Genomic DNA, 286,553 nt, shown 5'->3' on the forward strand with positions numbered 1-286,553 from the left:
GGCGAATTATGACTCCATGGGCCAGAAAGCAATAAAAGACCCCTGCCATTGGGTGTTACTAGTTTACAGAATGATTCAGGGATTTAGGCCAGGTGACAGAGACCCAATGTTGTTGGGGGTTTGTCTCCTCCTGAGAAATGTTGCAAACACAGTTGTTCAAAGTGTGATTTTTCAACTAAAGGAACATTCACCTGATGTCACATGGATTCCGGAAAACTAGGCTTGAATGGCCTCTACTAGACAGGTCATCAGCTGGGAAAATTAGGCCCCATGTTTTAATTTCTTCCAATAGGCCTTCTGGTCAGTAATCCACAGAGAAAAGTACGGTAGGACGAAAGGCCTAATTTTCCCAGCTGATGACCTGTCTATACCTTATTATATCCACTGTCTCATGTTGATTGGTGGAAATCCACTTCCTCTTCAGAGCGTCTGAAATATCTCTCCAATCCGTAAAGTGAAATGGGTCCAGAACGCGGCTCCTGACCTCACTGATCACTAGAACCCCCACTCTACTCCACCACATCACTCCTTTACAGTCAATCCAATTAGGGTTTCTCAATGCGGGCTCCAGACCCCCCCAGTGGGCATCAGAGAGGCTTTGGGGGGCGTTGAGAAGGATACAGCTGGGGGAGGGGGGGGGGTGCTCAGTTGAAAAGGAGGTGCATTAGTCTATTTTATTTTGTTATACTAAGGGGGGATGTTATAGCGGGGTTATGATGAGGTCAAAGGGGTGTTGGGAGGATTATGATGAGGTCAAGGGGCGTTGATAGGCTTATGATGAGGTCAAAGGGGTGTTGGGAGGATTATGATGAGGTCAAGAGGGTGTTAGTTCAAAAAGGTTGAGAACCACTGGCCTAACTTAAATCACACCTGGAATCACATCTTGTGGGTATTTTTATCAATAAGGTAGCACTAGTAAAAAAAAAGAGATGCTGCATCCACAATGGCCAGGCTGGCTAGGAAAAATAGATGACCCTGGGGTGTAGGGGGCGGTGTAGGCCCTCACAACCAATACAGTGAGGTAGACTAGTGGCAAATTGCCACCCAGTGATGCCAGTTGGAAAATGTTGGGGTGTGTGTACAAATGGTACAAATACGATAATTATAACACACCTGCCCAGGGAACACTGAGGAGCATGTTCAGAATTGGACAGTATAGGCTTCTGAATTTGTTTTGCAAATGAGACCGCAAAGGTCATTTGTTCGAAAGGCCATTGTGGTTTGAATTCAAGTGGCTGTTGGCTTTTTGTGATTCATCATTGTGATTCATCATTCTTTTTGTGGTTTTCTTTTTTGTGTGCAAAATGTGGAAGTTGAGGTTATGAAGTAGCTACCCAGTGGTTAGAAAGCAGCATTGGTTTATCTAAAAGAGGAAAGAGAGAGTCGCGCTGAATTTCCTCTTTTGTACTTCAAGAACCAAACACTTTCAAAACACCACAAGTTATTCAGATATTACCAGATTCCCATGTGAAAGGTATCATTGTAAAGCTCAGAATCTGCACTATTGGTCAGAATTAATGATTAAAACTCAGTATGCCCCTGGTATGGCTGTAATGACATTGCATTGAATCCAGAAATTGTCATGCGCAGAGTCACGTTTCTACAGTATCATGATACAAGACAGCATTATCGTCATGATACATTACATTACATTACATGACATTGCATTTGGCAGACGCTTTATAACCAAAGCGACTTTCAGAAGAGGACATAATCAAGCCAACATCACCATATGATACACTCTCTCAAAGTTCTGCAACGCTTCAGTCCAGAAAACAACCACATGATATGATGTGGTAGTGCTTCAAAGCTTCAAATCATTATCATTATTATTTTTGAAATTAAAAAAAAACTTGGTAACACTTTCTATGAAGCCCATATATATGTCCCTATAGTGCATTATGAGCACATTTATAACAAATTATAATGCACATTATAATTACTTACAACGCATTACGACTACACCAGTGGTGTTTTGTGATGCTTTATGTTAACAGTAATGAATAGCCATGAATCTAGCTTATAATGCTTTACAAATCCAAGTGTGTTATGAATGTTATTCTAGTTGACCTATTGGCAAACAGGACGTTTATTTGACCAATTCCGATAAATTACAGCCCTAAACTTGAGAGAGAACATTCTTCAACAAGTCCCTTAGCCTTCTTAAGGAGACAAATCCCCCTTATGAGAATGAAAACAATAAAACCGAGAGCAAAAGCAAAAGCAAAAGAAAATATGAAGTTAGTAGAATGAGGTAGGGATGCACGATGTATCCTCCTTATGAGAATGAGAATAAAATCGAGAGCAAAAGCAAAAGAAAATATGAAGTTAGTAGAATGAGGAGTCTGCAGGGTTCTAGTATCTAGGCTATATGGTGACACCAGGGGGGGACAAAGGGGACAGTTGCCCAGGCCCCAGGGACAAACGGGACCCAGAACTGGTTTCTCATTACAGTATATGTATTCGGTAGGGGGCCCTTTTAGATGACTTTGTCCTGGGCCCTGTCAGCGGCCCTGGGTGAGACAGTCAGCCTTATCTCCGCCCAATTCAGTTGATTGGTTGATGACAGTCAGATGAGATCATTTCCTCCTCAGCTTGACAGGTTTTGGGTCCTTTTCCCATCGGTAAGGGCTGGACTGGAGCACACCGAGTTCCCTAAGTCCATAAGCTGCAGTCAAAGTTCTTCCTGTATAAGTTACGTCAGTCATCTTGTTGACTACTTCGTAGTGCTATTTCGCGATTAGTAAGATCAGATCTGAGAGTCAATGGGAAAAATGAATGGAGAAACTGAGTACAGGACGGGATCCCGGCGGTTGTGAAAACCATATGGTTGAAACCGGTGTGAAAAGTTGATCAATCTAGACTTGGTTTTGTCATGCGAGTCAAAATAAAGCTTTGTAGCCTCTTACTGCAGATGGGGTCCCCGGCGACCCTATTCACTTGCTGAAAATGCTTAATTACATCATAACAACATTGCTATGACATTACAGAGAGCCATAGTTTAAGCCACTTTTCTCACGTTTTTTTTGACAGAGCGCAGGCGCAGTAGTTCCATAACGGCACGAGAGTGACAGCTTTTCACAACTGAGCATGCGCAACAATTCGCGTGCGCCGATGCAGCTAGATGATTGGATCAATGGCAAAGCAGCTCAGCAGGCAGTTGGTTCTTGTTGCCAGAAAGGCGGGAGATGTGCGGGTAGACGCCATATTTGCGTTACGAATCTTCACCGTTAATTTCTATGGACGTTTATACCACTGACCAATCTCCACTTCCTAAAAAAAAATATCTGCTGCAGTCTACATTACGTCACAGTCCTTGTGGTACAGACGTGTTGTCCTCTTTCCCCCTCTTGTGGCCAAAGTGAGGGAGTGTAGTTCTAGGCGCAGCCCCGGCAGCAACAGGATACCAACCTATGCCACAATATTCAAACCTAAAAACACTGATTGGTTGATGCCAGTTAGATGAGATATTTTCCTCCTCAGCTTGTTGCAGGCCAGCTTGACAGGTTTTGGGTCCTTTTCCCATCTATCAGGCTGGACTGCAGTGCACCGAGTTCCTCCAGTTCCTTCCTCCCACCACAATATTCAAATCTAATAACACATACTGTATGTTTTCTAGTGTTTATCACATCTGAACACGCCATCTTTTTTCATGAAATACAAGACAATACATTCTCAATGCAATTTCTTTATTGAGTAGTTCAGAGCAGTCCCCCATTTTCCATGAGCACCACACAAAGCAGAGATTCAGGGGACGGCGGAGATTAGGAGAGCAAACAATTCCCAGAGCAGGCAACATGACAAGGAGTAGCCCATGCCATGTGATAGGGCCTACACGACAAGGTGGTGCTGGGGAACCGGTGTGTTGCGAAGAAGCGAGCAGCCAGGACTTGGGAACAAAGCAGAGAACTTTTAAAAGGCACCAAATTTGAAACTGACCAATGAGGAGCAAGGAGAGCTGATTAGCTGATCTAGAACACCTGAGACAAATAGGCAGCAAGCTCTTGACTACCATGGCCTGGCCAGAACTAGGGTGCTGTTTCCACGTAGTAGGATATTTTTTTAGCAGGGTATTTTTTTTCTCCTGTTGAGGTGTAAACGCAACATGTGGATATAAATAAATCCTCCATTGTAACAAATGCGTTTCAGCCCCCTAAATAGGATATTTTTTTCTCCTGCTTTTTTCACCTGGATTTTAAATATCTGCTACGTGGAAACAGAAGGCCGAAACCAATGCAAAACCAATGCAACCAGGAGAAAAAAATATCCACATATAAAAATATCCTGCTACGTGGAAACAGCACCTAATACTGACGCTAGTATTACATAAACCAAAGGGATGAGATGAACGGAATAGGTTTTTTTTATTATTATTATGTTTTTTTAGGGGCTTTTATGCCTTCATTTGACAGGACAGTCGAAGATGGTGACGGGAAGCGAATGGGACAGAGAGACAGGGGAGGATCGGGAAATGACCTCGGCCAGACTCGAACCGGCGTCCCCGTGGGTGAGCATGCAAGCCCAAATGCGGGGGGCCTAGCGCGCTGCGCCACAGCGCCCCCCCTAGATAAACGGAATCGTGGTAAAGGAATGTACAACTGTAGTATATGCTGCTTGAGGCAGTACTATAGAGGACAATAACCATATGGACAATATGGCTGGAATGATTTTTTTCCCCTACGCACAGGATGAGACGTTTAAAAAAATGTGTGAGATATGATATGTGTGAGATGTGGCAACAGAAATTGCTAAACGATAACATTATTTCACGCAATAAAGTATTAAAAAAAGATAATGTGCTATGTTACCCAGCAGCAATTGCTGGTGTGTGTGTGTGTGTGTGTGTGTGTGTGTGTGTGTGTGTGTGTGTGTGTGTGTGTGTGTGTGTGTGTGTGTGTGTGTGTGTGTGTGTGTGTGTGTGTCTGTGCGTGTGTATGTGTGTGTGTGTGTGTGTGTGTGTGTGTGATAGAGAGAGAGAGAGAGTGAGACAGACAGATAGACAGACAGACAGACAGAGAGATTTGTAGTGGAGTATCACGTGTAGGAAAGAGAGAGAGAAAGAAAGAAAGAAAGAAAGAAAGAAAGACAGAAAGAGACAGAGAGAGAGGGACAGAGAGATATTTGTACTGGAGTACAGTATCATCTCTCCACAATGATCCACACTTGTTTCCCTTATTCGGTCAGTTATCCCTCATTTTATGTCTGCGTTGATTTCACCTCTCACTTGGTTGTTGAAGATCTGTGGCTCATGTCTCACCTGGTCCCTCTGCCCTGTTGAGGAACAGAAACAACCCACAACCTATTTTAAACATATTTACACTTTCAATTTGCCTGAAGTAGAGATGTCCAATATTGGCTTTTTTCCCGATATTCGATATGCCGATATTGTCCAACTCTCAATTTTCGATTCCGATATCGGCCGATACCAATGTAGATATATGTGGGTTATTTTTACTCAAAACAAATTTTAGGTAACATTACACATCTCCTGTTGTGGAACAAAATATGCTTAATTTTATTGTAACGCCCCACTAGATGCATTCTCGAATGGAACAAAGCTTTCCAAATATTAACATCATCTGTGCAAAATAGAAAAATAAAAGTGTCCAGTAATTCAAGCATTATTCTATCGGTTTTGATAGGTCAAAAATCTTATACAGATATTGACCGATATTACATTTTTATGTATTATCGGGACGATATTATCGGACATCTCTGCCTGAAGTTATATTAACCCATCGATACCTAAGGTATCTGCAAAAGGGCCTGTTAAATACCTAAGTCCTCTTTTGGAAAAGGTTCCCTCAGTCTATAAAAACCTAAATATATCATCCTCCGAAGCATTTAAAAAATGGAATAAGTTGCATTTAAAACCTCAGACCCTCATCTTGCATTAGAATGTGTTCATTCGGCTCTAACATACACGTACCCATCATTTATGACAAAAGAATCTCAAATCTCATGAGCCTGAATGCTGCGTCCATGCAGATCCAGATGCCGGGGTCAGGGGTGCGTATATGCAGCATCCAGCATCAATGGGTTAAAAACAATGTGTTTTTGCTGTATACTGTACCTGTGAGCAGTATAGTTGCAATACCTACTCTGGCCACAATCCTACATGCTGTACCTCTAAGTTAACTGAAAATGTGTTTTTGCTGTATTCTGTGCCTGTGATGGTGATTGGGCAATGCATGGCACCTCCCACTTGGTTTCCAGACATAAAGGGACGGTTAACAAATTCCCCATCAGTTGCCGACACGCTGGAGTTGTATCCTTAAACACAAATCAGTAAAACTAGAATTAGTCTAGTAATCATCATGGTATTTGATTTGACATTGATTTGATTACTATGGCCATCCTACATTCAGTACAGTACATACCTTGGTCATCCATTGTGTAAGTGGTCTGTTTAGGATGAAAAAAAAGACTTATCAGCATCATCATCAACAAATTTAACAAGAGACAATCAGTAGATACAAGAGTTAGGCAACTACAGTATTTCATGATACTCCTTTAGATCATGCATAAGGCATCTATGTCATAATACACTACTTTAGAGCATACATGACTCCACCATTACACTACTCAAAGGTCAAAGGTCAATGCCGTGCCACAAGAATGCCCTTCTGCAAGTGATAAAGGGAGTCAGGAGAGATACCACACATATACTGAGTAACGCTTTCTTTTTACGGGTACACTTACCATACGCAATTACTCTGTATTCTCTGGGAAACTACAAGGTAACAGAGACGTTGCATAGTATCGAACGGGTAAAAAGGGGGTAATTGCAAAGCAGGCCTAAATACTATTTAACTGCCAAGAAAAAGAAATTAGGCCTGCTGTGTATTTCCTGGGTAACAACAGGGTAGCAGAGAGAAGTTAGATGGTATCTTACAGGTAACTTCTCTCTGTTAACCTGTTGTTACCCAGACAATACACTGTAGTTTCATAGTAATTCTTGAGATATGTGCATTGCTGCAATCGCATTTGCCATTGCATATTATATTTACTTTGCAATTACCCCCTTTTTACCCGTTAGGTAACTTCTCTCTGTTACCCTGTTGTTACCCAGAGAGTCGGCCTACATATAATTACTGCATAGTAATGCACATGCCATGCCACAAGGATGCCGTGCTGCAAGTGCTGAAGGAAATCAGGAGGGATAAAACATATTTCACAGATATTTCACAGATATTTCAACGCAGTCTCACCCCAAGTAGTCAATTTCTGACTACCTTGGACCAGACTGCAATTTTTGATGTCTTGGGTATTCCTTCCACGTCACATTTTGACTATGTGGCCTAACCCTAAACCTATTCCTAAACCTAACCTCAATGACGTTATGCTGCCACAAGGGGGCGCCTTTGAGGACATAGTCAAAATGTGACGTGGAAGGAATACCCAAGACGTCAAAAATTGCAGTCTGGTCAAAGGTACTCAGATATTGACTACTTGGGGTGAGACTGTGTAGGATACTCAGATACTTCACAGATACTCTGTAGATACTCCACGTATGACTTACCCCCTGGGTACTAGAGGTTGTTTGGAGGCCGGCTTGCCCTCTGTCTTTGCTGCCTGTGGTCTGTTGTTTATTAGTTTTCACTGGGCATTGAACATCTCCTCCCACCCGGTTGCCAAGAAGAATAGGATGATTAACAGTCGCCCCCCCAGATGCTGATATAGCAAACGAATATTCTGAAAGTGAGAACATTTTAACATTTTTATGCATGTGCAAACACGCATACTGCAGTGATGTCAACTTTATTTTATATTTATAACTTTGTATTTCAACACTCTATCCTCAGCACTATCCTTAAGGAAGGTTATTATATAAAATGAAACATACTTTTAGGATTTTCCTTGCCCGCCATTGGTTCCATTCATGCAGACTACTGTAAACACATTTGATGACAAAAACACAGCAATGGCCAATTAGACATTGTAATCTATAAGGCCTGTTCACCTCTGTCAAGGAGATTGTGTTTTTATCTCAGTTAGATGGTTTGCTGCTGGTTAAGATGTTTGTTTGTTAATAGTCTTATAATAATAATACTTACATAATCACTCTGGTAAATTATTGGTCAGAGCACCATCCACTTCATTCTCAAGAAAGCTTGGACCGTTTTCAATATTATAAGTTCCTTGAATTGATAGGGAGAGACATTAATTAGTATACTAAACTCTTGTGAAGTGCATGATTTTTCCTTTCAGATGTTCATTATAATTCACACCTTACCTGCTATGTTGTTTGTAATGTCTCCTGCACCTTTGTTCTGTTGGAATTGCGCTTCGTTCACAACCTGCACTCCTTCCTTAGCTGGAAGAATAATTCACATGATTGTTGTTACATTTTTGGCCCATAGAACATGTAAATTGTCCGCTCATATAAATAATTATTTTTTAAAAAAAGCTTTTCATACCTGTGATGTTGTTCGAGATGCCTTTTCCAACCGTGTTGCCTTGAAATACTGCTCTGTTTACAATCCTGCCAAGTCAAGTCAAGTAGGTTTTATTGTCAATTTCTTTACATGCACTGGTCATACAAAGAATTTGAAATTACATTTCTTGCTTTCCCATACAGACATAGACTAATCTAGGTAAGGACATAGACAGTATAGACATAGACAGTACTTATACATGGACTTAAGACAGTATGGACATAGACAGTGCTCATACAGACATTTAAAGTGCAAGACTGGACAACAGAAGACTTGTAGAGGACATACATTAAGAGGTATTGTTGTGCTTTTGTGCTTTTCCTAAAAAAGTCCTTTATAGCGTTCTAGACATGGTAATAGTAGCATTTTGAAGAAAAATAAATATTAAAAAGGTTGTCAAGTACACCAGCAGCAGTGTGTGTGTGTGTGTGTGTGTGTGTGTGTGTGTGTGTGTGTGTGTGTGTGTGTGTGTGTGTGTGGTGTGTGTGTGTGTGTGTGTGTGTGTGTGTGTGTGTGTGTGTGTGTGTGTATGTGTTTAGTGCAGGTAGAAGGTGCGGTGTGCGTCTGTGTGTGTGTTTGTGTGTCTGTGTGTGTGTGTGTGTCAGTGTGTTTATGTTTGGGTTTAGTGCAGAAAGTGCAGTGTGTGTGTGTGTGTGTGTGTGTGTGTGTGTGTGTGTGTGTGTGTTTTGAGTTAGTGCAGGTTGAAAGTTCAGTCACAAGTATAGTAGTGCAGGTGGAATGTTCAGTCGCAGATATGGTGGTGGGGGATGGGGGGGGGGTTGTCAGTGGCCTTGCTGGCTAGAGGCTGACATTGGAGGGAGAGTGGGTTGAGTGTTCAGCATCTTGATCGCTTGGTGCATTGTGCTGCTCGCCAGCCTGGTGGTACGGGAACGGAGGCGCCTGTACCTCTTTCCAGAGGGCAGGAGGCTGAACAGTTTGTGTGCAGGGTGGCTTGTGTCTTTGATGATCATCAGTGCTTTCCGGGTGAGGCGTGTGGTGTAAATGTCCTGCAGGGAGGGGAGTGGTACTCCAATGATCTTCTTCGCTGTGTTCACAACACGCTGGAGTGTCTTCCTGTTTTTCTCCGTGCAGCTTCCTCCCCACACTGTGATGCAGTTGGACACGACGCTCTCTATGGTTCCTCTGTAGAATGTTGTCATGATGGAGGGTGTAGCACTTGCCTTCTTTAGTTTGCGCAGGAAGTAGAGACGCTGATGGGCCTTCTTCGCCAGTGATGTAGTGTTGGTGGTCCAAGAGAGGTCGTCGCTGATGTGCACTCCAAGGAACTTGGTGCTGCTCACTCTCTCCACAGCATCGCCGTCGATGGTCAGTGGTGGTAGTTGTTTTTGGACCCTTTGGAAGTTGACAACAATCTCCTTGGTCTTGTTGACATTCAGCAGGAGGTCTTTGTCTTTGCACCATCTGGCCAGCAGGTCTACTTCTTCTCTGTAGTGAGTCTCATCGCCCTTGGTGCTGAGGCCCACCAGTGTTGTATCATCCGCAAACTTCACTAGATGGTTAGTGCTGTGGGTCGTTGTGCAGTCGTGTGTCAGCAGCGTGAACAGCAGGGGGCTGAGAACACAACCTTGCGGAGCCCCCGTGCTCAGGGTCAGGGTGCTTGAGGTGTTGTTCCCTACCCGTACTGCTTGTGGTCTTTGCATCAGGAAGTCCAGCAGCCAGTTGCAGAGGGAGGTGCTGAAACCTAGTTTGTCCAGTTTTCTGATGAGTTGTTGTGGTATTATGGTATTGAATGCTGAACTGAAGTCAATGAACAGCATTCTCACATATGAGTCTTTATTGTCCAAGTGGGTGAGGGCTGGATGGAGGGCAGAGCAAATTGCATCCTCCGTGGATCGCTTGGCTCGGTATGCGAACTGGTAGGGGTCTAGGGTGGGGGGTAGGGTGGCTTTGATGTGTGACAGGACTAGCCGTTCGAAGCACTTCATGATTATGGGTGTCAGTGCTACAGGACGGTAGTCATTGAAGCATGATGGTGATGATTTCTTCGGCACAGGTATGATGGTAGCAGCTTTGAAAAGTGATGGGATGACTGCTTGCTCCAGAGAGATGTTAAAGATGTCTGTGAAGACATCCTTCAGCTCTTCTGCACAATCCTTCAACACTCGGCCTGGTATGTTGTCTGGGCCAGCTGCTTTGCGTGGGTTGATGGTGGCCAGTGTCCTCTTAACACTGGCAGAGGACAGGTAAAGGGGTTGATCATGGGGGGAGGGGGAGTTTTCTGTGGGTGAGTGTCATTTTGTGCTTCAAAGCAGGCAAAGAAACTGTTCAGGTCGTTTAGCAGAGAGGTGTTGTTGTCACAGCTTCGTGGTGCAGGCTTATAGTCCGTGATGGCCTGTATGCCCTGCCACAGGCTCTGTGCATCTCTGCTGTCTTTGAAGTGTGTTGTTATTTTGTCTGAGTATTCCTTTTTTGCTTTCCTGATGCCCTGGGACAGGTTTGCCCTTGCTGTCTTTAGGCCAGCTATGTCTCCTGCTCTGAAGGCTCTGGCCCTCAGCAGTCGGTGAACGTCTCCTGTGAACCATGGCTTCTGGTTGGCCCTGGTGGTGATGTGTTTTATTTCTGTAACATCATCGATGCATTTTGTGATGTAGGAGGTCACGGTGTCTGTGTACTCCTCAATGTCAATGTGATTGCTGTGGGTGGCAGCTGTTTTGAAAATGTCCCAGTCTGTGGTTTCAAAACAGTCCTGTAGTCGTGAGATGGCTCCCTCAGGCCATTTTCTCACCTCCTTCTGAACTGGTTTGGTGAGTTTTGCCCTTTGTCTGTAAGCTGGCAGTAGGATAATTGTTGTGTGGTCTGATGATCCAATGTGGGGGATGGGCTTTGCCTTGTATGCTCTCTTCTGATTTGTGTAAACGAGGTCCAGGGTGTTTTGTTCTCTTGTTGGGAAGTTGACATGTTGATGAAATTTTGGAAGTACTGTTTTGAGATTTCCGTGGTTGAAATCTCCCAGTACCACTGTGAAGGCATCTGGGTGTGCATCTTGTTGTTCACTGATGCCCCGATGCAGCTCGTTCAGTGCCTCGCTTTTGTTGTTGTTGCTGGGTGCGAGGTAGACGGCGACTAATAGGATAGCGGATATTTCTCTGGGTAGATAGAAGGGTCGGCACGTGCCCCGTGCCTTCGTGGGAGGTGGGTTGGTTGCTTGTTCCCTCAACTGTATATCATTGGTCACAGGGACATCCACTTCATTCCCAATCATTTTGGGGGTGCTTTCAACATGAGCAGGTCCTTGAATTGATACTGGGTGGGACATTATTTAGCACAGTCAAGTCATACATGAAGTGCAGGGCGATGACATAATGACATTTTTCATTTTCATTCACACCTTACCGGCTGTTAACCCTTTTACTGCCGCGGTATTGAATTAGGTGGGCTGTCACGTCGAATAGAGTGTAAAATCTTGTCCATACTCCTTTCCACTGGGTGGCAGACGTGTGTGTGTGTGTGTGTGTGTGTGTGTGTGTGTGTGTGTGTGTGTGTGTGTGTGTGTGTGTGTGTGTGTGTGTGTGTTAGTTAAAGAAAAACAGGTCTGACAAGAACAAGCTAAAGAAGAGCCGGCTAAGCAAGCAGACAACCCACCTCCCACAGACCCAGGCCACGGTTATAAACAAACCAACAATTCAACAAAACAAGAATCAAGGAGGCGTTTCTACCAACATCAGAGGTATGAAAAATGTAAAAAGGATAATTTAATTTCAGCCGTAAATGTACACGCTCCATGCTATATGCCCAAATGTTAGAAAAATGTTAATTACTTTTCCAGTTGGGAAAGGAGCACACGTTTCGAACACCCCTCAAATTGAAGGAAACAAAGGCGGAGGACACATTTTAAACAAGGGGCAAGCATCTGAGAACAGCTATTTACCTTCAACAGAGACAATGACAACAATTCCGTTACATTTGTTTAGACTTACAGTAATGGGTAAATTGGTGACATGTTTTGTGTTGCAGTGACCTGCTAAGTTCTGCCTCTGTGTGATCAAAGGCTGTTTTTCCGCTTTGTTAAAGCTGTGTGCAGGGCCGCCGCAAGACATAAGCAAAGTATGCAGAGTGCTTAGGCCACCAAACAGTGCTTGGGGCACCAACCACTTTGCCCCCCAAAATTGAGTCCTCGTACATTGAGATAGAGACTAAAAAAATGTGAATGTTTTCTAGCACCAAGTAAATATAGTAAACCTAGACCTATCTAAATTTTAGCTGTGCTGTGCATTTCTTATATCCTACTGTTATTATTATCGTTATTGTTGTTGCTGTTGTTGTTATTTATTTGTGAGAGGGGCCTCCTGACCATTTATGCTTAGGGTTTCCACAACCTTAGCAGCGGCCCTGGCCGTGTGGTTTTGCTGCACTGCACCACAGATTCTTTAAGTATATAGAGATATGCCAATGTAATGGTTGCTATGGGCACCTAACGTGACCAGGTTCCGGCTTGCCTACAGGGGCGTGTCACAATACTCTTACAATGAAAAGAACAATCCCTAAGTCTGCCTAAAGGGGGATTCCCCCTAGCCAGGCTGCGCCCTCCTAGTGACGCAACACCTTCGGATCGAATCTCGATTGTAAGTCTATGATAATCAGGCAAGATCCCCCCCCTTGCGACGGAAGAACACGGAAACAATGGGCCAACAGAACCTCTCTCTTATCCACTCTCTCTGACTGCACTGCATACTGTATATATAATAATATACTGTAATGTAGGCTCATCCCATGTATGTGCAAATAATTACTTCATCCACTTACTCTTTAACCCAGTGTTTCCCAACCGTACCCACAAAGCCTTTTTGTTGTACCACGAGTCCACCCTAACCCATGTTCTACATCTCTTCCTCTATCTTAGTGTGACTATGCTCCATACATTGGTTGTTATAACATTTTTCCAAGTACCCCCTGCAGAGTGCTCGCATACCCCTAGTGGTACACTTACCCCTGGTTGGGAAACACTGCTCTAACCAATGAGGAAAGAGGAGGATATCTCTGAACAGAAGTATTGTAACTAAGGACACATGAATGGCATGATGACACATGAGGAGATATACATGAATGAATGGTAGGCTAAATATTTCATAATTCACTGATTCTTGAGAAAGTGGCTAAAACAGGTTGTAATGTTGACAGAAAAAAACAAAGTGAATTACAAAATTATATGGTATATCCTCGTAGACTAAGGTCTTGGCTTTTCAGAAATGCACAAGGCCAATCTCCCCATTATGTATTTTTTTCAGAAATCAGGCTTTTCTCCGATCATACCTTGTTTTTTGTCAACACCGTCAGACACAATTAAAAGTTATTAAATTTGTATTGATTTGGTTGCATATGTATCTGGAGTTTTTAAGTGATTATGTGTATTTTTTGGTTCACACATATGCCTTTAAATGTTGAAAATTCACTTTTGTTCTATTTTAATACTGTTTCATGTGTTCTAATTTTGAAATATGTACCGTCATACGATGCTTACTTTGGGCGGAATTCTCCCACCCGCTTAAGTCAAAAAAAGCGCGCAACAGCGCCTCCGAGCTTACTCAAGCCAGTGAGTAAGCGGGGCTTACGCGCGATTTTATCAGTTGCGCACTTTGGGTGGGGCCAGGCCAAAATCAGGGAGTTCCCCATGTTAATCAATCCTAAGCGGATTCTCCCGTCCACTTACGCGGGTTTGCCTTTACGCGCATCAGAGGGCTGTAGTAAGGTCAAGCGCCACTATGAGGTAAAATGTAATATTGCATTTGATGCTCGCTTGGCTCGCATTTTGAACATGTTACACAGTAGGCTATGCTTTGTTGATGTTCCTTACCGTCAGCGTGAGTCAAAATCGAAATTCATTCACAGTCCCACATAAACATCCTACATTAATTGTGACAAAATATGACCAGCTGCCCAGAGCATGTTCTCATATCGGTGAACTTACAAATAAAAGCAGGTAATTAATTAATCAGTATGAGGATCATCATGTTGTCTCCACGGACGGTAGCCAAAACCAAAAACACCTCGTTGCAGGTTGCACCATGCACAAGTAGACTAAATTGACAAGGCACGTCAGACTAAAAACCTCTGTTCCAGTCGTCCTCACAGCCACCCAAAGTATGCCTATTCAAAAACAACCTTCACCATTTATACTATGTTGTAGCCACGACGTTAAGTAAAGGGTTTTTATTTCAACTCCTCCACTGTTGTAATTTATTGGAACTCGTGCATATGTGCATGTAACCTATTAAACTTTCTGAACTGATGCCCGACATACAAAACCACCACATACTGAGGTAGGCTACAGGTTGTCCTATCTGTTTTTGTAAGGCAAAAAATATTTCCTGAATGTCATTACAGCTAAACGTAAAAGGTAGGCCTACATATCAGAGCATGTCTTTGGCATTTCGCTTCTGGTCTCTATTACACCCCATCAGCTGCGCGTTTAAGTCCTGGCTTGGCATTGCATGTCCATGTCCAATTAATTCCCATGTCTGCGACAGAATATAAAGTCTCCGTTTTTTCATGACGATCGATTTCCTTGTTCATTCTTCAGCATGCATGTAGCCTAAGTGTAATATGCTGACGGACAGCTGAGATCCACATATTTCCAATTATTTTAATGTCACGTTGCTGTACAGAGAAGTGGAGAAACACTTTTAAAAGTCAGCAAATAGGCCTACTATGTGTTTGTTTAACTGTGGGAATGATCAGCATTTTAAATCACTTTTTGATTTCCGGAATTGTCCAGGCAACACGCCAAACCCAATTTTTAACAAAACGTTTAATCATGTTTATTTCAATCAACCTGTTGCGCACCAAAACGCTCAGCTGAGTTCCCGCCAAAGGGACACATCCCGTTATCTCACCTCCAATACTTGCCTTGTGTTTGTGAAAAGGAGCGGAGGTTAGATTTTGAAACGCATTTGCAAGAGGACTTTTGGCACGTGGTTTTAAATTCAAAGTTAAAGTTCAGTGTTGGATCTCAATGGACTGCCGAGGTTTTCACGTGGTTGAACTGAAAATCCATGCTCCATAGTTTCTTTGCAGCCACAACTGATGAACTTGGCGGAGACTCATCCCCCCATTTAGCATATATCACGCCTATGTTGGGCTACGCGCTGTTTTTCGGAGTTAAGCGCGAAGGGTGTGGTCATATTTCAGAGGGGAGAATACGCGTAGGATCAGACCGCGTAAAAAGTGCGTGCGTAAAACCGACTTAAGTGGAGACGGGAGAATTCCGCCCTTTACGCCTAAATAGAACAAACAATTTTTTGTAATTTCACAAATATTCGTGTAGGCTTAAATTGGCTATTGCTTTGATATTTCAACAACTCCTAAGGAAAATGTTGTAAGCACATTCCTTTAAAATGTCCAAAACTCCTTACGGTGGTGACTTAAGAACTGACGGTGGTGACAGTAATCTGAGAGTGGTGAAAGTGGCCTAATTAGTACCTGCATTTAGCAAAATAAATAGCCCTCTCAAGTCAATGGCATCTTGCATAAACACTTTATTTTTGTGTGTGCACAGTATGAGCATGTGTTTTTACTTCATTAGTTAGATTATCTAGGAAGGAAGCCACTGGTTGTTGAAAATGTGGTAAAAACAGCTTTTAAGTTGCTCAAATCCAAAATATAGAGGTGTATTATCATAGATGTAGGTCTTGGCTGTGCAGTGAATGCATTGACCAAGCTCCCCATGTTTAACATTTTTCATAAAATGGGCTCTTTCTTGTTTTGTCAACAGCGGCAGACAGAATTAGAGGTAAAAACACATGTTTACTGTATTAAAGTGAATTACTTTAACAATTCAACATAACTGTAGATACTTATTGTATGCATATTCTTAAAACATGTCAAAAACACGTAAAGCATGTGTTTTTTGGTGAACTCCATCAGATGTCACCACCGTCAGGTTTTCTGACAAAAAAAAACTCCAAATGCACCTCAGTGGTGGCTAGAGTATCATTTTGGATCACAATTATTACTAACATGCCTAGTAATGTTTCATTCACCAGCACAATTTAGTAAAATATGGAACAACATGATGAGCAGAACAAAATCTGACGGTGGTGACATCTGACGGTGTGAGACAAAAAAACACTCTTTTAAATATTATGCATTGTTTGTTCACATTAGCCATTTCATTTTCGCTCTGTTTCTTGGGTGCTTCATACCTTTTCTGAAAAAAATTATATTTATTAACATTAATGTAATACAATACTATTAAAACCCCCGACGGTGTTGACAGTTTATGGTTGGGACAGTACCAGTGTCCAAACAAATTAACAAATTGAGGACAAAATAATAAACTTACAGGAGCTTCAGTGATGGTGAAGTAGGCAGTAGAGCTAAAGGTTTGAAAAGGGGTCCTCAGTAATGAAAATTACCTTGTGCATACCTGATTTTAATGTCTTTTAGAAAAAATCTGACGGTGGTGACCAATATGCTGGACAGATTTTGAGCAATCAGTAAATAATAGTAAATATTGTTTTACATCCACTATGTGCACATCTGTAGAACCACTTTAATATGGTCTTCCACATCATGGTGATATTGTTCAATTCTGTTAGTGATTTTTGTATATTAAGTCAATTGAAATGATGATGCCAGTCCTTGGGACAGGCGTTTTTACAGGGTGTGGACAGGTTTATAGTCATGAAAAGTAATAAAATTACACTTAAATATTTCAAACAACTGTGTATTCGTGTGACAGACCCCTTGGCCATTACCTGGGTTCATTTTGTTTGTGAAAATTTAGTTGATTTTCAACAGAATTATTATTTTACTGCAGGGACATGTTTTTGCCAAACTTTCAAGAATCAGTGACTTACATAAGTTAACCATTACACTTAACTCAAGGCTACTCTAAGTTATACATGGTATATGAATCCAGTCAAATCAAAGACATATTAGCCAAAATAAATCAATAGTTGGGAGAGCAAGAGGAGAAGGAGAGGGGGGGACACTCACACAGCCTGATGGCATTGGGGCCTACTAAAACACTATGTTAAATATGATTTCTTTATAGCCTATAAAGAATATTTCTGTATAACCTATAAACAGATTATCATTCAATCTAATGTGATTTGGGAATGATGTCAAGACGTCTATAGAGGATTTTGAACAAACAAGTTGCCCTTGAGTACTCTCGGGTAGCCCTTGGTAGCCCTCGGTAGCCCTCGGTAGCCCTTGGTAGCCCTCGGTAGCCCTTGGTAGCCCTTGGTAGCCCTTGGTAGCCCTGGGTAGCCCTTGGTAGCCCTCGGTAGCCCTTGGTAGCCCTTGGTAGCCCTTGGTAGCCCTTGGTAGCCCTTGGTAGCCCTTGGTAGCCCTCGGTAGCCCTCGGTAGTCCTCAGACTCAGAAAGGTTGGACCCTTGATATATACTCTTAATCTCTGCTAATAGCATGCAGCTCTACAAAGCCAAGAGGCAGTAAGCCGACAGGAGATCAACAGTATAAAACCCCTGCCAGTGTAACAAAGTCCTCACACTACTGTGCGTATATACAGTACAAGTACAACACATTGCCTTTGAAGGACAGCATTTTATTATACAGTACAAAAAAGGGGGTCTCAATATTTCAGAGTAAATATATACACTCAGATAGAATACATGTATTTGTAACACAGTGGAGTTAAATAACAGGGTACAATTCTGGAGGTGGCCAGTGTCATTTCAACTAGTCTACTAAATTCACACAAAGAACAAAATTAACACTATTTTAGATTGAACCAAACACTGATGAACTACCAAACTCTTTTAGTAATTACGATATGAAACAACACATTCTGAATGACAAATATTTTAATTTCTTTTATGACTATGGGAAGTTTGAAAAAGCTTCCTCATATTCCTCATTGCACTGTTTTCTTTAATACACGTTTCCGTCCTTAACCAAATATAGTATAGAGGAATTCATTTAATTAACTTGATGAAAGTCAAGGACCGAAACGTTGTGTATTATTATGCGATCTCTATTATCTAATTCTCTATTATCTAATATTTCTGTGAAGCCAATCTTATGACAAATAAATGTATCATCACAATGGCAACTCATTGAGCAAACAAGGGGCCGGTGGCCAGCGAGTGAGGCTATTTTCTTTTTCGGACCCTCGAAACATTGGAAATTTGGCGAGTGGACCTTTTTACTTTCTAGTTGAGTACACCTGGTATAGAGGAATTTATTTAATTAACTTAACAAGTCCAGGACCGAAACGTTGTGTATTAAAGAAAACATCAAAATGTCTTTTCAAACTGTCTGATGAGTGACCATGGGTCATCTCCTACGCACCTGCCAGCTGAGGTGTGCGGAAAAAGTCACAGTGAAGAGTGGTACAGGAAATGAGTGGGAGACGGCGGAGGATCTGGAATTGGAATTGACCAGAGTTGGGAATTGAACCAGTGACGCCAGCGTAGCAGTTCAGTGCCCAGTCAACTAAGCCAGTGGGCCACAAAGTCACAAGTTTAAAGGGACACCGTGCAGGAAATGATCAAAAAAGGTACTGCAACTATGCTGCTCATTGAAACTGGGCTGCCTATTGCCAAATTTGATCTTTTCATGAAACTTTACTGAGTAATAAACAAATATTTTCTAGTATGGTACAGTCATTTTTGCAGCTAAAAATTACTATTTCTGGAAATTCAAAATGGCGGACCATGGAGAAGATCCCCCTTTTCATCTATGAAAAGTGCAATTTTTCCAGTCATAATGAATACTTAGAATTTGATGGTGGTGGTAAGTATTGAGTCTATTAGTGAATGGGCAGCATGAATTCTGGAAATAAAGAACTAAAAATCTCACACAGTGTCCCTTTAATGTATAACTATGGAATGCTTTGCTGGTATGACCTTCAGAGGGGTCACCTCACACCCGTTGTAGAAGAAGGGGAACACCTGGTCTGTGAAGGGGAGTTTCAAGGTCAGCAGGTCAGTGCCGCTGACGGGGTCAGAGAAGGTCAGCTCACCACTGTCCAAGTCCAACCTACACAGTACACAGTACACAGTAATACAGTGCAATGTTAATCATTAATCGATCAATTAATTAATCAATTAATGTCATCTTTTACAGGGAGACAATTTAACATCTTTTTACAGTGAGACAATTTAACATCTTTTTACAGTCAATTTACCGTAGCCTACCTCACCCGTATCCTGTCGAGCCTGGTGCTCACGAGAAGATGCTCCTTGTCTTGTTGCCCTGGCAACCGGCCGTAGTACTCCTCGTCCCAGAATTCCACGCTGCAGACGCTGCTCCAGACGTCCTCGCCTTTCCGCGGGGCGGAGCCCAGGCACACCCCCACCTCCCAGCTGTTGTTCTCCTCCACGCCCACCTCCCAACACAGTCACATGTGCAGGGTTAACCACGCCCACCTCCCAACACAGTCACATGTGCAGGGTTAAATTCAACACTGTTCTGAGCCTGTATGGTCCCATTCGACCAAGTCGATCAAGTGTTAAATTCACATATTTATCTTCACGATCTTCACAATCTCTACTGATACTGATTACTGATATGACTGATATTGATTACTGATATTACTGATACTGATTACTGATATTACTGATACTGATTACTGATTTTACTGATGCTGATAACCACTTAGAGAGTTGAATTTAATGCTAGTTTAAAGCATGTATGTCTTCATAGTGTTAATTCAACACAGAGGGAGCTAAAATGTATCCTACCACTAAAATGGAATGGGACCATATGTGCTTTGAAATGAATGGAGTTGAATCAACACTGCCACATTCATTACCTCCCAGCAGTGGCTGCCCGCCTCCAGGCCTCGGCTGCCCAGCACGCAGGCAAAGGTGTCATACCTAAAACAAGAAAGACTAATACCTAAAAAAAAAGAAGGAAAAATCCGCACACTGTTGCTGCTCATAGCTGGGGAGCCAAAGTCCCAAAATTGGGTTGGACCTGACATGGCTTGCCATACTTTTTATTTGTGATTTTTTTGGATAGTTCTATCCCTTAGGACAAATAATTGGAGGGTCTGCTCGGGCGGAAATATCGCGAAAAAAAGTTGTGCCTATATGAATGTATGTACCCTTCATTTTTCGAGAGAAATTTCTGAAAAATGAAAAATGACCTGAAATCCTTGGTGGCTTGGGTAAGCTGTCAATAAAGGCTTCCAGGTGCACAGGACATACATGCTGACAACATTCAATAGAAAAAATATTCTTAAACCACATTTCAATAGGGTTTTGACTCAATTTTGTGCTTAAAAATTAAGCGTTTTTTCCCCTTTTTTGCTATATTTTCATCTTTACCTCATTGGCAATCAAGTTTTTCTTCATGTTTTGACATTAAACAATATGCCATTCTTTTTATTACGAAGTATAGTGATACCACAACAAAAACTATGAAAATACAACCAAAATCAATTGATCTGCGATGACTGTAGTGTATGTACCCTTCAATTTTAGAGAGAATTTTCTGAAAAATGAAAAATGACCTGAAATCCTTAGTGGCTTGGGTAAGCTGTCAATAAAGGCTTTCCAGGTGCAAAGGACCCATCTACTGATGATATCCAATAAAGAAAATATTGTTAAACCACATTTGTACATGATTTTGGCTCAATTTTATGACCTAAAATTAGGCGTTTTTTCACTTTTTTGCTATATTTTCATTATTTCTTCATTGGCAATCAAGTTTTTCTTCATGTTTTGACATCAAACAATATGCCATTCTTTTTATTAAGCAGTATAGTGATACCACAGCAAAAACCATGAAAATACAACCAAACTCAAGCATATCCCTACTTCCTGGATGTGACACAGTGAGCTATTTACACAGATGGGGGCAAAGGCGGGCCTACACAAAGCCTGGAAAGCCTATATTTTCAGGAATCACATAACCCATTGCAGTTTGCACACAGGGCAAACTGTTCTACATAGGACATCATCGCCAGCATGCTTCATACACTACTGGAGAACATGGAGCTGAGGAACACATATGCACATTTTTGGACCACAGTTTAGCCTCCAGCACCATCCAGCCATAGAGTCTTTGTTCTAAACCCCACTATCTGAGACTGTACAACCATCATGTACTGTGGATTTCCTCTCTAACTGCTCCCTCTTGTTATCAACACCAGCACACCTCAAGGGTGTGTGCTAAGCCCTCTGCTCTACACCCTATCCACCCACAACTGCCTCTTTCTCCTCATTTGCTGACACGTTGTCGCACTAATTATGAATGAAGACAAGACATACTACAGGAACAAGACAAAACATCTTCCGCCGTGGTGTAACGACAATTACTTCGTATTGGACTCCAAAAACAACAAGGGAATCATTGTGGACTTTCACAAAAACAATCACAGAAGTCACAGACCCCTCTGGTGACTCATACAGTGGTAGAGAGGGTCAGCAGCTTTAAATCCCTGGAGGACGTGTCCTGGAGTATTCACATGGCCTCAGTGGTCAGCAAGGCCCAACAATGTCTCTTCTACCAGAAGAAACTGATGGGCTACCAAATCCTGAAGCCACTGTTGGTCAACTTCCACATCTGTGCCATCAGAGGACAAGTAGGCACTCCAGCATGTGATGACAACAGCTCAGAAAATCCCTGGGATGCCTCTACCAGATATCAACCACACGCACTGTCAGGATGTGGACACCAAAAGCAGAAGAAGCGCTGAAATACTGCTTTGAGTCCACTGATTGGTCTGTTCTGCAGCTGCTGAAACATCTGCATGGGGGAGTTCCCAGTAGTTTGGTACAAATTTGTGTATGTGCATGTTAAATGGGCAAACATCCTCTCTACACGTTTTAATGTCATCAACGGGGTATGACGGGGGAAAATGTTATCTCCAGCCTTATTCAATGCTTATATGGATGAAATGAAACAAGTTATATACTTGGTGATAGTTGGTGTTGACTAATCACTTGCTATATGCAGCCAACCTTACCATTCTATCTCCAAGTAAGAGTTAGTTCCAACAGCTCCTTTATATCTGTTCTGATTATGAGGTAGAGTTTGACATTAATAACAATGTTAGGAAGAGTGTGATACTGTGATTAAAGTTCTCTCCTGTCTATCTATCTAAGAGCTGGGAGTAGCAAATGCCACAAAATATCTGTGGTGCATCCTGCATCCTGATGGCTGAAACTGATAGCGCAATTAGTTGATCCAGGTCATAGCTCTGTTAGGGACATGTCTATGAGCTGGGAACACTGGTATAAGTGTCTTCATTAGCTTCCCTGTTTATACGTACTGTATGTAGGCTACTGTATGAAAGTATGCTGTTGTGAAGTATTGGTGTACTGTGTATTTCATGTATCCCTTTTGGTCCTCAAGCCTGTAATATTATTTAAAACATGATGCAACACATCTTCAACAAGAGTCTACAAACGAGTAAGGCACCTGTAGATAGTGCCTACAGTAGAAGACCTCTTCTCTCATACCAGTCCCCAAAAAGCAACACAACAATGATTACAGACCAGCTGCTCTCACATAATGAGAACATTTGAGTGGGTACTGCTGCTCAACAGAAAGAACATCCAGGTTTACCATGCACTGGATTCCATACAGTTTATTTATCAGGATAATGTGGGAGTTGTGGACGTTATCCTGTAACTGCTACATGGGGAAAATTCTCACTTGGACAAAGGAGACAGTGAGAATAATGTTCTTTGATTTCTCTAGTAGTGCCTCAAACATCCAGACACTTTTGCTGAGAGACTAACTTCTGCAGATGGTGGATACAGCTCTGGTGACCTGGATAAATGACCCCAGTACATCAGACTAAATGACCTTACATCACAAACTGGTCAGCAGCACTGGAGTGCCACAAGGAATGGTGTTCTCCTTGGTGTTGTTCACCCTATACCACCTACTTTTGCTACAGCACTACCACATGCTTTTGCTATACCTACCACATGCAAGTTTCCATAATGACACTGCAATTGTGAGGTGTATCAAGGGTGGGTAGGATGGGGAGTACAGGCGACAGGTGGATAACTTGGTGCCGGACCAACTAGCTGCAAACAGCTCCATAAAAACTAAGGAGACTGTGCTTGACATAAGGAGAACCACCCCTCCACTCTATCAGAAAGGGTTCTACACAGTGTGGTCTAAAACGTCAGCATCGGAAAGGTCTCACACACTGTTGTGTTGTATGACCACCCTTTTCTTAAATTATGATACAAATTTGGTGTTGTATTGTCTTAATAAATGTATACAATGTCTGGACTTACTTTCACCAAGTTTTCACCAATGCAAGATCTTGTATTGATGATGGTAGAGTCTGGACACTATATAACACCTTCTCCAGCATATCCCAAAGATTCTCAGTGAGGTTGAGGTCTAGACTCTGTGGTGGCCTATCCATGTGTAACAATGATCGCTCATGCTTCCTGAACCATGATTTTATAATTTGAGCCTGATTAATCTTGAAATATGCCTGTATTTTTTTTTTTAATCCATTGATATAATTGCATATTGATTCAGCTTTCCAAATACAAAGTATTTCAGTGACTGTTGATTGAAAAATATTTAACCCCTCAAACAGACTAGCATATTTTATATGACCTTATATGGTCATTTCTTTAAAGAAGTTTTAAGAAGTTAGAAACAAGTTGTTGCACCTATTGGTTCAGGGCACACAATTGGTATTTAGCCTCCTCAGAGTTTAGATCTCTCATTCAGATTCTTGAGGTTGGTTGGAGAAGGCTTTACATAGTGTTCAAATTCTACCATCATGCAATACCTTGGTAAAAACTTAAAGCAACACTAGATGGAAAAAGTCCAGATATTGCAGATTGAGTGTGACCTTATAATATGCACCATATGCATTTTTTGCCTGCCTGAATTTGATACATATTATTATGGTTACCCCACCCTCTGGAAGATGAGGGCCCACAACTTTCAAGCTATAAGTGAGCTTATTCCTGGTAATGAATGGGCATTTAATCGCTAGAACCTCATCTCCATGGCATACTGCTGTATGCATAGGTGCTGTGTGTATATGATGTGTATTACAGAACAGTATGTGTGTGGTTGTGTGAAATGCCTTATGGCTAAATGTGTGTTACATGTTAAATATGTATCATGTTTTGCATATCTATTTATTTATGCTGCTAGAGACCTTAATTTCCTTCAGGATTGATAGTTATATACTCTATACACACAGTGTATCTTTCAGAATTTTGAGAGTAGTCTAGGCTTTCCTCCGGGTTACTGTGCCTGCAGATGGCAGAAGGTGTTGAATGGTAGTTGTGTAATTCTGCGGTCTCCCCCTTCTGTGAAAATAGCTCACTGTCACATCCACAAAGTATGTACAGAGTGTACGGGTGATGTACTGTACGTAGTAGTACATACGTTGTGGGGGGTGTCACCTGGGATGCAAATCATTGTAGAATCCCCAGATTACTTGTGTGCGTGTGTGTGTGTGTGTGTGTGAGAGAGGATGTATGTCATTGCTAAGTATACAGTGTGCTTTTCAGCATTTTGATTGTAGCCGGAAATCCTATTGAGTTTCTGGGCCTATTGATCACCAACTAGAGGTGAAATCGCACAGATCCATTGATTTTGGTTGTATTTTTTATATATTTTTTTGCTGTGGAATCAGTATACTGCTTAATAAAAAGAATGGCATATTGTTTGATGTCAAAACATGAAGAAAAACTTGATTGCCAATGAAGAAATGATGAAAATATAGCAAAAAAGTGAAAAAACGCCTAATTTTAGGTCATAAAATTGAGCCAAAATCATGTACAAATGTGGTTTAACAATATTTTCTTATTGGATATCATCAGTAGATGTGTCCTTTGCACCTGGAAAGCCTTTATTGACAGCTTACCCAAGCCACCAAGGATTTCAGGTCATTTTTCATTTTTCAGAAATTTCTCTCTAAAAATGAAGGGTACATGCACTACAGTCATCACAGATCCGTTGATTTTGGTTGTATTTTCATAATTTTTGTTGTGGTATCACTATACTTCTTAAAAAAAAGAATGGCATATTGTTTGATGTCAAAACATGAAGAAAAATTTGATTGCCAATGAGGTAAAGATGAAAATATAGGAAAAAAGTGAAAAAACGCCTAATTTTGAAGCATAAAATTGAGTCAAAACCCTATTGAAATGTGATTTAAAAATATTTTTTCAATTGAATGTTGTCAGCCTGTATGTCCTGTACACCTGGAAAGCCTTTATTGACAGCTTACCCAAGCCAGCAAGGATTTCAGGCCATTTTTCATTTTTCAGAAATTTCTCTCGGAAAATGAAGGGTACATACATTAAAATAGGCACAACTTTTTTTCGCGATATTTCCGCCCGAGCAGACCCTCCAATTATTTGTCCTAAGGGATAGAACTAACAAAAAAATCACGAATAAAAAGTATGGCAGGCCATGTCAGGTTCCTCCCATTTTAAAGCACTTTTGAGAGTTTGGCTCCCCGGCTATCACCGAATTATTCAACACAACGTTTCGACCTCAGGTGGTCTTTCTCAGGTGTATACTTGTAGGTGTGTGTTTGCCCGGGTAGAGTTGAAGGAGAGGATTGTGCACATCCCAGGGAAAGGTGCAGGACGAAGGGCAACTGTAGTTTTCAGAGTGAGAGGTCCAAACACTTAGAATCCTTTTTGTTCTATTTTATTTTTTCATGGCAGGATAATGTTTCGACCTCAACAGTATTCTCCAGATTCTGAAGAAGACTGTTGAGGTTGAAACGTTATCCTGCCATGAAGAAATGAAATAGAACAAAAAGGATTCTAAGTTTGCCCGGGTAGACACACACCTATTCACCTGACCAAGACCTGGTGAGCAGCAGCAGTGTGCATATTTTTCTTTTACGCGTCTTTGTTTGATCCAGCACCTATTTTATTGTATGCGTGCGCATCCCTCACACGACTTAACCCATTTATGCTGGATGTTGCGTTGCAAGTCTGCGTTACATTCAGGCTCATGACATTTGAGATATATATATTCTTAAATATTGGTATGCTAGAGCTACATTAACAAATTGTAATGCAAGATGAGTGTCTTAGCATTTAAATGCAACATATCTGATGTTTCTATGTGCTTCAGAGGCTTCAATGTTTTCAATGTTTTTATAGACTGACAGTACCTTTTCCCAAAAAGGCCTTGGGCATTCAGTACCCATTTCTGCAGATGTTTTAGGTATCAATGGGTTAAAGGTGTCGTACCTCTCCGGGTATCAATGGGTTAAAGGTGTGGTACCTCTCTGGGTTGTCCCTCACGCTACTTAAAGGTGTCGAACCTCTCTGGGTTGTCCCTCACGCTACTTAAAGGTGTGGTACCTCTCCGAGTATCAATGGGTTAAAGGTGTGGTACCTCTCCGGGTATCAATGGGTTAAAGGTGTCGTACCTCTCCGGGTATCAATGGGTTAAAGGTGTGGTACCTCTCCGGGTATCAATGGGTTAAAGGTGTGGTACCTCTCCGGGTATCAATGGGTTAAAGGTGTGGTACCTCTCTGGGTATCAATGGGTTAAAGGTGTGGTACCTCTCCGGGTATCAATGGGTTAAAGGTGTGGTACCTCTCTGGGTATCAATGGGTTAAAGGTGTGTGGTACCTCTCCGGGTTGTCTGGCAGCTGCCGCCCCTGAGGCTCTGCAGTGTTGATGGACACGTGGGTCAGGCAGGGGGAGATGGAGAGACGGCGGTCTGCTGTGTTTGGGTCCAGGATCACGGGGCCTGTACAGAGGGAGAGAGAGGGCAGAGAGAAAGAGAGAGAGAGAGAAGGCAGGGAGAGAGAGAGAAAGAGAGACAGAGAGAGAGCGGGTAGGGAGAGAGAGAGAGAGAGAGAGCGAGAGAGAGAGATATCAACACATCGCATAGCACAGTATAAAGTAGAACATATTCAGAGAAGAACAGAGTGAGCAAGAGAAGAAAGGAAATCCGCACACTGTTACTGCTCACCGATTTATTGAACACAACGTTTCGACCTCAGGCGGTCTTCGTCAGGTGCATAGGCATAGGGACACCCACAGTATAGAGAGTCCTGAAGTATTGAGGGGGGGCAGGTGACGTATTGAGTTCAAAAGTCTAATGGCAGTAGGATAGAAACTGTCCTTCATTCTCGTAGTGGACGCAGAGTCCTAAAGCGCCTGCCAGATGGTAGCATGGTGAAGAGCCTGTGACCAGGGTGTGTGTGATCTTTAAGGATGTTTAATGCTCTTTTTTTGCAGCATGTATGGTGGATCTCCTCAAGTGTGGATAGTTGGCATCCAAGGATGTTCTCCAGATAGCGATAGTGTTTTGTGTAATGGGTAAGTTCAACTCACAGTATTGAACTACGTTCTGCATCCTCTCCCAAACCCGGAATCCCAGGTTTCCCAGGTGCGTTGCCACGCCGATCAGTGCCCCTGGAACAATGCCCTCTGGATGTTGCCATGGACACCGCGCACTGCTGAGCCAATGAGAAGTCAGTATGCATGCACACAGCCTACAGGAGGTTTGAACTGGAGCATCAGAGGAACATGTAACATGAACTCAATCTCACCTTTCCACAGCAGCCACCATGCTCTGCTCATACGAGAAATGACAAGAAAACACTTAGATAAGTGAAACATACAGGTACAAGAAGGTCTATGGTAGGCCTAGTTACTTTTCAGTGGCTTTTACAGCGTGCCACTGGAGGTACGGCGCGCATTAAGGGGCTACGGTCTTTATGTCTGTTTATTTATTTGTATTTGTGTGTATGTTTCTGTATGAAAGCAATCTAACCTGCAAAGGCATGCCATCTGCTGTTAACTCCTCTATTTCACTGATTGTGTTTGATAGAGATAGCATCTCTTCACTCAGCTTGGCGATCTTGCTCTTCATCGTTTTACTCTTCTGCTCCTCTTCCTCCCTCAGGGCTGCTATTCTGGAAGCCTCTTCATCACGGAGGAACTGATGGAGCCTTGCAAACTCTCTCTTGATGCTCTCCTCTGAGTCCCTGGCTTGATGCTATGGTGTTGCAATGGCAATGAAGAAAGTGTTTGTGTTAGGCCTTAAGACCATATGATAATTTCTCAGAGATGTAATAACATACAGTCAATCAATCAATCAATCAACCAATCAATCAATCAATCAATCAATCAATCAATCAATCAATCAATCAATCAATCAATCAATCAATCAATCAATCAGTTAGTCAGTCAGTCAGTCAGTCAGTGTTTATTCTCACCGTTATGTGTTCTGCTGTTTGTGCATACGTGTCTTTGTTGTCTCTCAGGATCTCAAGTTTGGCCCCTAGATCTGCCAGAAGAGTCTGAAGTTCTCTCTGGAAAGCACATGATTATGAAGAGGACAGTACCGTATATCCAAAGCATGGTCTACCTGCTTTTGCAATAAAACCAGGAAATCTGAATGCTGCGATGCATCTGGTATGCACCCAAAAGACGTGTGTTATTCTGTTTATAGACCTTCTGAATCGATGCACAATACCTTTTATTCAGCATGTCCACTTTAGTGGGTCACTTTGGAAATAAAGGCATCTGCTGCAGTAAATGTTTTGAAATTATATTACATAATGCTATTAATGCACCTTTCTTGGTTTCAAATAACACAGATGCGAACTTTCCATTAGGCAAACCTAGGCAATTGCCTAGGGCCCCGAGCCAAATCTGTCCTCCATAGGGGCCCCAATTGTCACACTATGTGCAGTAAACACACACACACAAGCTGCAACATGATCTCCAGCGTTTCCGTGCTCCTGGACACGGATGTTAAGGACAAGAAATCTGTGTCCAGGAGCACGGACTTGATATGAATTTGATAGCCTATCAACCAACTGGAAAAGGTATTCCTCAAAAATATGTCTTTGATGACAGGTTAAGGTTAGGGAATGTTTTGGTCAGTGCACAACTTAAATTGCTATAGCATTATTTTGTTTAGGATTAGCATTTGGTATGCATTTTCTAATGATAGAGTTAACACAGTGCTGTGGGATATAGAAAGCACTTCCGTGTGTCCATCATGGAAAACAATTTCGTGTCCACAAGCACGGAATTTTGGCAAAATCCGTGCTCCTGGACACAGATTTCGTGCCCTTAACATCCGTGTCCAGGAGCATGGAATTTTGGAGATCAGGCTGCAAGTAGGCTTGATCTTAACTTGTCACTTGTGTGACGTAATATATGAGACAAAACACTGTAATACAGTAGCACCAAAACACAGAATTGTATGTCTATATAATAACTTTTGAGGGGGCCCCGTGTTTATATTTTGCCTAGGCCCCTAAAATGGCTAGATCCCTCCTTGCAATAACATACACAGTATACAATAGCACCAACCTTAAGCTCAACACCAGCTTCTTCCTCTACGGACCAGCATTTGTGTCCCTTATGCTGCTGATCGTCACCCCGACATTGATCACACAGAAACTGCTTGTCTTCCAGGCATAGGTGCTTGGCCTTCTCCCCGTGTCGCCCACACAACAGCACCTCAGGTGGTTCTGCTGCAGCCTTATGGCTCTCAGTTTGTGGCCGGCGTCCTCCGGGCGCGCCTGAACGATGATCCTGCTGCTTCTTCTTTGCAGCAGCAGGGAGGGATCCACAGGGCAGGCTCTCCTCGTTAGAGACTACGGCAGCAGGAGGGAGGGATCCACAGGGCAGGCTCTCCTCATTAGAGACTACGGCAGCAGGAGGGAAGGATCCACAGGGCAGGCTCTCCTCGTTAGAGACTACTCTACACACCGAGCACACGGCAGCAGGAGGGAAGGATCCACAGGGCAAGCTCTCCTCGTTAGAGACTACTCCACACACCGAGCACTGGTAGGACCCCCTCCAGCCACGCTGCAGGCAGCGCTTACACACTCCATGTCCACACATGAGAAGAACGACGTCCTCTGGGGTTTTGGAGCAAGCCGTGCAGAGACACACTTCAGCATCCATCTTCATCTCACAGTGTGTAGACACGTAACTTAGCTTTTTTTTTTTTTAACACTTAAAAATGTTCTTAAAGCCAGAGGGATCCTTTTTTTGCTTTTCCTTGACGCCTAAGACTGAGACTGAGAATGAATGAAGTACTTTAAGGACATATGTATCCTCAGGAAGTTGCATCAGATGTCAGAGCTGGTGTAAGCTGTGAGGTCCTGCAGCAGGAGAGCGTAGTGTAGTGTAGTACAGCTAGAGGCTTTGCAGAGCGTAGTGTAGTGTAGTACAGCTAGAGGCTTTGCAGACACTGAGTGCATTACAATATGCGACCTTGCCTCCTCCACTTGTGCTTGTCTCCTCATCCCGCCTCCTGGCCCCTCCTCCGTGGAGAAAACGATAAAGTTTCCCAGCTGTCAGCCTAGCCACAACAACTTTTGAGGGACTGTATTTCATTCACCATGCCAATTTCAAATGAGAAAAAGACTCAATTACAATTGAGCTTTTGCAAGATATTGAAATATAATGCTGTTGTCAGTGATGTCATCATGACATACTACTTCCTGGTACGAGGAGACAAGCACAAGTGGAGGAGGCAAGGTCGCATATTGTAACGCACTCAGAGCCTGCTTGCCAGTCCTGCAGGTATGGATTTAGGGAAAGCAGGTTTTACAACTCCTCAAATTATGTTTCTCAACAGGGACGGAGATATAGGAGGGGGCGAGCGGGGAATTTGCCCCTAGGCCCAGGGCCCTCCTGTACTGGTGGTGGGAGCCTGAATATAAGCTTGGCCAGCAGTATGGGGGGGCCCATCAGTGTTTTGCCCCGGGGCCTTAAATGCAATCGCTCCACCACTGTTTCTGAATACCGTATGTGCGTGAGCATGCGTATAAGCTGCGTGTGCGTGACCACCTGGCTCGTACCTGCCTGGGCAGGCAAGGAGAGGTATGCAGCCTTAAAGCCTCCACAATCACAATGGCTTTGACCTTTACGGTAGCTTTTAAAAAGGTCACACAACCAAAACAAAAAAGAGGGAGGAGTGTGGGTGTCAAGTTGGATTGTGGTACTGTAGGTATTTCCCAGTGTCACGTCTATTATACACTGCCACAGTCAGGGCCGGATTAACTCACAGGCTAGATATGGCTGCATCCTAGGGCCCCCAGCTGCCAGGGCCCCCCCACAGGCTAGATATGGCTGCAGCCTATGGCCCCCACCTGCAAGGGGCCCCCACAGGCTAGATATGGCTGCAGCCTAGGGGGCCCCTACAGGCTAGATATGGCTGCAGCCTAGGGCCCCCCAGCTGCAAGGGGCCCCACAGGCTAGATATGGCTGCAGCCTAGGGGGCCCCACAGGCTAGATATGGCTGCAGCCTAGGGCCCCCCAGTTGCAAGGGGCCCCACAGGCTAGATATGGCTGCAGCCTCGGGGCCCCCACCTGCAAGGAGGGCCCTACAGGCTAGATATGGCTGCAGCCTAGGGGGCCCCTACAGGCTAGATATGGCTGCAGCCTAGGGCCCCCCACAGGCTAGATATGGCTGCAGCCTAGGGGCCCCCACCTGCAAGGGGCCCCCTACAGGCTAGATATGGCTGCAGCCTATGGGCCCCCACAGGCTAGATATGGCTGCAGCCTTGGCATCCCCAACATAAACTTCCACATGCGTATATGCACTAAAAAAACATTTAAGTGATTAATTACAATGATTCTTGCGATAGAAATTAATCAATACCTTAATGACTTAAAATGGGGACGAAAACATCTTTTACTTTGGCCTTAATTTGACCTAATTACAATGTTTGCAAGCACAATTTTGGTCACAACCTCAACACAAACAAAATTCTGTGCACCCCCTGAAATCTCTGGTGCACCCCCAGGGGGTGCCCGCACCCCAGGTTGAGAACCACTGCTATACTCTACAGTATACTGTTGCTGTGTAGGTGCAGCACATGAAATGAAAGAACACGTAGCCTACTGTGGCATTACCTTCAAGCCTGGGGAATTAAAAGGGGTTTGACCTTTAAGTTAGCTTTTAAAAAGGTCACACAACAAAAGCAAAAAGGAGGGAGGAGTTTGGGTGTCAAGTTGGATTGTGGTAGGCCTATTTCACAGTGTTACATCCATAGTTCATCAGTGTCACACTCATTGTGTATCTCACTGTGCTGTACTGTTACAGTGTAGGTTCAATACATGAAATGAAAGAGCATGTACTGTGACATTATATGCTGTACGTTACATTAACATATTCCATGGCATGAACCTCCATTTTTATTTGCAACTAATTATAAAAAAAATAGTCTCAAGATTTATTTTCAAAGAGTAGGCTACATAAATTTCTTCACTGCCTTTGGAAAAAGTCATGCTTTGCTTCTGTTTGTTTGGTACCAGAATACTTACACTCACAGCAGCCCAACCCATATACTATTACTGCACCCATACACTCTACACCAGCGATTCTCAAAGTGTGGTCCGGGGACCACTAGTGGTCCGCCACAGAGCTCAGGTGGTCCGCGAGAGGAATCCTACTTTTCCAAGACAAGCTAGCAGTGGGCTACATTTGTAACATAATTATAAAACTACACATTGCTGAAGTGTTATGTTCACCTCAATAAGACAGGCTTGTGTAATAAATAAAAATAAAATGTAAGTGAAATTATCAGTGTCAAATTAGCACCCGTCAACTGTCAATTCAGTTGACCTGTGGTCCCTGAGCATTTTGGGGGGAACCAAGTGGTCCTCGGTCTGAAAGAGTTTGAGAAACACTGCCCTATACTATTACAGTGTAACAGAACTGATATGCACAAAACCAGTTTAGACAGTTCCAGTGACATTTTTGAAGGTAAATCCCATGAAAGATACTGAAACGCATTTACTGTGTGTTGTGCAACTGGTAGATCATTTATACAACAATATTGGATGGCAGATTGGGTGAATAGGTCTGCCACAACCTGCAACAATAGCTTGAAATACACACAGAAATCGAGCAACCTGCGATAGTTCTGGCAGACCATGTAGTGTCAACGCGCCCTTTTGTCTATTGGCTGACGCAGACCCAACCTATACAGCTCTCCACGAATCAGCCGCGCTTTGGTTAATCAGCTGCTGCTCGCAATTGGATGCTGACCTTTGGCGCGCTTTATTTACATGTAAACTAACGAAATTGTTTTCCTGTCATTGCTTTTTGCTGTTTTGATTTGCTCCCACCACCTGCTCCACCAGACTTATCATTGCCAAATATGTTGTCATTGTTGCTTGCTCTGTTCTAGGGGGTATGTTGCCTTTCCAGCTAAATGGAAGGCACTCCACCTGAGGATGCTGCTGTTCCCTGTATTGGCTTCCATGGAGCTCATGGAGAAGCCGGGGAACTTCCTCCGAACAGAGCCATACCGCCAAACACAAATGTCTGCATTCAGAAATAAAGCTTCCGAAATGTATCTCTGTTTCCCGTCTCATTTTTGACGAGAGTGGTTATGACAGAAATACAGTATGTTGAAATTAGGGATGGGATATCGGTATCGGTGTATCGCTGTAGACCTCCTTGGTGTATCGGTATCGGGTTCAGATATCAACATAATTCAGAGATCGGATCGGATCGGAATTTTCCCAAAGTATCGGAATTTTCCTGATACTGACATTGAGCCAGGTGTAATGCATATTAGTTTTCAGGATGAGATTGTTACTTTTTTACTTGTTACTTTTTACTTATTAATTGGTTTCCTGTTCTTCTGACTTCCTTTTCTGACCAAATAGTCTACTTTGACCTACCTCAAGTTGAAACCCATGCATATATGTGGTTTTGGTATAGGATCGAAGTGGTATCGGTATCGGCAGATATCCAAATTTAGATATCGGGGTCGTATCGGAAGTGAAAAAATGTGTATCGGTGCTTCCCTAGTTGAAATACCAATAATGTTGCTATAATAATGTGCATGATGATGCTATGTGGTGGTGTGATTAGGCAGCGGTGTGATTACTGTGAGGCTTTCACCTTGCTTGTTATAACATATTTATTCAGTGCAATTAGAAAGCATATTCGTAATCGTGAGAAAGTGATTCATCACTACAGCATAAACATTTAATGTTATCAAGGTCTAAATATCATAGTAGGCATTAAAAAGCTAGCAGTTGTACAATCTGCATTTGTTTAAAGAGTAAAATAGCAAATGGGGTTCATATGCATTGTACTGTACTATACAGTACTCTACACTCTACTCTACTGTACTGTACTGTACTGTACTGCACTGTACTCTACTGTGCTACTATACTACTGTACTCTACTCTACTGTACTGTACTCTACTGTACTCTACTGTACTGTACTCTACTCTACTGTACTCTACTCTACTCTACTCTACTGTACTCTACTGTACTCTACTGTACTGTACTGTACTCTACTCTACTCTACTCTACTCTACTCTACTACTGTACTCTAAACTACTGTTCTCTTCTGTACTACACTGTACTGTAATGTACTGTACTCTACTTTACTGTACTCTACTGTGCTACTATACTACTGTACTCTACTCTACTCTACTCTACTCTACTCTACTCTACTGTACTCTACTCTACTCTACTCTACTCTACACTCTATTTTACTTAACTCTACTGTACTCTACTGTACTGTACTCTTCTTAACTCTACTGCACTGTACTGTACTCTTCTTAACTCTACTGTACTGTACTGTACTGTACTCTTCTTAACTCTACTCTACTCTACTGTACTGTACTCTACTGTACTCTACTGTACTACACTGTTATGTAATGTACTGTAATGTAAGCCACTATACTGTATTGTAATGTATGTAATATGCTGCAGGCCTACTGTATATGCATGGATTACAAACAATACTAACTCTGCTAGCATTTATACCACATTGCCATTAAAAATGAAAACTAAGGCGCACACTTTATTCATCTGCATTTTTAAAAATAAAACAATTCAATGCTATATGCAGGCTCATGGGTAGTTATGTGTCAGGATTTGTCAGGTTTGGGGCCGATCTTCAGCTCTCCTCCTCAGACCCTCAACACTCAGCAGGAGGCTCCACAGTGGGTGGGAAGGCAGCAGGTGCCTGGAAAAGGAATACACAAGAAGGAAGCAGGTTGATCTACACCCATGCATTCATTTAATGACAGATGGGCTGCGTTTTCGTGTGTAAGGTGCTGATTACACCTATGAAGCTATTTATATCCCCGAAACGCGGAGTGACGGGTATGTAATGGTTTTGCACGCCCTGCGTCCGCCACTGCGTGAGGTCTTTCATGTTAACGTGATGATTTTTAAACTAATGGATGGATTGGACCCAGATTCTGTGTGGTAATGCTCTAACATGGGTTTGTGAACTGATAAGATTATTGGAGGCCAAAACTCTCAAGACGGCTGAATTCAAGATGGTTGAATTTTTGTTTGGCCCATAACTTCTGACCGGATGGATGGATTTGCCTCAATTTTTTTGGGTGGTGTATTTATATATATTGAATATGTTACATAATGGTAATAATTAGAATATACACATTATATTCCTTGAAAGAAACTGTTGAGTCTTACAGAATGCAAGGGTTTACAATATTTCTGTTTTTTTATGCTTCTAAGGCATTTTTTAAACATAGGTTTTTAGATAGGTTGACAGGAGTGGTGGAAATGATGGGGGGATTGGAAGCACCATGTTTCGGTGATATACCTTTAGCAGTCAGAGACGACCGCATAGGCCTAGCTTTTAATGTTGATCTTTAAGTATGAAAACAACATGTGGATAAAAATAACGACTCCCATGTGACAGGTACATTTTAGTAGCCTAGTAAACCAGCGCCACCCGCTGGACGGCAACATTTTTTCGGCTGCAAGTGGTCTGGCCTCGCATCGTTTGAGTGGTCTGCAAGGCTTGCCAAGAATCTGGCAAACCAATCACAACGTAGATATTTGTTTTGAATTTGTTTTGGATCAAAGCGGAAGGGGTTTTGAGGGAGTGACGACGAAGCTCGCAATGTTGGGAAAGCACATCAACGAGAAACATAGCGCTGATTGGTCAGAATTGGTCAGTTACATGTAGGCCTAAATGAGAGACAGGGACTGATGTGTTTTCAAAAATATCCATAAACGTGAAAAAAAAAACCTCAGAATGTTCCCACTGTACCTCTGAGGTGGTCAGTGGAGTTGCAGACAGGTGCGGGGAAGGACAGGGAGGAGGCACCGGGTTGGGAAGGTACATCACCTGCTGCAAACCAAGACAGAAGACACAGTATAATAACAACATACAAAATATGAACTGGGTATTTACATGCATGCCACAAACTAATAGTGTGGTGGCATGGATTAACAACAGTGATGCATATCCCTATTATCATGTCATGGGCTCTCTCACCTGGCCTGGTAACTCTCTCTAATTGCGATCAATTATCTGCCTCTCTGCTCACTACTCACTCTGCTCTGTCTAATTAGCTTCACCTGTGTCTGCTCTGCTCTGCTCTGATCTGTTCTCATTAACCCACCAGCTGCACTGCATTTCCTGCTCATCACCAACAGTATTTAAAGCCCTGTTTTTCAGTCTACCTTTGTCAGAACGTCTGCGAAGCCTGCACCTGTTTACCTGCTTGTCTAAGCTCTTCTCCTGACTCCTGAACCCGGACCTGCCTGTGCTCTGCTCTGCTCTCCTGACCCGGAAACCCGACCTGCCTTTTGTCCCCGACTCTGTCTACTCTTCTGCCCTGAACCTCGACCTGCCTTTGCCCTCTGGATCTCCAACTATTCTCAACCCCGGTAAATCTGACCTGCCTTCTTCCTTGTGACTTCGATTTCTGCATTGCCCTGAACTGTACTCCTGCACCCCATTCATTCTGCCCTGTTGTGTGTGTGTTCCCCCCAGGATTCTTCCGTCCGGAGTCGTCTTCCATCATCTCCATAGGAGCCACTTCTGCCGACGGGGGGGCACACACACAGGAACCTCTGGAACCTCTGCCATCCCGGTAACCTCTACAAACCCTGGAAACCACCTTTTCCCAATCCCCTTTCCCCTGAACTTTAATAAACACCCCAAAACGTGACGCATTTGTGGTCCGCGTCTGTCTGTACCGTGACATATCATTATAGACTATTATTGTAAGATCTTTATGACCTGTGATATTCAAAGCTACAGCAGGTCCAGTCCAAACAGTTTTTTGTCATTCTCCCTGCAATGGTGGAATAAGCTACCAGTTTCTACAAGAGCAGGGTGGGGAGAGTTGTTAAAAATGACCCTAGCGTGGGGAATCTCTCTCTCTTTCTCTCTCTCTCTCTCTCTCTCTCTCTCTCTCTCTCTCTCTCTCTCTCTCTCTCTCTCTCTCTCTCTTTTACGCCCGAAGTTGACGGGTAGCCTGTGATGATCAGCAGGGGGAAATAGAGGCGTGATGCGACATGTGTCGATTCATCATGTAGAAATGCTTTGCAAGTTTTTGTTTTTAAACTTCCATCCCGCTGTGGTATATGGCCAAAGGAATATTAAATAATCACAGCGTCGGCAGGCTACCAAACGAAGATTCTAGGCGCGTCAAGTTGGACGACCGCACAGCAACATTCGATCTTGATAGAACATGGTTCCTACAACTTTACAGACAATAACAGATTAAAAAGTACCCCACCATAACGGTAGATAAGCAGGAAGCGGGACGAGGTCGACCGGTTATAAAAATTAAAGGCTTGGCGGAGGCAACTTTGTCTCCGCGCTGTGTGCGTCGCCAAAGTTCGGAGCCGCCACCTCGCCATTAATTTCGTATAACCGGTCACCTCGTCAGCCGTTATCCCTTACTTATTATATGGTTGTGACGTCATCGGTCGAATGCTCCATTCATTTCAAAGGGGCTCCCCAACGTTCGCACGTCTGTTATTTTTCGATAACGGACGGGTTGGTCTATAACAGACCGCTGTCAATGGCAACAAGACTTTTCACTGCTAAAGCGACTTTTCAACAAGACTCTAATCAGCTGCTGTGATAGTACACCTGTTGTCCTGGCTACCTAGCTGTTAGCGGTGCTCCACAACGGCACTGTTTTGTTTTGCGCAGCAACAATCTTTTGACATTAAAAACTATAATAGACTTTACATTAAATAGGCCTAAAGAAATGTCCCCTCCATGTGTGAATCATTTAAGTATATCCATATAATAAGCGGGTTAACTTTCGGCGAGTCGGTCGCTTTGTGGAATAGCAGCACTTCAGAGAGAACAAGACCCCTCCGCTCCGCGTCGGGGTCTAAAGATTCTCTCTGTCGTGCTGCTATTCCACGGTAGCGACCTTCTCGCCGAACGTTATCCCTTACTTAGACAACAATTTCAGCTCATGCCTGAAAGGATTCTTTTTTTACTTAAAAAAAAACAACAACTTTCAGTGTTTTCAAATTGCATTTATGCAGCTGACAGCAAGGTAAATCTTAAGAGGCTGACGTATCGTACTCGGCAGGCACCCTTATCATGAAATGTAATGGTTTGGTTTTATTGGTTCACTCTTTACCTGAGAGTTCAGCGAAGCAGCAGTCTGATGAGTCGTTGGAATAGAGGAGTACGCCTGGCTTGGCATGTCTCTCATCTGCTATAAAACCAAATAAAAATAGGTAATAAGCAACCTTACTGTATAATGAAATGTAAAGGTTTGGTTTTATTGGTTCACTCTTTACCTGAGGGTTTGGTGAAGCGGCAGCCTGATGGGTCGTTGGAATAGAGGACTATGCCTGGCTTGGAATGTATCTCACCTGCTGCAAAACAAACAAGTATTTGGAAAGTTAGTTGACTGCATGTGACAGATGTGGCCAGTAGGGGGTGCTATTGGACGGCTTTGGTTTACAGTAACACTCGCTCACCTGAGTATTGGTGCAGCAGGAGGTGGCTTTGCAGGCAAAGGCTGACACACAAATGGAGACAATGAACTCAAGCACTGACAACACCAGCATCACCCCTGCAATACCCTGTTCCCTGGTCTGTTGTAGGGAAGATAACACAAATACATTGCAATAGGCCTACACTGTGTCCTGGTCTGTGGTGAAACACAACTACAGGGTACATTACAACTTTTACAGCTGCCTGTGGTGGACAGTGACGACGAGTAATTTGTAAAATAACATTTTGAAAGTTCAGCGACCGTGATAGACAATGGGTTAGTTTGTGATGAAGCAGTGATGCTTTTGCTAGGCAGTGTGCATGCTTTGAGCACTTTGCCAGTTTGATGCATTCCGTACCAGCAAATAGGGGCCTAGTTGGTGTACTTTTTTCAGGGCTCTCAAGTCTCACGCATTGAGCGTGTGACACACTCCTTGAAGTGTTTTCACACGCTCACACGCCACACATGCGTTTTCACACGCCCGTCAAATTAACTCGCCAGAGTTAAATTTTCGTCTGTCTGCTACTGAAGCTTGACGAAAGATTCTGATGAACCCCTGCAGGCTTGGGCGCGCTACATGTGATATCTCAGGATGCATCAACCTACAGGTGTCGTGCGCCAGCTTGCACAACAATGGTGACAACTCTTTAAAATATAAAATAAACCCATCCACCCAACATCGCGATCATGAAAGGTTCACAATAATATATCCAGTATATTTACACCCCCAGTACATTAAACATTCACAAACACACTTGAAAATCCAAAACAGTAATAGCATATCCCACTCCCAGCGTGCTCAGCTTCAGGAAGTAACAGGCACAGTGTCACAGGGTGACTATCAGGCGGAATCTATAAGAAATGGCGTTGTTTTCCTTGGGAGAGTTTTAGAAGACGGACATGTGGAATCGGGAAACGCACACATAAGTGTAAACAAGCGCAGGTGGAGGAATGGGAGGATGGGACCGGTGATTGGTGGTTTTCGGGTGGGCCATTGGTTAAATGTTCAGTTGCCAAACATGACGGGAGACGACTGGGGGGAGAGGAGGACGCAGCGAGAGCGGGAGAGAGAAAGTTCGGAGGTGGAGGGACGACCACGACCCCGACCCCGAAGCAGGAGACGTGATGCCCGTGAGCCGGTGACCGGATGGGACCAGGCAAGAGCCAGACGATGACTGCGCGATCCTATGGATCCGGATGGAGGAAACCGACTGCTCGACAGAGGGAGCGGAGGAGGCATATTGCCAGATGGATGCCCGCGACCCGAGCAATGCTATTAAAGCCTCGTTGGATGTCAGATAAGTTACTCATCGTTTTGCCTGGTCGCCATGGTCTCCCAGTTGGAGTCCTCTCCAAGATGTGCGCTGCGCACTATGTGCATGGACGTTCTCTCCTCTCCTCCTCCTCCTCTCTCTCTCTCTCTCTCTCTCTCTCTCTCTCTCTCTCTCTCTCTCTCTCTCTCTCTCTCTCTCTCTCTCTCTCTCTCTCTCTCTCTCGCGCGCGCTCTCTCGCTCGTGCGCTCTCTCTCCGGTCGCTCTCTCTCCCCCTCTCTTTCCTTGTCGTGGCCCGGCCAGTGGTTAGAATAGACATATTTCATTAGACTGACTAGGCTACTGATTTCGTTTAGTGTGTTTATGTTTGGGTTGCCGTGCATGAAGAAAGCTGTGCATTCATATTCTTGCTTTGGCACCTCATGTTCTGAGGTTAGATGTAGTGTTGTGATGAGGAAAAAGGAGCAATATCACATTTGTGGCTAGTAGAATAGCTGAATGGCTAGTGACTTGGGATAACCACAAGTCACAATGGCCAGCAAGCAGAAAAGTTAATGTCAAGACCTGACACACACACACACACACACACACACACACACACACACACACACACACACACACACACACACACACACACACACACACACACACACACACACACAGCTGTGGTTGGTGAATAAGAGTGGTTCATCTCATGTGCCATAAGCAAAGAGCAGCCAAAATGGATGTTTTTATTATTATTATTATTATTATTCTTTGTTTGATCTATGCATTTCCTGAAAAGAACCTTTGACATTTAGTTTATTAAAAAAGAAAGAATGCACTTCTTTGTCCGTGTGTTCATATATCTGTACGTCGTGCAGTATTTCACTGGAAATATAATAATTAATGAGGAAATGTCAGTGCCAGCACCCATCTTTTGCATGGGCCTTTGGGTTTCTCAAGCTGACTTGGTTGTTTTGAAAGGCAATATATAAAATGATGATGATGATGATGATGATGATGATGATTATTATTATAACACACACAAAATATTCAACATATTTTAGTTTTCTTTACTAGATGAAACAAATGTCATAACTAGGCCTATTAGTGCTACTTATGTGTTATTGTTGTTGTAATAACCGGCCGATGGGCCGATGGATGGGCCGAAGGTTCGATGCCCCCCACCCAATCTCACTCCCAACAAACTTCAAAACTTGAGAGCCCTGCTTTTTTCCAACACTAGGTATGAGCAGACTGCATAAAATGCACAATTTTAATGCACTTACTGTGATGAGTACCTGGTTTCTTTCACGGTTGTAGTTGTACCTATAGTCACTGTAGTCGTATCCATAGTAGAAGTGGTTGCGGTTGAAAACGATATCAATACTGTGCATAATGATGGAAATCCCTGCAGTGATCGTGCTGAAGATGTTCATCCCCAGTGATGCTCTGACCTGCGTGAACACATGACCTTTATTATGAAACAGAGGGATGCTGCATTCAGACTAAGAGCGAACTACGCTGCCTGGTAGCGGAGGTAGCAGAATTTTCACCTTGAATTCGCTGTATTCGCTTTGGACACGACATTGACATGTTTGATTTAGCTAATCACATAACGACTCTGGCTTGACAGCCTGGAACATTCGGAGATGTGAACATTCCAATTGGTTTTCGCCTAACCGTGTCATAGCTCATTACCATAACATTAGCTTGACTTTAATTGGTAAAATTCACTCTGTTTACTCAGTTTACTTCACCACTGGCGAATTCGCTCTGGTAGTGCTGGTCACGCACCCTCCATAGAGAAATAATGATTTCAGTCACTCTGTTCGCGTTGGTCACTACTGGTGTGAACAAGGCATTAATGGAATTTGAATTATACAATATTGACCGCCTCACACAGTAGGCCTATACAGCAGTGGTTCTTAACCTTTTTTACTTAACGCACCCCCTTTCCTGCGCTGAAGACAAGCCGCGCACCCCCAACACAAACTTCCACACGTGTGTATGTACTAAAAAATCTTTTAAGAGATTAATTAGAATGATTCTTTCTTGACACATTAATCAATACCTTAATGACTTAAAATGGGGACCATAGCACGTTATAATTTGGTCTTAATTTGACCTAACTATAATGTTTGCAGGCATAATTTAGGTCACAACCTCAACACAAACAAAAAATTCTGCGCACCCCCTGGAATCTCACCCCCAGGGGGTGCCCGCACCCCAGGTTAAGAACCACTGCTATACAGTATGTCCACTGTACTGTATACATGTTTTTTTGCTTATAAACACGGTGTTGTGAGGAGGGGCAAGACACTGGCAGCCAACCACGTGAGGTAATTATTTGACCGACAACGGTTTCCAACAATCAGAGGTTGAGTTGTGTGCAGCCAAGTTCGCACAGTCAGGGGAAAACAAAAATGTAGAACCCATGTAGTGAAGTCATCAGATCAACCACTGTAGCAATATGAAGGCAATGTCCTGTTAATGTCAGACCACCAATAATTTCATGATTATATTTAAAATGTTCTAAAAAAAAAACAAGAAGCAGTAAACTCAACCTGTAGCTATATTATATTGTTGTTGGAACAAGTAGCTAGTCCAGGGGTGTCAAACTCAAATAGATCAAGGGCCAAACAATTAAAAATGTGCCTGTATGCACATACTCTCTTTCATTTGAGTGTGAGCTGTTTCACTGGCCTGGGCCCACTCATATTCCGTTGTGTGCTTGAAGTGATTTACTGAATACACACCAAGAGACAAGAGAAAAACAGGGGAGACAGAGAGAGAGAGAGAGAGAGAGAGAGAGAGAGAGAGAGAGAGAGAGAGAGAGAGAGAGAGAGAGAGAGAGAGAGGGGAGAGAGAGAGAGAGAGAGAGAGAGAGAGAGAGAGAGAGAGAGAGAGAGAGAGAGAGACTAATTTTTGTACTTAAAACTCGTTATGTTGCGGACTTCATGTTAATTGATTTAATGAAATTCATGTGATATTAGTTTTTAATCATATATAACATGGGTGGGTGACATAACTTATGAGAAGGACAGTATTAATAGTAATACACATCAGAAATGATCTGGTGGGCACTGCTTGTCGTCTCCCCCAGCCTCCCCCCACCCCCCCCAGGAAGAAAGAACCACATTACCCTTACCCTTGAACTGCACTAAGAATCTAGCACCTTCCCGCACTACCTCACTTGAACAATAAGACAATTCAATTTAACATGCTGCCTATTATTCTGCTACTCAAAGCTTACTGAACAATAGCAAAATTTAACAAGCTGCCTACGATTCTGCTACTCCAATCTTACCACGTTCGTACATAACTATTACTATTATTACTTACTTTTACTATCGCTACTGTTAGTATTAATTTCCCCTATCCTTCCTTGTCTACATGTTAAATGTTAAATGTTCATTGTATGTATTATTTATCATTATTGTTACCAGTCCATCATTGTTACCTGTCCTGTCCTGCACTTTGCCAGTCTGTAAAATGTCAGTCCTGTGTATGTCTATGTCTTGGCATGGTATAGAGAGAGAAACGTAATTACATTTTCCTTGTATGAGCTGTGCATATGAAGAAAGTGTCAATAAAAGCTGACTTGACTTGACAAAATGACTTTGCAGGCCAAATTTGACCTCCAGGCCTGAGTTTGGCATCAGTTAGTCTGTCTTCTCTACTCACCAAGCACAAATTTGGGGACTTACTGGCTCCCACAGTGAGCCCACCTGCTATAATGTACTGAAATGAAAAACAGAACATCATTTTAATTCATTAGCAAAGCAAAACAGAATGAATAGAAATGCTATAGTGTTTTATTTTCTATTTGAAGGTTTTAAGACAGGGCTCTTGTTCTGTCAGAACAACCACAACCTCTAGCCGCAGCTAATTAATTGTGCCATTTCATACTCACAATGACACTGACCGTTTTAACAGACCAGTAATTGCCTGACAAAAAGCATGTGTTGAGAAAAGCATGTGTTGAGATTTAAAACTAAAATGGGAATACATCTGTAGCCTACCAGTTTACCTCAGTGTGAGAGCCCAATGTCAACAGCCTGAGCTATGGCTAAACTGTTGTGCTTATTTGTGCTATTGTAATCATTAAGAAACTGGTATGCTGCAAAGGCCTATCACCAAACCTGGCCTATTGGTTCAATCAAACTGGTTCAATCAAAATACACCATACAAAATACATTTTAGTCCATTTACCGTATCGCCCACCCCTAGCTTGAAGTGTTGATGAATAAAACTCACAATGATTGCACCCCAAAACATGACACCAGAGTAGGTGGAAGAAGTCATTGCATAAAATGCAGTCACAACTCCAAACAGCAGTACAACCACACCGATCATTATTTGAACCGTCTGAAATAAAAGCAAACAGAGTGGTCATGTTAACATTTAATCGTTATCTCAGGAAGGTTGACATAGTGTGATCATAGTTCACTCTGGAATGACTAGACTGGTTACTTGTGCGGGACATACCCCTAGGGCCGTTGGTTTTCCATTGTGGAATTTATGATGGGCGCCGGTTGGTGCAATTCCACTAGGTGCATGTTGTACGTGTGGGTACATATGAGTCACAACGGTAAATCCTTGGGCAGGAGCAACTACGGTGGCCATCGCAGCAAGCTGGTAGACAAAAGCAGATGCAAAAGTGTGTAAGCTCTGAAATAGATATGACACTTAAATCTTAAGACAATTGCGATACCATTGGCCTTTATATACCATGAACATCATATGTCTTAATTTGTCATTCCCTTCCTTTTCCTCTCATGAAAGAAACATAATTTCAGAAGAACAATCTACGTTAAACTTCGACTTTTTTTCCGCACACCTCAGCTGGCATGTGCGTTGGAGATGACCCATGGGTCACTCAGCAAACAACTTAAAGAATCTCTCGCACACTTTCTTTGATTAACGATGCTTCGGTACTAGACCTTCATCAGGCAATCTGCAATTGCCTGATGAGGGTCTAGTACAGGAACGTTGTTTATTAAAGTAAGAACAGCGAAATGGTCAGTGTGCAGGAGAATAACAATCTATAAATTAATTATATGAACAACATATTAGAATATATATAGACGAGAATGCAGGAGGCCACTCCCTTTCAATAAGCTAACAGTTTTGGCAAAACTATTTCCTTAAGTTATTCAGAAAATGCTAGGACTTTTTAAACATCTGAAAGGGCACCACCATATAGGCCTAGTAAAAAATAAATCAATTTCACGTCTAACAAGTGATTTATTTCATTGTCATGCTGACCAAATTGACTGCCATCACAATGGGACTAGGAATCATTCCGTATATTACATTCCATGCCCACCTGTATGACTACATGTTGGATGTGTCATTTCATAATATAGGCCTATTGGTGCACCTCTGGAAAGTTAAAATGTAGTTACGAATTCAGCTACACCGTACTAGATAATGAGCTCTTATTATTACAATCAAGAAGATAGACTGTTCTAACTTACCTTGGGACAGTGTCTTCACCACCAAGTCAGAATGAGCTTCTTTTGTCGTGACTTGTTACTAACAGTAGTTGTACATATATGTGGTTATGATGCTGTGTGGTGAGCACGTATCTTCAAGACAATAACAGGGCTGTGTTTCCTATCTCGTTCATGGGAAACAGGTCAATGTGGTTATTGGAGTGCAGTACACCACCTACACATGCTGCTGTTTATTAAAGTAAGAACAGCGAAATGGTCAGTGTGTAGGAGAATAACAATCTATAAATGAAGATAGACTGCTCCAACTTACCTTGTGACAGTGTCTTCACCACCAAGTCAGAATGAGCTTCTTTTGTCGTGACTTGTTACTAACAGTAGTTGTACATATAGGCATATGTGGTGGTGATGTTGTGTGGCGAGCACGTATCTTCAAGACAATAACAGGGCTGTGTTTCCTATCTAGTTCATGGGAAACAGGTCAATGTGGTTATTGGGGTGCGGTATACCACCTACTCATGCTGCACTGGTTTCAGTCAAACTCATGCAAGTTGTGCAAAGTGTATTAAGTGGTCTGGGGGTGTAGTGTAGATATAAGCATATCATGGAAATAGTATTTTTTTTCTTATCTTGGCATATGAAAAAAAAGGCTTGAACACTAATAGTATTTACACTTTTCAACATTTTAAGGAACACTATTAAGATTGACACTTTTTGGTGCAAATGGCAGGTAAGTAGTATGCACAGAAACTTTTACAAGAAATGAAGACCACAATGGAAAAAACACCTGAGGCAGAGACCTCAGTCAGTCACTCACTCTCTCTCTCTCTCTCTCTCTCTCTCTCTCTCTCTCACGCACGCACGCACGCACGCACGCACGCACGCAGTCTCTTTCGTCTGAAAAATCACTGCTATGCCAAACCTGTTTCACCTCCTGTCAAGTTACAGTGTTATGGTTTCAAACCATCAGCACTTCACTGGGTAAAAACTAAAGCCATCTGACCAAAAGGTCTCAGAGGGTCTAATGGTTGTTTTTCTGACGGAGTAGAGGTTAAAGGGACACTGTGCAGGAAATGGTCAAAAAAAGGTACTGCAACTATGCTGCTCATTGAAACTGGGCTGCCTACTGCCAAATTTTATATTTACATGAAAGTTTACTAAGTAATAAACAAATATTTTTAGTGTGGTCCAAGTACAGTCATTTTTGCCGCTAAAAATGGCTATTTTTGGAAATTCAAAATGGCGGACCATGGAGAAAATCCCCCTTTTCATGTACGAAAAGTGCAATTTTTCCAGTCATAATGAATACTTAGAATTTGATGGTGGTGGTAAGTATTCATGAAAAAGGTAACATTCATGGGCAGCATTCATTCTGGAAATAAACAACTAAAAATCTCACACAGTGTCCCTTTAAGTGCGGGCTACCACAAGGAAGTTGTTTGGGCCCGTTAATGTTTTCCATCTTCACCAATGACCTTCCATTTACTATAAAAGATGCCAATGTTGTAATGTATGCAGATGACAAAACAGTTTATGGCATCTGCCAAATACACATCAGCTCTCACAGAGATGAAAACAGTGATTAGAGCCTTGGTTCAGAGTCAGGTGGACTACTGTAGCATAGTATGGTCTAATACAGTGATTCTCAAAGTGTGGTCCGGGGACCACTGGTGGTCCGCGACAGAGCTCAGGTGGTCCTCAACGGGATTTCTACTTTTCCAAGACAAGTTAGCAGTAGGCTATATTTGTAACATTTTCATATTTTCAACTCAATAAGACAGGCTTGTAATGTGAATAAAAAGCAAGTGAGCTGCATCAAAATTACCGTTAGCAATGTCAAATTAGCACCCATCAACTGTCAGTTCAGTTGATAGGTGGTCCCTGAGCATTTTTGCATGGGACAAAGTGGTCCTCGGTCTGAAAAAGTTTGAGAAACACTGGTCTAATAAATGCATGTAGAACACATCTAGCTACACTTCAGGTAGTGCAAAACAAGGCAGCAAGACAATTCCTCCAATGCTCACAATACACCAGCATTATATGCACTTTTCTTTACACTGGCTAAAAGTTGAGGATATATTTATAGTGACTTTATTGACCTCAACACGGGCAATTTAAAATAATAAAACCCCTCTGAAACAACATAGCAGATTCTGTATAGCTTCTAACACTCATATTTATAATACAAGGTCTGCAACGACAGGAGCATTTGTAGTACCTTCTGCTAACACTAATGCCCTACAGCGGGGATTCTTAACCTTTTTGACGTTGAGGCCCATTTTTTTGGGTGCAGAGTGGCCCGGGGCCCATCTAATATTGCCCATTTTGAGTAGCCTAACGTTTCAATCGCTTATTGTGTGAACGTGATGAGAGAAGACGTCGGCAAATTACACTGGTTGGTAATTTCTCATTCTCCATTCGTGTAGGCTACTGCTAAATGTATTGCCGTCTTGTATTTCACGTCTTCCAATTCTAAAAAAAAAAAACAGCGGTGCGTGGTCATTTCAGCAGTAGAACTGCGCTAGAGTAAAAAGATGCACACTTTCTTCAGCATCTTTATTTGATAATGAATGTTTGCGCAGCCCACGCCGGCCCTTCAGTGCGAGGTTGAAACTTTTCCACGGCCCTCACGTTTCTGAGCTTTGGGTCGCGGCCCTATGGTTAAGAATCCCTGCCCTACAGCGAACACTGGGATACAGAGCAATCACTGGATGGAACAGTATGCCAACTTTTATCACAGAAATATATGTTCTAAATCCAGTTTAAAAAAAAACAAAACAAGTTAAGACACTTTTAGGAAAGAGTTATTTTTAAGATGGTTGATATTGATATTGATAAATTGATATTTATTAGCAGATTGTAGTCAATTGTGTATTTTGAACGTCTTTTGCTTATATACTGTAATATGTTGTTGTATTGATTCTTTGCATAATCTTTAGTTATAACTCTCAATACCTTTAATACTTTTAGTTGTAACTTTTAATAATGGGGATCCAACAAAAACAAGATAAACAAGCGATGTGTTCATGTAAACTAGGGATGCACCGATACCACTTTTTTGGAAACCGATACAAGTACGAGTACATTAATGTGTGTACTTAGTTTTTTTCCACCTGTGATATTTGTTTTGTCCATTTCCATGTAGATTTAAATGTTATAAAATGTATGAGGTGGCACTTTTTTCCCATGCTGCTTTCAAGTCCACAGAACGTGACAAGATTTTGCATTGTTTTGTGTAATAGCAGTATCGTTCCTGGTATCGGCAAGTGCTTGACGAGTACGAGTACGAGTATAATGAGCAGTATCGGCAGCCGATACCGATACCAGTATCGGTATCGGTGCATCCCTAATGTAAACAGTACATAATACATATAAACAGTACATATGCTATATGAGCTCATATCAGGAGCTGTGATTTCATAGTAGGCCTGGGTATTAAAAAGCTATCGGTGGTACTGTGGGGTTTTTCTTATAAATGTCAGACAGGCACTTTTGGTCCGGTGAGTTTACTGCAGATCTTTATTACTGTTCCATATTGGAACAGGAAACGTCTTAGCGAGAGACATCATTCCCTGTGATATCTCTAGTTAGGAAGCCCGATTCCTGGTGGCATCGTTCAGGCTTATATAGGTCTTGGCCCACCCAGGGCCAGAGCCTTCTCATATGCTAATCAGCTCAATCACACCTCAACTGACAGGCCCTCACACTCAGACACAGACTAGCCTTAACACAACTGGAACTCTATAGTCACATACATATACATCTATATTCCTGCATATACATGTACATATAAGAATCTACACAAGAATCATATAAGAATACAATTTTAGCATCTGCTTAAAGAGTAACATCAGACAGTCCTGCATTGTACTGTACTGCAATGTACCGTAACGCAGGCTACTGTACTGTACTGTACTGCAATGTACCGTAACGCAGGCTACTGTACTGTACTGTATCACACTGCTGTACTGTGCTGTGGCTGTGCTATAATGTCAAGTACTGTATATTCATAGATTATAAAGTGGATATTAAATATAAAATCAAAAATATAAGCTAAGACACACATTTTATTCATGTACATTTAATGTAAAAAAAATCTGACAGTCTCCAATTCAATGCCATATGCAGGCTCCTGAGTAGTTATTTTATTTGTCAGGTTTGGGGCAGATCTTGACCTCTCCTCCTCAGGCCCTCAGCTCTTGTCCTCTCCTCCTCAGGCCCTCAGCGCTTGCTGTAAGCAGGAGGCTCCACGGTGGGTGGGAAGGCAGCAGGTGTCTGGAAAAGGAATACACAGGAAGGAAGCAGGTTGATCTACACTAGTATTTCTCAACGGGGGCCTTACAGCCCCCCAGGGGGCATTGGGGAGGCCTGGGGGGGGGGGATACAGTTGAGAGAGGATGGTGCTTAGTTGGCATAGGGGGTATTAGTCCACTGAAATATTTAAATAGTAATGGGGGCGTTGGCAGGCTCAGGATGTGGTCGAGGGGGATGCCCAGGAGGCGTTTGTTCAAAAAAGGTTGAGAACCACTGATCTACACCCATACATTTATTATTTTCGCCAGAAGGTTATGTTTTGCCCGCCGTGTATTTATTTGTGAATATGTCTGTCTGTTTGTTTGTACTTCGTATAACTCAGTCAGAACTGAGCCGATTTTTATGAAATTTAGTGGGATGATTGGTCATGACCCAAGGAACAATCGATTAGTTTTTGGGAGTGATTGGGTCAAAGGTCAAAGGTCAAGGTCAAAATGTTTGTTTGTACTTTGTATAACTCAGACAGAACTGAGCCGATTTTTATGAAATTTAGTGGGATGATTGGTCATGACCCAAGGAACAATCGATTCGTTTTTGGGAGTGATTGGGTCAAAGGTCAAAGGTCAAGGTCAAAATGTTTGTTTGTACTTTGTATAACTCAGACAGAACTGAGCCGATTTTTATGAAATTTAGTGAGATGATTGGTCATGACCCAAGGAACAATTGATTAGTTTTTGGGAGTGATTAGGTCAAAGGTCAAGGACAAGGTCACGAAAAGGTCAAAAACGTAAATTGAGCAGATTTTTATGAAATTTAGTGGGATGATTGGTCATGACCCAAGGAACAATCGATTACTTTTTGGGAATGATTGGGTCAAAGGTCAAGGTCACGAAAAGGTCAAAAACGTAAATTCAGCCGTTTTTTATGACATTTAGTGGGATGATTGGTCATGACCCAAGGAACAATCGATTACTTTTTGTGGGAGTGATTGGGTCAAAGGTCAAGGTCACGAAAAGGGAAAAAACGTAAATTGCGCCGATTTTCATGAAATTTACTGGGATGATTGGTCATGACCCAAGGAACAATCGATTACTTTTTGGGAGTGATTGGGTCAAAGCTCAAAGCCAAGGTCACGAAAAGGTCAAAAACGTTTTTCTTTGCCAAGCACTATATGCCAGAACAACGTGTGCATGCTGAATTGAATAAGAGGTCAAGACTGGGCCAAAAATGTAATATTATGATATTCCGGTCCGATTTAAATGAAACTAACACCAAAATTTGGAGAATGTTATGCCCCACACTCTGAAGATGGCCAGAAAAAAATAAGTGGCGTAGGCGAAGGTTTGCGCTCTACCGAGTGCCCATTCTAGTTTAACAATAGATGGTGGCACGTATGCGGATATTTTTAAATGTGGATTTAAAAAAGAAAAAGAAAATCTTTTATGTATATCTGTAAACACAACATATGGATAAAAATAAAATGGAAACTCAATTGTGATAGGTAGGCTAGCTTACACTTAAGTCCCCTGAAAGGAACAGTCAGCCCTTTTTTTGATTTTCACATAATTGCAGTATTTCCATAGCCTCGCGCGCCATCCTACGTACTCCCGCCAAGACACTTGGCTCCGCACTACGTCTGGTACCTGTCCTCTGTGGAGCGATGTTGACCGGTAGGATTTTCACCGGTGTTCTGACAAACGGCCCTACATTGTAATTTTATCTTATTTAGGATGTTCTGTCAGACATGTCTGTTAAACGGTCCTACATCGCCATAGATAGACGTCAGACATGTTTGTTCAACAACTTAGAAGTTAAATCCTGATTTTTCCGAAAATGCCCTTCCTGCTTCCTGCAATCGCGTCAGATCAAACAAAGACCAGACCATGAATACGAAATGGAAATGGTAGTATTATGGGATGGTCAGGACCAGGCTAGTATTTCCAAGTATTACTCATGAATGTGCATATAATTTTCTTCTCAGTGTTTTCAGTAGGCCTACTTAGATGTATTGGTATCAGAATTATTAGCATAGCTTAGCATAATCACTGGAAGTAAATGGGAGCATCAAGCATCAAGGCACAAGTGATCACAGGACAGCATTAATGTAAATAGCTGTTTTGCATCAATTTTACATTCATTTTAGAGTACTTTATAAGTTCATTTGATGATGTTTTGTTTGTTCCTATAGACTTGCATTGTTATGCATAGATTTGGGTATACTGTTAAACTAGGCAATGCAAACACATACAGAATATCCTATTATATTTTACCGGGACGTCCAGTACATATGAGCAATTTCTTGAAATTAGGTGGATTCTTTTTTTTTGTAAGGGTTTTTTTAACACTCTGTTTATGTGTAGGCCTAAACGAGAGGCAGAGACTGATGTGTTTCCGAAAATATCCATATCTGTGTAAACAGCCTCTAATGTTCCTGGTGTACCTGAGAGGTGGCCAGTGGAGTAGCAGACAGGTGGACAGGAAGGGGAGGAGCCCTGGTTGGGAAGGTACATCACCTGCGGAAAAGAAGATAGCAGTTATAATATCAATCTAAAACCTATTTGCTGTGAATGTCATGAGCTAATATCGTGGTGGCATGGACGAATGGAGATGCACCTCCCTCTCAAATATATTGTAAGATCTTTCCCTTTTGATGCGCTGATGACCTGTGATATTCATCAGCTGTTTTCAAATCATGTGAGCCATCATCTGCTGTCTCAATGTAAATGGGTAGTGAAATGATATGAAAAAAGAAAGGAAATACGCCCTACGCGCTCCTAATTTGACAATCCGGTGCAACCAGAGCAGTGTGTTACATGTATCTTGAAATGTCCATGTAAGTAAATTGACACATCAATTTCCCTCTGGGAATCAATAAAGTCTCTCTACTCTAAATCCCCATGGTATCAGGGTGGTAGCCAGGTCGTGCCCTCCTAGTGACGCAACAGCTTCAGTGTTGCTACCAGTCAGGTCAGAGTCAATGCAAGTACTTTCTGAGTTCCCGCAAATACGGTGACTCCTCCCATTTTGTTGGGAAGCAAACAAACATTAGCAAACCAAGGGAGGCCATTTAGGAAATGCTGTTTGGGAAATGTGCATTGTTATGCTCTTGGTCAGACCAAGTCTCGAAGAGATTTGAAAATCGATGATAATCAGGCTATCAGGGTGGTACCCATGGCAGCCACTGCCGCCACGGGTGTGTGTATCGGGTGAATGTCAGGAATACACTGTAAAGCACTTTGAGTGCCAGAAGGAGTGGACAGGCACTTTTAAGGTAGTCCATTTACCATTTATACACATGTTAATTGACTGTGGCACGTCTTGATCAGATGCAACCATATTATTTCAGTTTTTGACAACTGACTTTTATTATTTGCTGGTTCACTCTTTACCTTTGGGTTTGGTGAAGCAGCAGCCTGATGGGTGGTTGGAATAGAGGAGTACGCCTGGGTTGGAATGTATCTCACCTGCTACAAAACCAAATACAAACAAGTGATAATAACAAACCGTCAATTGACTGCCTGTGACAGATGTGGACAGTAGGGGGTGCTATTGGACGGCTTTGGTTTACAGTAACTCACCTGAGTATCGGTGCAACAGGAGGTGGCTTTGCAGGCAAAGGCTGACACACAAATGGAGACACTGAACTGCAGCAGTGACAACACCAGCATCACACCAGCAATACCCAGTGCCCTGCTCTGTGGTAGGGGAGGAAACACAAATACATTATTACTTGTTACATTATTAGAACTTTTACAGCTGTGGAGGACAGTGACAAGGGTCATTTATGTATCTGTACTTTTACTCAGAACTTTTAGTTGTTTAGACTTAATAAAAAATAACTATAATAAATAATAATAAAAGATAAAAGAATAATAAATAATAAAAGAATAACACATTGAACATTTAACATTTACCTTAAATAAATACCTTTAAAGGCAGATACTTTAAAAAACTAGTGAAAAATTAAAGCAAAAGCGTTTTGAAAACCTGATTTTGAAAATGCAGAATATGTTGTTGATGGTTATATATTCATGTAGATAAAGATGTGTAGTTTTCAGGCATGTAAAAATACAGGCTCCAAAAAGGCATTTTTAACACATTTACATGTTTACCTTCACACCTAGATTTTCGTCAACTCCGTCAGACACAAGAAAAGTTCATAATTAAATTATTATAATAGTCCAACAAGAATCTTTAGCTCTGATTTGTATTGTAATGATACTTAGTTACGTAGATGTACAATAATATCTAATATATATATTTATATATATTTTAATTTAACCCTATCCAGAACGGGGGGGGGGGGGGGGGGGGGGGGGGGAGGGGGATGGCTAAAAGTGCCCGCACCAACATTGATGTTGTTTAATTCCATAACGACTTAAGCTATGACTACGAAACTTTGTGACTTTTCCTAACATTTAGTTGGCTACAGTTAGGTACCGAAAGATTAGGTTTATCATTTTTGCTGTTGCCATGGCAACGGTTTTCTGACAGGTATATCTGACCAAAAATCACTTTACCATATCTATGATGCCATATATTTTCACATTGTTTTGTTATTTCCATTAGCATCAGACAACTTTGTGAGCATTTAAGTGGTTTGAAGCAGAAAATCATTAAAATTTAAGTGCATTACCTAAATTAGTTGGAAAATCCATTATGGCGAGATTTTGGGCAGAATAAGATAATGATGTCATAATGACGTCATAATACCAGATAATTACACAAAAATTATGTCATTCATAGATGTCCATATGAAGATCATCTCCCCCAAGTTTCGTAGTCATACTGTATTCCGTTCATGAGTTATGAGGGGGGGGGGGGGGTCAAAAGAGCCCCCCCCCCAGGAATGCCAAAAAAGCCCAGTCTGAATAGGGTAAGACTGTTATTAACACACAGAGTTCGAAATATTGGCATTTTCAGACTTTATCTTTTATTTTGCAATTGCAGCCATGAGGAAAACACCTAAAGTGGTTAAGATACATGGTTGTATACTTAGATCTAATGATCCTTTATTGCCTAAACAAAAAAAAAGTGATTTAAGAATTCACTTTTTCCCAGAAAATATTACAAAAACACCTGAAAGTGTTGAGAAAAATCTTACGGAGTTCACAGAAAAACTGACGGAGTTGACCAGCCAAAGCTAACATAGGGCTTTTGCTGTGGTCAATCCGGGCATCGAATTAGCCAACCTTATAAACCTGTACTTTCCACCCATTTGCGGGTCTTAAAATTACTTAAATGTTCATTCCGTAGAGTCGCGGGGTTGTTGACATGTCATGTAAATCCAGGCACAGAGAAGTTTGATAGTGCACCATTTGTAACAACACCATTCTTACAGGGTGTCGCAAACGCAGATATCCAAGTGCAGAGATACAATCTAAATTGCTTGTTTGAAATGTTTGATTACCATGTGACGGTAGGCTACCGAAAGGGCATCAAACTAGTGGGTCGCTAGGCAACAGTCAGGCAATTCAAGTGAATAGGCAGCGTTTCGTTGCCCTACCACGAAAAATGGGCAATAACGTGAATGCACCACGAAAATTAATCTATTTTTTTCGTGAATACTTCACGAAATGAGTGAGATATGGTTGGCCTGCAGTCCATTAATTCAAAGGGAGTCTGCATCCACTCGTTGGCGCCCCTAGAGTGCAGTACCACCCGGAAAAGTAGTGAGTAGACAGACTGGACATACTTCTTTGTTGATTCTATCTCTGCTCTTGGATATCAGCGGTTGCGACACCCTGTAAGAATGGTGCACTATCAAACTTCTCTGTGCCTGGATTTACATGTCAACAACCCCGCGACTCTACGGAATGAACATTTAAGTAATTTTGAGGCCCGCAAATGGGTGGAAAGTATAGGTTTATAAGGATGGCTAATTTGATGCCCGTATTGACCACAGCAAAAGCCCTATGCTAGCATTGGCTAACTAGAGCTTGACTTCGGATTGCAGGGGACCTATGAGGGTGAGGTAGGTGGCAAAAGTTACCGCTCAGCATCACTAGTTAACACTACATAAGCCATTTCACGCCGGATTACCCCTTTAATATACATATAATATCCTAAGATAATCTTTCCTCCTGTTTCCACATTTGAAAAGTTTCATATTTGCATATTGAGCAGTTTGTGGTGAATTTGTCAACTCCATAAGATTTTGTATGTCAACTCCATAAGAAAATCTTATGGAGTTGACTCTTACGGAGTTGACTTGACAAATCAGCCTACTTTTCATAATAACACATGATTTTCTAACAGAAATCATCTGGTACATCAGTAGTTGCTTAAGGACTTGCCAATAAAGTTATTCTAAGCTTTTATTATACAAAATACTAAAATAACCTTTCTTTTTATGCATTATGGTGTTGACACATTATGGTTGTGACATAGGTGGTCTTCCTAAAGATGCATTGATAAAATCAAATATTAAATGTGACCTTAACAGAACAGTGTCTCTATGGCATGTATACCAAACAGAAAGTAGTACCAGGCTGCTTAGAAAGTATATGAAAAGGTTTATACAACTTTTTACATACATGTAGTTTGATTAATTATCCAAAAACGTTGTTGTCAGTAGCTATGATGTTTGTTATATTTCATTTTAACCAATTATTATGGTATTGTCAAATTCTAAATCCTGCTTTCGGACATGGTGTTGTGAAGGTACTGATGACAGACTGTGTTGGAGCCATTTTGGGTTTTTGTTTACTGAGTGGAAGGTGAAATGATGCCTATGATTGTTATTGTTTTGAAATGCTAATTTATGTTCAGAAAGTGCTAAATTTAGGTTAAGAAATGGCATACGTGTCTTATTTCCTTTGATTTTGTACAGCTGTTCCTAATTACCTCACTATCTGTCACGTGACGGGACACACCCCCTTTGACGTGCCGCTGGCACTTTAATTAGTCCACTCAATTGTGTGTTCGACAGGTAGGATGGTAAGGAGGAACAGTTTTAGACCACAAATTTACCTTAGATAAAAGGCTGTATATTTGGTTTATTTGGAACAGCATTTTGATTTGACAAGTCAACCGGACCGTTTGAATAAAGCATCAACATCTCTTTAATTCAACTCTCTGTGCGTGCTTGAAACCTTGGATTGTGCGTCGGAACAATTTGCCACCTGCCTCACTTGGCGTTTGGTTAAAGCGCCATTACAGACTGCAATGTGTAAAATAAAAAAAATAAAACTATATGAATATGAAATCATATGTTATTGTACAAAACTTCTTCTTCTATCATTCCAGCTAATTTTGTTGCAATTTTTAATTACATTTTAAGCACAAACATGAGTTTTATCTCCCGGACATGTTTTGTCCCATCTCTCAAGAATCCCTGTTTCATTATTACTTCAGTAATATTTAATTAAATTTATCATACTCATACTCCAGTAAATAGGGGCCTATGCTGTACTTTTTTTCCAACACTAGGTATAAACAGGCCGCATAAAATGCACAATTTTAATGCTGTGATGAGTACCTGGTATCCTCTACAGATGTAGTGTCTGTAGTAGCTGTAGCTGTAGTTGTAGTCCCCAGGTCAACAAAATGTGTACTTTAAATATATTTAATTTTCTGAAAGTATATTTTAAGTACACTCTATTTATCAAGTACAGTACTTAAGTATGGTATTTAAAAATATACTTATAGTTTAGTGTATTTTAAATATATTTTAAAATCATTTGTATTATTAAAGTTATGTACTTAAATATAGTTTTATAGAATATACTGTTAGTGTATTGTATTTTAAATGTATTTTAAGTATATTTGTATTTGAAAAGTAATGTGCTAAGTGTAGCATTATAAAGTATACTATTAGTGTATTATATTTTAAGTGTATTTGAAGTACATTTGTATTTTAAAAGTAATGTGCTAAAGTGTAGCATTATACAGTGTACTTTTAGTGTATTATATTTTAAGTGTATTTTAAGTATCTTTGTATTTTAAAAGTTATGTACTTAAGTGTAGTATTATAAAGTACACTATTAGTGTATTGTATTTAAATGTATTGTAAGTACATTTGTATTTTAAAAGTAATGTGCTAAAGTGTAGTATTGTCAAATATACTATTAGTATATTGTATTTTAAGTCTATTTTAAGTACATTTGTATTTTAAAAGTAATGTGCTAAAGTGTATCATTATACAGTATACTGTTAGTGTATTATATTTTAAGTGTATTTTAAGTATCTTTGTATTTTAAAAGTCATGTACTTAAGTGTAGTATTATGAAATACACTATTAGTGTATTGTATTTAAATGTATTTTAAGTACATTTGTATTTTAAAAGTAATGGGCTAAAGCAGGGGTGCCCAACCAGTCGATCGCGAGCTACCAGTCGATCTCGAGGGGAGTGGCAGTCGATCGCGAGACATGTAATGTGACAGGGAAAATATTGTCTTTCAAAAGTAGGCTATGTAACAAGCTGCTGGTACTGTATTGGTTAGATAATTAGTCCCACGGTAACACAAAATGAGGGGAAAGCATTAGGAAGTGACCTTCAGGGTATTGCGGTTGACTCATGTGTGCACACATGTAACATCGGATCAGTAACAGAACATGTGCGCAACGATGCGTTATGACGCGGCGATGTGCGAGAATCTTCGTCCAAATCGCTAGTCGCATGCATCATCGCTAACTGCGTTTACATCGCGTGCCGCGTGTAAGGGAAATGTTAGTTGCTGACATGTATGGAATTCACTTCAATTTGTGCTGTTTCTTGCTCCAGTTGTGGACAAAACGATTCGATTGGACAAACTCACAATAGAAAGCCTTTCCTGTGCTACTGTCCCAGAGAGCTGAAAAAAAAACCTTCATAGAAGAAGTCATTCTTAACAGGGGTGTTAACCAATCCAATGAGTTCTCTCATCTCTCTCTCTCTCTCTCTCTCTCTCTCTCTCTCTCTCTCTCTCATAGTAAAGTGAACTTAACTAGCCTACTATTTACCCATAACAAATGGTGAATTTCTGAGCCCTTTTTAATTTGTAGCCTACCACTGAAGGCATGATGCTTCATCATATTTTAGAAATAGGCCCTTTGTGCCTACATATGCATTTTATATACCAAATGTTTATCATTTTGAAATTGTTTCAGTTGTTTATGACTTGTGTATGACTGAAATTATCTCTGCATACTATCAGTGCTGCAATTGCTTTGTAAACATAGGCTATTCAACACACTTTAAAAATGCACTGAAAAGATACGGCCATAGTAGCCTACTAAAAATATTTTGTGCATAATAATGGTGATTAATAAATGGTGATCTTAAATTTTCACACCGACATCCTTAAATTTGACTTGGTAGATCACGGCAGACCATCAACTTCAAAAGTAGATCTCGGTTAAAAAAAGGTTGGGCACCCCTGGGCTAAAGTGTAGCATTATAAAGTATACTATTAGTGTATTATATTTTAAGTGTATTTTCAGTATCTTTGTATTTTAAAAGTTATGTACTTAAGTGTAGTATTATAAAATACACTATTAGTGTATTGTATTTAAATGTATTGTAAGTACATTTGTATTTTTAAAGTAATGTGCTTAAGTGTGGTACTGTTAAATATACTATTAGTATATTCAATGTTAAGTCTATTTTAAGTACATTTGTATTTTAAAAGTAATGTGTTAAAGTGTAGTATTATAAAATACACTATTAGTGTATTGTATTTAAATGTATTGTATTTGAAAACATACTATTAGTGTAGTATATTTTAAGTGTATTTTAAGTGTATTTGTATTTTAAAAGTAATGTGCTAAAGTTTGGTATTAGAAAGAATATTTGAAACGTACTTAAAGTTAAGTATGATTTTAGTATATTAAGTACACTTGTACAAAGTTTGATTTTAGTACCAAAAAGTCAACTTAAAATGTGTTAAAGCTCTACTTAATTATATTTCAAGTTTATTTAAGTATACTATAAGTTGTCCCAAAATAACACAACTTAAGTATGTACTTCTGCAGCATGCTATAAAGTGCTTTCTTATGACCTTGAAATAGATTTGTATACTTCAAATAGTTACACTTAGCTGCATGTTTAAGTACACATTAAACATCTTTTAAAGTGAATTAGAGTATATTTGAAACGTACTTAAAGTTAAGTATGATTTTAGTATATTAAGTACACTTCTGCAAAGATTGATTTTAGTACCAAAAAGTCAGCTTAAAATGTGTTAAAGCTCTACTTAATAATACTTCAAGTGTATTTAAGTGTACTATAAGTTGTCCCAAAATTCATTCAGAAAAACATTCTTTAAATACACACTTTTGAAGTATATTTTAAATACAAAAATACATACTTATTAAGTATATTAAGTACACTTTTTTCACCTGGGTACTTTTTTTTAACCATCCTTTTAGTGTATTTTAACCTAGGCTTATTTATTCATTATGCTTTGTAACATTAAATAACCTTCCACCTTCCATTTTGTTAATGTATTTTCATGGTAAAAACACCATATTGAAGAGCACAAACAGATCTTAAAAAGGCATGTAAGGCCTTACCTATTAAACTTTTAAGCACAATACTGAAGTCTGTACTTAAGTTGTGTTATTAGTGTATTAAGTGCACTTTAAGTGTACTTTTTGGTGCACAAATTAAACATGCAAAAGTGTCTTTAATTCGATAAAAGCATACCACCACCAATGATTTCTAAGTATTATTATTAAGTATATAAAAGTATACCTAAAGTGTACTACTCAAGACTATTACTTCAAGAACGTAATTGTGCCAGTTGCAGAACAGGTAGTTGTGGTCTGGTGGTTAGAGTGCAGGTCTGTGGTTCAGTGAATTGTGGGTTCAAATCCTGGTTGAGACAGTGGTTGTTGTCTGAAGTGAGGGTGAAAGGAATGTTCATGTGAATGGCTGGTGATTGTGAACAAGACAATGTACAATGGAAATGAGTAATTAGAAATTACATTGATGTTTTTTTCATATACTTTTGAAATATATTTAAAGTGTACTTAAAATAAATATATTTGAAATGTGCTTAAAGTAAAATCTACTTGTAGTATACTTAAAATACATTTAGAGTCAGTACACTTAAAATGTACTTAAAGCGATTTTTGCTAATGTATTTGAAATGTACTTAAAGTAAAGTATGCTTTAGTACATTAAGTGTATTTGTACAAAGTTTGATTTTAGTACAAAAAAATCAACTTCAAATGTGTTTAAGCTCTACTTAATTATATTTCAAGTGTATTTAAGTATACTATAAGTTGTCCCAAAATAACACAACTTCAGTATGTACTTCTGCAGTATACTATAAAGTACTTTCTCATGACATTGAAATAGATTTCTAATGTACTTAAAATGCACTTATCCGCATGCTAAAGTTCACATTAAACACATTTTAAAGTGACTTGGTTAGTATACTTATAATGTACTTAAAGTTAAATATATTTTTAGTATATTAAGTACACTTATACAAAGTGTTTAAGCTCTACTTAATTATATTTCAAGTACATTTAAGTATACTATAAGTTGTCCCAAAATAACATTCTTTAAATACACACTTTTGAAGTACACTTTAAATACAATAAAACGTACTTATTAAGTATATATTAAGTACACTTTTTTTTTACTTGGGAGTCACGGCAGTCATAGTAGAAGATGCCGCCGATGAAAACGAAATCAATACTGTGCAGAATGATGGCAATCCCTGCAGCGATGGTGCTGAAGATGTTCATCCCCAGTGATGCTCTGACCTGCGTGAACACATGACCTTTATTATGAAACAGAGTTAATGGCATTTGGATTATACAATGTGGACCGCCTCACAGTAGCCTATATGAACACTGTACAGTATAGAAGTGAAGAGATGACATCGGATCAGCCACAGTAGTAGTATGAAGTCACTATCATGTTAATTGCCAAAGACCACCAATAGTTTATTGATTATATTTAAAATTTATTTTTAATGTACAATTAAAACGAATAAAAAATATGAAACAGTAAACATACTGTATGTATAGAGGCTTCAGTGACACTTTATAATATTGTCTGCTTATAAAGACTTAGTAAATAATCAACTAATGATAAACAAAACATTAACACATTTGTTTTATTATTAACTAAATTCCATTCATGCTGTATAAAATATCTACAAATAATATGTTCAATATTTTGCTAACCTTATGACAGAGTATTTTTTATTCATTTACAAACAATTTGTAAATGTTTGATAAGATAAACATAACATTTCTCAGTCGTTTAAAAAAATAATATAATGTTTTGTTCCTCCTTTGTTCATTGTCTTCTAAGTGTTATTAATGCTTTATAAGCATATAAAGTGTTCCCGAAACTTCTATTGTACACATATTATTAGAAATTGAAATAGTAGGGTTAGACCGTCTGAAATACTCACCAAGCACAAATTCGGGGACTTACTGACTCCCACAGTGAGTCCACCTGCGACCATGTACTGAAATGAAAAACAGAACATTATTTCAATTTATTAGCCAAGCAAAACAGAATGAATAGAATTTCCAATGCCCGTCCCTAGATTCACACTTTTGTTTTGTTATTTCTATGCTTTTGTGACACTATGGCTGGATTTGAAACAGAAGGCAGTGACTCGATGACCCCCCCCCCCAGAGCCATACAGAGAACAGAGTTACGCGATTGGAGGACCAAGAATTAAATTGCAGCCCCGCCTTTCAACGAGATAAGGTTGTGCCTAAAGCGGCTGTCTTCCCATAGACTCAACATAGAACCACCACATTAACAGCCAAAAATAAGGACTAACGAACTATACTGCGGGGTAATCACCACAAATATGTAAACTATCAACTGTCTCGGTGGTGATAATCACAACAGTTTTACCACCTGTGATGTTTATCTGAAGTTATTACTACGAACAACAAGTCTTGTCATATTCCCTGCATTGCATCGCATTGCATTTGCTGTGTTCTACGCCCACTACTAGGCACTAACATTCACAACGTTGAGCAGTACTGAGAAGCTAAAACAGCTAATTTTGCTAATGAGGAAGTCGGCCCTAGCACACAGCGGAGATTGCCTGACTCTGTTCTCTGTATGGCTCTGTCCCCCCCTACATAAACAGGTCTCTGATCACATAGGCCTATGTAAGTTAGCTGATGAAGCGGCCCTTACGAATGGCACTAACGAGTGCGCTGCTCTTTGCATTTGATGTTATGGCGATTCTATCAGCACAAATAGACCCAGTGCGAAATGAGCGAGGCGAGCAACAGAAGTAATTGACTTTGTATTGAGTCACGCGACAACAGCGTTTCTGGAGACTAGAGGCGATTCGTGCGACGAGAGCGACAGTTTGAAGTTGAAATCCTTTCAACTTTCTATGACGCGGTTTGGCGACCAGCAGCGACAGCCAATGACTGTATAGAGGTCAGTGACCACAGCCAATGGGAATGTTTGAATGTTTTGCCTTCTGCCTGTATGGACATACTCTAGTCTCTTCAATCACTAGTATCGCTTGCTGCTGCTTGCGGTATGGCGGCGGGAGTTATGTTCAACATATTAGTGCTTATCTTACGCAGGCTATTTGAGCGGTGAATGGCTGCCAGACGGTGGAATCGTAAAATAGGCTATAAATAGATCTAGCGACCAGATATATATAGATACTACAGTGTTGATTTTTTCCTTCGATTAGATTTCCACGAATGTCCGTGGACGTCGGCGCCGGTGTGCGGGGTTGTATTGACAAGTGTGCTCCAGTGCTCCACACTTTGTCGGAGCCAATGTTCGAAGTCAGAACCTGATGTTGCGCTCAACATATCCCTGCTACGCCCACAAATGCAGCGAACTGCCAAGGGAGGAAATATAGCAATTTTTCATTTGGAATTACACTTGATATCCAGTTAGCTCACTGGAAGAACAGCTACCTTTCCTGATTCAAATGCAGCCAATATCGTAACAATAAAGCACAATGGGTTTTAAATTGAATTCGGCAATGAATTTAATTTTGAACGAAGTCAGCAGTCGGCTTTCGCCCAGGCCACATACCGCCCACCCCTAACATGAAGTGTAAAGAAAGAAAGGCATGTTGATAAAAACTCACAATGATTGCTCCCCAGAACATGACACCAGAGAAGATGGAAATAGTTTGTGCATTAAATGCAGTCACCACACCGAACAGCAGTACAACCACACCGATCATTATTTGAACCGTCTGCAATAAAAGCAAACAGAGGGTCATGTTAACATTTAATTGTTATCTCAGAAAGGTTGACATAGTGTGATCCTGGTTCACTCTGGAATGACTAGACTGGTTACTGTGTTGTACATACCCCCAGGGCCATTGGTTTTCCAATCAGGAATTTATGATGGTCGACGGTTGGCGCAATTCCACTAGTTGGCTGCTGTGCATGTTGTGGGGTTGTATGAGTCACAACAGTAAATCCCCCAGCAGGAGTAGCTACGGCGGCCATTGCAGATAGCTGGAAAGTTACACAAAAGCAGATGGAAAATGTGAATAGCCTACTCTAAAATGGCAGATTTGCAATGGCAAGTGTCCCATGTTGACACATCTTACATACAGTGTAGGATAATTACCATATCATAGGACTATGTGATATTATGAACACCATGTCAATTCCGTCCTTTTCCTCTCGTGATAAAAAGAATTTCAGAATGACAGTCTATTCATTCATTGTATGAACAACCTGTTAGTATTGTTTGTTATATCGTGGCAGTGACATTTTGTACCATTCTCATCAACGACACATCCTCCTTGCCACTACAAAAACACACACTTATGTTAGAAATCATAGCCTACATTGTTCTTTATAGACTGCAAACACGGTATGGGTAGGACTAATTCTACAAACTGCCGGAAACAAAAATACAATTTGAAAACCAGTTACATAGAAGATTATTTAAAAATATTAGGGCTGGGACAAATTTTATACCATTTTTTAAGAGGCTTTGAAGTTAATTAATCGAATTAATCGCATTTTAATCGCATATAAATATCTGACTTGGATTTTGTATAATGACAATGAACAAGCTTAATCTAAAAATATTGTTCATTTTTAAAAGAAGAGAGAACTCTTCTCAATTTCTGCAAACTGTTCACCATGAGGCGAAATGCTGCCCTCCCCACTGGTCTAATCCAGAACTATGTAGCTATATTATAGTGCGATTAAAATGAGTTTTTGTTTTTAATCGCATTCATTTTTGTGTGATTAATTAATCGAAATGAATGCATTAATGTCCCAGCCCTAAAAAATATATTTATAAAAAACAAAGGACAATCAAGTCCCACAGTAATTTAGATGTAGCTTCTTTATTATGGAAAATATTATTCATATGATACGTGAGTGGTGGTTGTCCCCACTATAGAAGAAATGTTTTTGTTTTTTGCAAAAAAAATGCTGTCCCAGATTTTCACGTCATTACTGAAACCTTTTACACTTATGCTCATAATATGACATGCTGAGTTGATTCGCAATATCCATTTGAAGTACCGGTATACAGTAAATGCATGAGCAAGTTTGAAAATCATCAGAAAATCCTTAAAGAAGATCACTACCGATCACAGAGTATTTTTTTTGTTTTTACCAATGTTTTGATGATATGAGCTATGGTAGATAGAATATGTTTTTGTATTCTGAAAGCATTTTTTTTTTTTTTACGATTTTAACGAATATATGAGTCTGGAATGTGCATCAGTATCTTTATGGTAATCACAGGAAAATGTTCTAAAAATGCAATTAATTTGACAATCTTCTCTTTGCGTGGAGTTAACAAAAGATTTTCAAATGATTATTACCAAGACACCAGCGTTAAAAAAAACCTAAAACATACATTTAGAAGATCAACGAAAATAAAAATCAGAATATTGTACATTTTCCTAATGCCACAGTGTTTCGGTAGTGACAAATTTAGGGAGAGAAACAATAGTTTTATAGAAAAAATGTATAGAATCGCCCACATTCTTGGACCACAAACATTATTGGTCTATGGGTTAAACTCATTGACACAGACTGGTTACATTTTTCTGCCAACTGGTGTTGGCCCTTATCAGTATTGGTCAATATAATTTGAAGATGTTCTAGTCTTACAGGGATTTTCATGAAGAAGAAAATGCAGAGGACTATATGAAGTAATGATTACATGCCAGGTGTGTCATTACATAATGTAGGCTAGGCCTTTTGTGGCACCTCTGGAAAGCTAAACTGTAGTTACTGCTTCATACCTAAGTAATAGACAATGAGCTTTAATTGCAATCAAGAGGACAAACTGTTCTAACAGAGAGAACTTAAAGAATCTCTGGTTCTAACTTACCTTGTGACAGTTGTTTACCACCAAGTCAGAATGAGCTTCTTGTGTCGTGCCTTGCTACTAATGTACAGCACCAGTTCCACACGTATGAGATTTCATTGTGGTCGTGTGGCTGGCAGTGTTGCCAGATTGGACGGGTGCCCGCCCAATTGGGCTACTTGGGATGAGCGTAATTTGTTGAATTTGGGCGGAATTTAGCGCATTTTGGCTGTTTTTGAGAACCTTTTGGGCGGGATTTGGTCAGACACACCTGGCAACACTGGAGGATGGCACATATCTTCTAGGGTAGTAAACGACAGACTGTGTTTCCTGCCTAGTTCATGGAAAACATGTCAATGTGGTTATTGAGGTGACCTTTTTACACTGCACTGGTTTCAGTCAAACTCATGCAAGTTGCAAAAGGTGTACAAAGGGTACAGTATTAGTATGATCAAGTAGGTAGCAGGCTTCACTCAGGTTTCTTGATAACCTTTAAGGGTGCTGTCCCAAATGAATACTTAGAATCAAAGAAAAGGTGGGCGCACCTTGCATCAATTTTTTTCTTTTTTCTTTATTTTTTGTGCACAGACGCGTTTCGGCGTGTGACTTCCTCAGTGTGCAACCCACTGAGTGGTTGCACACTGAGGAAGGCACATGCCGAAACGCGTCTGTGCACAAAAAATAAAGAAAAAAGAAAAAAATTGATGCAAGGTGCGCCCACCTTTTCTTTGATTCACAGTATTAGTATGCCAATCCATACCATCACGCCAATACCATTTATTTTTCAATCTTGGCATATGAATTACAGTCAAACCCCTGCCCCAGCACCACCAATTTGAGGAACACGGATACGATTTACACTTGTCAGTGCAAATGGCAGGCCTGTAGTGTGCAGAGAACCATTTAGCAGAAATGAAGACCACATTGGGGGAAAAAACAGCAGAGGGGCGAGGGGCCTAGCCTATATATCGTTCAGATTCCTTTTCTATGTCATTTTATCTAGTCCAATAGTAATGCTGAGAAAACCCTTCAGTTTTACTTCAGAAAAGCTTAGCTTGGTTGTCCCAGGTTGGAAGGATGAAGTGACCTGTACTGAGTGTGCACTGAGTCTGACAAGAAATGTCCATGAGAATGCAGCTCGTGTTCATAACTAGCCTGGTAAACCAGCGCCACCCACTGGACTGCCGAAAATGTTCAGCTGCGAGTGGGTCTGGCCTCGGATCTGAGAACGTTTTGAATAGAGATGCACCGGATCCTGATTTTTAGGATCCTGCCGGATACCGGATCCACTGCATCCTGCCGGATCCGGAACCGGATACCGGATCCTACGAAAGGGTTGAAACACATAGCCAACTCGCACACGTAGACCCTTTTTATTACGTTGCCGTAAACTATTTTTAAGACTCACTGGCTTACTGCCACACTTCCTTAAACGGCCGCTTCCAAAGGGCTTTCACTCCATGTAGCGATTGGGGTTGTGAAAGACTGACTGAAAAGCCTAGGCTACGTAAAAAGTAGAGATGCCCCAGATCCTGATTTTTAGGTAACTGCCGGATACCGGATCCACTGCTTAAGATCCTGCCGGATCCGGATAGTCTGAAAAACCCTATTATCCTGCCAGATCCGGAACCGGATCTTGGATCCTGTACATCTCTAGTTTTGAACACTGTGCCCTGAGTCTGGCAAACCCAATTCCAACGCAGAGATTTGTTTTGAATCAAAGCGGGCAGGGTTTTGAGGGAGTGATGACGAATCTTGCAACACCGTTGGGAAAGCACATCAACGGCAAAGATTGACAGTGCCGGTACGGTTTGAAAAAACAACAGGTTGTTCTCATCAACAATCTTCGGAGGTATCGTTCATCGGGGCCAGACTAAATTACTCCGGTCTCACATTAGGCTGGTTTATCAGGCTAGTTCATAACGTCTTCTTCACCCTCTACTGTCAAAATAATAGTGCGGTATGGATGCAGCTTTGGGAGGAGTCTGCACACTGATATCAAACAAACTCTCTTTTATCTTAGTCATTCCCTAATACTATGCATTCAGCTTAACACACTGGTCAAACCCACATAGTTTACCTAACTTACTTAGGCTACTTACTATGGCCAAATCCATGTCGTATTGTATTCCATTACAAGCTGTTTATTAAAGGAAACCACCGCTGATTACCTGTATGTGCTTGTTTCTCCACTACAATAAACCAGTTGAGATTTAGAGATTTCTAAAATCAATCACAAAATCTCTTTGCTTATTGTTAATCCATTTAATCATTTATTCCTGTGGATCTGGTCGAGGACCTCTATCCATTAGAAATAATTGAATCGCAATATCACAGACCATAATAGCCAAACAATGCTAGTAGCCATCTACTGCCAGACTGAATGCTACAAGAGACACATCTAGAGACTGGCTGTAAAACATTCAGAACACTTTGTTCAAAGAAGTTCATAAAGAAAAACAAGTGTCTAGCCCTAAAAAGTATTTTGTTTAAATACATACGATCTTATTTTTATTAGTTCATCATAAAAAGATCCGTTTTCAGTCTTTCAAAGAAAATCAGAGGCAGATACAACACAATGGATGGCCCCACCCAGGCTGTGGTTTACAAATATACCATCAGAATATGTATTGTGGAATAAATGAACAAATAAAAATGCTTTTTATTAGGAAGGAACTGACATTACTACATATATAGCACATGGCATGAAATGTCACTGATTCTTGTCAGCACCAGACACAATTAAGAGTTTAAAAAAATATTTTGTATTAAAATGCAGAATTGTTTTGATAATTCTACAGCATTGAAAATACATATTGTAAAAATATGCATATAAAAACATGCAAAACACATAAAACTCCCTCTGACGCATGCTGACACCAATCTGTCGGTGGTGACAGGGGGTCTTATTCATTAAATTGAATTGCGCTGGTTAACCCATTTTAGCCTGATGCTGCGTAGACACAGTTTGACCTTTGGCACCTGGAGCGACACATATGTTGCATTCAGGCTCTTGAGATTTGCGTTTTTCACTGAAAATGTTGGCATGTTAGAGTTGAATGAACACATTCATGAACTCATTCAAGTTTTTATGTACCTTAAGTAGCCTACTGTACCTTTGTGTAACATACCCTTGATCATTACCTGGATTTATTTTGTTCATGGAAATGTAATTGTTTTTCAACATAATTAGCACTTTTATGGGTGGGACATGTTTTGCCAAACTTTCAAGAATCAGTGATGTACAGACGTAGTTTCTCCTTTCATTTTCCAAATTTCCTTTTCAAGCAACAATGTTTCCTCTGAAAATCAGAGCGGGGGTGAAAGAATACAATTGCTACGTTTACATGATGTTTTTAATTCTGAATTAATAATTCCGAATTAAATAGTTGTGTTTACTTTGATCTTTCATTTAATTCTGAATTGCTAAGTGTTTACATGATGTTTTCAAAGCGGAATTAAGCTTTATTCAGAAATCAGTGAGTTCATTCTGAATTAAATATGTCATGTAAACGTAGCAAATGTTACCATCATCTGAACCTGCACACAGGAAGCCAGTGGTGGGGCACAGGGAGGAGGATGGAGCAGGTCTCAGATCAGGGCAGCACAAAGATGGAGGACAGGGGCACCAGCAGGAGCAGCAGGGAGGAGGATGGAGCAGGTCTCAGATCAGGGCAGCACAAAGATGGAGGCCAGGGGCACCAGCAGGAGCAGGAGGGTCTTCCCAACTCTCCCAGCGCTGCTCCTCCCCTCTGCCCCAAGACTGTTGCTCCCCCCTGGCCCAGGAGCGTTGCACAGATCCCCTTTACAGCAGTAGAACCTCATCTGGCATTCACCCCGGCGCTGGATACAATTTTTGATTCTAATGTCACCCCTTCCATATCCTAAAAGCACACAGATGCATCAGTACCGTACAAGTTGAGATTTCTGTGATATCAGTAATACAGAAAACTCTGATACTCATGTGTAGTTGCTTACTCACCTGCTTTAACACAGTCCTTATTTTCTGGACAGCTCCATATTATGGTTCGGTAACACCACAGGGGATCTGCGAATAAACAGAATACAGAGTGTACAGTATATCAGAGAGAGAGAGAGATCCACATATGTTAATACATGGGTCTCCAATGTTTTTCAGGGCAAGGACCCCCAAACTGATGGGAAGCGGGAGAAGGGACCCCTGAATCACAATTGCGTTTTCTATTAATTTCAGCTGATGTCATTAGTAGGATGTTGTGTGCTTACTCCAACATACAGGGCTGCACTGGCCATCTGGCATAGCAAGCATTTCCCGGTGGGCTCCACACCCCCGTGGGCCTCTATTTTCAGAAATGTAAAATATATATATAATATATGCAGCGCCCATCGGTGAGTCAGTTCTGCACCGCTAATTATGAGGGGCCCCTTAAGCCAAAAGTTCCCAATCCTATTTCTCCCCCTGTACAGCAGTGCTAACATACACAATAATTAGTCTACTACTCAATTTACTCTGTCCATCTTTTGATTTTTTGACATCTAAAATAAATGCACCACAGTAAATACATTACACAAACAACAATATCACAGATCTTATAATGTCAGACAACCACAACAACAATGGAATGATACAAAAAATAAATGAAACAACAACCATAATCATCACTATTTAACAAACATAATTACTATTGACTCTATAGTTCTTCTCACCTTCATCACGGTAGTTCGCATAACTGTCGCACAGATCCCCGTCACAGCAGTACAACTTTGTTTGACATTCGTTCTCGCGAATGGCACAACTCCTATAAGCGACGTCACCATTTGGATATGCTAAAAGCACAACAGTTGAGAATTATGCGATAACAGAAATTCAGAAAACTCTGATGTGATATTTGTGGCTCTGCTGACTCACCTGCTGTGTAACAGCCATAATTGTCATCACAGTTCATTATTGCTAGTTCATGGCCAGAGCGTTGGTTAGAATAGTAACACTGCAGGGCATCTGCGAATTAACAGAATAAGATAAGATAAGATAAGATACACTTTTATTGTGTGTAGAGAGGCATCCACATAGGTTAAGACATATAGGTCTTTGTGATATCTCTCTTATTCCTGACCCCAACGCTTAAAGGGGACATATACTGAGCATAGTTAATATGCTATGTTTGGCTGTTATTTACTTACGTCTTGTATTTAGCATTTGCAGTTTGATGTTTAGGTTTTTGTTTGTCTTTGTATGATAGTCTGTTGTTGTTTGTATGCGTGGGGGTTTATTGTTCTTCGAAAAAAGAAAACTGTACATTTATGTGAAACACTGTCTGAGATCAATTTGCTAAATAGACAAAGTTTAAAAAAAGAATGGCAGGGGTCTCCAGCATTTTTCAGGCAAGGGCCCCCAAACAGGTGAGAAGCGGGAGACCCCGATACAGCAATTGAGTTTTTATGAAATTGAGTACTGTACTGGGGTGAGTTTCTCAAAGGGGAAGTTGTTAGCCTGTTAGCAACTTCGGTAGTTGACAATGGGAAAATGCAATGAAAACAGCAAAGTAGCTACTGTAGTTAGCAACTTTGGTTTTGGGAAATTCACCCCTGTAATGTACTGTATAAACATCACTTTGATGTTGTGCGTTTACTACTTCCATCTCACCCGCTGATTTGTCCATATCAGAACAAAAAAACAAAAATGTGTAATCAATCAAGATTTTTCTGCATTTCAGTGTATGAACTACTGTCGTTATTACCTGCAGTGGGCAGAATGCTGGCCAGGAGGAATATGATGAGTAATGGCATCTTTACAGACATCTCAGTGTGGAGCAGATGTGACTGGGAAGAATTCTGTGTATTGTTCCTGCTTATGGCGAACAACCAAAGGTAAAGCTATGGTCAACTGCCAGAGCTCATGGATACAATGCCATAAGGCGCAAACTTGTACTTTCCCCAATTTTGTACTTTGAAAAGTACAACATAGCATAGGCCTAGTTACAGTTCTGTATCATTTAAAGGGATACTGTCCCATTTTTGGAAATGAGCTTATTTTACACCTCCCCTTGAGTTAAATAATAGGGTTTGGCCGTCTCCTGTACTTTCAACTGTTCTCTGGGTATGGCAGTGCACATTTTACCTCCAAGCTAGCAGTTAACATTGATTCCTATGAGACCAGCTGGCGGCTAACTGGTCTCATAGGACTCAGTGAAAGTATAAGAGAAAGGTAAAACCCTATTATTTAACTCAAGGGGAGGTGTAAAATAAGCTTATTTCCAAAAATGGGACAGTATCACTTTAAGGTACAAGAAAAGGAATAATTTTGCGGTTTCAGATTTGTGCCCTTGTTAACCTCATGTACCGTTATTTCTGAGAATACATGGCAATTTGCTTTGGGCCTATTGTTAACTGTCCAATGCTGGTATACAAATCAATTACATTGCCGTAAACAGATTTACAGTAAGAGCAAAAACTATGGAATCTTACTTCATGTAAATTTTCATGACAAATGATATGACACAAAACATTGGTTACATTTTGAAAACCCAATGGAGATTTTAGAGGAATGTATTCAAACATTTTGGAATTCCTTAAAATATTTTTTAATATCACTGACCAAAACTTTAATGCACATAGGAAAAAGCCTGTTGAGTAACTTGTTTTCCCTCTGTGTGTTTGTAACTGATAAAGACTTGCCATCTTACAACTTTGCGGCAGCAAGCACAGTGAACTTAACAAAAAAAAACAAAAAAAATCCAATTTCCAATTTCTTTCCTAAAATCAGTTGAAATTACTTTTAACCAGAGGTGCCAAAAGTAAAAGTGCATTTGTGGTGTAATTACAACACTAGCACATGGCATTACATAGCTGTTACACCATTTACTGCACTGCACCTAAGGAGATGATAGATAGACTGTGTTGTTACTGAAAAACACTGAAAACCTAACAAGGACCCGCCACAAACTTGATCCAACCAGTGCAGAGTTAGCTCATCGTAAGACAAGTACACGGGTCTCCTTATTTCTCGGATAAGTAACTTGTGTTGGAGGGAAACTGTGTTTCTTTTTTTACTTTTACTTTTGACACCTCTGCTTTTAACTAAATTTAATGCATTATGTTCACTTTTAGTACCTTTAGTACCTTTACCTCCTCTTAATGTATGTTCTCTACAAGTCTTCTGTTGTCCAGTCTTGCACTTTAAATGTGTGTATGAGCACTGTCTATGTCCATACTGTCTTGTGTCCATGTATGAGTACTGTCTATGTCTATACCGTCTATGTCCTTACCTAGATTAGTCTATGTCTGCATGGGAAAGCAAGAAATGTAATTTCAAATTCTTTGTATGACCAGTGCATGTAAAGAAATTGACAATAAAACCTACTTGACTTGACTAGTAACTGCTTTTCTTCAGGATCAGGAAACATTCACTCTTTCATTTGTGACTTATGCCTGACCAGATTACTTTTTTGCTGTTTAACCCATTGACGCCTAAGGCACCTACAAAAAAGAGTGCTGAATGCCTGAGCCCTTTTCAGTCCCTCCAGTTTTTCGCGATTCAGCGATCGCGTGGATTCATGCAAATTCAATGATATTCCGCATAATTTGAACTGAATTTGAATGCATAAACTGAATACTGAATATTTAAAATACCATGAGTTACTGTTTTGTAAAATAAAACAACATTGACTGCTTTATGAAGGAGTGAAACATAATCACTACGAATGCACTCCATTGTGGCTACAATTGCAGCTACAATATTGACTATAACTTATATTTAGGCATGTAGGCCTAGACAGTAGCATATGTACATTAATTATAGGCTACTGTATATATTGCAATCATACTCATATTATTGGTAAATAGTAGTAGAATAAGAATTTTCCACAATACATCCAATACATTCTTATGGCCATAGAAAGTCAATGGTGTGCCAACTTGCCCCCTACACAACAGGACAGCACTCTTGACTGAAATCATGTTCTCCTGTTAGTTAACACCCGACATTACATAATTCCAGTTTTAATATCAAAGTATACCTAGATACCCTGTCTATCACACAGAATATTTTTATGTTTCTATTCCTTACTATTAGCTTTCTAGAACTAATTTAGTGGAAGGTGCCGATTCTTAGTTTGGACATCACAAAAAAGAGAAGTTTCACTCACTGTAAGATTTTATAATCTTGATCACTCTGAATTAGTTGGATTATCTCTATTCAAGATGGGCATCATGTTAGAGTTGAAATTTTGAAGATTGGACCTGTAATAGGCCAGAAAATGAGGGTGTGCCAACTTGCCCCTGTGCCTACTAGCCCCGGTCTCCCCTACCGGTAGGCTATACCCACAAGTATTTTTTCATAACGCGCAGTCCCGTTTTCCCCCGAAGTCGTTCTAAAATATCGACAGAGATTTATGAGTGTCGCGGCCATGATTTTTTTTTACACATTGGACGCACTGGCTTACAAGACGCTCTGGCAGTTTTTGACAATATTTTATTATTCTATTAAATAGGAAGTGTGTTTCTGAATCTCTCTCTCTGCTTAGACTGATTGTGGTTTTCATTTACCAATGTGTCGCCACAAAATCAGACATTTTGACCGCAAAAATCACAAAATCCCAGTGCAAAATGCTGGAGGGACTGCCTTTTTAAGAAAAGCTGCCCTCAGCCTATAAAAACCTAAATATCTCAGCTTCTGAAGCACATAAAAACATGCAATAAGAAGGCATTTAAACGCTAAGACCCTCATCTTTCATTAGAATGTGCTCATTCATCTCAGACAAGCAAAGACTTTTAATAAAGTTGTCTCAAATCTCACGAGCCTGAATGTTGCGTAATGCAGCTCCAGGCGCCAGGGCCAATGTTGCGCAACGCAACATCAGGCATCAATGGGTTAAGAATGACATGGAAGCTTCACTCTTACGCTGAATCTCAAATGGTGCGCTTGTGTACTTCAGTGTTCATGTTTCAGTGTGTATGGCGTTCAGGTACGCACTGAAAGATAGTGTCCGAAGTGCACAAGTGCACCATTCGAGATCCAACTTTAGTCTCTTACACTATAGTAGTTCTTCAATATGGCTAATATGGCTAGTAGACGCCTGTGATTCAAATGGGGCCACCTGAAATGCCTAGGAGGGAATAAATTAATACTAAAAATATATAATAATAATAAATAAATATATATGTATAAATATAATATATTACAATTAATACTCTGAATGCAGAATACAGAATAAAATCTTACACTTTTTGAAATAAATAGTATTAATAGTATTAACTCTTTTTTTTTGGTTGTGAAAAAATGTGTATGGGGTCCCCAGAATTTTGAGAAGTCAAAATGAGGTCTCGGCCAAAAACGGTTGGGAATCGCTGACATACACTGACCTGTGGAAGGGTAAACTTACCGCTGCCCAAGTATAAGTAAAGGACAATGAGCCCTACTTGAATTAAAATGAAGAAGATAAAACTGCTCTAACTTACCTTGTGACAGTTCTTCCCCACCAAGTCAGAATGAGCTTCTTGTGTCGTGCCTTGTTACTAATGTAGCCTACAGCACCAGTTCCACATGTATGTGGTTGCAATGTGGCCTTGTCGTGTGGCTAGCACAATAGCCAGAGACAACAGGACTGCGTCTCGTGTCTAGTTCATGGAAAACATGCCAATGTGGTTATAGGGGTGACCTATTTACACGAGCAATGAAGAAAAAAACGCACACCGATGACCTATTTACACTGGACTGGTTTCAGTCAAACTCATGCAAGTTGCAAAAGGTGTACAAAGTGGTCTGAGGGTGTAGTGTAGATATGAGCATATCAAACCACACCATCATACCAGTACCATTTATTATTAAAATCTTGGTATATGAAAAAAGCTGGAACACTAAAAGAATGACACTTTTCAACATTTTCAGGAACACTTATATGATTGATTGACACTTTTTGGTGTAAATGGCAGGCCTGTAGTGAGCAGCGAATCCTTTTCAAATACTGTAGACCACAATGGAAAAAACACTCCTGAACTGGGCTGAGCTGGGACACAAATTCAGGCCGGGCGTTTTCAGCCAAGATCGGTCCGCCAGGCATTGAGAGAGATAATGAAGTCTGTGGCAAGATTATAAATCATCTATTGTGAACTATTTTTACCACAACAGCCCTCTTAAGCGGTATAAATTTGTTGTTACCAGAATGGCAATGACCAAGTCTTGGTGCATTACTAAAGGCCCTGTGTCACTATGGCAGTTATCTTTTCAAAGATTTTAAGACCTCTAATATGAACTATTTTTATCACAACAGATACATTTGTTGTTACCAGAATGGCAATGACTCAAGTCTTGGTGCATTACTAAAGGCCCTGTGTCATGTCAGTGTCACTATGGTAGTTATCTTTTCAATGACTATTACAGCGTGCCATTGGAGGTACGGCGTGCATTAAGGGGCTACATCTGACTCACATAGAGGTCTGCTGTTGCTGAATAAGAACTGATACCACTACATTGAGGGGAGGAGCAGGCCAAAATCATCAACAGTCCACTGGGCAAATGCCCTTTATACCTTATGGCCAGTGCAGCCAAGCTTGTGGCAGAGAGGCCTAGTGCCACACACACACACGCACACACACAAACACACACAGCCACGCACGCACGCACGCACGCACGCACACACACACACACACACTTGATTACTTTTATTTGGACCCAAGAGACAAGCATTAAGGTACAAGATCCAAATATTTTGGAATAGGCTATTGACAGGCTGGCAGATTTTAAAAGACTTACACACTTACTTATGCCAACATTGTTGTTACAAAAGATGATACATCATTCAAGGATAAACATAACATCTTCGTCTCCATATTTGCATGCTACCTATTATAGCTGAAACAGAGCACAATTTTGCCAGTGTTGTTGCGCTCCCTTTCTGCAGTCCCGCAATCTGCAGCCGTCTGACAACATTCTTATGTATGTGGGCTAAGCTACCAAAAATTAGGACTATTAATTTGCATTGATATCCAAGCTGGAGGATGTGTTCCTGTAATGGTTGGTAGCTCAGTAGCTTGGAATAATAGCAGGTGTCCAATAAGCACAGAATTATCTGAAGTGTTTACCATTACAATGTCTGGAGTATTTGGGATGTTTTTAAAATAGTCATTATCAACATCATGGTTATGGTTAAACCAGTCCATTTTCACAGTATTGTGTAGGAAAAAATTGCAGTCATATCCAATGTTAACGTTTTTCAAGTCTTTTGCAACCAGACTGACAAGGCGGTCGTGCCTGGCCACATACTGTCCTTTGTAATAATGGCATCCATTTACAATGTGGGCTACAGTTTCATTCTCGTGACCATGTGTAAGCCATATGCAATTTGGGTTGAATTGTGAGGGGTTGTTGCCAAATTGTATCTAGTTGGGAGGCATTGTAGTCTTGCTTTGATTACAAAAATGAGGATTTCTTCTGATATGGACTTGTTTTTTAGGACAGAATGTTATACTGACTGGTCAGCAGATTGAAGGTGCGCTAACTTCCCCAGTAATTTTAGACTTTTCCAATGTTGCACATTTTGTTCTTGTTTGTGATGTAGGAGGGAATGTCTAATGTTCTTAATTTGTAGTTGGCAGGGTGAGGTATTTGAATTCAAAACCACCAGGGTGGATATCTGATGATTAGATACGTCTTCTAGCGCTACGGCTGTTCCATCGGGTCCCAACCAGTTGAGTTCTACTCCTGTGCGTTGGCAAAGGTCGTTTAGATCAATCCAGTCAGAGTGCACGACAAATCCCGCCGCCTTGATGTCCAATTTTCTGTTTTGTTTCAGTCTGAACCCGAGGAACTGGGGCTCATTTGTGGAGGCAGCAGGTATTTTGCGTCGCTGTAGATGTAGGAGAAGCGATTCACGTGACAGCTGTCTGACTGCTGGGTCGTCGTTGTTCAACATGTTGATCAGATGGGCAATCTTAACAGAGGTGTAAAGCCATTCAATATTTGGGACGCCTCGGCCCCCAATTCTGCGCGGTTGGTGAATAATGTCCTGTGTAGTATGACTGTTAAGTCCAAGCCATTTTATAACATGGTCAGCGTCTGCTGTGCGATGTGGACGTTAGGGAAAAGGTGCTGGATTTTAGCTACGGCTATGACACTAATTGCTTCAATTTTCATCATGATGGGGAGGGGAGAAGACGCACGCACGCACACACGCACACACACACACACACACACACACACACACACACACACACACACACACACACACAGACACACACACACACACACACACACACACACACACACACACACACACACACACACACACACACACACACACTTTAGGCTACATAAAATATGTGCTCAGTTGCTTTGTTGCAATCTCTTTCTTCTGTGGAAAACCTGTTAGGCCAAACCTGTTCCACCTCAGTGCTGCAGTGAAGCAATGTGTGCATGTAGTCAATACGAGGTGACAACAACAACAGCCCAATGTGCTTTAGTTAGTTAGCATTCTTGTTAGTCTTTCCTCACTCTCTCAATCACCTCATATCAGGAGCTGTTAAAGGTAGAGATGCACTGGATCCAGGATCCGGTTCCGGATCCGGCAGGATAATAGGCTTTCTCACAGGGTCCACGTCCGGCAGGCTCTTAAGCAGTGGATCCGGTATCCGGTAGGATCCTAAAAATAAGGATCTGGTGCATCTCTCGTTTTTACGTAGCCTGATGGAGTAGTAGAGGTAGTGTTGCCACATGTCCAGGTTTTTCCTGGATTGTCCCGGTTTTTATGGTCTGTCCCGGTAAATTCCTGGACTGTCCCGATTTTTTATGATGCACAGCTTCATATTAACCCATTGAAATAAACACATATCATTAATGATTCGTGCTCGCGCATCAATGCGTCCAGAATTATTACCACTGAAATGTGGCAACCCTAAGTAGAGGTTAAATGCGGGGTACCACAAGGAAGTTGTTTGGGCCCGTTAATGTTCTCCATCTTCACCAATGACCTTCCATTTACTATAAAAGATGCCAAAGGCTGCAATGTATGCAGATGACCCAACAGTGTATGGCATCCACCAAATACACATCAGCTCTCACAGAGATGAAAACAGTGATTAGTGCCTCGGTTCTGAGTCAGGTGGACTACTGTAACATAGTATGGTCTAATAAATGTATGTAGAACACATCTAGCTACACTTCAGGTAGTGCAAAACAAGGCAGCAAGACAAGTCCTCCAATGCTCACAATACACCAGCATTATATGCACTTTTCTTTACACTGGCTAAAAGTTGAGGATATATTTAGGTTAGGTTAGGTTAGGTTAGGTTAGGTTAGGTTTCTTTATTAGTCTCCACGAAGGAGAAATTTGCTTTGGAGACAGGGAGGTTGCAGCATCATAAAAAACACATAGAACACATAGGACACATGACACCAACACAGAAAAACAAACAACAGTAAAACAATAGAAGAAAAACAGTGACTTTATAGTGACTTTATTGACCTTAACACGGGCAATTTAAGATAATAAACCCCCTCTGAAACAACATAGCAGATTCTGTATAGCTTCTAACACTCATATTTATAATACAAGGTCTGCAACGACAGGAGCATTTGTAGTACCCTCTGCTAACACTAATGCCCTACTGTAGCGAACACTGGGATACAGAGCAATCACTGGATGGAACAGTATGCCAACTTTTATCAGAGAAATATGTTCTAAATCCAGTTTTAAAAAAATAAATCAATAAAAAAAAAACAAGTTAAGACACTTTTAGGAAATAGTTATTTTTAAGATGGTTGATATTGATAAATTGATATTTATTAGCAGATTGCAGTCAATTGTGTATTTTGAAGGTCTTTTGCTTCTATACTGTAATATGTTGTTGTATTGATTCTTTGCATAATCTTTAGTTGCAATTTTTAATACTTTTAGTTGTAACTTTTAATAATGGGGATCCAACAAAAACAAGATAAACAAGCGATGTGTTCATGTAAACAGTACATAATACATGTAAACAGTACATATGCTATATGAGCTCATATCAGGAGCTGTGATTTCATAGTAGGCCTGGGTATTAAAAAGCTATCGGTGGTACATTCCCTGCATCTGCTTAAAGAGTAACATCAGACAGTCCTGCATTGTACTGTACTGCAATGTACGGTAACGTAGGCTACTGTACTGTACTGTACTGCAATGTACCGTAACGCAGGCTACTGTACTGTACTGTATCACACTGCTGTACTGTGCTGTGGCTGTGCTGCAATGTCAAGTACTGTATATTCATGGATTATAAAGTGGAAACTAAATATAAAATCAAAAATATAAGCTAAGACACACATTTTATTTATTTACATTTAATGTAAAAAAAATCTGACAGTCTCCAATTCAATGCCATATGCAGGCTCCTGAGTAGTTATTTTATTTGTCAGGTTTGGGGCAGATCTTGACCTCTCCTCCTCAGGCCCTCAGCTCTTGTCCTCTCCTCCTCAGGCCCTCAGATCTTGACCTCTCCTCCTCAGGCCCTCAGCTCTTGCTGTAAGCAGGAGGCTCCACGGTGGGTGGGAAGGCAGCAGGTGTCTGGAAAAGGAATACACAGGAAGGAAGCAGGTTGATCTACAGTAGTATTTCTCAACGGGGGCCATACAGCCCCCCAGGGGGCTTTAGGGAGCCCTGGGGGGGGGGGATACAGTTGAGAGAGGATGGTGCTTAGTTGGCATAGGGAGTATTAGTCCACTGAAATATTTAAATAGTAATGGGGGCGTTGGCAGGCTCAGGATGTGGTCGAGGGGGATGCCCAGGAGGCGTTTGTTCAAAAAAGGTTGAGAACCACTGATCTACACCCATACATTTATTATTTTCGCCAGAAGGTTATGTTTTGCCCGCCGTGTATTTATTTGTGAATATGTCTGTCTGTTTGTTTGTACTTCGTATAACTCAGACAGAACTGAGCCGATTTTTATGAAATTTAGTGAGATGATTGGTCATGACCCAAGGAACAATTGATTAGTTTTGGGCAGAGCCATCTAATAACAGAGTTGCGCAAACCGGGGACCAGGAAGTCGGTTGGTGATGTGATTCGCGTAGATTAAAATGTTTCTTAACAGTAAACTTCTGTTCGTTGGAAACTAACACAGAACCATCACATACCAAACAAAGATTAAGTACAAACAAATTACACGACCTTTACCACATTTTCTGTGTTATACCGCCACCTCCTGGAACTAAGTAACTTCTAATAGAACTAAAGTCAATGGGGATTTCCATGTTAACTCTCCGTGAGGCTCCATGAGAGCCGCCATTGCTGTGGAAAGATTGGTCCATAGAGGTCTATGGGAGTGGCGTAACTCTGTTATTAGATGGCTCTGGTTTTTGGGAGTGATTGGGTCAAAGGTCAAGGTCAAAATGTTTGTTTGTACTTCGTATAACTCAGACAGAACTGAGCCGATTTTTATGAAATTTAGTGGGATGATTGGTCATGACCCAAGGAACAATCGATTAGTTTTTGGGAGTGATTGGGTCAAAGGTCAAGGTCAAAATGTTTGTTTGTACTTTGTATAACTCAGACAGAACTGAGCCGATTTTTATGAAATTTAGTGAGATGGTTGGTCATGACCCAAGGAACAATTGATTCGTTTTTGGGAGTGATTAGGTCAAAGGTCAAGGACAAGGTCACGAAAAGGTCAAAAACGTAAATTGAGCAGATTTTTATGAAATTTAGTGGGATGATTGGTCATGACCCAAGGAACAATCGATTACTTTTTGGGAATGATTGGGTCAAAGGTCAAGGTCACGAAAAGGTCAAAAACGTAAATTCAGCCGATTTTTATGACATTTAGTGGGATGATTGGTCATGACCCAAGGAACAATCGATTACTTTATGGGAGTGATTGGGTCAAAGGTCAAGGTCACGAAAAGGGAAAAAACGTAAATTGCGCCGATTTTCATGAAATTTACTGGGATGATTGGTCATGACCCAAGGAACAATCGATTACTTTTTGGGAGTGATTGGGTCAAAGCTCAAAGCCAAGGTCACGAAAAGGTCAAAAACGTTTTTCTTTGCCAAGCACTATATGCCAGAACAACGTGTGCATGCTGAATTGAATAAGAGGTCAAGACTGGGCCAAAAATGTAATATTATGATATTCCAGTCCGATTTAAATGAAACTAACACCAAAATTTGGAGAATGTTATGCCCCACACTCTGAAGATGGCCAGAAAAAAATAAGTGGCGTAGGCGAAGGTTTGCGCTCTACCGAGTGCCCATTCTAGTTTAACAATAGATGGTGGCACGTATGCGGATATTTTTAAATGTGGATTTAAAAAAGAAAAAGAAAATCTTTTATGTATATCTGTAAACACAACATATGGATAAAAATAAAATGGAAACTCAATTGTGATAGGTAGGCTAGCTTACACTTAAGTCCCCTGAAAGGAACAGTCAGCCCTTTTTTTGATTTTCACATAATTGCAGTATTTCCATAGCCTCGCGCCCCATCCTACGTACTCCCGCCAAGACACTTGGCTCCGCACTACGTCTGGTACCTGTCCTCTGTGGAGCGATGTTGACCGGTAGGATTTTCACCGGTGTTCTGACAAACGTCCCTACATTGTAATTTTATCTTATTTAGGATGTTCTGTCAGACATGTCTGTTAAACGGTCCTACATCGCCATAGATAGACGTCAGACATGTTTGTTCAACAACTTAGAAGTTAAATCCTGATTTTTCCGAAAATGCCCTTCCTGCTTCCTGCAATCGCGTCAGATCAAACAAAGACCAGACCATGAATACGAAATGGAAATGGTAGTATTATGGGATGGTCAGGACCAGGCTAGTATTTCCAAGTATTACTCATGAATGTGCATATAATTTTCTTCTCAGTGTTTTCAGTAGGCCTACTTAGATGTATTGGTATCAGAATTATTAGCACATCTTAGCATAATCACTGGAAGTGAATGGGAGGATCAAGCATCAAGGCACAAGTGATCACAGGACGGCATTAATGTAAATAGCTGTTTTGCATGAATTTTACATTCATTTTAGAGTACTTTATAAGTTCATTTGATGATGTTTTGTTTGTTCCTATAGACTTGCATTGTTATGCATAGATTTGGGTATACTGTTAAACTAGGCAATGCAAACACATACAGAATATCCTATTATATTTTACCGGGACGTCCAGTACATATGAGCAATTTCTTGAAATTAGGTGGATTCTGTTTTTTTGTAAGGGTTTTTTTAACACTCTGTTTATGTGTAGGCCTAAACGAGAGGCAGAGACTGATGTGTTTCCAAAAATATCCATATCTGTGTAAACAGCCTCTAATGTTCCTGGTGTACCTGAGAGGTGGCCAGTGGAGTAGCAGACAGGTGGACAGGAAGGGGAGGAGCCCTGGTTGGGAAGGTACATCACCTGCGGAAAAGAAGACAGCAGTTATAATATCACTCTAAAACCTATTTGCTGTGAATGTCATGAGCTAATATCGTGGTGGCGTGGACGAATGGAGATGCACCTCCCTATCAAATATATTGTAAGATCTTTCCCTTTTGATGCGCTGATGACCTGTGATATTCATCAGCTGTTTTCAAATCATGTAAGCCATCATCTGCTGTCTCAATGTAAATGGGTAGTGAAATGATATGAAAAAAACAAAGGAAATACGCCCTACGCGCTCCTAATTTGACAATCCGGTGCAACCAGAGCAGTGTGTTACATGTATCTTGAAATGTCCATGTGCGCACTATTTGCATTTATGTAAGTAAATTGACACATCAATTTCCCTCTGGGAATCAATAAAGTTTATCTACTCTAAATCCCCATGGTATCAGGGTGGTAGCCAGGCCGTGCCCTCCTAGTGACGCAACAGCTTGACTACCAGTCAGGTCAGAGTCAATGCAAGTACTTTCTGAGTTCACGCAAATACGGGGACACCTCCGACTTTGTTGGGAAGCAAACAAACATTAGCAACCAAGGGAGGCCAATTTAGGAAATGCCGTTTGGAAAATGTTAATTGTTATGCTCTTGGTCAGACCAAGTCTCGAAGAAATTTGAAAATCGATGATAATCAGGCTATCAGGGTGGTACCCTGCGTGGCAGCCACTGCCGCCACGGGTGTGTGTATGGGTGAATGTCAGGCATACATTATAAAGCACTTTGAGTGCCAGAAGGAGTGGACTTAAGGTAGTCCATTTACCATTTATACACGTGTTAATTGACTGTGGCACGTCTTGATCAGATGCAACCAGATTATTTCACTTTTTGACAACTGACTTTTATTATTTGTTGGTTCAGTCTTTACCTGAGGGTTCAGTGAAGCAGCAGCCTGATGGGTGGTTGGAATCGCCTGGCTTGACATGTATCTCACCTGCTACAAAACCAAATACAAACAAGTGATAATAACAAACCGTCAATTGACTGCCTGTGACAGATGTGGACAGTAGGGGGTGCTATTGGACGGATTTGGTTTACAGTAACACTCACTCACCTGAGTATCGGTGCAGCAGGTGGCTTTACAGGCAAAGGCTGACACACAAATGGAGACACTGAACTGCAGCAGTGACAACACCAGCATCACACCAGCAATACCCAGTGCCCTGCTCTGTGGTAGGGGAGGAAACACAAATACATTATTACTTGTTACATTATTAGAACTTTTACAGCTGTGGAGGACAGTGACGAGGGTCATTTATGTATCTGTACTTTTACTGAGAACTTTTAGTTGTTTAGACTTAATAAAGAATAACTATAATAAATAATAATAAAAAATAAAAAAAACCTGATTTTGAAAATGCAGAATATGTTGTTGATGGTTAAATATTCATGTAGATAAAGATGTGTAGTTTTCAGGGATGTAAAAATATAGGCTCCAGGTAAAAAGGCATTTTTAACAAATTAACATGTTTACCTTCACACCTAGATTTTCGTCAACTCCGTCAGACACAAGAAAAGTTCATAATTAAATTATTACAATAGTCCAACAAGAATCTTTAGCTCTGATTTGTATTGTAATGATACTTAGTTACATAGATGTACAATAATATCTAATATATATATATATTTAAATTTTAATTTAACCCTATCCAGAACGGGGGGGGGGGGGGGGGGGGGGGGGGGGGGTTGGCTAAAAGTGCCCGCACCAACATTGATGTCGTATAATTCCTTAACGACTTCAGCTATGACTACGAAACTTTGTGACTTTTCCTAACATTTAGTTGGCTACAGTTAGGTACCGAAAGATTAGGTTTATCATTTTTGCTGTTGACATGGCAACGGTTTTCTGACAGGTATGTCTGACAAAAAATCACTTCACCATATCTATGACGCCATATATTTTCATATTGTTTTGTTATTTCCATTGGCATCAGACAACTTTGTGAGCATTTAAGTGGTTTGAAGCAGAAAATCATTAAAATTTAAGTGCATTACCTAAATTAGTTGGAAAATCCATTATGGCGAGATTTTGGGCAGAATAAGATAATGATGTCATAATGACGTCATAATACCAGATAATTACACAAAAATTATGTCATTCATAGATGTCCATATGAAGATCATCTCCCCCAAGTTTAGTAGTCATACTGTATTCCGTTCATGAGTTATGAGGGAGGAATGCCAAAGGAATGCCAAAAAAGCCCAGTCTGAATAGGGTAAGACTGTTATTAACACACAGAGTTCGAAATATTGGCATTTTCAGACTTTATCTTTTATTTTGCAATTGCAGCCATGAGGAAAACACCTAAAGTGGTTAAGATACATGGTTGTATACTTAGATCTAATGATCCTTTATTGCCTAAACAAAAAAAAAAGTGATTTAAGAATTCACTTTTTCCCAGAAAATATTACAAAAACACCTGAAAGTGTTGAGAAAAATCTTACGGAGTTCACAGAAAAACTGACGGAGTTGACCAGCCAAAGCTAACATAGGGCTTTTGCTGTGGTCAATCCGGGCATCGAATTAGCCAACCTTATAAACCTGTACTTTCCACCCATTTGCGGGTCTTAAAATTACTTAAATGTTCATTCCGTAGAGTCGCGGGGTTGTTGACATGTCATGTAAATCCAGGCACAGAGAAGTTTGATAGTGCACCATTTGTAACAACACCATTCTTACAGGGTGTCGCAAACGCAGATATCCAAGTGCAGAGATACAATCTAAATTCACCTTTGGCTAAGGCCCGCCCTAAAGCGTTTTTTGACCAATCACAGTGCAGCAAAAGGACGACCTCGGACAAACCTCGGACAGTTTTGACAGCGCTCCATTGAACTCAATGCTGAAATCGCATGTTTTCAAGTAGTTAGCGAGATACTGTCGTATTATTATTAAAATATGATTGGAAATTGTGCCTGGGGTATTTGTGACAAATGTGCAAGTTTCCCCGCGATGTAACAGGTGGTAATCACTTTCCTCTTTACCTAAAACAGGACTAATATTACTATATAGCAGCTGAATAGTCTGCCTTGAAGGGTCTCGGCAGCCTCACACTCGACTAGAAAGCACACGGATCAAAAACATACTTTGTGTGCTCCGATCATGACACCATCTCATTCATGTCCCTTTTCAGTAAGGTTGTAAGCAAACCACGAACCTGTTTCAGAGTAGGATTTTGGATTTCTGACCTAATTAATGAAGAAACACCGCTAGCAAAGTTAACTATCGGTCACGGCAGGAGTGTTTTGACTAGCAGCTGATGGACGTGACTTTGTTAAGCTACTGAAGATATAAACGCCAAACGTTAATGTTACACATTGCTGTGGTAGCTTTGAAGATGACTACAGCCATTAAGTTGTGTGATTTCGTTTTCGTCTAGCAAGTTTGAGTCAGGGCTCAAAAGATATGCGAGCTCAGCTTACCATGGTGCTGGTTACAAATATCGATACCCATAGAAGAGCCCATAACAGCTGTGATGCATCGCATGACCGTTCAGAAAATAAATACTTATATTCACAATACTATGAATGCGTTTTTTATTTATTATGAGTGAATAACTGCTGCAATTTGCAGTCACTGCATAAATCACGTTGATATCTCAGCATTGAAAGTTTATCTGTCCGACCTAGCAACTGTAACTAAAGAGGGCGGGGCTTAGCCAAAGGCGAATTGCTTGTTTGAAATGTTTGATTACCATGTGACGGTAGGCTACCGAAAGGGCATCAAACTAGTGGGTCGCTAGGCAACAGTCAGGCAATTCAAGTGAATAGGCAGCGTTTCGTTGCCCTACCACGAAAAATGGGCAATAACGTGAATGCACCACGAAAATTAATCTATTTTTTTCGTGAATACTTCACGAAATGAGTGAGATACGGTTGGCCTGCAGTCCATTAATTCAAAGGGAGTCTGCATCCACTCGTTGGCGCCCCTAGAGTGCAGTACCACCCGGAAAAGTAGTGAGTAGACAGACTGGACATACTTCTTTGCTGATTCTATCTCTGCTCTTGGATATCAGCGGTTGCGACACCCTGTAAGAATGGTGCACTATCAAACTTCTCTGTGCCTGGATTTACATGTCAACAATCCCGCGACTCTACGGAATGAACATTTAAGTAATTTTGAGGCCCGCAAATGGGTGGAAAGTACAGGTTTATAAGGATGGCTAATTTGATGCCCGTATTGACCACAGCAAAAGCCCTATGCTAGCATTGGCTAACTAGAGCTTGACTTCGGATTGCAGGGGACCTATGAGGGTGAGGTAGGTGGCAAAAGTTATACAGTATACTGTTAGTGTATTATATTTTAAGTGTATTTTAAGTATCTTTGTATTTTAAAAGTCATATACTTAAGTGTAGTATTATGAAATACACTATTAGTGTATTGTATTTAAATGTATTTTAAGTACATTTGTATTTTAAAAGTAATGGGCTAAAGCAGGGGTGCCCAACCAGTCGATCGCGAGCTACCAGTCGATCTCGAGGGGAGTGGCAGTCGATCGCGAGACATGTAATGTGACAGGGAAAATATTGTCTTTCAAAAGTAGGCTATGTAACAAGCTGCTGGTACTGTATTGGTTAGATAATTAGTCCCACGGTAACACAAAATGAGGGGAAAGCATTAGGAAGTGACCTTCAGGGTATTGCGGTTGACTCATGTGTGCACACATGTAAAATCGGACCAGTAACAGAACATGTGCGCAACGATGCGTTATGACGCGGCGATGTGCGAGAATCTTTGTCCAAATCGCTAGTCACATGCATCAGTGCAGAGTGTAAGGGAAATGTTAGTTGCTGACATGTATGGAATTCACTTCAATTTGTGCTGTTTCTTGCTCCAGTTGTGGACAAAACGATTGGACAAACTCACAATAGAAAGCCTTTCCTGTGCTACTGTCCCAGAGAGCTGAAAAAAAAACCTTCATAGAAGAAGTCATTCTTAACAGGGGTGTTAACCAATCCAATGAGTTCTCTCATCTCTCTCTCTCTCTCTCTCTCTCTCTCTCTCTCTCTCATAGTAAAGTGAACTTAACTAGCCTACTATTTACCCATAACAAATGGTGAATTTCTGAGCCCTTTTTAATTTGTAGCCTACCACTGAAGGCATGATGCTTCATCATATTTTAGAAATAGGCCCTTTGTGCCTACATATGCATTTTATATACCAAATGTTTATCATTTTGAAATTGTTTCAGTTATTTATGACTTGTGTATGACTGAAATTATCTCTGCATACTATCAGTGCTGCAATTGCTTTGTAAACATAGGCTATTCAACACACTTTAAAAATGCACTGAAAAGATACGGCCATAGTAGCCTACTAAAAATATTTTGTGCATAATAATGGTGATTAATAAATGGTGATCTTAAATTTTCACACCGACATCCTTAAATTTGACTTGGTAGATCACGGCAGACCATCAACTTCAAAAGTAGATCTCGGTTAAAAAAAGGTTGGGCCCCCCTGGGCTAAAGTGTAGCATTATAATGTATACTATTAGTATATTATATTTTAAGTGTATTTTCAGTATCTTTGTATTTTAAAAGTTATGTACTTAAGTGTAGTATTATAAAATACACTATTAGTGTATTGTATTTAAATGTATTGTAAGTACATTTGTATTTTTAAAGTAATGTGCTTAAGTGTGGTACTGTTAAATATACTATTAGTATATCCAATTTTATGTCTATTTTAAGTACGTTTGTATTTTAAAAGTAATGTGTTAAAGTGTAGTGTTATAAAATACACTATTAGTGTATTGTATTTAAATGTATTGTATTTGAAAACATACTATTAGTGTAGTATATTTTAAGTGTATTTTAAGTGTATTTGTATTTTAAAAGTAATGTGCTAAAGTTTGGTATTAGAAAGAATATTTGAAACGTACTTAAAGTTAAGTATGATTTTAGTATATTAAGTACACTTGTACAAAGTTTGATTTTAGTACCAAAAAGTCAACTTAAAATGTGTTAAAGCTCTACTTAATTATATTTCAAGTGTATTTAAGTATATTATAAGTTGTCCCAAAATAACACAACTTAAGTATGTACTTCTGCAGCATGCTATAAAGTGCTTTCTTATGACCTTGAAATAGATTTGTATACTTCAAATAGTTACACTTAAAGGAACAGACCACCCTTTTTTGATTTTCACATATTTGCAGTATTTCCAAGCGGTATTCATGAATGTGCATATCATTTTCGTCTATGTGTTTGCATTGCCTCAAATTAAGCATAGCAATGCAAGTCTATGGTACAAATTAAAACATCATCAAATGTACTTCTAAACCACTTTAAAATGAATGTAAAATTCACCAGAGTGTAAAACGGCAATTTAATTCCGTCTAGTGATCACTTGTGGCTTGATGCTAAAGTTACCAGTTACTTCCAGTGATTATGCTAAGCTATGCTAAGAATTCTGATCCGATAAATCTAAATACTGAAAACACTGAGGAGAAAATGCACATTCATGAATAATGCCGGGAAATACTGCAAATGTGTAAAAATCAAAAAAGGGTGGTCTGTTCCTTTAACCACATGTTAAAGTACACATTAAACATCTTTTAAAGTGAATTAGTAAGTATATTTAAAATGTACTTACAGTTAAGTATGATTTTAGTATATTAAGTACACTTCTGCAAAGATTGATTTTAGTACCAAAAAGTCAGCTTAAAATGTGTTAAAGCTCTACTTAATAATACTTCAAGTGTATTTAAGTGTACTATAAGTTGTCCCAAAATTCATTCAGAAAAACATTATTTAAATACACACTTTTGAAGTATATTTTAAATACAAAAATACATACTTATTAAGTATATTAAGTACACTTTTTTCACCTGGGTACTTTTTTTTAACCATCCTTTTAGTGTATTTTAACCTAGGCTTATTTATTCATTATGCTATGTAACATTAAATAACCTTCCACCTTCCATTTTGTTAAGCTTAATGTATTTTCATGGTAAAAACACCATATTGAAGAGCACAAACAGATCTTAAAAAGGCATGTAAGGCCTTACCTATTAAACTTTTAAGCACAATACTGAAGTCTGTACTTAAGTTGTGTTATTAGTGTATTAAGTGCACATTAAAGGGACAGTTTGGTCAATTTCAACATGCAGTTGCAATGCTCACGCTACCCTGGACTTGTCAGTGCCTGAGATTTTTTTTTCTTCTTCTTCAGCCGTTTCCGAGATCCTGGTCATTGTAATGGGGGCAGCTCATTGTTTACCTTTCAAAAAAACATTTTTATTTATTCCCAAAAACATCCAAAAGGTTATAAAACATCGGCAGACAACTAGCAAACAGCAGTACCTTTTGGGAAAATATTTGGAGTTGGCCTATGTTTCATTTTTTAAAAATGTAAACAAACGCTGCCCCCATTAGAATTGCTCATATCTCGGAAAGGGCTGAGCCGAAAAATGTGGCATCACCAGGTACTGACAAGTCAAGGGTAGCGTGAGCAATACAACTGCATGTTGAAATTGACCAAACTGTCCCTTTAAGTGTACTTTTTGGTGCACAAATTAAACATGCAAAAGTGTCTTTAATTCGATAAAAGCATACCACCACCAATGATTTCTAAGTATTATTATTAAGTATATAAAAGTATACCTAAAGTGTACTNCTCAAGACTATNACTTCAAGNACGTAATTGTGCCNGTTGCAGAACAGGTAGTTGTGGTCTAGTGGTTAGAGTGCAGGTCTGTGGTTCAGTGAAATGTGGGTTCAAATCCTGGTTGAGGCAGTGGTTGTTGTCTGAAGTGAAGGTGAAAGGAAGGTTCATGTGAATGGCTGATGATTGTGAACAAGACAATGTACAATGGAAATGAGTAATTAGAGATTACATTGATGTTTTTTTCATATACTTTTGAAATATATTTAAAGTGTACTTAAAATAAATATATTTGAAATGTGCTTAAAGTAAAATCTACTTGTAGTATACTTAAAATACATTTAGAGTCAATACACTTAAAATGTACTTAAAGCGATTTTTGTGAATATATTTGAAATGTACTTAAAGTAAAGTATGCTTTAGTACATTAAGTGCACTTGTACAAAGTTTGATTTTAGTACAAAAAAGTAAACTTAAAATGTGTTTAAGCTCTACTTAATTATATTTCAAGTGTATTTAAGTATACTATAAGTTGTCCCAAAATAACACAACTTCAGTATGTACTTCTGCAGTATACTATAAAGTACTTTCTCATGACATTGAAATAGATTTCTAATGTACTTAAAATGCACTTATCCGCATGCTAAAGTTCACATTAAACACATTTTAAAGTGACTTGGTTAGTATACTTATAATGTACTTAAAGTTAATTATATTCTTAGTATATTAAGTACACTTATACAAAGTTTAATTTTAGTACAAAAAAGTCAACTTAAAATGTGTTTAAGCTCTACTTAATTATATTTCGAGTACATTTAAGTATACTATAAGTTGTCCCAAAATAACATTCTTTAAATACACACTTTTGAAGTACACTTTAAATACAATAAAACGTACTTATTAAGTATATATTAAGTACACTTTTTTTTTACTTGGGAGTCACGGCAGTCATAGTAGAAGATGTCGCCGATGAAAACGAAATCAATACTGTGCAGAATGATGGCAATCCCTGCAGTGATCGTGCTGAAGATGCTCATCCCCAGTGATGCTCTGACCTGCGTGAACACATGACCTTTATTATGAAACAGAGTTAATGGCATTTCAATTATACAATGAGGACCGCCTCACAGTAGCCTATATGAACACTGTACAGTATAGAAGTGAAGAGATGACATCGGATCAGCCACAGTAGTAGTATGAAGTCACTATCATGTTAATTGCCATAGACCACCAATAGTTTATTCATTATATTTAAAATGTATTTTTAATGTACAAACTGTATAGAGGCTTCAGTAAGACTTTATAATATTGTCTGCTTATAAAGACTTAGTAAATAATTAACTAATGATAAACAAAACATTAACACATTTGTTTTATTATTAACTAAATTCCATTCATGCTGTATAACATATCTACAAGTAATATGTTCAAGATTCTAAAAGCCTTATTACAGAGTATTTGTATTCATTTACAAATAATTTGAGTTAAAAATTTGAGTACAAAATAGAATAATGTTTTGTTCCTCCTTTGTTCATTATCTTCTAAGTGTTATTAATGCTTTATAAGCATATAAAGGGTTCCCGAAACTTCTATTGTACACATATTATTAGAAATTGAAATAGTAGGGTTAGACCGTCTGAAATACTCACCAAGCACAAATTCGGGGACTTACTGACTCCCACAGTGAGTCCACCTGCGACCATGTACTGAAATGAAAAACAGAACATTATTTCAATTTATTAGCCAAGCAAAACAGAATGAATAGAATTTCCAATGCCCGTCCCTAGATTCACACTTTTGTTTTGTTATTTCTATGCTTTTGTGACACTATGGCTGGATTTGAAACAGAAGGCAGTGACTCGATGACTCCCCCCCCCCAGAGCCATACAGAGAACAGAGTTACGCGATTGGAGGACCAAGAATTAAATTGCAGCCCCGCCTTTCAACGAGATAAGGTTGTGCCTAAAGCGGCTGTCTTCCCATAGACTCAACATAGAACCACCACATTAACAGCCAAAAATAAGGACTAACGAACTATACTGCGGGGTAATCACCACAAATATGTAAACTATTAACTGGTGATAATCACAACAGTTTTACCACCTGTGATGTTTATCTGAAGTTATTACTACGAACAGCAAGTCTTGTCCTATTCCCTGCATTGCATCGCATTGCATTTGCTGTGTTCTACGCCCACTACTAGGCACTAACATTCACAACGTTGAGCAGTACTGAGAAGCTAAAACAGCTAATTTTGCTAATGAGGAAGTCGGCCCTAGCACACAGCGGAGATTGCCTGACTCTGTTCTCTATATGGCTCTGTCCCCCCCTACATAAACAGGTCTCTGATCACATAGGCCTATGTAAGTTAGCTGATGAAGCGGCCCTTACGAATGGCACTAATGAGTGCGCTGCTCTTTGCATTTGATGTTATGGCGATTCTATCAGCACAAATAGACCCAGTGCGAAATGAGCGAGGCGAGCAACAGAAGTAATTGACTTTGTATTGAGTCACGCGACAACAGCGTTTCTGGAGACTAGAGGCGATTCGTGCGACGAGAGCGACAGTTTGAAGTTGAAATCCTTTCAACTTTCTATGACGCGGTTTGGCGACCAGCAGCGACAGCCAATGACTGTATAGAGGTCAGTGACCACAGCCAATGGGAATGTTTGAATGTTTTGCCTTCTGCCTGTATGGACATACTCTAGTCTCTTCAATCACTAGTATCGCTTGCTGCTGCTTGCGGTATGGCGGCGGGAGTTATGTTCAACATATTAGTGCTTATCTTACGCAGGCTATTTGAGCGATGAATGGCTGCCAGACGGTGGAATCGTAAAATAGGCTATAAATAGATCTAGCGACCAGATATATATAGATACTACAGTGTTGATTTTTTCCTTCGATTAGATTTCCACGAATGTCCGTGGACGTCGGCGCCGGTGTGCGGGGTTGTATTGACAAGTGTGCTCCAGTGCTCCACACTTTGTCGGAGCCAATGTTCGAAGTCAGAACCTGATGTTGCGCTCAACATATCCCTGCTACGCCCACAAATGCAGCGAACTGCCAAGGGAGGAAATATAGCAATTTTTCATTTGGAATTACACTTGATATCCAGTTAGCTCACTGGAAGAACAGCTACCTTTCCTGATTCAAATGCAGCCAATATCGTAACAATAAAGCACAATGGGTTTTAAATTGAATTCGGCAATGAATTTAATTTTGAACGAAGTCAGCAGTCGGCTTTCGCCCAGGCCACATACCGCCCACCCCTAACATGAAGTGTAAAGAAAGAAAGGCATGTTGAATAAAACTCACAATGATTGCTCCCCAGAACATGACACCAGAGAAGATGGAAATAGTTTGTGCATTAAATGCAGTCACCACACCGAACAGCAGTACAACCACACCGATCATTATTTGAACCGTCTGCAATAAAAGCAAACAGAGGGTCATGTTAACATTTAATTGTTATCTCAGAAAGGTTGACATAGTGTGATCCTGGTTCACTCTGGAATGACTAGACTGGTTACTGTGTTGTACATACCCCCAGAGCCATTGGTTTTCCATTGAGGAATTTATGATGGTCGACGGTTGGTGCAATTCCACTAGTTGGCTGCTGTGCATGTTGTGGGTACATATGAGTCACAACAGTAAATCCCCCAGCAGGAGCAACTACGGCGGCCATTGCAGATAGCTGGAAAGTTACACAAAAGCAGATGGAAAATGTGAATAGTCTACTCTAAAATGGCAGCTTTGCAATTGCAAGTGTCCCATGTTGACACATCTTACATACAGTGTAGGATAATTACCATATCATTGGACTATGTAATATTATGAACACCATGTCAATTCCGTCCTTTTCCTCTCATGATAAAAAGAATTTCAGAATGACAGTCTATTCATTCATTGTATGAACAACCTGTTAGTATTGTTTGTTATATCGTGGCAGTGACATTTTGTACCATTCTCATCAACGACACATCCTCCTTGCCACTACAAAAACACACACTTATGTTAGAAATCATAGCCTACATTGTTCTTTATAGACTGTTAACACGGTATGGGTAGGACTAATTCTACAAACATTATAAAAAATTGCAGTGTCGGAAACAAAAATACAATTTGAAAACCAGTTACATAGAAGATTATTTAAAAATATTAGGGCTGGGACAAATTTTATACCATTTTTTAATAGGCTTTGAAATTAATTAATCGAATTAATCGCATTTTAATCGCATATAAATATCTGACTTGGATTTTGTATAATGACAATGAACAAGCTTAATCTAAAAATATTGTTCATTTTTAAAAGAAGAGAGAACTCTTCTCAATTTCTGCAAACTGTTCACCATGAGGCGAAATGCTGCCCTCCCCACTGGTCTAATCCAGAACTATGTAGCTATATTATAGTGCGATTAAAATGAGTTTTTGTTTTTAATCGCATTCATTTTTGTGTGATTAATTAATCGAAATGAATGCATTAATGTCCCAGCCCTAAAAAATATATTTATAAAAAACAAAGGACAATCAAGTCCCAAAGTAATTTAGATGTAGCTTCTTTATTATGGAAAATATTATTTATATGATACGTGAGTGGTGGTTGTCCCCACTATAGAAAACATGTTTTAGTTTTTTGCACAAAAAAAAATGCTGTCCCAGATTTTCACGTCATTACTGAAACCTTTTACACTTATGCTCATAATATGACATGCTGAGTTGATTCGCAATATCCATTTGAAGTACCGGTATACAGTAAATGCATGAGCAAGTTTGAAAATCATCAGAAAATCCTTAAAGAAGATCACTACCGATCACAGAGTATTTTTTTTGTTTTTACCAATGTTTTGATGATATGAGCTATGGTAGATAGAATATGTTTTTGTATTCTGAAAGCATTTTTTTTTTTTTACGATTTTAACGAATATATGAGTCTGGAATGTGCATCAGTATCTTTATGGTAATCACAGGAAAATGTTCTAAAAATGCAATTAATTTGACAATCTTCTCTTTGCGTGGAGTTAACAAAAGATTTTCAAATGATTATTACCAAGACACCAGCGTTAAAAAAACCTAAAACATACATTTAGAAGATCAACGAAAATAAAAATCAGAATATTGTACATTTTCCTAATGCCACAGTGTTTCGGTAGTGACAAATTTAGGGAGAGAAACAATAGTTTTATAGAAAAAATGTATAGAATCGCCCACATTCTTGGACCACAAACATTATTGGTCTATGGGTTAAACTCATTGACACAGACTGGTTACATTTTTCTGCCAACTGGTGTTGGCCCTTATCAGTATTGGTCAATATAATTTGAAGATGTTCTAGTCTTACAGGGATTTTCATGAAGAAGAAAATGCAGAGGACTATATGAAGTAATGATTACATGCCAGGTGTGTCATTACATAATGTAGGCTAGGCCTTTTGTGGCACCTCTGGAAAGCTAAACTGTAGTTACTGCTTCATACCTAAGTAATAGACAATGAGCTTTAATTGCAATCAAGAGGACAAACTGTTCTAACAGAGAGAACTTAAAGAATCTCTGGTTCTAACTTACCTTGTGACAGTTGTTTACCACCAAGTCAGAATGAGCTTCTTTTGTCGTGCCTTGCTACTAATGTACAGCACCAGTTCCACACGTATGAGATTTCATTGTGGTCGTGTGGCTGGCAGTGTTGCCAGATTGGACGGGTGCCCGCCCAATTGGGCTACTTGGGATGAGCGTAATTTGTTGAATTTGGGCGGAATTTAGCGCATTTTGGCTGTTTTTGAGAACCTTTTGGGCGGGATTTGGTCAGACACACCTGGCAACACTGGAGGATGGCACATATCTTCTAGGGTAGTAAACGACAGACTGTGTTTCCTGTCTACTTCATGGAAAACATGTCAATGTGGTTATTGAGGTGACCTATTTACACTGCACTGGTTTAAGTCAAACTCTTGCAAGTTGCAAAAGGTGTACAAAGGGTACAGTATTAGTATGATCAAGTAGGTAGCAGGCTTCACTCAGGTTTCTTGATAACCTTTAAGGGTGCTGTCCCAAATGAATACTTAGAATCAAAGAAAGGGGGGGCGCACCTTGCATCAATTTTTTTCTTTTTTCTTTATTTTTTTGTGCACAGACGCGTTTCGGCGTGTGCCCTCCTCAGTGTGCAACCCACTGAGTGGTTGCACACTGAGGAAGTCACACGCCAAAACGCGTCTGTGCACAAAAAATAAAGAAAAAAGAAAAAAATTGATGCAAGGTGCGCCCACCTTTTCTTTGATTCACAGTATTAGTATGCCAATCCATACCATCACGCCAATACCATTTATTTTTCAATCTTGGCATATGAATTACAGTCAAACCCCTGCCCCAGCACCACCAATTTGAGGAACACGGATACGATTTACACTTGTCAGTGCAAATGGCAGGCCTGTAGTGTGCAGAGAACCATTTAGCAGAAATGAAGACCACATTGGGGGAAAAAACAGCAGAGGGGCGAGGGGCCTAGCCTATATATCGTTCAGATTCCTTTTCTATGTCATTTTATCTAGTCCAATAGTAATGCTGAGAAAACCCTTCAGTTTTACTTCAGAAAAGCTTAGCTTGGTTGTCCCAGGTTGGAAGGATGAAGTGACCTGTACTGAGTGTGCACTGAGTCTGACAAGAAATGTCCATGAGAATGCAGCTCGTGTTCATAACTAGCCTGGTAAACCAGCGCCACCCACTGGACTGCCGAAAATGTTCAGCTGCGAGTGGGTCTGGCCTCGGATCTGAGAACGTTTTGAATAGAAATGCACCGGATCCTGATTTTTAGGATCCTGCCGGATACCGGATCCACTGCTTAAGATCCTGCCGGGTCCGGAACCGGATACCGGATCCTACGAAAGGGTTGAAACACATAGCCAACTCGCACACGTAGACCCTTTTTATTACGTTGGCGTAAACTATTTTTAAGACTCACTGGCTTACTGCCACACTTCCTTAAACGGCCGCTTCCAAAGGGCTTTTACTCCATGTAGCGATTGGGGTTGTGAAAGACTGACTGAAAAGCCTAGGCTACGTAAAAAGTAGAGATGTCCCAGATCCTGATTTTTAGGTAACTGCCGGATACCGGATCCACTGCTTAAGATCCTGCCGGATCCGGATAGTCTGAAAAACCCTATTATCCTGCCAGATCCGGAACCGGATCTTGGATCCTGTACATCTCTAGTTTTGAACACTGTGCCCTGAGTCTGGCAAACCCAATCACAATGCAGAGATTTGTTTTGAATCAAAGCGGGCAGCGTTTTGAGGGAGTGATGACGAATCTCGCAACACCGTTGGGAAAGCACATCAACGGCAAAGAGCGCCGGCACGGTTTGAAAAAACAACAGGTTGTTCTCATCAACAATCTTCGGAGGTATCGTTCATCGGGGCCAGACTAAATTACTCCGGTCTCACATTTAGGCTGGTTTATCAGGCTAGTTCATAACGTCTTCTTCACCCTCTGCTGTCAAAATAATAGTGCGGTATGGATGCAGCTTTGGGAGGAGTCTGCACACTGATATCAAACAAACTCTCTTTTATCTTAGTCATTCCCTAATACTATGCATTCAGCTTAACACACTGGTCAAACCCACATAGTTTACCTAACTTACTTAGGCTACTTACTATGGCCAAATCCATGTCGTATTGTATTCCATTACAAGCTGTTTATTAAAGGAAACCACCGCTGATTATTTGTATGTGCTTGTTTCTCCACTACAATAAACCAGTTGAGATTTAGAGATTTCTAAAATCAATCACAAAATCCATTTGCTTATTGTTAATCCATTTAATCATTTATTCCTGTGGATCTGGTCGAGGACCTCTATCCATTAGAAATAATTGAATCGCAATATCACAGACCATAATAGCCAAACAATGCTAGTAGCCTATCTACTGCCAGACTGAATGCTACAAGAGACACATCTAGAGACTGGCTGTAAAACATTCAGAACACTTTTTTCAAAGAAGTTCATAAAGAGAAACAAGCGTCTAGCCCTAAAAAGTATTTTGTTTAAATACATACGATCTTATTTTTATTAGTTCATCATAAAAAATATCCTTTTGCAGTCTTTCAAAGAAAATCAGAGGCAGATACAACACAATGGATGGCCCCACCCAGGCTGTGGTTTACAAATATACCATCAGAATATGTATTGTGGAATAAATGAACAAATAAAAATGCTTTTTATTAGGAAGGAACTGACATTACTACATATATAGCACATGGCATGAAATGTCACTGATTCTTGTCAGCACCAGACACAATTAAGAGTTTAAAAAAATATTTTGTATTAAAATGCAGAATTGTTTTGATAATTCTACAGCATTGAAAATACATATTGTAAAAATATGCATATAAAAACATGCAAAACACATAAAACTCCCTCTGACGCATGGTGACACCAATCTGTCGGTGGTGACAGGGGGTCTTATTCATTAAATTGAATTGCGCTGGTTAACCCATTTTAGCCTGATGCTGCGTAGACACAGTTTGACCTTTGGCACCTGGAGCGACATATATGTTGCATTCAGGCTCTTGAGATTTGCGTTTTTCACTGAAAATTTTGGCATGTTAGAGTTGAATGAACACATTCATGAACTCATTCAATTTTTTATGTACCTTAAGTAGCCTACTGTACCTTTGTGTAACATACCCTTGATCATTACCTGGATTTATTTTGTTCATGGAAATGTAATTGTTTTTCAACATAATTAGCACTTTTATGGGTGGGACATGTTTTGCCAAACTTTCAAGAATCAGTGATGTACAGACTTAGTTTCTCCTTTCATTCTCCAAATTTCCTTTTCAAGCAACAATGTTTCCTCTGAATCAGAGCCGGGGTGAAAGAATAGGACAATTGCTACGTTTACATGATGTTTTTAATCCCGAATGAATAATTCCGAATTAAATAGTTGTGTTTACTTTGATCTTTCATTTAATTCTGAATTGCTAAGTGTTTACATGATGTTTTCAAAGCGGAATTAAGCTTTATTCAGAAATCAGTGAGTTCATTCTGAATTAAATGTGTCATGTAAACGTAGCAAATGTTACCATCATCTGAACCTGCACACAGGAAGCCAGTGGTGGGGCACAGGGAGGAGGATGGAGCAGGTCTCAGATCAGGGCAGCACAAAGATGGAGGACAGGGGCACCAGCAGGAGCAGCAGGGAGGAGGATGGAGCAGGTCTCAGATCAGGGCAGCACAAAGATGGAGGCCAGGGGCACCAGCAGGAGCAGGAGGGAGGAGGATGGAGCAGGTCTCAGATCAGGGCAGCACAAAGATGGAGGACAGGGGCACCAGCAGGAGCAGCAGGGAGGAGGATGGAGCAGGTCTCAGATCAGGGCAGCACAAAGATGGAGGCCAGGGGCACCAGCAGGAGCAGGAGGGTCTTCCCAACTCTCCCAGCGCTGCTCCTCCCCTCTGCTCCAAGACTGTTGCTCCCCCCTGGCCCAGGAGCGTTGCACAGATCCCCTTTACAGCAGAAGAACCTCATCTGGCATTCACCGCGGCGCTGGATACAATTTTTGATTCTAATGTCACCCCTTCCATATCCTAAAAGCACACAGATGCATCAGTACCGTACAAGTTGAGATTTCTGTGATATCAGTAATACAGAAAACTCTGATACTCTTACTCACCTGCTTTAACACAGTCCATATTTTCTGGACAGTTCCATATTATGCTTCGGTAACACCACAGGGCATCTGCGAATAAACAGAATACAGGGTGTATATCAGAGAGAGAAATATCCACATATGTTAATACATGGGTCTCCAATGTTTTTCAGGCCAAGGACCCCCAAACTGATGGGAAGCGGGAGAAGGGACCCCTAAATCGCAATTGCGTTTTCTATTAAATTCAGCTGATGTCATTAGTAGGATGTTGTGTGCTTACTCCAACATACAGGGCTGCACTGGCCATCTGGCATAGCAAGCATTTCCCGGTGGGCCCCACACCCTCGTGGACCTCTATTTTCAGAAATGTAAAATATATATATAATATATGCGGCGCCCATCGGTGAGTCAGTTCTGCACCGCTAATTATGAGGGGCCCCTTAAGCCAAAAGTTCCCAACCCTATTTCTCCCCCTGTACAGCAGTGCCAACATACACAATAATTAGTCTACTACTCAATTTACTCTGTCCATCTTTTGATTTTTTGACATCTAAAATAAATGCACCACAGTAAATACATTACACAAACAACAATATCACAGATCTTATAATGTCAGACAACCACAACAACAATGGAATGATAAAAAAAATAATTAATAAACAACCATAATCATCACTATTTAACAAACATAATTACTATTGGCTCTATAGTTCTTCCCACCTCCATCACGGTTGGTCAGAGAACTGCCGCACAGATCCCCGTCACAGCAGTACAACTTTGTTTGACATTCGTTCTCGCGAATGGCACAACTCCTATATGCGACGTCACCATTTGGATATGCTAAAAGCACAACAGGATATATCAGGGCAAGTTGAGATTTATGCGATAATAGAAATTCAGAAAACTCTGATGTGATATCTGTGGGTCTCCTGACTCACCTGCTGTGTAACAGCCATAATTGTCATCACAGTTCACTATTGATAGCTCATGGCCAGAGCGTTGGTTAGAATAGTAACACTGCAGGGCATCTGCGAATTAACAGAATAAGATAAGATACACTTTTATTGTCTCTTTGCAGCACAGAATACAGTGTAGCCTACATGTATCAAATAGAGAGAGAGAGAGAGAGAGAGAGAGAGAGAGAGAGAGAGAGAGACAGAAGAGAGAGAGAGAGAGAGAGAGAGAGAGAGAGAGAGAGAGAGAGAGAGAGAGATCCACATAGGTTAAGACATAGGTCTTTGTGATATCTCTCTTATTCCTGACCCCAACGCTTAAAGGGGACATATACTGAACATAGTTAATATGCTATGTTTGGCTGTGGCTATTTAGTTATGTCTTGTATTTAGCATTTGCTGTTTGATGTTTAGGTTTTTGTTTGTCTTTGTATGATAGTCTGTTGTTGTTTGTATGCGTGGGAGTTTATTGTTCTTCGAAAAAAGAAAACTACATTTATGTGAAACACTGTCTGAGATCAATTTGCTAAATAAACAAAGTTTAAAAAAAGAAAGGCAGGGGTCTCCAGCATTTTTCAGGCAAGGACCCCCAAACAGGTGAGAAGCGGGAGACCCATATACAGCAATTGAGTTTTTATGAAATTGAGTACTGTACTGGGGTGAGTTTCTCAAAGGGGAAGTTGTTAGCCTGTTAGCAACTTCGGTAGTTGCCAATGGGAAAATGCAATGAAAACAGCAAAGTAGCTACTGTAGTTAGCAACTTTGGTTTTGGGAAATTCACCCCTGTAATGTACTGTATAAACATCACTTTGATGTTGTGCGTTTACTAGCCTACTCCCACCTCACCCGCTGATTTTTCCATATCAAAACAAAAACAAAAATGTGGTAATCAATAAAAATATTTCAATGTATGAACTACTGTCGTTATTACCTGCAGTGGGCAGAATGCTGGCCAGGAGGAGTATGATGAGCAATGGCGTCTTTACAGACATCTCAGTGTGGAGCAGATGTGACTGGGAAGTATTCTGTGAATTGTTCCTGCTTATGGTGGACAACCAAAGGTAAAGTTATGGTCAACTGCCAGAGCTCATGGATACAATGCCATAAGGCGCAAACTTGTACTTTCCCCAATTTTGTACTTTGAACATGGCATAGGCCTAGTTACAGTTCTGTATCATTTAAAGGGATACTGTCCCATTTTGGAAATAAGCTTATTTTACACCTCCCCTTGAGTTAAATAATAGGGTTTGACCGTCCTCCTGTACTTTCAACCGTTCTCAGGGTATGGCAGTGCACATTTTACCTCCAAGCTAGCAGTTAACATTGAGTCCTATGAGACCAGCTGGCGGCTAACTGGTCTCATAGGACTCAATGAAAGTATAAGAGAAAGGTAAAACCCTATTATTTAACTCAAGGGGAGGTGTAAAATAAGCTTATTTCCAAAAATGGGACAGTATCACTTTAAGGTCCAAGAAAAGGAACACTTTTGTGGTTTTAGATTCGTGCCCTTGTTAACCTTGTGTACCTTTATTTCTGAGAATACATGGCAATTTGCTTTGGGCCTATTGTTAACTGTCCAATGCTGGTATACAAATCAATTACATTTCCGTAAACAGATTTACAGTAAGAGCAAAAACTATGGAATCTTACTTTACGTAAATTTTCATGACAAATGATATGACACAAAACATTGGTTACATTTTGAAAACCCAATGGAAATTTTAGAGGAATGTATTCAAACATTTTGGAATTCCTTAAAATATTTTTGAATATCACTGACCAAAACTTTAATGCACATATGAAAAAGTCTGTCGAGTAACTTGTTTTCCCTCTGTGTGTTTGTAACTGATAAAGACTTGCCATCTTGCAACTTTGCGGAGTGCACAGTGAACTTAACCAAAAAAAAAAAAAAAAATCCAATTTCCAATTTCCTTCCTAAAATCAGTTGAAATTACCTTCAACCAGAGGTGTCAAAAGTAAAAGTACATTTGTGGTGTAATTACAACACTAGCACATGGCATTACATAGCTGTTACACCATTTACTGCACTGCACCTAATGAGATAGATAGACTGTGTATACTGAAAAACACTGAAAACCTAACAAGGATCCAACACAAATTTGATCCAAACAGTGCAGAGTTAGCTCATCGTAAGACAAGTACACGGGTCTCCATGCTTCTCGGATAAGTAACTTGTGTTGGAAGGAAACTGTGTTTCTTTTTTTTTACTTTTACATTTGACACCTCTGCTTTTAATGTATTATGTTCACCTTTAGTAACTGTTTTTTTTTCAGGATCAGGAATTCACTCTTTCATTTGTGACTTATGCCTGACCAGATTACTTTTTTGCTGTTTAAGAATGACATGGAAATTTAAACATTAACATGTTTAAGTGGGTGACATAATGGCTGAAGGTGCCAGAAGCTTCACTCTTACGCTGAATCTCAAATGGTGCGCTTGTATACTTCAGTGTTCATGTTTCAGTGTGTATGGCGTATTAGTTACGCACTGAAAGATAGTGTTCGAAGTGCACAAGTGCACCATTTGAGATCCAACTTTAGTCTCTTACACTATAGTAGTTCTTCAATATGGCTAATATGGCTAGTAGACGCCTGTGATTCAAATGGGGCCACCTGAAATGCCTAGGTGGGAAAAAATGAATACTAAAAATATATTATAATAATAAATATATATGTATAAATACAATATATTACAATTAATACTCTGAATGCAGAACACAGAATAAAATCTTACACTTTTAGAAATAAATAGTATTAATAGTATTAACACTTTTTTTGGTTGTGAAAAAATGTGTATGGGGTCCCCAGAAATTTGAGAAGTCAAAATGAGGTCTCGGCCAAAAACGGTTGGAAATCGCTGACATACACTGACCTGTGGAAGGGTAAACTTACCGCTGCCCAGATATAAGTAAAGGACAATGAGCTCTACTTGAATTAAAATGAAGAAGATAAAACTGCTCTAACTTACCTTGTGACAGATGTTCACCACCAAGTCAGAATGAGCTTCTTGTGTCGTGCCTTGTTACTAATGTAGCCTACAGCACCAGTTCCACATGTATGTGGTTGCAATGTGGCCTTGTCGTGTGGCTAGCACAATAGCCAGAGACAACAGGACTGCGTCTCGTGTCTAGTTCATGGAAAACATGCCAATGTGGTTATAGAGGTGACCTATTTACACGAGAAATGAAGAAAAAAACGCACACCGATGACCTATTTACACTGGACTGGTTTCAGTCAAACTCATGCAAGTTGCAAAAGGTGTACAAAGTGGTCTGAGGGTGTAGTGTAGATATGAGCATATCAAACCATACCATCATACCAGTACCATTTATTATTAATATCTTGGTATATGAAAAAAGCTAGAACACTAAAATAATGACACTTTTCAACATTTTCAGGAACACTTATATGATTGATTGACACTTTTTGGTGTAAATGGCAGGCCTGTAGTGAGCAGCGAATCCTTTTCAAATACTGTAGACCACAATGGAAAAAACACTCCTGAACTGGGCTGAGCTGGGACACAAATTCAGGCCGGGCGTTTTCAGCCAAGATCGGTCCGCCAGGCATTGAGAGAGATAATGAAGTCTGTGGCAAGATTATAAGTCATCTATTGTGAACTATTTTTTACCACAACAGCCCTCTTAAGCGTTATAAATTTGTTGTTACCAGAATGGCAATGACCAAGTCTTGGTGCATTACTAAAGGCCCTGTGTCACTATGGTAGTTAACTTTTCAAAGATTTGAAGTCATCTAATATGAACTATTTTTACCACAACAGATACATTTGTTGTTACCAGAATGGCAATGACCAAGTCTTGGTGCATTACTAAAGGCCCTGTGTCATGTCATAGTGTCACTATGGTAGTTATCTTTTCAATGACTATTACAGCGTGCCACTGGAGGTACGGCGTGCATTAAGGGGCTACATCTGACTCAGAGAGGTCTGCTGTTGCGGAATAAGGACTGATACCACTACATTGAGGGGAGGAGCAGGTCAAAATCATCAACAGTCCACTGGGGACTGATGCCACTACATTGAGGGGAGGAGCAGGCCAAAATCATCAACAGTCCACTGGGGACTGATACCACTACACTGAGGGAAGAGCCAGGACAAAATCATCAACAATCCACTGAGCACTGATACCACTACACTGAGGGAAGAGCCAGGACAAAATCATCAACAATCCACTGGGCAAATGCCCTGTACGCCTTCTGGCCAGTGCAGCCAAGCTTGTGGCAGAGAGGCCTAGTGCCATACAGACACACGTACACACACAAACACACACAGCCACGCACGCACGCACACACACACACACTTGATTACTTTTATTTGGACCCAAGAGACAAGCATTAAGGTACAAGATCCAAATATTTTGGAATAGGCTATTGACAGGCTGGCAGATTTTAAAAGACTTACACACTTACTTATGCCAACATTGTTGTTACAAAATATGAAACATCATTCAAGGATAAACATAACATCTTCATCTCCATATTTGCATGCTACCTATTATAGCTGAAACAGAGCACAATTTTGCCAGTGTTGTTGCACTCCCTTTCTGCAGTCCCGCAATCTGCAGCCCTCTGACAACATTCTTAGGTATGTGGCCTAAGCTACCAAAAATTAAGACTATTAATTTGCATTGATATCCAAGCTGGAGGATGTGTTCCTGTAATGGTTGGTAGCTCAGTAGCTTGGAATAATAGCAGGTGTCCAATAAGCACAGAATTATCTGAAGTGTTTACCATTACAATGTCTGGAGTATTTGGGATGTTTTTAAAATAGTCATTATCAACATCATGGTTATGGTTAAACCAGTCCATTTTCACAGTATTGTGTAGGAAAAAATTGCAGTCATATCCAATGTTAACGTTTTTCAAGTCTTTTGCAACCAGACTGACAAGGCGGTCGTGCCTGGCCACATACTGTCCTTTGTAATAATGGCATCCATTTACAATGTGGGCTACAGTTTCATTCTCGTGACCATGTGTAAGCCATATGCAATTTGGGTTGAATTGTGAGGGGTTGTTGCCAAATTGTATCTAGTTGGGAGGCATTGTAGTCTTGCTTTGATTACAAAAATGAGGATTTCTTCTGATATGGACTTGTTTTTTAGGACAGAATGTTATACTGACTGGTCAGCAGATTGAAGGTGCGCTAACTTCCCCAGTAATTTTAGACTTTTCCAATGTTGCACATTTTGTTCTTGTTTGTGATGTAGGAGGGAATGTCTAATGTTCTTAATTTGTAGTTGGCAGGGTGAGGTATTTGAATTCAAAACCACCAGGGTGGATATCTGATGATTAGATCTCTAGCGCTACGGCTGTTCCATCGGGTCCCAACCAGTTGAGTTCTACTCCTGTGCGTTGGCAAAGGTCGTTTAGATCAATCCAGTCAGAGTGCACGACAAATCCCGCCGCCTTGATGTCCAATTTTCTGTTTTGTTTCAGTCTGAACCCGAGGAACTGGGGCTCATTTGTGGAGGCAGCAGGTATTTTGCGTCGCTGTAGATGTAGGAGAAGCGATTCACGTGACAGCTGTCTGACTGCTGGGTCGTCGTTGTTCAACATGTTGATCAGATGGGCAATCTTAACAGAGGTGTAAAGCCATTCAATATTTGGGACGCCTCGGCCCCCAATTCTGCGCGGTTGGTGAATAATGTCCTGTGTAGTATGACTGTTAAGTCCAAGCCATTTTATAACATGGTCAGCGTCTGCTGTGCGATGTGGACGTTAGGGAAAAGGTGCTGGATTTTAGCTACGGCTATGACACTAATTGCTTCAATTTTCATCATGATGGGGAGGGGAGAAGACGCACGCATGCACGCACACACACACACACACACACACACACACACACACACACACACACACACACACACACACACACACACACACACACACACACACACACACACACACTCTAGGCTACATAAAATATGTGCACTGTTGCTTTGTTGCAATCGCTTTCATCTGTGGAAAACCTGTTAGGCCAAACCTGTTTCACCTCAGTGCTGCAGTGAAGCAACGTGTGCATGTAGTCAATACGAGGTGACAACAACAACATCCCAATGTGCTTCAGTTAGTTAGCATTCTTGTTAGTCTTTCCTCATTCTCTCAATCACCTCAAATCAGGAGCTGTTAAAGGTAGAGATGCACTGGATCCAGGATCCGGTTCCGGATCCGGCAGGATAATAGGGTTTCTCACAGGGTCCACGTCCGGCAGGATCTTAAGCAGTGGATCCGGTATCCGGTAGGATCCTAAAAATAAGGATCTGGTGCATCTCTAGTTTTTACGTAGCCTGATGGAGTAGTAGAGGTAGTGTTGCCACATGTCCAGGTTTGTCCTGGATTGTCCCGGTTTTTATTGTCTGTCTGGGTAAATTAACTGGACTGTCCCGATTTTTTATAATGCGCAGCTTCATATTACCCCATTGAAATAAACACATACTATCATTAATGATTCGTGCTTACGCATCAATTTGTTTTTTACCACTGAAATGTGGCAAGCCTAAGTAGAGGTTAAATGCGGGGTTCCACAAGGAAGTTGTTTGGGCCCTTTAATGTTTTCCATCTTCACCAATGACCTTCCATTTACTATAAAAGACGCCAAAGGTTGCATTGTATGCAGAAGACACAACAGTGTATGGCATCCGCCAAATACACATCAGCTCTCACAGAGATGAAAACAGTGGATAGTGCCTTGGTTCTGAGTCAGGTGGACTACTGTAACATAGTATGGTCTAATAAATGCATGTACAACACATCTAGCTACACTTCAGGTAGTGCAAAACAAGGCAGCAAGACAAGTCCTCCAATGCTCACAATACACCAGCATTATATGCACTTTTCTTTACACTGGCTAAAAGTTGAGGATATATTTAGGTTAGGTTAGGTTAGGTTAGGTTTCTTTATTAGTCTCCACGAAGGAGAAATTTGCTTTGGAGACAGGGAGGTTGCAGCATCATAAAAAACACATAGAACACATAGGACACATGACACCAACACAGAAAAACAAACAACAGTAAAACAATAGAAGAAAAACAGTGACTTTATAGTGACTTTATTGACCTTAACATGGGCAATTTAAGATATTAAACCCCCTCTGAAACAACATAGCAGATTCTGTATAGCTTCTAACACTCGTATTTATAATACAAGGTCTGCAACGACAGGAGCATTTGTAGTACCTTCTGCTAACACTAAGGCCCTACTGTAGCGAACACTGGGATACAGAGCAATCACTGGATGGAACAGTATGCCAACTTTTATCACAGAAATATGTTCTAAATCCAGTTTAAAAAACAAAACAAAAAACAAGTTAAGACACTTTTAGGAAAGAGTTATTTTTAAGATGGTTGATATTGATATTGATAAATTGATATTTATTAGCTGATTGTAGTCAATTGTGTATTTTGAAGGTCTTTTGCTTCTATACTGTAATATGTTGTTGTATTGATGTTGTAACTTTTAATAATGGGGATCCAACATATAAACAAAATAAACAAGCGATGTGTGCATATAAACAACACATGATAAATTTAAACCGTACATACATGACAAAAACAACAGGCGAATGTGACTTTCCTCATTCTCTCAATCCCCTCATATCAGGAGCTGTGATTTCATAGGCCTAGGTATTAAAAAGCTATCGGTGGTACATTCTCTTCATCTGCTTAAAGAGTAACATCAGACAGTCCTGCATTGTACTGTACTGCAATGTACCGTAACGTAGGCTACTGTACTATACTGTACCACACTGCTGTACTGTAGGCTACTGTACTGTTACTGTACCACACTGCTGTACTGTGCTGTACTGTACTGCAATGTACGGTAACGTAGGCTACTGTACTGTACTGTACTGTACTGCTGCAATGTAACGTAACATAGGCTACTGTACTGTACTGTACTGTACTGTACTGTACTGTGCTGTAACGTAGGCTACTGTGCTGTACTGTACTGTGCTGTAACGTAGGCTACCGTGCTGTACTGTACTGTACTGTACTGCAATGTACGGTAACGTAGGCTACTGTACTGTACTGTACTGTACTGCAATGTACGGTAACGTAGGCTACTGTACTGTACTGTACTGTACTGCTGCAATGTAACGTAACATAGGCTACTGTACTGTACTGTACTGTACTGTACTGTACTGTGCTGTAACGTAGGCTACTGTGCTGTACTGTACTGTGCTGTAACGTAGGCTACCGTGCTGTACTGTACTGTACTGTACTGCAATGTATGGTAAGGTAGGCTACTGTACTGTACTGTACCACACTGCTGTACTGCAATGTACGGTAACGTAGGCTACTGTACTGTACTGTACTGTACTGCTGTACTGTGCTGCACGGTATGGTATGGTACGGTATGGTGTATGGTAACGTAGGCTACTGTACTGTACTGTACTGCAATGTACCGTAACGTAGGCTACTGTACTATACTGTACCACACTGCTGTACTGTGCTGTGGCTGTGCTGTAATGTCAAGTACTGTATATTCATAGATTATAAAGTGGATACTAAATATAAAATAAAAAATATAAGCTAAGACACACATTTTATTCATTTACATGTAATGTAAAAAAAAAACCTGACAGCCTCCAATTCAATGCTACATGCAGGCTCCTGAGTAGTTAATTTATTTGTCAGGTTTGGGGCAGATCTTGACCTCTCCTCCTCAGGCCCTCAGCTCTTGCTGTAAGCAGGAGGCTCCACGGTGGGTGGGAAGGCAGCAGGTGTCTGGAAAAGGAATACACAGGAAGGAAGCAGGTTGATCTACACTAGTATTTCTCAACGGGGGCCATACAGCCCCCCAGGGGGCATTGGGGAGGTTGAGAAGGATACAGTTGAGAGAGGGAGTATTAGTCCACTGAAATATTTAAATAGTAATGGGGGCGTTGGCAGGCTCAGGATGTGGTCGAGGGGGATGCCCAGGAGGCGTTTGTTCAAAAAAGGTTGAGAAGCACTGATCTACACCCATACATTTATTTAACAATAGATGGTGGAACGTATGTGGATATTTTTAAATTTGGATTTAAAAAAGAAAAAGAAAATCTTTTACGTATATCTGTAAACACAACATATGGATAAAAATAAAATGGAATCAATTGTGATAGGTAGGCTAGCTTACACTTAAAGGGACACTGTGCAGGAAATGGTCAAAAAAGGTACTGCAACTATGCTGCTAATTGAAACTCGGCTGCCTGTTGCCAAATTTGATCTTTACAAGAACGTTTACTAAGTAATAAACAAATATTTTCTAGTATGGTCCAAGTAGAGTCATTTTTGCAGCTAAAAATGGCTAATTTTGGAAATTCAAAATGGCGGACCATGGAGAAGATCCCCCTTTTCATGTATGAAAAGTGCAATTTTTCCAGTCATAATGAATACTTAGAATTTGATGGTGGTGGTAAGTAGTCATGAAAAAGGTAACATTAGTGAATGGCCTGCATGAATTCTGGAAATAAACAACTAAAAATCTCACACAGTGTCCCTTTAAGTGCCCTGAAAGGAACAGTCAGCCCTTTTTTTGGTTTTCACATAATTGCAGTATTTCCATAGCCTCGTGCGCCATCCTACGTACTCCCGCCAAGACACTTGGCTCCGCACTACGTCTGGTACCTGTCTAGCCTGATAAACCAGTCTGCTAGTACCTGTCCTCTGTGGAGCGATGTTGACCAGTAGGATTTTCACCGGTGTTCTGACAAACGGCCCTACATTGTCATTTTCCTACGGTAAGATGTTCTGTCAGACATGTCTGTTAAACGGTCCTACATCGCCATAGATAGACGTCAGACATGTTTGTTCAACAACTTAGAAGTTAAATCCTGATTTTTCCGAAAATGCCCTTCCTGCTTCCTGCAATCGCGTCAGATCAAACAAAGTCCAGACCATGAATATGAAATGGAAATGGTAGTATTATGGGATGGTCAGGACCAGGCTAGTATTTCCAAGTATTACTCATGAATGTGCATATGTTCTTCTTAGTGTTTTCAGTAGGCCTACTTAGATTTATTGGATCAGAATTATTAGCACAGCTTAGCATAATCACTGGAAGTAAATGGGAGCATCAAGCATCAAGGCACAAGTGATCACAGGACAGCATTAATGTAAATAGTTGTTTTGCATGAATTTTACATTCATTTTAGAGTACTTTATTAGTTCATTTGATGATGTTTTGTTTGCTCCTATAGACTTGCATTGTTATGCATAGATTTGGGATTATGCATAAACTAGGCAATGCAAACACATACAGAATATCCTATTATATTTTACCGGGACGTACAGTACATATGAGCAATTTCTTGAAATTTTGTGGATTCTGTTTTTTGTAAGGGTTTTTTTAACACTCTGTTTATGTGTAGGCCTAAACGAGAGGCAGAGACTGATGTGTTTCCAAAAATATCCATATCTGTGTAAACAGCCTCTAATGTTCCTGTTGTACCTGTGAGGTGGCCAGTGGAGTAGCAGACAGGTGGAGAGGTGGACAGGAAGGGGAGGAGCCCTGGTTGGGAAGGTACATCACCTGCGGAAAAGAATATTGCAGTTATAATATCAATCTAAAACCTATTTGCTGTGAATATCATGAGCTAATATCGTGGTGGCGTGGACGAATGGAGATGCACCTCCCTATCAAATATATTGTAAGGGACTGTTCGTAATTTACCGGGGGGGAGGGCTGGTGCGTAGGGGGGGGAGGGCCATGATGAAAAAAAATGAGGTGGAGGGGAGGGCCATGGCAAAAAAAATCGGAGTTAGGGGGAGGGCCATGGAAAAAAAACCGAATTTATTTTATTTTATTTTTATTTATTTTTTTAAACAATAATAAAACATGTTCTGAAACACATCGCTTTGCGATGCAAGGTCCCGGTGCATACTATAGCACTGAAGCGTGTATCTGTAGTCAAAAAACTATCAGGTGCAGCTACTGTAGATTGCCCGCGCTGACTCTCTTTCACTGTAGGATTGCTAGTGCTACGGAGGAACATTGAGCATCATAGAAAATGCCCGTGAGCAAATATCAAACTAGCTGATGTGAACTATATGGGCTAAACAGTTTGGGAAGTTTTGACAACGAATTGGATGGGCATTTCCAGAGGAATTTTGGAGAGGTGTTGTAGTCAACTGGTGGTCACAGCCTCTGGTAAGCCATGATTTTATTTATTGGCACCGCCGTGTGCTTACATTTGTGTTCAAAGAACTTCAAAGACCCCAACCAGACCGGAAAGAACAGTACCTAGGCCTAGACATTTGGCCTAGACGTACTTTGGTAGAACGGTGCAGTGACGCGAGTTTGTTTGTTTAGCTTGTGGTGTCAAGGTAGTAATAAAAGTGGTATTAAGGGCGATGTGTTGGCCATGCATCATAAGGTCTTGAAACCATTGGAGGAGCTAAACTTGTTGTGAAGAGAAGTCTCATCACTTTGGTGAACAAAAACGGACCAACTAAGCAAGGAATTATGTACATTTAAAGCGTGACGGGAGAAGGGAATGTCACCAAAGTTGTGCATCGTGTCAGGTAAGAAGTGACTTTTGTTTCTTGCTGTGGAGATTGGATTCGTAGAAGCGTGTATTGGTATGCTAGGTCTTGCCTGTTGCTGGTGAAGTAGTCTAGCTTAGCCTCGGAGTTGGCTATGGGGTGAATCTGAAGGAGAGCACAGCCGATGGTGTGTCTGGCTATCATCACAGTTGTCAAAGTTGAATTGCCGCGGTGTGTAATGGCTGTGCTATTGTTGGATGTTTTGGAATGTTGTACTGGTTCTGTTTTGGCAATTTGTTCCTTTTGCCTCTTGCTGCTGATTTGACCACCATAGCACCGCCACCACCTATTAATGCGTCTTAATGGCCTACGTTAAATGCAAACTATTGGCTTTCTCACTCTCCCTGTATCAATAGCCAGCAATGGCTCGAGCTGCTTTGGCGCTTAGCCTACTTCTTGCTCCGATCACATCCCGAACTCTTTGGCCGTCAGAGTGTAGAGCTATGCCTGTGTGTGTGCGTGCGTGCTTTTATGCGCGGTCTGGGAGACCGAGATGCACCTGATCCACAGTCGCAATTGCAAGAAAATCTAAATTATTTGAAAGCCCGGTCACCTCTCACGAGTGCATCGCATAGCCTAGTCAAAGCATTTCTTCTAATTTCACACATTGCACACTGCCCATGCTGAAGAGACAAACTGTCAAGGCAGCGCGATTTGCTCTTGAGCCCTCACCTCCACATCAGGTGCGCGTTTCACTTCCGCAAGAAGAACATTAATAGTGTCAAAGTGAGATGTTAAAGAAAAAAAAGTTAAATCTAGCCATCCTTGTTTAGGCTACATAAAACATGAGGAAGTTATTCAGATGTGATTCGCCATTCCTCACCCTAAAATTGATTAGAACGCAGGAAATAGCATCTAAAAAACAGATTTTTTTTTCACAGCACCCCCTGGTCAAAACCAGTTCCTGCGTCCCTGGCTTCGCTACTGTGCTGAACATGTAAAACGTACCTTGTGAAAGGCGCTGCTTGTCGAGCAGGGAAATATTGAAGCTACGGTGGGGAAACTCTCTCCACTTTGTAGTTTACAGTAGTAACAACTCGGACATTGGTATTGAAATGGAAGTTTTTATTATCATTATTATTATTATTATTATTATTATTTTCACTTAACACGTAAAAAAAATAGTGAAGGCAATTTGTCTTGGTGACAGTGGAGTTAAAAGGCATCCCATGCAGCCGCAGAGGTAGATTCTTGCGGCTTCTCATAGGTATCCACTGATATCGATAGCACAACCGCCCTTGATGTAGGCTACTCTGACTGTTCTCATGATGGTTGTTCATCTACCAATTTGAAATATATATATTTTTTATCTGTAGGGGGAGGGCCATGGGAAAACAAAATTGAAGTGGGGGGAGGGCCATGGGGAAAAAAATTGAGGTGGAGGGGGGGGGCCATGATTTTTTTTTTGACCGGACTTCCAGCGCACCAGCCCTCCCCCCCCGGTAAATAACGTACAGTCCCTAAGATCTTTCCCTTTTGATGCGCTGATGACCTGTGATATTCATCAGCTGTTTTCAAATCATGTAAGCCATCATCTGCTGTCTCAATGTAAATGGGTAGTGAAATGATATGAAAAAAGAAAGGAAATACGCCCTACGCGCTCCTAATTTGACAATCCGGTGCAACCAGAGCAGTGTGCACACTATTTGCATTTATGTAAGTAGATTGACACATCAATTTCCCTCTGGGAATCAATAAAGTTTATCTACTCTAAATCCCCATGGTATCAGGGTGGTAGCCAGGCCGTGCCCTCCTAGTGAAGTACTTTCTGAGTTCCCGCAAATACGGTGACTCCTCCCATTTTGTTGGGAAGCAAACAAACATTAGCAAACCAAGGGAGGCCATTTAGGAAATGCCGTTTGGGAAATATTCATTGTTATGCTCTTGGTCAGACCAAGTCTCGAAGAGATTTGAAAATCGATGATAATCAGGCTATCAGGGTGGTACCCTGCGTGGCAGCCACTGCCGCCACGGGTGTGTGTATGGGTGAATGTCAGGCATACATTGTAAATCACTTTGAGTGCCAGAAGGAGTGGACAGGCACTTTTAAGGTAGTCCAGTTACCATTTATACACATGTTAATTTCTCAAATGAACTTCCCCAAAGCCTTACATGATCCCTAATGAATTGAAACGGAAACAGAAATTATCCACTTCCTTAAAATTAACCACAGTTTGACTGTGGCACGTCTTGATCAGATGCAACCAGATTATTTCACTTTTTGACAACTGACTTTTATTATTTGTTGGTTCAGTCTTTACCTGTGGGTTCAGTGAAGCAGCAGTCTGATGGGCGGCTGGAATAGAGGAGTACGCCTGGCTTGGTATGTATCTCACCAGCTACAAAACCAAATACAAACAGGTAATAATAATAACACTGCATGTGACAGATGTGGCGAGTAGGGGGTGCTATTGGACTGCTTTGGTTTACAGTAACACTCACTCACCTGAGTATCGGTGCAACAGGAGGTGGCTTTGCAGGCGAAGGCTGACACACAAATGGAGACAATGAACTGCAGCACAGACAACACCAGCATCACCCCAGCAATACCCTGTACTGCTCTGTGGTGACGAAGGAAACACAACTACATTACAACTTTTTTTTTTTTGGAGATTTTTTTTGGTCTATTAAAACTTTATTGATGATAGGACAGTGTGAGAGGTGGACAGGAAGCAAATGGGGAGAGAGATGGGGAGGGGTTGGCAAAGGAACCAGGGTCGAACCCGGGTCGGCTGCATGGCAGATGAGTACCCTACCGGTTGGCCAAGGCAGGGCCTACATTACAATTGTAACAGCTGTGGTGCACATGTGACAAGAGGAATCTTAAATAGCATGTAACTGTAGCCTACTTTACTCAATAACTTTTAGCTGGTTAGACTTTATACTTTGACTTCACTATGTTTCAAGCAAAACACATTACTTTTCACAGCGTTACATTGACAGAATCCTTCCCTTTTTATTTTTACATCAATTCTCAAATACATGTAAGATATTGAAAGGTCAGAGTGCAACGACGGTAACAGACTATGACAGACCAATCAGTGCTCATGGCGCAATTAGCTGCGGTTCAATACTTCCTGTTGTGAATGGTAGTTTGTGTGTGTGGTTGAGTGTGATATGACAAATGCAGTAGCCGATTGTTTTGTCTCCAAAGTGATAACCACAGGCTATCCTCCTGACTACCAGGGGAAAAAAAGTTCACAATTCTTTGTTTTTTTTTAAATTCCCCAATTGTTTGAAGGCATCAAATGAGATTGGCAACATTTTTTTCAAAATTGTATTATTTATTTTAAAGATTTTATGTGTCCATTACAGTGGACATTGGAAGGCCATATTGAAGTTTCAATCTTGTAAACAAACGTGTTGGCTGCATAAAAGCACAAAGACCATTTAGAAATGTTTTGTTGTTTCCGTCGATATTGCGTGTATTCGGCCACGCATGTTATTTTTTTGTGCATTCTTAACAACAACAGCATTAGTTATGAAATTATGAAATTAGTTATGAAGTGCGTCCTATGATGCAGTGCGTCTTGTGTGTGAAAAAAGTCACGGTCCTTGGTGGTGTGTCTTTTAACCCAGTACGTCTTTTGGTCCCGAAAATACGGTAAATAAATCATATTTGTATTACATTCACTTTACTCTCATATTCTTTTTTGTTAGGCTTTTCCGAATACCATCATATGTGCCACATTAGTATAGATGTTTACCGTTAGTTGAAATACTTGAAAAAAGTAAAAGTGTTCCAAACTGCCTGAAAGCCTCTGAGAGGCCCTAGACTCCAGAGGGTTAACTGAAGGAGAGGTGTAAAATAAGCTTTTTTAAAAAGAAAGAAAAAAAAAGGGACAGTATCATAAGGTAATTTTACTTGCATAGCACATTAAAACACATATGCAATTCAATGTGCTTTGCAAAAAAGTAAGACAATTGTACAATTTTGGTATAAGCAGACAGAAATGCACAATTTTAATGCACCATGATGAGTGCCTGGTTTCTTTCACAGTCGTTGTCATAGTAGCCGTGCCTATAGTCACTGGAATACCTGTAGCAGCCATAGATGCCGCCGATGAAAACGAAATCAAAACTGTGCAGAATGATGGCAATCCCTGCGGTGATCGTGCTGAAGATGTTCATCCCCAGTGATGCTCTGACCTGCGTGAACACATGACCTTTATTATGAAACAGAGTTAATGGCATTTCAATTATACAATGAGGACCGCCTCACGCAGTATGAACACTGTACAGTATAGAAGTGAAGAGATGACATCAGGGGTGCGTTTCCCCAATGTTAGCATTGAACTACACATGTACTTTGTAGTTATCTACTTACTTCAAGGCGAAATCCGTGCATTTCTCGAAACCTTACTATTCCCACAGTAAGCCCAAAGTAGTGTGGCTACTTTCCTGAGTCCACACCGCTACTTACTTTCTTGGCATTGCAGTGCGTGACCAAAGAAGCAACAAGAGATAAGCATGATTGCCGAGTCATGATTCAGCTGTTTCCTCCTAAATTCAGTGCGTGAAGTAGAAAGCAATAGTGTACAACCACCACCAGCACATTTGATTGGATGTCACGACACCGTGACTCCGCTGTTTCCTCCACAACACACCTTGTAATTTCTTTGTGAAAAAACATGGCCGTGGCATTACAATCTGACACCGTCCGCACCAATAATGCAGTATTATCTGCATGCCGATTGGATTTCGTTTCATTCCGAGGTGTAATTTGTAAAATATTTGGACAATAAAGTTGTGGTTACTCCCAGAAAATCATCTGTTGAAGTGTGATATCCCAAATAAATTTTGACTCGTATTTCATTACATAGCCTAGTGGTATTCACGCTTGCATCCCAATGGGAAAACAGAAGCCACGCAGGTTCGAATCCACATGATAATAGATAATTCATGTTGTGCATTACCAACACACACGTGCAGCCAAGGGAAAATGTGTTACACTGTAGGGTCCAAAACACGATTTCACGAGATGTTGTCAACATGCTGCACACTGGTTTCGAACCCGCGTGGCTCGCGTCTTCCCATTGATAGGCAAGCGTAAATACCCCTAGGCTATGAAATGAAATTCGCGCTAAAAAAATTTAAGTACTTGACACGTAAGCCAGTGCATTTCCGGGAGTAACCAATACTTTCTAATCTAAATATTTCACAAATTACACATCGAAATGAGACGCAATTCAATCGGTATACAGCTAAAAGTATATTATTAGTGTGGGATTCATCAGATTCCAAGGATATGACGGTTTTTTTTCACGAACAAATGACATGACGTGAATTTGTGTTCTGAACACTCTCGCAGCTGTATCATCACTTTGTGTGCATGTCGATTGATTTTCATCGCTTTTGCACCACAGGATTAAAAGATATTGACACATTTGTGGTCAAATATGTACTACAAGTTTAGCTAATGGGTGGAGTCACACTCTGAAGTAGACTAGCGCTGTGTGTTACTTGGGGTGGCTGAGGTGATGTCTGGACTCAATGGATCTACTCCAGCTGTACTTCAACTTCACTGTCGAGATACGGATAGGAGGCGCCTCACTTTCAAAGTCACCACTACTTCAGAGTGCACATTACTCCAAGCAGTAGTTACTTCGTGTGCTAACGTTCGAGACACAGGAGTTAGCAACTTTTATAGTATCTACTCTGCAAAGTTGCTAACCGACTAGCTACTTCGCCTTTGAGAAATCTACCCCAGATCAGCCACAGTAGTATGAAGTCATTATCATGTTAATTGCCAAAGACCACCAATAGTTTATTGATTATATTTAAAATGTATTTTAATGTACAATTAAAACGAATAAAAAATATGAAACAGTAAACATACTGTATGTATAGAGGCTTCAGTAACACTTTGTAATAGTGTCTGCTTGTAAAGACTTAACTAATGATAAACAAAACATTAACACATTTGTTTTATTATTAACTAAATTCCATTCATGCTGTATAAAATATCTACAAGTAATATGTTCAAGATTCTACTAACCTTATAACAGAGTATTTGTATTCATTTACAAATACTTTGTAAATGTTTGATAAAGATAAACATAACATTTCTCAGTCCTTTAAAAAAATAATATAATGTTTTGTTCCTCCTTTGTTCATTATCTTCTAAGTGTTATTAATGCTTTATAAACATATAAAGGGTTCTCGAAACTTCTATTGTACACATATAATATTATTAGAAATTGAAATAGTAGGGTTAGACCGTCTTCTATACTCACCAAGCACAAATTCGGGGACTTACTGGCTCCTACAGTAAGTCCACCTGCGACCATGTACTGAAATGAAAAACAGAACATCATTTTAATTTATTATCAAAACTGAACAGAATGAATAGACACACTATAGAAATAGAAACCGTATTCTTTCTATCTGGAGATTTTAAAACAGGGCATATAGATGGCATATACCATAGGCCTTTGTGATATAAATTTGGCAATAAAGGGAATAGGTAAGATCACACTCTTCTTTTTCTTTTTTCTTTTTCTTTTTATTTATCCATTGCTGGGTCAGACGTTTCGGCTGCAAGAGCCTTCATCAGTGTTGCCTTGCAATGTGTGAAGAAAACGAAAAAGAAAAAGAAAGATGAGAGAGAGAGAGAGAGAGAGAGAGAGAGAGAGAGAGAGAGAGAGAGAGAGAGAGAGAGAGAGAGAGAGAGAGAGAGAGAGAGAGGTCACCTGGTCATACACACAACACATAACAGGAAGACAGGACAAATACATAATAAATAAGAGCTAAGAAATAAATAAAAAAATAAAATAAAATAAAATAAAAACAGTCCATCATAAAAACACACAAAGAATCTCAACAACATTATAAAACATTAAAAAGTCACTCAGCAGCTGTTGTCAAAAATTCTGATAGCTGCAGGAATAAAAGATCTTCTAAACCTTTCGGTGGAGCATCTCGGTAGGAGGAGTGAGTGTGATCTATTCCCTTTGTTACTTGATGACTTCAGAGACGCACCAACTAGGCTGAAGAGCGCGGTGTGTGGGAGATAACTTTGTGATATAAATTACTCCAAAGGTTTTTTGGTTATATCTGCATACCTAGATACAGTACCTTGAACTGGTATGGTGAAGGCCTAATTGGCATAACACCAATATATTGTATATGTATGTATATATCGTATATCGCAGGGTCGGTTCTAGTCAGTTTGATGCAGGTTGCACACTTACTACTAGACCTACTACTACTACTACTACTACTACTACGTACTACTACTACTACTACTACTATTACTACTACTAATAGTACTACGTACTACTACCAAATATTCTTTTAATTCTAATCCTTGACTGCCTCTCTGCTACTACTACAATTTAAGAATTGGCATCTGTAAGAATAGCATTGTACATTTTATCGAGCACATTTTATTCATTACCTACATGTACCGATTGCCCATGAATAATCATTTTCAATGTTAAGTTGAATGTTTTATTTTGTTTGGTGTTCTAATTTTGTGGGACTTTTGTACAGGTTGTTTGATGCCCACAAGACATTTGGCGCCATACCGCCTTGTCTGCCTATGCCTATCACCAACCCTGGTCTATTGTCTACATATGCTACACAAAATACATTATAGGCCATATATTGCCTAGCCTGGCGACGCCATCCTATGTACTCCACCCAAAGATTTTGGTTCCGCACCTAGTCTGGCAAAACCCTCCTAGCTCGGTTCGCTCACTGTTTAGCCAATCAGCAAACAGTTGAGAGGGGTGACGCAGAACTCACCCACGAAGTCCGTTACTGATCGGTTAAGGTAACACTATTCAGTTCAGTTCAGTTTGGTTTATTTCATAGGGACAGATACACATTATGTAGGCTATGCAAGCCCAACAGAATAGCATCATAGCATTTATAGCCTTGGGTAATTTCCAATGCCCGTCCCTATATTCACACTACATTCACAGTGACTCGATGACTCCCCCCTACATAAACAGTTCTCTGATCAGATACGTAGGTTAGGTGATGAGGCGGTCGTGACGAATGGCGACGAGTGGCGAGTGCGCTGCATTTGATGTCATGGCGATTCTATGGCGGCGGGAGTTACGTTCATCATGTTAGTGTTTAGCTTACGCAGGCTATTTGAGCAGTGAATGGCTGCCAGACGGTGGAATCGTAAAATAGGCTATAAATAGATCTAGCGACCGCATATAGATACTACAGTGTTGATTTATCCTTCGATTCTCAATATCTACATACATAAGTGTCAGAATAAAGAGCATTTTAAGGTAGTAACTTGGGTGGCAGCCATGTTTGTTTCCCTGTTGAGAGGGAGGTGGTGCACAGCATTTTGGGTATAAGGGCCTGGGCCTCTACACATTGGCTCCGACAGCACTGCGGAGCACTTTCGCTTCCGACTCAATTCTGACCCCCAAACCCAATTTCACACGAACATAGCATGGATAATCAATGGGCGACTCCGACAAAATAGAACTTGCCTCTAATCGCTTACCGACATCCACGAATGTCCGTGGACGTCGGCGCCGGTGTGCGGGGTTGTATTGACAACAATGGAATCGAACTTTGGGGGAGCAGTGCTCCACACTTTGGCGGAGCCGATGTTTGAAGGCCCTTAGACGGCACCAAGTCAGCATCTGATGTTGCCCTCAACATATCCCTGCTATGCCCACAAATGCAACGAACTGCCAAGGGAGGAAATATAGCAATTTTTCATTTGGAATTACACTTGATGACTCAATGTCCAGTTAGCTCACTGGAAGGACCTTTCCTGATTCAAATGCAGCCTATATTGTAACAGCCATGCTAATAAAGTATTCGGCAATGAATTTAAATGGCAGAGTAACATCAGACCATCCCGAAGTCAACAGTCGGCTTTCGACCAGGTTATATATCGCCCAACCCTAGCTTGAAGTGTAAAGACAGAAAGGCATGTTGAATAAAACTCACAATGATTGCTCCCCAGAACATGACACCAGAGAAGATGGAAATAGTCATGGCATAACATGCATTCACAACTCCAAACAGCAGTACAACCACACCGATCATTATTTGAACCGTCTGAAATAAAAGCAAACAGAGGGCCATGTTAACATTTAATTATTATCTCAGAAAGGTTGACATAGTGTGATCCTGGTTCACTCTGGAATGACTAGACTGGTTACTGTGTTGTACATACCCCCAGGGCCATTGGTTTTCCAATGAGGAATTTATGATGGTCGACGGTTGGTGCAGTTCCACTAGTTGGCTGCTGTGCATGTTGTGGGTACGTATGAGTCACAACAGTAAATCCCCCAGCAGGAGCAACTACGGCGGCCATTGCAGAATACGTAGCTGGAAAGTGACACAAAAGCAGATGGAAAATGTGAATAGCCTGCTCTAAAATGGCCGCTTTGCAATGGCAAGTTTCCCATGTTGACACATCTTACATTCAGTGTAGGATAATTACCATATCATAGGACGATGTAATATTATGAACACCATGTCAATTCCGTCCTTTTCCTCTCATGATGAAAAGAATTTCAGAATGACAGTCTATTGTTTGATTGTATTAACAACCTGTAAATACTGTTTATGTTATATCATGGCATGAACATTTTGTACCATTCTCATCAACGACACATCCTCCTTGCCACTAACACTGCAAAAACACACACTTCTGTTAGAAATCATAGCCTAGAAGATTATTATATCATAGCCTAGAAGATTATTTAAATAATATATATATATATATATATTCTTTATAGACAGCAAACACGGCACGGTACGACACGGTAATTCTACAAAAATCATGCAAATTGCAGTGCTGGAAACAAAAATACAATTTGTTACATAGAAGATTATTTAAATATATATATTGGGCAATTAAGTCCCAAAGTAATTTAGATGTAGCTTCTTTAGTATGGAAAATATTATTTATATGATATGTGAGTGGTGGTTGTCCCCACTATAGAATTTGATTTTTTTTTTTTTTTTTTTGCAAAACAAATGCTGTCCCAGATTTTCACGTCATCACTGAAACCTTTTACACTTATGCTCATAATATGAGTTGATTTGCCATGTCCATTTGAAGTATACAGTAAATGCAGGCGCAAGTTTGAAAATCATCAGTTATCCTTTAAGAAGATCACTACCGATCACAGATTTAATCCAATAATATAGTGTCTCTATATTCTGAAAGCATTTTTTTTGTTTTTTAAATTAAATAAATATTTCAACGAATATGTCATTGAATCTGGAATGTGCATCGGCACCTTTAAAGTATTTTCAAATGATTGTTACCAAGACACCAGTGTTAAAAAACCCCAAACATACATTTAGTAGATCAACGACAATAAAAATCAGAGTATTGTATATTTTTCTAATGTCACAGTGTTTCGGTAGTGACAAATTTAGGGAGAGAGACAATAGTTTGCAAAGAAAATGCAAAGAAATGATAGGGAATTTTAAATGACCAATAAGTGGAATAGCATTCCCAAGATGAAATGAACCACCATTTGCAAGGGTGAATTTGCACAAAGTGTATCAAATCACCCACATTTTTGGACCACAAACATTATTGGGCTATGGGTTAAACTCATTGACACAGACTGGTTACATGTTTCTGTCAACGGGTGTTGGCCCCCAGTATTGGTCAATATAATTTGAAGATGTTCTAGTCTTACAGGAACTTTCATGAAGAAGAAAATGCAGAGGACTATATGAAGTAATGATTACATGCCAGATGTGTCATTACATAATATAGGCTAGGCCTTTTGTGGCACCTCTGGAAAACAATGAGCTCTAATTACAATCAAGAGGACAAACTGCTCTAACTTACCTTGTGACAGTTGTTCACCACCAAGTCAGAATGAACTGTTTTGTCGTGCCTTGCTACTAATGTACAGATCCAGTTCCACACGTATGAGATTTCAGTGTGCCCGTGTGGCGGGCACATATCTATAGGGTAGTAAATGTCAGACTGTGTTTCCTGTCCACTTCATGGAAAATATGTCAATGTGGTTACTGAGGTGACATATACACGCTGGTTTCAGTAAAACTCATGCAAGTTGCAAAAGGTATACAAAGTGGTCTGAGGGTGTAGTGCAGATATGAGCATATCATACCATACCATCATGCCAGTACCATTTATTATTAAAATCTTGGTATGTGAAAAAGCTAGAACACTAAAAGAATGACACTTTTGAACATTTTCAGGAATACTTATACGATTTACACTTTTTTGTTGTAAATGGCATGCCTGTAGTGAGAAGTGAATCCTTTAACTGTAGACCACAGTGGAAAAACACTCCTGAACTGGGCTGAGCTGGGACACAAATTCAGGCCGGGCGTTTTCAGCCAAGACCGGTCCGCCAGGCATTGAGAGAGACAATGAAGTCTGTTGCAAGATTTTAAGTCATCTATTGTGAACTATTTTTAACAGCCCTCTTAAGCGTTATACATTTGTTGTTACCAGAATGGCAATGACCAAGTCTTGGTGCATTACTAAAGGCCCTGTGTCATGTCATAGTGGTGTAGCACTATGGTAGTTATCCTTTCAATGACTACACAGTAAATGTTGCGGTGTTAATTCAAAACTTATAGAGTTCATTTAAGTCCAAATGATGTTAAATCAACTCTCTAAGTGTTAAATGAGCACTGCTGAATTTATTGACTATTACAGCGTGCCACTGGAGGTACGGCGTGCATTAAGGGGCTACATCTGACTCAGAGAGGTCTGCTGTTGCGGAATAAGGACTGATGCCACTACATTGAGGGAGGAGCAGGCCAAAATCATCACCAGTCCACTGGGGACTGATGCCACTACATTGAGGGGAGGAGCAGGCCAAAATCATCACCAGTCCACTGGGGACTGATACCACTACATTGAGGGAGGAGCAGGCCAAAATCATCACCAGTCCACTGGGGACTGATGCCACTACATTGAGGGGAGGAGCAGGCCAAAATCATCACCAGTCCACTGGGGACTGATGCCACTACATTGAGGGGAGGAGCAGGCCAAAATCATCACCAGTCCACTAGTCAACTGCCCTGTACGCCTTCTGGCCAGTGCAGCCAAGCTTGTGGCAGAGAGGCCTAGTGCCACACACACACGCACGCACGCGCACACACACACACACACACACAGCCACACATGCACACGCACACACACACGGCTACATAAAATATGTGCTCAGTTGCTTTGTTGCAATCTCTTTCATCTGTGAAAACCTGTTAGGCCAAACCTGTTTCACCTCAGTAATGCAGTGAAGCAATGTGTGCATGTAGTCAATATGATGCATGGAAACAGTATGTATATGAGAGGACAACAACAACAGCCCAATGTGCTTCAGTTAGTTAGCATTCTTGTTAGTCTTTCCTCATTCTCTCAATCACCTGTTATCAGGAGCTGTTAAAAGGTAGAGATGCACTGGATTCAGGATCTGGTTCCGGATCCGGCAGGATAATAGGGTTTCTCACAGGGTCCACGTCCGGCAGGATCTTAAGCAGTGGATCCGGTATCCGGTAGGATCCTAAAAATAAGGATCTGGTGCATCTCTAGTTTTTACGTTGCCTGATGGAGTAGTAGAGGTAGTGTTGCCACATGTCCAGGTTTTTCCTGGATTGTCCCGGTTTTTATGGTCTGTCCGGGTAAATTCCTGGACTGTCCCGATTTTTTATGATGCACAGCTTCATATTAACCCATTGAAATAAACACATATCATTAATGATTCGTGCTCGCGCATCAATGTGTCCAGATTCATTACCACTGAAATGTGGCAACCGTAAGTAGAGGTTAAATGCGGGGTACCACAAGGAAGTTGTTTGGGCCCGTTAATGTTCTCCATCTTCACCAATGACCTTCCATTTACTATAAAAGATGACAATGTTGTAATGTATGCAGATGGCACAACAGTGTATGACATCTGCCAAATACACATCAGCTCTCACAGAGGCATTAACACTCAGCTCTATCAAATTTTGATAGATCTGAAATGTCAAATCTGAATGTCAAATGTATGGCCAATATCCAAGGGCGTAGGTTTCGTCTGAGCTTTGGTAGGGACAACTTCACCCCCCACCGTCTAATGTCCCATCACTCTGTTGCAAGCGGCAACATGGGTCGTTAAGGGCCGTACACACACGTCGCTGCTATTTACTCGCTACTTGCTCACTCGCCTACTTGCCACTCGCTCTGTGTGATTTTGTTTACTGGTTGTCATGGTTCCCGCTGTCCGCGCCAATAACGTCCGTACGAAACAAAATGTAGGCCTACGCTGTTTTACGTTGATCGTGTGCTGTGCACAACCATGCATATGAGCCTTTGATGGTGTACACTGTATTGGATGTATTTTCCTCAACACTTCAAAGTGTGATGGCGTGCAGAAGTTGGGTGGTCAGAACACCACAGGGGCAACGTCACCTGTCAATAATCTGTATCCTGCATTCCAATTGGTTACTCGCTTAACTCGCGTCGCTCGAAGATAAAATAAGTTTATCTCGGAACCCGCCCACATCGCATCGCTTGTACTCTCCTCGCCTACTCGCCAGCGAGACTCGCTGGAACACGTAGACATTCCATTGACTTCATCCGCTGAGCGAGTAACTAGCAGCGACGTGTGTGTACGGCCCTTTATTCGTCATAGCTCCGAATAAATAGTGATTATCTCTCATGTCATAAAGAACAACCAGTTTAAAATGTTTTTTAAATTAATGCTACCACTTTGTAATTAGCTATATTGAAATATAAACTAATCAATGTAGATTTTCGATAGGCCTACATTAAAATAATATGACAAAAATTGGTAGGGACAATTTTATATCCCTAAAATATTGGTAGGGACATGTCACAACAAAAAACAAAAAAATTGCCGCATCGATCCTGGAACTTGCCGCATTGATCCTGGATCGTCCATCTCCCGCATTGGATTGGATCGCCGAATCGATCATTGTTGACACCACTAATGATTATACTAGCCCACAGAGACCCACAAATAAAATGACAACATCCACATGAACTTATTCCAACCTCATTTAAGTCACCAATAGTTGGTAGATCATTTATACAACGATGTTAGATGACAGATTGGACGAATACGTCTGCCACAACCTGCAACCCTGGCTTGAAATACACACAGAAATACAGTATGTTGAAATATTAATAGGCTAATGTTGATATAATAATAATAATAATAATGTGCATGATGATGCTATGTGGTGGTGTGATTAGGCAGCGGTGTGATTACTGTGAGGCTTTCACCTTGCTTGTTATAACATATTCATTCAATGTAATTAGAAAGCATAGATTCGCAATGCTAAGGCAGTTAACTCATCACTACAGCATAAACATTGTAGGTTATCAAGGTCTAAATATCAGTGTAGGCATTAAAAAGCTAGCGGTGGTACAAGTATATTCTCTACATCTGTTTAAAGAGTACAATAGCAAATAGGGTTCATATGCATTGTACTGTACTACTATACTCTATTATACCACGGCAGTCTGAAATCTCCCATTGTGACGCGCTAAATTGGGTGTTGATTAACTGTCTATAGATGCTCACCTGAAGTAGTCCCACTATTAGGTCATTTTTCTGACCGCATAACCCCAGTGTATCAATGCGCCAAGGCACGCACGTTCATAAATTACACACAAAAAAGTGGCAAGCATGACTCCCTGAAATGACACATGTCGCATCGCGCGTCTGGAAACACCAAATCTTAGTAGGCCTAAAAAAATTTCAAACATGTTTATTTCTCCCAGCTGACCATCACTCTGTCAACTTTGTGATAGAGAGAGAGAGAGAGAGAGAGAGAGAGAGAGAGAGAGAGATTCCCTGCGCAAAGGGACGCCCGTTTCACGTGGGCGTTTCTTCCCCACGAGGAGATGTTTCCTGTGGTTGTAGCGTTTATCAGTTGAGACAGCAGCGTAACTTGTGAAAAGTATGGGATATTTTCGGATCAATAGGCCTAACAATGGGAACGCAGTGGAAAATAAATCAAGGGGAGTTTCCTATGGGAGGAGAGCAGATTGACGAGGTGCCTGGTTTGATAATGTTAATGGCGAGGCGAGGCATTTAGAATGTCGCCAAGATACTCGGGGTATTTTTTTACTCTATTGAGATCTGTACATTTGTAGGAATCATGCCAACTGTAGGCAATCTTGTGGGCAAGTCAGACGCGCCCATATATCGGATGGGTAGAACATTGAGGCGACTGACTTGAAAACCAAATGCGATAGAATTAACGACTGGCTCTTGACTTGACAACCGAATGCGATAGAACTAACGACGGTGTCCTGGCCATAGCAACCTTAAATTTAGAATTCGTAACGGCAATTCGCCAGAAAGTTATGAAACAAAGCTTCTTGTGGCGGAAGGAAGTAGTTCTACAGAAAACCTTTGTTTTAGCCATTAAAGCATCGAAATAATGCCTAAAATAACTTCCAGACAGTGTGGCAACCGTGGTATAAGCGGGATAATTGACTACGTCTAACAGGAAAAATAATGCACACCGTGTCGTCAATTATCCCTTACCTGTACTGCACTGTACTGTACTGTACTCTAGTACTCAACTCTACTCTACTGTAGGCCTACTCTACTCAAGTCTACTGTACTTTACTATACCCTACTGTACTCTACTGTACTCCAGTACTCTACTCTACTGTACTCTACTCTACTCTACTGTACTCTACTCAAATCCCTTTGGGTTCACCAAGAAGATCCTTGGTCAAAAGAGAAGTGGCCATCTTGCCTGCACTGAAGAGGAGGTCAATACATACCTCAATGCCACCTACAGTGACGATGCAAGAGAGGAAGAGCTTGGGCCATGCAGAACCTTGATAACACCGCCAATACCCACCTCAGCTTTCAACACGAAGGAGCCAACTTTCAAAGAAGTTGAGGAGGTTGTCAAGGCAGCAAGATCAAATTCAGCACCAGGCCCCAGCGGAGTGCCATATGTTGTTTACAAGAGATGCCCCAGACTCTTGAGGCGACTATGGACAATCCTCAGGGTCATCTGGAGAAGGGGGAAGGTGGCACAGCAGTGGAGACACGCAGAGGGGGTCTGGATTCCAAAGGAGGAGAGCTCAAGTACCATCGAGCAATTCAGGATCATCTCACTCCTCAGTGTCGAGGGCAAGATATTCTTCAGTATTGTTGCCCGGCGCTTGATGGAGTTCCTCCTGAGGAACACTTATATCGACACCTCTGTGCAGAAGGGAGGAGTCCCGAAGGTCCCAGGATGCATCGAGCATACAGGAGTCGTTACCCAGCTGATCCGGGAGGCACGAGAAGGCAAAGGAGATCTGGCAGTCCTTTGGCTTGACCTGGCCAATGCCTACGGGTCCATGCCACACAAGCTGGTGGAAACCTCGCTCGACCGACACCACGTTCCAGGCAAGATCAAAGACCTCATACTGGACTATTACAGCTGCTTCAGTCTGAGAGTCACTTCTGGAGCCGTAACATCTGCATTTCATCGGCTGGAGAAAGGCATTATCACAGGATGCACCATTTCTGTGGTATTGTTTTCTTTGGCCATGAATATGCTGGTGAAGTCAGCAGAGGTAGAATGCAGAGGACCACTCACCAACTCTGGTATGCGTCAGCCTCCCATCCGAGCATTTATGGATGACCTGACGGTGACTACAACATCTGTCCCGGGCTGTAGATGGATCCTCCAAGGCCTAGAACATCTCATCAACTGGGCCCGGATGAACTTCAAGCCAGCCAAGTCCAGGTCCCTGGTGGTGAAAAAGGGGAAGGTTTCAGAGAAGTTCCGCTTCTCAATAGGAGACACCCAAATTCCATCTGTGGGAGAGAAGCCAGTCAAGAGTCTAGGCAAGATCTATGACTGCACCTTGAGGGACACTGCAGCACTCCAAGCAACAACGGAGGAGTTGGGAACCTGGCTGACAGCAGTGGATAAGTCAGGGTTACCAGGCAAGTTTAAAGCCTGGCTTTACCAGCATGGTATCCTGCCTCGACTGCTCTGGCCACTGCTTGTTTACAACGTGCCAATCACCACCGTCGAGTGCTTCGAGAGGAAGGTCAGCTCTTTCCTGCGGAAGTGGCTGGGCCTACCACGAAGCCTCAGCAGTGTCGCCTTGTACGGGAGGAACAACAAGCTTGAGCTACCCTTCAGCAGTTTGACGGAGGAGTTCATGGTGACCCGAGCAAGAGAGGTGCTGCTGTATAGGGACTCCAGGGACATCAAAGTCTCCTCGGCTGGCATAGAAGTCAGGACTGGCAGGAAGTGGTGTGCTCAAGAGGCAGTCAACCAGGCTGAGTCCCGCTTGCGGCACAGTGAGCTGGTGGGAACAGTGGCATCAGGGCGGGCAGGACTGGGAAGCAACCCTAGACCCTCCTACAACAAGGCCAAGGGGAAGGAAAGGCGTCAGCTGATCCAGGAGGAGGTCCGGGCAGGTGTGGAGGAAGCCCGCTGCAGTAGGATGGTAGGGATGCGGCAGCAGGGGGCGTGGACTCGCTGGGAGGAGGCAGCGGCTCGGAAGGTTTCGTGGTCAGAGTTATGGCGATCCGAGCCACACCGGATCAAATTCCTCATCCAGTCCGTCTATGATGTACTCCCAAGCCCATCCAACCTCCACCGTTGGGGCTTGGCTGAGAATCCACTGTGCCCTCTCTGCCAGAAAGCAGGAACACTGGAACATATGTAACGCCGCATTATGTAATAACGGTGCAATATGTAATAATGTAACAAATTATTACATAATGTGGTGACAATCGCCGCATTGTGTAATAATTTACGCATTTCGTAATACATTTCTTGAACGCATTTCGTAATAACTTTTTTCTCATCTTGTAATAAATTATTACAAAATGCGAAATTTATTACGGAATGCGGCCGCAACTTTTTTTTTTGATGGAAATGTAATAACATGGTGCATTATGTAATAATCTATATGGATATGTTTTTTCTGCACTTGGATTCAGTAGGCGCAGCACACATACATAGTCTCAGTGACATGGTATAGTCACTGCCCTCTCTCTCTCTCATTCTTCTCAGTTCTCAAACTGCTCGAGAGTCGCGAATGATGCGGTTAAAACCGTTAAGAAATAATTTCACAACTTGTTGCGTGCAACGAGTCCAACGAATGTCTCGCACTTTCTGCTACATTACACCAATTTACAGCGACATTAAATAGGCCAGGTCTAAACACTTCACGAGGAGGTGAAAACTTGTCTTGCACTTGCGTGGGTCTGTGGCGAGAGAGAGAGAGAGAGAGAGAGAGAGAGAGAGAGAGAGAGAGAGAGAGAGAGAGAGAGAGAGAGAGTGTGTGTGTGTGTGTGTGTGTGTGTGTGTGTGTGTGTGTGTGTGTGTGTACGCACGGAGACAAACCTGGCCCATATTGATCTTAAGCCCCATCTTGGCTCTTTGGAAATATTCTTAACATTACAAAGGCTATTTTAATATTTTCCCCCAAACAACATGAATCAAATCCCAGGAAAAGACCAACCATTATAAGTGACTCGTGGGGAGCTGTCCATGCTGGTGGTGCTTAATTTTTCCCGATATTTGCCCGTGGAGTAGTGAGTCTTTCATGTCTGCCTACATGCGCGCCAGGGTCTGACCATGGTGCTTTTTGCCCGTGGAGTGAGGAGACTGTCTTCTTGCAAAGCAAGAAGTCATAGCACCCGAGAAAAATGCCACTCTTTGTCATATTTTCAATTTCAGTCCACTGTTCAGTAGGCCTATTAGGCTGCAATCAAATTCAATAGCCTATGCTCATCCACATGCACGCGAAAAACAATAACCCAAGCGGCGGGACTAATTCGATTATATTCCTTCCAAAAATGTCCGAACGTCACAAAAATCAGTTATTTGCATTGTCCGTAATTATACCAAACAAAAAGGTATCAATAAAAGAAATCAAGTCTTCAGTTTCGATAATCCACGTTACAAATCCTCAACAACAGCAAGCCATTCCTTCTCTGCTATGAAGCAGGCAACGGAACAAGTGCAGACAGTAGGCTATATGACCACGTTGATGCTGCACGGCTTGAAAGGATTCTGTCTAAATTAAATATCTTGAATAGCCTATATAGACCTAGGCCTAACTAGATTTGTTGCAATACAGATTCATTTTCTATAGCCAGAAGTGTTCCGTTGGACTGACGAAACCGAACACGATCAAGTTTGCAACTTCTTTCCCTCATGCGCTGTCCGTCAGCACCACCTGTCATCAGACGTCCGATTAGCTTTCATTACGTGCTGAGGGAAAAACTCTCGCCATTAGGCCCATGTGCTGTTGCACTGTTGTGAGGGATATCACCAAATAATTTAGATAAAAGTCAGAACATTATTTTGGCAATCTGTTCAGTCTGTTCATTTAAGTTTTTGGGTGCTCTTGGATATCGGGGATCAGTTCATGTAGAGAGAAGAGTTCATCCAGGCACTCCAAAATAAGGTGTCCAAACGGGAAGTTACATTAAAAAGCCTTTAATGGTACTGGGCTGGGGTTACATTAAAAAGCCGACATGTTTCGACCTCACCAGGTCTTCATCAGGGCTACGTTCACCATTGAAAAGAAAGGCCTCCCTTAAATAGTGACATCACCACATGTGACCCATTACGCACTAAACACATTTGCGCACACCAGAGAAAACAAAGATTAAAAAATAGCCTGGGGTAATAAGTGATGCCACAGAAAAAAATGACCAGAAGTACAAATAAGCATCACAAAAAACAAGTAAAATCAATATCCTCATTTAGACCAGGATAGCGCATGGCATCCAGTTGGTGTATCCAAAAAGTCTGCCTCTGATTAAGTCTTTTTAGCCTGTCCCCACCCCTCGGAAGAGGTTTGATATGCTCGACGCCCTGTATGCGCAACAGAGAATCATTTTTACCATGGTATATTCATTGAAATGTTTCGCCATGGGATAGTCAAAATTGCCCACTCTGATAGCATACAGGTATTTATGTTCTGCTAGCCTATCTCGCATGCGCCTTTTTGTGCGTCCGATATAAAACAACCCTTCAGCGCAAGGACAAGTTAGGCGGTATATGACAAATGTAGAATTGCAATTAATGAAATCTCTCTGTCCGTATTCTCTCGTGGTTTTAGTATCCACAAAAGATTTGGCTTGTGTAACATTTGGGCAGTGAGGGCAGTTCATACATCTATAGGTGCCAATAGGTTTACGCAGCCAGGTTTCTCTCTTTTTCACCTGTAGATGAGAGCGCATTAATTTATCTCCTAGGATGGGTGCACTCTTTAAAGACACCATGGGTGGTTCTGGGAACACCTCACGTAGTTGCGCATCACTTTCAATAATGGACCAATTGTTCTTAATAATTTGCCTGATCCGCGTCGCTTGTGTACTATATGTCGTAACAAAAAAAGGACGAGACTGCTGGTGGCGATGATGTTTCTTTTTGGTCAATAACGTGTTGCGTTGAAGGGAGCGCGCTTCACTGTATGCGTTTTGGATGGCTTTAGGGTGATAGGCTCTATCACTGAATCTTTTCTCCATCAGCTCGGCCTGCTCGTGAAAATCATTTTCGAAATCACAGATACGCCTAATCTCTGGAATTGGCCGTGTGGAATATTTCTAATGAGATGCGGGGGATGGAATGAATCCGCTCTCAGAATGGTGTTCCGAGAGGTCGCCTTTCTGAATAAGGTGGTGTGCAACTGTCCCTCCGCGTCTTTATATATCGTCAAATCCAGAAAGTGAATATTAGTTAATGAATATTCCAAGGAAGCCACCCAAAACGCATACAGTGAAGCGCGCTCCCTACAACGCAACACGTTATTGACCAAAAACAAACATCATCGCCAGCAGCAGTCCCGTCCTTTTTTTGTTACGACAGTTCTCAGATGTATGAACTGCCCCCACTGTCCAAATGTTACACAAGCCAAATCTTTTGTGGATACTAAAACCACGAATGAATATGGACAGAGAGATTTCATTAATTGCAATTCTACATTTGTCATATACCGCCTAACTTGTCCTCGCGCTGAAGGGTTCTTTTATATCGGGCGCACAAAAAGGCGCATGCGAGATAGGCTAGCAGAACATAAATATGGTATCAGAGTGGGCAATTTTGACTATCCCATGGCGAAACATATGAATACCATGGTAAAAATGATTCTCTGCTGCGCATACAGGGCGTCGAGCATATCAAACCTCTTCCGAGGGGTGGGGACAGGCTAAAAAGACTTAGGCCTAATCAGAGGCAGACTTTTTGGATACACCAACTGGATGCCATGCGCTATACTGGTCTAAATGAGGATATTGATTTTACTTGTTTTTTGTGATTTTTATTTGTACTTCTGGTCATTTTTTCTGTGGCATCACTTATTACCCCAGGCTATTTTTAATCTTTGTTTTCTATGGTGTGCGCAAATGTGTGTAGTGCGTAATGGGTCACATGTGGTGATGTCACTATTTAAGGGAGGCCTTTCTTTTCAATGATGAAGACCTGGTGAGGTCGAAACATGTCGGCTTTTTAATGTAACCCCAGCCCAGTACCATTAAAGGCTTTTTAATGTAACTTATCGTTTGGGCACCTTATTTTGGAGTGCCTGGATGAACTCTTCTCTCTACATGAACTGATCCCCGATATCCAAGAGCACCCAAAAGCTTAAATGAACAGACTGAAGACTGCTTGAGCTTCCAGCCACCTGTGTGCCTTTCATTGCCAAAATAATGTTCTGACTTTTATCTAAATTATTTGGTGATATCCCTCACAACAGTGCAACAGCACATAGGCCTAATGGCGGGAGTTTTTCCCTCAGCACGTAATGAAAGCTAATCGGACGTCTAATGACAGGTGGTGCTGACGGACAGCGCACGAGGGAAAGAAGTTGCAAACTTGATCGTGTTCGGTTTCGTCAGTCCAGCGGAACACTTCTGGCTCTAGAAAATGAATCTGTATTGCAACAAATCTAGTTAGGCCTAGGTCTATATAGGCTATCCAAGATATTTAATTTAGATATTTAATTTAGTTTTCACCACCTCGTGAAGTGTTTAGACCTGGCCTATTTAATGTCGCTGTAAATTGGTGTAATGTAGCAGAAAGTGCTAGACGTTCGTTGGACTCGTTGCACGCAACAAGTTGTGAAATTATTTCTTAACGGTTTTAACCGCATCATTCGCGACTCTCGAGCAGTTTGAGAACTGAGAAGAACGAGAGAGAGAGAGGGCAGTGACTATACCATGTCACTGAGACTATGTGTGTGTGCTGCGCCTACTGAATCCAAGTGCAGAAAAAACATATCCATATAGATTATTACATAATGCACCATCTTATTACATTTCCATCAAAAAAAAAAAGTTGCGGCCGCATTCCGTAATAAATTTCGCATTTTGTAATAATTTATTACAAGATGAGAAAAAAGTTATTACGAAATGCGTTCAAGAAATGTATTACGAAATGCGTAAATTATTACATAATGCGGCGATTGTCACCACATTATGTAATAATTTGTTACATTATTACATATTGCACCGTTATTACATAATGCGGCGTTACAACATATCCTTAGCTGCTGCCCAAGAGCACTGGGAGAGGGACGCTACCGGTGGCGCCATGACCAAGTGCTACGCGTCATTGCAGAGGCCATCAGCACAGGGATCTCCACCAGCAAACACCAACAACCAGCAAGGCAGGCCATCGCCTTTGTTAAGGCTGGGGAGAAACCACAGCAGCTAAGGAGACAACCAGGGGGGCTGCTGGCAACAGCCAGGGACTGGCAGTTGAAGGTTGACCTAGGGAGACAGCTCAAATTTCCAGAGAACATCGCAGTGACCACACTCAGGCCAGACATGGTCCTGGTGTCGGAAACAACAAGGCAAGTGGTCCTGCTGGAGTTGACTGTCCCCTGGGAAGACAGGATGGAGGAGGCTTTTGAGAGGAAGAGGGCCAAGTATGAGGAGCTGGCAAGTGAATGCCGAAGCAGGGGATGGAAGACCCGATGCAACCCCATCGAGGTCGGGTGCAGAGGTTTTGCTGGCCAGTCTCTCATCAGGGCGCTGAAGATGCTGGGACTGAGAGGACTGCAGAACAGAAAAGCCATCAGAAACATCAGTGACGCAGCGGAGAAGGCGTCCAGATGGCTGTGGATCAAGCGGGGCGATCCGTGGACAAATAAATGCTCTTAAGACACAAGCCGGGGCTTGATCACCCCCGGTTGGGTCCCCTGGTGAGGGTGTATGTTGTGAGACCCGAAACACCCAATGATCGCAGGTCACAACACTGATGATGTGTCTTGAGTTGCACAGTAGTGTATGTTAGAACTACTGTACTGTACTCTACTCTACTGTACTCTAGACTACTCTACTCTACTCTACTCTACTGTACTGTACTCTACTGTACTGTACTGTACTCTACTCTACTCTACTCTACTCTACTCTACTGTACTGTACTCTACTGTACTGTACTGTACTCTACTCTACTGTACTCTTCTGTACTCTAGACTACTCTACTCTACTGTACTACACTGTTATGTAATGTTCTGTGATGTAGCCCACTGTATTCTTTTTTTTTTAAAGATATGTTTATTGATTTCACATATAAAAGTACAATTAACATTGAAAGCTTCAATTTCCTTTTTTTTTTCTTTCAAACAAACATTTTCATTCCCCCATCCCCTCTCCCCTCCTCACTACATACAATACAGTGTGTATATAACAATATGGTTAAATAAGCTACTTTCACAAATGTATAAACACATGTCCCTTCCACTGGCAACCAGCCCACTGTATTCTAATGTAATGTTATGTAGGCCTACTGTATATTCATGGATTATAAAACTCTGCTAGCATTTATACCACATTGCCATTAAAAATATAAACTAAGCGCACACTTTATTTATTTCCTTTTTTTACATATAAAACTGACAGACTCCAATTCAATGGCATATGCAGGTTCGTGTGTAGTTATTTGGCAGGAGTGTGGGTTTGGGGCAGATCTTGAGCTCTCCTCCTCAGGCCCTCAGCTCTTGGTGTAAGCAGGAGGCTCCACAGTGGGTGGGAAGGCAGCAGGTGTCTGGAAAAGGAATACACAGGAAGGAAGCAGGTTGATCTACACCCCACACATTCATTTAATAATAGACGGCCTGAGCTTTCTTTTGTAAGGTGCACATGCTGTATGTTTATATATTTTATGTGTGTACAAACACGACATGTGGATGTGGACATGTGGATGTGTGGCTTTAAAGGAACAGTCCACCCTTTTTTGATTTTTACATATTTGCAGTATTTCCCAGCATTATTCATGAATGTGCATATCATTTTCGATTATGTGTTTCCATTGCCTAGTTTAACAGTAGCCTATAGCCAAATTAAGCGTAGCAATACAAGTCTATGGGGGCAAACAAAACATCATCAAATGTACAAATAAAGTACAGTAGTTTAGAATTAATGTTAATTGTGCAAGTGCAAAACAGCTATTTAATCTTGTCCTGTGATCATTTGTGGCTTGATGCTAATGCCTCCATTCACTTCCAGTGATTATGCTAAGCTATGCTAATAATTCTGATCCAATAAATCTAAGTGTTGAAAAAACTGAGAAGAAAATGATATGCACATTCATGAGTAATGCTTGGAAATACTGCAAATATGTGAAAAGGAGAGTTTCATACATTTATTTAATTACAGATGGTCTGAGCTTTCATTTGTAAGGTGCAGATGACCCATATGCGGATAATTTTAAGATGTGGATTTAGAAAATAAAAAATCTGTTTACGTATACCTGTAAACACAACATGCAGATAAAAATAAAAAGAAAACTCAATTGTGACGTTTTAGCCCCCTGAAAGGGATATTTTAAAATCTGTATTTTTAAAGTATCCATACGTATTAAGAGCTTCTAAATGTACCTGTTGTACTTCTGAGGTGATCAGTGGAGTAGCTGACAGTTGGAGAGGTGGACAGAAGGGGGCACCGGGTTTGGAAGGTACATCGCCTGCGGCAAACCAAGACAGAAGATATAATAAGATATAACTATGTATAACCTACTGTACCTATAGGAGCTGGGTATTTGCTGTAAATGTCATGAGCTAATATCACGGTGGTGGCTTGAATGAACAGAGATGCATCTCCCTATTATCAAACATAGGCTATTGTCTACCTTTAGGACTTGTGATATTCAACAGCCATTTTCAAATCATGCAATGCATTCAGGGAAGAAAATGACATCATATGACTACTGATGGTAGGCCTATCTATTGGCTGTAACGGACGGTTTGGGTGCGGCACGTCTTTCTTGATCAGATGCAACCAGATTATGTCATTTTTGACAACAACTTTAAGAAAACAACTTTTGATGTTTTCAAATCACATGTATGTACAGCTGACACCGAGATAAATCTTATGAGACGGCGTACTAGCCCTGGGACCATTATAATGGAATTTAATGCTCTAAATATCCAAAAGGCAAAGCACTGTACTGCCTGACTTTTATTACATCACATTACATTAGTATTTAGCAGACGCCTTTGTTCAAAGCGACTTAAAAGGAGCAATTCAGACAAGAACAGGGTAAGGCACAGTGTACAGTTGCAACACTGATATTGTCCTACAAAGAGTAAAGAAGAGGACAATGCATTAAAAAGTAGCAAAAAGTAAACAAAGACCTCAAGGTACAGTGTAGTTGCAACACTGACAACATTGTCAAACACAAGGTAATAGAAGCAACATTAAATAATAGGAAGGTAACAAGGCAAATTGGATAATAAGCAAGACATCTAGGCGCAGTGTACAGTTGCAACACTGACAACATTGTCAAACACAAGGTAATAGAAGCAACATTAAATAATAGGAAGGTAACAAGGCAAATTGGATAATAAGCAAGACAGCCTTTTACTATCTATTGGTCCAGGCCTCTTTACCTGAGGGTTCAGTGAAGCAGCAGTCTGATGGGTGGTCGGAATAGAGGAGTATGCCTGGAGCGGCATGTATCTCACCTGCTACAAAACCAAATACAAACAAGCAATAATAACAATAATGAGTTAATAATCAGTTGACTGCATGTGACAGATGTGGACAGCAGGGGGCGCTATTGGGCAACATTGGTTTACAGTGATAATGGCTTACCTCATAGCAGCAGGTGGCTTTGCAGGCAAAGGCTGACACACAAATGGAGACAATGAACTCAAGCACTGACAACACCAGCATCACCCCTGCAATACCCAGTGCCCTGGTCTGTGGTAGGGGAGGAAACACAAATACGTTACAATTCGAAGAGGGGATGTCTGCGCTTCAGCCTTGGTGGTGCTCACCGCCGAGGACAGCAGTAAGACAAGCTGGGCTACTTCACAGTGACTAGACCCAGAGATGACTGGAGCACTCAGCAACTTTTTTAGAGGGTTTTTATGTTGGTGCACAAAATGACTGACGTTTCGGCGCACCTGCGCCTTCCTCAGAGTCAAACCATACTGGTGATACCACAGTCAAAATAAAGACATCTTCCCTCCCTTCTGCTTTGGCATTGGTTCTTCAGAAGGGGGTGGGTGTATGTAGTAGTTAACCAGTAAGGGCACTCATGGTAGATCTAACAGTTTTCATTTGTCAGTAAAAAATAAACTGAAGGTGAAAATAAATCAAAGTGAAAATAATCATTATGGGCCAGAGCATTCTAAACACCCAAGTGGACACAGTTAAACAAAAAACAAACAAAATAAAATGAAACATTCTCAAAGAAAACATGAGAGACAAAGTTCCTCGTTAAGTCCATGGGGTTCCACTGTGTTAAGTGTGTAGATCCAGAAGGCTTCTCTTCTCAGTAGGAGTTTGACCACGTCACCACCTCTTTGGGGAGGTGTAATGCTGTCTATTCCCCAGAATTTAAGCGAAGCGCATGAGCCATGATTCACCTTTGCATTTCGTCTCTTTACAAATATGTTACAACTTTTACAGCTGTGGAGGACAGTGACGAGGGTCATTTATGTATCTGTACTTTTACTCAGAACTTTTAGTTGGTTAGACTTAATACAGAATAACTATAATAAATAATAATAAAAGATAAAAGAATAATAAATAATAAAAGAAAAACATAAAGATGTGTAGTTTTCAGGCATGTAAAAATACAGGATCCAAAAAGACATTTTTAACAAATTAAAATTAAGAGACACAAGAAAAGTTCATAATTAAATTATTATAATAGTCCAACAAGAATCTTTAGCTCTGATTTGTTTCGTAATGATACTTAGTTACTTAGATGTACAATAATATCTAATACATTTTAATTTAAGACTGTTAATTAACACACAGTTATTAACACACAGAGTTCGAAATATTGGCATTTTCAGACTTTATCTTTCATTTTGCAGCCATGTGGAAAACACGGTGTCGCAAACGCTGATATCCAAGTGCAGAGATACAATCAGTAAAGTAGTAATGTCCAGTGTATCCACCCATGCCTGCAGTTCACCTAGAGGGCGCTGTCGAGACAGCGCAGCCCATTCATTCGAAGGGAGTCTGCATTCACTCGTTGGCGCCCCTAGAGTGCAGTACCACCCGGAAAAGTAGTGAGTAGACACACTGGACATACTTCTTTGCTGATTCTATCTCTGCTCTTGGATATCAGCGGTTGCGACACTTCTCTGTGCCTGGATTTACATGTCAACAACCCCGCGACTCTACGGAATGAACATTTAAGTAATTTTGAGGCCCGCAAATGGGTGGAAGGAACGGGTTTATAAGGATGGCTAATTCGATGCCCTGATTGACCACAGCAAAAGCCCCATCAGCGAATCGTATATGAGAGTGAGATAAAGCAGGAAGGTTCTTTTCCGGTATCCACTTTACGTTGGGTGAACGCCCCTTTAGGAGACCTTCGATTAGGAGACCTTCTGAGTTTTGAGAATAAATGGAGTCCCCTTAGCGCTGTAGATGGAGGTAGCGCACGTCTTGTGCAAACACCACGAAAAGAGAAGAAGAAGGAGGGACAACGCCCCCTTAGGAGACCACATTTTGAGCACACGCTTTTGCATTGAGTGGGCATGTTTCGATTCCTCTTATTATATATCCAACCTCTTTGGCCCTATGTTAGCATTGGCTAACTAGAGCTTGACTTCGGATTGCAGGGGACCTATGAGGGTGAAGTAGGTGGCAAAAGTTATCGCTCATCACTAGTTAACACTACATAACCCATTTCACACCGGATTACCCTTTTAATATACATATAATATCCTAAAATAATCTTTCCTCCTGTTTCCACATTTGAAAAGAATACCATATTTGTATATTGAGCAGTTTGTGGTGAATTTGTCAACTCCATAAGATTTTGCATGTCAACTCCATTAGAAAATCTTATGGAGTTGACTCTTATGGAGTTGACAAATCAATCTACTTTTCATAATAACACATGATTTTCTAACAGAAATCATCTGGTACATCAGCAGTTGCTTAAGGACTTGCCAATAAAGTTATTCTAAGCTTTTATTATACGAAATACTGAAAAAACTTTTTTTTTATGCATTATGGTGTTGACACATTATGGTTGTGACGTAGGTGGTCTTCCTAAAGATGCATTGATAAAATCAAATATTAAATGTGACCTTAACAGAACAGTGTCTCCATGGCATTTATACCAAACAGAAAGTAGTACCAGGCTGCTTAGAGTGTGAGCTGACCACAATAATGGTAGATTTTTTTGTATTTAAAAAAAATCTTACGGTGTTGACTAAAAGTCCGGACACATGTTCAATAGTTTAAAAAGTATATAAAAAGGTTTATACAACTTTTTATATACATGTTTGATTAATTATCCAAAATAATTGTTGTCAGTAGCTATGAAGTTTGTTATATTTTATTTTAACCAATTATTATGGTATTGTCAAATTCTAAATCCTGCTTTCGGACATGGTGTTTTGAAGGTACTGATGACAGACTGCAATTAGTAAAATAAAAAAATAAAACTATATGAATATGAAATCATGTGTTATTGTACAAAACTTCTTCTTCTATCATTCCAGCTATTTTATTTGCAATTTTTAATTACATTTTAAGCACAAACATGAGTTTTATCTCCCGGACATGGTTTGTCCCATCTCTCAAGAATCCCTGTTTCATTATTATTGAGTAATATTTAATTCAATTAATCATACTCATACTCCAGTAAATAGGGGCTTCCAACACTAGGTATAAACAGGCCGCATAAAATGCACAATTTTAAGACTGTGATGAGTACCTGGTTTCCTCTACAGATGTAGTGGTTGTAGCTGTATCTGTAGTCACTGTCAGGGCAGCTATAGGAGCCGATGAAAACGAAATCAATACTGTGCATAATGATGGCAATCCCTGCGGTGATCGTGCTGAAGATGTTCATCCCCAGTGATGCTCTGACCTGCGTGAACACATGACCTTTATTATGAAACAGAGTTAATGGCATTTGAATTATACAATGTGGACCGCCTCACACAGTATGAACACTGTACAGTATAGAAGTGAAGAGATGACATCAGATCAGCCACAGTAGTATGAAGTCACTATCATGTTAATTGCCAAAGACCACCAATAGTTTATTGATTATATTTAAAATTTATTTTTAATGTACAATTAAAACGAATAAAAAATATGAAACAGTAAACATACTGTATGTATAGAGGCTTCAGTAAGACTTTATAATATTGTCTGCTTATAAAGACTTAGTAAATAATTAACTAATGATAAACAAAACATTAACACATTTGTTTTATTATTCACTAAATTCCATTCATGCTGTATAAAATATCTATAAGTAATATGTTCAAGATTTTACAAACCTTATAACAGAGTGTTTGTATTCATTTACAAACAATTTGTAAATGTTTGATAAAGATAAACATAACATTTCTCAGTCGTTTAAAAAAATTAAATAATGTTTTGTTCCTCTTTTGTTCATTATGTGTTATTAATGCTTTATAAGCATATAAAGTGTTCCCGAAACTTCTATTGTACACATATTATTAGAAATTGAAATAGTAGGGTTAGACCGTCTGAAATACTCACCAAGCACAAATTCGGGGACTTACTGGCTCCTACAGTAAGTCCACCTGCGACCATGTACTGAAATGAAAAACAGAACATCATTTTAATTTATTATCAAAACTGAACAGAATGAATAGACACACTATAGAAATAGAAACCGTATTCTTTCTATCTGGAGATTTTAAAACAGGGCATATAGATGGCATATAGCAGTGGTTCTCAACTGGAATAGTCTTGAGACCCACAATTTCCCGTGGTCAATAGGTTGTGACCCAAACTGTGTGTCGCGCCGTCAGATTCTTCCAATAATAACAAAAAAATATTACCATGCATTTCATAATATGCATTATTATTTGCATTGTATGCTGATATACAATGTGTCTTATGAAGTAGTGGAGAGGAAAAGGCCTATTAACCATGTTTCACTCTGTCTTCGACATCATAGTCATTTTTAGTGCATTGCATCACAGCTCCGCGACCCACCCAGGAACCCTCCGCGACCCACTTTTGGGTCCCGACCCACCAGTTGAGAATCACTGGCATATTCCATAGGGCTTTGTGATGTAAATGTGGCAATAAAGGGAATAGCTAAGATCGCACTCTTCTTTTTCTTCATTCTGTTTCTTTTTATTCACACATTGCAGGGTCAGACAGAGGTTTCGGCTGCTAGAGCCTTCATCAGTGTTGCCTGTCTGACCCTGCAATGTGTGAATAAAAAGAAAAAGAAAAAGAAAGATGAGAGAGAGAGAGAGAGAGAGAGAGAGAGAGAGAGAGAGAGAGAGAGAGAGAGAGAGAGAGAGAGAGAGACTTTATTAATCCCCAAGGGGAAATTGAGTACCACCTGGTCATACACACAACACATAACAGGAAGACAGGACAAATACATAATAAATAAGAGCTAAGAAATAAATAAAAAAATAAAATAAAATAAAATAAAAACAGTCCATCATAAAAACACACAAAGAATCTCAACAACATTATAAAACATTAAAAAGTCACTCAGCAGCTGTTGTCAAAAATTCTGATAGCTGCAGGAATAAAAGATCTTCTAAACCTTTCGGTGGAGCATCTCGGTAGGAGGAGTGAGTGTGAGTGTGATCTATTCCCTTTGTTACTTGATGACTTCAGAGACGCACCAACTAGGCTGAAGAGCGCGGTGTGTGGAAGATAACTTTGTGATATAAATTTGGCCAAAGGTTTGTTGGTTATATCTGCATACCTAGATACGGTACCTTGAACTAGTATGCTGAAGGCCTAATTGGCATAACACCAATATATTGTGGTATATTCGTCTATCACAGGGTTGGTTCTAGTCAGTTTGATGCAGGTTGCACACTTACTACTAGACCTACTACTACTACTACTACTACTACTACGTACTACTACCAAATATTATTTTAATTATAATCCTAGAATGGACTGTCTCTCTGCTACTACTACAACTTAGGAATTGGCATCTGTAAGAATAGCATTGTAAATTTTACAGAGCACATTTTATTCATTACCTACATGTACCGATTGCCCATGAATAATCATTTTCAATGTAAAGTTGAATGTTTTGTTTTGCTTGGTATTCTAATTTTGTGGGACTTTTGCATAGGGTGTTTGGTGCCTCTAAGACATTTGGCGACATAGTTGTCTGCCTATGCCTATCACCAACCCTGGTCTATTGTCTACATATGCTACACAAAATACATTATAGGCCATATATTGCCTAGCCTGGCGACGCCATCCTATGTACTCCACCCAAAGATTTTGGTTCCGCACCTAGTCTGGCGAAACCCTCCTAGCTCAGTTCGCTCACTGTTTAGCCAATCAGCAAACAGTTGAGAGTGGTGACACAGAACTCACCCGCAAAGTCCGTTACTGATCGGTTAAGGTAACACTATTCAGTTCAGTTCAGTTTGGTTTATTTCATAGGGACAGATACACATTATGTAGGCTATGCAAGCCCAACAGAATAGCATCATAGCATTTATAGCCTTGGGTAATTTCCAATGCCCGTCCCTATATTCACACTACATTCACAGTGACTCGATGACTCCCCCCTACATAAACAGTTCTCTGATCAGATATGTAGGTTAGGTGATGAGGCGGTCGTGACGAATGGCGACGAGTGGCGAGTGCGCTGCATTTGATGTCATGGCGATTCTATGGCGGCGGGAGTTACGTTCATCATGTTAGTGTTTAGCTTACGCAGGCTATTTGAGCAGTGAATGGTTGCCAGACGGTGGAATTGTAAAATAGGCTATAAATATATCTAGCGACCGCATATAGAAAATACAGTGTTGATTTATCCTTCGATTCTCAATATCTACATACATAAGTGTCAGAATAAAGAGCATTTTAAGGTAGTAACTTGGGTGGCAGCCATGTTTGTTTCCCTGTTGAGAGGGAGGTGGTGCACAGCATCTTGGGTATAAGGGCCTCTACACATTGGCTCCGACAGCACTGCGGAGCACTTTCGCTTCCGACTCAATTCTGACCCCCAAACCAAATTTCACACGAACATAGCATGGATAGTCAATGGGCGACTCCGACAAAATAGAACTCGCCTCTAATCGCTTACCGACATCCACGAATGTCCGTGGACGTCGGCGCCGGTGTGCGGGGTTGTATTGACAACAATGGAATCTAACTTTGGGGGAGCAGTGCTCCACACTTTGGCGGAGCCGATGTTTGAAGGCCCTTAGACGGCACCAAGTCAGCATCTGATGTTGCCCTCAACATATCCACTATAGAAATAGAAACATTATTCTTTCTATCTGGATATTTTAAAACAGGGCATATAGATGGCATATAGCAGTGGTTCTCAACTGGAATAGTCTTGAGACCCACAATTTCCCGTGGTCAATAGGTTGTGACCCAAACTGTGTGTCGCGCCGTCAGATTCTTCCAATAGTAATAAAAAAATATTACCATGCATTTCATAATATGCATTATTATTTGCATTGTATGCTGATATACAATGTGTCTTATGAAGTAGTGGAGAGGAAAAGGCCTATTAACCATGTTTCACTCTGTCTTCAACATCATAGTCATTTTTAGTGCATTGCATCACAGCTCCGCGACCCACCCAGGAACCCTCCGCGACCCACTTTTGGGTCCCGACCCACCAGTTGAGAATCACTGGCATATACCATAGGCCTTTGTGATATAAATTTGGCAATAAAGGGAATAGGTAAGATCACACTCTTCTTTTTCTTTTTTCTTTTTCTTTTTATTTATCCATTGCTGGGTCAGACGTTTCGGCTGCAAGAGCCTTCATCAGTGTTGCCTTGCAATGTGTGAAGAAAACGAAAAAGAAAAAGAAAAAGAAAGATGAAAAACTGAGAGAGAGAGAGAGAGAGAGAGAGAGAGAGAGAGAGAGAGAGAGAGAGAGAGAGAGACTTTATTAATCCTTTACTTTATATATCGCCCAACCCTAGCTTGAAGTGTAAAGACAGAAAGGCATGTTGAATAAAACTCACAATGATTGCTCCCCAGAACATGACACCAGAGAAGATGGAAATAGTCATTGCATAAAATGCAGTCACAACTCCAAAGAGCAGTACAACCACACCGATCATTATTTGAACCGTCTGAAATAAAAGCAAACAGAGTGGTCATGTTAACATTTAATCGTTATCTCAGCAAGGTTGACATAGTGTGATCCTGGTTCACTCTGGAATGACTAGACTGGTTACTGTGGACATACCCCCAGTAACGCTGGTTTTCCAATCAGGAATTTATGATGGTCGACGGTTGGCGCAATTCCACTAGTTGGCTGCTGTGCATGTTGTGGGTACGTATGAGTCACAACAGTAAATCCCCCAGCAGGAGCAACTACGGCGGCCATTGCAGAATACGTAGCTGGAAAGTGACACAAAAGCAGACGGAAAATGTGAATAGCCTGCTCTAAAATGGCCGCTTTGCAATGGCAAGTTTCCCATGTTGACACATCTTACATACAGTGTAGGATAATTACCATATCATTGGACTATGTAATATTATGAACACCACGTCAATTCCGTCCTTTTCCTCTCATGATAAAAAGAATTTCAGAATGAGAGTCTATTAATTGATTGTATTAACAACCTGTAAATACTGTTTATGTTATATCATGGCATGAACATTTTGTACCATTCTCATCAACGACACATCCTCCTTGCCACTAACACTGCAAAAACACACACTTCTGTTAGAAATCATAGCCTAGAAGATTATTATATCATAGCCTAGAAGATTATTTAAATAATATATATATATATATTCTTTATAGACTGCAAACACGGTATGGGTAATTCTACAGACATCATGCAAATTGCAGTGCCGGAAACAAAAATACAATTTGAAAACCACATAGAAGTTTTTTTTTTTTTAAATATATATATAGAAAACAAAGGACAATCAAGTCCCAAAGTAATTTAGATGTAGCTTCTTTATTATGGAAAATATTATTTATATGATACGTGAGTGGTGGTTGTCCCCACTATAGAATTTGATTTTTATTTTTTTTTGCAAAACAAATGCTGTCCCAGATTTTCACGTCATCACTGAAACCTTTTACACTTATGCTCATAATATGAGTTGATTTGCCATGTCCATTTGAAGTATACAGTAAATGCAGGCGCAAGTTTGAAAATCATCAGTTATCCTTTAAGAAGATCACTACCGATCACAGAGTTTAATCCAAGCTATAGTAGATAGAATATGTTTTTGTATTCTGAAAGCATTTTTTAAATTATTTTTTTATTACATAAATATTTCAACGAATATGTCATTGAATCTGGAATGCATTGGCCCCTTCATGGTATTTACAGGAAAATGTTGTAAAAATGCAATTTATTTGACAAGCCACTCTTTGTATGCTGTTAACAAAATATTGTCAAATGATTGTTACCAAGACCTTAAACATACATTTAGTAGATCAACGACAATAAAAATCAGAATATTGTCCATTTTTCTAATGTCACAGTGTTTCGGAAGTGACAAATTTAGGGAGAGAAACAATAGTTTGCAAAGAAAATGCAAAGAAATGATAGGGAATTTTAAATGACCAATAAGTGGAATAGCATTCCCAAGATGAAATGAACCACCATTTGCAAGGGTGAATTTGCACAAAGTGTATCAAATCACCCACATTTTTGGACCACAAACATTATTGGGCTATGGGTTAAACTCATTGACACAGACTGGTTACCTGTTCCTGCCAACTGTTGTTGGCCCTTATAAGTGGTCAATATAATTTGAAGATGTTCTAGTCTTACAGGAACTTTCATGAAGAAAACAATGCAGAGGACTATATGAAGTAATGAGTACATGTCAGGTGTGTCATTACATAATATAGGCTAGGCCTTTTGTGGCACCTCTGGAAAACAATGAGCTCTAATTACAATCAAGAGGACAAACTGCTCTAACTTACCTTGTGACAGTTGTTCACCACAAAGTCAGAATGAGCTTCTTTTGTCGTGCCTTGCTACTAATGTACAGCACCAGTTTCACACGTATGAGATTCATTGTGCCCGTGTGGCTGGCACATATCTTCTAGGGTAGTAAACAACAGACTGTGTTTCCTGCCTAGTTCATGGAAAACATGTCAATGTGGTTATTGAGGTGACCTTTTTACACTGGTTTCAGTCAAACTCATGCAAGTTGTAAAAGGTGTACAAAGTGGTCTGAGGGTGTAGTGTAGATATGAGCATATCATACCATACCATCATGCCAGTACCATTTATTATTAAAATCTTGGTATGTGAAAAAGCTAGAACACTAAAAGAATGACACTTTTGAACATTTTCAGGAATACTTATACGATTTACACTTCTTTGTTGTAAATGGCATGCCTGTAGTGAGCAGCGAATCCTTTACAAGAACTGTAGACCACAATGGATCGAAAAACACTCCTGAACTGGGCTGAGCTGGGACACAAATTCAGGCCGGGCGTTTTCAGCCAAGATCGGTCCGCCAGGCATTGAGAGAGATCATGAAGTCTGTGGCAAGATTTTAAGTCATCTATTGTGAACTATTTTTACCACAACAGCCCTGTTAATATATATCATCTATTGTGAACTATTTTTACCACAACAGCCCTCTTAAGCGTTATAAACTAGTCTGTGGCAAGATTATAAGTCATCTATTGTGAACTATTTTTACCACAACAGCCCTCTTAAGCGTTATACATTTGTTGTTACCAGAATGGCCAAGTCTTGGTGCATTACTAAAGGTCCTGTGTCACTATGGCAGTTATCTTTTCAAAGATTTTAAGTCATTTATTGTGAACTATTTTTACCACAACAGATACATTTGCTGTTACCAGAATGGCAATGACCCAAGTCTTGGTGCATTACTAAAGGCCCTGTGTCATGTCATAGTGGTGTAGCACTATGCTAGTTATCTTTTCAATGACTACACAGTAAATGTTGCAGTGTTAATTCAACACTTATAGAGTTCATTTAAGTCCAAATTATGTCAAATCAACTCTCTAAGTGTTAAATGAGCACTGCAGAATGTACTGTGTATTACAGCGTGCCACTGGAGGTATGGTGTGCATTAAGGGGCTACATCTGACTCAGAGAGAGGTCTGTTGTTGCAGAATAAGGACTGATACCACTACATTGAGGGGAGGAGCAGGCCAAAATCATCAACAGTCTACTAGTCAACTGCCCTGTACGCCTTCTGGCCAGTGCAGCCAAGCTTGTGGCAGAGAGGCCTGGTGCCACACGCACGCACACGCACACAAACACACACGTGCGCGTGCGCACGCACACACGCACACATACACACACACACACACACACACACAGCCACGCACACACACACACACATACACACACAAGCGCGCGCACGCACACACACACACACACAGCCACACGCACACACGCACACGGCTAAATAAAATATGTGCACCGTTGCTTTGTTGCAATCTCTTTCATCTGTGGAAAACCTGTTAGGCCAAATCTGTTCCACCTATGATGCATGGAAACAGTATGTATATGAGGTGACAACAACAACACCCCAATGTGCTTCGGTTAGCATTCCATTGTTAGACTTTCCTCATTCTCTCAATCACCTCATAGCAGGAGCTTTTAAAGGTAGAGATGCACTGCATCCAGGATCTTAAGCAGTGGATCCGGTACCTGGTAGGATCCTAAAAATAAGGATCTGGTGCATCTCTCGTTTTTACGTAACCTGATGGAGTAGTAGAGGTAGTGTTGCCACATGTCCAGGTGTTTCCTGGATTGTCCCGGTTTTTATGGTCTGTCCCGGTAAATTCCTGGACTGTACCGATTTTTTATGATGCACAGCTTCATATTAACCCATTGAAATAAACACATATCATTAATGATTTGTGCTCGCGCATCAATGTGTGATTTATTACCACTGCAATGTGGCAACCCTAAGTAGAGGTTAAATGCGTTGTACCACAAGGAAGTTGTTTGGGCCCTTTAATGTTTTCCATCTTCACCAATGACCTTCCATTTACTATAAAAGACGCCAAAGGTTGCATTGTATGCAGAAGACACAACAGTGTATGGCATCCGCCAAATACACATCAGCTCTCACAGAGTCAGGTGGACTACTGTAACATAGTATGGTCTAATAAATGCATGTAGGACACATCTAGCTACACTTCAGGTAGTGCAAAACAAGGCAGCAAGACAAGTCCTCCAATGCTCACAATACACCAGCATTATATGAAATTTTCTTTACACTGGCTAAAAAGTTGAGGATATATTTATAGTGACTTTATTGACCTCAACATGGGTAATTCAAAATAATAAACCCCATCTGAAACAACATAGCAGATTCTGTATAGCTTCTAACACTCGTATTTATAATACAAGGTCTGCAACGACAGGAGCATTTGTAGTACCCTCTGCTAACACTAATGCCCTACTGTAGCGAACACTGGGATACAGAGCAATCACTGGATGGAACAGTATGCCAACTTTTATCACAGAAATATGTTCTGAATCCAGTTTTAAAAAAATAAATCAATAAAAAAAAACAAGTTATGACACTTTTAGGAAATAGTTATTTTTAAGATGGTTGATATTGATAAATTGATATTTATTAGCAGATTGCAGTCAATTGTGTATTTTGTAATATGTCTATACTGTAATATGTTGTTGTATTGATTCTTTGCATAATCTTTAGTTGCAATTTTTAATACCTTTAGTTGTAACTTTTAATAATGGGGATCCAACATATAAACAAAATAAACAAGCAATGTGTGCATATAAACAGTACATGATGAATGTAAACAGTACATACATGACAAAAACAACAGGCGAATGTGACTTTGCTCATTCTCTCAATCCCCTCATATCAGGAGCTGTGATTACATAGTAGGCCTAGGTATTAAAAAGCTATCGCTGGTACATTCTCTCCATCTGCTTAAAGAGTAACATCAGACAGTCCTGCATTGTACTGTACTGCAATGTACCGTAACATAGGCTACTGTTCTGTACTGTACTGTACTGCTGTACTGTAGGCTACTGTGCTGTACTGTACCACACTGCTGTACTGTGCTGTAGCTGTGTTGTAATGTCAGATACTGTCTGTATATTCATGGGTTATAAAGTGGATACTAAATATAAAATCAAAAATATAAACTAAGACACACATTTTATTCATTTACATTTAATGTAAAAGAAAAAAAAAACCTGACAGCCTCCAATTCAATGCTATATGCAGGCTCCTGAGTAGTTATTTTATTTGTCAGGTTTGGGGCAGATCTTGACCTCTCCTCCTCAGGCCCTCAGCTCTTGCTGTAAGCAGGAGGCTCCACGGTGGGTGGGAAGGCAGCAGGTGTCTGGAAAAGGAATACACAGGAAGGAAGCAGGTTGATCTACAGTAGTATTTCTCAACGGGGGCCATACAGCCCCCCAGGGGGCATTGGGGAGCCCTGGGGGGGGCGTTGAGAAGGATACAGTTGAGAGAGGATGGTGCTTAGTTGGCATAGGGGGTATTAGTCCACTTAAATATTTAAATAGCAATGGGGGCGTTGGCAGGCTCAGGATGTGGTCGAGGGGGATGCCCAGGAGGCGTTTGTTCAAAAAAGGTTGAGAACCACTGATCTACACCCATACATTTATTATTTTCGCCAGAAGGTTATGTTTTGCCCGCCGTGTATTTATTTGTGAATATGTCTGTCTGTTTGTTTGTACTTCGTATAACTCAGTCAGAACTGAGCCGATTTTTATGAAATTTAGTGGGATGATTGGTCATGACCCAAGGAACAATCGATTAGTTTTTGGGAGTGATTGGGTCAAAGGTCAAAGGTCAAGGTCAAAATGTTTGTTTGTACTTCGTATAACTCAGACAGAACTGAGCCGATTTTTATGAAATTTAGTGGGATGATTGGTCATGACCCAAGGAACAATCGATTCGTTTTTGGGAGTGATTGGGTCAAAGGTCAAAGGTCAAGGTCAAAATGTTTGTTTGTACTTTGTATAACTCAGACAGAACTGAGCCGATTTTTATGAAATTTAGTGAGATGGTTGGTCATGACCCAAGGAACAATTGATTAGTTTTTGGGAGTGATTAGGTCAAAGGTCAAGGACAAGGTCACGAAAAGGTCAAAAACGTAAATTGAGCAGATTTTTATGAAATTTAGTGGGATGATTGGTCATGACCCAAGGAACAATCGATTACTTTTTGGGAATGATTGGGTCAAAGGTCAAGGTCACGAAAAGGTCAAAAACGTAAATTCAGCCGTTTTTTATGACATTTAGTGGGATGATTGGTCATGACCCAAGGAACAATCGATTACTTTTTGTGGGAGTGATTGGGTCAAAGGTCAAGGTCACGAAAAGGGAAAAAACGTAAATTGCGCCGATTTTCATGAAATTTACTGGGATGATTGGTCATGACCCAAGGAACAATCGATTACTTTTTGGGAGTGATTGGGTCAAAGCTCAAAGCCAAGGTCACGAAAAGGTCAAAAACGTTTTTCTTTGCCAAGCACTATATGCCAGAACAACGTGTGCATGCTGAATTGAATAAGAGGTCAAGACTGGGCCAAAAATGTAATATTATGATATTCCAGTCCGATTTAAATGAAACTAACACCAAAATTTGGAGAATGTTATGCCCCACACTCTGAAGATGGCCAGAAAAAAATAAGTGGCGTAGGCGAAGGTTTGTGCTCTACCGAGTGCCCATTCTAGTTTAACAATAGATGGTGGCACATATGCGGATATTTTTAAATGTGGATTTAAAAAAGAAAAAGAAAATCTTTTACGTATATCTGTAAACAGCATATGGATACAAATAAAATGGAAACTCAATTGTGATAGGTAGGCTAGCTTACACTTAAGTCCCCTGAAAGGAACAGTCAGCCCTTTTTTTGATTTTCACATAATTGCAGTATTTCCATAGCCTCGCGCGCCATCCTACGTACTCCCGCCAAGACACTTGGCTCCGCACTACGTCTGGTACCTGTCCTCTGTGGAGCGATGTTGACCGGTAGGATTTTCACCGGTGTTCTGACAAACGGCCCTACATTGTAATTTTATCTTATTTAGGATGTTCTGTCAGACATGTCTGTTAAACGGTCCTACATCGCCATAGATAGACGTCAGACATGTTTGTTCAACAACTTAGAAGTTAAATCCTGATTTTTCCGAAAATGCCCTTCCTGCTTCCTGCAATCGCGTCAGATCAAACAAAGACCAGACCATGAATACGAAATGGAAATGGTAGTATTATGGGATGGTCAGGACCAGGCTAGTATTTCCAAGTATTACTCATGAATGTATCTTCTCAGTGTTTTCAGTAGGCCTACTTAGATGTATTGGTATCAGAATTATTAGCACAGCTTAGCATAATCACTGGAAGTGAATGGGAGGATCAAGCATCAAGGCACAAGTGATCACAGGACGACATTAATGTAAATAGCTGTTTTGCATGAATTTTACATTCATTTTAGAGTACTTTATAAGTTCATTTGATGATGTTTTGTTTGTTCCTATAGACTTGCATTGTTATGCATAGATTTGGGTATACTGTTAAACTAGGCAATGCAAACACATACAGAATATCCTATTATATTTTACCGGGACGTCCAGTACATATGAGCAATTTCTTGAAATTAGGTGGATTCTTTTTTTTTGTAAGGGTTTTTTTAACACTCTGTTTATGTGTAGGCCTAAACGAGAGGCAGAGACTGATGTGTTTCCGAAAATATCCATATCTGTGTAAACAGCCTCTAATGTTCCTGGTGTACCTGAGAGGTGGCCAGTGGAGTAGCAGACAGGTGGACAGGAAGGGGAGGAGCCCTGGTTGGGAAGGTACATCACCTGCGGAAAAAAAGACAGCAGTTATAATATCACTCTAAAACCTATTTGCTGTGAATGTCATGAGCTAATATCGTGGTGGCGTGGACGAATGGAGATGCACCTCCCTATCAAATATATTGTAAGATCTTTCCCTTTTGATGCGCTGATGACCTGTGATTTTCATCAGCTGTTTTCAAATCATGTAAGCCATCATCTGCTGTCTCAATGTAAATGGGTAGTGAAATGATATGAAAAAAACAAAGGAAATACGCCCTACGCGCTCTTAATTTGACAGTCCGGTGCAACCAGAGCAGTGTGTTACATGTATCTTGAAATGTCCATGTGTGCACTATTTGCATTTATGTAAGTAAATTGACACATCAATTTCCCTCTGGGAATCAATAAAGTTTATCTACTCTAAATCCCCATGGTATCAGGGTGGTAGCCAGGCCGTGCCCTCCTAGTGACGCAACAGCTTGACTACCAGTCAGGTCAGAGTCAATGCAAGTACTTTCTGAGTTCACGCAAATACGGGGACACCTCCGACTTTGTTGGGAAGCAAACAAACATTAGCAACCAAGGGAGGCCAATTTAGGAAATGCCGTTTGGAAAATGTTAATTGTTATGCTCTTGGTCAGACCAAGTCTCGAAGAAATTTGAAAATCGATGATAATCAGGCTATCAGGGTGGTACCCTGCGTGGCAGCCACTGCCGCCACGGGTGTGTGTATGGGTGAATGTCAGGCATACATTATAAAGCACTTTGAGTGCCAGAAGGAGTGGACTTAAGGTAGTCCATTTACCATTTATACACGTGTTAATTGACTGTGGCACGTCTTGATCAGATGCAACCATATTATTTCACTTTTTGACAACTGACTTTTATTATTTGCTGGTTCACTCTTTACCTGAGGGTTTGGTGAAGCAGCAGTCTGATGGGTGGTTGGAATAGAGGAGTACGCCTGGGTTGGAATGTATCTCACCTGCTACAAAACCAAATACAAACAGGTAATAATAATAACAAACCGTCAATTGACTGCATGTGACAGATGTGGCCAGTAGGGGGTGCTATTGGACGGATTTGGTTTACAGTAACACTCACTCACCTGAGTATCGGTGCAGCAGGTGGCTTTACAGGCAAAGGCTGACACACAAATGGAGACACTGAACTGCAGCAGTGACAACACCAGCATCACACCAGCAATACCCAGTGCCCTGCTCTGTGGTAGGGGAGGAAACACAAATACATTATTACTTGTTACATTATTAGAACTTTTACAGCTGTGGAGGACAGTGACAAGGGTCATTTATGTATCTGTACTTTTACTCAGAACTTTTAGTTGTTTAGACTTAATAAAAAATAACTATAATAAATAATAATAAAAGATAAAAAAAAACCTGATTTTGAAAATGCAGAATATGTTGTTGATGGTTAAATATTCATGTAGATAAAGATGTGTAGTTTTCAGGGATGTAAAAATATAGGCTCCAGGTAAAAAGGCATTTTTAACAAATTAACATGTTTACCTTCACACCTAGATTTTCGTCAACTCCGTCAGACACAAGAAAAGTTCATAATTAAATTATTACAATAGTCCAACAAGAATCTTTAGCTCTGATTTGTATTGTAATGATACTTAGTTACTTAGATGTACAATAATATCTAATATATATATATTTAATTTTAATTTAACCCTATCCAGAACGGGGGGGGGGGGGGGGGGGGGGGGGGGGGGGGGTTGGCTAAAAGTGCCCGCACCAACATTGATGTCGTATAATTCCTTAACGACTTCAGCTATGACTACGAAACTTTGTGACTTTTCCTAACATTTAGTTGGCTACAGTTAGGTACCGAAAGATTAGGTTTATCATTTTTGCTGTTGACATGGCAACGGTTTTCTGACAGGTATGTCTGACAAAAAATCACTTCACCATATCTATGACGCCATATATTTTCATATTGTTTTGTTATTTCCATTGGCATCAGACAACTTTGTGAGCATTTAAGTGGTTTGAAGCATAAAATCATTAAAATTTAAGTGCATTACCTAAATTAGTTGGAAAATCCATTATGGTGAGATTTTGGGCAGAATAAGATAATGATGTCATAATGACATAATGACATAATGGGGTCAAAAAGGTGGGCAATAACGTGAATGCACCACGAAAATTAATCTATTTTTTTCGTGAATACTTCACGAAATGAGTGAGATATGGTTGGCCTGCAGTCCATTAATTCAAAGGGAGTCTGCATCCACTCGTTGGCGCCCCTAGAGTGCAGTACCACCCGGAAAAGTAGTGAGTAGACAGACTGGACATACTTCTTTGTTGATTCTATCTCTGCTCTTGGATATCAGCGGTTGCGACACCCTGTAAGAATGGTGCACTATCAAACTTCTCTGTGCCTGGATTTACATGTCAACAATCCCGCGACTCTACGGAATGAACATTTAAGTAATTTTGAGGCCCGCAAATGGGTGGAAAGTACAGGTTTATAAGGATGGCTAATTTGATGCCCGTATTGACCACAGCAAAAGCCCTATGCTAGCATTGGCTAACTAGAGCTTGACTTCGGATTGCAGGGGACCTATGAGGGTGAGGTAGGTGGCAAAAGTTACCGCTCAGCATCACTAGTTAACACTACATAAGCCATTTCACGCCGGATTACCCCTTTAATATACATATAATATCCTAAGATAATCTTTCCTCCTGTTTCCACATTTGAAAAGTTTCATATTTGCATATTGAGCAGTTTGTGGTGAATTTGTCAACTCCATAAGATTTTGTATGTCAACTCCATAAGAAAATCTTATGGAGTTGACTCTTACGGAGTTGACTTGACAAATCAGCCTACTTTTCATAATAACACATGATTTTCTAACAGAAATCATCTGGTACATCAGTAGTTGCTTAAGGACTTGCCAATAAAGTTATTCTATGCTTTTATTATACAAAATAATGAAATAACGCTTATTTTTATGCATTATGGTGTTGACACATTATGGTTGTGACATAGGTGGTCTTCCTGAAGATACATTGATAAAATCAAATATTAAATGTGACCTTAACAGAACAGTGTCTCCATGGCATGTATACCAAACAGAAAGTAGTAACCGGCTGCTTAGAAAGTATATGAAAAGGTTTATACAACTTTTTACATACATGTAGTTTGATTAATTATCCAAAAACGTTGTTGTCAGTAGCTATGATGTTTGTTATATTTCATTTTAACCAATTATTATGGTATTGTCAAATTCTAAATCCTGCTTTCGGACATGGTGTTGTGAAGGTACTGATGACAGACTGTGTTGGAGCCATTTTGGGTTTTTGTTTACTGAGTGGAAGGTGAAATGATGCCTATGATTGTTATTGTTTTGAAATGCCAATTTATGTTCACAAAGTGCTAAGTTTAGGTTAAGAAATGGCATACGTGCCTTATTTCCTTTGATTTTGTACAGCTGTTCCTAATTACCTCACTATCTGTCACGTGACGGGACACACCCCCTTTGACGTGCCGCTGGCACTTTTAATTAGGCCACTCAATTGTGTGTTCGACAGGTAGGATGGTAAGGAGGAACAGTTTTAGACCACAAAAATACTTAGACAAAACGCTGTATATTTGGTTTATATGGAACAGCATTTTGATTTGACAAGTCAACCGGACCGTTTGAATAAAGCATCAACATCTCTTTAATTCAACTCTCTGTGCGTGCTTGAAACCTTGGATTGTGCGTCGGAACAATTTGCCACCTGCCTCACTTGGCGTTTGGTTAAAGCGCCATTACAGACTGCAATGTGTAAAATAAAAAAAATAAAACTATATGAATATGAAATCATATGTTATTGTACAAAACTTCTTCTTCTATCATTCCAGCTAATTTTTTTTGCAATTTTGAATTACATTTTAAGCACAAACATGAGTTTTATCTCCTGGACATATTTTGTCCCATCTCTCAAGAATCCCTGTTTCATTATTACTTGAGTAATATTTAATTCAATTTATCATACTCATACTCCAGTAAATAGGGTCCTATGGTGTACTTTTTTTCCAACACTAGGTATAAACAGGCCGCATAAAATGCACAATTTTAATGCTGTGATGAGTACCTGGTATCCTCTACAGATGTAGTGTCTGTAGTAGCTGTAGCTGTAGTTGTAGTCCCCAGGTCAACAAAATGTGTACTTTAAATATATTTAATTTTCTGAAAGTATATTTTAAGTACACTCTATTTATCAAGTACAGTACTTAAGTATGGTATTTAAAAATATACTTATAGTTTAGTGTATTTTAAATATATTTTAAAATTATTTGTATTATTAAAGTTATGTACTTAAATATAGTTTTATAGAATATACTGTTAGTGTATTGTATTTTAAATGTATTTTAAGTATATTTGTATTTGAAAAGTAATGTGCTAAGTGTAGCATTATAAAGTATACTATTAGTGTATTATATTTTAAGTGTATTTGAAGTACATTTGTATTTTAAAAGTAATGTGCTAAAGTGTAGCATTATACAGTGTACTTTTAGTGTATTATATTTTAAGTGTATTTTAAGTATCTTTGTATTTTAAAGGTAATGTGCTAAAGTGTATCATTATACAGTATACTGTTAGTGTATTATATTTTAAGTGTATTTTAAGTATCTTTGTATTTTAAAAGTCATATACTTAAGTGTAGTATTATGAAATACACTATTAGTGTATTGTATTTAAATGTATTTTAAGTACATTTGTATTTTAAAAGTAATGGGCTAAAGCAGGGGTGCCCAACCAGTCGATCGCGAGCTACCAGTCGATCTCGAGGGGAGTGGCAGTCGATCGCGAGACATGTAATGTGACAGGGAAAATATTGTCTTTCAAAAGTAGGCTATGTAACAAGCTGCTGGTACTGTATTGGTTAGATAATTAGTCCCACGGTAACACAAAATGAGGGGAAAGCATTAGGAAGTGACCTTCAGGGTATTGCGGTTGACTCATGTGTGCACACATGTAACATCGGATCAGTAACAGAACATGTGCGCAACGATGCGTTATGAGGCGGCGATGTGCGAGAATCTTCGTCACATGCATCATCGCTAACTGCGTTTACATCGCGTGCCGAGTGTAAGGGAAATGTTAGTTGCTGACATGTATGGAATTCACTTCAATTTGTGCTGTTTCTTGCTCCAGTTGTGGACAAAACGATTCGATTGGACAAACTCACAATAGAAAGCCTTTCCTGTGCTACTGTCCCAGAGAGCTGAAAAAAAAACCTTCATAGAAGAAGTCATTCTTAACAGGGGTGTTAACCAATCCAATGAGTTCTCTCATCTCTCTCTCTCTCTCTCTCTCTCTCTCTCTCTCTCTCTCTCTCTCTCTCTCTCTCTCTCTCTCTCTCTCTCTCTCATAGTAAAGTGAACTTAACTAGCCTACTATTTACCCATAACAAATGGTGAATTTCTGAGCCCTTTTTAATTTGTAGCCTACCACTGAAGGCATGATGCTTCATCATATTTTAGAAATAGGCCCTTTGTGCCTACATATGCATTTTATATACCAAATGTTTATCATTTTGAAATTGTTTCAGTTATTTATGACTTGTGTATGACTGAAATTATCTCTGCATACTATCAGTGCTGCAATTGCTTTGTAAACATAGGCTATTCAACACACTTTAAAAATGCACTGAAAAGATACGGCCATAGTAGCCTACTAAAAATATTTTGTGCATAATAATGGTGATTAATAAATGGTGATCTTAAATTTTCACACCGACATCCTTAAATTTGACTTGGTAGATCACGGCAGACCATCAACTTCAAAAGTAGATCTCGGTTAAAAAAAGGTTGGGCACCCCTGGGCTAAAGTGTAGCATTATAAAGTATACTATTAGTGTATTATATTTTAAGTGTATTTTCAGTATCTTTGTATTTTAAAAGTTATGTACTTAAGTGTAGTATTATAAAATACACTATTAGTGTATTGTATTTAAATGTATTGTAAGTACATTTGTATTTTTAAAGTAATGTGCTTAAGTGTGGTACTGTTAAATATACTATTAGTATATCCAATTTTATGTCTATTTTAAGTACGTTTGTATTTTAAAAGTAATGTGTTAAAGTGTAGTATTATAAAATACACTATTAGTGTATTGTATTTAAATGTATTGTATTTGAAAACATACTATTAGTGTAGTATATTTTAAGTGTATTTTAAGTGTATTTGTATTTTAAAAGTAATGTGCTAAAGTTTGGTATTAGAAAGAATATTTGAAACGTACTTAAAGTTAAGTATGATTTTAGTATATTAAGTACACTTGTACAAAGTTTGATTTTAGTACCAAAAAGTCAACTTAAAATGTGTTAAAGCTCTACTTAATTATATTTCAAGTGTATTTAAGTATATTATAAGTTGTCCCAAAATAACACAACTTAAGTATGTACTTCTGCAGCATGCTATAAAGTGCTTTCTTATGACCTTGAAATAGATTTGTATACTTCAAATAGTTACACTTAAAGGAACAGACCACCCTTTTTTGATTTTCACATATTTGCAGTATTTCCAAGCGGTATTCATGAATGTGCATATCATTTTCGTCTATGTGTTTGCATTGCCTCAAATTAAGCATAGCAATGCAAGTCTATGGTACAAATTAAAACATCATCAAATGTACTTATAAATCACTTTAAAATGAATGTAAAATTCACCAGAGTGTAAAACGGCAATTTAATTCCGTCTAGTGATCACTTGTGGCTTGATGCTAAAGTTACCAGTTACTTCCAGTGATTATGCTAAGCTATGCTAAGAATTCTGATCCGATAAATCTAAATACTGAAAACACTGAGGAGAAAATGCACATTCATGAATAATGCCGGGAAATACTGCAAATGTGTAAAAATCAAAAAAGGGTGGTCTGTTCCTTTAACCACATGTTAAAGTACACATTAAACATCTTTTAAAGTGAATTAGTAAGTATATTTAAAATGTACTTACAGTTAAGTATGATTTTAGTATATTAAGTACACTTCTGCAAAGATTGATTTTAGTACCAAAAAGTCAGCTTAAAATGTGTTAAAGCTCTACTTAATAATACTTCAAGTGTATTTAAGTGTACTATAAGTTGTCCCAAAATTCATTCAGAAAAACATTCTTTAAATACACACTTTTGAAGTATATTTTAAATACAAAAATACATACTTATTAAGTATATTAAGTACACTTTTTTCACCTGGGTACTTTTTTTTAACCATCCTTTTAGTGTATTTTAACCTAGGCTTATTTATTCATTATGCTATGTAACATTAAATAACCTTCCACCTTCCATTTTGTTAAGCTTAATGTATTTTCATGGTAAAAACACCATATTGAAGAGCACAAACAGATCTTAAAAAGGCATGTAAGGCCTTACCTATTAAACTTTTAAGCACAATACTGAAGTCTGTACTTAAGTTGTGTTATTAGTGTATTAAGTGCACTTTAAGTGTACTTTTTGGTGCACAAATTAAACATGCAAAAGTGTCTTTAATTCGATAAAAGCATACCACCACCAATGATTTCTAAGTATTATTATTAAGTATATAAAAGTATACCTAAAGTGTACTACTCAAGACTATTACTTCAAGAACGTAATTGTGCCAGTTGCAGAACAGGTAGTTGTGGTCTGGTGGTTAGAGTGCAGGTCTGTGGTTCAGTGAATTGTGGGTTCAAATCCTGGTTGAGGCAGTGGTTGTTGTCTGAAGTGAAGGTGAAAGGAAGGTTCATGTGAATGGCTGATGATTGTGAACAAGACAATGTACGATGGAAATGAGTAATTAGAGATTACATTGATGTTTTTTCATATACTTTTGAAATATATTTAAAGTGTACTTAAAATAAATATATTTGAAATGTGCTTAAAGTAAAATCTACTTGTAGTATACTTAAAATACATTTAGAGTCAATACACTTAAAATGTACTTAAAGCGATTTTTGTGAATATATTTGAAATGTACTTAAAGTAAAGTATGCTTTAGTACATTAAGTGCACTTGTACAAAGTTTGATTTTAGTACAAAAAAGTAAACTTAAAATGTGTTTAAGCTCTACTTAATTATATTTGAAGTGTATTTAAGTATACTATAAGTTGTCCCAAAATAACACAACTTAAGTATGTACTTCTGCAGTATACTATAAAGTACTTTCTCATGACATTGAAATAGATTTCTAATGTACTTAAAATGCACTTATCCGCATGCTAAAGTTCACATTAAACACATTTTAAAGTGACTTGGTTAGTATACTTATAATGTACTTAAAGTTAAATATATTTTTAGTATATTAAGTACACTTATGCAAAGTTTAATTTTAGTACAAAAAAGTCAACTAAAAATGTGTTTAAGCTCTACTTAATTATATTTCAAGTACATTTAAGTATACGATAAGTTGTCCCAAAATAACATTCTTTAAATACACACTTTTGAAGTACACTTTAAATACAATAAAACGTACTTATTAAGTATATATTAAGTACACTTTTTTTTTACTTGGGAGTCACGGCAGTCATAGTAGAAGATGCCGCCGATGAAAACGAAATCAATACTGTGCAGAATGATGGCAATCCCTGCAGCGATGGTGCTGAAGATGTTCATCCCCAGTGATGCTCTGACCTGCGTGAACACATGACCTTTATTATGAAACAGAGTTAATGGCATTTCAATTATACAATGAGGACCGCCTCACAGTAGCCTATATGAACACTGTACAGTATAGAAGTGAAGAGATGACATCGGATCAGCCACAGTAGTAGTATGAAGTCACTATCATGTTAATTGCCATAGACCACCAATAGTTTATTCATTATATTTAAAATGTATTTTTAATGTACAAACTGTATAGAGGCTTCAGTAAGACTTTATAATATTGTCTGCTTATAAAGACTTAGTAAATAATTAACTAATGATAAACAAAACATTAACACATTTGTTTTATTATTAACTAAATTCCATTCATGCTGTATAAAATATCTACAAGTAATATGTTCAAGATTTTACAAACCTTATAACAGAGTATTTTTATTCATTTACAAACAATTTGTAAATGTTTGATAAAGATAAACATAACATTGCTCAGTCGTTTAAAAAAATAGAATAATGTTTTGTTCCTCCTTTGTTCATTATCTTCTAAGTGTTATTAATGCTTTATAAGCATATAAAGGGTTCCCGAAACTTCTATTGTACACATATTATTAGAAATTGAAATAGTAGGGTTAGACCGTCTGAAATACTCACCAAGCACAAATTCGGGGACTTACTGACTCCCACAGTGAGTCCACCTGCGACCATGTACTGAAATGAAAAACAGAACATTATTTCAATTTATTAGCCAAGCAAAACAGAATGAATAGAATTTCCAATGCCCGTCCCTAGATTCACACTTTTGTTTTGTTATTTCTATGCTTTTGTGACACTATGGCTGGATTTGAAACAGAAGGCAGTGACTCGATGACTCCCCCCCCCAGAGCCATACAGAGAACAGAGTTACGCGATTGGAGGACCAAGAATTAAATTGCAGCCCCGCCTTTCAACGAGATAAGGTTGTGCCTAAAGCGGCTGTCTTCCCATAGACTCAACATAGAACCACCACATTAACAGCCAAAAATAAGGACTAACGAACTATACTGCGGGGTAATCACCACAAATATGTAAACTATCAACTGTCTCGGTGGTGATAATCACAACAGTTTTACCACCTGTGATGTTTATCTGAAGTTATTACTACGAACAACAAGTCTTGTCATATTCCCTGCATTGCATCGCATTGCATTTGCTGTGTTCTACGCCCACTACTAGGCACTAACATTCACAACGTTGAGCAGTACTGAGAAGCTAAAACAGCTAATTTTGCTAATGAGGAAGTCGGCCCTAGCACACAGCGGAGATTGCCTGACTCTGTTCTCTGTATGGCTCTGTCCCCCCCTACATAAACAGGTCTCTGATCACATAGGCCTATGTAAGTTAGCTGATGAAGCGGCCCTTACGAATGGCACTAACGAGTGCGCTGCTCTTTGCATTTGATGTTATGGCGATTCTATCAGCACAAATAGACCCAGTGCGAAATGAGCGAGGCGAGCAACAGAAGTAATTGACTTTGTATTGAGTCACGCGACAACAGCGTTTCTGGAGACTAGAGGCGATTCGTGCGACGAGAGCGACAGTTTGAAGTTGAAATCCTTTCAACTTTCTATGACGCGGTTTGGCGACCAGCAGCGACAGCCAATGACTGTATAGAGGTCAGTGACCACAGCCAATGGGAATGTTTGAATGTTTTGCCTTCTGCCTGTATGGACATACTCTAGTCTCTTCAATCACTAGTATCGCTTGCTGCTGCTTGCGGTATGGCGGCGGGAGTTATGTTCAACATATTAGTGCTTATCTTACGCAGGCTATTTGAGCGGTGAATGGCTGCCAGACGGTGGAATCGTAAAATAGGCTATAAATAGATCTAGCGACCAGATATATATAGATACTACAGTGTTGATTTTTTCCTTCGATTAGATTTCCACGAATGTCCGTGGACGTCGGCGCCGGTGTGCGGGGTTGTATTGACAAGTGTGCTCCAGTGCTCCACACTTTGTCGGAGCCAATGTTCGAAGTCAGAACCTGATGTTGCGCTCAACATATCCCTGCTACGCCCACAAATGCAGCGAACTGCCAAGGGAGGAAATAGCAATTTTTCATTTGGAATTACACTTGATGACTCGATGTCCAGTTAGCTCACTGGAAGAACAGCTACCTTTCCTGATTCAAATGCAGCCTATATTGTAACAGACATGCTAATAAAGCACAATATGGGTTTTAAATTGAATTCTGCAATGAATTTAATTTTGACGAAGTCAACAGTCGGCTTTCGCCCAGGCCACATACCGCCCACCCCTAACATGAAGTGTAAAGAAAGAAAGGCATGTTGAATAAAACTCACAATGATTGCTCCCCAGAACATGACACCAGAGAAGATGGAAATAGTTTGTGCATAAATTGCAGTCACCACACCGAACAGCAGTACAACCACACCGATCATTATTTGAACCGTCTGAAATAAAAGAAATGAACATTTCATCGTTTCTCAGAAAGGTTGACATAGTGTGATCCTGGTTCACTCTGGAATGACTAGATTGGCTACTGTGTTGTACATACCCCCAGAGCCATTGGTTTTCCATTGAGGAATTTATGATGGTCGACGGTTGGTGCAATTCCACTAGTTGGCTGCTGTGCATGTTGTGGGTACATATGAGTCACAACAGTAAATCCCCCAGCAGGAGCAACTACGGCGGCCATTGCAGAATACGTAGCTGGAAAGTGACACAAAAGCAGATGGAAAATGTGAATAGTCTACTCTAAAATGACAGCTTTGCAATGGCAAGTGTCCCATGTTGACACATCTTATACAGTGTAGGATAATTAATTACCATATCATAGGTAGGCCTATGTAATATTATGAACACCATGTCAATTCCGTCCTTTTCCTCTAATGATAAAAAGAATTTCAGAATGACAGTCTATTAATTGATTGTATTAACAACCTGTTAGTATTGTTTATGTTATATCATGGCATTAACATTTTTGTACCATTCTCATCAACGACACATCCTCCTTGCCACTAACACTGCAAAAACACACACTTCTGTTAGAAATCATAGCCTACATTGTTCTTTATAGACTGCAAACACGGTATGGGTAATTCTACAGACATCATGCAAATTGCAGTGCCGGAAACAAAAATACAATTTGAAAACCAGTTACATAGAAAATTATTTAAATTATAAAAAAAAATATATATATATATATATATATATATATATATTTTTTTAAATATATATATATATATATATATATATATATATATATATATATAAAGGGCAATTAAGTCCCAAAATAATTTTTGATGTAGCTTCTTTAGTATGGAAAATATTATTTAGGCCTATATGATATGTGAGTGGTGATTGTCCCCACTATAGAATTTTATTTATTTATTTTTTTGCAAAAAAAATGCTGTCCCAGATTTTCACGTCATCACTGAAACCTTTTACTCTTATGCTCATAATATGAGTTGATTCGCCATGTCCATTTGAAGTATACAGTAAATGCATGCGCGAGTTTGAAAATTATCAGTTATCCTTCAAGAAGATCACTACCGATCACAGAGTTTAATCCAATAATATAGTGTCTCTGATTGTCTTTGCTGTTTTTTTGGGGGGTTTTTATTACCAATGTTTTGATGATATGAGCTATGGTAGATAAATTATTTTTTATATTCTGAAAGCAAATGTTTTTTTTTTTTTAATTAGATAAATATTTCAACTAATATGTCATTGAGTCTGGAATGTGCATCGGCACCTTTAAAGTATTTACAGGAAAATGTTGTAAAAATGCTATTAGTTTGACAAGCCACTCTTTGTATGGTGTTAACAAAATATTTTCAAATGATTGTTACCAAGACACCAGTGTTAAAAAACCTCAAACATACATTTAGTAGATCAACGACAATACAAATCATAATATTGTCCATTTATCTAATATCACAGTGTTTCGGAAGTGACAAATTTAAGGAGAGAAACAATAGTTTTTAAAATGCAAAGAAATGATAGTGAATTTTAAATGTCCAATTAGTGGAATAGCATTCCCAAGATGAAATGAACCACCCTTTTCGAGGGTGAATTTGCACAAAGTGTATCAAATCGCCCACATTCTTGGACCACAAACATTATTGGTCTATGGGTTAAACTCATTGACACAGACTGGTTACATGTTCCTGCCAACTGGTGTTGGCCCTTATCAGTGGTCAATATAATTTGAAGATGTTCTAGTCTTACAGGAACTTTCATGAAGAAAACAATGCAGAGGACTATATGAAGTAATGAGTACATGTCAGGTGTGTCATTACATAATATAGGCTAGGCCTTTTGTGGCACCTCTGGAAAGCTAAACTGTAGTTACTGCTTCTTATACCTAAGTAATAGACAATGAGCTCTAATTACAATCAAGAGGACAAACTGCTCTAACTTACCTTGTGATAGTTGTTCACCACTAAGTCCGAATGAGCTTCTTTTGTCTTGCCTTGCTACTAATGTACATCACCAGTTCCACACGTATGAGATTTCAGTGTGCCCGTGTGGCTGGCAGTGTTGCCAGATTGGGCGGGTGCCCGCCCAATTGGGCTACTTGGGATGAGCGTCTGCGGGTAAAAGCGGGGAAAATTGGCCGTTTTGGGCCTGTAGAAGTAGATGTAATTTGTTGAATTTGAGCGGAATTTAGCGCATTTTCGCGTTTTTTGAGATGCTTTTGGGCGGGATTTGGTCAGACACACCTGGCAACACTGGAGGATGGCACATATCTTCTAGGGTAGTAAACGACAGACTGTGTTTCCTGCCTAGTTCATGGAAAACATGTCAATGTGGTTATTGAGGTGACCTTTTTACACTGGTTTCAGTCAAACTCATGCAAGTTGCAAAAGGTGTACAAAGGGTACAGTATTAGTATGATCAAGTAGGTAGCAGGCTTCACTCAGGTTTCTTGATAACCTTTAAGGGTGCTGTCCCAAATGAATACTTAGAATCAAAGAAAAGGTGGGCGCACCTTGCATCAATTTTTTTCTTTTTTCTTTATTTTTTGTGCACAGACGCGTTTCGCCACTGAGTGGTTGCACACTGAGGAAGGCACATGCCGAAACGCGTCTGTGCACAAAAAATAAAGAAAAAAGAAAAAAATTGATGCAAGGTGCGCCCCCCTTTTCTTTGATTCACAGTATTAGTATGCCAATCCATACCATTTATTTTTCAATCTTGGCATATGAATTACAGTCAAACCCCTGCCCCAGCACCACCAATTTGAGGAACACGGATACGATTTACACTTGTCAGTGCAAATGGCAGGCCTGTAGTGTGCAGAGAACCATTTAGCAGAAATGAAGACCACATTGGGGGAAAAAACAGCAGAGGGACGAGGGGCCTAGCCTATATATTGTTCAGATTCCTTTTCTATGTCCTTTTATCTAGTCCAATAGTAATGTTGAGAAAACCCTTCAGTTTTACATCAGAAATGCTTAGCTTGGTTGTCCCAGATTGGAAGGATGAAGTGACCTGTATTTAGTGTGCACTGAGTCTGATGAGAATTGTCCATGAGAATGCAGCTCGTGTTCATAACTAGCCTGGTAAACCAGCGCCACCCGCTGGACCGCCGACATTTTTCAGCTGCGAGTGGGTCTGGCCTCGGATCTGAGAACGTTTTGAACACTGTGCCCTGAGTCTGGCAAACCCAATTCCAACGCAGAGATTTGTTTTGAATCAAAGCGGGCAGGGTTTTGAGGGAGTGATGACGAATCTTGCAACACCGTTGGGAAAGCACATCAACGGCAAAGAGCGCCGGCACGGTTTGAAAAAACAACAGGTTGTTCTCATCAACAATCTTTGGAGGTATCGTTCATCGGGGCCAGACTAAATTACTCCGGTCTCATATTAGGCTGGTTTATCAGGCTAGTTCATAACGTCTTCTTCACCCTCTGCTGTCAAAATAATAGTGCGGTATGGATGGAGCATGCAGCTTTGGGAGGAGTCTGCACACTGATACCAAACAAAGTCTCTTTTATCTTAGTCATTCCCTAATACTATGCATTCAGCTTAACACACTGGTCAAACCCACATAGTTTACTTAACTTACTTAGGCTACTTACTACGGCCAAATCCATACCATATTGTATTCCATTACAAACTGTTCATTAAAGGAAACCACCGCTGATTATTTGTATGTGCTTGTTTCTCCACTACAATAAACCAGTTGAGATTTAGAGATTTCTAAAATCAATCACAAAATCCCTTTGCTTGTTAATCCATTTAATCATTTATTCCTGTGGATCTGGTCGAGGACCTCTATCCATTAGAAATAATTGAATCGCAATATCACAGACCATAATAGCCAAACAATGCTAGTAGCCATCTACTGCCAGACTGAATGCTACAAGAGACACATCTAGAGACTGGCTGTAAAACATTCAGAACACTTTGTTCAAAGAAGTTCATAAAGAAAAACAAGTGTCTAGCCCTAAAAAGTATTTTGTTTAAATACATACGATCTTATTTTTATTAGTTCATCATAAAAAATATCCTTTTGCAGTCTTTCAAAGAAAATCAGAGGCAGATACAACACAATGGATGGCCCCACCCAGGCTGTGGTTTACAAATATACCATCAGAATATGTATTGTGGAATAAATGAACAAATAAAAATGCTTTTTATTAGGAAGGAACTGACATTACTACACATATAGCACATAGCATGACATGTCACTGATTCTTGCCATTTTAGCCTGATGCTGCGTATACACGGCACCTTTTGGCACCTGTAGCGACATATATGTTGCATTCAGGCTCTTGAGATTTGCGTTTTTCACTGAAAATGTTGGCATGTAATGTTAGAGCTGACTGAACACAATCATGAACTCATTCATGATTTATGTACCTTAAAGGGACACTGTGTGAGATTTGTAGTTGTTTATTTCCAGAATTCATGCTGCCCATTAATGTTACCTTTTTCAAGAATACTAACGACCACCATCAAATTCTAAGTATTCATTATGACTGGAAAAATTGCACTTTTCATACATGAAAAGGGGGATCTTCTCCATGGTCCCCCATTTTGAATTTCCAAAAATAGCCATTTTTAGCAGCAAAAATTACTGTACTTGGACCATACTAGAAAATATTTGTTTATTACAGTACTTGGTAAACTTTCATGTAAAGATCAAATTTGGCAATTGCCAGCCCAGTTTCAATGAGCAGCATAGTTGCAGTACCTTTTTTGACCATTTCCTGCACAGTGTCCCTTTACGTAAGTAGCCTACTGTACCAACATACCCTTGATCATTACCTGGATTTAATTTGTTCATGGAAATGTAATTGTTTTTCAACATAATTAGCACATTTATGGGTGAGACATGTTTTGCCAAACTTTCAAGAATCAGTGATGTACAGACTGTTTCTCCTTTCATTTTCCAAATTTCCTTTTCAAGCAACACTGTTTCCTCTGAATCAGAGCTTGGGTGAAAGAATAGGACAATTGCTACGTTTACATGATGATTAATAATTCAGAATTAAATAGTCGTGTTTACTTTGATCTTTCATTTAATTCTGAATTGCTAAGTGTTTACATGATGTTTTCAAAGTGGAATTAAGCTTTATTCAGAAATCAGTGAGTTCATTCTGAATTAAATGTGTCATGTAAACGTAGCCAATGTTACCATCATCTGAACCTGCACACAGGAAGCCAGTGGTGGGGCACAGGGAGGAGGATGGAGCAGGTCTCAGATCAGGGCAGCACAAAGATGGAGGCCAGGGGCCCCAGCAGGAGCAGGAGGGTCTTCCCAACTCTCACAGCGCTGCTCCTCCCCTCTGCCCCAAGACTGTTGCTCCCCCCTGGCCCAGGACTGTTGCTCCTCGCCTCTGCCCCAAGACTGTTGCTCCCCCCTGGCCCAGGAGCGTTGCACAGATCCCCTTTACAGCAGTAGAACTCCGTCTGACATTCACCCCGGCGCTGGACACAAGACCTTATTTTAAGGTCACCATGCTAAAAGCACAAAGAGATGCATCAGTACAAGTTGAGATTTCTGTGATATCAGCAATACAGAGAATTGCTTACTCACCCAGTGTAAAACAACCATTATTTTTAGGACAGGTCATTATTTTCAATGCATCAGACGCAGACCCATGGTAACACTGCAGGGGATCTGCAAATAAACAGAATACAGTGTTAATGTATCAGAGAGAGAGATACACATGGGCTAAGACAGGGGTCTCCAGCATTTTTCAGGCCAAGGACCCCCAAACTGATGGGAAGTAGGAGAAGGGACCCCTAAATCGCAAATTGAGTTTTAGGCCTATATCAAATTCCAGCTTGATTTCTCAGTCAGAATTCTGTGGAATGGACACGGATCTTTGGGACACTCAATCCATGTCAGTTGCATAGATTTTGCCAAAAATGTTTTCCATGATTGACATACGGAAGTGCTTTCTATATTCCTTCCCACAGCACTGTGTTAAGTGTATCGTTAGAAAATACCAAATGCTAATCCTAAACAAAATAATGCAATCGCAATTTAAGTTGTGCCCTGACCAAAACAATCCCTAACTGTAACCTGTCAGTAAAGACATATTTTTTGAGAAATACCTTTTCCAGTTGGTTGATAGGCTATCATGTAATAAACAAATACAAACTAGCAATACCCAGACCAAAACAATCCCTAACCCTAACCTATCAGTAGGAAAATGTTTTTTGAGGGGATAAAAAATGAAATTATATAAATCCTTAGAAAATACAACGCTGTAAACACAATAACATTGAAAACACAATACTTCCGTGAAGCATCTAATGTGGATATAAATGATAGTGCATTTGCCTCTGGAAACAAAGAGCTGGAGAAAAAAGGCAGATATGACCTGCGGAAAACAATCAAAGCAGCAAAAAGAGAATATAGGCATAAGATTGAGGAACAGCTGGAAGGGAATGACTCAAGAAATATGTGGCAGGGACTGCACATGATATCAGATTTGAAGGGGAAAAATCCAACATCCAAGTGTCTCATCCCTCACTTGCAGACGAGCTGAACCAGTTTTATACTGTACATGTTTTGAGGTCAACACCAAACCTCCAGTAAGAGCCCCCTCCTTTTCTCACTTCTCTGACCCAGGCCTAATGCTCACAGTGGCTGACGTGCAGAAATCTTTCAAGCAAGTCAACATTCGGAAAGCAGCAGGACCTGATGGTATTCCAGGCCGTGTAATCAAAGTGTGTTCAGAGCAACTGGCTGGTGTGTTTACAGACATCTTCAACTTCTCCCTGTTCATGTGCCGAGCAGCTTTAAGTCATCTATCATTGTTTCAGTGCCTAAGAAAAACCAAATCACCAGCTTGAACGACTGGCGACCTGTGGCCCTCACCCCCATCGTGAGTAAATATTTTGGAAGGCTTGTGAAGAACATCATCTGCAAAATGATTCCACCTATGCTTGACTGTCACCAGTTTGCCTACAGACAGAACAGATCAACTGATGATGCCATCACCAGCGCACTGCACACCTCCCTGACACACCTGGAGAACAAAGACACCTATGTAAGGATGCTGTTTGTGGACTACAGCTTTACACCATTGTCCCCAGCATACTCGACGACAAACTCCGTCTAGAGTCTAGGAATTCACAGTGGCCTTTGCAGCTGGATACTAGACTTCCTCTCAGCACGGAAACAGGTGATGAGAATGGGCTCCATCACATCATCCTCCTTGACCATCAGCACGGGAGCTCCGCAAGGTTGCATTCTGAGCCCTCTCCTCTACCCTCTATATACACACGACTGTGTGGCTATACACAACAAAAACACCATCATCAAGTTTGCAGATGATACCGCTGTTATCGGCTTAATCACAAATAGTGAACACAGATGAAACGAAATAAACAACCTCATGGAGTGGTGTAGAGGAAACAACTTGTCTCTGAATGTGTCCAAGACAAAATAATTTATAGTTGACTTCAGGAGGAAAGAACACCAGTTTGAAACCATTAACATCAATAGTGAGACAGTGGAGAGAGTGAGAGTATTTAAACTCCTTGGCGTTACCATCTCAGAAGACCTCACCTGGGACAGTCACACACAGCGCATCGTAAAAAAAAAAGCCAGCAACGTCTGTACCACCTCAGACGATTGAGAAAGTTTGGGATGAGACCCGCAATCCTGAGGTCGTTTTACAGAGGCACCATTGAGAGCATTCTGACGGGGACCATTATTGCATGGTATGGGAAATGCTCTCAATCCGACAGGAGAGCTCTTCAGAGGGTTGTGCGTACAGCTCAGAACATATGCGGCAGTGACTTACCCTCCATACTGGAGCTATTCGAGGGAAGGAGCATCAGGAAGGCAAAAAGAAATCTTGGCTGATCCTAGTCACCCCAGCTATGAACTGTTTCCTATATTACCATCTAGGAAATGGTACAGAAGCCTGAAATCTCACACTACCGGACTCCAAAGTAGTTTCTTCCACCAAGCAGTTAGATTACTGAATTCATGCTGAAGACGACAAGGCACTTTCTTTGCACTCCCCCCACCCTCTCTTTTTTAGGACTCAAAAAAACACATTTTTTTTACTCTTTATAGGCTTCAAACCTATAATAGAACGTAATAAACTAATATTGATTCTTGAATCTTGAACTGTGGAAACAGAGCTGTGGGAATATAGAGAAAGCACTTCCGTGTGTCCATCACAGAAAATAATTCCGTGCTCAGGGGCAAGGAATTTTTTACAAAATCTGTGCAACTGACACCAATTTCTTGTCCCAAAGAACCGTGTCCATTCCACGGAATTCTGAGAGATCATGTTGTAAATTCAGCCAATGTCATTAGTAGGATGTTATGTGTTTACTTCCACATACAAAAATAACTAGTCTACTCAATATACACCCTCCACCTTTTGATTTTTGACATTTAAACATTTAAGACATGCATCACAGTAAATGCATTGCACAAACACAATACCACAGATATTATAATGTCAGACAACCAACAATGGAATGATATAAAAATAATTGAATAAACTACCATAATCATCTACTACCATAACCAACTATTTAACAAACATACTTACAATTGACTCTATAGTTTCTCCCAACTCCAGCACTGTTCCTCCAAGATGTCGCAGGACTGTTGCACAGATTCCCCTCACAGCAGTGGTACTTCAATTGACATTCGTCCCGGCGAATTGCACAACCCCTAAATGCGATGTCACCGTTTTGATATACTAAAAGCACAACAAGATATATCAGGGCAAGTAGAGATTCATGTGTAAACAGAAATTCAAAAAACTCTGATGTGATATTTGTGGCTCTGCTGACTCACCTGCTGTGTAACAGCCATAAGTGTCATCACAGTTCACTATTGATAGCTCATTGCCATAGAGATGAAGGGAATAGTAACACTGCAGGGTATCTGAGAATTAATAGTGTACGTACAGAGAGAGAGAGAGAGAGAGAGAGAGAGAGAGAGAGAGAGAGAGAGAGAGAGAGAGAGAGAAGCACATGGGCTAAGACAGGGGTCTCCAGCAGGCCAAGGACCCCCAAACTGATGGGAAGCGGGAGACCTCTACAGTAGCAATTGAGTTTTAATACAATGTAATGTAGGCTACTGTAAAAACATAACTACCGTATGCGTTTACTAGCCTACTCCCACCTCACCCGCTGATTTGTCCATATCAAAACAAAAAAACAAAAACAAAAATGTGTAATCAATCAAGATTTTTCTGCATTATAGTGTATGAATTACAGTCGTTACCTGCAGTGGGCAGAATGCTGGCCAGGAGGAGTATGATGAGTAATGGCATCTTTACAGACATCTCAGTGTGGAGCAGATGTGACTGGGAAGAATGCTGTGAATTGTTCCTGCTGATGGTGGACAACCAAAGGTAAAGTTATGGTCAACTGCCAGATCTCATGGATACAATGCCATAAGGCGCAAACTTGTACTTTTCCCAATTTTGTACTTTGAAAAGTACAGCATAGCATAGGCCTAGTTACAGTTCTGTATCATTTAAAGGGATACCGTCCCATTTTTGGAAATAAGTTTATTTTACACCTCCCCTTGAGTTAAATAATAGGGTTTGGCCGTCCTCCTGTACTTTCAACCGTTCTCTGGGTATGGCAGTGCACATTTTACATCCAAGCTAGCAGTTAACATTGAGTCCTATGAGACCAGCTGGCGGCTAACTGGTCTCATAGGACTCAATGAAAGTATAAGAGAAAGGTAAAACCCTATTATTTAACTCAAGGGGAGGTGTAAAATAAGCTTATTTCCAAAAATGGAACAGTATCACTTTAAGGTACAAGAATAGGAACAATTTTGCGGTTTCAGATTTGTGCCCTTGTTAACCTCATGTACCGTTATTTCTGAGAATACATGGCAATTTGCTTTGGGCCTATTGTTAACTGTCCAATGCTGGTAGGCTATACACATCAATTACATTGCCGTAAACACATTTACAGTAAGAGCAAAAACTATGGAATCTTACTTGACGTATATTTTCATGACAAATGATATGACACAAAACATTGGTTACATTTTGAAAACCCAATGGAGATTTTAGAGGAATGTATTCAAACATTTTGGAATTCCTTAAAATATTTTTGAATATCACTGACCAAAACTTAAATGCACATAGGAAAAAGCCTGTTGAGTAACTTGTTTTCCTTCTGTGTGTTTGTAACTGATAAAGACTTGCCATCTTGCAACTTTGCGGCAGCAAGCACAGTGAACTTAACCAAATAAAAAAAAAAATCCAATTTCCAATTTCTTTCCTAAAGTCAGTTGAAATTACCTTCAACCAGAGGTGTCAAAAGTAAAAGTACATTTGTGGTGTAATTACAACACTAGCACATGGCATTACATATAGCTGTTACACCATTTACTGCACTGCACCTAATGACATGATAGATAGACTGTGTTGTTACTGAAAAACACTGAAAACCTAACAAGGATCCAACACAAATTTGATCCAAACAGTGCAGAGTTAGCTCATCGTAAGACAAGTACAAAGGGTCTCCTTGTTTCTCGGATAAGTAACTTGTGATGGAGGGAAACTGTGTTTCTTTTTTCAACTTTTACTTTTACTTTTGACACTTCTGCTTTTAACTACATTTAATGTATTATGTTCACCTTTAGTAACTGTTTTTCTTCAGGATCAGAAAACATTCACTCTTTCATTTGTGACGTATGCCTGACCAGATTACTTTTTTGCTGTTTAAGAATGACATGGAAGCTTCATTCTTACGCTGAATCTCAAATGGTGCGCTTGTACTTCAGTGTTCATGTTTCAGTGTGTATGGCGTATTAGTTACGCACTGAAAGATAGTGTTCGAAGTGCACAAGTGCACCATTCGAGATCCAGCTTTAGTCTCTTGCAGTATAGTAGTTCTTCAATATGGCTAATATAGGGTGACCAGACGTCCCGGTTTAACCGGGACAGTCCCGGTTTGGAGTTGTGTGTCCCAGGTCCCCAGCAAACTCTGTCGGGACACAATTATGTCCCGGTTTTGGCCACTATCAGGGTAAATATATGGAAAAGAGTACATGTTTACCTGCCACAATTAATGGCAGCATCGCTCGTATAGAAAGTCTGGTGGAAAGTCAGTTGCGATTTGTCATTCCTCCTCTTAAAATTGATTAGAATGCAGGAAATTGCATCTAAAAAATACAAAATTTACAAAAAAAACCAGCCCCGCCCTCCAAATATTGTCCTTAAGACAGTGGTTCTTAACCTGGGGTGCGGGCACCCCCTGGGGGTGCGCCAAAGACTTCAGGGGGTGCGCGGTATTTTGTTTGTGTTGAGGTTGTGGCCGAAGTTCTGCTTCCAAACATTATAATTAGGCCAAATTAAGACCATATTTAAACATACACGTGTAGACATTTGGGATGGGGCTGCACGGCTTGTCTTGGGAACAGCTAAGGGGGTACATTCAGAAAAAAAGGTTAAGAACCACTGCCTTAAGTCACGGGCAAAGTGCCCCGGTTTGGGACTACAAAAATCTGGTCACCCTAGGCTAATATGGCTAGTAGACGCCTGTGATTCAAATGGGGCCGCCTGAAATGCCTAGGAGGGAAAAAATGAATATTAAAAATATATTATAATAATAAATATATATGTATAAATACAATATATACAATTAATACTCTGAATGCAGAACACATAATAAAATCTTACACTTTTTGAAATAAATAGTATTAATAGTTAATTAACTTTTTTTGGTTGTGAAAAAATGTGTATGGGGTCCCCAGAAATTTGAGAAGTCAAAATGAGGTCTCGGCCAAAAACGGTTGGAAATCGCTGACATACCTGTGGAAGGGTAAACTCACCACTGCCCAGGTATAAGTAAAGGACAATGAGCTCTACTTGAATTAGAATGAAGAAGATAAAACTGCTCTAACTTACCTTGTTACAGTTCTATCCCACCAAGTCAGAATGAGCTTCTTGTGTCGTGCCTTGCTACTAATATACAGCACCAGTTGCACACGTATGTGGTTGCAATGTGGCCGTGTCGTGTGGCAAGCACATCATTTAAGCCAGAGACAACAGGACTGCGTCTCGTGTCTAGTTCATGGAAAACATGCCAATGTGGTTATAGGGGTGACCTATTTACACGAGAAATGAAGAAAAAACGCACGCTGATGACCTATTTACACTGCACTGGTGGTCTGGGGCGTAATGTAGATATGAGCATATCATGCCATACCATCATACCAGCCCAGTACCATTTATTATTAAAATCTTGGTATGTGAAAAAAGCTGGAACACTAAAAGAATGACACTTTTCAACATTTTCAGGAACTCTTATATGATTGGTTTACACTTTTTGGTGTAAATGACAGGCCTGTAGTGAGCAGCGAATCCTTTACAAGAACTGTAGACCAGTGTTTCCCAACCTTTTTTGTCTTGCGTACCCCCTAAGCCTTTTTGTCATACCATGAGTACTGCCTCACTCATGCTCTATCCCAATGTGTCTGTGCTCCATGCATTTGTTCATTTTTCCAAGTACCCCCTGCAGTGTGCTCGCGTACCACTAGTGGTACACGTACCCCTGGTTGGGAAACACTGCTGTAGACCACAATGGAAAAACACTCCTGAACTGGGCTGAGCTGGGACATAAATTCAGGCCAGGCGTTTTCAGCCAAGGCCGGTCCGCCAGGCATTGAGAGAGATAATGAAGTCTGTGGCAAGATTATAAGTCATCTAGTGAACTATTTTTTACCACAACAGCCCTCTTAATGTGTGTACCAGGATCCAACAGAGACTTCATTTTTTACGTAGACTCAGGGTGTTTGGTGTTCAACAGAGGATTATGTTACTTTTTTACCGTGCTGTTGTTGAGAGCGTAGTACGCTATGCAATCACTGTGTGGTTTGGAAACCTGACAGTGAAAGTGAAGTCTCAAATAGACAGACTGACCCGCACTGCACTGAAGGTAGTGGGGGTGAGGGACTACCCCACCCTCCAAGCAATATATGAAGAGTCTGTAGTTAGGCATGCTAGAAAAATAACTGAGGATCCATCACATGTTCTGTACCCAGAATATGAGCTGCTACCCTCTGGCAGGCGATTCAGAGTACCAGTTAAAAACAAGAAAAGGTTTCTGAATAGGTACAGGTTTTCTTTTGTCCCTGTTTCTGTTAACCTACTGAACGCAGGTCATTAACAACTACCATCCTGTAATGCCATGTATGTATGCGGGTGGTGGGCTGTGGTGGATATGCACTTGAGTGTTTCTATGTGTGTGTTTATTGTTGTTTTGGTTTTTGGCGTCATGTGTATGTTGTGTGTATGTGGCAGCTATGTATGTCCAAGACAAATTTCCTTCGGGACTATTAAAAAGAATCTTGAATCTTGAATCTTGAATCTTAAGCGTTATAAATTTGTTGTTACCAGAATGGCAATGACCAAGTCTTGGTGCATTACTAAAGGACCTGTGTCATGTCATAGTGTCACTATGGTAGTTATCTTTTCAATGACTATTACTGCGTGCATTAAGGGGCTACATCTGACTCAGAGAGGTCTGCTGTTGCGGAATAAGAACTGATACCACTACATTGAGGGAGGAGCAGGCCAAAATCATCACCAGTCCACTGGGGACTGATACCACTACATTGAGGGGAGGAGCAGGCCAAAATCATCACCAGTCCACTGGGGACTGATGCCACTACATTGAGGGAGGAGCAGGCCAAAATCATCACCAGTCCACTGGGGACTGATGCCACTACATTGAGGGGAGGAGCAGGCCAAAATCATCACCAGTCCACTGGGGACTGATGCCACTACATTGAGGGGAGGAGCAGGCCAAAATCATCACCAGTCCACTAGTCAACTGCCCTGTACGCCTTCTGGCCAGTGCAGCCAAGCTTGTGGCAGAGAGGCCTAGTGCCACACACACACACACACACACACACAGCCACACACGCACAAGCACACGCATGCACACACACACACACACACACACACACACACACACACACACACACACACACACACACACACACACACACACACATACACACATTTGATTAATTTTATTTGGACCCAAGAGACAAACAATAAGGTAGAAGATCCAAATATTTTGGAATTAGCTATTGACAGGCTGGCAGATTTTAAAAGACTTACACACTTACTTATGCCAGCATCGTTGTTAAACACCAAAATTAAACACCATTCAAGGATAAACAAAACATCTTCGTCTCCATATTTGCATGCTACCTATTATAGCTGACACAGAGCAACATTTTGTCCCGCAATCTGCAGCCCTCTGACAACATTCTTATGTATGTGGCCTAAACTACCAAAAATCAGGACTATTAATTTGCATTGATATCCAAGCTGGAGGATGCGTTCCTGTAATGGTTGGTATTTCAGTAGCTTGGAATAATAGCAGGTGTCCATGTAAAAATCAAAACAGCACGCAACCTCAATAATAAGCACAGAATTATCTGAAGTGTTTACCATTACAATGTCTGGAGTATTTGGGATGCTTTTAAAATAGTCATTATCAACATCATGGTTATGGTTAAACCAGTCCATTTTCACAGTATTGTGTAGGAAAAAATTGCAGTCATATCCAAGGTTAATGTTTTTCAAGTCTTTTGCAACCAGACTGACAAGGCGGTCGTGCCTGGCCACATACTGTCCTTTGTAATAATGGCATCCATTTAGAATGTGGGCTACAGTTTCATTCTCGTGACCATTTGTATGCCATATGCAATTTGGGTTGAATTGTGAGGGGTTGTTGCCAAATTGTATCTAGTTGGGAGGCATTGTAGTCTTGCTTTGAGTGCAAAAATGAGGATTTCTTCTGATATGGACTTGTTTTTTAGGACAGAATGTGATACTAACTGGTCAGTGTTGTGTACCTACTTTTGCTCGGCATTCGGTAGATACATTTCAGAATTAAATCTTATCAATAAGCACGCTCCATAACACGCGTCTGCTCGTCTGCTTGCTTTATTGGAACAGAGTGTACTCCTTCCGGTACATCCCATAATACCATACCTAGCGGTAACCTGGGACACGACATCCCCCCTTTACTTGGAATTAAACTTTTCGTTTACAACAACGGTAAAATTCAAACTTAGGATCACCTTGTGTTCCATTCATTACTTCATGTCAACAGTAACCATATCTGAATTCTTAAACTGTTTCCTTAACATAAACATTTACCACATCAGCATCTCATCAGTAGATTTCCTTAAACAAAAACATTAGTCCATTCTTGTGGTCCTTGTAGTTCCTGTAAAACAAATGCATTTTCTTCCAGAAAATTAAATCATAAAAGATTACTTCATTTCCCTTAACTGAAACTGTTAACCTTCTGTCACATATCAGAATATTCATTTTCCATTAACTGAAACTGAGTTATCTTTTATCACACATCAGAAATCATAAACAGTGTGAGATGAACATTTTTGTTTTCAACACATGAACAATGGTGAGATATTCTTTTTTTTCCTTCACGACTCACCCCCTTCTTTTTTTTTTTTTAAACTCATGTCCACTTAGTCACTCACAAACATAATCAGAGAGCTTCTTGGGTGCTATCCTGGCTCTTTGTGGTCTCACAGGTGTGTCTGGCTGTGTCTGTGTGTGCAAGTCAGTTTCTGTGTGTGGAGTCGGAGCAGCAGCAGGCAACTGCTTGTCTTCCATTGCTGCCTCACTGGGACCGATGCTCTCAGCTCCGCTGGTTTCTTCCTGTTCGGTGTGTGTGTCTTGTCTCAGTCTTTCGTATTTCTTCACAAAGGTGGTGTTCCTTGCGTATTGTGCTCCAGCTGGTGATTGCACAACAACTTTGTTTCCTGTTTTGCTGATGATTTTGTGTGGTGTTGCATTGAATGTTGTTGTCAGTTTGTCAGTTTTGTCCTGTCTGACGAGAACAGTGTCACCAACACTGACCTCTGAGTGTCGTGCTCCTCTGGTTGTGTCTGCATACACTTTGCTCTTTGCCTTTTGCTCAGAGTCACGATCACATACCTCCTGGTCTGTGTGAGTCTCGATGAGTTCAGGCAGTTTTCCTCGAATCTTTCGATTGAAGAGCAGTTCTGCTGGGCTTTTGCCAGTTGTGGTGTGGGTAATCCCACGGTACACAGTCACATACTTTCTCAGTTCTTTTTTCCAGTCCAGTCCATCTGACTGAGCTATTCTGATTCTTTTCATCAGTGACGCATTCTGACGCTCAACCTCCCCGTTGGCCTGAGCGTACTTGGGTGTTGTTTTCACATGTGTGATGCCATTCTCCTCACAGAACAGTTTGAATTGCTCTGACTTGAATTGCGGACCGTTGTCAGATCGGCAGGTGACTGGCTGTCCATGTCTACTGAAGATTGTCTCCATGCTGTCTATCACCTTGTCTGTTGTGGTTGAAGTCAGGATGTCATATTCGTAGTAACGGCTGAAGTAGTCCACTACGACCAAGATGGAGTGGTTGGATGGGAGAGGTCCCAGAAGGTCGACTGCGACGTCTCGCCACGGTCCATCAGGTAGCGGTGTGGGTCTCAGCGGTTCTGGTGGGTCAGGCTTGGCCACGATTTGACAGCCGTGGCAGGCCTTGCAGTGTCTTTCGGCTGCTCTGTCCATTCCTGGCCACCACACTTTTGTTCTGAGGTGCTGCTTGGTTCCCACTATTCCTAAATGTCCTTCGTGGGCCAGTGCAAGAGCCCTTGCTCGCAGCGCCTGTGGCAACACGATGCGTGTGCCTCTCAGAACCAGGAAACCTATGGTGCATAGCTCATTTGCCACTACTGCATACTGTTTGCATTTTTCAAAATGTCCAGTGTCAATCGCTCTGCGTAACTCACGTAGCTCTGTGTCAGAGGCAGATGCTTCCTCCACTTCTCTGGTGGTGAGTGCTTTTGGGGTTGCATTCACTGCGACAAACCTCACGTACTCGTCAGCTCCATGCTCGTGTTGCACTCCCCTCCCTTCGCTGGTGAGAAGTCGTGACAGCGGATCAGCAATGTTGTTTTTTCCTGCGATGTGGACCACTTTGAAGTCATACGGCTGCAGCCTGAGGACCCAGCGTTCTATGCGTGCGCATGGCTTGGAACGTGGCCCGTATATCACCTCCAATGGCTTGTGGTCGGTGACCAGATCAAACTTTCTCCCATAGAGGTACGGATGCAGTCTCTCACAGGCCCACACTAGACCTAGTGCCTCTCTTTCTGTTTGGGAGTATTTGCGCTCGCAGAGTGTTAGGCTGCGGCTTACGTAGCATACAGGAACTCTAATTCCCTTCTGATTTTGGACCAGTACTGCGCCTAATCCCACAGGGCTTGCGTCCACTATTACACATGTTTTAGCATCTTTGTCAAAGTAAGCTAGTGTTGCGGCTCTAGCTAGCTCTGCTTTCAGGTTACTGAATGCTTGTTTCTGCTCTGGGCCAAATTTGAATGGTGTGTCTTTTCTTGTTAAGCGCCTCAGTGGCTCAGACAGGGTTGCAAACTGAGGGATAAATCGGCTACTGTAACCTACTAGCCCCAGGAAACTACGCACCTCCGTGGCGGTCTCCGGTTCTCTTGCTTCAGTCACAGCGCGCACTCTCTCCTCTGTCGGCCCGATTCCTTTCTCTGACAGCAGGATGCCCATGAAGATCAGTCTGTCCATGTTGAACTGGCATTTTCCTGGGTTCAGAGTTAGCCCGCTTTCTCTGAGCCTGGCCATGACTGCGTGCAGTCGTTGATCATGTGTCTCCTGGTCAGCGGCGTGGATGATGACATCGTCAGAGATGTTCTCCACCCCTTCGATCCCGGTCAGTGCGCTGGCGATCTCGTGTTGGTATTGCTCGCTGGCGGATGAGACACCAAAGAGCAGTCTTTTGTATCTGTACACGCCATTGTGCACTGCAAATGTGGTGATCTCACGTGACTCTGGGGTCAATTCGAGTTGGTGGTAACCCCATTTCAGGTCTAGCTTGCTGAATATGGTCGAGCCGTTCATGCCTTGGAGTAGCTCGTCCACAGTGGGGATTGGAAAGCGTTCCCTCACTATCGCCTCATTTGCCCGCCTCATGTCAAGACACAGGCGAACATCATTTCCCGGTTTTGGGACTATCACCACCGGGTTCACCCATGGGGTGGGGCCATTGACAGGTTCAATAATGTCCAAGTTCATCAACTCCTTAATCCTGTTCTCCACTGCCCCCCTGAGGTTGAATGGTATGCGCCTAAGTGGCTGGGCTACAGGTCTCACATCTGGATTGATGTGCAATTTGACCTGTCGTGTTTTCAACTTTCCTACTCCCTTGAACACTTCGGGATACTGCTGCTGGAGTGTGTGCTTAAGGTCAGTCACAGCAGAGATGTTGGCGCCTATTCTCAACACCCCCAGGCGTGTCGCCGTTTCCCTTCCCAGCAGTGGTTCACCGTTTCCCTTGATGACGATGAATTCAGCCTGTTCAGTTTTGTTCCCAATGGAGATGTCACATGTAAACTCGCCCTTGACTACAAGTGGCTCGCTGGAGGAATAGGAATAGAGCCTCCTTTCTGTCTTAGGGACATAGGAGTGGCACTTAATGTGTCCTGCTTTCAAATTTTCCCATGCATTTTCCCCCATCACGTTGCTTGTAGCCCCGGAGTCTACCAGCATTTTCACATTCACTCCCCCAACACAGAATGAAAGTCTTTCTGGCATGTCACCATCATTTACAACAAAAGCAAAGTCATTTCTTGCATTTTCGGTTTCGACGCTGTTTACAGTCTGTCTATTTTTCAAGTTCTTGGTGCAGCACACTTTTGCATAGTGATCTTTCCAGTGGCACTTGTTGCACGTCTGCCCACGTGCAGGGCATTTCGGATCTCGACCCATGTGGTCGCTATTGCCGCATCGGTAGCATTTTCCATCATTTTTATTATAGTCTTTGGATTGCTTCCCTTTTGCATTCCAACTTACTTGTTTTCCCCTTTTTCCTTTCGAGGAAACGTGATTGACCGTCTCGGCGGTCGCTTTCGATGCACCTGACATGGCGGACATTTGCTCCTCGATGGTCTCACACTGTGCCGCCGTTTCCAAAGCACTTGCTAACGTCAGTCCACGTCCCACTTCTAGCAATTTTCTCCTCACATATTCGGACGTTCCTCTACTCAAAATTGCATCCCTGATTTGGTTATCAGAATCGCCACCATAGCCACAGTCTTTCACAACTTGTCGTAGGCGAGTAGCAAACTGTTGCACGGTCTCACCTGGCTTCTGGTGCAGTTTTTGGAACTCGTGCCTGGCTAACGCAGTGTTCACTTGAGGTACGAAGTACTCGTTCAATGCATCGACAGCTTCCTTGTAGTCCGTTGGACCACCGGTACCTTGTAGAGTTGAGAAGATGTCTTGCACGTCAGGTCCAGCTAGATGCAGAAGAAGTGCACGTCGTCTTTGCTGTGTAGCCACTGGGGTATTTTCTCCCAAGATGAGCCCTTTTCCGTCGGCGAATAGCTCGAACGATGTTAGCCACCGCTTCCATCTCGTGCCTAGCGTCGCTGGCTCGGTGTAGCATGCGAAGTGCTGAATCCCGGATTTCTCCATAGTTCACTAAACTAACTAAACTGTCAGATTTAAATATCTATCGCATTTTCACTCCTCGTCACCAATGTTGTACCTACTTTTGCTCTGCATTCGGTAGATACAATTCAGAATTTAATCTTATGAATAAGCATGCTCCATAACACACGTCTGCTCGTTTGCTTGCTTTATTAGAACAGAGTGTACTCCTTCCGGTACATCCCATAATATCATACCTAGCGGTAACCTGGGACATGACAGTCAGCAGATTGAAGGTGCGCTAACTTCCCCTGTAATTTTAGACTTTTCCAATGTTGCACACTTTGTTCTTGTTTGTGATGTACAGTAGGAGGGAATGTCTAATGTTCTTTAAAAAAACTCACCAGGGTGGATATCTGATGATTAGATACGACGTCTTCTAGCGCTACGGCTGTTCCATCGGGTCCCAACCAGTTGAGTTCTACTCCTGTGCGTTGGCAAAGGTCGTTTGGATCAATCCAGTCAGAGCGCACGACAAATCCCGCCGCCTTGATGTCCAATTTTCCGTTTTGTTTTAGTCTGAACCCGAGGAACTGGGGCTCATTTGGGGAGGCAGCAGGTATTTTGTGTCGCTGTAGATGTAGGAGAAGCGATTCACGTGACAGCTGACTGCTGGGTCGTTGTTGTTCAACATGTTGATCAGATGGGCAATCCTAACAGAGGTGTAAAGCCATTCAATATTTGGGACGCCTGACCTCCAATTCTGCACGGTTGGTGAATAATGTCTTGTGTAGTATGACTGTTAAGTCCACGCCATTTTCTCACTAGTCTCACCGTTTCATTATTTAACATGGTCAGCGTCTGCTGTGCGATGTGGACGTTAGGGAGAAGGTGCTGGATTTTAGCCACGGCTATGACACTAATTGCTTCAATTTTCAACATGATGGGGAGGGGAGAAGACGCACGCATGCACGCACACACACACATACACTCTAGGCCACATAAAATATGTGCACCGTTGCTTTGTTGCAATCTCTTTCATCTGTGAAAAACCTGTTAGGCCAAACCTGTTTCACCTCAGTGCTGCAGTGAAGCAATGTGTGCATGTAGTCAATATGATGCATGTAAACAGTATGTATATGAGGTGACAACAACAACAGCCTAATGTGCTTCAGTTAGTTAGCATTCTTGTTTAGTTAGCATTCAAGTCTTTCCTCATTCTCTCAATCACCTGTTATCAGGAGCTGTTAAAGGTAGAGATGCACTGGATCCAAGATCCGGTTCCGGATCCGGTAAGATGATAGGGTTTCTCACAGGGTCCACGTCCGGCAGGATCTTAAGCAGTGGATCCGGTATCCGGTAGGATCCTAAAAATAAGGATCTGGTGCATCTCTAGTTTTTACGTAGCCTGATGGAGTAGTAGAGGTAGTGTTGCCACATGTCCAGGTTTTTCCTGGATTGTCCCGGTTTTTATGGTCTGTCCCGGTAAATTCCTGGACTGTCCAGATTTTTTATGATGCACAGCATCATATTAACCCATTGAAATAAACACATATCATTGATGATTCGTGCTCGCGCAGGTTAAATGCGGGGTACCACAAGGAAGTTGTTTGGGCCCGTTAATGTTCTCCATCTTCACCAATGACCTTCCATTTACTATAAAAGATGCCAATGTTGCAATGTATGCAGATGGCACAACAGTGTATGGCATCTGCCAAATACACATCAGCTCTCACAGAGGCATTAACGCCTTACCGCAGCGCTATGGCTCTCTATAATGTCATAGAAATGTTGTTATGATGTAGTTAAGCATTTTCAGCAAGTGAATAGGGTAGTCGGCGACCCCATCTGCAGTAAGAGGCTACACTCAGCTCTATCAAATTTTGATAGATCTGAAATGTCAAATCTGAATGTCAAATGTATGGCCAATATCCAAGGGCGTAGGTTTCGTCTGAGCTTTGGTAGGGACAACTTCACCCCCCACCGTAACGTCCCATCACTCTGTTGCAAGCGGCAACATGGCCCGTCACTCGTCATAGCTCTGAATAAAAAGCGGTTATCTCTCATGTCATAAAGAACAACCAGTTTAAAATGTTTTTAAAATGAATGCTACCACTTTGTAATGAGCTATATTGAAATATAAACTAATGAATGTAGATTTTCGATAGGCCTACATTAAAATAATATGACAAAAATTGGTAGGGACAATTTTATGTCCTCAACTCTACTCTACTCTACTCTCTAGTACTCAACTCTACTCTACTGTAGGCCTACTCTACTCAAGTCTACTGTACTTTACTGTACCGTACTGTACTCCACTGTACTACTGTACTGTACTCTACCCTACTGTACTCTACTGTACTGTACTCTACTGTACTCTACTGTACTCTACTGTACTCTACTGTACTGTACTTTACTGTACTCTACTCTACTCTACTCTAGACCAGTGTTTCCCAACCTTTTTTGACTCGCGTACCCCCTAAGCCTTTTTGTTGTACCATGAGTACCCCCTATCTCATGCTCTCTATATATTCCTTTATCCCAGTATGACTATACTCTATTCAATTGTCATCATCACATTTTTCCGCGTACCCCCTGAGGTGTACTCAAGTACCCCTAGAGGTACACGTACCCCTGGTTGGGAAACACTGACCTAGACTACTCTACTGTACTCTACTCTACTGTACTCTAGACTACTGTACTCTACTGTACTACACTGTTATGTAATGTTCTGTAATGTAGCCCACTGTATTCTAATGTAATGTGATGTAGGCCTACTGTATATTCATGGATTATAAAACTAACTCTGCTAGCATTTATACCACATTGCCATTAAAAATATAAACTAAGGCGCACACTTTATTTATTTCCTTTTTTTACATATAAAAATAACAGCCTCCAATTCAATGCTATATACTGGCTCCTGAGTAGTTATTTTATTTGTCAGGTTAGGGGCAGATCTTGTCCTGTCCTCCTCAGGCCCTCAGCTCTTGCTGTAAGCAGGAGGCTCCACGGTGGGTGGGAAGGCAGCAGGTGTCTGGAAAAGGAATACACAGGAAGGAAGCAGGTTGATCTACACCCCACACATTCATTCAATAATAGACGGCCTGAGCTTTCTTTTGTAAGGTGCACATGCTGTATGTTTATATATTTTATGTCTGTACAAACACGACATATGGATGTGGACATGTGGATGTGTGGCTTTAAAGGAACAGTCCACCCTTTTTTGATTTTCACATATTTGCAGTATTTCCCAGCATTATTCATGAATGTGCATATCATTTTCGATTATGTGTTTCCATTGCGTAGTTTAACAGTAGCCTATAGCCAAATTAAGCGTAGCAATGCAAATCTATGCATTGCAAATGTATTCTCTAAGATTCCTTTACAAAATATGTCATATTTTATGTGAAGCTGCATAACATTAAAATGACATCGGGGGCCGGATAAAACGGCTTCAAGGGCCACAAACGGCCCTCGAGATATAGGTCCCCCACCCCTGCTTTAAAGGAACAGTCCACCCTTTTTTGATTTTCACATATTTGCAGTATTTCCCAGCATTATTCATGAATGTGCATATCATTTTCGATTATGTGTTTCCATTGCGTAGTTTAACAGTATAGCCAAATTAAGCGTAGGAATGCAAGTCTATGGGGGCAAACTAAACATCATCATATGTACTTATAAAGTACTTAACATTAATGTAAAATTCACCTGAGTGCAAAACAGCTATTTAGTCATGTCCTGTGATCATTTGTGGCTTGATGCTAATGCCTCCATTCACTTCCATTGATTATGCTAAGCTATGCTAATATTTCTGATCCAATAAATCTACAGTATGTGCTGAAAAAACTGAGAAGAAAATGATATGCACATTCATGAATAATGCTTGGAAATACTGCAAATATGTGAAAAGGAGATTTTTATACATTTATTTGATTACAGATGGTCTGAGCTTTCGTTTGTAAGGTGCAGATGACCCATATGCGGATATTTTAAAATGTGGCTTTAGAAAATAAAAATCTGTCTACGTATACCTGTAATCACAACATGCAGATAAAAATAAAATGAAAACTCAATAGTGACAGGTACGTTTTAGCCCCCTGAAAGGGACATTTTTAAATCTGGATTTTTAAAGTATCTAAATGTACCTGTTGTACCTCTGAGGTGATCAGTGGAGTAGCTGACAGCTGGAGAGGTGGACAGGAAGGGGGCACCGGGTTTGGAAGGTACATCGCCTGCGGCAAACCAAGACAGAAGATATAATAACTATGTAAAACCTACTGTACCTATAGGAGCTGAGTATTTGCTGTATATGTCACAAGCTAATATCACGGTGGCTTGAATGAACAGAGATACATCTCCCTATTATCAAACATAGGCTATTGTCTACTATTAGGACTTGTGATATTCAACAGCCCTTTTCAAAACATTCAATGCATTCAGGGAAGAAAATGACATCATATGACTATTGATGGTAGGCCTATCTATTGGCTGTAACGGGTCTTTCATTGCATATTCATCAGATGCAACCAGATCATGTAATTTTTGACAACAACTTTAAGAAAACAACTTTTGATGTTTTCAAATCACATGTATGTACAGCTGACAACGAGATAAATCTTATGAGGCCAACGTACTAGCCAGGGACCCTTATAATGGAATTTAATGCTCTAAATATCCAAAAGGCAAAGCACTGTACTGCCTGACTTTTATTACATCACATTACATTAGTATTTAGCAGACGCCTTTGTTCAAAGCGACTTAAAAGGAGCAATTCAAACAAGAACAGGGTAAGGCACAGTGTACAGTTGCAACACTGATAGCATTGTCCTACAAAGAGTAAAGAAGAGGACAATGCATTAAAAAGTAGCAAAAAGTAAACAAAGACCTCAAGGTACAGTGTACAGTTGCAATACTGACAACATTGTCAAACACAAGGCAATAGAAGCAATGTTAAACAATAGGAAGGTAACAAGGCAAATTGGATAATAAGCAAGACATCTAGGCGCAGTGTACAGTTGCAACACTGACAACATTGTCAAACACAAAGTAATAGAAGCAACGTTAAATAATAGGAAGGTAACAAGGCAAATTAGATAATAAGCAAGACTGCCTTTTACTATTTATTGGTCCAGACCTCTTTACCTGAGGGTTCAGTGAAGCAGCGGTCTGATAGGCGGTTGGAATAGAGACGTACTCCTGGAGCGGCATGTATCTCACCGGCTACAAAACCAAATGCAAACAAGCAATAATAACAATAATGAGTTAATAATCAGTTGACTGCATGTGACAAATGTGGACAGCAGGGGGTGCTATTGGACAACATTGGTTTACAGTGATACTGGCTTACCTCATAGCAGCAGTTGGCTTTGCAAGCAAAGGCTGACACACAAATGGAGACAATGAACTGCAGCACTGACAACACCAGCATCACCCCAGCAATACCCTGTGCCCTGCTCTGTGGTAGGGGAGGAAACACAAATACATTAGAACTTTTACAGCTGTGGAGGACAGTGACGAGGGTCATTTATGTATCTGTACTTTTACTGAGACCTTTTAGTTGGTTAGACTTAATAAAGAATAACTATAATAAATAATAATAAAAGATAAAAGAATAATAAATAATAAAAGAAAAACACATTGAACATTTAACCTTTACCTTAATTAACACACAGTTATTAACACACAGAGTTTGAAATATTGCCATTTTCAGACTTTATCTTTCATTTTGCAGCCATGTGGAAAACACGGTGTCGCAAACACTGATATCCAAGTGCAGAGATACAATCAGCAAAAGAGTATGTCCAGTGTATCCACCCATGCCTGCAGTTCACCTAGAGGGTGCTGTCGAGACAACGCAGCCCATTCATTCGAAGGGAGTCTGCATTCACTCGTTGGCGCCCCTAGAGTGCAGTACCACCTGGAAAAGTAGTGAGTAGACACACTGGACATACTCCTTTGCTGATTCTATCTCTGCTCTTGGATATCAGCGGTTGCGACACCCTGTAAGAATGGTGTTGTTTCTAAAACGGTGCACTATCAAACTTCTCTGTGCCTGGATTTACATGTCAACAACCCCGCGACTCTACGGAATGAACATTTAAGTAATTTTGAGGCCCGCAAATGGGTGGAAAGTACAGGTTTATAAGGATGGCTAATTCGATGCCCGGATTGACCACCGCAAAAGCCCTATCAGAGAATCGTATATGAGAGTGAGATAAAGCAGGCGGGTTCTTTTCCGGTATCCACTTTACGTCGGGTGAACGCCCCTTTAGGAGACCTTCGATTAGGAGACCTTCGGAGTCTTGAGGTAGAGAATAAATGGAGTCCCCTTAGCGCTGTAGATGGCGGTAGCGCACGTCTTGTGCAAACACCACGAAAAGAGAAGGAGGGACAACGCCCCCTTAGGAGACCAAATTTTGAGCACACGCTTTTGCATTGAGTGGGCGTGTTTCGATTCCTCTTATTATATATCCAACCTCTTTGGCCCTATGTTAGCATTGGATAACTAGAGCTTGACTTCGGATTGCAGGGGACCTATGAGGGTGAGGTAGGTGGCAAAAGTTATCGCTCAGCATCACTAGTTAACACTACATAACCCATTTTACACCGGATTACCCTTTTAATATACATATAATATCCTAAAATAATATTTCCTCCTGTTTCCACATTTGAAAAGAATATCATATTTGCATATTGAGCAGTTTGTGGTGAATTTGTCAACTCCATAAGATTTTGCATGTCAACTCCATAAGAAAATCTTATGGAGTTGAATATTACAGAGTTGACAAATCAACCTACTTTTCATAATAACACATGATTTTCTAACAGAAATCATCTGGTACATCAGTAGTTGCTTAAGGACTTGCCAATAAAGTTGTTCTAAGCTTTTATTATACAAAATACTGAAATAACCTTTATTTTTATGCATTATGGTGTTGACACATTATGGTTGTGACATAGGTGGTCTTCCTAAATATGCAATGATAAAATCAAATATTAAATGTGACCAACAGAACAGTGTCTCCATGGCATTTATACCAAACAGAAAGTAGTATCAGGCTGCTTAGAGTGTGAGCTGACCACAATAATGGTAGATTTTTTTGTATTTTAAAAAAATCTTACGGTGTTGACTAAAAGTCCGGACACATGTTCAATAGTTTAAAAAGTATATAAAAAGGTTTATACAACTTTTTACATACATGTTTGATTAATTATCCAAAATACTTGTTGTCAGTAGCTATGAAGTTTGTTATATTTCATTTTAACCAATTATTATGGTATTGTCAAATTCTAAATCCTGCTTTCAGAAATGGTGTTTTGAAGGTACTGATGACAGACTGCAATGTGTAAAATAAAAAAATTAAAACTATATAAATATGAAATCATATGTTATTGTACAAAACTTCTTCTTCTATCATTTCAGCTAATTTTGTTGCAATTTTTAAATTACATTTTAAGCACAAACATGAGTTTTATCTCCCGGACATGTTTTGTCCCATCTCTCAAGAATCCCTGTTTCATTATTACTTGAGTAATATTTAATTCAATTTATCATACTCATACTCCAGTAAATAGGGGCTTCCAACACTAGGTATAAACAGGCCGCATAAAATGCACAATTTTAATACTATGATGAGTACCTGGTTTCCTCTACAGATGTAGCTGTATCTGGATCTGTAGTCACTGTCACGGCAGTCATAGGAGAAGATTACGGCGATGAAAAATATATCAATACTGTGCAGAATGATGGCAATCCCTGCAGTGATCGTGCTGAAGATGCTCATCCCCAGTGATGCTCTGACCTGCGTGAACACATGACCTTTATTATGTAACAGAGTTAATGGCATTTAAATTATACAATGTGGACCGCCTCACGTAGTATGAACACTGTAGTGTATAGAAGAGAAGAGATGACATCAGATCAGCCACAGTAGTATGAAGTCATTATCATGTTAATTGCCAAAGACCACCAATAGTTTATTGATTATATTTAAAATTTATTTTTAATGTACAATTAAAACGAATAAAAAATATGAAACAGTAAACATACTGTATGTATAGAGGCTTCAGTAACACTTTGTAATAGTGTCTGCTTGTAAAGACTTAACTAATGATAAACAAAACATTAACACATTTGTTTTATTATTAACTAAATTCCATTCATGCTGTATAAAATATCTACAAGTAATATGTTCAAGATTTTACAGTTATTAATGCTTTATAAGCATATACAGTGTTCCCGAAACTTCTATTGTACACATATTATTAGAAATTTAAATAGTAGGGCTAGACCGTCTGAAATACTCACCAAGCACAAATTCGGGGACTTACTGGCTCCTACCGTAAGTCCACCTGCTACCATGTACTGAAATGAAACAGAACATTATTACAATGTATGCCTATTAGCCAAGCAAAACAGAATGAATAGAATTTCCAATGCCCGTCCATAGATTCACACTTTTGTTTTGTTATTTCTATGCCTTTGCGACACTATGGCTGAATTCGAAACAGAAGGCAGTGACTCGATGACTCCCCCCTACATAAACAGTTCTCTGATCAGATATGTAGGTTAGGTGATGAGGCGGTCGTGACGAATGGCACTGACGAGTGCGTTGCTCTATGCATTTGTTGTCATGGCGATTCTATGGCGGCGGAAGTTACGTTCATCATGTTAGTGTTTAGCTTACGCAGGCTATTTGAGCAGTGAATGGTTGCCATAAACAGGTCTCTGATCACATGGGCCTATGTAAGTTAGCTGATGAGGGAGGCGGCCGTTACGAATGGCACTAACAAGTGCGCTGCTCTATGCATTTGATGTTATGGCGATTCTATCAGCACAAATAGACCCAGCGCGAAATGAGCAACGGAATTAATTGACTTTGTATTGAATCGCACGACAACAGCGTTTCTGGAGACTAGAGGCGATTCGTGCGACGAGAGTGACAGTTTTAAGTTGAAGGCTCAATTCGAAACGGGAGGCAGTGACTCGATGACTCCCCTCCTACATAAACAGGCCACTGATCAGATAGGTGAAGTTAGCTGATGAGGCAGCCGTTACGAACGGCACTAACGAGTGCGCCGCCTTGCGCATTTGATGTTACGGCGATTCTATGGCGGGAGTTACGTTCATCACGTTAGCGCTTAGCTTACGCATGCTATTTGAACGGTGAATGATCGTCAGACAGCGGAATCGTAAAATAGGCTATAAATAGATCTAGCGACAGCATATTTAGATACTACAATGTTGATTTTTCCTTTTGATTTTCAATATCTACATACATAAGTGTCAAAAGAAAGAGTATGACAAGATAGTAGCTTGGGTAGTAGCCATGTTTGTTTTTCAGGTTTCCGGTTGAGAGGGAGGTGGCGCACAGCATGTTGGGTACCAAGGCAGCGAAGTCAGCATCTGATGCTGACCTAAAATATCCCCGTTACGCCCACAAATGCAGTCAACTGCCGAGAGAGGAAATAAAGCAATTTTTCGTTTCGATCCACACTTCATGACTCGATGTCCAGTTAGCTCACTGAAAGGACAGCTGTCTTTCCTGTTTCGAATTCAGCCGAAATCCTTTCAACTTTCTATGACGCGGTTCGGCGACCAGCAGCGACAGCCAATGACTGTATAGAGGTCAGTGACCACAGCCAATGGGAATGTTTGAATGTTTTGCCTTCTGCCTGTACGGACATACTCGAGTCTCTTCAATCGCTCGTATCGCTTGCTGCTGCACAGAAGTGGTTCTCTGTTGCTTAAATCGCATCGCGCGTGGTCTATTCGTGCGGTATGGCGGCGGGAGTTATGTTCATCATATTAGTGCTTATCTTACGCAGGCTATTTGAGCGATGAATGGCTGCCAGATGGTGGAATCGTAAAATAGGCTATAAATAGATCTAGCGACCACATATATATAGATACTACAGTGTTGATATTTTCCTTAGATTAGATTTCCACGAATGTCCGTGGACGTCAGAGCCGGTGTGCGGAGTTGTATTGACAAGTGTGCTCCAGTGCTCCACACTTTGTCGGAGCCGATGTTCAAAGTCAGCATCTGATGTTGCCCTCAACATATCCCTGCTACGCCCACAAATGCAGCGAACTGCCAAGGGAGGAAATAGCAATTTTTCATTTGGAATTACACTTGATGTCCTTTCCTGATTCAAATGCAGCCTATATTGTAACAGACATGCTAATAAAGCACAATATGGGTTTTAAATTGAATTCGGCAATGAATTTAAATGGCAGAGTAACATCAATCCCCCACCCTTCCTCTTAGCTTTCACCAGACTGTTTGACGAAGTCAACAGTCGGCTTTCGCCCAGGCCACATACCGCCCACCCCTAGCTTGAAGTGTAAAGAAATAAAGGCATGATGAATAAAACTCACAATGATTGCTCCCCAGAACATGACACCAGAGTAGGTGGATAAAGTCATTGCATGGAATGCAGTCACAACTCCAAACAGCAGTACAACCACACCGATCATTATCTGTACCGTCTGAAATAAAAGAAACAGAGAGGTAATGTTAACATTTAATCGTTATCTCAGCAAGGTTGACATAGTGTGATCCTGGTTCACTCTGGAATGACTAGACTGGTTACTGTGTTGTACATACCCCCAGGGCCATTGGTTTTCCAATGAGGAATTTATGATGGTCGACGGTTGGTGCAGTTCCACTAGTTGGCTGCTGTGCATGTTGTGGGTACGTATGAGTCACAACAGTAAATCCCCCAGCAGGAGCAACTACGGCAGCCATTGCAGATAGCTGGAAAGTTACACAAAAGCAGATGGAAAATGTGAATAGCCTACTCTAAAATGGCAGCTTTGCAATGGCAAGTGTCCCATGTTGACACATCTTACATATAGTGTAGTATAATTACCATAACATTGGACTATGTAATATTATGAACATCATGTCAATTCCGTCCTTTTCCTCTAAGGATAAAAAGAATTTCAGAATGATAGTCTATTAATTGATTGTATTAACAACCTGTTAATACTGTTTATGTTACATCATGACATGAACATTTTGTACCATTCTCATCAACGACACATCCTCCTTGCCACTAACACTGCAAAAACACACACTTATGTTAGAAATCATAGCCTAGAAGATTAGTATATCATAGCCTAGAAGATTATTTAAATAATATATATATATATATTCTTTATAGACAGCAAACACGGCACGGTACGACACAGTAATTCTACAGACATCATGCAAATTGCAGTGCCGGAAACAAAAATACAATTTGAAAACCACATAGAAGATTATTTAAATATATATATTGGGCAATTAAGTCCCAAAATAATTTTGGTGTAGCTTCTTTATTATGGAAAATATTATTTAGGCCTATATGATATGTGAGTGGTGGTTGTCCCCACTATAGAATTTGATTTTTATTTTTTTTTGCACAAAAAAAAATGCTGTCCCAGATTTTCACGTCATTACTGAAACCTTTTACACTTATGCTCATAATATGAGTTGATTTGCCATTTACATTTGAAGTATACAGTAAATGCATGCACAAGTTTGAAAATCATCAGAAAATCCTTTAAGAAGATCACTACCGATCACAGAGTTTAATCCAATAATATGGTTTCACTGATTGTCTTTGCTGATATTTTTTTTATTTTATTTTTTTATGTTTTGATGATATGAGCTATAGTAGATAGAATATGTTTCTGTATTCTGAAAGCATTTTTTTTGTTTTTTAAATTACATAAATATTTCAACGAATATGTCATTGAATCTGGAATGCATTGGCCCCTTCATGGTATTTACAGGAAAATGTTGTAAAAATGCAATTTATTTGACAAGCTACTCTTTGTATGCTGTTAACAAAATATTGTCAAATGATTGTTACCAAGACACCAGTGTTAAAAAACCTTAAACATACATTTAGTAGATCAACGACAATAAAAATCAGAATATTATCAATTTTTCTAATGTCACAGTGTTTCGGAAGTGACAAATTTAGGGAGAGAAACAATATTTTTAAAATGCAAAGAAATGATAGGGAATATTCTAAGTGTCAAATTAGTGGAATACCAGCATTCCCAAGATGAAATGAACCGCCCTTTTCAAGTGTGAATTTGCACAAAGTGTATAGAATCGCCCACATTCTTGGACCACAAACATTGTTGGGCTATGGGTTAAACTCATTGACACAGACTGGTTACATTTTTCTGCCAACTGGTGTTGGCCCTTATCAGTATTGGTCAATATAATTTGAAGATGTTCTAGTCTTACAGGGATTTTCATGAAGAAGAAAATGCAGAGGACTATATGAAGTAATGATTACATGCCAGGTGTGTCATTACATAATGTAGGCTAGGCCTTTTGTGGCACCTCTGGAAAGCTAAACTGTAGTTACTGCTTCTTATACCTAAGTAATAGACAATGAGCTCTAATTGCAATCAAGAGGACAAACTGTTCTAACAGAGAGAACTTAAAGAATCTCTGTTTCTAACTTACCTTGTGACAGTTGTTCACCACAAAGTCAGAATGAGCTTCTTTTGTCGTGCCTTGCTACTAATGTACAGCACCAGTTCCACACGTATGAGATTTCATTGTGGTCGTGTGGCTGGCAGTGTTGCCAGATTGGGCGGGTGCCCCCCCAATTGGGCTACTTGGGATGAGCGTAATTTGTTGAATTTGAGCGGAATTTAGCGCATTTTGGCTGTTTTTGAGAACCTTTTGGGCGGGATTTGGTCAGACACACCTGGCAACACTGGAGGATGGCACATATCTTCTAGGGTAGTAAACGACAGACTGTGTTTCCTGCCTAGTTCATGGAAAACATGTCAATGTGGTTATTGAGGTGACCTTTTTACACTGCACTGGTTTCAGTCAAACTCATGCAAGTTGCAAAAGGTGTACAAAGGGTACAGTATTAGTATGATCAAGTAGGTAGCAGGCTTCACTCAGGTTTCTTGATAACCTTTAAGGGTGCTGTCCCAAATGAATACTTAGAATCAAAGAAAAGGTGGGCGCACCTTGCATCAATTTTTTTCTTTTTTCTTTATTTTTTGTGCACAGACGCGTTTCGGCGTGTGACTTCCTCAGTGTGCAACCCACTGAGTGGTTGCACACTGAGGAAGGCACACGCCGAAACGCGTCTGTGCACAAAAAATAAAGAAAAAAGAAAAAAATTGATGCAAGGTGCGCCCCCCTTTTCTTTGATTCACAGTATTAGTATGCCAATCCATACCATCATGCCAATACCATTTATTTTTCAATCTTGGCATATGAATTACAGTCAAACCCCTGCCCCAGCACCACCAATTTGAGGAACACGGATACGATTTACACTTGTCAGTGCAAATGGCAGGCCTGTAGTGTGCAGAGAACCATTTAGCAGAAATGAAGACCACATTGGGGGAAAAAACAGCAGAGGGACGAGGGTCCTAGCCTATATATTGTTCAGATTCCTTTTCTATGTCCTTTTATCTAGTCCAATAGTAATGTTGAGAAAACCCTTCAGTTTTACATCAGAAATGCTTAGCTTGGTTGTCCCAGGTTGGAAGGATGAAGTGACCTGTATTTAGTGTGCACTGAGTCTGACAAGAAATGTCCATGAGAATGCAGCTCGTGTTCATAACTAGCCTGGTAAACCAGCGCCACCCGCTGGACTGCCGAAAATGTTCAGCTGCGAGTGGGTCTGGCCTCGGATCTGAGAACGTTTTGAATAGAGATGCACCGGATCCTGATTTTTAGGATACCGGATACCGGATACCGGATCCTACGAAAGGGTTGAAACACATAGCCAACTCGCACACGTAGACCCTTTTTATTACGTTGCCGTAAACTATTTTTAACACTAGAACTACCAGGATTTTTCTGCCTACCTAGAAGTACCAGAGAGGGGTCATTTGACCCGGTGGCTTTTACCTAATACACTAATCACTCATTTTGTTATGGTAATGAGGCTGTTAGGGGCCGTGTGTGGGGTGAGGGGTGAGGGGGTCACACCTTACAGTGCTAACAGCCAAGACAAACAGGGACAGACAGCTTCTTCCCAAGGGCTGTCAGCCTCCAAAATCACCACAGGTAAATAGCAACTTGCATGAAGATATCAGCAATAAAGACAGATGGCACAGTTTGGCGGACAGTGTGTTACAGTTTTTCTCCATTGGTTTGGCTCATTTCTTGAAACTGAGATGTCATTCTCAAAACATGGACAAATCCCAAACTAATTTGCAGTTCCTCACAACAGAATGGCATTTGTCATTGCTTTCATCAAATTTCAAATGCTTTTGTACATGTCTCAATCATTTAGTACATCCTTGCAAATGGCTATGTACAAGTATCCTACAGTTAACACAATCAGCTTACATTTAGTAGAATTTTCAAATGAATGTATCTTGCTGATNTATCCCAATAGGTTGACTCTCAGTGTAATGGTTGTCCTGAAAACATGTCAGCACATTTTCTTCATATAAGTCATCAATGAACGTGTGAATGTCCCATGTGATCATGACGAATCATATGACTGCAACCAGATAATGGTTGAATTACAGTTTTTCTCGATTGGTTTGGCTCATTTCTTGAAACTGAGATGACATTCCTATAACCATTGGGTCATTTGGCCAAACATTCTTACACTTCTACACAACAGTTCAGGTAACTTGCATCAGCACTAAACCGTCTCACATATAAATAGTCAGTACCATCAAAATGGCATAGATCCTTCTCAATTGCTTTGGCTCATTTGCATTCATTTAGTCCTTCTGTCAAAATAAACTGGATGGTTCAGCATAACTACATGGATACTCAACACTCGCTCATATCACCCCAAAAATAGTTTACCCATGTGTCAAAACTAAATTTCTTCCCCACATATATCATCAGTACCCCCAAAATACATTGTCCCTTTGCCATTGTGTAAGCACTGCCAGTCAAAATGGTTAGGTGTTTTATCTACGTTCAGCTAACAGATTTCGACTATGTATAAAAATGAAAAAGTGAGTGAAACCATTGAAGTTTGACAACACAGATAATTTACCAAGGACATTTATCAGTAACTTTCTTTACTGTAAATTCATATACAGAAAGTAATGCCGATATTTTACAGGTTTCTCATAGGTTTGGCTCATTTCTCAAAACAGAAATAACATTCTCAAAATAACATGGACAAATGCCAAAGCACCTAGCAATTGTTCAAAACAGAATGTCGTTTGAAAAAATGTCATGAAATTAGCCAAATAACAGAGGAAACTGTAGTATACACGGTTGTAAAATTATTTTCTACTAACTAGTAAAGTTACAATACCATCTGACCTGTTGAACACTGTCATGAATTTACTATGTAATGAAATTCTTAAAATATGATGTCCTTGACTGTTTTGGGAATTGCGTAGACCACTTTGCATATGATGACTTACACAATGAAATAATGCTGACGTGTTTTGGAGAGGACAACCATTAGACTGAGAATTGTCTAATTCGTTTAGATAAGCAAGGTCAATTTATTTGGAAAATGTGCTGAATGTATGCTGAATGTGTCAACTGAAGGGTATTTGTACATATCCATCTGCAGAGATGTACTAAACATTTGAGACATGTACAAAGCATTTGATATCTGATGAAAGCAATGAAAAATGCCATTCTGTTTTGGGAAATTGCAAGTTGGTTTGGGGATTTGTCCGTGTTGTTTTGGAAATCTCAGTTTCGAGAAATTAGCCAAATCAATCGAGAAAAACTGTAACATGTGAATCTCGCAAGCCATGTGACCATAACGACTCATGTGAATGCAACCTGGCAATTGTTAGATGGATAAATACCAGTGCATGTGGACTGCTTCATTTCCCTCAAGAATTTTGTGGTGAAAGAAGCTCCTCTCCAAGGAATGAAGATGCAGAGATACAGCATTCAACAGGCATTGGAAATGATCCACACACGCACACACACACTGTGTCTCAAGTGACAGCTGTGAGCTGCTAACAGCCACATTTCCACAACAAAAGGAGTGTCCGCAGGGGGTCCAAAGGGTCAAATGACCCTCTTGTGGGGCTTTTAGGTAAAAAGGTCAATTGACCCCTCCGTGGTAGTTCTAGTGTTAAGACTCACTGGCTTACTGCCACACTTCCTTAAACGGCCGCTTCCAAAGGGCTTTCACTCCATGTAGCGATTGGGGTTGTGAAAGACTGACTGAAAAGCCTAGGCTACGTAAAAAGTAGAGATGCCCCAGATCCTGATTTTTAGGTAACTGCCGGATACCGGATCCACTGCTTAAGATCCTGCCGGATCCGAATAGTCTGAAAAACCCTATTATCCTGCCAGATCCGGAACCGGATCTTGGATCCTGTACCTCTCTAGTTTTGAACACTGTGCCCTGAGTCTGGCAAACCCAATTCCAACGCAGAGATTTGTTTTGAATCAAAGCGGGCGGGTTTTGAGGGAGTGATGACGAATCTCGCAACACCGTTGGGAAAGCACATCAACGGCAAGGCACGGTTTGAAAAAACAACAGGTTGTTCTCATCAACAATCTTCGGAGGTATCGTTCATCGGGGCCAGACTAAATTTCTCCGGTCTCACATTTAGGCTGGTTTATCAGGCTAGTTCATAACGTCTTCTTCACCCTCTGCTGTCAAAATAATAGTGCGGTATGGATGGAGCATGCAGCTTTGGGAGGAGTCTGCACGCTGATATCAAACAAAGTCTCTTTTATCTCAGTCATTCCCTAATACTATGCATTCAGCTTAACACACTGGTCAAACCCACATAGTTTACCTAACTTACTTAGGCTACTTACTATGGCCAAATCCATACCATATTGTATTCCATTACAAGCTGTTCATTAAAGGAAACCACCACTGATTATCTGTATGTGCTTGTTTCTCCACTACAATAAATCCATTGAGATTTAGAGATTTCTAAAATCAATCACAAAATCCATTTGCTTATTGTTAATCCATTTAATCATTTATTCTTGTGGATCTGGTCGAGGACCTCTATCGATTAGAAATAATTGAATCACAATATCACAGACCATAATAGCCAAACAATGCTAGTAGCCTATCTACTGCCAGACTGAATGCTACAAGAGACACATCTAGAGACTGGCTGTAAAACATTCAGAACACTTTGTTCAAAGAAGTTCATAAAGAAAAACAAGTGTCTAGCCCTAAAAAGTATTTTGTTTAAATACATACGATCTTATTTTTATTAGTTCATCATAAAAAAGATCCTTTTTCAGTCTTTCAAAGAAAATCAGAGGCAGATACAACACAATGGATGGCCCCACCCAGGCTGTGGTTTACAAATATACCATCAGAATATGTATTGTGGAATAAATGAACAAATAAAAATGCTTTTTATTAGGAAGGAACTGACATTACTACACATATAGCACATGGCATGAAATGTCACTGATTCTTGTCAGCACCAGACACAATTAAGAGTTTAAAAAAATATTTTGTATTAAAATGCAGAAGTGTTTTGATAATTCTACAGCATTGAAAATACATATTGTAAAAATATGCATATAAAAACATGCAAAACACATAAAACTCCCTCTGACGCATGGTGACACCAATCTGTCGGTGGTGACAGGGGGTCTTATTCATTAAATTGAATTGCGCTGGTTAACCCATTTTAGCCTGATGCTGCGTAGACACGGTTTGACTTTTGGCACCTGTAGCGACATATATGTTGCATTCAGGCTCTTGAGATTTGCGTTTTTCACTGAAAAATTTGGCATGTTAGAGTTGAATGAGCACATTCATGAACTCATTCAATTTTTTATGTACCTTAAGTAGCCTACTGTACCTTTGTGTAACATACCCTTGATCATTACCTGGATTTATTTTGTTCATGGAAATGTAATTGTTTTTCAACATAATTAGCACTTTTATGGGTGGGACATGTTTTGCCAAACTTTCAAGAATCAGTGATGTACAGACTTAGTTTCTCCTTTCATTCTCCAAATTTCCTTTTCAAGCAACAATGAGTGCGTATACATGCAGTTCAGTATCCCGAATATGATGGGGATATTAAGTATCCCGAATTTGCGCTTGCGCATATAAACACTTCAGTATCCCGAATAAGCCCTTATTCGGGATACTGAGAAATCGGGATATGCTAGGTGGAGTTTTCCGAAAGAAGCCGGGATACTGACGCATGTATACACCTTATCCCGAATACAGGGGCTTCCCATGGAACGCTGTTGCTGGTATCCAGGCTACACGCATTTGAAGAGAATTCTATAACGGCCAAGAATGTAGACTGGGATATAACATTCTATGCGCATATAAACACCTTATCCCGAATATGATCATAACCGGGATATGCCTCATATTCGGTATACTGAACTGCATGTAAACGCACTCAATGTTTCCTCTGAATCAGAGCCAGGGTGAAAGAATAGGACAATTGCTACGTTTACATGATGTTTTTTAATTCCAAATGAATAATTCCGAATTAAATAGTTGTGTTTACTTTGATATTTCATTTAATTCTGAATTGTCAAGTGTTTACATGATGTTTTCAAAGCGGAATTAAGCTTTATATAGAACTCAGTGAGTTCAGTCTGAATTAAATGTGTCATGTAAACGTAGCAAATGTTACTATCATCTGAACCTGCACACAGGAAGCCAGTGGTGGGGCACAGGAAGGAGGATGGAGCAGGTCTCAGATCAGGGCAGCACAAAGATGGAGGCCAGGGGCACCAGCAGGAGCAGGAGGGTCAACTTCTTCCCAACTCTCTCAGCGCTGTTCCTCCCATCAGGACTGTTCCTCCAAACTGCCCCTGGACTGTTGCACAGATCCCCTTTACAGCAGTAGAACCTCATCTGACATGCATCCCGGCGCTGGACACAAGACCTTATTTTAAGGTCACCATTTGGATATGCTAAAAGCACAAAGAGATGCATCAGTACAAGTTGAGATTTCTGTGATATCAGCAATACAGACAACGCTGACACTTATTAAGCGGGCTTGCAGAGCAAGGCCCGATTCTAGTAATCTCCAAGTCCTGTTTATTTCTTGGTTCTCTTGTGCAGGGCAGTAAAAATAGAAAATGGATCTCCTCCTAGGCCTTTCGAGATAGAGACACCGTTCAAACATTAAAACGACCGGCTCGGCTTGGAGATCATTTCTAGTGATATAGCGTGTCCGTGTCTCTTGTCGTTTTCCCGTTTTTGGCGAAGTTTGGGTCCCCATTGAAAACAATGGTAGAACCTTCATTAACCAAGGTTCCGCCACTCTAGAGATTAGAGTGTAGGAGGCTTTTTCGGTCATAAAACATCAACACTTTCACCTAGAAGTTTAGTTGACGCGTTGTTAGCGAGCTCTATGGGATGTCTCCAAATTGTCAAAGTTTTATCTCCCAACTCCCATTACTTTTTAAATGGCAGGTGTGTAAAAATGACAGGGATTTAACATGGGCTTTTCCCATTGCAGCCTGAAGTGCCTTTTTCAAGAGGTCAGTGCATGTCCCACAGAGGTCCATTTGTGACTGAACCGTTTAACCTATAAACTTCATTCTGTTAGAGATATCACATATATGACTCTGATCTGTGAGCAGGACACGTGCCAAATCCTTTTAGTTTTTTTACAACGATCATCTAAAGCCCTAGAAACTGTTGATTTTGACACATGTTGATTTTCAAAATTATATCATATGCAGTGTTCCTTAGCCAACTTAAAATGCCATGTATGTCATTTAGTATCAATGGCAAATGTGCTGGATTACAGATATGGAGGTTGGGAGTTCGAATCCCACTCGGACACATGTTGATTTTCAAAATTATATCATATGCAGTGTTCCTTAGCCAACTTAAAATACCATGTATGTCATTTAGTATCAATGGCAAAGGTGCGGCATTACAGATATGGAGGTTGTGAGTTCGAATCCCACGCGGACACATGCTGATTTTCAAAATTATATCATATGCAGTGTTCCTTAGCCAACTTAAAATACCATGTATGTCATTTAGTATATCCTCAAAACGCAGAGCTACAACACTTTCAAGATGGCTGAATCCAAGATGGCTGAATTGTTTGGCCCATAACTTCTGACTGGGTGGATGGATTTTTTTCCAACATTTCTTTTAGCTTTGTTTTCTCAATAGTACTTTGTTTCATCTCTGCCCCAAAAGGCAAGCCCGCTTCCAGCATTTTCTGTGAGAATGCAATCTAGTTTACAGTTGCTTACTCACCCAGTGTAAAACAACCATTATTTTTAGGACAGGTCATTATTTTCAATGCATCAGACGCAGACCCATGGTAACACTGCAGGGGATCTGCAAATAAACAGAATACAGTGTTAATGTATCAGAGAGAGAGATACACATGGGCTAAGACAGGGGTCTCCAGCATTTTTCAGGCCAAGGACCCCCAAACTGATGGGAAGTAGGAGAAGGGACCCCTAAAGCCGGGCATACACTGTGCGATGTTTTGGGTCTTAAGCTTCTGCTCACACTGCACAATGGAATTTCACTGTTTAAAAGTTCACAACTCACGACTCACGTCCTCACACTACATGAGCCGACAGTCGGATGCGAGCGAAATGCTTCCACCGTACGACGCGACAGGCATGTTTCCCCGGTCTGCAGAGGAGGGAACATGCGCACCTGAGGTGGAGATGAGGTCGCGCTCCACAGCGAATCGCACGGCCCTATTCATTTGTGCATATGAAGTGTCAAATCGGGGCGTAGCACTGCTTTAACTGTGTTGATTTACGCACGAGCCACGACCAGAATTTCAAACCGTTTTGATTTTCTTGCGACCCTGCGATTGCACTATCGTGAGGCAAAATCGCTTGTGGTTACCCCATGTACACTGCACGATGCGAGACTCACGATTGACCTGCGATTGAGTAAGAAATCGGCCCGACTCTCAAAAAGTCGTGCGAGTGCCAAATCGGGGCAAAATCGGGGCAAAAGTCGCACAGTGTAACGGTAGGGACACATAGGACGCGAGGCGAAGCGAAGACAGGCGAAATCCAACCGTCATCAGGTCGTCGTGGCGAATCAAATGGAATGGAACAGTTATGTTGTTGATTTGATTGGGCCGTGGCAGGCGAATTCGCTCCTCATTTGCATAACATTAAACTTTCTTTAATAATTTCGCTTCGCTTCGCTCCTGTTCGCTTGCTGTCGCTTGCCATCGCTTGCCTTCGCCTCGCCATCGCTTGCCTTCGCCTCTCTCATAGGAATGAATGGCAAAGTTCGCAAATTCGCGTGTATGTGTCCCTACCGTAAGCCCAGCTTAAATCGCAAATTGAGTTTTAGGCCTATATCAAATTCCAGCTTGATTTCTCAGTCAGAATTCTGTGGAATGGACACTCAATCCATGTCAGTTGCATAGATTTTGCCAAAAATGTTTTCCATGATTGACATACGGAAGTGCTTTCTATATTCCTTCCCACAGCACTGTGTTAAGTGTATCGTTAGAAAATACCAAATGCTAATCCTAAACAAAATAATGCAATCGCAATTTAAGTTGTGCCCTGACCAAAACAATCCCTAACTGTAACCTGTCAGTAAAGACATATTTTTTGAGAAATACCTTTTCCAGTTGGTTGATAGGCTATCATGTAATAAACAAATACAAACTAGCAATACCCAGACCAAAACAATCCCTAACCCTAACCTGTCAGTAGGAAAAAAATTTTTGAGGGGATAAAAAATGAAATTATATAAATCCTTAGAAAATACAACGCTGTAAACACAATAACATTGAAAACACAATACTTCCGTGAAGCATCTAATGGGGATATAAATGATAGTGCATTTGCCTCTGGAAACAAAGAGCTGGAGAAAAAAGGCAGATAACCTGCGGAAAACATTCAAAGCAGCAAAAAGAGAATATGACATAAGATTTAGGAACAGCTGGAAGGGAATGACTCAAGAAATATGTGGCAGGGACTGCACATGATTTCAGATCTAAAGGGGAAGAAATCCAACATCCAAGTCTCTCATCCCTCACTTGCAGACGAGCTGAACCAATTCTATACACATTTTGAGGTCAACACCAAACCTCCCGTAAGAGCCCCCTCCATTTCTCACCTCTCTGACCCAGGCCTAATGCTCACAGTGGCTGATGTGCGGAAATCTTTCAAGCAAGTCAACATTTGGAAAGCAGCAGGACCTGATGGTATTCCAGGCCGTGTAATCAACGTGCGTTCAGAGCAACTGGCTGGTGTGTTTACAGACATCTTCAACTTCTCCCTGTCCGTGTGTGTGGTACCGAGCAGCTTTAAAGGGACACTGTGCAGGAAATGGACAGAAAAGGTACTGCAACTATGCTGCTCATTGAAACTGGGTTGCCTATTGCCAAATCTGATCTTTGTAATAAACAAGTATTTTCTAGTATGGTCCAATTACAGTCATTTTTGCAGCTAAAATTTTTTTCCAGTCATAATGAATACTTAGAATTTGATGGTGGTGGTAAGTATTAATGAAAAATGTAACATTAGTGAATGGACAGCATGGATTCTAGAAATAAACAACTAAAAATCTCACACAGTGTCGCTTTAAGTCATCTATTATTGTTCCAGTGCCTAACAAAAAACAAATCACCAGCTTGAATGACTGGCGACCTGTGGCCCTCACCCCCATTGTGAAGTAAATGTTTTGAAAGGCTTGTGAAGAACATCATCTGCGAAATGTTAACACCTTCGCTTGACTGTCACCAGTTTCCCTACAGACAGAATAGATCAACTGATGATGCCATCACCAGTGCACTGCACACCTCCCTAACACACCTGGAGAAAAAAGACACCTATGTAAGGATGCTGTTTGTGGATGCTGTTTGTGCCTTTAACACCATTGTCCCCAGCATACTCAACGACAAACTCTGGAGTCTAGGAATGCACAGTGTCCTTTGTAGCTGGACACTAGACTTTCTCTCAGCACGGAAACAGGTAGTGAGAATGGGCTCCATCACATCATCCTCCCTGACCATCAGCACGGGAGCTCCGCAAGGTTGTGTTCTGAGCCCTCTCCTGAGGGTGAGAGACTTTAAATTCCTTGGCGTTACCATCGCAGAAGACCTCACCTGGGACAGTCACACAGCGCATCGTAAAAAAAAAAGCCAGCAACGTCGCTACCACCTCAAACGATTGAGAAAGTTTGGGATGAGACCCAAAATCTTGAGGTCTTTTTACAGAGGCACCATTGAGAGCATTCTGACGGGGACTATTGTTGCATGGTATGGGAACTGCTCTCAAGCCAACAGGAGAGCTCTTTAGAGGAGCTCAGAACATATGCGGCTGTGACTTACCCTCCATACTGGAGCTATTCGAGGAAAGGAGCATCAGGCAAAAAAAATCTTGGCTGATCCTAGTCACCCCAACTATGAACTGTTGTCTATATTACCATCTGGGAAACGGTACAGAAGCCTGAAATCTCACACTACCAGACTCCAAAGTAGTTTCTTCCACCAAGCAGTTTTTTTTTTTTTTTTAAATCTTTTTGAGGACACAAAAAACACATTTTTTCTTCTTTATAGGCTTCAAAGCTATAATAAAAGTAATAAACTAATCTTGAATCTTGGACTGTGGAAACATAGAAAAAGCACTTCCGTTTGTCCATCATGGAAAACATTTCCGTGTTCAGGGGCAAGGAATTTTTGCCAAATTAAAGACATGCATCCAAGTAAATGCATCACACACACACAATATCTCAGATCTTATAATGTCAGACAACCAACATTGGAATGATATAAAAATAATTGACTAAACTACCATAATCATCTACTACCATAACCAACTATTTAACAAACATACTTACAATTGACTCTATCTCTCCCAACTCCAGCACTGTTCCTCCAAGATGACGCAGGACTGTTGCACAGATTCCCCTCACAGCATTGGTACTTCAATTGACATTCGTCCCGACGAATTGCACAACCCCTCACTGCGATGTCACCGTTTTGATATACTAAAAGCACAACAAGATATATCAGGGCAAGTAGAGATTCATGTGTAAACAGAAATTCAGAAAACTCTGATGTGATATGTGTGGCTCTGCTGACTCACCTGCTGTGTAACAGCCATAATTGTCATCACAGTTCACTATTGATAGCTCATTGTCATAGAGAGCAACGAAATAGTAACACTGCAGGGTATCTGAGAATTAATAGAATACAGAGTACGTACAGAGAGAGAGAGAGAGAGAGAGAGAGAGAGAGAGAGAGAGAGAGAGATGCACATCGGTTAAGACAGGGGTCTCCAGCAAGCCAAGGACCCCCAAAATGATGGGAAGCGGGAGACCTCTACAGTAGCAATTGAGTTTTAATATAATGTAATGTAGGCTACTGTATAAACATGAGTACCGTATGCGTTTACTACTCCCACCTCACCCGCTGATTTGTCCATATCAAAACAAAAAAACAAAAACAAAAATGTGTAATCAATCAAGATTTTTCTGCATTTCAATGTATGAACTACTGTCGTTATTACCTGCAGTGGGCAGAATGCTGGCCAGGAGGAGTATGATGAGTAATGGCATCTTTACAGACATTTCAGTGGAGCAGATGTGACTGGGAAGAATTCTGTGTATTGTTCCTGCTTATGGTGGACAACCAAAGGTAAAGTTATGGTCAACTGCCAGAGCTCATGGATACAATGCCATAAGGCGCAAACTTGTACTTTCCCCAATTTTGTACTTTGAAAAGTACAACATAGCATAGGCCTAGTTACAGTTCTGTATCATTTAAAGGGATACTGTCCCATTTTTGGAAATAGGCTTATTTTACACCTCCCCTTGAGTTAAATAATAGGGTTTGACCGTCCTCCTGTACTTTCAACCGTTCTCTGGGTATGGCAGTGCACATTTTACCTCCAAGCTAGCAGTTAACATTGAGTCCTATGAGACCAGCTGGCGGCTAACTGGTCTCATAGGACTCAATGAAAGTATAAGAGAAAGGTAAAACCCTATTATTTAACTCAAGGGGAGGTGTAAAATAAGCTTATTTCCAAAAATGGAACAGTATCACTTTAAGGTACAAGAATAGGAACAATTTTGCGGTTTCAGATTTGTGCCCTTGTTAACCTCATGTACCGTTATTTCTGAGAATACATGGCAATTTGCTTTGGGCCTATTGTTAACTGTCCAATGCTGGTAGGCTATACACATCAATTACATTGCCGTAAACACATTTACAGTAAGAGCAAAAACTATGGAATCTTACTTCATGTAAATTTTCATGACAAATGATATGACACAAAACAGTGGTTACATTTTGAAAACCCAATGGAGATTTTAGAGGAATGTTCAAACATTTTGGAATTCCTTAAAATAGTTTTGAATATCACTGACCAAAACTTTAATGCACATAGTAAAAAGCCTGTCGAGTTACTTGTTTTCCCTCTGTGTCTTTGTAACTGATAAAGACTTGCCATCTTGCAACTTTGCGGCAGCAAGCACAGTGAACTCAACTACACCAAAAAAAAAAATCCAATTTCCAATTTCTTTCCTAAAATCAGTTGAAATTGCTTTTAACCAGAGGTGTCAAAAGTAAAAGTACATTTGTGGTGTAATTACAACACTAGCACATGGCATTACATAGCTGTTACACCATTTACTGCACTGCACCTAATGACATGATAGATAGACTGTGTTGTTACTGAAAAACACTGAAAACCTAACAAGGACCCGCCACAAACTTGATCCAACCAGTGCAGAGTTAGCTCATCGTAAGACAAGTGCACGGGTCTCCTTGCTTCTCGGATAAGTAACTTGTGTTGGAGGGAAACTGTGTTTCATTTTTTAACTTTTACTTTTACTTTTGACACCTCTGCTTTTAACTACATTTAATGTATTATGTTCACCTCTAGTAACTGTTTTTTCTTCAGGATCAGGAATTCACTCTTTCATTTGTGACTTATGCCTGACCAGATTACTTTTTTGCTGTTTAAGAATGACATGGAAATTTAAACATTAACATGTTTAAGTGGGTGACATAATGGCTGAAGGTGCCAGAAGCTTCACTCTTACGCTGAATCTCAAATGGTGCGCTTGTGTACTTCAGTGTTCATGTTTCAGTGTGTATGGCGTATTAGTTACGCACTGAAAGATAGTGTTCGAAGTGCACAAGTGTACCATTCGAGATCCAGCTTTAGTGTCTTGCAGTATAGTAGTTCTTCAATATGGCTAATATGGCTAGTAGACGCCTGTGATTCAAATGGGGCCGCCTGAAATGCCTAGGAGGGAATAAATGAATACTAAAAATATATTATAATAATAAATATATATATGTATAAATATAATATATTACAATTAATACTCTGAAGAAAATCTTACACTTTTAGAAATAAATAGTATTAATAGTATTAACTTTTTTTTGGTTGTGAAAAAATGTGTATGGGGTCCCCAGAAATTTGAGAAGTCAAAATGAGGTCTTGGCCAAAAACGGTTGGGAATCGCTGACATACACTGACCTGTGGAAGGGTAAACTTACTGCTGCCCAGGTATAAGTAAAGGACAATGAGCTCTACTTGAATTAAAATGAAGAAGATAAAACTGTTCTAACTTACCTTGTGACAGTTCTTCGCAACACAAAGTCAGAATGAGCTTCTTGTGTCGTGCCTTGCTACTAATGTACAGCACCAGTTGCACACGTATGTGGTTGCAGTGTGGCCGTGTCGTGTGGCAAGCACAATAGCCAGAGACAACAGGGCTGTGTTTCCTGTCCACTTCATGGAAAATATGTCAATGTGGTTATAGGGGTGACCTATTTACACTGGACTGATTTCAGTCAAACTCATGTACTGAGGTATACAAAGTGGTCTGGGGGTGTAGTGCAGATATGAGCATATCATGCCATACCATCATGCCAGTACCATTTATTATTAAAATCTTGGTATATGAAAAAAGCTAGAACACTAAAATAATGACACTTTTCAACATTTTCAGGAACACTTGTACCATTGATTTACACTTTGTAAATGGCAGGCCTGTAGTGAGCAGCGAATCCTTTACAAGAACTGTAGAGCACAATGGAAAAACACTCCTGAACTGGGCTGATCTGGGACACAAATTCAGGCCGGGCGTTTTCAGCCAAGATCGGTCCGCCAGGCATTGAGAGAGATAATGAAGTCTGTGGCAAGATTATAAATCATCTATTGTGAACTATTTTTACCACAACAGCCCTGTTAAGCATTATACATTTGTTGTTACCAGAATGGCAATGATCAACTCTTGGTGCATTACTAAAGGCCCTGTGTCATGTCATAGTGGTGTAGCACTATGCTAGTTATCCACAGTAAATGTTGCGGTTTTAATTCAACACTTAAAGAGTTCATTTAAGTCCAAATTATGTCAAATCAACTCTCTAAGTGTTAAATGAGCACTGCTGAATTTACTGACTATTACAGCGTGCCACTGGAGGTACGGCGTGCATTAAGGGGCTACATCTGACTCAGAGAGGTCTGCTGTTGCGGAATAAGAACTGATACCACTACATTGAGGGAGGAGCAGGCCAAAATCATCACCAGTCCACTGGGGACTGATACCACTACATTGAGGGAGGAGCAGGCCAAAATCATCACCAGTCCACTGGGGACTGATACCACTACATTGAGGGGAGGAGCAGGCCAAAATCATCACCAGTCCACTGGGGACTGATGCCACTACATTGAGGGGAGGAGCAGGCCAAAATCATCAACAGTCCACTAGTCAACTGCCCTGTACGCCTTCTGGCCAGTGCAGCCAAGCTTGTGGCAGAGAGGCCTAGTGCCATACACACACACACGCACACACACACACACACACACAGCCACGCACACCACACAGCCACGCACGCACGCGCACACGCACACACACACATACACACGCACGCACACGCACACAAACACACACGTGCGCGTGCGCACGCACACACGCACACATACACACACACACACACACACACACACAGCCACGCACACACACACACACATACACACACAAGCGCGCGCACGCACACACACACACACACAGCCACACGCACACGGCTAAATAAAATATGTGCACCGTTGCTTTGTTGCAATCTCTTTCATCTGTGGAAAACCTGTTAGGCCAAATCTGTTCCAACTATGATGCATGGAAACAGTATGTATATGAGGTGACAACAACAACAGCTCAATGCACTTCGATTAGTTAGCATTCTTGTTAGTCTTTCCTCATTCTCTTTATCACCTCATATAAGGAGCTGTTAAAGGTAGAGAATAGATGCACTGGATCCAGGATCTTAAGCAGTGGATCCGGTACCTGGTAGGATCCTAAAAATAAGGATCTGGTGCATCTCTCGTTTTTACGTAACCTGATGGAGTAGTAGAGGTAGTGTTGCCACATGTCCCGATTTTTATGGTCTGTCCCGGTAAATTCCGGGACTGTCCCGATTTTTTATGATGCACAGCTTCATATTAACCCATTGAAATAAACACATATCATTAATGATTCGTGCTCGCGCATCATTTATTACCACTGAAATGTGGCAAGCCTAAGTAGAGGTTAAATGCGGGGTTCCACAAGGAAGTTGTTTGGGCCCGTTAATGTTCTCCATCTTCACCAATGACCTTCCATTTACTATAAAAGATGCCAATGTTGCAATGTATGCAGATGACCCAACAATGTATGGCATCCGCCAAATACACATCAGCTCTCACAGAGATGAAAACAGTGATTAGTGCCTTGGTTCAGAGTCAGGTGGACTACAGTAACATAGTATGGTCTAATACAGTGATTCTCAAAGTGTGGTCCGGGGACCACTGGTGGTCCGCGACAGAGCTCAGGTGGTCCTCAACGGGATTTCTACTTTTCCAAGACAAGTTAGCAGCCAGTAGGCAATATTTGTAACATTTTCATATTTTCAACTCAATAAGACAGGCTTGTAATGTGAATAAAAAGCAAGTGAGCTGCATCAAAATTACCGGTAGCAATGTCAAATTAACACCCATCAACTGTCAGTTCAGTTGATAGGTGGTCCCTGAGCATTTTTGTGTGGGACAAAGTGGTCCTCGGTCTGAAAAGGTTTGAGAAACACTGGTCTAACAAATGCATAGAACACATCTAGCTACACTTCAGGTAGTGCAAAACAAGGCAGCAAGACAAGTCCTCCAATGCTCACAATACACCAGCATTATATGCACTTTTCTTTACACTGGCTAAAAGTTGAGGATATATTTAGGTTAGGTTAGGTTAGGTTAGGTTAGGTTTCTTTATTAGTCTCCACGAAGGAGAAATTTGCTTTGGAGACAGGGAGGTTGCAGCATCATAAAAAACACATAGAACACATAGGACACATGACACCAACACAGAAAAACAAACAACAGTAAAACAATAGAAGAAAAACAGTGACTTTATAGCCACTTTGTTGACCTCAACACAGGCGATTTAAAATAATAAACCCCCTCTGAAACAACATATCAGATTCTGTATAGCTTCTAACACTCATATTTATAATACAAGGTCTGCAACGACAGGAGCATTTGTAGTACCTTCTGCTAACACTAAGGCCCTACTGTAGCGAACACTGGGATACAGAGCAATCACTGGATGGAACAGTATGCCAACTTTTATCACAGAAATATGTTCTGAATACAGTTTAAAAAAAAAAAAAAAACTTAAGACACTTTTAGGAAAGAGTTAGTTGATATTGATATTGATAAATTGATATTTATTAGCAGATTGTAGTCAATTGTGTATTTTGAAGGTCTTTTGCTTCTATACTGTAATATGTTGTTGTATTGATTCTTTGCATAATCTTTAGTTGCAATTTTTAATACCTTTAGTTGTAACTTTTAATAATGGGGATCCAACATATAAACAAAATAAACAAGCGATGTGTGCATATAAACAACACATGATAATATAAATGTAAGCAGTACATACATGACAAAAACAACAGCCGAATGTGACTTTGCTCATTCTCTCAATCCTCTCATATCAGGAGCTGTGATTTCATAGTAGGCCTAGGTATTAAAAAGCTATCGCTGGTACATTCCCTGCATCTGCTTAAAGAGTAACATCAGACAGTCCTGCATTGTACTGTACTGCAATGTACGGTAACGTAGGCTACTGTGCTGTACTGTAAGTAAGGGTTAACGTTCGGCGAGAAGGTCGCTACCGTGGAATAGCAGCACGACAGAGAGAATCTTTAGACCCCGACGCGGAGCGGAGGGGTCTTGTTCTCTCTGAAGTGCTGCTATTCCACAAAGCGACCGACTCGCCGAAAGTTAACCCGCTTATTATATGGATATACTTAAATGATTCACACATGCGGGGCCATTTCTTTAGACCTTTCTTAAGATTGTTGCTGCGCAAAACAAAACAGTGCCTTTGTGGAACACCGCTAGGCAACAGCTAGGTAGGCTAGCCAGGACAACAGGTGTTGTCTATCACAGCAGCTGATTAGAGTGACAAAAGACCGGACCCCCTGCGGAGTGATATGAAACATTCGCTTTAGCCACTGACTTGCAGTGAACGTCTTGTTGCCATTGACAGCGGTAGCCAGGACAACGGGTGCTGTCTATCACAGCAGCTGATTAGAGTCTTGTTGAAAAGCCGCTTTAGCAGTGAAAAGTCTTGTTGCCATTGACAGCGGTCTGTTATAGACCAACCCGTCCGTTATCGAAAAATAACAGACGTCCGAACGTTGGGGAGCCCCGTTGAAATGAATGGAGCATTCGACAGATGACGTCACAACCATATAATAAGTAAGGGTTAACGTTCGGCGAGAAGGTCGCTACCGTGGAATAGCAGCACGACAGAGAGAATCTTTAGACCCCGACGCGGAGCGGACAAAGCTATTCCACAAAGCGACCGACTCGCCGAACGTTAACCCGCTTATTATATGGATACTTAAATGATTCACACATGGCGGGGACATTTCTTTGTTTAATGTTAAATTTAGGCCTATTATAATTTTTCATGTCAAAAGATTGTTGCTGCGCAAAACAAAACAGTGCCGTTGTGGAACACCGCTAGGCAACAGGTAGCCTAGACAACAGGTGTTGTCTATCATAGTAGCTGATTAGAGTGACAAAAGACTGGACCCCCTGNATGAAATATTCGCTTTAGCAGTGAAAAGTCTTGTTGCCATTGACAGCGGTCTGATATAGACCAACCCGTCCGTTATCTCAAATATCAGACGTGCGAACTTTGGGAAGCCCCATTGAAATGAATGGAGCATTCGACCGATGACGTCACACCATATAATAATGTACGGTAACGTAGGCTACTGTGCTGTACTGTACCACACTGCTGTGCTGTGCTGTGGCTGTGCTGCAATGTCAAGTACTGTATATTCATGGATTATAAAGTGGAAACTAAATATAAAATCAAAAATATAAGCTAAGACACACATTTTATTTATTTACATTTAATGTAAAAATAAAAAAAAACCTGACAGCCTCCAATTCAATGCTATATGCAGGCTCCTGAGTAGTTAATTTATTTGTCAGGTTTGGGGCAGATCTTGTCCTCTCCTCCTCAGGCCCTCAGCTCTTGCTGTAAGCAGGAGGCTCCACGGTGGGTGGGAAGGCAGCAGGTGTCTGGAAAAGGAATGCACAGGAAGGAAGCAGGTTGATCTACACCCCACACATTCATTCAGTAATAGACGGCCTGAGCTTTCTTTTGTAAGATTCTTTAAAAAAATATGTCATATTTTATGTGAAGCTACATAACATTAAAAGTATATCGGGGGTCGGATAAAGCGGCTTCAAGGGCCACAAACGGCCCTCGAGACATAGTTTCCCCACCCCTGCTTTAAAGGAACAGCCCACTCTTTTGATTTTCACATATTTGTAGTATTTCCAAGCATTATTCATGAATGTGCATATCATTGTTGTCTATGTGTTTGCATTGCCTAGTTAAACGGTATAGCCAAAATAAGCAAAATAAGCAATTATAAAGTACTTAAAATTAATGTAAAATTCACCTGAGTGCAAAACAGCTATTTAATCATGTCCTGTGATCATTTGTGGCTTGATGCTAATGCCTCCATTCACTTCCATTGATTATGCTAAGCTATGCTAATATTTCTGATCCAATAAATCTAAGTGTTGAAAAAACTGAGAAGAAAATGATATGCACATTCATGAGTAATGCTTGGAAATACTGCAAATATGTGAAAAGGAGAGTTTCATACATTTATTTAATTACAGATGGTCTGAGCTTTCATTTGTAAGGTGCAGATGACCCATATGCGGATAATTTTAAGATGTGGATTTAGAAAATAAAAAATCTGTTTACGTATACCTGTAAACACAACATGCAGATAAAAATAAAAAGAAAACTCAATTGTGACGTTTTAACCCTCTGAAAGGGACATTTTTAAATCTGGATTTTTAAAGTATCCGTATACAGTACGTGTTAAGAGCTTCTAAATGTACCTGTTGTACCTCTGAGGGGATCAGTGGAGTAGCTGACAGCTGGAGAGGTGGACAGAAGGGGGCACCGGGTTTGGAAGGTACATCACCTGCGGCAAACCAAGACAGAAGATATAATAACTATGTAAAACCTACTGTACCTATAGGAGCTGGGTATTTGCTGTAAATGTCATGAGCTAATATCACGGTGGCTTGAATGAACAGAGATGCATCTCCCTATTATCAAACATAGGCTATTGTCTACCTTTAGGACCTGTGATATTCAACAGCCCTTTTCAAACCATTCCATGCATTCAGGGAAGAAAATGACATCATATGACTATTGATGGTAGGCCTATCTATTGGCTGTAACGGGTCTTTCATTGCATCTTGATCAGATGCAACTAGATCATGTCATATTTGACAACAACTTTAAGAAAACAACTTTTGATGTTTTCAAATCACATGTATGTACAGCTGACACCGAGATAAATCTTATGAGACAGCGTACTAGCCAGGGACCATTATAATGGAATTTAATGCTCTAAATATCCAAAAGGCAACGCACTGTACTGTCTGACATTTATTACATTACATTACAATACATTACATTAGTATTTAGCAGACGCCTTTGTTCAAAGCGACTTAAAAGGAGCAATTCAAACAAGAACAGGGTAAGGCACAGTGTACAGTTGCAACACTGATAGCATTGTCCTACAAAGAGTAAAGAAGAGGACAATGCATTAAAAAGTAGCAAAAAGTAAACAAAGACCTCAAGGTACAGTGTAGTTGCAACACTGACAACATTGTCAAACACAAGGTAATAGAAGCAATGTTAAACAATAGGAAGGTAACAAGGCAAATTGGATAATGAGCAAGACATCTAGGCGCAGTGTACAGTTGCAACACTGACAACATTGTCAAACACAAGGTAATAGAAGCAACGTTAAATAATAGGAAGGTAACAAGGCAAATTGGATAATAAGCAAGACAGCCTTTTACTATTTATTGGTCCACGCCTCTTTACCTGAGGGTTCAGTGAAGCAGCAGTCTGATAGGCGGTTGGAATAGAGACGTACCCCTGGAGCGGCATGTATCTCACCGGCTACAAAACCAAATGCAAACAGGCAATCATAATAATAATGAGTTAATAATAATCAGTTGACTGCATGTGACAGATGTGGACAGCAGGGGGTGCTATTGGACAACATTGGTTTACAGTGATAATGGCGTATAGTGCAGCGGCTAACCAAAACAATCGTTCAGTTTGTGATACAAGCATGAAAATTGATACACATGTAGCCAAAGGCATTCTAAAAAGAACTGGATATGGAGCCATCGTGAATTTTCAACATGGTGGCCACAGCAGCCATTTTTCAAAATGGCTGCCAGCAACAAATGTTTTCTTATGAGTAATGGATATGATGTGATATTTTAGATATTTACCATTCATACTACTTGGTAAATGTCTTATGGATAATTTAAAAGTTGTATATTCAAGATGGCCGCCATTATCAAGAAAAAGGCCATTACCGTTACGGACCTGAAAAAAGCGTGAAATTTAGAATGTTGCTTCCTTACGACCCAGTACTGTACTGTACTGTACTATACTCTACTCTACTATACTGTACTGTAATGTGAAATACCATACTGTACTGTACTGTACTGTACTGTACTATACTGTATGCTACTGTACTGTACTGTACTATACTCTATTATACTGTACTGTACTGTAATGTGAAATACCATACTGTACTGTACTGTACTGTACTATACTGTATGCTACTGTACTGTACTGTACTATACTCTATTATACTGTACTGTAATGTGAAATACTGTACTGTACTATACTGTATGCTACTGTACTGTACTGTACTTTGCTATACTGCACCGTACTGTATGCTACTGTACTGTACTACACTGTACTGCACCATACTGAATGCTACTGTACTGTACTGTACTATACTGTACTTTTCTATACTGCACCGTACTGTATGCTACTGTACTGCACTGCATTGCACTGTACTGTATTGTACTGTACAATTATAGAACTGAAACATGTAGAGCATTCTGAGGTCATGTACAATAGAAAGCAAAAAAGTGTAGTGGGAATGAGTTATGTTACTGTTGCCACTCAAAATCTTGAAGGTTATGTCATGTGGCATTCATGTCAAGTTCATGTTAAGTCATGTGACATTTTGTTTGGGGGGGGGTGGGGGGGTGGTAGACTATCCTTCCTCCCAGACTATTTGTGTGCCTTGCATATCAAGAAAATGAGTACCAGTAATGATTTACTTTTATAGTATATACCATATGAGAATTGTTGTTTTATATAGATATTTCTCCTATGGGTAAGGGTGGTACATGTTGTCCATCAGCTGTCAGTTTTGAAGTAGCAATTGAAGTACTCAATGATTAACTGTAATGCAACTTGTGACACAATTACTTGGTGAGGACTTGTTTGCAAATTCAGGAAAAAACAATTTACCTCTGCCTACTTACTCAACACCTACTTAGAAAACATTTCCATTTAATTTGAACTGAAGCCATACTGTGGCCTACATGTATATTGAGTAATCTCTCTGTAATGCCATTCTAAAGATGGCTGAAATGCACTCAATATATGCACAATGCTACTTGTGAGAATGTAGAATTAGGTGATCTTATGGGTTCTTCATACATATGGAGAGGTCCTGTCTTTTACCCTCTCTCATACAAATAAAACATATCTGTTATGGAAAATAGAGGATGGAGAAGCTGCTACCTTGGACATCATCTTGCACTGACACTTCCTCATAGCAGCAGTCGTCTATTCTCACCATAGTTTTAGTGTGGGAAATGTTAATTTGAATTCAGGCCAATAATCTTCTGAAATTGTTCACAATGGTACATTTGCTGTCAAGTATGTAAGCACAGACTTATACTTTCACAATAATCGATTTGGTAATACTATGCAATGCGGGACATGGGAAATTCAATTCAATGCAGCAAGTTCCATAATCGATGTGGTAATATTTTTAAGTTTCAATTACTTCCGTGGATATTTCCGGTGCAAATGAATGTTGAATTAAATAAAAGCACTCCAAAGCATTGAAAACGGCAAGACTGATACAGAAAACAGCCAAAAAATGTTGCTTAGTATCTGACTACTTGTTTTGCCTCATCATGACTGATGAAACATTTACTTTGCTTTCAATAGAAATGTAATGCATTGCAATGCATTGTAGAATGGAATGGAATAGAATCGCTACCTCCCAAATCGTAATCGAATCGTGAGGGCAGTGCCAATGCACACCACTACTATGTACATTTTTGTCAATTTCATCAATCTGGTCAAGCAGACTAACACTGCCCTTTCATCTCTGCTGAGTTTGGGACTATATTAACATTGGCAGCTAATTATAATGTCATGTAATAACAATGTCATGCATTACACAACATGGCCTACTGTATATGACATAGTAGAAAGTTTCGGAGGACTCCTAGGCTAGAATTACAGCATATACCCTAAGGAAACACCATGCAAAGTGCTTTTGTCCGTTCCGTAATGGTAAAAACCCTTAGACTCCACTATTGTATGACTATCTGACATGGGCTGCCATTTTGAATGAAACAGTGATACTATATTGTATACCAAGTATAGAATGAGATAAAAGGAAGCTAGTTCCAAATTAGAATTCTGCATCATGAAAAATGACTTACTTGACACCGATATCACCTATATCAGATAAATCATACAAGTGACAGCGGCCATCTTGAAAATTCATGACAACTTTTCAATTATCAATATTACATTTACCAAGTGGTATGAATGGTAAATATGTCTAAAATATGTTATATCCAAGAAAACTATTGTTGCTGGCGGCCATTTTGAAAAATGGCTGCCATGGCCACCATGTTGAAAATTCACGATGGCTCCAGTTCTTTTTGGAATGCCTTTGGCTATATGTGTACCAATTTTCATGCTTGTATCACAAACTGAACGATTCCTTTATATTTTGGAGCTAAGCTATTAGACTATTACCTCACAACAGCAGTTGGCTTTGCAGGCAAAGACTGACACACAAATGGAGACACTGAACTGCAGCAGTGACAACACCAGCATCACCCCAGCAATACCCAGTGCCCTGGTCTGTGGTAGGGGAGGAAAAACAAATACATTAGAACTTTTACAGCTGTGGAGGACAGTGACGAGGGTCATTTATGTATCTGTACTTTTACTGAGAACTTTTAGTTGTTTAGACTTAATAAAGAATAACTATAATAAATAATAATAAAAAATAAAAGAATAATAAATAATAAAAGAAAAACACATTGAACATTTATCCTTTATCTTAAATAAATACCTTTAAAGGCAGATACTTTAAAAAACTAGTGAAAAATTAAAGCAAAAAATGCAGAATATGTTGTTGATGGTTATATATTCATGTAGATAAAGATGCGTAGTTTTCAGGCATGTAAAAATACAGGCTCCAAAAAGACATTTTTAACAAATTAACATGTTTACCTTCACAACTACATTTTCGTCAAATCCGTCAGACACAAGAAAAGTTCATAATTAAATTATTATAAAAGTCCAACAAGAATCTTCAGCTCTGATTTGTATGGTAATGATACTTAGTTACTTAGATGTACAATAATATCTAATAAATTTTAATTTAAGACTGTTATTTAACACACAGTTATTAACACACAGAGTTCGAAATATTGTCATTTTCAGACTTTATCTTTCATTTTGCAGCCATGTGGAAAACACGGTGTCGCAAACGCTGATATCCAAGTGCAGAGATACAATCAGTAAAGTAGTAATGTCCAGTGTATCCACCCATGCCTGCAGTTCACCTAGAGGGCGCTGTCGAGACAGCGCAGCCCATTCATTCGAAGGGAGTCTGCATTCACTCGTTGGCGCCCCTAGAGTGCAGTACCACCCGGAAAAGTAGTGAGTAGACACACTGGACATACTTCTTTGCTGATTCTATCTCTGCTCTTGGATATCAGCGGTTGCGACACTTCTCTGTGCCTGGATTTACATGTCAACAACCCCGCGACTCTACGGAATGAACATTTAAGTAATTTTGAGGCCCGCAAATGGGTGGAAAGAACGGGTTTATAAGGATGGCTAATTCGATGCCCGGATTGACCACAGCAAAAGCCCCATCAGAGAATCGTATATGAGAGTGAGATAAAGCAGGAAGGTTCTTTTCCGGTATCCACTTTACGTCGGGTGAACGCCCCTTTAGCAGACCTTCGATTAGGAGACCTTCAGAGTTTTGAGAATAAATGGAGTCCCCTTAGCACTGTAGATGGCAGTAGCGCACGTCTTGTGCAAACACCACAAAAAGAGACGAAGAAGGAGGGACAACGCCCCCTTAGGAGACCACATTTTGAGCACACGCTTTTGCATTGAGTGGGCGTGTTTTGATTCCTCTTATTATATATCCAACCTCTTTGGCCCTATGTTAGCATTGGCTAACTAGAGCTTGACTTCGGATTGCAGGGGACCTATGAGGGTGAGGTAGGTGGAAAAAGTTATCGCTCAGCATCACTAGTTAACACTACATAACCCATTTCACACCGGATTACCCTTTTAATATACATATAATATCCTAAAATAATCTTTCCTCCTGTTTCCACATTTGAAAAGAATATCATATTTGTATATTGAGCAGTTTGTGGTGAATTTGTCAACTCCATAAGACTTTGCATGTCAACTCCATTAGAAAATCTTATGGAGTTGACTCTTACGGAGTTAACAAATCAACCTACTTTTCATAATAACACATGAGTTTCTAACAGAAATCATCTGGTACATCAGTAGTTGCTTAAGGACTTGCCAATGAAGTTATTCTAAGCTTTTATTATACAAAATACTGAAAAAAACTTTATTTTTATGCATTATAGTGTTGACACATTATGGTTGTGACATAGGTGGTCTTCCTAAAGATGCATTGAAAATCAAATATTAAATGTGACCTTAACAGAACAGTGTCTCCATGGCATTTATACCAAACAGAAAGTAGTACCAGGCTGCTTAGAGTGTGAGCTGACCACAATAATGGTAGATTTTTTTGTATTTTAAAAAAATCTTACGGTGTTGACTAAAAGTCCGGACACATGTTCAATAGTATATAAAAAGGTTTATACAACTTTTTATATACATGTTTGATTAATTATCCAAAATACTTGTTGTCAGTAGCTATGAAGTTTGTTATATTTCATTTTAACCAATTATTATGGTATTGTCAAATTCTAAATCCTGCTTTCGGACATGGTGTTTTGAAGGTACTGATGACAGACTGCAATGTGTAAAATAAAAAATAAAAAGCTATATAAATATGAAATCATATGTTATTGTACAAAACTTCTCCTTCTATCATTCCAGCTATTTTTATTGCAATTTTTAATTACATTTTAAGCACAAACATGAGTTTTATCTCCCGGACATGTTTTGTCCCATCTCTCAAGAATCCCCGTTTCACTACTACTTGAGTAATATTTAATTCAATTCATCATACTCATACTCCAGTAAATAGGGGCCTATGATGTACTTTTTTTCTAACACTAGGTATAAACAGGCCGCATAAAATTCACAATTTTAATACTGTGATGAGTACCTGGTTTCCTCTACAGATGTAGCTGCTGCTGTATCTGTAGTCACTGTCAGGGCAGCCATAGAAGATGTCGCCGATGAAAACGAAATCAATACTGTGCATAATGATGGCAATCCCTGCAGCTTTCGTGCTGAAGATGTTCATCACCAGTGATGCTCTGACCTGCGTGAACACATGACCTTTATTATGAAACAGAGTTAATGGCATTTGAATTATGCAATGTGGACCTCCTCACGCAGTAGGAACACTGTAGTGTATAGAAGTGAAGAGATGAGATCAGATCAGCCACAGTAGTATGAAGTCACCATCATGTTAATTGCCAAAGACCACCAATAGTTTATTGATTATATTTAAAATGTATTTTTAATGTACAATTAAAACGAATAAAAAATATGAAACCGTAAACATACTGTATGTATAGAGGCTTCAGTAAGACTTTATAATATTGTCTGCTTATAAAGACTTAGTAAATAATTAACTAATAAACATAAACAAAACAAATAACAAAACATTAACAAATTTGTTTCATTATTCACTAAATTCCATTCATGCTGTATAAAATATCTACAAGTAATATGTTCAAGATTTTACAAACCTTATAACAGAGTATTTGTATTCATTTACAAAAAAATTGTAAATGTTTGATAAAGATAAACATAAAATGTCTCAGTCCTTTAAAAAAATAGAATAATGTTTTGTTCATCCTTTGTTCATTATCTTCTAAGTGTTATTAATGCTTTAAAAGCATATAAAGGGTTCCCGAAACTTCTATTGTACACATATTATTAGAAATTGAAATAGTAGGGTCAGACCGTCTGAAATACTCACCAAGCACAAATTCGGGGACTTACTGGCTCCCACAGTAAGACCACCTGCTACGATGTACTGAAATGAAACAGAACATTATTTCAATGTATTAGCCAAGCAAAACAGAATGAATAGAATTTCCAATTCCCGTCCCTAGAGTCACACTTTTGTTTTGTTATTTCTATGCTTTTGCGACACTATGGCTGGATTCGAAACAGAAGGCAGTGACTCGATGACTCCCCCCCTACATAAACAGGTCTCTGATCACATAGGCCTATGTAAGTTAGCTGATGAAGCGGCCGTTACGAATGGCACTAACGAGTGCGCTGCTCTATGCATTTGATGTTATGGCGATTCTATCAGCACAAATAGACCCAGCGCGAAATGAGCGAGGCGAGCAACGGAAGTAATTGACTTTGTATTGAGTCGCGCGACAACAGCGTTTCTGGAGACTAGAGGCCATAGACATAGATTAACCTAGACTGGCAATGGGCGGTTCAAGGCACTAGCAGAATTTCGGATTGACTGGGCGCAGACATCTTTGCGATTTTCGCGCCCCATCGGCTCCTCCCACAGACATAGCTCCTCCTAGTGAAGACTATCAGAGCTGTGAGCCATAGGAATGCATACGATTTCAAACTATGACTACAACGTTATCAAAGTGTGTTTCAATAATTTTCTGTAAGATTTTGACAAATCGTAACATCTATATTGTCACTCCAGGAATGGAATCACCCTCACTACCACCACACGTTTTATAATAGACCCAGAAGTTGAGCGGTCTTGCCAGATCGGACGGTTTCTCGCCAAATTGGGCCGTTTAGGAAGGCAGTCTTCGGGTAGAAAAGGGCACACGATCATCATCTCATCTAGCAACCCTGCCGAGACTCTATTCGTTGCATGGTTTGAGGATATTTTGTGATACTGAATCGGTCATGCTTGTGTGTATGCAACTTATTTGGTATAATTTACTCGGAGTTATTGACAACTATGTACATAGGTGTGTATATAACCCGTACGTTCAGTAAAGCAGACTGTGCAGCTTCCTAGAAGACGCTGATGGTAACCTAGCAACATCACGAGCCCAGACAAAAAGATATTCAGACCCTTGTCTTCGCGTGTAATGGCATTGTACAACATTATGCTGTGTTGTATTGTATTGTATTATATGATGTTGTGTTAGCCTATATATTATTATAGATACACAACACATACGGCAAACGAAGCATCACATTATTTTTGATTTTTTGAATTTTTATTTTCTGCTTTGGTCTGACTGCTGAGAAATCCGAAAATTTCGAGGCCCATTGCCAGTCTAGGTTAATCTATGTCTATGCTAGAGGCAATTCGTGCGACGAGAGCGACAGTTTGAAGTTGAAATCCTTTCAACTTTCTATGACGCGGTTCGGCGACCAGCCGCGACAGCCAATGACTGTATAGAGGTCAGTGACCACAGCCAATGGGAATGTTTGAATATTTGCCTTCTGCCTGTATGGACATACTCTAGTCTCTTCAATCGCTCCTATCGCTTGCTGCTGCACAGAAGCGATTCTCTGTTGCTTGAATCGCATCGCGCGTGGTCTATTCGTGCGGTATGGCGGCGGGAGTTATGTTTGTCATATTATTGCTTATCTTACGCAGGCTATTTGAGCGGTGAATGACGGTGGAATCGTAAAATAGGCTATAAATAGACCTAGCGACCACATATATATAGATAGGCTACTACAGTGTTTATTTTTTCCTTCGATTCGATTTGCACGAATTTCCGTGGACGTCGGCGCTGGTGTGCGGGGTTGTATTGACAAGTGTGCTCCAGTGCTCCACACTTTGTCGGAGCCGATGTTCGAAGTCAGCATCTGATGTTGCCCTCAACATATCACTGCTATGCCCACAAATGCAGCGAACTAAATTGAATTCAGCAATGAATTTAAATGGCAGAGTAACATCAGACCATCCCCCACCCTTCACGGAGACGGAATCCTCTTAGCTTTCACCAGACTGTTTGACGAAGTCAACAGTCGGCTTTCGACCAAGTTATATATCGCCCAACCCTAGCTTGAAGTGTAAAGACAGAAAGGCATGTTGAATAAAACTCACAATGATTGCTCCCCAGACCATGACACCAGAGAAGATGGAGATAGTTCGTGCATAAACTGCAGTCACCACACCGAACAGCAGTACAACCACACCGATCATTATTTGAACCGTCTGAAATAAAAGAAATGAACATTTCATCGTTTCTCAGGAAGGTTGACATAGTGTGATCCTGGTTCACTCTGGGAATAACTAGTCTGGTTACTTGTGCTGGACATACCACCAGGGCTGTTGGTTTTCCATTGTGGATTTTATGAAGGTCGCCGGTTGGTGCAATTCCACTAGTTGCCTGCTGTGCATGTTGTGGGTACGTATGAGTCACAACAGTAAATCCCCCAGCAGGAGCAACTACGGCGGCCATTGCAGATAGCTGTAAAGTTACACAAAAGCAGATGGAAAATGTGAATAGTCTACTCTAAAATGGCAGATTTGCAATTGCAAGTGTCCCATGTTGACACATCTTACATACAGTGTAGGATATCATAGGTAGGCGTATGTAATATTATGAACACCATGTCAATTTCGTCTTTTTCCTCTAATGATAAAAAGAATTTCAGAATGACAGTCTATTAATTGATTGTATTAACCTGTTAGTATTGTTTATGTTATATCATGGCATTAACATTTTGTACCATTCTCATCAAGGACACATCCTTCTTGCCACTACAAAAACACACACTTCTGTTAGAAATCATAGCCTACTTTGTTCTTTATAGACAGCAAACACGGCACGGTACGACACAGTAATTCTACAAACATCATGCAAATTGCAGTGCTGTAAACAAAAATACAATTTGAAAACCAGTTACATAGAAAATTATTTAAATTATATATATATATAAAGGGCAATTAAGTCCCAAAATAATTTTTGATGTAGCTTCTTTAGTATGGAAAATATTATTTAGGCCTATATGATATGTGAGTGGTGATTGTCCCCACTATAGATTTTTTTTTTTAATTTTTTTTTTGCAAAACAAATGCTGTCCCAGATTTTCACGTCATCACTGAAACCTTTTACACTTATGCTCATAATATGAGTTGATTTGCCATGTCCATTTGAAGTATACAGTAAATGCAGGCGCAAGTTTGAAAATCATCAGTTATCCTTTAAGAAGATCACTACCGATCACAGAGTTTAATCCAATAATATAGTGTCTCTGGTTGTCTTTGCTGTTTTTTTGTTTTGTTTTTTACCAATGTTTTGATGATATGAGCTATGGTAGATAAATTATTTTTTATATTCTGAAAGCAATTTTTTTTTTTTTTAATTAGATAAATATTTCAACGAATATGTCATTGAGTCTGGAATGTGCATCGGCACCTTTAAAGTATTTACAGGAAAATGTTGTAAAAATGCTATTAAATTGACAAGCCACTCTTTGTATGGTGTTAACAAAATATTTTCAAATGATTGTTACCAAGACACCAGTGTTAAAAAACCTCAAACATACATTTAGTAGATCAACGACAATACAAATCATAATATTGTCCATTTATCTAATATCACAGTGTTTCGGAAGTGACAAATTAAGGGAGAGAAACAACAGTTTTTTAAATGCAAAGAAATTATAGGGAATTTTAAATACCCAATTAGTGGAATAGCATTCCCAAGTGTGAATTTGCACAACATAGAATCGCCCACATTCTTGGACCACAAACATTATTGGTCTATAGGTTAAACTCATTGACACAGACTGGTTACATGTTCCTGCCAACTGGTGTTGGCCCTTATCAGTATTGGTCAATATAATTTGAAGATGTTCTAGTCTTAAAGAAATTGTCATGAAGAAGAAAATGAGAGGATTATATGAAGTAATGATTACATGTCAGGTGTGTCATTACATAATATAGGCTAGGTCTTTTGTGGCACCTCTGGAAAGCTAAACTGTAGTTACTGCTTCTTATACCTAAGTAATAGACAATGAGCTCTAATTACAATCAAGAGGACAAACTGCTCTAGCTTACCTTGTGACAGTTGTTTACCACCAAGTCAGAATGAGCTTCTTTTGTCGTGCCTTGTTACTAATGTACAGCACCAGTTCCACACGTATGAGATTTCATTGTGGTCGTGTGGCTGGCAGTGTTGCCAGATTGGGCGGGTGCCTGCCCAATTGGGCTACTTGGGATGAGCGTCTGCGGGTAAAAACGGGACAAAATTGGCCGTTTTGGGCCTATAGAAGTCAATGTAATTTGTTGAATTTGGGCGGAATTTAGCGCATTTTGGCGGTTTTTGAGAACCTTTTGGGCGGGATTTGGTCAGACACATCTGGCAACACTGGAGGATGGCACATATCTTCTAGGGTAGTAAACAACAGACTGTGTTTCCTGCCTAGTTCATGGAAAACATGTCAATGTGGTTATTGAGGTGACCTATTTACACTGCACTGGTTTAAGTCAAACTCATGCAAGTTGCAAAAGGATCTGAGGGTGTAGTGTAGATATGAGCATATCATACCATACCATCATGCATATATCATTTATTGTTTAAATCTTGGTATATGAAAAAAGCTAAAACACTAAAAGATTTACACTTTTCCACTTTTCATCATTTTCAGGAACACTAAAACGATTTACACTTTTTGGTGCAAATGGTTGATTGACTGCTTTATTGACAACACATCAGTTTTCTCCTTATAGAAGCACTGTTCTTCCTGTGGTCATGGCAGGCCTAGTAAGTAGTGAGCAGAGAACCATTAACAAGAACTCAAGACCACAATGGAAAAAACACTCTTGTGGCAGAGGCCTAGTGCCACACACACGCACACACACACACACACACACAGGCACACACTCTCTCTCTCTCACACACACACACACACACACACACACACACACACACACACACACACTATATATATATATAATATACATACGTATAAAATATGTGCTCAGTTGCTTTGTTGCAATCGTTTTCATCTGTGAAAAACCACTGTTAGGCCAAAGCTGTTTCGCCTCAGTGCTGCTGCGTTCCCTTAGGTAGGCCTATTGGTTCGAAAAAAAATCCACTACTTTTCATATAAATTAGGCTTGGCCTACTCTCTCAACTGATAAACGCTACAACCACAGGAAACCACTCTCATCTCGTGGGGAAGAAATGCCCAAAGGGAAACGGGCGAAATATTTATTTATTTCTTAAGTCCTTATTTTGCGCGGGGAATCTCTCTCTCTCTCTCTCTCTCTCGCAAAAAAGAGTGTAGTCAGCAGGGAGAAATAGAAATGTTTCAAATTTGATTAGGCCTTTAACCCTCAAGCGACCGGCCTGTTTTTGCGACTAATCTGACCGAGCGGGGTCATTTATGACCCCAAGGAGTTTATTTAAAAATACCACTATATAAATTATTTTTTGGGGTTCATTCTAATTTATTTACATCTTGCACATACTTGTCCCTCATCTAAAGCAAAAAAATGTGAATTTGAACATTTTATTGTTTTGCTAAAAATTGGTCAAATTTACATACGTATATGCTAAATATGATGTATGCCCTCATTTGCATATGTAAACATCAAAATACAAAAAACACCCAATACATTTTTTTCTTCTCTCATCATCAGTAATCAACTGAGAAAGTTTCATGGTGATATATATCTTTTACATTTTTTAGCCTATTCACTTGTAGTAGTCTTATCATAATAATACAGTATATTTATGCTAATTATGGAAATTGCTCAAAGTGAAACTTTGAGAAACCAAGCTAAATTCTATCCATTAGGCCCATAGATGACATTTCTGCAATAAAACTTTATGGTACTCAACATTTCTGGGTTCATGAAATCACAAGATCAGAGAATATGGTAATTTACATAGACAAAACCATGTCTCAAATATATAACCTTATGCACATTCAAAATTTCTCTGAAACTTTTTTTAGACATTGTAGCTGTGCAACTGTGTCTTCCATATGTATTAGAGCAAAGAAATGATTCAACTGATGCTTCAGCCTTTGTATAGCCATAAAATAAGGAAAATTCTATAAACGCCATTGATTTCTACACTGATGACTTGTTTCCTCCCTCTTTGTTCATCAGGATGACTTCCATTTCATATTCTCATCATGTGTCTAGGACCACTGTGCCATGATATCAACAAATATTGAGCAATAACAGAGGAAATGCTACCTGGGTGCCCTCACAATATGCTTCGTTGGCTATCGCAGGGGTGCCCTATTTATTTATATAATATATTATATTTTAATACTATAAATGTTTATATTGTGAATATTTTAGGTCTGCTGACCATGGCCTGCCCAAAGACACAAAATACAAAAATCAGAGTTTGAAAATTACAACAACAATGGACATTATAATGTTGAGTATCTCATGGATTCTCTCGGGGTCATAAATGACCCCAGAGGTGTTTTGATTATAAATCCTACATAGATGGTCCAAATCTCACAAAAATCATTCACAACATGCACAACATATGTATTGACAAACTCCTAGAAGGACAAGTTTTTCTGAAGAAAATTGCCGGAATGGTGTATGAAAATATGTGCCCGGGGTCATAAATGACCCCAGTCGGTCGCTTTAGGGTTATACTACCATATGCTTTCCAACTTTTGTTTCCTAACTGATGAACGTGCCTTTGGCGCATTGATACACTTCAGTTATGCGGTCAGAAAATTGCCCTAATAGTGGGACTACTTCATACAGTAGGTGTCCATCTATAGACAGTTAATCAACACTCAATTTTGCGCGTCACAATGGGAAATTCCAAACTGCTGTGGTATAAAGATGCATGTACTTAAGGAAGAAAAATCCGCACTCACAAACTGCATCTCATTATTTATTTATATTACCACCATGTCCAAAAAGCAAACGCGTTTCGGCTATCAAGCCTTCATCAGTGCGTGGTACCTACATGGAGAAGGTGAAGAAAAGTTTTTTATTTTCAAATAACTTTGGACATTGAACCTTGAACCAAAGAGCACCCACAAGAATACTTTATCATCCTTCTAAAGAGACTGAGCATGTCTCTGAATTCCAAAGATTATCAAATTATGATTTTGAATGTCAAATTAATAGCCAATATCAAACTATCTTTACCGTAGTCTAAAGTCTCTCACCTCTTAGCAGCATCACCACCTCCAAGCTACACTGAATTCTGTTGCCAACATAATGCCAATCATTATTAGCCTCGCACGCCAAGTAGCCTATACGTAGGGCCTACTTCCGCCAAGAGACTTGGCTCCGCACTACGTCTGGTACCTGTCTTCTGCGGAGCGATGTTGACCGGTAGGATTTGCGCCAGTGTTCTGACAAACGGTCCTACATTGTAATTTTATCCTTCGGTAGGATGTTCTGTCAGACATGTCTGTTAAATGGTCCTACATCGCCATAGATAGACGTCCGATGTTTGTTCAACAACTTATTTTTCCGAAAATGTCCTTCCTGCTTCCTGCAATCGCGTCAGATCAAACAAAGTCCACACCATGAATACGAAATGGAAATGGTAGTATTATGGGATGGTCAGGACCAGGCTAAATTATTACATCTTAGTGCAGGGGTGGGCAACTTTCATGATAAGGAGGGCCACATGTTTTCATCGCCACCATTGGAGGGCCACATAATCAGGGACCTGACTGCAACTCGATCTGACTGCAACTAGACTGCAACTCTAGAGTTCGAGGTGCAGTTGGTTGTTCACAGACTGCCAATATTTTAAAAAAAGAAAGGCCATTATTTTTCATCATGTTTTATCTACGGGCCACACTGAGTGAGTAGGCGGTCCACATGTAGACTCCTGGCTTCAGATGCCCATCCCTGCCTTAGGGCTTCCGTACACCGACAAAATAGAACTCGTCTCTAATTGCTATCCGACATCGGCCAATGTCCACGGACATCGGCGCCAGTGTGCGTGGTTCTATTGAAAACAATGGAATCGAATTTTAACTGAGCAGTGCTCAGCACTTTGTCGGAGCCGGTGTGCGGAAGCCCTTAGGGCTTCAGGTAAAATTCGATTCCATTGTTTTCAATAGAACCACGCACACTGGCGCCGATGTCCGTGGACATTGGCCGATGTCGGATAGCAATTAGAGACGAGTTCTATTTTGTCGGCGCCGCCCATTGACTATCAATGCAATGTTCGTGTGAAATTTGGTTTGGGGGTCCGAATTTTGTCGGAAGCAAAAGTGCACCGCACTTTGTCGGAGCCGGTGTACGGAAGCCCTTAGTGTGTTGTGGCTCAAGCTGAGCTTGAACTTCCATTAACCCCTTAATGCACCGTACCTCCTGTGGCACGCTGTAATAGACAAGTCTAAGAAAGTCAAAGCACTAAGAAAGATAACTAGCCTACTAAAGCACTACACTACTATGACAGTGCATGGGGCCTTTAGTAATACATTACGACTTGGTCATTGCCATTCTGGTAACAGCTAATCTATAATGCCGTGTGTTAAGGGGTTAACATGTCACATACAGTACCATATAGTCCACGGGTGCAATTCCCAAATCCATAGATGCTAATTACATCAGCTACTTTGTTGTTGTTCACAATGCAATTTCCCATTGGCAACTAACCAAGTTGATGAATAGCATGCAGCTATTACGCATGTTTTCGCGGAATGCACCCCCTGTAGTGGGAGTCTCTAGGAGGTGAAGCAGGAAACACGATTTCAACACAATCAGGAAGCATGTCAGAGAACAGTGCAGAGTGTGGAGTGCACTCTTGGGTAATACTGGATGTGCGAGGAGTAGGATTGTGTGTGTGTGTGTACTGTGTGTGTGTGTTTGTGTGTGTGTGTGTGTGTGTGTGTGTGTGTGTGTGTGTGTGTGTGTGTGCGTACGCGCGTAATGTGTGTGCGTAATATGTGTGTGCGCGTGCGCACTCTCTCCATTCTGGTCCTCTTGTATATAGTTTTCTGTACGCTACTAGGCATGTCATTGCACCGAAACTTGTAAATCTTAATAGTGTTCCTCAAAATGCTGAAAAGTGTTAAATGTTATTAGTGTTCCTCAAAATGCTGAAAAGTATAAATCTTATTAGTGTTCCTCAAAATGCTCTTGTTGTCCATTGGTACGGTGGAGGGTGTTGGTTGCGTGGGTGCTAATATCTACATTACACCCTGTTTCCCGTGAACTAGACAGGAAACAAAGGCCAGTCATTTACTGCTCTCGCTTAGAAGACACATCTCAGCCACATGACCACAGTGCAACCACATACTGGTACTGGACTAGGTATAACAAAGCAGCTCATTGTGACTTCGTGGTGAAGAACTGTCTCAAGGTAAGTTAGGGCAGGCTATCTTCTTGATTGTAATTAGAGCTCATTATCTAGTACTTCTGGTGTACCTAGGAAGCCGTATCCAACATGTAATCATACAGGTGGGCATGGAATGTAATATACGGATTCCTGGTCCCATTGTGATGGCAGTCAAATTGGTCAGCCTTACATCAATAATGCCAATTAATAAGTTGGTTGACATGACGTTGATTTATTTTTATTCCATTAGGCTACCTCTTTTTGGAAATGAGCTTGTTTTATACCTCCCCTTGAGTTAAATAATAGGGTTTTCATTCTCCTGTACTTTCAACAGTTCTCTGGTTATGACAGTGCACATTTTACCTCCATGCTAGCAGTTAACATTGAGTCCTATGAGACCAGTTAGCCGCCAGCTGGTCTCATAGGACTCAATGTTAACTGTTAGCTTGGGAGTAAAATTTGCACTGCCATACCCAAAGAACGGTTGAAAGTACAGGAGAACTGTAAAACCCTGTCATTTAACTCAAGGGGAGGTGTAAAATAAGCTTATTAAAACAAATGGGACAGTATCACTTTAAGGACAAAGACAAAAACAGACTTTTCTGCATAGGGATCACCCTAATTTGTTGTTTTTTAAATGTTTTTATTTGTATTTCTCTTTTTTAATTTATTTTTATCTATAGAGTAGCATGGGACATGGATTTCCCCTTGGGGATAAATAAAGTTTGAATTTAATCCAATCTAAGATGTGGAAATTACCCTGACATAAGTGTCACTTACTGTAAGCATAGGCATATGCCAGTGCAAAGCTGCCATGTTCAAAGCATACACATTTCCCATCTACTTTTGTGTAACTTTCCAGCTATCTGCAATGGCCGCCGTAGCTGCTCCTGCAGGGGGACTTACTGTTCTGACTCATCCGTACCCAAGAAACCCTGGCAGAGTTGCACCAGCCATCAACCATCATAAATTGCACCATGGAGAACCAACAGCCCTAGGGGTACGTCCGAAACATCTAACCACACCCTCAGAAATAAAGGTACAGAACTCGTCGCTGTGGCAGTACCCTCAAGGGGAGTACCATTGCGTCGCTTGATTGGTACCCCAAAAAAGAGGTGCGTTCAGTTTCTTGCAATGTCGACCAATGTGCATCTGTCACCTCTTTTTTGAGGCACCACCTAAGCGACAGAATGGTACTCCCCTTGAGGGTATGACGAGTTCTGTACCTTTATTTCTGAGAGTGGCAGACATTCCCAGAGTAAAGCATGATCACATGACGGCAACCTTCCTGAGAAACGATGAAACGTTAACATAAATTACTCTGTTTGGTTTTATTTCAGATGGTTCAGATAATGATCGGTGTGGTTGTACTGCTGTTTGGTGCTGTGACTGCATTTTACGCAATGACTTTATCCACCTTCTCTAGTCTCATGTTCTGGGGACCGATCATTGTGAGTTACAGTATAGTATATTCATTAGAGATGCACCGGATCCTGATTTTTAGGATCCTGCCGAATACCGGATCCACTGCTTAAGATCCTGCCGGATCCGGAACCGGATACCGGATGCTACGAAAGGGTTGAAAAACATAGCCTACTCACACATGTGGGCCCTTTTTATCACGTTGGCTCAAACTATTTTGACTGAAAAGCCTCGGCTACCGGATCCTGGATCCTGGAACCGGATCCGGATCCTGTGAAAAACCCTATTATCCTGCCGGATCCGGAACCGGATCTTGGATCCGGTGCATCCCTAATATTCATCAGAGCATGTCTTACATTCTTTCTTTCTTATCATTGTTGGTATCTATGCAAAATCAAAAAAGGAAATCTGGTGGTTTTATGTTTTTATTCAAACAGGTATAGCATAGCAGAGAGGAAGCAGTGGTGACAATAAGTAGTTTTTTAAATAGTTTTTGTCTTTGTCCAGAAAGTGTGCTCAACTCCCTCCCAACTGTTTTCTACAAGGTCTTCGGCTGCAGGCGAACAGCTTTGTTCATATAGAAAAGCTGCACTCTCTAGTGATTGCAGTAGTGTATAGAGGTGTGTCGTTCATGAACGAGCCGGTTCTTTTGAACGGCTCCCTGAAGTGAACGATGGGAACCGGATCACAGCTAGGGGAGCCACTCGACCGTTATTCCGTTCATTTTTCATTCATTTTAAGCACGTGACCTTGACCAGAGTAATTAAATTTGGGAAAAAAACACAATTCTTTACCTCAAAGAGAGGCAAAAACGGTCTTTAGAAGCAGGAGAATAATCAGTTGTTGTTTGGACAAAATTACCTTGAGATGGAGTCAAAATATTACATTCTTAACACATAATTTTAAAAAGATCCAAAAGAGCCAGTTTTTGAACAGCTCTTTGAAAGGAACGAGCCACTAAGATCCGGATCCCGTCAAAGAGCCATAAATCCCATCTCTAGTAGTGTAGTGTATTTTTTTCTAGTGGGTTTGCATGATAGTCTAACCTCTGTCTATCATGCTAACCCACTAGAATAAAATACAAGAATCCCACGCGAGAGAGCGACTTTTCTACTAAATAAGTAGTTCTCCTTCAGTCAAATCATTCAACGTCTCTCTGTACGGGAGGTCCTCACGTGTGAGACATCCACCTGATCCGCTGACAGAAGTGAAAGTTGGGGAAGGTGATCAAGGTAATTCATTTCGTAATTCGGCGAAGGAAAATCAGCCTGGCACGTTTGAAGGATGGACAGTTAAGCCGCAACGAAACACTGGTGCTTTCACGAAGCAAAGAGGATTTTTGATGACTTGGCGCATGCGCAACCCGGCTTTCGGGAAACTGGCGTTTGCAGGTCCTCGCAGCTGTTTCGCCTGCGGTGGTGATTACAAAGGTAGCTTCGGTGGATGTCTCACACGTGAGGACCTCCCATGTAGAGAGAGATGTCTCTCTTATCTCCCTTGGAGAACTGGGGACATAGGCATGTCCTAATATTTTGCCCATTAGGAGGCTAAATGGTTTCCCATTTAAACTGTTGAGAGATGGCATCAAATAAGCGCAACAGTTTAGCCATAGCGCAGGCTGTTGACATTGGGTTCTCAATTTCACACTGAGGTAAACTGGTAGGCTACAGATTTATTCCCATTTTAGTTTTAAATCTCAACATATGCTTTTTGTCAGGCAATAGCTGGTCTGTTAATATGGTCATCGTTTCATTATAAGACTGAAAAAGCTGAGGCTACAGGCCAAGATTTATTCTCGTGGTTGTCATGCCAGAATTATAAGGGCCCAACATCACAAAGCCCTGTGGCAGTGGTTTTGTGTGAAGTACCACCCGAGAAAATATTGAGCTCTCGAGTACCACCTTGACAACCAACATTAGAATATCGCAGCAAAGGCCTTCCATATTCACTTTTGCCAGTCAATACAGGAGAGGTTCATAATGGCATCAACAGCTAGGGTCACATTCAGTTCAAGTTTGTTTTAAAAATTCTTACTTGCCTAGTATTATTCTGCGTTTTCATACAGTTCATATACAGTTCAGAATCATACAGCAACAACTTGATCAGCCTTCAAATCGATGCACAAAAAATGAATTCTTCCAAGTACCACCAGAGATGTCTCAAGTACCACCAGTGGTACGCGTACCACAGTTTGAGCACCACTGGCCTATGGTATATGTCACCTCCACCTAGGGTTGCCAACTGTCAATGAAAAAAATCCGGGACACTTCATCGTGCCGGGGGTCTGGGGCACAAAATTTAGCATTTCTTAGATGTAATTTCCTGCATTTTAACGTCCCGTGTCCCGTTTCAGTTCAATACGGAACCCGTACTTTTATCTCTAAATACGGGACGATTCCGTATTTCAAGGAACGGTTGGCAACCCTACCTCCACCACACACCCCTATTGAAAGCCCCGTTTTAAAGCCTTCGGATAGACAACACACTACCTCCTTTTCTATAGTATTTCTATTCCTTCTTTTCAGCCTTGGTAATAGATTAAAATAATGTTCTGTTTCATTTTAGTATGTCATCGCCGGTGGACTTACTGTGAGAGCCTGTAAGTCCCCAAATTTGTTCTTGGTGAGTTTCACACTCTGATGGTCTGACCCTACAATTTACATTTTTGCAAAGATAATACAATATAAGCTTCTATACATACAGCATGCTTACTGCTTCATATTTTTGATTCATTTCAATTTCTACATTAAATCACTAAAATATTGCTGGTCTTTGGCGATTAACATGACAGTGACTTCATATACTACTGTGGCTGATCTGATGTCATCTCTTCACTTCTATACATGGGTTCTAAATTTTGTTTATAACCTGACTGCGCGAAATGATCTGACTTCGCACAACTCAACCTCTGATTGTTGCAAACCGCTGTCGGTCAAAAAAAATAGCGCATGTTTTTTTTTACTACATTAACCAACTGAAGTGCCTGGACCAAGGATTTTTTCCTTCTGCCTTTTTTGAACATTGAACCCCTTCCAAGAGCACCAGTTGGTTGTGAGGGACACTAGTAGCGCTCTACCAACTCTTTTGCTAAATAGCGCATGTGGTTGGCTGCCAGTGTCTTGCCCGTCCTCATAACATCGTGTTTACAAACATTCAGAACCCATGTATACTAAAAGTACAGTGTTCATACTGCGTGAGGTGGTCAACATTGCATAATTCAAATGCCGTTAACTCTGTTTCATAATAAAGGTCATGTGTTCACGCAGGTCAGAGCTAACCTGGCTCTCACTCAGATGGATTGTCATCCATCTGGAATTATGATGGTAACCTTGCTGTTCTAGCCCGTGGGTGTATTCAAAAAAAGCTCGAACGTGATTGGAGACAGTGACGTACTACTTCAACCAGTCACATCGAAGCGGCCCGTGACGTAGTTTTCAGCGACGCGAGATAGAAGCCACAACAGAGCAGTTAGCATGTTGACAGTAGTTCCAGCCCAGCTAGCATGTGTATAGTGGATCATTGCTGGCGTTTGAACGGCAAGCCGCCTGTGGTATGCCACCTGTGTCCGACATCAGACCACTGACGGTTACAAAACACACAAGGCATCGGTGGATTTTGGTTGGCAATCCGACATAGTGCACGAGTACTCTGCAGGGTCCAAACAGCGGCATGCTACCTGACAATCCATCTGCGTGAGAGCCAGGTTACATGCTACCAGCCCCTAGCACCAATGGAGGAGGACCGCCTACTCATTTGGTGCCAGCATCGTTTGCATCAGATAAATCACAACAAAGATATGGTAAGTGAGATGTCTTGAACAGAGGTGGAAGAAGTACTGAAGTTGTGTACTTAAGTAAAAGTAGAAGTACCCTGCGAAAAAATTACTCAAGTGAAAGTAAAAGTTGTTTACCAAAAACGTACTTAAGTAAAAGTCCTAAGCACTAACTTTTAAATGTACTTTTCAGTACAAAAGTACAAGTAGGCCTACACGCGCAATGGCTGTCTTTCTCCATGTCTACCTACTTGATACAATAGGAAAAATTGTCTGCAACGGTTTTTGGTTCCATTTGAACATGACTATGGAGTCCTGTTAATGTTTTTAAAAGTATATTTTCTGTCTGGGTGTCAATTTGGAAGAGGGGCTTGGTCCGACCTCCCTGCCCGCAGCTGAGGCTACTGAAATATCCACGAAACACAACAGGAAAACCTAGGATAAATGTAACTAGTAACAAAGTATTCTCCTAGAAATGTAAGGAGTAGAAAGTACAAGTAATTGTCAAAAAATGTAATTGAGTAAAAGTAAAAGTCTGCATTTTTATTTTTACTCAAGTAAGTACAAATTCCAGAAAAAACTACTTAAGTACAGTAACGAAGTAAAAATACTTAGTTACGTTCCACCTCTGGTCTTGAAATGGCTATATTTTCTTTTAGTGAACACATCATGGGCATGGGTTTGTCCGTTTCTGACGGGGTGATTCATATTGCAGACAAAATGGACGTCTGCTTGCCTGCACAACCAATGTGACATATATTGATGAATAAAACTTAATCAAGTATGTGTATTTCGCTGAAAATGATTGACCAGCGATAAAATGTTATTCAGACAAAATTGCCAGCCATATGAAAACAATGCAGCCTCAACAGCATGCAGTTGCTACTAGCATTATTGGTTGTGTTCTGGTCACCGTTAGGCATGCCAATTTACCTATGATAATACAGTAAACCGTTTACAGTCCCATACGTTTTGTATATCCTACCATGAGAGAAATATACACCAGGATTGCATTAACTACTCCCGGTGTGCACGATTAACTTCGGGTCTGATTAACTTGGATGGCATAAAGAGCTGTTCACGTCAGACGAGACAGGATGACTTTGGAAACTGCATTACGGTTCGACGAGAGGAGCATGCCGTCGCACTTTTGCCGTTGTTATTGTGCGCGATTGTATTCTCAAACACTTCAGCTGTGGTCAATTCAAATAGTCGATTCGTGAGTGTGCTAAGCACTTCGATAAGTTGTAGGTGACCATAGTTGATCGGACGACCCAAAGTTAATCGTGCTCACCGTCATAAGCTGGGACACACACACACACACACACACACACACACACACACACACACACACACACACACACACACACACACACACACACACGCTGTGTCATTGTTAATTGATCAATGGTGATGTCTTTTTTCTCTCTCTCCATTATTAGGTGACCCAAGACCCACGGTTATATAAGGTATGTCTGATTTATTACATCCATTGCTAGGTCAGAGGCAAAGAGTACATTACTGAAGCAAGCAAAGCCGTATTGTTAAGGGGTGTAAAACCCATTTGTGTAAACAATTAGTTTTTTTTCATCGGGGTGGGGATGTGAAATGACTGAGAACCTATTATCAAGGTAAATAGGACCCTTGCTGACCTCACCTGTACCTGTGCCCTCGGAAGGTATCCAATGTTACAGGTTTGAATTCTTAGTAAGAGTAACTGAAAAGTATATGTGCTGTCCTGCACCACTATCCACCTAAACCTACATTAATTTCTCAAGAGACTGTACTCCTCATAACATTACAGTTGACAGACGCTTTTGATCAAAGTGATGTACAAGGGCAGTAATGCAAAATGTGGGTGGAAAATACTCTGTACACAGAGTAAGTAGCATACACTGTTGTTAATGAACTTTAAGTCACCTAGAAATATCTTAAAATGTGTTGCAATCAATTCCCGTGTTGTTTTTGTTCAAAACCTTGTATGTAGCCACAATTGTCACACATAACCTTCTGAAATGTTTGTCTAATATACTTCTATACTTCCTTTGTCTGTGTCTGATGCCAGGAGGTGTATGAAGAAACGACAGCATAGAGGACCCAGCACATCCCCTCACAGATTCCATGCCTTTCAAAATATTAGAACAAGATTTCAAGGCATTTTCCTTAAAGAACTTGCAACATTTCAGGAGTGCGTCACCATTTGGGTTTTCATTTTGTACAATACATCACCTAACACCAAGAACGCTACATTTTGTAAGCTATGTTTCTTGCATTGCCAGTAACCAATATTTAAAAGAAAAAAGAATGTGTATATATAAATTGATATCTTATTTGTCATTATTTACACTTTCATTACTGTACATTGAAAAAAAATAGACAGTGTTTTCTTTTCACAATAAAATTGTATTTACATATGTTCCAATTACTTGTGTACACCATTATTTACACCATTTGTTCAATATTCGATTCGATATTGTGACAAGATTCCACTTCTTTGTTCCTAATGGATGATGGTTAGATTCTGAACTAATGCTGTGTTACATGTTCCATTATGTCTATGAATCTGTCATTAGGGAGAGTCAGTCACAAAAAGCCTCGCTCACAACCAGTAGCATGAAGTACCTTAAAACCATAGGTTGTTTTGTAACTGATGTCAAATGTAAGGACTGTTGTTGACTGCTAACTCATTAGGCTTTGTCCCAAACCCAGAGCAGACAGTCTCGTTAATGAAAGTGGCACATCTGGTATTTAAGTACACATGTTCTGTACAGCTGTCAGCAGACCATGATAACATTTCCAACTCTTCAGTAATGTCTAGATCTTGGTGGGGTAGTGTAGTGTAGATTCTATACACATGTGGTTGTACAGGCACATTTTGAAACAGGCTCAACACAGAAGACCAAAGAAATGGAATTGTGGTAGGTGCAACACGTATGACCTGGCTGGCTCCAAACTTGTGGTGCGCATGCTCTTCGCCAGCCATTACTGAACTCACTGTCTTGTCTACCTAGAGTGTTCATTTGATGGTTTACAACAGTACAAGTGAGGGAAGAGCCTAATTCAATTTCCACTGTACATGTGTAGCAGCTGGATGACCCGGTCTGTGATGACAATCCCAGCAGACGCTGCCAACGCCATGACTTGCCTACCTGAAAACAACACACAATGTTAAAATAGAATCGGCAAACAAGGCAACTGTAATTCTAAAGACTATAGGCCTAGTATCTGCATTTTAATTCATACCTATTTAAGGCTAAGACCTGAACAGCAGTAGGCTACTATTACTTAGTTTTAAATTTACTGCTGACCGAAAGGGAGACTTGGGGTCCTTGCCAGTAGCTGGTGAGTGACAGGCCTCACCCTGTTTTTATTCCAGTACCCTCTTGTGTAAATTCTGTTTCCACACGAAGTAGGTCTCTTAACCATGCAAAATCTGTGATTACTTTAGTCTTTACCATCGAAACAGGTTAACAACTAGGGCAGAAAGTGAAAAGGGGAAGCCCACAGACCTATATCAATATGTATAGGTCTGTGGGGAAGCCATCCTGGTGAGTTTGAAGTCAGAATGTCATCGTGAAATAAACATTCCATCTCTCACATGCCGACGTTTTGGGACATGCTGCATTGGCAGCGATCACGGGGATAGTACATTTAATTTAACACGAACTTAGCATAAACAAATTGGTCTGAATGTGACATCTTGGCATACTATTATGATCAACAGCACTCAGTCACCATAGCATGCGAGGTCTGGAAATGAGGCTTGTACAATATTGAATTACCGGCACTATGGGGGCATTCACAGTTGTAGCCTACCATGTCAGTCATTGTTTCACACACATCAAAAACACGTTAGAAACAACCAAGAGGTTTTCACTCACCATTTATATGTGGCATGGACCTCTCGACTAAAATCCCCACTTAAAGTTGGTCTTGTAAACAGTTGAGGACTCAACATCGCTGCGCTGTAGACCTGCTCATTATCCTTCAGTGGATCATTGGAAGAAGAGCGAGAACGTTCTTGCCACCAACTAATTCCTTGTTTTCTGTTCCTCTTTCAAATAATGAATGTTTGGCAGTTTTGATAACACTTGAAATCGCGGAGTTCATACAATATGCAGGCCGCCGTTGTTGTGCTAGCCACTGACTGTGGGGTGTGCTAGCAGCACTACAGTGTTGTCGCGCAAGATGCTACGTCATACCCGTCACCTCACTCCACGATGATTGACATTGACATTATCCAATGGTCGGGGCACGTTTATTTTCTACTCGAGGACTTCGGGCTCGACAAGGCTGAACCAGACCCCTGTGCGAGCTCACGAAGTGTAACGAAGATGCACGAAGCACTCGGGGTCTCGCGAGAGCCAGGCTAGGTCAGAGCATCACTGGGGATGAACATCTTCAGCACCATCACCGCAGGGATTGCCATCATTCTGCACAGTATTGATATATTCGTTAACTTCAGCCACTACAGCTATCCATGCAATGTCATCCACCTCCCGTACTATACCATCAACTGTGAAAGTAGCCAGGTACTCATCCTAGGTGCATTGAAATTGGCCATTGTGTGCAGTCTGCTTATACCATATACGGTAGTAGGCCTATATAATGTACAGGGGTTGGAAAAAATATCTGAGACACCTGTCATTTTAGTGTGGGAAGTTGCTCAATTGGACCAGCCTGTTGACCAATCTTCATTAATGGCACATTGCACCAGTAAAGTGAAGTGTGAAGGTTCAATTAGCAGGGTAAGAGCACAGTTTTGCTCAAAATTTTGCAATGTACACAACATTATGGGTGTCAGAGTTCAAAAAGGAGAAACTCTTGGTACGTGTGTAACGGTTGCAGCTTTGACTGAGACAGCAAGTCTTTGTGATGTATCAAGAACCACAGTATCCAAGGTAATGTCTGCATACCACCAAGAAGAATGAAACGCATTCAACAGAGTTAACTGTGGACACAAAAGGCACAAAATGACACTAAAATGACAGGTGTCTCTGTTATTTTGTACAACCCCTGTATGTACAGTGTGTATTGTAATGTAGTTGTGTTTTCTTCGTCACCACAGAGCAGGGCACAGGATATTGCCGGGGTGATGCTGGTGTTGTCTGTGCTGCAGTTCATTGTCTCCAGTTGTGTGCTGAACGTCGCCTGTAAAGCCACCCGCTGCACTGACACTGAGGTGAGCGAGTGTTACTGCAAACCAGGGGGGGGGGAGGGGACCTATGTCTCGAGGGCTGTTTGCGGCCTTTGAGGCCGTTTTATCTGGCACCCAGTATAATTTTAATGTTATTCAGCTTCAGATGAAAAATGACATATTTTGTAAAGGAATCTTAGAAAATGCATTTGCAATACAATTAAGTTATATTCAGGGAACCTAGAAGGTGGCGTTTGTTTAAAAGGTCGCTGCCTTCAATATAGGCCTAAAGTGAAGGGGGAAATCCTGATTCGTGTCCCTAGTACGGCCCTCGGATGAATTTGAAGTGGCCCTTCGAATGAAAAAGGTTCCCCACCCCTGCTGTAAACCAAAGCGGTCCAGTAGCACCCCCTGCTGTCCACATCAGCCACATGCAGTCAACCGACAGACTGTCCCCCATTACCTGTTTGTATTTGGTTTTGTAGGTGAGAAGATACATGCCGATCCAGACATGCTACACTATTCCAACGACCCACCAGGCTGCTGCTAAACTGAACCCTCAGGTAAAGGATGTATAGTAGAATCATTAACCCTTTAAGGACGGGAGGGATATTAAAGGCCTGATGGATCAATTATTGTATGAATGAGCCTGTTTACATTACCGCAATAATCAGGTTATTGGAGTAAACGGTTTATTGCTGTTTATATGCAGTCGGTTGCCTGTGTTCCACTAAAGTGTGTGACACGAAGCTAGAATTTAAGGCTTGTGATTGGCTACTTATCCTTCCAGAATTTCAATAACCTGATAACAACCCGATTATGCTGGATACATGTCTTCAGAAATTAGTTCATTAGCCAAAAACCTACCTGTGCAAATCGGATTTCTCATAAACCGATAACGGCAATAAACCGATTATGAAAACTGTTTATTCAGTTTACATGAGCGCTCGAATAAACCGGTATGTCCAAAAATCTGATCATCAACGGTTTATTGAAGCGCATATAAACGGGCTCAATGTGTATATTTGTGGACCCAACAGTTTATTAATTCCTGTGTATTCCTTTTCCAGACACCCCTCTTCCCAGTCAGTGGGCAGCTCCCTGCTTACAGCAAGTGCTGAGGGACTGATGATTGAAATATCTTCCCTGTTAAAGACAACTACATGGCCTGTCTTTTTAAATCATTTGTGCCCTTGTTAATATTTTGGGACAATAACAAGATATAGCGGATTCCTAGCTCTGTTGACATGGTAACCATAGATTATTCTAGAAGGGCGACCAGGGGGACCTGTAGAATCTCTCCTGACCCCTGTTGTGGGCCCCATTCCAAACAGCCAGTGGTTTACTGTAAATATGAATTTGCAATGACAATGAATGTTCATAAGGGTTGGAGCAGGCATCACCCAACAGTTTTTCTCTTCTTTTAAGGGTGCTGACCAAAATATTGTAAAACTGAAAAATGAGAAAAGGTCGCAGCATGCATATAGGTTTCTTTTATTAGGCTACACAGACGCGTTTCAGCGTACTGCCTTCCTCAGTGTGCCTGAAGAAGGCAGAACGCTGAAACGCGTCTGTGTAATAAAGAAACCTATGCATGGTGCGACCTTTTCTCATTTTTCAGTTTTACAATGACAATGAATGAAAATATGATAAATGGAATATTGATTTGTTTTGTCATTACTGTGGTCCTCTGTGTGGCAGTTTAAATAATATAATAAATATAATAATATAAATAATACTCAGATATTTGCCACAGACTGTATGAATGTAGTTTCTGAGTATGGACAATAGAGTATGGCCGAGCAATAAATCACATGGTATCAACATGCATGACACAAAACATACGCACACGACCAATGCTTTGCATCTATAAACTTTATATAAAGGTGCAACTACAGCATATACATGAGAAATATGCACTATACCAGTATAGAAATTGTATTGAGGAAATTATACTGTTGATATATGACAACATATATAAGAAGTTCTTAACAGAAAGAAACAGAAAATAAGCAACAGCAATACAGGTAACTTTGCTCCACGCTTCCATATGGCAAGATGGAATGTTGGTATAATAATAATTATACATACTATTATTAATAATAATTCAATTATATTGTAATATACTGTGCAATACGAGACCAAACTTTAAAGTGCTTTCACCATTTTGAAAACAATAAAATACAGTCTACCACTCTAGCACAGTGCAGCTGTATACATTGCATTGCTGTGGTGATACTTATTCATGACATTGACACGACAGACATGACTCTGTATTGCACAGCTTAAAAAAGGTATGAAATATAAGAGATCCATGCCAGCTATAACTAATCAGATTAAAAAACATCACAAGGGGTAATTCATTTACAGTAACTTGTGTGTCATGACTGACTTTTGTTTGAACAACTAAAAAGTGATTTTGTGCAATGATTGTGCAATGACTATCCCACACCACTGAGACATCATCAGTGCACAGCTCATCAAAAACTCAGAACATTTTGAGTCCAATTAGTTGAGTGACTACCTCTATGGGAATGTAGAGAAGATTTGATCTATACACCATATAACCCACGGTTACAAAGGTGGCACCATTACTATTTGGGTAGCAATAGCTATTGCGAAATCATTCAGGTCTATTGGCAGCCTAATCAGAAACTATAGATCCAGTCGGCCCGTCTGGTCCCGTCCAGTGAAGCTGCTCGTTTTCCCTTCCATTTCCTCCGCCCGCTGGTCGGGCCAGACATGAAGCCAATTGGAGCCAATTTGGATTGGAGCCAATTTTGGTCCCCTAGGGGAAATTCTTTCTCTGCATTTATCCCATTTGGACTAGTGAATCATATTGAAGTACACACACTAGTCTGTAAGAAAGTGGGCTGCCTGCTGAGCGGCGCCCGGGGAGCAATGTGGGGGTTAGGTGCCTTGCTCAAGGGCACTTCAGCCGTGGTCCAGCCGGGAACTCTTGGGTTGCCAACCCAGTGCTCTAACCACTGAGCCACGACTGCCCCTGGCAGTGCTAACTGGCAGTGATTGGCACGTTATGACCAGCGGGCGGAGTACAGGTATACGGAGGGGGAAAAGTCCACGCCCAGTAACCCCACCTAGCTGGCAGAGGAAATGGGGGTGGAGAGCAGGCAGCTTCGCTGGGCGGGCCACACGTGCAGACTGGATCTATATCTATATAGCAGACAGAAATGTTGTGGGAACACGTCAAATATTGGCATGGGCAGGGTTAATGGGCGGGGTTAATGGGCGTGGTAATAAGGTGAATGGGCACCATTGCGGATGACCAAGTTCCTCGACAGCGTCGTAGCGAACCAGTTACTTGGTTAGCAACAACGCTTTCGAGAAAGGGTGTCCAGATCTATAGGCCAGGGGTTTTAGAAGTTCAGGATTCTGATTCTCATAAAGGAACTGGATTATGTGTGTAAATTGCAGATGTCATTGACATCTGACTGATAGGGACCCTCAATAGCTTAATGTCACAAACACATCAAAAGCGACTAAAGCGACAACAGCAAAGATGAGGTAATTGACGATTTGAGCGTCAGTTTGAAGTTGAACGTCAGCGAATATCATGCTAATGAGCTATGATGCAGTTCGGCGACAGCTGCCGCAGCCAATTGGAATGTCGTAATGCTTACATTATGCTTTTACTGGTCTCTGTTGCTTTTATCGCTCGTGTCGTTCTTTTCTATGAAAACAGTACAGCGACTATTTGTAGCTTGTGTCTCTTCTGGTGTGTTTGTGGGGTAAGGCACGAACACTGGCATGGAACTCTGAATGATCTAATTATAAGATCTACAATTTATACATTTTATATATTATTCATAACACACTTCATCATTACCATCCACCAAAAAAATAACAAAAATACTTCATGCACTGATTTTAATCTACAGTGCAGGTCCTCATTCACTAACATTCTTCATTATTGAAATAACACAAAAAATACGTCAATACAGGTAGGAAACCTATGTGTTTACAGTTTACTGATCTGATTACTAGTCATGATTAATCAATCCAGCACCTCACCGATCTGATTACTAGTTATGATTAATCAATCCAGCACCTCAGGCTTCATGCTGTAGTTCTTCCCTTGATCATTAGTGTGCTCACTGGCACAGCTTTGACTCTCCGCTTCCACAGCTCAAGACAAAAGCTGAGGGGTGTACTAAGAAGCTGGTTCAGGAGTGAATTAAGATTAAGTTTAGAGGTAAATCATCTAATAGAAGAGCCTGTTAAGACTGAACTCCAGGCTCCAGGCTCAGGCTCAGTTAAGACTGAATTAGATGATTTTCCTCTTAACTTAACCTGGTTTACTCCTGAACGAGCTTCTTAATATAGGTCCCTGGGTGCCGCCTGCTACCCTTGAAACATGGGCCAGAATAATGCCACCAGTACCACATGTGGTGAAAAGTACTGTTGGCCCCTTACAGTGGGTTATGGCACTGGTTCAGAGTGACACATTTGCTACAGGGCACCTATGGATTTGGTTACAAAACCCATAGCAGTGTCTGTGTCATCTGGCTTACTAAATGCCATCAGTTTTGTAAACAAATAAATAATTAAAATAAATAATTACAGTACATAATAAACTAATGTATTGTATGGCAGTGATGTGGCACATCAGCATATTTGGCTGAAGTAATTTATACCCGTAGTCCTGAAATGGTGAAACCCCCTGAGGATAGTAATGCTGAATTTAACTCTACCTTTAGTTTTTAGAGGAAATAACCTGACCTAATGCAAATTGAATAAATCCAATAATAATAATTAAAAAAAACACACACACACACACACACAGTACTGTGAGCGTATACTATTGTACTACTGTAAGCATATTGTACAGGGAGGATTTAATGATGGTGAAAGGGCAGGAGCTATTTTTAAAAACCTCCAACTGTGGCAGGAAAGTATTAATTACAGTACAGTATTATCTCTGAATCTGTTATGGTGGTTGTCAGGGTAGCTGACAGCTTTTTGACCCCGGGCCTGGGACAATGTAATCTAAAAGACCCCCCCACTCAATACATATAATGTATTGGGGACCCAATTCTGCGACTGCTACAGTAGTTTGAAATGAGGGTGTTGAACTCCTTAGTGTACACACTGGCACAGCTCTGAGTCTCCTGCTTCCACAGCAGATAGCTGTGTGCCTGTCCCTAAATGGGACATGTTTTGTTTAAAAAATGTGTTGACTGTTTGTCCATAATTTCTCTTTCCCTAGAGGACGTCTATACTATACATGGAGTCTATACTATACTAAGAGTCTGTAATTGGTACTGATGTCCACAGGGGACGCTAAACTCCTTCGTGTGCCCACTGGCACAGCTCTGAGCTCTTTGGCTTCCACAGCTGAAAACAAAGCTGGCAGTTCTCTCTATCGCTAATATCTTATCACTCATTATTAAATTAATTACCAGTAGTCATTAACTGACCTACATTTAAAAAGGCCCCTCACAGGAATGTCAGCAATAGGCCTACCAAATACTTTCATGTTAATTACCTTAGTGTTGAATGGAATCATATTTTTTTAATGTAATGTTCTATTAAGTGCTCTAGAGAGGCAACAGTGTCAAAGATTTACACTATCGGCCAAGGATCTGCATTATACCCGAATAGGGATGCAAACGATTAATCGATTAATTGATTAATTACTTTAATCGATCAATGCGTTAATCAATTAAAAAACATTAATCGCAATTAATCGACAATTCAACTGACAAGAGACCTACGTGAAATGGGTATGTGAAGAGTGTGTGTGAAGAGGGGTGTGAATGGTGGGAATATCACCTTTGGATTAAATAATTGAAATAGAATTAATTTAAATGTGGTATTTTATCTTAATATTTAATTAAAATTCGAATGCGGTGAGCAACGTAACGACTCAACTGTCACTCGCAACGTAGCCTAATCGATGGTGTTGTGTCATTAAATGTTGAAAACATACACAAAATGCTTTGTCCATTCATCTATGTAAATTAATAGAAGACAAGCTATTGTCTTGCTCTCCTAACGTTGGATAGTGAATCTGATAAGAATGTTGATAACGGTCTCCAATCAAACATCTGAAAATTCGCTGCGGATTTTCCGCCTTGAGTTGAACTTTCAACTCGATCTACCCGGCGCGTAGAGGCGGAGAATCCGCAACCCGCCTTGCGCTGATATTAGACGCGTAATCCGCTAATTTTCATTGACAAACAATAGAACACATCCGCCTCCTACTGTAAAATCCGCGGTCTGTGTGATCGCGCCCTTACACAGAGATCACAGAGATATTTTACGGTCAAAACTGCATTTGGTTTACATCTCCCTATATACTAGTGTTTCTCAACGGGGGCGGTACAGCCCCCAAGCGGTGTTGGGTAGCTTTAGGGGGGCGTTGAGAAGGATACAGCTGAGAGGGGCCATGGTTAGTTGCCATTTGGGGGAATAAGTCCATTGTTTGTTTGTTTTTTAATACTAAGGGGGCCATTGTCAGTCTTATGATGATGTCAAGGGGGGCATTGGGAGGCTTTTGGCGTTTGTTCAAAAAAGGTTGAGAACCACTGCTATATACAGTACCTACTGTAGGTTAAAAAGAACCTTTTGAATTTCTCTCCACCACATCTGTTCATGAGTAAAACCTGCCGTTTCGTCATCATATTATCCTCTTAGTAGTACATAATTTTTTAATCTGCAGTGTTTGGATGTTACCAGTACAAATATTTTGTATATTTGACGCATCAACACACAACATGTACACGCACACACACACGCACGCGCACACACACACACACACACACACACACACACACACAGTGTTTTTCCTCATAAGGCTTTATGAGGATATATTGTCAGCCCTTCTCCCTTTTTAGTAATCCAGCCTACTGCCCATTTGACCACATGTCTATTGCTCTCCCAGGACGGCCTTGTTGCTAACTGATTACTTAAACTTTAAAAAATGCCTCAACATTAATGTTGCTAACTGATTACTTAAACTTTAAAATATGCCTCAACATTAATGTTGCTCACTGATTACTTAAACTTTAAAAAATGCCTCAACATTAATGTTGCTAACTGATTACTTAAACTTTAAAATATGCCTCAACATTAATGTTGCTCACTGATTTTGAGGCAGCCTGCTCATCTTGGGGGCGATTAGAATACTAGTGAATGAGGATTACACAATACATACATATGAAAGTTTGAATAAAACAAATGTAAAGAAGTACAGTACAGTATTTTGTGGCAGTGCTGGGAAACACCATCGTGCAAAGAAATATTTCCCATAAAACAGTTGTATAGTATAGAGAATATAGATAAATACTGTAGAGAAAAGCTCTAACAAAGCACAGAGAAGGCCAAACGCAGCAGTCGAGAGACTCTCCGTCAAGACTCATACCATCTCCTTCCTCTCCTCTGCATCTCCTATTGGCTCTTTGCCCTTTCTGAAGCATCTGCAAAAAAAGATTATATTGAAAAGTACTCAATTTTCGATCAATTCGTTATGTTGATTAAAAAAAAAAAGCTTCATCAGGTCTAGGACAGAAACGTGTATTAAAGAAAAACAGCAAAATGGTCAGTGTGCGGGAGTTTTTTTCGAATTGCCTGTTGATTTAAAAAACTAATTAGTGTCGTTTTTTCGTTGTGCAACTGATACTTTCTGATCTGATCCTTTCTCTGCAGTTCAGCTACTTTGTTTTCCATGTACTGTATAGAGCCCTTATGTACGTAGACACCCATGACACAAAAGCTGTGTGAACATGCTGAGCAGTCTGTTGAATTTTAGGTGGTGATGTGTCCCCCTTCTTACCCGATCTTCTTACGCCAGCAGATGGCCAGGGAGAGAAGAGCCAGGACAAGGGCGACAGCAGCGGCGACCAGGGGACCAGCGATCACTCCCGAGTTGCTAACATACGAGGCATCCCTCACACCGTCATCATGTGTAGGATCTGTAACAGACAAAACCCCCAAACCAAGAAAGCAAAACACATCATCAGAGACCATGGGTCTTCAAAACACATCATCAGAGACCATGGGTCTTCATTCATGAGTCAATGGCGTTTTAGTAGTAGCACACGTCAGGGTGTAATGCAACCTAGCCAGGCCAAGCCCTACTAGTGATGCAACACCTTCTGCGTTGCTTCTAGTGAGGCCAAGAGCAATGTTAATATGGTTTCAAATCTAGTGAAAAATCGGGAACTCCACCCACTTTGTCTGACACCAGTCAACCATTAGCAAACCTAGAGAGGCAGGTCAACCAAGCCGTTTGGGAAACGTTAACTGTTATGCTCTTGGTCAGACCAAGTCTCAAAGAGATTTGAAAGTCGATGACAATCAGGGTAGTTGCAATCACAGCTACTGCCACCACTGTATGGATTATTTTTTGTTGTTATTTTTTAGTGGATTATCTAAGAACAATATTAATTACAGTACATTCATTACCAATTACGTGAATTAGTATTATTATTTTTATACTTACATTATTACTTTAATATGAGTTCATGGGCATTACTGTAGCTGGGGTTGCACCACGTGATTCCTAAGCCTAAAAAAATCTCATTGAACCTCATGCATTCACTCATACTGTAATATTACTTAATTACTTACCGTTGCAGGTGACGTTTCGATGCCAGCCGGTCTCAGGGCAGGTGACCTCGTATTTGGTCTGGGGGTGGTATCTATAGAGAAGGAGCGAGCTGTTGGTCTGCCCGATGACCAGAGTCCGGTTGAATTCCTCCACTTTGGCCATCACGTAAGCCACCACTACTCCCTAAACCCCCCCGAGGGACCCAGGAACACAGACAATACAGTACAGTACAGTACAGTCAGAGAGGTGCAGTACAGTACAGTACAGTTCAGTTCAGTACAGTACAGAGAGGTGCAGTACAGTACAGTGCAGTGCAGTGCAGTACAGTCAGAGAGGTGCAGTACAGTACAGTGCAGTGCAGTACAGTGCAGTACAGTCAGAGAGGTGCAGTACAGTACAGTGCAGTGCAGTACAGTGCAGTACAGTCAGAGAGGTGCAGTACACTACAGTAGAGTACGGTACAGTACAGTACAGTGCAGTACAGTCAGAGAGGTGCAGTACAGTACAGTACAGTATACTGTCTAGAACCCCCAGAGGGAATAGAACACATACAGTGGTAACCAGGCAACAACACATACAGTACACATCCTAAACACATAAGGTACAGCACACATCCTAAACACAACCCCAACACATACAATACAGCAGTGTTTCTCAACCATTTTCAAACAAGCCTGGCCTTATCACAATCCTCCCAACGCCCCCTTGACCTCATCATAAGCCTGGCAATGCCCCCCTTAGTATTAAAAAAGTAAATGGCCTAATGCCCCCCAATGGCAACTAAGCACACAATCCCCCCCGCCCCTCAGCTGTATCCTTCTCGACACCCCCCTAGATCTCCCCAACGCCCCCCTGTACCGCCCCGTTGAGAAAGACTACAATACAGTATACCGCCTCTTAGTCATCTGACTGTACTGGCCTTGGCCTTGACTCAAGAGGCTAGGGCAGTGTTTCCCAACCTGTAATGAGCTATTTCATGTTGCCTAAGTAGTACTTTCAGAATCCCATGACAGTTCAAGGTGATATGACTAAAAACAAGTTGCCAATTTCTACTTTAAGGCCTTAAGTTCGACAGGCACAGAGAAATTGTGCTGCCTATTGCAAATGTTGATCTTTTCATGAATATGTACTTAATAAGTAATAAACTAGTTTACTAGTCTGACCAAAGTACAGTAAGTTTTGCAACTAAAATTGTCTATTTCTGGAAATTCAAAATGGTGCACCATGGAGAAGACCCCCCGTTTCATGTATGAAAAATGCAATTTCCGAATACTTAGAAATGTGATGATGGTGGTCAGTATTTGTTAAAAAGGTAACGTTTGTGAAAGGGAAGCATAGATTCTGGAAATGAATTACTAAAAATATTACAGGGAGCACCTTTAAAGAAAAAAAAAACACACAATGGCAATGATTGTAGTATATGGGTCAATGTTTTAGTAGTAGCACACTTCAGGGTGGTGAAACCATAAATGCTAACAAGTCAGAAACCTGTTGGATTTAAAATTAAGCTTTTGTATGTATTTTTCAAAGTTGTCAACCTTCTGATACAATTTCTGTTACTGTCTTCAAGTAGGTTTTCTGTATGAATCTAAATTACATATGTTGACGTAAGTTTACAAGGAAATTACAGTCAGTTCAGGTTCATGTTGTCCCCCACTCTGAGGCGTAGTGCAAAAGAAAGAAACACATGCCGTGACATCACGCCGCTTATGCGTACCAAAACAATGACTACGAGCAAGACTTACAGAAATGCTCCAGTCAGTGTCACATCCTGGTTGGGCTTCCTCACTCAAGCTGTACAGCGCAGAGCCATTGGACAGCAAGTTCACCACGCAGTCAAGGGCTGCGGCACCATTCACCATGTACACCAGCAGGAACAGGACATGCATGACTGGGAAGAGAGAGAGAGAGAGAGAGAGAGAGAGAGAGAGAAAGGGGAGAGAGAGAGATGCGCACAAACACGCACACGCGCACACAAACACACACAAGCAATGAGTATATGTATACACACACACACACAAAATGTGTATAGTGTGTATGTATAAATTAATTAATATTTACAGTATTCTATGCTTTGGCAACACATTTCGTTTTTGTCATGCCAATAAAGCTCATTGAATGGGGCACCTAAGTCATGCCCTCTACTTCCTAGTTCATGGGGAGTCCAAAAAAACATTACTGGGCTTGAAATCCAAACCTTGGACCTCCACCTATGCACCACAAATCCACCACGACTCGCATCATTCACTTCCATTCATTTTTTTGCAACTTATTGCCCCATGAACCAGGAAGTAGAGGGCGTGACTTAGGTGCCCCATGAATTGAATTGAAAGGGGGGGTGAGATAAACCTTTAGAATTCTGAACTGATCAGAACTGATTCCTCATATTTTATTTTATTATTAATATATTTTTAATATATGTATATATATTTTTTTTTTTTCAGGGCAGAATGATTTAAAAGTCATCATACCAGAATGAAATGTACAAGCATTCGTTAGTTTCAGAAAAGTAAAGCCCTGTAAATGTCGGGGCTCTTGTGCAACAGGGGATTCCCCAGGCAGACACACCACACAAACACACACACGTGCAGAAACGCTTCCCATAAATGGCTGGCTTCTTCAAGACGTCATCTGATCTGATGAAATAGCCTTCTAGCGATATTTAATAAACTACACTCAGGACATACCCTGTTTCCCTATTCTGTTAGCAAGTCCAATTAATATTCGCCACTACATCAATGCCATTAATCTATATCTAACAGAGACTGTGCCGAATAAGTCCATTTACAATACAATGAGTCATGATTGCATCATCATTAGCCTATTGAGTCAGCCAGCACAGTGGTGTCGTCTCTACACACTACATCTGCACATTTGCAAACCAACAGAAAACACTTTCCCAGTGATGAAAAACGTTACATTTACAAGGAAGTGCATTTATACAAATCGAAGTACAGCCAACGCCTGCTGTGCTGAAGACAGAACACTCACCTTTTCTCTGGCGTGCCATACGCAGAATCTGGGGATTGTAAAGATGAGCCATGCAATTGCACCTGTCTCCTTTGAAAGTTCAAAAGTCGATTTTGCCAATATGCGCAAACTTCTCTGGCTTGTAACCGTCCATAGCGTGGTCCACTACTGCGAAGTTACACTACCGATACTCCCACTTTACGCACTATACTTCCTACTGTAGTCTCGTGATCGGTCTCGTGATCTCGTGAGTGCTGGATCTGTAACCGTTTCAGTTAAGCTGTTTGCACATGTGCGGGACTTGACCACGTATCTGTGATAAACCGGTAGGAGGGTGGAATCGTTATTTCTAAGGTTTAACCTGTAACAAAGACTTGAATTTCACTTCACCGTCGGTATTTTAACGCGCAGCATTATGCTTGCAGTAGCATGAGTTTACACACGCGCCAACAGATACGGTAGTGACACAGAAGGGCGAATAGTAGTAGGCTACTTTCAGTTTCAGTTCTTTTCTTCACTTGCTCATTATCGCCACTTATGGGCTGGGGTGTGCATAAGAAGTTGTAAATTCCTCTTTTAAAACAACAGATATATAATAAAACAAATGAATGAATTATATACAGTCATGGCCCATGGGCTGATATCATGTGTTTCGATAAAGGGCGGCACGCGGTCTCTGTCCATGGTGCTGATTGGTTCCTGATTGGAATCGGCATTCCGCCGCCTTCAGTAAAATGGAATGGAAGCCAAAATGAGTGTAGGCTAATATTAATAACTAGCCTAAATGAGTGTCTTCACTGTATTGTAGGCTACTGGTCAGTGAGTGCACTGTAGCCTCCTTTTAGGGTGAGCATGTGATCAGAGGTGGGAATTAAGTAATTACATTTTCTCAAAATGTAATTAAAAGTTTATGTGCGTAATAAAGTAATGAGTAGATAAATGAGTAGGCCTACTTTTATTTGTAGGCCTACTTGAGTAGCCTACTGAATAATACTGGAACCAGGTCTGGGTACTGAGTAAAATTGACAGAGACAATCTGATTGAAATTCAAGGAATTTAATTAAATGATTGGAGCAGCATTTTGATTATTCTACGTGTTGAAACTAGAGGACACTGAGAGGTCATCCACATTGTTCCATGCTCAAAACCAAATATGGGATCTAACTGGGAATGTAGAGTAAACAGTAAGAAGTAAGTAAGTAAGTAAGTAAGTAAGTAAGAGTAAGCCTGGATAAAGCAAAGTGCTTAAAGGGGAACTTCACCATTTTGAACATTAATCCCCTTTTCTGAGTGGTCTGCAATGTTTTAGAGTCCCCCTCACCGTTTTTATCATGTTTGCTGCAGTCTCTGTTAAATTTGGATTTTACTCTAAAATATTGCAGACAACTCAGAAAATGGCCTTAATGTTCAAAGTAGTGAAGTTCCCCTTTAATTGCCACATTAGAGTGCTAAACAAGCACTTCACAAACTGTACACATTAGCAAGGGGAAAAAACAAGTCTGCCATAACTACTTTAAAATAACAGCTGCTATTAGTAGCTATTAGTAGCTTAGTAAATGTAAATTCAGTGTTAAGTCTTTTTTTATTCTCTCAGTGATCATCACCCCCTGAGCTGCACAACAGAACATGAATAGATTACATTTCTTACATAAACTATGCAACATGGCAAACGGGCTAGATTTCTGTCATTAACACGTTGAAAGAAAATGTTACGCAAATATCCAACTTTTAACTGCACACTGCAAGAGCATTGGGTCCTTGGTCAATCGCCATGTTGTCGTGACGTCAGCGCAAGAACAGAAGGTGGCGCTGCGGATCACTGGCTGCTCTGGTTGCTACACAATGGACGTGCGAGGAAGTAAAAATTGGTAGGTCAACCCGCATTTGTTCAAAAACATGTCATCAGACCTTTAAAGGGACACTATGTGAGATTTTTAGTTGTTTAATTCCAGAATTCATGCTGCGAATTCACTAATGTTACCTTTTTCATGAATACTTACCACCAGCATCAAATTCTAAGTATTCATTATGACAGGAAAAATTGCACTTTTCATACATGAAAAGGGGGATCTTCTCCATGGTCCGCCATTTTGAATTAGCAAAAATAGCCATTTATAGCTGCAAAAATTACTCTACTTGGACCATACTAGAAAATATTTGTTTATTACTTAGTAAACTTTCATGTAAAGATCCAATTTGGCAATAGGCTGCTCAGTTTCAATGAGCAGCATAGTTGCAGTACCTTTTTTGACCATTTCCTGCACAGTGTCCCTTTAATGTGATCTTGTCGGAGCCTCCTGATGTACTAATATGAATTCTACCAAAAGCACATAAAATGCATAGAAAACAGACACACACACACACACGCATGCACCCAAGCACACAAGCACACGCACACACACACACAAGCACGCACACACACACACACACACAAGCACATGCACACACACACACACACACACACACACACACACACTCACACACACAGACACACACACACCACACACACACACACTCACGTGCATGCGTGTACACAGGATCAGGTGTTGCTCATGTAGGCCTGTACAAACTTTAGTATATACAACTTATAGAACTGCTTCAATGACAAATCTAAAAAGCAGTTATATAAAAATGTACAAAATATGATGATCTAGGCCTACAATTATAATGACAACAGTGTGACCAACCAAACATTTAACAGAAAGAAACACATGTCTGGTGCCAGTGATTATTCTGCAAATACCTCATGCAGAAAATAAATTTCTAACTGACTAAGTAACAAACTGATTAACTCTTATCACATGCTCTTGCATTATTCAAGATAGAGTTTGACAAAGAGGGTCAATAACCTTTTGAGAACAAACAAAAAGTTGTAGCAGAAATGTCAAGCACCAGAAAAAAACAGCAATTTGGACAATGTTTGTCTAAAAATTTTTAATGGCAAACAAAATATCACAAGTCAAAATGTACAGAATGTAGACTGGACATAGCAGAGACACCAAGGTTGTGTGAGGCGCTGCTGATCTTTGACAAATGACACGCCTCGACAGTTGCCCATATGTGGTCCTTAAACTAGCGGAAAATAATCACTGTCTAAAACATGTAACTGGTAACCGTCATTGCATGTGATTGGAGAAACAAGTTGTCTGACATTTTTTAATAAGACTGTGCTATTAATTTATTCACAATTTTGGAAAGGTTAAAATTGGAATGTCGATGAATAAGTCCTGGCAAGTCGCCATTGTTGTAAGAAAAACGTGTCACGTTGGTTTCACTTAATTCTCCCTTCTCAACTTTAAACTTTGACTGCATCACATCTATGAATATAATATTACGAATATAAATTCCATGATACTGATTGGTTCGGCCGCCTCGCAGTTCAGAAGCTGGGCGAATCTGAAAATTCACAAAGATAAAATCCTCGTGAATAGGTGTAGTCTACGTTTTTGTGGTGGGTATACTGTATATTTGAGCATTTTTTGAAATGGGTATACTGTATTTTGGTGCTATGCAAAACAATGGATCAATCAATTTTAAGTGGGTATACTGAAATCCTCACAAAGCTGATAGGGGAAACACACGAGGATCAGACAAGAGCAGGCTATGTGTTTCAGTGTTTTCAGTACATCTACCAACAGCTATCAGGTCAAAGAGTAATCATATTGTAGCGCCGAGCGGTAGCCACTTCAGAAGGATGACGGGAGGCAGCAGATACAGTTTACGCCTTGTTTATTCCCTGAAGAAGGCTTGTCCCGATACGCGTGGGTCTCTTCTCCCGAAATAAACTTAATAGCCATGTTTTAATAAAGGCTTTTCAATATTTCTGCACAAGAAGAGTCCCTTGGACTCCCCTGTCTTGACAGTTTACGCCTTGTTTATTCCCTGCCTGCCCTCTCACACTCTAACTTGGGCAAAAGGAGGTGTCCCCCAGGAAAACAATTAACACTACACTTTTCACTACTCTAGAAACACTCGCACCTTAGCCTGCTTATCATCGACTTTTCAATCTCTTCGAGACTTGGTCTGACCAAGAGCATAACTATGAGCATTTTCCAAACGGCATTTCCCAAATGGCCTCCCTTGGTTAGCTAATGATTGTTTCCCAACAAAGTGGGAGGAGTTCCCGTTTTTGCGGGAACTCAGAAAGTACTTGCATTGACTCTTGACCTGACTGGTAGCAACGCTGATGCTGTTGCGTCACTAGGAGGGCATGGCCTGGCTACTCGCACCCCACACTATCACATGTCCGCTCTTAATCCAGTTCTCCTCAGCTCTGCATAGAATTAATTAAAGTCTCTGAACTCTTTATCAATAACCCCACCCTATATCAATAACTGTCCTACAGTATCTAATCCCTTAATTATTCCCGCCCGGACCCCTCCCCCCAATCAAAACCCATCCCAAACTTACTGGCACACACAAAATTCTAGAAGACACACGAGGAAGTGGGGAACAACATTCACGCGCACAGATACGCACATATTCACACACATTCACCATTTAGACATACAGACAGACAGAGAGGGAATCCTATGGGGAAACACAGACGCACAGTCCACTAGGGGGCCTCGGCGCTGCACTATTCTCTCTTGTCGCTCCTGGCAAGCAATAATAATAATAATAATAATAATAATACATTTTATTTTGAGCGCTTTTCAAAATACCCAAGGACACTTTACAATCAAAACAAATACAACACAACAGTAGAGAAGTATAACAATGCTTCAGTGAATGAACAATAGGAGAATAATTAAAATGCAAAAATAAAATAGAAATAAAAATTAGAAAAATAAAATTAATGTTTTAAAATAAGAAAAAGAAGTAGAATGCATTTGAAAATAAAATAAAAATGAGGAAAAAATAAAAATAAACTAATAATTAAAATAATGCCTGTCAGTGAGGTTGAAAAGCAGAAGTGATGAGGTGGGTCTTCAGCTTAGATTTGAAAGAAGACAGTGTAGAACACTGACGAAGTTACAGTGGGAGAGAATTCCAAGTGACAGTGGGAGAGAATTCCAAAGCTTGGGGCCAACAACACTGAATGCCCTGTCGCCCATGGTGCGCAGATGTGTGGAGGGAACTGTAAGGAGGAGTGAGTCAGTGGAGCGTAGTGTGCGGGTGGGATTGTATGGGGTGAGGAGATGTGTGATGTAGGAGGGTGCAAGGTTGTGCTGGGCCTTGTATATGAGGAGGAGAATTTTGGATAGAAAAATGGAGAAATGGATACATGAATGGATAGGAAGCCAGTGTAATTGATAGAGGATAGGGGTAATGTGTTTGCCAGGGTGTGGTGTACGACACATTGGGGCTATGAACCCATGGCCTATGGATGTGCTTATTTGTTCATGTACTGTATTTTAATTTTTGTTTTACCTGTCCAGGGACTGCAGATGGAAATTAGCTATATAGCTATAATCTGGCACAAGCCATCTTTTTACTTCTGTAAACAATGTCTATTGTGCATGGTCCCTGCTGAACTAAACTAAATAAACTAATCTAAACTAAACTAAACTATACATTGGATCTGGTGTGCAACACATCAAGCTAACCAGGATACTTACTGTATTTTTAAAAAGGGGCTGAGGTAAAAAGGCTGAGGTTAACAGGTTTATCTCGCCCCGATCAAAGAGACCACACATTACAGGAAATAAGCTCATTTTAAGGATGGGCAACTGGAGGCCCAGGGGCCACATACATACGGCCCACTTCCTCATACCGTGCAGCCATGGCCGTAGCCAGAAGTTTGAAATAAGGGAGGTCCAACATTTTTTTTAAAGGTGCACTGTAAGATCCCCCTTTCCCCTATGAAAAGTGCAATTTTCCAGTCATAATGAATACTTAGAATTTGATGGTGGTGCAAAGTATTCATGAAAAAGGTAACTGAATGGCCGAAGAAATTGATTGTTTGATGACCAGTTAATTTTGCAACTAATATTTGTTGACGTTAATTGCTGAGTCAGGGACACACACCTGTTATACACATACTGTTGGAATACATACTTTCCAATGATACCACACACTCACCCATACACAAAAGCTATGTAAATAAAAACGGCAATTGAAATGTGTATGCAAAAATTGAGAATAAAAAAATGTATTATTTTCTCTAAAAAATGAGGGAGGTCCGGACCTCCCTGACCTCATATGTGGCTACGGCCATGTGTGCAGCGCTTAGAGAAAACAGAACTTTAAAAAACACCTTTTTTTAACTGCTACCTAATGAATCTGTTGTAATACCGGTAATACTGTTGGCCGATAGAGAACTCGTAATTCTTTCCCAACAATAACAGTCCTCCAGTCCAACTGCACCTCGAGTTGCGAGTTGCAGTCGGATCCCTGGACAGGTGGCAGTCTGATGGTGGCAATGAAAAACTGAGGCCCTCCGAGTTGCCCATCCCTGTTTTACACATTCCCTTGAGTTAGAGAATAGAGTTTTATCCTTTTCATGTTCTTGCAGCCGTTCTCTGAGAAATGGTGATCCCTTACAAAAATCGACCATGGTTTTACTGTAGTGACCATGGCTTTACTGTAGTAACCATGGTTTCTCTAAGTACACCGAACCAACCATACTATTGCTTTGGCTTATCCATGGTATTTTGGGTAACCATGAACAGACAAACCAAGAACTTTGCCGAACCATGTTAAAAAAAACATGAAATGATGGTTTACCATCGTCGATTTTCGCAAGGGATGTTACCTCCAGTTCCAAGATATCAACTATTGATATTGTTGTTGTTGTTGTTATTATACATGGGTTCTCAATTTTTGTTTTCCCATGGCTGCGCACAACTCAACCTCCGATTGTTGGAAACCGCTGACAGTCAAACAATTACCTCACATGGTTGGCTGCCAGTATCTTGCCCCTCCTCACAACACCGTGTTTATAAACAAATAAAAACCATATATAAAATTATTTATATAATTTCCAAAAATGGTGCAATACTGCTTTAATACACGACACACTTGAGGTGATTCTTGAAGTAATGAAGGCGGAGTTTAGCATCGACCTCATCTTGGTAGCGGAACTTGTTGTATTGCTCGCGGTTTGATTGGCGTTTCTGATGGCCAATCACCAGGCCTGCGCAGGATGCCACCAGCAGACGACCAAGACCGTCCATGAAGAACTCTGGTACACACACACAGACACACACACACACACACACACACACACACACACACACACACACACACACACACACACACACACACACACACGGACATGTTGCAGTATATTACTATGATCAATAAGTTCATTGTCCACCCACCAAACTTAACGGGGGAATAGAGCGGCCGCGATGAGATTCAAGCGACAGAGAATCGCTTCTGTGCAGCAAGAGCGATTGAAGCGACTGGAGTATCTTACATTACATTACATTACATTAGTATTTAGCAGACACCTTTGTTCAAAGCGACTTACAAGGAGCAATTTAAAAAAGAACAGGGTAAGGCACAGTGTACAGTTGCAACACTGATAGCATTGGCCTTCAAAGAGTAAAGAAGGACAGCAAAAAAGTAAACAAAAGACCTCAAGGTGCAGTGTACAGTTGCAACACTGACAACATTGTCAGACACAAGGTAATAGAAGCAACATTAAATAATAGGACGGTAAAAAGGCAAACTGGATAATAAGCAAGACATCTAGGCGCAGTGTACAGTTGCAACACTGGCAACAATGTCCAACACAGTGATAAAGAAGAAATAAGTAAAGGATTTAAAAAAGGATGTTAAAAGCAAATTAGGTACATAAAGATGTTAGGTACATAAGAGATGTTAATAGCCGTGGCTTAAGTAGGAAAGGAAAGAGAGAGACTAAAGACGAGAGAGAGAGAGAGAGAGAGAGAGAGAGAGAGAGATTTAACTCCAAAAACCACATAGACGTGTTCGATAGGAACTTGACAGGAAACACAGCGACTCCAAAAACCACAGTGACGTGTTTGCCAGACATTTTCCTTGTATTACTCATTAGCTTACCACACCACATATCTAAAGCAGAAGTGTTTATCATGGTCTCGTCAAATACAGACTAAGGGTATGGGTTGCTGGATTTTCACAGAGAGAAACATCGGGATAGGGGTGTAGGCCTACTGACCTTTGATTTCACAACAATGATGAATATATAATATGAGTTATATTATTAACCTTCATTTTCTATTGTAAGCTCAACAGATGTACACATTTTGTAAATAACTTGAAATATTGTTCAAAATGTTACTTCTAAGAGCGGTGTACTCATTAATGGTGTGCACTGTATACTATGGGGAGTGCTTCACCCGTGCAAGGGGGTGCCCCAAGGGAGCAGTGCGGCGGGACAGTACCATGCTCAGGGTACCTCTGTTAATTACTGCCCCCACCCACCTGGCGGGTCGGCAGCCTTTGGGTTACACTCTAACGGCTTACCCATGACTGCCCTGCCCGCATCTAATTAAAAACCTCAATGCTCTGTTTAAAATAGAGAGACAAATGCTCCACCTACCGGAGTGGGCAGTGCGCTGCAGCAAGGGGTCAAAGCCCACCCTGCGCACGGCATCCGTCCTGGCCAGGAAGAAGTTGACCACGCCGTCCACCAGCAAGCAGTCTTTAAAGCCGTTCAGTGGAGCGTGGTGTTGGTTCTGCAGCCTCGAGAGACAGCCTCCCTCGCCCTCTCCTTCCGCACCTTCCTGGTACTCCAAAGTGAAGTAGAACTGGTTGCCCTCCACAGAACCCCCCAGCTGTCATGGAAATACAGATACACACGCACACGCACACAGACACACACAGCTCAGTGTCACTACCATTAATTACGGCTCAGCGATCGGTTAGAAGTGATTGTGTGAAACAGAGCCGTCTAATGAGAAAGTTACGCCACTCACATAGTGACTTCCTTTCCACATAACAGCAATGGCGGATCATGGAGACTTTTACATATAAATCGCCATTGACAGTAGTTCCAGGAAGTAGTTCCAGGAGGTGGACGAAGAACACAGACAGTGTGGTAAAGGTAAATGTAATTGGTTTCTACTTAATCTTTGTTTGATATGTAGCCTAATGGTTCTGTGTTAGTCTAGAAATCTGCTGTCTGGAAATATTTGAATCTACATCTACGTGAATCACATAACCAACCGACTTCCGGGTACCCGGTTGTCACAACTCTCTTAATAGACGTGTCAGGTGCGAAAGGTTCATCACCACATCCAGCGTTGGCACTGCCTCCATGATCTCCACAAACTTCTCGATGCTGGTCTCGTTCAGGAAGCGGTGGTCATCATCCACCCACAGGAAGTACTTGCTGGTCACCTGGGAGACGGCCAGGTTCCGACCTGCAAACCAGCCCTGACAAAAAACATCCATGTAGAGTATGATTCATGCATTTGATGCTCAAAAAAATACAAAATAGTAGAAAAAAGCAATACAAAATACAAATGACAAATGACGACTAAATGACATGTTTATGCTCAGGTATTTCGGCTTAATTTCCGTATTTGTTTCTTATAATATAAAGAAAAGATGGTACATTATGGTACCATCTTTATGGTACATTATGGCAAAATGGTACATTATTTTGAGAGTTAATCTTCAATCACGTGCTTAATGAGGGGAAAATTGTTAGCCTGATAAACCAGCCTAAATGTGAGACCGGAGTAATTTAGTCTGGCCCCGATGAACGATTCCTCCGAAGATTGTTGATGAGAACAACCTGTTGTTTTTTCAAACCGTGCCGGCGCTCTGACCAATCGGCGATCTTTGCCGTTGATGTGCTTTCCCAACGGTGTTGCGAGCTTCGTCGTCACTCCCTCAAAACCCTGCTCGCTTTGATTCAAAACAAATCTCTGCGTTGTGATTGGTTTTGCCAGACTCAGGGCACAGTGTTCAAAACGTTCTCAGATCCGAGGCCAGACCCACTCCTGAGTCCAGCGGGTGGCGCTGGTTTACCAGGCTAGAAAATTGTAGGATATAAAAAAATGTAATAGGCCTATATTAAAAATGCTAAATTAAGTGGGAGGGAGTATTTGATGAACAGTACCTGAGCAGGAGGCATGATGTACTGGTAAATGTTGTGACCCTCCACTTTCTCTGGCTCCATGCTGTCATCTGCGATAATGATTCGGATATCTGGGTATTTCGCCCTGATGCTGTCAATCAATAGCCTCAACTCTTTATACCTGAGGAATGTCTTGGTGGCTATGGTCACCTGAGAATTAATATCTGGTCCATGACAGAAAGAGAGAGTGAAAGAGATAATACAGTACAATATAGATAATAAATACACAGCCTCTATCTTCAGAGGCACAACAGATTTTCTGGTCAAGTATTAATTGTAGGTCTACCTGCACCCGGATCATACAGAACAGGAATCGAAGGTTTCTTGATTGTGAGCGGAAAGATGACCTCATGGTCCTCAAAAGTAAAATGTACTGAAGAGAATAATTTAGGTCATAAAATGCTCATTAAGACTCCAAGGCTAAGGTATCTTTTTCATTGTCTCACATAGAGCCGTGCCCATTGACTTACTCAAATCCTGTGTGCTCAGGACGTACGCTACACTGCAGTAGGTCACCTGTGCCAGTAGCGCGTTCAGTTGGGCCAGACTGGTGGCGTTGATGGTCAGTGTAGTCTGATGCTGCCCAGTCACTTCCTGTCCCAGAGGAACACTCTGCACCGCCATGACACCGTTAGAAGCACGCAGAGACACCTGTGGGGTGACACAAAGAGGCTGAACGTAGCCTGGATTTACCATCTTTACCCGATTTATAAAACAAAGGAGATACGCACTCCGCGCTTCTAAATTAACAATCTGGTGCAACCAGAGCAGGACTAAAACATAAGCAAAAAGGGAAAGAAATCTGGTGCCACATGGATGTCTATTTTCTGTAATTTATTTTTTAGTTCAGTGAGACTAACGTTTCGACATGCGTCTTCATCCAGAGTCCTCGAGGACTCTGATGAAGACTTTACCCGATTTATCTTTGTTTATTAGCCTTGTTCAGTTGCCTGGCTCTTGCCCGACCTGTAGTTCCGTGCAGCTTCATGAGGGCTCCAGAGCTCAAACACACAGAGGTCTGGTAGGAACCAGGCTACTTGTTCAGTGTGTAACGGAGACATTAAGAGAAGGGCTCAGGGTTGCCAGATGTGATTGATGACTTCCAGTCCCAAAAATGGTAAAAAAAAATGTTATAATCCAATTCTATTGATTTCTATGGCCATACATCTACAGACAGCCCTGCTCAATGCCTTTTTCTTTTACCGGCAGATGGGGAAAACCGCCCAATCTGGCAACAGTGGAGGGGCTATGCCGGAAACGATCATGGGCGAGTAAGTGTGGACAACATCTAATTTACAATTCTTATATGTTGCAGTAAAAATCCAGAATACCAATCTTATCCTTCAACCTCTCTCTCTTGACGATAAAATATCTCCTGGTTCCTGAAACCAGTTTGCTGCTTGCAAAAACGTTTAATATATATACCTTTCGCTGGTCAGCTATGATGTTATGAGTACAAACCTTGAACAGTTTTCTTCCAAAAGCATGCACAGCCAACCCTGGAAAGAATGTAATTCTTAATTTAAATCGCCACATTCCAGGGGAGTTTTTATTCATTCTTTTAATTTTATGTGTATAGAACCGTGTCAGAAGCTAAATGAGGGTCAACAATATAATCAGTAGAAGGATAATATAATATAATATAATATAATATAATATAATATAATATAATATAATATAATATAATATAATATAATACAATATAATATAATATAATGAAAAAGCAGGAACAATAATACAAATAACAATAATAATGATCTTAATAACCTGGAAGCAGAGTTCTCTTCAGGGGCTGGACAGTAAGTCCATGGGAGGGGTACTGCAGGGGTGAGTTAGGGGGACTGATGAGAACTGCAGCAGCTGTTGAGTCCCTATCAACCATTGAAGAGCAGCACGTAAATATCAACCCTCTCATTGAACATACCCAGGTGAAAAACACATATAGGCCTATTTAAAGTGTACTCTTGATGACTAGAAAGTGTACTATTTTTTGTGATTTAAAGTGCGCTTCATTGCACTATGAGTGCGCTGGAGCACTACTAAAACAATACTTCAGCACACTTGCAGCACATCGAGTATGCTAAATTGGCACCACTTTTGTACAGCCTTACCACACACACACACACACACACACACACACACACACACACACACACACACACACACACACACACACACACACACACACACACACACACACACACACACAGGATACATGCCTGAGCTGCTGTTTGGTGTACTCTTCCGCTCGTCTCTTCATAGTAGCGTTCCGCTTTTCCACCTCAACACTGTTGATGATGTGAACATTCTTGTCACGGCATTCACATGAGGATGAAGATCTCACAAGTATTCTGTTGGGAATTCATAAATATCAGATGCTTTAAAGCGATATTGTGCCATTTTTGGAAATAAGCTCATATTACGCCTCTCCTTGAGCTAAATGAGTGTGTTTTACCTTTCTCCCGTACTTTCAAACGTTCTCTTATTGATACTTGACCCTGGATCAAAAAGTGAATCCAGGTATCTATTCTAAAGTGAAAACTGCTAATGCTTTACAAAGCATTCGCATGTGGTTTGCTAAGGCTTGCTCATGATTACTTCACAAGTTATAATTCATTACCTAAGTAAATCCAGGTACCTATTCTGAAGTGAGAACTGTTAATGCTTTACAAAGCATTTCCAAGGGCTTTGTAAAGGCATACCCATGGGTACCACAATACCATGGGTTTTCATTTCATTGCATGGATTGGATTGGGAGCCTTTTCAGATGACTTTGACCTGAGCAAGCCTTAGCAAGCTTCACGTGGATGCTTTGTAAAGCATTAACAGTAGCCGTGGATTACTGTACATACAGTATGAATTTGTGTTGATCTAAAGTTTTGGGCTCAAGGCAAAGGATGGCCACATGCCTTCTAAACCCCAATAGCCAAAAGCTCATGACTGTTCGTATTCAAGACAAGACCCCCTCCCTCCCCTCCCCAGCATTGATCCTTCAACTCAACTGTTGTACTTCCAGAGTGTATGGCAAAGGACGTGATGAGAGCCATGGACTTTTCCCGTTCTATCAGTAACATTTTAATCTGCTAGATCAGATACTATTTACAGCCAATGGCAAAATGACGGGAGTTATTGTGGAATTGTGTCTGTCATGTATAAAATATTGTCATTTGTAACTACAGAATGGATGAACTCTTGTTTACCTTGTCATCTTGTAACTACAGAATGGATGAACTCTTCTTTACCTTGTCATCTTGGCCAAGTCAGTCCCAGCACTCCTCTCTTTTTCTTCATACACAGTTTCAGGGTCTATGCTGTTTGGGAATCAAAACATAGGCCGTGCATTTAATCAATTTCTTACCTGAATGTAACTAACAGACAAGACCAGGCAAGTTTGTGTATATACAGTACATTTCCAAGATGCACTCTTCCCTGACACTGGTTTTACAAGATTAAGTTAAAGGTGCGCTGTGTAAGACTGTGGCCAGAGTAGATATTGCAACTATGCTTCTCATTGAAATTGTGCTGCATATTGCCAAATGTGATCTATATCTAGGCCTATATTATAGTAGTTTTTACTAGCATGATCAAAGTACAATAAGTTTTGCTGCTGAAATGTCTATTTCTGGAAATTCAGAATGGCACACCATGGAGAAGATCCCCCTTTCCATATATGAAAAGTGCAATTTTCCCAGTCATATTAAATACTTAGAATTTGATGGTGGTTGTAAGTATTTAATACATTTGTAAATGGGCAGCATGGATTCTGGAAATGAACTGCTGTACTAAAAATATTACACGGTGCACCTTTAACTCCATGAACATATCTCGCTGTTGCATTTGGGCAGTCTGGATTCATTAGTTAGGCCTATAGTCCAGTGCCACATGCTATTCCACATTACCTGGGTTTACCTGAATATTCTGAAGAACCACCTGGTTGAATTGGACAGAAAAAAATCAAGTCATTTGGAATATGTGGCACTGGATTGGAATCTAATGAATTCAGGGTGCCCAACACTGCATGCAGGGTAGGGTAACAAAACACAGGGCAGCTGAGGGCACATAACCTGGCACATCGCGGTGAGGTGACCTAGTTTTCATATGCCATTTTATTCTCACCATATTTTTGTGTTGCTCTTCCTGTCTCTTCACATGCTATCCTGTCAGTAGCAACAGAGTCTACTTCACTGGTATCGTACAATGGAGTAAATGGTGTAACAACTATGTAATATCATGCGCTAGTGTTGTACTTTTACACCATGAACTTAGAATTTTACTTTTACTTTTGACTCCTCTGTACCTCTGTAGCCTACATATGTAACATGTTTCACACAGAGAGGCAGTTCACATTGTATGGCGATTATTTTTATGATTATAGCACAAGAGAGTGTGTAATCTAATGACAGATTAAATGGACTTGTATTGGTACATTAAACATGAAAACAGAGCATGTGAGCATGTGTAATCAAAGTACCTTATTTCATGGATAAGGTTTGGAGTTGCAGTAGAGTTGGTCCGCAAGAGGAAGTACGCCACAGAAGCACCGGCCACAACCAGTAGCAGAAAACTATTCCTCCACTTATGGCCTTGCATGTCCCCCTTACAGGCAACCAGAGAAAGACAGGAGAAGGAAATTATTTTATTTCACGTAAAGCCATTTCCTTTGTTCTTGAATAATGTCCTGCATGTCAAGAAATACTTGAATAGTATCCTGCACAGGGCCGTTGACAGCTTTCACTGGGCCCGGGACAAAGTCGTCAGAAAGGGCCCCCCACCAAATACATACAATGTAATGGGGAGCCAATTCTGCATACCCCTTTGCCCCACCCCCCCGGTCGGCGGGCCTGATCCTGCATGTCAAGAAGTAGCCTATACTACATCTCTTCGGCCACGCAGTCAAGGGGATAAGTACAGTATATCACGAAAGTGAATACACCCCTCACAGTTTTGCAGATTTTTGAGTATATCTTTTCATAGGAAAGCATTACAGAAATGTCACTTTGACACAATGATTAGTGACCTTTTAGCAACATATTTAATCGCTTAAATTTCTTGTTCACTCAGAAAAAAACTAAATACAGCCATGAATGTTTGAACATGTACTCACAAAAGTGAGTACACCCCAGATTAAAATCCGGTAGAGAAGGGGCTGTGTTGGCTCGAATCGTCTCGAAATAAAACGAAATGAAAAGGGATGAAAAGGGAGGTCATCAGTGTGCGTTTCAACCTTTCTTTGCATTGAACTTTTACATTTTGAGTCTGCATCTGGCTTAAATAGATTGGTGTGAGATTTGAATGCAATCCTATGGAGAATATCAGGATCTGCTTCAGTAGTCACAGTGCATGTTGACATGCATGTTTCTTTTAGGTGTATTTCAGATTACCAATGTTGACAGCATTCATGCATCCCCAAACCATGTCAGTCCCACTACCATGCTTGGCTTTTGATAGGATACACTGTTTTTGTAAAACTCACTTGTTTACCACCACACATGCTTGACACCATCTAAAGTATATTTGTTTATCTTGGTCTCTTCAGATCACACGACATGGTTCCATTCATCCATATCCTTGGTCTGTTCATCTCTCAGATGCAGACTCAAAATGTAAAAGTTCAATACAAACAAAGGTTGAAATGCACACTGATGACCTCCCTTTTCATTTCGTTTCAATCGAGACGAATCGGGCCAACGCTGCCCCTTCCCTACCGGATTTTAATCTTAGGTGTACTCACTTTTGTGGGTACAAGCTCAAACATTCATGGCTGTATTTAGTTTTTTTCTGAGTGAACAAGAAATTTAAGCGGTTAACTATGTTGCTAAAAGGTCACTGATCATTGTGTCAAAGTGACATTTCTGTAATGTTTTCCTATGAAAAGATATACTCAAAAATCTGCAAAACTGTGAGGGGTGTATTCACTTTCGTGATATACTGTAGGCTGCTTTTGGCCTTGAAGTTGATGTTACAATTGAGCTTTAATTAACCATGCCTTGTCATTCACCATGCTTGTTTACAGGAGAAAAAACAACCAATTACCCCTTCACTTCACAATGCTTTGGCGTTTCACTGAGCCCCACACAAATGAAATGCAGTTTAGTTCCGGTATAATCAGAAACACAAATATCAGTGCAGTGTGCAATATGCAGAAATTGTATTGGTGCAATTGGCACAGATCAAAATCAGTTACACTAGTCTAGCCAATGTGTTTAACTATGTGTACAAATTGTTTAGAGTGTTTAAAGTGTTCAGAGAAATTCTCTTATTATTTTGAAAACGGCAAGAAGGATAGACTGTAGAAATGTACGAAATCACATTTTGAAATTTTGCAAAGAGCAGTAAGTAATAAGAAACCCCTTATGTGAAGTAATAAGTAACATAATTGTGCGATGATTGGGCAAGGCATTTAACAAATGTCAATCCTGATTTGCAAAATGTACAAAAGTAATTGAGAAATTTGAGTAAATTAATCCCAATTCTAACTACTGCGCAGGCAAAAAAGAAAAAGTTTTAATAGGTCTACTTTCAGGAAATAAACTGATTTAATCAAATCAATTGCTGTATCTTACCTGCTTTCCACCGTGTTAGAATGAACAGTTTCCTCTTGTTGAGTTACTGGCAATTGCACTGGCACAGAGGTCTATACATGCTCTCGTGAGAAAGGGATGACTCGTGGTTGGGGGGTGGGGATTGAAAACAGTTTCAGTTCAGCAGTTATTTGCATGAAATGCAGGTTTCATTAAATGATTAACATGCAATTGAATACAACCAGCCTTGTGCAGCTTCACATGAAACATCACGTTTGGCAAAGGAATCTTAGAAATTACATTTTCAATACAATTAAGCTATAGGCCTATTTCAGGGGACCTACACTGTAGAGGGGTTTGTTTTAACAGTGGTTGCCTTCAATATAGGCCTAAAGTGCAGGGGGAATATGGCCCTTGGATGACTTCTATGGCCCTTGGAGGAATTTGAAGTGGCCCCTCGAATTATAATGGTTCCCCACCCTTGATCTGGATCATATACTGTAGGCTAGCCTATGATATGATGTAAAATATCTCGCAATGGTGAAGAATCTTTACAAATACATTCTGGATCGGGATTGTGAACCAAACAAAATTGAATCAATTGTTCCTTGTGTCATTTCCAACTCCACAAAATTTCGTCAAAATCCGTTCATGTCTTTTTTAGTTATCCTGCTGACAGACAAAACAGACAAACGGAAACAATTCCAGAAATTGTCCTGGTGTTGGGGGGTGGGGTCAATTACCTGTAATGAGATGAGACCAACTTTTAGCCAAACCAAGTGGGATCACCTGTGAATGTTAAGTCTTAAAATGTGTGTCTCTCTTTTTTTTTTACTACAGTTCCAGCAGGAAATGTGCGTAACTTTTTCTCTCAGTGAGTTCAGTACTAAGAATTATTAGTATAGTCTAGGTAGGATTTCTAAAAAAGGTGCTTATTTAAGGTCCTGAAGGCAAATCATGTTAATTTTCGGCATACAACTGATTTAGGGGTATTCAAGGGTGCTGAATCCAAATCTGCCGTATGCCGGACGCAAAAATGTACCAAAATGCCTCAAACGGGCAAAATCCAATATGGCCGCCACCACCATGTCAAAATCATGCAATCACTTTTCTTTTGGCCTAAACAAGGTATAAATGGGAAAAGAGCACTTATTTTATGTTTTCAGATATGGGGATTCCCATCATGGCATCAGATTTAACCCCTTAAGACACGGCTTTATACATAGCTGTTACCAGAATGGTACTGACCAAGTCGTAATGTATTACTAAAGGCCCCTTGCACTGTCATAGTAGTGTAGAACTAAAGTAGTTAACTTTCAATGTCTATTACTGTGTGCCACAGGAGATACGGCGTGCATTAAGGGACTACAAGCAGATTGGAAGAAAGTGCTTATGTCATTGGCTGGCAGCCATTTTAAAAGCAGAGAGCCTCATATTGTCAGCGATTTTTAACAGTTTTACTTATCTCTCAAGATCCACAGAAAATAATGCTCTTTGTATCTGTGAATACAAATACTACGGAAAATTGCACTGAACTGTCTACTTTCACCTGAAAAAAGAAGTTTGTGTCTACCTTTTTCCATTCTTTAATTATGGGCAGTAGAACATAGGATGACACCACAAAAAAACACTGATTTTTGACCCCCAAATACTACACTTCTCTCTGCTCATATTTTTGCTTTAAGAACAAAGTCTCTTTGATAGTGTTCATGTTTGATATGCAACAATATGAATGATGAAATGTTTCCACCTCAAACCACCTCACAATGTTTACACACCTCTTCAACCATAAAAAAATACACACAATCTGAATGTCCCTAGATATAATATTTATATAACCTTTGTACAATGGTAATTACTTAATGTTTGCTGGTGCTGTGCTCAGATTATATCTTGGCCTATAAAGGAGGATCAAGTGGCAGACTGATGTGAAGAACAGATTAGAATAGAATAGAGTGAACAGATGAGGGAGTGGTATAGTGTGTGTGTGTGTGTGTGTGTGTGTGTGTGTGTGTGTATACACAAAGGATATACTCAAGCCGGTATTGCACATTAGTCACCCCAAGTTATTCCATAGATTGTCTTGCTTACAGTAATGTACATATTTCAGCTGAGATGGCCACTCTGTGACAAATATAATAATTGATTACAAGGCTGGTCTTTGTTATAGTACGGCAAGAATTCAGCTAAACACATCGCACTGTCTCAATTATTGCACAACAACAGGTGGATGGAAGGCGATCAGGGGATAGAGAGATAGTAATGAACAGTCAGACAGTCCATGTGTGTGTGAAATGTGGTTTTAGTCTTTGGTCCTTACTTTGATGATGCATCTGTCGTGCCAATGATGCATATGTCGAAAGCAAAGAACTCAGAACCACGGTTTCGGAACGCATCTCTGCCTGCCTCACCGATTTGTCAACATGGATGAAGGACCACCACCTACAGCTGAACCTGGCCAAGACAGAGCTCCTGGTGATCCCAGCTAAAGAGTCGCTCAGTCACAACATCAACCTCAAGATAGGCTCCACCATCGTGACCCCAAACAAAGTCGGCAAAAACCTTGGCGTCATGATTGATGATGAGCTGTCATGCTCCAACTACATCAACTCAGTCACCCGGACCTGTCGATTCCAGATGTCCAACGTACGGAATATCAGACCTGTGCTGACACAATATTCTACACGACTGGTCCAGGTCACGGTCCTGTCCCGCGTTGTACTACTACAACTCACTCATGACAGGTCTACCTGCTTGTGCGCTAAAACCTCTACAGATGATCCAGAATGCGGCGGCACGGTTGATATTCAATCAACCCAAAAGGACCCATGTTACTCCTCTATTTATTGAGTTGCACTGGTTACCGATCGCCGCCCGGATCAAGCACAAGGCATTGACCCTTGCCTACAAAACCATCACAGGAACGGCCCCAGCTTATCTGAAGGACCTACTAACGCCCTATGTTACTGGAAGAGAACTGCGCTCATCCAGCACAAGCCGTCTGGCTCTGCCATCCAGTCGCTCTAGGTACTCCCACACTGTAACAAATAGCTGTTAATTTAGGGCAATTCTGCAACAGCATTCTACTGTTTTTCGAAAAAACAGACAACTACTGTGAAAATACTACTTTGAGTCACGTATTGAGCACGAACAGTAAGTACTGCACAATAGCAGCATTGGCCGTTGTGGAAACAACCAAGTTATTTTAGGCAGCACCATTGAAACCCATTCATCCTCCACTTGTCCGTGATCACCATCAAGCTTCAATACCACCTGAAGAACTTAAGTCATTCTCACTGGTTAAAGATCTACGATACTATCAAGCATGATGAAACAATTTCTAAGGAAACAACAATACTTCAAAAGTGCTTGATGCAGCAAAGTATGAGTAGCACATGCATTTTGATAGTGATGAACGTATGAATGGCTGAAACATTTTAAGAACTTGCAACACTCTTGCAACAAGCAGTCTCATCTAAACCAATCTGCTAATCAGTGCCTGGCCTCACCTGAGTACTAAGGGCTGTTGTGCCATTATTCAATTACAACCTTCACCTGCCAAATCCCTGATGACTCTGGTCACATGGTACCCTTGCACCTGTATATAAATCTGGACTATCAACACTTCAGTTGCTTGCCTGCCTGCTGGCTGGCCTGCATGGCACAGCATAGCACTTTTATTTATTTATCCTTTATTTAGCCAGGATTGTCCCATTGAGACTCCAGTCTCTTCTGCCAGGGAGTCCTGGTCAAAATGGCAGCAAACATATAGTTACAGACACAGACAAACACAAAGACAAAAAAGGAAAATAAATGTACAAAAAACACATTAAAAAATAATAAGTTTACATAAAACGTATTTTGAGATTAAAAGTAGCCTATGTGCTGCATAGTCAGAAACAATGACACTCCTCTGTGTATACTGTATTAATTTTCCTCTTAAAAGTCTCTAATGAGGGCAGAGTGTCCATACATAAAATCTTCTGCAACTCATTCCATAGATATGGGGCATAAAAAGAAAAGCCTGTTTTCCCTAATTCAGTGCGAGGAGTACAAGACTGTAGTAGTAACTTGTGTGACGAGCGTGTGCCATAAGATAAAGTACAAAAAGTCAATAAATTACAGATATAATAGGGAAGTTTGCCCAACAGTGCCTTTGCAATAAAAAGTAACATATGCAATTTACGCCTTAAATACAAGGATGGCCATTGGACTTTAGAGTACTTGCTTGCCTACAAGCTTGCTTACAAGCTTGCATACTTTCCTCTTTGTGAAAGCTTGCTTTGTGGCACTTGCTGTGTGTGGCATCATTTGTGGCATCGTTGCATATAATGTGCCTGCTGCAAATTAGGCATTGCTTTGAGAGTTAGCTTGTAGTGCTGATTTTTTGCCGTGCTACTTGGTGCAAATTACGTTTTTACAGACTGACCAATGCTATTTCCATCATTGGCTCATCAAGAGCTGATACATTAAAAAGCCCCCCTCACACCCTCCCATTGTCATTGTAACATAGCACTGCGTAGGTCTGCACTGAAATTGTATTCATGCCCCACTCATTCAAAGGACCACCGCAAACCAACATCTCAATATAGCATAGTGGCGGCATGGTATCATGCTCAAGTCACTTCAGTCATGGTGACCGATGGGACGGTGGGGCGGTAACATGGCCATGGTATGGAGAATGATGGGTGGGAGGGAAGTTGCCATGGCTATATTCATGAATGCAACTATGACCCAGTAATTGCCTGCTATCTCACAGTACATCTTCAACTTTTTAACAGTAGTGTACCGTTATTTTACCTATACTACTGTATAAATATTGTAGAGCACTTTTAGTTTAACAATACTAATACTGCGAACGTTCCGTTATTTTGCAGGGAAAATCTCTTACAGTTCAGTCAAGATTGTTCTCCGTTGTGGTACCCAAGTGGTGGAGCGGTCTCCCAGAGGCAGCAAGACTAAGCACATCTCTTGCAGCCTTCAAGAAACAACTAAAGACCTTCCTCTTTCGAGAGAATCTACTAGACTAATGCTTGAGCTGGCCTTGCCCCAGGGCAGACTCCTGACATGATGTTTAGTTTAGTTTAGTTTGTGTGTGTGTTTGTGTGTGTGTGTGTACTCGTTATTTACTCTTAAAAAAAAAAAAACTAACCCCTCTTTGCAACTGCACTTGTTGTTCTGTATATCTCCTGTGCACTTTGTATTTGCTTGTGATGTTGGCTTGATTATGTCCTCTTTTGAAAGTCGCTTTGGTTATAAAGCGTCTGCCAAATGCAATGTAATATAATGTAATAGTGTCCAAGACAATGTTTTAGCTCTGTTGAGACAGAGGTATGTTCAGAGAGGGCTAGGTCTATTCTCACTATTTGTGCCTCCTAAAGGCAGAAATTATCTCTTTGGTTTCCTTTTCATCCGGAGCCAGAGAAATGTGTCTCTGTACACCAGGCTGCCACCTTCAGTACCTTTTGCCAGCCACACTGCAGTCATGGGTGTGGAGAGACTATAGAAGGGGGGCTCAGCATGCAGCACTGTGGGGATCCATCTGTTTGTTCTCTTCTGTTGATAGAATTGTGCAAGTGTAGACTTTAAATTGACCTAGTTAAAATTATATTAACACATTTGGAGTGTATCATTAATGATGCTCAGCTGGAGAGAGAGAGCCAAGGGCAGGCAGTAGAGCAAGTGGTAGTTTTTAGGTGCCTAGGCACAGAAATGGGCACCCCCCTGTCTGTCTGGCTTTCCTGGTCACTGCACTGTTGTACAGCAAAGATAGGGAGGGCTTAGCTGAGACAGTAATTTCAATAGCCTGATTCACTATGCATGTAAGTTTGTTCTTTTCTCTAATGCAAATTAAGTTATACGTGGAGGACGTATTTCTGTGCCTAGGCACCTAAAAACTACCACTTACTCGACTGTCTGCCCTTGGATGGTAAGTGGCTGGAACAGAGTTGATGTCTTGTCCCTGCCCCCACAGCATAGTTCACATTTGTCTTTGACACATTCAACTCCAAGGAAAGTTCCATAAGTTACTATGACTCAAGTTATGTACTACCTCCTTCTAGTGAGCTGGGGTGTCTGTGTCATCCATATGTACCACTATAAGGTAATGTCATCAGCATACATTAAACGAGTCATACCTTCTTTGTTACACTAGGCTCTGACTGCCCCACTAATGATCCTTGCCCTCTGGTGAAGTGGTTAGTGATTGCTTTATTGTTGGACACATTTATATGCACATACCTATAGGCCTGCAGTCACCCTCCCCTACTCTAAATTGTTTACTTGGTATACTAAGTTAACGTATTCCCATGACCCCTCCTGTATTTGCTGAATTGCAGCAACTGCATGATTCAATGTACTCCATGCCACTTCTTCCAGATGCAGAGTTGGAGGAGGCAAGCACAAGTTGTGATGTCTTTGCATGCATTGAGAATAGGTGGCAGATACAGGAGCAGTGGGACAAAAGCCCTGTCCAATACCACCCATCACATTTTGGTGACTGGCAGGGGGACATGAAGGGGTATGTGGGTCTGAGTCCATACAGAGACTTGATAATGTGGGCCATTATATGTAACCATGTGACATCTGAAGTAGATGGCATAGACTCATATGACTACGACTGATCACAGCAAATGTTTTATGTTTTACTTTGCTTTTGTTGCATTTGCAGAAAAAGTGCCATGCCAAATCACTGGAGAGGAGGAGGTTGATAATGGTTTAGGAAAGAATGGTTTAGGAAGGTATAAGTTAACATATAGGCCTATGAAGTAAATTTCTCACAATAACATAAAACTGTGTTGATCCACGTTTAACCTTTCCACCATTCAAAGATATAATGTTAATAATGTTAGCACCGCAATAAAATCGGCAAACAATGAATTCCTAATGCACAAAAATGTAGATGTGCATATTATATTTAAGCACATTCAGGCTTATGTGTGTACATTTTTCTCATAATGGAAGGGGTAGATTGAGATGGACATATTGCATCTTTTTAAAATAAGCATTGAAATATAAGTGGAAGTAGAGAAAACATTTCCATTCAAATGATAAGCTCATTGACATGAAAGTCAACTGTCACTTGTAAACATGAATTCAGACTGCACTGAAATAATTTCCTCTTATTCCAATCTTAAATCTGAGTGAATCTGAAAACCTATAGCTACCTATAGCTACGTAATTAAAGTGGTAGTTCGCTATTTTAGACATTAAGCCTTGTTTGTGTGACTTCTGGGGTGAAGTAGAGATGTTCTCATCACAATTTTGACATTTGGTGCTGAACGGAGCATTTGGGTATTCAAGACGCTAGCCCCCCCACCTTTACATTGACTCCAATGAAGCACTCAAGCAATCGATCATAAAATGGCATTAAACTTTCGTTTGCAGAGACATGAAACTCACCGAGTGGTCAGAGGTGGGCAGCGATACGTTGGCTCGAAAATCACAGCGAAATACGCTTCCAGAGAAGATATATTCATTATTGTCTGTCTTCATTGATTGTATTGGTTTGACTAGTATTACTCCGCGCGACCGGAAATGGGGGTGCGTTTGTTTACGTTACTATCTATGGTTTGTATGCAAGCTGTAGTTTTTGTAGCCAGTCCCGCTCAAAGATAGCCGTTCTACCTCGCTCCTTGATGTCTACATAAACAACACACTATCGCTACCAACTGGCTGGATGTCTACTGCTATTCAACGGCGTCTGGGGAAAAATAGGTCCGCCAAATGCTAAACAACAGTTAGAAGGCATATTTCGCTGCAATTTTCGGGTCAATTTATCGCTGTCTACCACTGACCACACGGTGAGTTCCATGTCTTCTCAAACAAAAGTTTAATGCCATTTTATAATCGATTGCTTGAGTGCTCTATTGGAGTCAATGTAAAGGTGGGGGGGCTGCAGTCTTGGATACCCAAATGCTCCGTTCAGCACCAAATGTCAAAATTGTGATGAGAACATCTCTACTTCACCCCAGAAGTCACACAAACAGGGCTTAATGTATAAAATAGCGAACTACCACTTTAAGAGTTTACCTTGTCTGTTGATGGCGACCATATTGGATTTATTCATTTATGTAGGTTTTTTAGCCTAATATACAGCATATTTGAATTAAGCACCCTTCAAAATCCCTGAAAATGTTGCATATCAAACATTAACAATATCAAAGACACTTTGTCCTCAAAGCAAAAATATGGGTTCAGACAAGTGTAGTATTTTGGGGGTCAACAATCTGTGTTTTTTTGTGGTCTCATCATATGTTCTAGTACCCATAACTAAAGGTAGACACAAACCTCTTTTATCAGGTGAAAGTAAACCGTTCAGTGCAGTTTTCTGTAGTATTTGTGTTCACAGAAACAAAGAGAATTACTTTCTGTGGATCTTGAAATGTAAAAAAATTGCTGACAATATGAGGCTCTCTGCTTTTAAAATGGCTGCCAGCCAATGACATAAGCATTTTCTTCCAATCTGCTCTTAAATCTGATGCCATGATGGGATTCGCCATATCTGAAAACATAAAAATGAGTGCTCTTTTCTAATGTATACCTTGTTTAGTCCAAAAGAAAAGTGATTGCAGGACTTTAACATGGTGGCAGCGGCCATATTGGATTTTGCCCATTTGAGGCATTTCAGTACATTTTTGCATACGGCATACGGCAGATTTGGATTCAGCACCCTTGAATACCCCTAAATCAGTTGTATGCCGAAAATTAACATGATTTGCCCTCAGGTGTCAACTTTTTGGAAAACTGACCCTGACTAGTAGGCCTATTAGAATTATTAGCATAGCTTAGCATAATGAATGAAAGTAAACATTAGCATTGGTACAATTGCCTCCGTATGGCAGTGTACAGAGTTGGTGGCTGAATGTAGGAATGTTTTTAGTTAAGACACTGCGCTATATCAATAGCCTACATTTTGTATTGTATCATATTGTATTATATTGTAATAGCCTACTTGGAAATACTACATTGATATATGTAAAAATCATAAAAAGGTGGATTGTCGCTTTAACAAACTGATCCAAACCATGGAGGTAGTATGAGAACTGGAGAGAGTGAATAAGTCCCGCCTCCAGTCATTTCAATGGGAAATGCTAAGCCAGTGAATTCAGCCAAAATTGAACGAATTTTTCAGCTTCAAAGATTGAGACGTTTCTGCCGACAGTTTACTCAGCCAATTACGTGCCACGTTATTATCTGTCTTACGGTTAATCAGAAAGCTATATGGAAGACGGGCATTGGATGCATGGAGGTGCCCAACCACAGACCTGTAAAGGTTGCGCACCCACCAATCATCATGACCGAGGTGCAGCGAAGTGGATGTCGGAAATGCGAAAATGGTGACTTGCTAATCGGCGAAGCTAACCAGCCAAATCCTGCCCCCCTGGTCCAAACCCATTTAACTTGCCTAACACACTTATTAACTATGGTCAACTCTTCATTGTTTAAGTTATAAGCTGTTTATTAAAGGAAAACACCAGTGATTATTTGTATGTGCTTGTTTCTCCACTACAATAAATCCATTGAGGTTTAGAGATTTCTAAAATCAATCACAAAATCCATTTGCTGATTTTTAATCCATTTAAATTTTATTCCTGTGGATCTGGTCGAGGAATTCTATCCATTAGAAATAATTGAATCACAATATCACATAGACCATAACAGGCAGTAGCCAAACAATGCGTAGCCCAAGCTACTGCCAGACTGAAGGCTCCAAGAGACACATCTACAGCAGGGGTTCCCAACCTTTTCCAACTTGGGGCCCACAATTCATTCAATTACGAATGAAACTCACATAAATCAGCAGCAACGCACACCAAAATGTGGTTATAATTTTTAGAATATTATTTCAAGGCCCACTTGGTATACCTTCAGGACCCACCAGTGGGCCCAGGACCATAGGTTGAAAATCACTGCTCTAGAGCCTGGCTGTAAAACATTCAGAACACTTTGTTAAGGGAAGTTAAAAAAAGAAGTGTATTGACCAAAGCAATTTGTTTAATAAATATATATAATCTTATTCTTACTAGTTCAGTATAAAAAAAGATGCCTTTTCAGTCTTTCAAAGAAAATCAGAGGCAGATAGCCTACAACACAATGGATGGCCCCACCCAGGCTGTGGTTTACAACTATACCATCAGAATATGTATTGTGGAATAAATGAACAAATGCCTTTTATTTGAATGAATTGACATCATTACACATATGATATGAAATGTCACTGATTCTTGAGAATGTGTCAAAAACAGGTTTTAATTTTGAAAGAAAAAAGTAGATCAAATCCAAAATATAGAAGTCTATTTTGGACGATGAAGGTCTTGGTTGTGAAGCCATGTATTGGAGCAACCTGCCCATATTTTACAGTCCCCATAGAATAGGATTTTTTTCACAGCTCTTACTTTGCCTTTGTCAGCACCAGACACCATTAAAAGTATAAGAATATGTTTTGAATTAAAATGCAGAATTGTTTTAATGATTTTACAGAATTGAAGATAGATATTGTAAAAATATTCATTTAAAACATGTAAAACCCTCTGACGGTGGTGGTACCAATATGACGGCGGTGACAGGGGATAGCTTGTTCCACATGAAACTGAATTATGCTGGTCAATGAAACATTATACAGCATACTAGTATTCATTGTGTTCCAAAAAACTACTCTTTTACATACTATGCATGGTTTGTTCACAATAGCCATTTTGCCACTTCCTCACTTCCTATTTCTAACATGTAGGCCTCCCGTCTGGTCCCCTGATCCTTAGTCTCAGTTCAGGATTCTGGTGACAGGGGATAGCTTGTTCCACACGAAACTGAATTGTGCTGGTTATGCTGTGGGTGTATTGTGGCTTCTTGTGTGAGTATAATGTGCTTGTGATATCTGACACTATTTTATTTGGGTGTGCATGTATGGTGCTTCCTGTTCCTGTGCACATGTATCTGTGGTGTTGTTGTCCTCCCCATGCCTATATTGCATGCCTGGCTTTAGGTCTCTTCATGTTGGCTGCAACAGGTTATGACGGTGGTGTAACACCAGGTTCAAACACCAGTAAAGTTGTTGCCACCAAAGAAGAGCATGAGGCAGTTTCAAATTAACATTGAGGGTTTTATTGAACTCTACACATTGGAAACAAAGGAGCGTTGGAGGGGTCACAGCACAAGTTGGCTACCCTGTCTGAGACAAAGACAAAATCAAATAAAACACATCTCATGCACACACAAACATACACCAACCACACCTTGAAACTGCACTCACACAAACAATCACTGGACCCAAGTCACTAGGTTGCAATGCCCAGCTACTGGAGATCAGGTAAAAATACAGAGGTAAGTTAACAGTTAGCACAAACACACATTCAGTCATATTCAGTCATTGACACTCATACTCACACTCACACTTACACAAGAACAAAGATCCGTACGCCACCAACCTTACCCCTGCACACAGGAGACCAAAGAGAGAGATCCACCATCCACTTCTTATTTATACAGGTAAACCATCATTTCAGGTGCAGGCACTTCCTGTTGCCCAGCGCCACAGCAGAGAGAGTAAAGATATATATACATAGAGGTAGAAAATAACACTAGAGAGGACACAGCAATTTGCAACAGCACAGGGAAATGGCAGATGGAGCTTCTCAACTTCCGTAGATAGTGTAGGTACCTTCTGGCAATGCAAGCCAATGGAGAACACACCCACCCCTGTCAAAAAATTGACTAAAAATGTTTGATTATGAAGTAGGCCTAACACATTAATCAAAGACCAGATTTGAATTGTCAGGCTAAATATCAACTTAAATCATATGAGTCGATAAAATGCATTTAAAAATCAAATAATGTATTTTATGAACATAGTGTTAANCTTTCCTGATGTTATCCCGACCGTAGTCAGAATGTCAGGGGAATTACTTTTAACTCCAGGGAACTCCAGGGCCGAAGGACCGTAGTGTCCTTCGGGGTTAACTCCCTACCGTTACAAGTATAAACACACGGGGAGGGTAACTTCATGAGGCTCCTTTTTAACCGGTTTATTGTACCAGCACAACGTAACACAACCGCTCCGATTGCCGCCCTGACTGCATACAAAAACTTCTCCCGCTAGCTTCAGCCTTCCTATCTCCTCAAGCCCCACAACGCCTCCCATGGCATATTTTACAACACTACCCCCACTCTGGATAGCAATTACTCACAATTCTAATCCAGTACAGTAGCATAACATTTCAGTTCTCATTACTTCATACAAATCAAAAGACATAACAAACCATTTCTAGGAAAATGTCATGAGGCAAAGTCCTGGCAAGGCACATAATAAATGAGGGCATTACAGTTACCATTTAAGTAATAATGCATGTACGTCGACCAATAGCAGTGATGCACAGTCCCCACACTACCTAGGCAACCGGAGCATAAACACATCAATGAAAAGTGAACAACAAAAATTGTCAACAGCAACATTTTTCTTTCTTTTTTTTTTTCTCTTAAAAGTCTCTGTCTCTTTTTCTTTTTATTCAGTCCTTCATGTACTTTTCTAATCTAGGGGTCGGGGTGGACTACCCGGGTCCCCAAGCCGTGTAGGGTTTTATTCTGCCCTGGTTCACAACGGCTTTCTTTCTAGTCAACCCATTCTCCAAACCTGACTGGAGATCTTCGTCGGCGCCTTAGCCTTTGAGAGCGCTGTTCCGGCAGCTGCGCCGTGGCTTCACCCCCACTATCTGCAGCGTCGTCCTCTGATGAGCCGGTAGGAGGAAGCAATCCGGCCTCACCCCCACTATCTGCAGCGTCGTCCTCTGGTGAGCCGGTAGGAGGAAGTGAACCGGCCGCCGCAGAGTCGTCTCCCGCTGTACCCAGGACCGACTCCTGGTCCCCTCTGGAGAACAGGTCAGTGAGGTCCAGCGCCACAGAGTCTGTGGCCACAGGCGGAGGGGGAACCTCCACCGGCGTCCATGCCTGGGCCTGCTCCATGACCCAAGCGTTATCCAGTGGATCACGACTCCGGTAGGCCTTCAGCTGATCGTGGTGAACCACTTTCACTTTGGTCTTTGGACCTTTTTGGATGCGATACACTAGGTCGTCCAGCTGTCCCAGGACGAAGTAAGGTCCTTCATAGGACGGAAGGAACTTCCTGACCTTGTTCTTGACTCTCCGTGTGCCCTTTATGAGGTACCACACGGCGTCTCCAATGCAATATTGAGTGCGGCAGCAGTTTTTGTCATATTGTCTCTTTGCACGCTCTACTGACTCCCCAAGTGCATCCCTAGCTATCTGGTGTGCCAGCTCCAGTCGCTCACGGAGACGCTGGACATACTCAGGGGCAGTGGGAGCATCTTCTGGGTCAGGAGGGAGGCCGGTCACCAGGTCGGCCGGCTCACACACCTCCCGGCCAAACATCATGAAATTTGGGGTAAGTCCGGTTGCACTGTGCCTGGTGGCCCTGTAGGCCATGACTGCGTAAGGAATCATCAGATCCCAATCCCAGTGGCAACGCTCGGCAGTTGTGGCTAGGATCTTCTGTAGGGTGGAGTTGAAACGTTCCACTTGGCCATCCGACTGTGGTCGGAACGGGGTGGTTCGCGTCTTCTCAACCCCAAACAGAGCGCACATCTTCTGGAACACTTCAGATTCAAAATTTCTGCCTTGGTCGCTGTGGATAGTATGGGGGGCGCCAAAGCGGCACACCCACTGGGAGGCTAGTACTTCGGCAACAGTCTCTGCTTTTTCATTGGGCAGAGGGAAAGCCTCCACCCATTTCGTAAAATAATCCTGGATCACGAGCACATAGCTGTTTCTGCGCTCCGTTTCATTCAGCGGCCCCATGATGTCCAGAGCTACCCGCTCCATCGGGGCTCCGACTCTGACAGTTCCCATGGGAGCCTGGGGTGTTTTACGGGCCCTTGCTTTGGATCCACAGCTTTTGCAAGTCAGACACCAGAGGCTGACATCTGCCCGCATCTGGTACCAGTAGTATCGTGTCTGAAGTCGCGTCACCATGCGCTCTGTTCCAAAGTGTCCACCAACAGGCCCTTCATGC

General features: G+C 40.6%; 6 protein-coding genes and 4 long non-coding RNA genes across 10 annotated transcripts; 2 read left to right on the plus strand and 8 right to left on the minus strand.

The window, feature by feature from the left end:
• Nucleotides 1-7,530: 7,530 nt before the first annotated feature.
• LOC134448243 (uncharacterized) lies at nucleotides 7,531-8,490 on the minus strand. The gene is made up of 5 exons (XR_010034694.1): nucleotides 8,421-8,490; nucleotides 8,237-8,317; nucleotides 8,058-8,141; nucleotides 7,847-7,892; nucleotides 7,531-7,695 (listed from the first exon to the last, which is right to left on the minus strand). It is a non-coding gene; the product is annotated as an uncharacterized LOC134448243 (long non-coding RNA).
• Nucleotides 8,491-27,889: 19,399 nt separating this feature from the next.
• On the minus strand, nucleotides 27,890-30,270 carry LOC134448760 (E3 ubiquitin-protein ligase TRIM7-like). The gene is made up of 4 exons (XM_063198416.1): nucleotides 29,671-30,270; nucleotides 28,563-28,658; nucleotides 28,118-28,342; nucleotides 27,890-27,916 (listed from the first exon to the last, which is right to left on the minus strand). Exons 1-4 carry the CDS (start codon nucleotides 30,268-30,270, stop codon nucleotides 27,890-27,892), a joined length of 948 nt encoding a protein of 315 aa, XP_063054486.1.
• Nucleotides 30,271-38,885: 8,615 nt separating this feature from the next.
• Nucleotides 38,886-64,451, minus strand: LOC134448761 (membrane-spanning 4-domains subfamily A member 4A-like). The gene is made up of 6 exons (XM_063198417.1): nucleotides 64,311-64,451; nucleotides 64,082-64,192; nucleotides 62,408-62,464; nucleotides 61,626-61,748; nucleotides 53,629-53,745; nucleotides 38,886-38,962 (listed from the first exon to the last, which is right to left on the minus strand). The coding sequence occupies exons 1-6, from the start codon at nucleotides 64,449-64,451 to the stop codon at nucleotides 38,933-38,935; spliced, it is 579 nt and encodes a 192-aa protein (XP_063054487.1). The 3' UTR covers nucleotides 38,886-38,932.
• Nucleotides 64,452-80,736: 16,285 nt separating this feature from the next.
• LOC134448762 (membrane-spanning 4-domains subfamily A member 4A-like) lies at nucleotides 80,737-122,702 on the minus strand. The gene is made up of 8 exons (XM_063198419.1): nucleotides 122,562-122,702; nucleotides 122,333-122,443; nucleotides 119,641-119,697; nucleotides 117,444-117,553; nucleotides 115,851-115,965; nucleotides 84,520-84,588; nucleotides 83,561-83,633; nucleotides 80,737-80,798 (listed from the first exon to the last, which is right to left on the minus strand). Exons 1-8 carry the CDS (start codon nucleotides 122,700-122,702, stop codon nucleotides 80,737-80,739), a joined length of 738 nt encoding a protein of 245 aa, XP_063054489.1.
• Nucleotides 110,526-115,728, minus strand: LOC134448854 (uncharacterized). The gene is made up of 3 exons (XR_010034853.1): nucleotides 115,666-115,728; nucleotides 112,311-112,391; nucleotides 110,526-110,605 (listed from the first exon to the last, which is right to left on the minus strand). It is a non-coding gene; the product is annotated as an uncharacterized LOC134448854 (long non-coding RNA).
• A 6,354-nt stretch (nucleotides 122,703-129,056) lies between the features above and the next one.
• On the plus strand, nucleotides 129,057-136,558 carry LOC134448763 (uncharacterized; the record flags this gene model as incomplete). The annotated part of the gene is made up of 2 exons (XM_063198420.1): nucleotides 129,057-131,031; nucleotides 135,869-136,558. Coding segments are annotated over 2 exons (2,601 nt in total), but the record flags the coding sequence as incomplete, so codon positions are not given.
• Nucleotides 136,559-188,088: 51,530 nt separating this feature from the next.
• On the minus strand, nucleotides 188,089-195,862 carry LOC134448764 (membrane-spanning 4-domains subfamily A member 4A-like). The gene is made up of 7 exons (XM_063198421.1): nucleotides 195,722-195,862; nucleotides 195,493-195,603; nucleotides 192,752-192,913; nucleotides 190,459-190,566; nucleotides 190,254-190,331; nucleotides 189,257-189,343; nucleotides 188,089-188,142 (listed from the first exon to the last, which is right to left on the minus strand). The coding sequence occupies exons 1-7, from the start codon at nucleotides 195,860-195,862 to the stop codon at nucleotides 188,089-188,091; spliced, it is 741 nt and encodes a 246-aa protein (XP_063054491.1).
• Nucleotides 195,863-238,848: 42,986 nt separating this feature from the next.
• LOC134448244 (uncharacterized) lies at nucleotides 238,849-241,729 on the plus strand. Its single transcript, XR_010034695.1, has 3 exons — nucleotides 238,849-239,339; nucleotides 240,755-240,781; nucleotides 241,378-241,729. It is a non-coding gene; the product is annotated as an uncharacterized LOC134448244 (long non-coding RNA).
• A 427-nt stretch (nucleotides 241,730-242,156) lies between these two features.
• LOC134448245 (uncharacterized) lies at nucleotides 242,157-243,250 on the minus strand. The gene is made up of 2 exons (XR_010034696.1): nucleotides 243,194-243,250; nucleotides 242,157-242,461 (listed from the first exon to the last, which is right to left on the minus strand). It is a non-coding gene; the product is annotated as an uncharacterized LOC134448245 (long non-coding RNA).
• A 19,501-nt stretch (nucleotides 243,251-262,751) lies between these two features.
• Nucleotides 262,752-266,705, minus strand: LOC134448765 (beta-1,4 N-acetylgalactosaminyltransferase 2-like). Its single transcript, XM_063198422.1, has 6 exons — nucleotides 266,480-266,705; nucleotides 266,296-266,382; nucleotides 265,992-266,173; nucleotides 265,157-265,300; nucleotides 264,465-264,699; nucleotides 262,752-263,117 (listed from the first exon to the last, which is right to left on the minus strand). Exons 1-6 carry the CDS (start codon nucleotides 266,703-266,705, stop codon nucleotides 262,939-262,941), a joined length of 1,053 nt encoding a protein of 350 aa, XP_063054492.1. The 3' UTR covers nucleotides 262,752-262,938.
• Nucleotides 266,706-286,553: the final 19,848 nt, after the last annotated feature.

The sequence above is a fragment of the Engraulis encrasicolus genome, chromosome 5 (assembly GCF_034702125.1).
Source record: "Engraulis encrasicolus isolate BLACKSEA-1 chromosome 5, IST_EnEncr_1.0, whole genome shotgun sequence".
Lineage (NCBI taxonomy): Eukaryota > Metazoa > Chordata > Actinopteri > Clupeiformes > Engraulidae > Engraulis > Engraulis encrasicolus.

Bases quoted from the DNA above. Each gene is read 5' to 3' on its own strand.
- LOC134448760 (XM_063198416.1), bottom strand. From the start codon at position 30,270: ATGGATGCTGAAGTGTGTCTCTGCACGGCTTGCTCCAAAACCCCAGAG. The intron at 28,659-29,670 runs GTTGGTGCTATT...TGTGCTTTCCAG, and splicing joins AAGCTGGTGTTGAGCTTAAG to AGAGAACTTCAGACTCTTCT. The intron at 27,917-28,117 runs GTTAGATTGCTT...TCGTATGAGCAG, and splicing joins CAGATGGCATGCCTTTGCAG to AGCATGGTGGCTGCTGTGGA.
- LOC134448761 (XM_063198417.1), bottom strand. From the start codon at position 64,451: ATGGCCGCCGTAGCTACTCCTGCTGGGGGATTTACTGTTGTGACTCAT. The intron at 64,193-64,310 runs GTATGTACAACA...CTTTTATTGCAG, and splicing joins GAAAACCAATGGCCCTGGGG to ACGGTTCAAATAATGATCGG. The intron at 38,963-53,628 runs GTGAGTTACTGT...TTTGTTTTGCAG, and splicing joins CCTGTTGCACCGATACTCAG to CAGGTGAGATACATTCCAAG.
- LOC134448762 (XM_063198419.1), bottom strand. From the start codon at position 122,702: ATGGCCGCCGTAGTTGCTCCTGCTGGGGGATTTACTGTTGTGACTCAT. The intron at 119,698-122,332 runs GTGAGTTTTATT...TTTTCATTTCAG, and splicing joins TGTTCTGGGGAGCAATCATT to TACATGGTCGCAGGTGGACT. The intron at 80,799-83,560 runs GTACACCAGGAA...TTCCTTTTCCAG, and splicing joins CTCCACTGGCCACCTCTCAG to ACACCTGCTGCCTTCCCACC.
- LOC134448764 (XM_063198421.1), bottom strand. From the start codon at position 195,862: ATGGCTGCCGTAGTTGCTCCTGCTGGGGGATTTACTGTTGTGACTCAT. The intron at 195,604-195,721 runs GTATGTACAACA...CTTTTATTTCAG, and splicing joins GAAAACCAATGGCCCTGGGG to ACGGTACAGATAATGATCGG. The intron at 190,567-192,751 runs GTACTCATCATA...CCCCTACCACAG, and splicing joins ACATCTGTAGAGGAAACCAG to AGCAGGGCACAGGGTATTGC.
- LOC134448765 (XM_063198422.1), bottom strand. From the start codon at position 266,705: ATGGTAAATCCAGGCTACGTTCAGCCTCTTTGTGTCACCCCACAGGTG. The intron at 266,174-266,295 runs GTAGACCTACAA...GTCATGGACCAG, and splicing joins TCTGTATGATCCGGGTGCAG to ATATTAATTCTCAGGTGACC. The intron at 264,700-265,156 runs GTGATGAACCTT...TTTCCATGACAG, and splicing joins CAGTGCCAACGCTGGATGTG to CTGGGGGGTTCTGTGGAGGG.